At 45.6% G+C, this 288358-nt stretch overlaps 1 protein-coding gene across 6 annotated transcripts; it reads right to left on the bottom strand.

Moving 5' to 3' along the window:
* Positions 1–117981: 117981 nt before the first annotated feature.
* Positions 117982–242513, bottom strand: pcbp3 (poly(rC) binding protein 3). Of its 6 annotated transcripts, none has more exons than XM_084309716.1 (12): positions 242350–242513; positions 241340–241363; positions 241218–241250; positions 214720–214836; positions 213734–213865; positions 182168–182296; positions 164456–164599; positions 156966–157007; positions 155683–155812; positions 147548–147600; positions 145747–145916; positions 117982–118097 (listed from the first exon to the last, which is right to left on the bottom strand). In XM_084309716.1, the coding sequence occupies exons 1-12, from the start codon at positions 242425–242427 to the stop codon at positions 118061–118063; spliced, it is 1089 nt and encodes a 362-aa protein (XP_084165842.1). In that variant the 5' UTR covers positions 242428–242513; the 3' UTR covers positions 117982–118060. The 6 variants fall into 6 exon arrangements, with proteins under 6 accessions (XP_084165842.1, XP_084165843.1, XP_084165844.1 ...); XM_084309717.1 differs by having other exon boundaries at positions 155683–155809; XM_084309718.1 differs by having other exon boundaries at positions 155734–155809.
* Between the last annotated feature and the right edge of the window lie 45845 nt (positions 242514–288358).

Genomic DNA, 288358 nt, shown 5'->3' with positions numbered 1-288358 from the left:
GTCTATTGCTGGGGGTAAGCGGTCGATGTGTCGGATCTCCTGGATCACGTAATCCCATATGCGCCCATACCTCTGGTCCAATGCTACCAGCGCTGCTGTGTATGGGGTGGTGGAAGTCGCGTAGGCGAGCGCTATATTATGTGCGCGGGGTACCTTTAAGTGCTTCAGTAGGATGGCGTATTTATGGCGTTCATCCAATACATCCACCAACATGGTCTCCAGACACATGCGGAGTTCTGTATACTGGGCCCGGTTCTCTTGGGTGAAGTCGGGTACCATAGGCGTGCCAATGTATGACGCTGACTGTGGATACATCGGCGAGCGTTGGGGGAGAGGCCTCCTAGGCGAGTCTCCTCCCGCTCCTTGGTATGGGCTGGTACCGGCAGTGTACCATGGCCCACTTGTCCAGGTGCTGTTCCTCGGTGCGGGTCGTGCGTCGTGCTCACCCGGGTATAGAGTCGGGGGTCTGTAGCGCAGCTCCGCGGGAGTATAGCCTGGGCTGTACCAGACCTCCTGGTCCGGTAGAGTACTGTGCTGTCGTCGGGCGTGGTTCTCCTCCTCTTCCTCTTCGTCTTCAGTTAGGTCATCCAGTGCTTGTAGTCTCTGGTTTAGCCTCTCCACAGGATATGCTGCTCCTTCCCGGTTGCTAGGTCTCGCTTGGACCGGTGGGGGGAGGTGGTCTGTGGGGGGTATAGACCTCGTCTGTTGGTCAAGTTCAGGGTTGTTTACTCGGCTAGGGGATGCCGCCCTGGAGGTGTGTCTAGACGAGTTCCTGGAGCCTCTGGCGGAGGGAGAGGGTGTTGTCCGTCTGATCAGCTGTTCTATTAGTTGCGCTTGCTGTCTGTCGCGCTCTGCGTCCCGTAGAGCACCAGCAGCTGCTCGCTGGCTGTCTGCTCGGTCTCGGGCCACATTCTCTTCCATCTGAATGCGTCTTATTTCTAGACGTATATGCTCTTCTTCGCTCCGCTGCTGGATCTGCAGTCGGTCGCGTTCAGCAGCGGCGTTCAGGCTGATGAGGAAGGCCTGCTGTAGGGTCCTCTCTGCCTCGCTGGGAGAAGGCGGTTGTATAGGGGAGCCTTCCCTCGGGGTACTCCTTGCGGAGCCTTGGAGCTCTATCTCCACGGTGCTCTCCCCGTCTTCTTCCGTGCCGAGTTCTCTCTCGGTAGCGTTGTATTCCTCCCGGGACTCATCGGGGACTACTTCTTCAGTACTGGCGGGGTGTAAAGTCATGTCTGGTTCCCACTGGTCCCCACCGTGAACTTGGTCAGTTACATTAGAACCCGTAGGGGCCTCTATGGTCGGGGTAGTCTGGGCGTTGGGGTTAGACATACTTTTACTTTCTAGTTTTACCGCGTTTACTGTTAGTAGAAGACTAGGTTGTTGACTGACAGCGTAAGCCTCTAAGTACTGAGGGAGCCGTCGTTCGCGCTGCGGGCGTTGGTTAGGAGGATTGTTTCGTGGAGTGTTCATCATAGGCCATTTCAATATTAATAACACTATATTAATATTACACTAATTACCCTCCGGCTCGAAGGACCAATTGTAACTGAGGGGTACAATTCCCTGACTGTATTACTAGATATGATACTTACTACCACTACCTTTGTACTTTATATTCGGCCACCCAGTACTCGGCATAAATATATTATGATAAACACTCTCACGTAGATGAAACGGATCCAACACAAATGTACGAAGTCGAAGTATGTATTTATTCCTACACAGCAATGGTGTGTAGAGCAAGCACTTAATCACTTAATTACATTTATGAATTGAAATAGTATGCACTTTTATGGCAAAGAGTATTCGTCGGTATATCAATAGAGAATGTCCAATCTCTGATGGCGCAGGTGGTAAATATACGACCTGGAATAGTTAAGGAATAACAGCAATGATACTTTAATGATTATAAGACTGGATACACTAGGGGGGTTAATCCGGTCGCTTGTAAGACAACAGGAGTAGGAGGGGGGGAGGGTAGAGTCTGGCTGCCTCGTCCGGCTAAGGGTATCCTGGGTGAACCCACAGTAGTGCAGTTCAATGCGCCAGCGATCCTTGGACCACAGATGAAAGCAGCTGGACTCTCTGTGGGCCGGCTCTCTCCGGTCCACGGAGGAGAGACGTGAAGCGACCTCGTCTTGCAGAGCGCCTCCTCACCTTGCGTCCTCTCCAGGGGGGGGGGTTCCAACACACGGCAGTGTCGGGGGTCTTTATCCATGGAATAATCACTGTACACAAAGCATAATCCGTGCCTGGGAAGGCGGGCTGTCGTCGGTAGAATAATCCGGTATACAGGTCCACTCGCTCGTCGGCTCTGGGGCTCCTCGGGTGCAGCCTCACATGGGGTCGGCCACCCTGGATAAGCAGCCAGTTCTCTGCCCGAAACGATGGGGTACTGACTACGATAGTATTCTCACCGCACGAAGCACTACATATGAATAGACTATTATTAGCTTAATAGACTACGTCCAACTCGACGATATAGTGCCAAATATGACTATTCAAATATTAATATACACGATGTCTCAATACCGATGGTAGGCCAAACTTGGCCTTACTCCCACACGTGGCGTCGCGGGGAGGCTTTACGTCTGTCACTCTATTGGAGGGTAAGAAACTGGACTGAAAAAGGAAGTCCTACTTTAGTAGCGCAGTATATATACGCACTATGAACAAATAGTACCGTTAGTGGTGCGGTAGCCAGATTCCTACGCGGAACTAGGACTTGTTCGTACATGTTGAGCGGTACGTTTGAACTGGGTCTGGGGGGTATGGCAGCCTGGCACCAAGGTCTCGACCAATAGTAGAATGGAGACTATTATGGGATGTTCAGTAGGCTAGAATGGGTATTCAATGCATATTGTACAAGGAATATACAAGGGATATCAGGGAATATTAGAGAATATACAAATACAATTAAATATATATATATAATAAATATATATATTCGGTTTAATCTGGCCCTTCACAACATTGACTGTATCATGCCCAGCCTCGGGCAGCGCTATTATTTAAGAATATGTTGACTCGCATTTAAATCTCGCACAGGGCCTCGCATTTCTCCCAGGCGGCCAACCATGGTCGCCACATCAGAGATGCACTGTGTGCCCATTTCGCACAATTAGTAGCATTTGTTGTGCATCAAAGGGTTAAGGCTGTTTATTTTTCTGTTTGATATCTCAATGTTTTGTAATAAAAAAAATATTCTGATTGGACAAGAGATAACAATTATTTGCATCTTTATTGTAACAAATGTATGAACAGTCAGCAATAGATGTCAAATGATTTACAGTAATATCAAAAGCCATTGTAAATGCTGGTATGGAGAAACAGTGCAACAATTTTATAAATTGTAATTAGTAAAATATACATTTGCTGTAATAAATATTATAGCATTTTTTTTAACATACACAGAAAAATGCCTTGTATTTGAGAAAGAAAAAAAACTTCACCCTAGGTAGTGTGTGTGCAATTGCCTATTCACTTAAAAATATAAACATACTGTGCATTTATTAACATAGATAAATGCCTTGTATTTTCAATTCATCATAACATATATGACATACACAACATACAGATAGACAGTACTGCTACATCTATACATTTATGACATACCAGATTTGCAAATACAGTACTGTTCGTGATACATAGTAGTAGTAGATACAGTAGACATAGCAGCATAGTAGGTAGTAGGGCTGACCCCTATTAATCGATTAGTCGACTAATCGGTCGAAAGGAGCCGTAGTCGACTGGCCAAGGCCAACCTCTTAGTCGAATATAATAAAAAAATATAAAAATTATCATTATTTCCAAAAGAAAAGAGGCCTAGAAGCGTGGCTAACGCTAATGGCACGCATACCAGAGGCTAACTGCCTATGAAAACAGGCACAGAGGCACTGAAAGAGGATTTCACCCATCTAATGAACACACTAGACTAGACAAATATCAAGATGTATCCATCAGTGGACCAATTGCATGCTTTTGCAGAGCACAAGAAGCCTTCAGTTGACTCCTTCAGACATTAAGCACCCCCACAGCCCAAATGGAATGATAAAAAAAAAAATAAAAAATTTAAATATTATACTTTTTTTTTATTTATTTTTTTAAGTCGACCAATAGTCGACTAACGGCACATTTTGGCCAATCCTAGTCGACCATCCAAATCCTTAGTCGGGGACAGCCCTAGTAGGTAGTAGTAGATAGTAATACATACTGTACTGTAGTCAGAAATAAAATGTTACCAAAAGAATAATATTCTAATGATATTCCTATGTACACTACTGTACAATTGACTATTTTATATTACAAACAAAAGCTTCTCCACTAAGTATTGAATTAATTTCAGTTAGTGTGTTCAATACTTTTTTCCTATGTCATTCCACATAACTTTATTTATACATTATACATTATTTAGAAATACTAGAAAAACTATTTAACAAAACAATTAAGTATTCAGACAGATATTTACTAAGAATATGTGATGATCTATTTAAAAATGGAATGATAAGTAGTTAAATCCCATCATTTTGAAATAAATGTGTTCCAAAGTCAGAAAATCAGTGTGTAACTTTAAGAATGGAACACATATTATCTTCAATAAGGTACACTTTTGGGGGTTTTATGCTAAATATTATGTTTAATGTATTATGCAGTCACTACCGAAACACTGGGTGTTTTGTAAAAAAAAATTAAGTATATTGAGTTATAAACTAAAATGTTATGATACTGATTGGTTAAATGTAAAATGGGGGACCCTGATGTAAACAAGACAAATGTCTTTCTCTGGTCTGCATCCCTTAACAATTGTGTGTATTGAGCCGTACTGTATTGTACCCATTCTCCAATCTGTTAATAAAGTTTTCATTAATTTATTCATTCATGGCCCATGTTACGACCCCTGTGTGTCTAAGGGTAAAGGGCTGTAACATAACAGTTGGTTGACAGAAAAGATGGACCACGTTTGTAAACAACAATGATATTTATTGGGAGATGCAAAGGAAGCACATATAGCTCAAGGGTGAGCCCAGGCCAAAACAACAAACAAACACCACTATACTCCAAATAAACCCAATCTAATCTATGGTAAAAGAAATTACATTACCTAAACTACTCTTACCTAACCAAAACAGGAGAAAACAATATCCAAAGGAAATGGCAGCTCACCCCATCTGTGCTTCCTGAGAAAGAGAGAAAAACACATTAATAATACATAAAACAAAGGCAGAATATATACACAAACAAACTATAACTAACAATGCTCTCTCTGTGGCCATACACACACAAGGCAATTTCCACTAATAGACGGTGGGCCGAAGGTCTCTAGAGGCTTCCGTTAATGAAATGATTGATCTGGTTAAACAGACTATATGTTATTGTAATATGAACTACATAATATACTATAATAACACATTTCCGTTTGTTGGCAACGGTTGTTGGGTCATATCTTTATGAAATTAATGTGTTGATAAGATAAAAACTACCTACGTTTGTGAAAAGGGGCGTTGCTGCGGAACCAATCAAAACGCGTTACAACGTCAGGTGACTTGATTTCTCCCAATGACATTCCTCAAGCTCCGGAAACTAGGAAGTAAATTTGCGACTCGTCTGTTGACAACACTGGATAGCTCTGCATCGGTAAGCTCTCAATACTCATATACATTACTATTGAAATGCATTTTTACTTAACTCTACAGCATTATTCAAACGTGATAGGAAGTTATGAGTCATCAGCTGTTTATATGCATCCGTTTTGACTTCCGATTACACATTGGAAAATATTGTAGCCAGCTCACAGACTAACGTTACGTTAGAATTTTAACTTTCTCAGATAGCAATCTAACATTACGTTAGTGTAAATCAAACAACTCTAACCCAATACTAATAATAGTAACTTGTTTCACATTCTTGCTGTGTGTTACACTATGGTATAGCGGTATGTGTTGTTGCCTGTGACGTTGTACTGCTACGTATACCAGATTTGTAAATACAGTACTGTTTGTCACAAGACGTTGTCACAACAGTTACATATGTACAAAATATACTGTCTCATAAATATACTCTTCCAATATATAAATATACATATAAATATATTGTTTTAGATGCTGTTGTCACTATGAATTACAAATGGGGGGCCCTGATGTAAACAAGACAAACGTCTTTCTCTGGTCTGCATCCCCTTAACAATAGTTTGATATTGGATGGTCCCTGTGCTGTTGTTTACTGTCTATCTGTATGTCATGTATGTAATATGTTATGATGAATTGAAAATGGGGGACCCTGATGTAAACAAGATGAAATTCTTTCTCTGGTCTGCATCCCATTAACAATTGTGTGTATTGAGCTGTACTGTACTGTACCCATTCTGCAATCTGTTAATATGATGAATAACGTTATCTATTGTAGTAACAATGTTCCAAAATGTATTGATTGTTTTTCTGTTTCCCCAGATGCTCAACCCTGGACCACACGACAGATATATTCTAGGCCTAATTAACCCTAGCCTGAGGGTTCTATAGTAATCAATCATGCAAGCTCAAAGATTGAGCTCTTGAGGTGACTGCTCTATATCAAGAACCATTATCAGAGTGGCAACTGCAGGACCTGTATTTCCCAAAACAATGAATATCATGATTGAATGAGAGGCCATGGTAAACAGCACAGTGAATAAACAATGTGCAGTCCCTTTATATATTGTTCTGGATAGAAGTGGGGCCAGGATAATCTGCAAGAGCTCAACTTTTGAACAAGGATGGTCTCACATAAGCTGTCCGGGGACGACTCACACAGCTCTCTACTCTCTGGGCCCTGGACTGGACACCCCTCCACTGTACTAGTTACACATTACACACATACAAATGACAATAACACTATGTAACAACCATCAAATGCACTCACAGCACACACATCCACACGCACACACTCACTATTAAACAAACAACTGACTGCAGCACCCACTTTAGAACACCTAAACACACTCTTATATTTATTGGCAAAGAATTTGCACTACAACCCATACCTCATTACACCTTACTGTAAATTGTACCTCATCCCATTTCTGCATTGTACTGTATAGTATATTGTATTGTAACTCAGTTACTTTTCTACTCTGCATTGTACATTGTATGTATATATTGAACAATTGTCTACGTACTTGACTTCTATTTTATACTTATCTATTTTTATCTAGCACAATCTCTGGAGCAAAACAGAAAGAAGCATTTTATATAAAAGTATTCTGTACTTCTGTATGACAACTAATAAAGAAACTTGAACATCAAAAAATCAACATTCTGTTCTCTATGCCAGGCTAGATCTGACCTTGACTCATGTTACAGGATTAATACACACTTTATACACAAATTGCATATAGCATTCTCTTTGGTAGCATTCATTCTGTGTTTATTGTGTCATACTGGGGAATAATATTAATATTATTATGTCCTATTGGGGACATAATTAAAAATTCTGAGCAATTCAATCGTTTTTTTTATGGAGAGGACGTCTGACATTAATTGAAAACTGTATTAACAGATTGCAGAATGGGTACAATACAGTACAGCTCAATACACACAATTGTTAAGGGGATGCAGACCAGAGAAAGACGTTTGTCTTGTTTACATCAGGGTCCCTCATTTGTAATTCATAGTGACAACAGCATCTAAAACAATATATTTATATGTATATTTATATATTGGAAGAGTATATTTATGAGACAGTATATTTGCAGTCCAGAGAAAGACTTTCGTGAGAGACCAACAAAGTGAGGTATGTAAAATCTGGAATCAAATTGTGGTCGTAGATCTAACGTTAATATCACGTTAACAATCTAATGGCTAGAAAGCTCACCTGACGTCGATATGGCTTAATACAGTGCGAAATACAATCTTATAGTAAGAAACAAAACACAAGTTGAACATAGTTTTGAACGTTTTATTACAATAGTATTTAGGTCGGACCGTCGGATCTAACGTTAATATCACGTTAACCATCTAAAGCTCATCTGTGACGTTGTTATGGTTAATACAGTGCGAAATACAATCTTATATAGTAACAAAACAATACACAAATTGAACATAGTTTTGAACGTTTTATTACAATAGTATTTACTGTCATGTTGTGATGTATAATACAGCTAGCGTTCCAGTCAGATTCTCCGTTCTTGTTGACAATTTTGGGGTCCGTACTTCCCGTTTCTGTATCCTGATTGGTTTATCAGCTAGAGGTGTCCCAAGATATGCATGAGCAAACATTGAATCTAAATGTAAGATTACGAACACCGATGACCAACAGACGGCTGGCCAACAAACGTATTTTGACTCAACATAATAACTAGATATTACACACAAATAATTGTGTAGTCTGCCAACATGGATCAATCAAGTTCACTTTAGACTGACTCGGCCTCCCCTCTATAAGCACCAAAGGCCAATAAACGAAATGCAATATTGTCAAAGTTACAGGTTACAAAATCACACTAGGCCTAGCCTCATGCCAGAGAGAGAGAGTGACTGAAGTGAGAAGCCATGTTTTAACAGGTGTGGGGTGATCCATGATTGGGTGGTGTTGATTGAGTGTTGGAGTCTGGAAAACCATCCACCAATCGGTGCTGTGTTGCTATAATGGAAGGGCAGGCCTGGCAGGGACCAATGGTGGAGGGAACAATGGCTGGAGGGAGGAAACAAAAATGGAGAACACACACACATGGAGACACACACTGGGGAATATATACATTGGGATGTAACAGCCCATATACTGTATGCCTCCAAATTCACACTAAAATGTGAGTATCTAAAATGCATTTAAAATGTAGCTAGTGTCTTGGTAAGATAACTATTTAATGATTATATGTTCACTGCAGAAGGAGAGCTCTTCTTTGGAAGCAGAAGAGCGATCTAGCCACTTCTCAGCCTTCACCATACGGCCGTGTTGCTTTGCATTCGCATACAACCCCCTCCCTACATTTACATGTAAATGCAGGGGGGGGGGGGTGTATGCAGCAATAGGTGGCGACACTACAGAAGGTTAAACTTTCACTACCACACACTACAGACGGTTAACCTTTCACTACCACACTACAGACGGTTAACCTTTCACTACCACACTACAGACGGTTAACCTTTCACTACCACACTACAGAAGGTTAACCTTTCACTGATTGAATTGATTGATTGAAAACTTTATTAACAGATTGCAGAATGGGTACAATACAGTACAGCTCAATCCACACAATTGTTAAGGGATTGCAGACCAGAGAAAGACTTTCGTCTTGTTTACACCAGGGTCCCCCATTTTCAATTCATCAGGACATATATGACATACATGACATACAGATAGACAGTACTGCTACATCTATACATTTATGACATACCAGATTTGCAAATACAGTACTGTTTGTGATACAAAAAGAGTCCAGAAAAGGGAGTGTAGTGGATTTTCCCAAGCTCAAATGTATAATGTACAGGTCTACCGTCCGCTACATGTCGTTACTAAACATGGTAACAGTGCACCACATGTTAGACCAGTCTCATATCGGTATATCACTAAAAAGAGATCATTAAGATATATAGGCTCTAAAAGTAGACCAAAAGTAAAGTATTGTTTAGATTATGCCCTGAAGATAGTCAGAGGTTCTGATTCAAACTGTGTATCCACCCCCCCCCCCCTGGAGAGGAGAGGTGAAGAGGACACAGTTTGAATTTGCACAGAGTTGTAAAAAGGCGATACTCTGCCCTTTTTCCCTGTCTCTCTGCAACGGTAAACATAGTTTAGGCCTGGAGACAGAGTAATTTAGCATGTGAAAGGTCCCAGGTTCCTGCAGATAAGCTAGGAATAGCTTCTAAATAGATATGGAACTTAGCATACAGAAGGGAGTTGTTGGTTTATAGCTGGCTATAGTAAAACATTCTCAATAGAACAATAGGTTAACAGGAGGTAGCGCCCGCAAGGCTGAGTGGGAAACCACCAAGATATTGTGGGGGATGCGAATACCTCAACAGGAGGTGACCAGGTGGTTCACAACTGGTCTCTCAAACACTTTGAACATAGGATATCAGTTACTCTTATGCTAGAAATGTAGTTTAATTGTAAGACATTGGATCTGGAAAACTGGACAAGAGCTAAACAGTTGAAGCTTTTATATTTTACTAAGAAATATGGAAGCGTCTTTGTTCCTTTCTAAGCAAGCAAAAAGGCTAAATACTTAGTGATATGGTTCAGAAAATGACACACATTTACCCTCAAGTATAGTCTTGTTAAGAATCTTAAGCTATAAAATAAAGAAATATTTGTTTAGACACATTACTTCCTAGCGGGCAAACTAACTTCAAAAATATGTAGTCTAACTATGGATATGAGCAATAACGTTAGGTTATGGCTATAACCAAGTTCTGTTAGTTAGGGGTGACGCTTGGCATCACTACTGCACTCCCTCGCGTACGTGCACGCGTACTGAATAAAATTCCACAAATATACCTTTAATACCAGTATTAGTCTGACCACACCCCTCATCAGCTTACCTTCATAAGCAGGTGTGTGGTCACCTGCTCTCCTCCTACCCAAGCTTTCACCACAAGGTGAGGTCAAGGGCTACAGCGGCCGTCTGATGCCAAGCGTCACCCCTAACTAACAGAACTTGGTTATAGCCATAACCTAACGTTCTGTTCCGTTAGGGGCTCTGCTTGGCATCACTACTGCACAAAGGGAGGCCAAGCGGAGCCGCTGGCTGACAAATACACCCCGCTGACAGCCCCCCACAACCATCAGAACAGCGAGGGCCGAGCCCCCCCGACCCCCCCTAATGGAGGGCATCCCCCCTATTAGGGGCTTCACGGGAGGGCGACGGACCCGACCGTGCGAAGAGGCACTCAAGCAACCCAACGCACAGGGTGAGCAGACCGTGGCTTGACCCCACGACTACACCCACGCACAACCCGCATGCCACCCGGGAACGAACGTAGGAAACACCCTCGTCACTGCCCCCAGAATCACGGGATCAAGGGCAAACCCAATCCCGTGGCAAGGCCGTAGCAGCGGAGCGCGAAGGAAGACCCAGACCCACCAAAAGGACTGGACTCCCTGGAATGGGGGCCCGGAGAAGTCCATGATGCCAGCATCAAGACCCCACCAGGTGGGCACCTAGTGACCCCGCCCCCCACATCGCCAGCGTATTCGGACAAAGGCCCCTCAGCCGAGTGGGCCCTGTCCTCCCCAACAACACACCGCCTGGAACACAGGCCCTGCAACAGGCAGACAGCATGGTCATAACACACAAGAGTTAACCAACGGAAGCAGGCAGTGCACCGGGGAAAAAGACCAGGCAACAGGCTGTCAACCCAAGCCTGGAAACAGCGGACGAGGCAGGCGCCAGAAAGGACAGCTGAAACAGCCGCACCGGCGGAAGGGGCGTAAGCTGGCGTTGTCGCATAACCAAGCCTCTAAACAGCATGTCAGAAGTGGGATCCTTAGACCACTCGGCCCCTGACAGCTGCCACAGAAAAAGCCCATACGATCGGCAGACGACACGAACGTGCAGGGGCACCCTCAACCGGAGAACCGGGAGTTGACACTGCAGCAACACACCAGAGAACCAACCACCCAGGCATTACCCCATGCAATGGTTGGTCCCATAACCCCTCAGGAAAGAAACCCCAAAACACATCTGCGGCACCGCCGCAGCCCGCGTTCCGGTTTCCAACAGGGCTATCCTGGGCCTACGGGTCAACGAGCATCACCCCGGACCGGGCCCGGTGATACGGGGGGCACAGGGTCCCCCGAGGAGGTTAAAACCACCCCAACAGGCCCCTCAGCGCCAAGCGCAAGAGAAGAGCGTAAAAATGGAAGACCAGCCCCAGCACCCCGCACTCGGTATTCCCAGGAGGTCACCCAACCAAGTACCAACCAAGACCAACCCGCACAGCGGTCGAGATCTGACGAGATCGGACGAGTACAGGTCGGCACGGCCGTAAGCCATTACGACAGTGCAGAATACAACGCACCTAACAAGGGTCCCATAACGCTCAACCCTGTGACACCCGGACCGACCTAGCATTTTTCCCCCTGAAAAAATCCCAAGTCCCTCAGGGTACCAGAACAGCAGACCTGCATCCCCAGCGGACAACGGGTGCAACTGATCTGGACCAGCGCGACCAGAACCAGTCCCGTGCCCTAATCACGCCGACCTGCCAACCCCAGGAGAAGGGGCAGATATGCGTGTTGATCCCAACATAAAAAAGAAAGGCGACACCCAGACGTGTCGGTATGAACCGCGCCTGGTGGCCCACCCCTAGGGCGTGAGACCCTTCCCCATATGTCCAGACCCATTCCGTCACCATCCCCTGACATGAACGGGAACCCATCGACAACCACACAGGGTGTCGGAAGAGGAAAAACCCTCATCCCAATTGCTCCATAAAAACGCTGTTTCACCCAAGCAATCAAGGCGCGCTAGTCAGCCAATGGCCCAAAAGCACATCCTGAGCTAGCACTATGTGTGCGTTTGGACATACCCACATCAACAATAGGCCGTTTAGACCACCATATTGAATCCCCAAGACGCCCAGGGAAACGACAAGAGGGGCGAGATGCAATCAACTCCATGAATGAATGAATGAAAAAATTTACCCAACAGACTGCAGAAAAGGGTACAACCCAGTACGGCAATACACACAATAGGATAAGGGGAGGCAGATCTGAGAAAGACGTTAGTCTTGTTTCCATCAGGGACCCTCATTTCCAATCCATCAAGACACATTCAACTCTTTATAAAAATAAAGAAAAGGCATCACCCGTATGACCCAACTGCACAGCTGGGAGTAAAAACCCTGTTTTTCACATGATTTTAATCCAGTCACTCCTTTTAATCAGAGTGTAAGACCAGACCCTCCCAGAAACACCTTCCCACATGAGACTATGGTCAAGAAAAAAGATATGTAAACTGTGAGACACGTGACCAACAGACTCAAGTTTGACACATAAACCGGGCGCAGCAGGCCAGTGAGCCCTGCGCCCAACCTCGACATCTTTAAGACACCAGCTCATGGAAGGCGTCGCCATAGCAACAACGCTACAACGGGCGGGGAAAAACCTACCGGATCCTGTCATGTAACAGGAGTCGGTAGAATACCCCTCCCCCCCCCCCCCCCCCCCCCCCCCTGTCAAGCACTGGCTTGGCCCTGACTGGCTCAGCAGAAAAAATCCCCTAAACCAATCAAGTGGGGAAGGAGGGGTTTATCCGACACCCCCTCCCGAAAACACACCCCTTATCCCTACACACAGAAAAACAACCGTAGCCATCTTGAAAAACCTCCGGTAGAAAACAAAGCATAGCGAAGCTAATACAATGCCCGCTACCCACAAAAAGTGTAAAAGGTTTTACAACAAAACACAAGTCGCCTGTGCGTGAATCCTATACCCGTTGCCTATGTCATACATAGGAAAAAACGCTGAACGAGAGTAAACGGCTAGGCCGTGAAAATGTGTGCGTACGAGTATTACTGCAACTAACAACACAGCATTGTGAAAACACATATACTTAGTTAAAGCAATGGAATAACACCAGTTCTAACTGCATGTGGAGCATCAAGCTAAATAGAACCTATTACCGAGTGTAAGTTGCAGACCTTGCTTAACCTCGTAATCACAACACAACTCACTCCACAACGTAAAAAAGGGCAGATTCATATATACACAACCCCACCATATGATTTGTTTGAAGAAACACACAGTTTGTTCGGCCAAAACACAGTCCCCCTTATGTCGGGGAACTCTTTTTATTAAATAACTAAATAATGTTAAGGCACAAAATCACAGAGGGGCCGGGAAGGGTGTAGGAGAGGGGACACAGAGGGGAAAAAGTCACTCCTAACGGCGTCTGCCACCTCGCGCCGCTCGAGTCTTGCCACCCCGGGGAGCCCCGGAGGGACGGTAGGTTACAGTCTGCTGGACACGACGTTCCCTACCGTCTCCTCCGGTCTGGGATGGGCCGGCGGTGGCAGAAGCGCCGTTTCGTCCCCTGGCCCTCTTGGCAGGGCCAGCAGCGGCGGCGGAGGCAGTGGTAGCGGCGACGGAGACAGCTCGACGTCGCGGAAGCCTTCTGCCTCCACCGGCAAGGACGGGAGGCGGAAAATGGGGTTGGAGGATGGATCTCTCCTCTGCCATCTCTCTGCATGTTGAGGTCATCAACTGCAGGGCCTTCCCGAACAGGCCAGCGTCGGAGAGGGCGGCCGTCAGAAGAGGAGCTCTCTTCTTCTCTGGCACACGGGCCTGCTCCAGCCAAAGGTGACGCTGGCCCAGGGTGGCCAGGGCGCGCACTTTCCCCATGGCTATGGCCAGCACCTGGGAAAGGTGCAGGACAGCTCCCGCAGCCTGGGTGATCTGATCGCATTTCACCTCGTTCAGATCCGTGCCGCCCGTCATTATCCCTGATACAAATCTAGCCAGGTGGGCGATGTTAGACGCCGCAGCCAGCGATTGTGTACCAGCGATGAATGACTGGTCACCCCAATAATAATAATAATAATTATTATTATTAAATTATTAATTATTATTATTATATTATTAATCGCCTAGCCGATTTCCCCTGGAGGACCGGCTTGCATAGGGGTTCCCACACCATATCCGGACAGAGGAGCGCGGCCATCGGACTGTCAAGCCGAGGCACGCCCTCCCCCATACCTTTGACTAACCCCGACACCCGCGTAACTGGTACGTAGGCGGGAGTTAGTCCCATGATGTTGGACACCGCCTGACCCCGACGAACATAGGCCCCCATCGATGGGAAAAATGGGTAGACAACGTCCACCCCTCTCACTGGGGAACGCTGCCAGGGATGGCCTATGAGGTCATCAGGGACAGGTGCAGGCAATGGCAGCGGCAGCGGCACACCGTTTGCGGCGGCGGCTACCGCCATGAGCTCGGGAAACAAGGCCTGCAGTTCCCCCTGCGAACCTTCCTCCACCGACCCCGCATCCCTCACATACAGCAGGCTGCGACTGGTCAAGGAGCCACAATCCGATGCGGCCGACAGTAGGGCATCCTGCCGATGAGGCCAAGGTGGTTCCTCGACATCCTTGAACAGGGCGCCCCATGGAGCCATTTCCCCCCCCTCCGGGGTCTCCTGAGGAGGGATACTCTCCTCCACGGGGCCCTCATACAAAAATCCGTCCGCCTCGTCCATGAAGTCCTCAGTCTCCATCGGAAATCCCGAGCCGGACCCATCTTCGCTGGTCTCCAGCAGCTCCCCAAACCCAGGCCGTTCGCGTCTGCACGCCACCATCTTGCGACGCGAGCGAGCAGACGCGAAAAGTTTGCGTCGCAAATCCTCCGGCTCCAAAACAATCCCCCGTTCATCAACGGGCGATTCCCCAGAACCAGAGGAACCAGAGTCGAGATCAGGCCATCGCCGGAGCGACGGCACCGAACCCTCGGCTCTTCGGTGAGGAAAACTATCCACCGGCAGTCTCCCGGGCTGGGTCGGCAGCCACGAGAGTGGCAACAGCCCAGCACCGAGGCGCACGACGGAGGCGGGAATGGAGAACCGGTGGTGAAGAGTAGGTCTAGCGGGTCTACTCTCCGCGGAATACATTATGACCCAAACCTTTTCTTGTACAACAGATGTGAGAGAAGAAAAGATTAAGCACAATGTAAACCAGTCACAACTCTTTTCAACTAACAACACGTCAAGTGGGGTACTACCGAGGCACTTCCTTGTGGTGAAAGCGAGAAGGAGGAGAGCAGGTGACCACACACCTGCTTATGAAGGTAAGCTGATGAGGGGTGTAGTCAGACTAATACTGGTATTAAAGGTATATTTGTGGAATTTTATTCAGTACGCGTGCACGTACGCGAGGGAGTGCAGTAGTGATGCCAAGCAGAGAGACTAAAGGGTAACTGCCTAGCAGAAAGACTAAATTAGAGGTTTAAGCAAAATAAACCTTACTTTTGATTGATAACTTGATAAATCTAATTTACCAGATACATTTAAATGTGAATTCTCTAAGACCAAGATGCAGGCTATTAAAAGCCAGCAGATATGCCCTTACAAGGGGATATCCGGTGTAGGCGAGCTTCAAGACGGCCGCTACACCGTCTCATCCAATCAACCGCTCTCTCTTCTAAAAAGTCCGCCCCTCCTGACGTAATATTGGGGGAGAAGTTAAGCTTTAAAAATTAGCGGTTTAGAGAGAGAGCGCAGAACAACAAGGAACAACACGGAACGAACACAACCGAACAGACGTATGTTTTTCCCCTACTGGACGTGCAAGGACGACGAGCGAGACGGAAACCAACGGACAGCGAGGAGCCGAGAGATGCTTTTAATTGTAGTGAATTTAGTCTGAAACCCACAGTGGATGGCACAGTATCGTAGCATGTTGGGTTTCATTGCAACGTTTTTCATTCAAGCCTGTTGTTATTAACTTTTCGACTCTGCCAATAAAAAGCGGAGCCTTACAATAACTTCCTCTCTGCCTCCTCATTTTCACCCGCCGTCTCTGCCGTCGAACAAAACCATTTCCTGGTTTTTTGAAAGTACAAGGGAAGATTAGAACGGATAGACACAATGCAGAGTACCTCAGTAAGCTGATTCTGGATATCAGAACAGCATTATAGACCCCTTTTGTACTTCAGGAGTATATACATTTTACGTAAAAACTGTACATTGGAGGATGTTGGGTGGGGTTGGGTGGGGGGGGGGGTTGGGTAGGAGGGGTTGGGGGGGGGGGGAAACACTGTACAACTGTACAAGCAAAACTATACATTGGAATATTGACAACCATACTAGGTAATTTACTGTACATTGGAGGAGGTTGGGGGGGGGGGGGAAACACTGTACAAACAAGCAACACTGTACATTGGAATATTGACAACCATACTAGGTAATTTACTGTACATTGGAGGGGGTTGGGTTAGGACATTTACAGGGGCCAGTTTCGAATTGCAGTCTCCCATAGGTGTTCTTTGAGAGTGGTTTTGAAAGTGGGTAGTGATTCACATTCCTTTACAACTTTAGGTAGGGAGTTCCACATTGATGTGGCATAGTTGCGAAACGTGTTTAGTCCCTTGTTTGAGCCGAATCTGGGTTTAACATGATTTGTGGAGCTCCCTCTGGTGTTGTGATCGTGGTATTCACTGACTCACTACCACACTACAGAAGGTTAACCATTTCACTACCACACTACAGACGGTTCTGTTTAGTTATGGATCTCGCTCAGCATCATACTGCACTGTACTTCACTTCGTGCATGAGCACTGAATAAAAAATTCCACCATGTACCTTTACATCCCAACATTCGTCTGGCCACACCCCCATCCGCTTACCTTCATAAGCAGGTGTGTGGTCACCTATGAATGAATGAATGAATGAATGAATGAATGAATGAATGAATGAATGAATGAATGAATGAATGAATTTATTCACACACACACACAATACATTTTACATGCGAGTATCCTCATGTGATAACAATGTCGCAAATTGTGTGCATGTGTCAGGTCTCCCAAGAAGCTATTTAAAGCTTTTGGAGGGAGCCTGAACACAGATACAAACAGAATATGAACAACAAAAACAATAACAAAAAAAACAAAAACAAAAAAACAAAACAAAACAAAACAATACAACGTGGGTAGGTTTACACACCTACCTACTAACTGACATATAACAGAGATACATAATACAGACAATTTTATTCCTAAGTTATAATTTTAATTAGAGATATGATTTTAGCAGTTCCTCTTTCAGTGATTTTTTAAAGGTTTTAAAGGTATTAGTCATTTTTAGATTTTCATCAAGCTTGTTCCAGATCTGTGGACCCCTGCATGCTATGCTTAGGCTAGCACAATTTAGCCTTCTCCTCTTGCCAGATATTAGATGCTTGTTTCTTGTGTTGTGGATGTGCAGTGGTTGGCAGACTGGGACAAGCTCAGGCAGTCTGTGATTCATGTTGTTGACAACTTGATACATAATTGATGCGTTTTGATGAATGTTAAATTCAGCGAGCCTCAGGAGACCAAAGCGATGGAAAAGAGGCTTTGAGGGCGCTCTATACCCGGACCATGACAGCACTCGTAGTACCCTCTTTTGTAGGCTTTCTAGTTTTTTGAGATGGCTGGGGTATGTGTTGCACCATATGACGTTACAGTAATTAATGAGGGGTTCAAACAGGGTTTTGTATAAAGTGAGAAGGGCAGGCAAGGGAAGAAAATTACGTATTTTGCAGAATAAGCCAACATATTTGGACAGTTTTGTTTGTAGGTATTTTATGTGGCATTTGAAGTTGAGTGACTCATCGATGATCAGTGATGCCACAGATTACTTGTAAAAGTAATCTGATTACTGATTACTGATTACTCCTTTAAAAAGTAATCTAAGTTACTTTACTGATTACTTGATTATCAGAGTAACTTAGTTACTTTGAAAGTAACTAGGTTACGAAGTCGTCGTCGTTCCCCCAACAGTTTTTTTTAAACGCTTTATTGAAAGTGCATAAATTGTTTTTAACTTGTTTCTCTGCACATAACGTAAATTGTTAAACTAGTGCTTCAGCTTCTGTACAATCAAGTATGGTAAAGCAACAGTCTATGATGCTCACAGCATTAGAGCAGCCAGCCAGTGGTTTTACAAAACCAGTGTATCACATCTAACAAATGCAGGCTGAACTATTCAATTATATCAACTGTAACTATTAAATTGTTTTTATAAATGTCTCTCTATAAACATACAATCAGTCTCTCTTTAACATGTAAATTAACTGTAAATCTGGCAAATAAGAGCTTTTGCTCTGCCACCATCAACCCTCCTGTACCTAGTCGAAGCGTCGGCTAGTGTTGTGATTCCAGATGCTTTCAATGCAATTGGATGTGCTGTTTTTAGCGGTAGACAGTATTTTGTTTCCTCCGCCGTGAAGTAGTGACTGAGGCTACGTTTAGACGAGCGTTTTGGGGTGGAATTCTGAACAGAAACGGCAAAAGTCATCTTGCGGTTTCACTTTTAATTTTGCCAAGCGTTTTGGGGTGGAATTATCCGACGACGGAGCCCTGCTGTCACACGATTGGCGCATATGTCACATGACGTGCTGTGAAGACCCGCCCTACTCTGCCTCTGATTCGCAGACTGTGGATGGGGAATGTGATTGGACCAAAGCAGAGTCACTCAGAGACAGAGGGACCAGTCACGCCGCGGGACACATTCTTGTATTTAACCCTTTCACTGCCACACCACGTCACTCCCAAAAGAAAAACAGCTCAAAATGTATTTTTGACTGTCGAAAACGAAATAAAATACTGCATTCCGCCTGCATTATGAATTTATGATGAGATAGTAACGAAATAGTAATGCACAGCCACTTGGACAAGTAACTGCAATCAGATTACTGGCTTTTAAAGATTAATGCGTTAGATTACTATTTTCGGGGAAAAGTAATCAGATTACAATAACGCGTTACTTAGTAACGCGTTACTGGCATCACTGTCGATGATGACCCCCAGGAATTTTGTGGACGCCACTCTTGACAGCTCCTTTCCATTTATTTTTATGCACATGTGATGTGTGTGCATCCGATTTGAGTGGAAGATAATGAAATTTGTTTTGCTGAGATTTAGTGATAACTTGTTGCATTTGAACCAGGTGTCCACTTTTTGTAGTTCTGTATTGAGTAGATATTGTAGCTCGAGTGGATTTTTATGTGACAGAAACAAATTAGTGTCATCAGCGAATATAACTTTGTGCAGAAGTACAGATGAGTTGACAAGGTCATTTATATAGAGAATAAATAGTAGAGGCCCTAGAATTGACCCCTGGGGGACCCCATATTTGATGTCCATTTTTATTGATTTGTGATTTTTTATATCGACGTACTGTTGCCTACCATGTAAATAGCTACTGAACCAGTTGAGAGCCAGACCCCTTATGCCATAATGGTGTAGTTTCCCAAGTAGAATGGTGAAGTCAATGGTGTCAAAAGCCTTTGATAGATCCAGGAAAACGCCCACCCCACAATCACCCTGATCAATGGCATCATGTATTTTTTCTATTAGGTCTAATATTGCCATGTTTGTAGTTCTTTTTTTCCTGAAGCCGTATTGTGAATTGGTGAGTATATCTAGCTTGGTGGTGTATTCGCTTAATCTATTGTACACAACTCTCTCATAGACTTTGGATGGACCTACTCGCCTCCTTCTTCACTTTCACCACAAGGAAGTGCCTTCGGTAGATCCCCACTTGACGAGGTTGTTAGTAGAAGAAATTTGGAAAACAAAAGAACAGGAAGATACGTTGACATCATATCTTTATTTTCTCTCTCACTATTTCGAGAAAATACGGCGATATTGTCTTCGTTACTGGAGGGTCTGGAAGATGATGATCATTCTGACCTTCAACGGCTTTTTCGTATTAGGAGCTCACGCAGCTGACATGCTCCCCAGCTACAGTCCTCCTTGCTGCGGCTGGATGGGGTTGCCCTCCGGTCACACAGCTGGACTGTGGGAAGCACCGACTGTTGTGAGAAGCGGTTGTTTCCAGGATGGGGTACGTACTGTTTTGCTTGCAAGCTCTGGTTGTTGTTGATGCTGTGGGGGTTAGCTGACAATTTACGAAACGCCGACTCCAGGCTGGGGTCCTCTGCTCGGCTTAAACGGCGGTCGGAGGATCTTGGTCTGACGCCCATGATGGTCAATCTAGTGGGCCGCGACCAGGTCCTGGTGAACCCAGGATTCTCGAGCGGATGCTTCTCTGTCCCGTGCAGGCCCCACCTTTCATATAAATATGAAAGTATACCCTAACGAGGAAATGTGGGCATAGGATCTTCTTTATTGGGAGTTCCATGCTCAAAGTCTGCTGCAGCCCGAAATGGGAACTGTGCTGGCCCCGCTGTATGTCTGGATCACCGTTGAAAACTGTGTTTTGACATTCTTTTTCTTTTCCCTCTTAGGGGAGGGTCTTGGACAGCGGTCTGTCTGAAGTGTGGCTTGTTATGTCATTGTGTACAGTTCAGGTGATAGCTGCTTAGCTGGCGTGCTAGTTGTGGCCTACTGTGTTAGCCAGTCAGCTGTTAGCTGCGGCGCTAGCCCGCTGTGTTTACCAGGCTAGTAAACGTTAGCTTGTTGCTATCAGTCGGATAGCTGCTTAGCTGGCGTGCTAGTTGTGGCCTACTGTGTTAGCCAGTCAGCTGTTAGCTGCGGCGTTAGCTCGCTGTGTTTACCAGGCTAGTAAACGTTAGCTTGTTGCTATCAGTTGGACGGCTGTTAGCTTAATGCTACACTGTTGAACGTTTTCTATGACTATAACATGCCTTAAACACTCTGACTACGACGTCATCTTTGACAGAGGATGTTAGTCGAACCTACACCGGGAGCCCTGCCAGCGAGGACTGCGTCAACATGGAGAAACGTAGCGGCTGGGTGGCGCAGCGACGCTACCCTCGTCGCCGACACAGGAGATGCTGTGTTCAACTTCGGTGTCCCGTTAGCCAGATTGCAGTTCTCTTGGCCTGCGCTCAGGGTAGGAAGGTCCCGACCAGACTTTAAACACTTCTTCTTTCCTTCCCTTCTAAATGTTTTGTAATAACGATGTTTTCCAAAACGTGTGTTGCTGCAATATATTGAGGATACGAGGCGTGTTGTGTGTGAATTGTCTTGTCACTGGTATAGCTTCTCTCTCCATAGAAATCGGGTTGTTGTTTACATGTGTAAAAATGATCTGGTTAGTTGTGATGAGAACATGTGTGTTCATGTAACGTGAACTCACAACTAAGGGGGTTAATTAACCTATGAAGCTATGCTTAGTGACATGTGATTGAGGAATGAATTCTTTTCTCAGCCTGTAATGACAATGAACAGTGTGTTCACATATTAACAGGGTTACCTGTTCAACTGGGTCGTATCAAGGGTAAGGAAGGAGGGGTGGTCCCCCCGGTTTCCCTGGGGCTTTCCCACCCTCCTCTCAGACATGTTGTTTACAATATATTGTGTCACTGTGTTTGTGGGGATACGATGTAACCCTCTGCTTAATTGCTGGGGTTGTGCTTTCCGCTTGAGAAACATTTTTTTCCTAAAGAAAATATTGTTTGGTCACTTATCATGTGTGCTTGGCAAGGCCTGTGGCCAATACGTAATCGAGGATTCTGTATTCTCTCGTTATGAAAAACGGCGTTCCTCTGTAGCAAGAGTGTACTTTTGCCATTTTTTGTTGTGATGAAGGGTTGTGTGTGTCTTGTGATCTACAACTGGGTTAGGTTTGGCCCACAGAAGCACCTATGTAAGTCTGGTACCGGGGCTCTTAAAGGGGGCCCTCTCTGTTCTGTGTTTTTTCCTTAGTAAAAATCAGATAGCAGGTTAGCACATGAGTTATGTGAGGTTTTTCGATGCTTCATGTAGCAGGCTATGACTGTGTCATGCTCTACTTGTCATTACATCGTATCATGGGTGTGGGGTCGTAAAGGGCTGAACAGGTAATCCTTTCCTCCCCTTTTCTGATTGGTCAGGGGTTAAAACCTCCTGTCCTTCAAGGTTCCTGTTACGTTGCTGTTCGGCACGTTATAGGGTAAGAGGGGGGGGGGGGGAGTTTCCTGGTCCCACGCCCTGGAAGATTGGGCGTGTGCACCGTGGAAATTCCCCCGCCATAGAGTACGTCACTGCGCGCGTCTCTGTTGGTAAGACTTCCGTGGGTTGTTCAGGTCCATGTTATGGATCTGTTTCAGGGAGTTGTCAGAGCTCCTCCTCACGAAGCTCCTCCTCGGGCCTTCTGTGCGTTCGGACTCTCCTTCCCTATGAGGGAGCCTCCTCAGAGTTCAGAGCCTCCTCCTCAGATTGTCAAGGTGAGTAGAACTTCAAAAAGGAGTTCTGCTCTATTGTGTGTGTATTCGATTCAATTTGATTATTGAGTGTGTAATGGTTCAGTGCCTCCTCCTCGGAGAGCCCTAACCCAAGTATTACATAGCTCAATGTTGCAATATATTCTTTTTAATCTATACAGCTCGCGTGGGAAGTCTCTCTGGGGATTTCCATCTCCTCCCTATGGCGAGGGTGGTGGGATGTAAAAATGTAAACAATTTTTACCCTCAGCTGCGTCACGTGGGATTCATGTCAGTCTGTGTTTCTTTCTTTTTTGAATAAAAAGAGGAAGGAACATAAAGCATGACGGCTCCATGTCATTCTCCCAGGCGACTTGGAGGAACAATGTTTGGTGTCTTGCTAGACTATCCATTGATGTGTTTGGGTCTCGACGCATACATAGTGCTGGCTCGGTGTGTTTCTGTTAAGAATCACGCAGGGGCTACGTGCGCCTTGGTTGCTTGTTATTAAAACAGCGTTTTTATAGGGCAACTGGGATGAAGTTTTGTCTCTTCCGAGCGCCAGTTTACTAGGTTGTCTCTATGAATTCTCGTTCATATCTGGGGGATGTTAATGGAATAGATCAGAACATAGGTAGAGGGGTCTCACGCCCTTGGGGTGGGCCACCGAGCACGGTTCAAACCGGCCCGTCTGGGTGGCGCCCTCTTTTCATGTTTTAGATCAACACGCATATCTGCCCCTTCTCCTGGAGTAGGCATGTCGGCGTGGTTAGGGCACAGGACTGGTTCTGGTCACGCTGGTCCAGGTCAGTTAACCCGTTTGTCCGCCGGGGATGCAGATCTGCTGTTCTGGTACCCTGAGGGACTTGGGCTTTTCTCAGGGGGAAAAATGCCGGGTCGGCCCGGGTGTCACAAGGTTAGGCGTTATGGAGACCCTTGTTGGGTACATGTTGTACTCTGCACTATCATAAGGGGCTGGTTCTCTTTTCTTCGCTCCTCTCTCACGCATGGCGAAGAGGGGGCTGTTGGGGTGGTCTTTTGGACCTCCTCTGGTAACCCTGTGCTTCCCGAGCCGCCGGGCCCGGTCCGAAGTAAAGTTTTGTTGATACCGTAGGCCTGGGATAACCCTTTTGGAAACTGAAACACTTGTACTGCGGTATAGCTGGTGTATACCCGCAGGTGTGTTTTGGAGTTTTTCTTGAGGGGTTATAGGAACAACCACCGTCTGTACCAAGATGTAACGTTCGGGAGACTATCCTCCTTAGGATAGTATCCCACTGTCTACCTGGGTCACTCCTGTTGTTATGGGTTCACCTTGTATGTCACCACTGATTGCTGTCATCACTAATTGTCTGTCACACCTGGGTGCTGTCATTGGTTGACAGACTGCTGTCACTCATTGACAGCGTGGAATGTTTAGTATGTGACCTATTTAACGTTTGCTATATCCTTTGTCCTTTGCTAGAGCTTCACCTAAACCTACGGACAAGATACAGCTGGAACAAGCACAGACATATTGTCTTTATCCCTGTACTTGCATTATTCGCTTTTCCCTGATAATAAACAGTACAGCTGTTTTGGAAGAGTAAACATATCTCCGTCTCGTTCTTCTTCTCGACAACTTGGAAGTCACTTACCCGTTCGTAACACCAAGAGGGTGGTTGATTCCCTGGTATGTTGGGGCAGTGTCAACTCCCGGGTTGCCCGGTTGAGTGTGCCCCTGCACGTTCATGACGTCTGCCAATCATGTCAGCCTTCTCTGCCTCGACCCCTCTGGGTGGGTTTTTTTTAATGGAGGCTTTGTCATGGTGACCAACAACGCCAGCATACGCCCCTTCCGCCGGGGGGGCTGTTTCAGCTGACTCCTTTGGCGCCTGTCTCGTACACAGTGCTCCAGGCTCAGGTTACAGCCTGCTGCCTGGTTTCCCCGGTGCGCTGCCTGCTTCCGTTGGTTAACCTTTTTGAGTGCTTACGGCCATGCTGACTGCTTGTGTTTCAGAGTCAGTGTGCCAGGCGGTGTGCTATTGGGGGGAAAGGGCCCGCTCTTGGAGGGGCCTTATCTGAAAACGCTGGAGATGTGGGGGGCGGTGTCACTAAGTGACCGCCTGGTGGGGTCTTGATGCCTGGCGTCATTGACCTCTCCGGGCCCCCTTTTTCCGGCGGATCCAGTCCCTTCAGTGGGTCTGGGTCTTCCTTCGCGCTCCGCTGCTACAGCCTTGCCACGGGGGTTGGGTTTGCTCTTGACCCCGTGATTTTGGGGGCAGTAACGAGGTTGTTCCTTCCGTTCGTTCCCTGGTGGCATGCGGGTTGTGCGTGTGTGTAGTCGTGGGGTCAAGCCACGGTCTGCTCACCCTGTGCGTTGAGTTGCTTGAGTTCCTCTTCGCACGGTCAGATCCGTCTCCCTCCCGTAAGCCTCCAATAGGGGGGGTATCCTCCATTAGGGAGGGTCGGGGGGGCTCGGTCCTCCCCGGTCTGATGGTTGTGGGGGGCCTCAGCGGGGTACATTTGTCGGGCTATGGCTCTCGCTCAGCCTCCCTTGTGCAGTATGATGCTGAGCGAGATCCATAACGAAACAGAACGTAAGGTTATGTATATAACCAAGTTCTGTGAGTTATGGTGACGCTCAGCATCAGACGCCGCTGCGGCCCTTGATCTCGCCTTGTGGTGAAAGTTTGGGAAGGAGGCGAGTAGGTGACCACACACCTGCTTATGAAGGTAAGCGGATGGGGGTGTGGCCAGACAAATGTTGGGATGTAAAGGTACATGGTGGAATTTTTTATTCAGTGCTCGTGCACAAAGTGAAGTACAGTGCAGTATGATGCTGAGCGTCACCATAACTCACAGAACTTGGTTTTATACATAACCTTATGTTAACCTTTCACTACCACACTACAGAAGGTTAACCTTTCACTACCACACTACAGAAGGTTAACCTTTCACTACCACACTACAGAAGGTTAACCTTTCACTACCACACCACTACAGTTATATATCGTATTTGCTTATCGCGTCCCGCTCTGAGCCTTATGAGATACCCCTTATCTCCTATGATACCTACTGTATCCCCAACGAACAACTACATGCACCCACACGTGTATGGGGCCCCGCCCCTATGGAGGCGTAGCCCATATAACCCTGACTCTGGTCACCAAACACCCTTCCTCTATTTTCGTTCCAGCGTACTGGCTGCGTGCACCATACGTAACTAGCAGGATGAAAAAGATCAGAGTCATAATGTTGAAAGCTTACCGGAGGTTGCTGGCCCCTGGCATCTTCGACGCATGTTTTCGGCGACACAACGGGCCTATGTTGATGTTCCTCGTCTGATGACAGCAGATCGAGGTTCAGCTGTACAAGATTGGCTGTCGGGCCAGCTTGTACCCAGGTAGGCCCTGTGTCTTCAGGCATGGGTATTAGTGTTAGTAATGCTGGTTTGTTTTGTTACACAACCATGTTGTGTGTTGGCGCCGGGGGCAGGATGGTTTGGTGAACGTTCACTGCAGGGAACGGTTTCCAAGCTGTCTTGGGCGTGCTACTAAACATCTAATGCTATGCTACATGCTATCGCTAATGCAATATGCTACCACTACTGCTAACTGCTACGCTGTTCTAATGTCTCCGCCGTGAGATGTTGTCACTTCTCCCTCCTCTTGCCCGGTTCATCAATGAAGGTCAGTCGGTAGCTGTTGTGTTTTTTTTTGCTGAGTCCTATTTACCTTTTTTTGGGTAAATGGGTTGACAACAGGGTAGGCCATGGCTAGGTAGCCTAGCCAGGTATGTTACCTTGTGTTCCGGCGGGGTCTATGGAACGGTGTCCCCATCTGGGGCGATGCGTGAGCTCGGCGGTGTAGCAGTAGAGCTATATTACTGCAGGATGGGACTTAACGGCGGGTTATGGCTCAGCTGGCTAGTTCCTATCCACATTGGCGTCGGGTAGTGGGGCTATGGGTCCAGCCGACATGGTAAACATGTTGCGTGTCTGTGCGCAGGCGGTTGTTGATCTGGGTCCCACATCGCCTCACGCTAGGCTGTAGTAGTATAGGGGCAGGGCCGCCTGGGAGAAATGTGAGGCCCTGTGCGAATTTAAACGCGAGGCCCCCCACCCCCTGAGGCGGCCCTGTGTAGTGGGCTATTGTTTCGTTCTGTCACTCTGCTATGAGAAGGTCTGTCTTGCTATAGTTTTCTCTCCTCTCAACCATTCATACTGACGGTCAATCGGTATACTGGGGGAGTAGTGCGGGGGGGGGCTTTGTTTACCTTTTTTGGTAAATGGGCTAAGCTAGGGCTGGTGTGCTGTTGTGAATATTTTGAATGAAGGCGGGACTAGTTCGCTCTGGTCCGTCTCCCCTTAACGTTGTGTGTATGGGTTTGCTCATTCTACAGTATTTTGTGGTTTAGTTCTTTTATTCATTTAACCCTTTCATGGTGCTCACCACAGTGGAGGTTGCTGTTTGCTTACATGTTTACATTATACATTATTTAGAAATACTAGAAAAACTATTTAACGAAACAATTAAGTATTCAGACAGATATGTACTAAGAATATGTGATGATCTATTTAAAAATGGAATGATAAGTAGTTAAATCCCATCATTTTGAAATAAATGTGTTCCAAAGTCAGAAAATCAGTGTGTAACTTTAAGAATGGAACACATATTATCTTCAATAAGATACACTTTTGGGGGTTTTATGCTAAATATTATGTTTAATGTATTATGCAGTCACTACCGAAACACTGGGTGTTTTGTAAAAAAAAATTAAGTATATTGAGTTATAAACTAAAATGTTATGATACTGATTGGTTAAATGTAAAATGGGGGACCCTGATGTAAACAAGACAAACGTCTTTCTCTGGTCTGCATCCCTTAACAATTGTGTGTATTGAGCCGTACTGTATTGTACCCATTCTGCAATCTGTTAATAAAGTTTTCATTAATTTATTCATTCATGGCCCATGTTACGACCCCTGTGTGTCTAAGGGTAAAGGGCTGTAACATAACAGTTGGTTGACAGAAAAGATGGACCACGTTTGTAAACAACAATGATATTTATTGGGAGATGCAAAGGAAGCACATATAGCTCAAGGGTGAGCCCAGGCCAAAACAACAAACAAACACCACTATACTCCAAATAAACCCAATCTAATCTATGGTAAAAGAAATTACATTACCTAAACTAATCTTATCTAACCAAAACAGGAGAAAACAATATCCAAAGGAAATGGCAGCTCACCCCATCTGTGCTTCCTGAGAAAGAGAGAAAAACACATTAATAATACATAAAACAAAGGCAGAATATATACACAAACAAACTATAACTAACAATGCTCTCCCTGTGGCCATACACACACAAGGCAATTTCCACTAATAGACGGTGGGCCGAAGGTCTCTAGAGGCTTCCGTTAATGAAATGATTGATCTGGTTAAACAGACTATATGTTATTGTAATATGAACTACATAATATACTATAATAACACATTTCCGTTTGTTGGCAACGGTTGTTGGGTCATATCTTTATGAAATTAATGTGTTGATAAGATAAAAACTACCTACGTTTGTGAAAAGGGGCGTTGCTGCGGAACCAATCAAAACGCATTACAACGTCAGGTGACTTGATTTCTCCCAATGACATTCCTCAAGCTCCGGAAACTAGGAAGTAAATTTGCGACTCGTCTGTTGACAACACTGGATAGCTCTGCATCGGTAAGCTCTCAATACTCATATACATTACTATTGAAATGCATTTTTACTTAACTCTACAGCATTATTCAAACGTGATAGGAAGTTATGAGTCATCAGCTGTTTATATGCATCCGTTTTGACTTCCGATTACACATTGGAAAATATTGTAGCCAGCTCACAGACTAACGTTACGTTAGAATTTTAACTTTCTCAGATAGCAATCTAACATTACGTTAGTGTAAATCAAACAACTCTAACCCAATACTAATAATAGTAACTTGTTTCACATTCTTGCTGTGTGTTACACTATGGTATAGCGGTATGTGTTGTTGCCTGTGACGTTGTACTGCTACGTATACCAGATTTGTAAATACAGTACTGTTTGTCACAAGACGTTGTCACAACAGTTACATATGTACAAAATATACTGTCTCATAAATATACTCTTCCAATATATAAATATACATATAAATATATTGTTTTAGATGCTGTTGTCACTATGAATTACAAATGGGGGGCCCTGATGTAAACAAGACAAACGTCTTTCTCTGGTCTGCATCCCCTTAACAATAGTTTGATATTGGATGGTCCCTGTGCTGTTGTTTACTGTCTATCTGTATGTCATGTATGTAATATGTTATGATGAATTGAAAATGGGGGACCCTGATGTAAACAAGATGAAAGTCTTTCTCTGGTCTGCATCCCATTAACAATTGTGTGTATTGAGCTGTACTGTACTGTACCCATTCTGCAATCTGTTAATATGATGAATAACGTTATCTATTGTAGTAACAATGTTCCAAAATGTATTGATTGTTTTTCTGTTTCCCCAGATGCTCAACCCTGGACCACACAACAGATATATTCTAGGCCTAATTAACCCTAGCCTGAGGGTTCTATAGTAATCAATCATGCAAGCTCAAAGATTGAGCTCTTGAGGTGACTGCTCTATATCAAGAACCATTATCAGAGTGGCAACTGCAGGACCTGTATTTCCCAAAACAATGAATATCATGATTGAATGAGAGGCCATGGTAAACAGCACAGTGAATAAACAATGTGCAGTCCCTTTATATATTGTTCTGGATAGAAGCGGGGCCAGGATAATCTGCAAGAGCTCAACTTTTGAACAAGGATGGTCTCACATAAGCTGTCCGGGGACGACTCACACAGCTCTCTACTCTCTGGGCCCTGGACTGGACACCCCTCCACTGTACTAGTTACACATTACACACATACAAATGACAATAACACTATGTAACAACCATCAAATGCACTCACAGCACACACATCCACACGCACACACTCACTATTAAACAAACAACTGACTGCAGCACCCACTTTAGAACACCTAAACACACTTTATATTTATTGGCAAAGAATTTGCACTACAACCCATACCTCATTACACCTTACTGTAAATTGTACCTCATCCCATTTCTGCATTGTACTGTATAGTATATTGTATTGTAACTCAGTTACTTTTCTACTCTGCATTGTACATTGTATGTATATATTGAACAATTGTCTACGTACTTGACTTCTATTTTATACTTATCTATTTTTATCTAGCACAATCTCTGGAGCAAAACAGAAAGAAGCATTTTATATAAAAGTATTCTGTACTTCTGTATGACAACTAATAAAGAAACTTGAACATCAAAAAATCAACATTCTGTTCTCTATGCCAGGCTAGATCTGACCTTGACTCATGTTACAGGATTAATACACACTTTATACACAAATTGCATATAGCATTCTCTTTGGTAGCATTCATTCTGTGTTTATTGTGTCATACTGGGGAATAATATTAATATTATTATGTCCTATTGGGGACATAATTAAAAATTCTGAGCAATTCAATCGTTTTTTTTATGGAGAGGACGTCTGACATTAATTGAAAACTGTATTAACAGATTGCAGAATGGGTACAATATAGTACAGCTCAATACACACAATTGTTAAGGGGATGCAGACCAGAGAAAGACGTTTGTCTTGTTTACATCAGGGTCCCTCATTTGTAATTCATAGTGACAACAGCATCTAAAACAATATATTTATATGTATATTTATATATTGGAAGAGTATATTTATGAGACAGTATATTTGCAGTCCAGAGAAAGACTTTCGTGAGAGACCAACAAAGTGAGGTATGTAAAATCTGGAATCAAATTGTGGTCGTAGATCTAACGTTAATATCACGTTAACAATCTAATGGCTAGAAAGCTCACCTGACGTCGATATGGCTTAATACAGTGCGAAATACAATCTTATAGTAAGAAACAAAACACAAGTTGAACATAGTTTTGAACGTTTTATTACAATAGTATTTACTGTCATGTTGCGATGTATAATACAGCTAGCGTTCCAGTCAGATTCTCCGTTCTTGTTGACAATTTTGGGGTCCGTACTTCCCGTTTCTGTATCCTGATTGGTTTATCAGCTAGAGGTGTCCCAAGATATGCATGAGCAAACATTGAATCTAAATGTAAGATTACGAACACCGATGACCAACAGACGGCTGGCCAACAAACGTATTTTGACTCAACATAATAACTAGATATTACACACAAAGAATTGTGTAGTCTGCCAACATGGATCAATCAAGTTCACTTTAGACTGACTCGGCCTCCCCTCTATAAGCACCAAAGGCCAATAAACGAAATGCAATATTGTCAAAGTTACAGGTTACAAAATCACACTAGGCCTAGCCTCATGCCAGAGAGAGAGAGTGACTGAAGTGAGAAGCCATGTTTTAACAGGTGTGGGGTGATCCATGATTGGGTGGTGTTGATTGAGTGTTGGAGTCTGGAAAACCATCCACCAATCGGTGCTGTGTTGCTATAATGGAAGGGCAGGCCTGGCAGGGACCAATGGTGGAGGGAACAATGGCTGGAGGGAGGAAACAAAAATGGAGAACACACACACATGGAGACACACACTGGGGAATATATACATTGGGATGTAACAGCCCATATACTGTATGCCTCCAAATTCACACTAAAATGTGAGTATCTAAAATGCATTTAAAATGTAGCTAGTGTCTTGGTAAGATAACTATTTAATGATTATAGTTGTTCACTGCAGAAGGAGAGCTCTTCTTTGGAAGCAGAAGAGCGATCTAGCCACTTCTCAGCCTTCACCATACGGCCGTGTTGCTTTGCATTCGCATACAACCCCCTCCCTACATTTACATGTAAATGCAGGGGGGGGGGGTGTATGCAGCAATAGGTGGCGACACTACAGAAGGTTAAACTTTCACTACCACACACTACAGACGGTTAACCTTTCACTACCACACTACAGACGGTTAACCTTTCACTACCACACTACAGACGGTTAACCTTTCACTACCACACTACAGAAGGTTAACCTTTCACTGATTGAATTGATTGATTGAAAACTTTATTAACAGATTGCAGAATGGGTACAATACAGTACAGCTCAATCCACACAATTGTTAAGGGGATGCAGACCAGAGAAAGACTTTCGTCTTGTTTACACCAGGGTCCCCCATTTTCAATTCATCAGGACATATATGACATACATGACATACATATAGACAGTACTGCTACATCTATACATTTATGACATACCAGATTTGCAAATACAGTACTGTTTGTGATACAAAAAGAGTCCAGAAAAGGGAGTGTAGTGGATTTTCCCAAGCTCAAATGTATAATGTACAGGTCTACCGTCCGCTACATGTCGTTACTAAACATGGTAACAGTGCACCACATGTTAGACCAGTCTCATATCGGTATATCACTAAAAAGAGATCATTAAGATATATAGGCTCTAAAAGTAGACCAAAAGTAAAGTATTGTTTAGATTATGCCCTGAAGATAGTCAGAGGTTCTGATTCAAACTGTGTATCCACCCCCCCCCCCCCCCTGGAGAGGAGAGGTGAAGAGGACACAGTTTGAATTTGCACAGAGTTGTAAAAAGGCGATACTCTGCCCTTTTTCCCTGTCTCTCTGCAACGGTAAACATAGTTTAGGCCTGGAGACAGAGTAATTTAGCATGTGAAAGGTCCCAGGTTCCTGCAGATAAGCCAGGAATACCTTCTAAATAGATATGGAACTTAGCATACAGAAGGGAGTTGTTGGTTTATAGCTGGCTATAGTGAAACATTCTCAATAGAACAATAGGTTAACAGGAGGTAGCGCCCGCAAGGCTGAGTGGGAAACCACCAAGATATTGTGGGGGATGCGAATACCTCAACAGGAGGTGACCAGGTGGTTCACAACTGGTCTCTCAAACACTTTGAACATAGGATATCAGTTACTCTTATGCTAGAAATGTAGTTTAATTGTAAGACATTGGATCTGGAAAACTGGACAAGAGCTAAACAGTTGAAGCTTTTATATTTTACTAAGAAATATGGAAGCGTCTTTGTTCCTTTCTAAGCAAGCAAAAAGGCTAAATACTTAGTGATATGGTTCAGAAAATGACACACATTTACCCTCAAGTATAGTCTTGTTAAGAATCTTAAGCTATAAAATAAAGAAATATTTGTTTAGACACATTACTTCCTAGCGGGCAAACTAACTTCAAAAATATGTAGTCTAACTATGGATATGAGCAATAACGTTAGGTTATGGCTATAACCAAGTTCTGTTAGTTAGGGGTGACGCTTGGCATCACTACTGCACTCCCTCGCGTACGTGCACGCGTACTGAATAAAATTCCACAAATATACCTTTAATACCAGTATTAGTCTGACCACACCCCTCATCAGCTTACCTTCATAAGCAGGTGTGTGGTCACCTGCTCTCCTCCTACCCAAGCTTTCACCACAAGGTGAGGTCAAGGGCTGCAGCGGCCGTCTGATGCCAAGCGTCACCCCTAACTAACAGAACTTGGTTATAGCCATAACCTAACGTTCTGTTCCGTTAGGGGCTCTGCTTGGCATCACTAAGGGAGGCCAAGGGGAGCCGCTGGCTGACAAATACACCCCGCTGACAGCCCCCCACAACCATCAGAACAGGGAGGGCCGAGCCCCCCCGACCCCCCCTAATGGAGGGCATCCCCCCTATTAGGGGCTTCACGGGAGGGCGACGGACCCGACCGTGCGAAGAGGCACTCAAGCAACCCAACGCACAGGGTGAGCAGACCGTGGCTTGACCCCACGACTACACCCACGCACAACCCGCATGCCACCCGGGAACGAACGTAGGAAACACCCTCGTCACTGCCCCCAGAATCACGGGATCAAGGGCAAACCCAATCCCGTGGCAAGGCCGTAGCAGCGGAGCGCGAAGGAAGACCCAGACCCACCAAAAGGACTGGACTCCCTGGAATGGGGGCCCGGAGAAGTCCATGATGCCAGCATCAAGACCCCACCAGGTGGGCACCTAGTGACCCCGCCCCCCACATCGCCAGCGTATTCGGACAAAGGCCCCTCAGCCGAGTGGGCCCTGTCCTCCCCAACAACACACCGCCTGGAACACAGGCCCTGCAACAGGCAGACAGCATGGTCATAACACACAAGAGTTAACCAACGGAAGCAGGCAGTGCACCGGGGAAAAAGACCAGACAACAGGCTGTCAACCCAAGCCTGGAAACTGCGGACGAGGCAGGCGCCAGAAAGGACAGCTGAAACAGCCGCCCCGGCGGAAGGGGCGTAAGCTGGCGTTGTCGCATAACCAAGCCTCTAAACAGCATGTCAGAAGTGGGATCCTTAGACCACTCGGCCCCTGACAGCTGCCACAGAAAAAGCCCATACGATCGGCAGATGTCACGAACGTGCAGGGGCACCCTCAACCGGAGAACCGGGAGTTGACACTGCAGCAACACACCAGAGAACCAACCACCCAGGCATTACCCCATGCAATGGTTGGTCCCATAACCCCTCAGGAAAGAAACCCCAAAACACATCTGCGGCACCGCCGCAGCCCGCGTTCCGGTTTCCAACAGGGCTATCCCGGGCCTACGGGTCAACGAGCATCACCCCGGACCGGGCCCGGTGATACGGGGGGCACAGGGTCCCCCGAGGAGGTTAAAACCACCCCAACAGGCCCCTCAGCGCCAAGCGCAAGAGAAGAGCGTAAAAATGGAAGACCAGCCCCAGCACCCCGCACTCGGTATTCCCAGGAGGTCACCCAACCAAGTACCAACCAAGACCAACCCGCACAGCGGTCGAGATCTGACGAGATCGGACGCGTACAGGTCGGCACGGCCGTAAGCCATTACGACAGTGCAGAATACAACGCACCTAACAAGGGTCCCATAACGCTCAACCCTGTGACACCCGGACCGACCTAGCATTTTTCCCCCTGAAAAAATCCCAAGTCCCTCAGGGTACCAGAACAGCAGACCTGCATCCCCAGCGGACAACGGGTGCAACTGATCTGGACCAGCGCGACCAGAACCAGTCCCGTGCCCTAATCACGCCGACCTGCCAACCCCAGGAGAAGGGGCAGATATGCGTGTTGATCCCAACATAAAAAAGAAAGGCGCCACCCAGACGTGTCGGTATGAACCGCGCCCGGTGGCCCACCCCTAGGGCGTGAGACCCTTCCCCATATGGCCAGACCCATTCCGTCACCATCCCCTGACATGAACGGGAACCCATCGACAACCACACAGGGTGTCGGAAGAGGAAAAACCCCCATCCCAATTGCTCCATAAAAACGCTGTTTCACCCAAGCAATCAAGGCGCGCTAGTCAGCCAATGGCCCAAAAGCACATCCTGAGCTAGCACTATGTGTGCATTTGGACATACCCACATCAACAATAGGCCGTTTAGACCACCATATTGAATCCCCAAGACGCCCAGGGAAACGACAAGAGGGGCGAGATGCAATCAACTCCATGAATGAATGAATGAAAAAATTTACCCAACAGACTGCAGAAAAGGGTACAACCCAGTACGGCAATACACACAATAGGATAAGGGGAGGCAGACCTGAGAAAGACGTTAGTCTTGTTTCCATCAGGGACCCTCATTTCCAATCCATCAAGACACATTCAACTCTTTATAAAAATAAAGAAAAGGCATCGCCCGTATGACCCAACTGCACAGCTGGGAGTAAAAACCCTGTTTTTCACATGATTTTAATCCAGTCACTCCTTTTAATCAGAGTGTAAGACCAGACCCTCCCAGAAACACCTTCCCACATGAGACTATGGTCAAGAAAAAAGATATGTAAACTGTGAGACACGTGACCAACAGACTCAAGTTTGACACATAAACCGGGCGCAGCAGGCCTGTGAGCCCTGCGCCCAACCTCGACATCTTTAAGACACCAGCTCATGGAAGGCGTCGCCATAGCAACAACGCTACAACGGGCGGGGAAAAACCTACCGGATCCTGTCATGTAACAGGAGTCGGTAGAATACCCCCCCCCCCCCCCCCCTGTCAAGCACTGGCTTGGCCCTGACTGGCTCAGCAGAAAAAATCCCCTAAACCAATCAAGTGGGGAAGGAGGGGTTTATCCGACACCCCCTCCCGAAAACACACCCCTTATCCCTACACACAGAAAAACAACCGTAGCCATCTTGAAAAACCTCCGGTAGAAAACAAAGCATAGCAAAGCTAATACAATGCCCGCTACCCACAAAAAGTGTAAAAGGTTTTACAACAAAACACAAGTCGCCTGTGCGTGAATCCTATACCCGTTGCCTATGTCATACATAGGAAAAAACGCTGAACGAGAGTAAACGGCTAGGCCGTGAAAATGTGTGCGTACGAGTATTACTGCAACTAACAACACAGCATTGTGAAAACACATATACTTAGTTAAAGCAATGGAATAACACCAGTTCTAACTGCATGTGGAGCATCAAGCTAAATAGAACCTATTACCGAGTGTAAGTTGCAGACCTTGCTTAACCTCGTAATCACAACACAACTCACTCCACAACGTAAAAAAGGGCAGATTCATATATACACAACCCCACCATATGATTTGTTTGAAGAAACACACAGTTTGTTCGGCCAAAACACAGTCCCCCTTATGTCGGGGAACTCTTTTTATTAAATAACTAAATAATGTTAAGGCACAAAATCACAGAGGGGCCGGGAAGGGTGTAGGAGAGGGGACACAGAGGGGAAAAAGTCACTCCTAACGGCGTCTGCCACCTCGCGCCGCTCGAGTCTTGCCACCCCGGGGAGCCCCGGAGGGACGGTAGGTTACAGTCTGCTGGACACGACGTTCCCTACCGTCTCCTCCGGTCTGGGATGGGCCGGCGGTGGCAGAAGCGCCGTTTCGTCCCCTGGCCCTCTTGGCAGGGCCAGCAGCGGCGGCGGAGGCAGTGGTAGCGGCGACGGAGACAGCTCGACGTCGCGGAAGCCTTCTGCCTCCACCGGCAAGGACGGGAGGCGGAAAATGGGGTTGGAGGATGGATCTCTCCTCTGCCATCTCTCTGCATGTTGAGGTCATCAACTGCAGGGCCTTCCCGAACAGGCCAGCGTCGGAGAGGGCGGCCGTCAGAAGAGGAGCTCTCTTCTTCTCTGGCACACGGGCCTGCTCCAGCCAAAGGTGACGCTGGCCCAGGGTGGCCAGGGCGCGCACTTTCCCCATGGCTATGGCCAGCACCTGGGAAAGGTGCAGGACAGCTCCCGCAGCCTGGGTGATCTGATCGCATTTCACCTCGTTCAGATCCGTGCCGCCCGTCATTATCCCTGATACAAATCTAGCCAGGTGGGCGATGTTAGACGCCGCAGCCAGCGATTGTGTACCAGCGATGAATGACTGGTCACCCCAATAAGCCAATCGCCTAGCCGATTTCCCCTGGAGGACCGGCTTGCATAGGGGTTCCCACACCATATCCGGACAGAGGAGCGCGGCCATCGGACTGTCAAGCCGAGGCACGCCCTCCCCCATACCTTTGACTAACCCCGACACCCGCGTAACTGGTACGTAGGCGGGAGTTAGTCCCATGATGTTGGACACCGCCTGACCCCGACGAACATAGGCCCCCATCGATGGGAAAAATGGGTAGACAACGTCCACCCCTCTCACTGGGGAACGCTGCCAGGGATGGCCTATGAGGTCATCAGGGACAGGTGCAGGCAATGGCAGCGGCAGCGGCACACCGTTTGCGGCGGCGGCTACCGCCATGAGCTCGGGAAACAAGGCCTGCAGTTCCCCCTGCGAACCTTCCTCCACCGACCCCGCATCCCTCACATACAGCAGGCTGCGACTGGTCAAGGAGCCACAATCCGATGCGGCCGACAGTAGGGCATCCTGCCGATGAGGCCAAGGTGGTTCCTCGACATCCTTGAACAGGGCGCCCCATGGAGCCATTTCCCCCCCCTCCGGGGTCTCCTGAGGAGGGATACTCTCCTCCACGGGGCCCTCATACAAAAATCCGTCCGCCTCGTCCATGAAGTCCTCAGTCTCCATCGGAAATCCCGAGCCGGACCCATCTTCGCTGGTCTCCAGCAGCTCCCCAAACCCAGGCCGTTCGCGTCTGCACGCCACCATCTTGCGACGCGAGCGAGCAGACGCGAAAAGTTTGCGTCGCAAATCCTCCGGCTCCAAAACAATCCCCCGTTCATCAACGGGCGATTCCCCAGAACCAGAGGAACCAGAGTCGAGATCAGGCCATCGCCGGAGCGACGGCACCGAACCCTCGTCTCTTCGGTGAGGAAAACTATCCACCGGCAGTCTCCCGGGCTGGGTCGGCAGCCACGAGAGTGGCAACAGCCCAGCACCGAGGCGCACGACGGAGGCGGGAATGGAGAACCGGTGGTGAAGAGTAGGTCTAGCGGGTCTACTCTCCGCGGAATACATTATGACCCAAACCTTTTCTTGTACAACAGATGTGAGAGAAGAAAAGATTAAGCACAATGTAAACCAGTCACAACTCTTTTCAACTAACAACACGTCAAGTGGGGTACTACCGAGGCACTTCCTTGTGGTGAAAGCGAGAAGGAGGAGAGCAGGTGACCACACACCTGCTTATGAAGGTAAGCTGATGAGGGGTGTGGTCAGACTAATACTGGTATTAAAGGTATATTTGTGGAATTTTATTCAGTACGCGTGCACGTACGCGAGGGAGTGCAGTAGTGATGCCAAGCAGAGCCCCTAACGGAACAGAACTGGAAAACCCTAAACATAGAAAATTAGTAAAATTAACCCAAAGAGTGTTAAAACTATAAACGCCAAGCCATTAAGCAAGATATAAAGGTTAAGTGTAACTGCCTAAAGCAGAAAGACTAAAGGGTAACTGCCTAGCAGAAAGACTAAATTAGAGGTTTAAGCAAAATAAACCTTACTTTTGATTGATAACTTGATAAATCTAATTTACCAGATACATTTAAATGTGAATTCTCTAAGACCAAGATGCAGGCTATTAAAAGCCAGCAGATATGCCCTTACAAGGGGATATCCGGTGTAGGCGAGCTTCAAGACGGCCGCTACACCGTCTCATCCAATCAACCGCTCTCTCTTCTAAAAAGTCCGCCCCTCCTGACGTAATATTGGGGGAGAAGTTAAGCTTTAAAAATTAGCGGTTTAGAGAGAGAGCGCAGAACAACAAGGAACAACACGGAACGAACACAACCGAACAGACGTATGTTTTTCCCCTACTGGACGTGCAAGGACGACGAGCGAGACGGAAACCAACGGACAGCGAGGAGCCGAGAGATGCTTTTAATTGTAGTGAATTTAGTCTGAAACCCACAGTGGATGGCACAGTATCGTAGCATGTTGGGTTTCATTGCAACGTTTTTCATTCAAGCCTGTTGTTATTAACTTTTCGACTCTGCCAATAAAAAGCGGAGCCTTACAATAACTTCCTCTCTGCCTCCTCATTTTCACCCGCCGTCTCTGCCGTCGAACAAAACCATTTCCTGGTTTTTTGAAAGTACAAGGGAAGATTAGAACGGATAGACACAATGCAGAGTACCTCAGTAAGCTGATTCTGGATATCAGAACAGCATTATAGACCCCTTTTGTACTTCAGGAGTATATACATTTTACGTAAAAACTGTACATTGGAGGATGTTGGGTGGGGTTGGGTGGGGGGGGGGGTTGGGTAGGAGGGGTTGGGGGGGGGGGGGAAACACTGTACAACTGTACAAGCAAAACTATACATTGGAATATTGACAACCATACTAGGTAATTTACTGTACATTGGAGGAGGTTGGGGGGGGGGGGGGAAACACTGTACAAACAAGCAACACTGTACATTGGAATATTGACAACCATACTAGGTAATTTACTGTACATTGGAGGGGGTTGGGTTATGACATTTACAGGGGCCAGTTTCGAATTGCAGTCTCCCATAGGTGTTCTTTGAGAGTGGTTTTGAAAGTGGGTAGTGATTCACATTCCTTTACAACTTTAGGTAGGGAGTTCCACATTGATGTGGCATAGTTGCGAAACGTGTTTAGTCCCTTGTTTGAGCCGAATCTGGGTTTAACATGATTTGTGGAGCTCCCTCTGGTGTTGTGATCGTGGTATTCACTGACTCACTACCACACTACAGAAGGTTAACCATTTCACTACCACACTACAGACGGTTCTGTTTCGTTATGGATCTCGCTCAGCATCATACTGCACTGTAGTTCACTTCGTGCATGAGCACTGAATAAAAAATTCCACCATGTACCTTTACATCCCAACATTCGTCTGGCCACACCCCCATCCGCTTACCTTCATAAGCAGGTGTGTGGTCACCTATGAATGAATGAATGAATGAATGAATGAATGAATGAATGAATGAATGAATGAATGAATTTATTCACACACACACACAATACATTTTACATGCGAGTATCCTCATGTGATAACAATGTCGCAAATTGTGTGCATGTGTCAGGTCTCCCAAGAAGCTATTTAAAGCTTTTGGAGGGAGCCTGAACACAGATACAAACAGAATATGAACAACAAAAACAATAACAAAAAAAACAAAAACAAAAAAACAAAACAAAACAAAACAATACAACGTGGGTAGGTTTACACACCTACCTACTAACTGACATATAACAGAGATACATAATACAGACAATTTTATTCCTAAGTTATAATTTTAATTAGAGATATGATTTTAGCAGTTCCTCTTTCAGTGATTTTTTAAAGGTTTTAAAGGTATTAGTCATTTTTAGATTTTCATCAAGCTTGTTCCAGATCTGTGGACCCCTGCATGCTATGCTTAGGCTAGCACAATTTAGCCTTCTCCTCTTGCCAGATATTAGATGCTTGTTTCTTGTGTTGTGGATGTGCAGTGGTTGGCAGACTGGGACAAGCTCAGGCAGTCTGTGATTCATGTTGTTGACAACTTGATACATAATTGATGCGTTTTGATGAATGTTAAATTCAGCGAGCCTCAGGAGACCAAAGCGATGGAAAAGAGGCTTTGAGGGCGCTCTATACCCGGACCATGACAGCACTCGTAGTACCCTCTTTTGTAGGCTTTCTAGTTTTTTGAGATGGCTGGGGTATGTGTTGCACCATATGACGTTACAGTAATTAATGAGGGGTTCAAACAGGGTTTTGTATAAAGTGAGAAGGGCAGGCAAGGGAAGAAAATTACGTATTTTGCAGAATAAGCCAACATATTTGGACAGTTTTGTTTGTAGGTATTTTATGTGGCATTTGAAGTTGAGTGACTCATCGATGATCAGTGATGCCACAGATTACTTGTAAAAGTAATCTGATTACTGATTACTGATTACTCCTTTAAAAAGTAATCTAAGTTACTTTACTGATTACTTGATTATCAGAGTAACTTAGTTACTTTGAAAGTAACTAGGTTACGAAGTCGTCGTCGTTCCCCCAACAGTTTTTTTTAAACGCTTTATTGAAAGTGCATAAATTGTTTTTAACTTGTTTCTCTGCACATAACGTAAATTGTTAAACTAGTGCTTCAGCTTCTGTACAATCAAGTATGGTAAAGCAACAGTCTATGATGCTCACAGCATTAGAGCAGCCAGCCAGTGGTTTTACAAAACCAGTGTATCACATCTAACAAATGCAGGCTGAACTATTCAATTATATCAACTGTAACTATTAAATTGTTTTTATAAATGTCTCTCTATAAACATACAATCAGTCTCTCTTTAACATGTAAATTAACTGTAAATCTGGCAAATAAGAGCTTTTGCTCTGCCACCATCAACCCTCCTGTACCTAGTCGAAGCGTCGGCTAGTGTTGTGATTCCAGATGCTTTCAATGCAATTGGATGTGCTGTTTTTAGCGGTAGACAGTATTTTGTTTCCTCCGCCGTGAAGTAGTGACTGAGGCTACGTTTAGACGAGCGTTTTGGGGTGGAATTCTGAACAGAAACGGCAAAAGTCATCTTGCGGTTTCACTTTTAATTTTGCCAAGCGTTTTGGGGTGGAATTATCCGACGACGGAGCCCTGCTGTCACACGATTGGCGCATATGTCACATGACGTGCTGTGAAGACCCGCCCTACTCTGCCTCTGATTCGCAGACTGTGGATGGGGAATGTGATTGGACCAAAGCAGAGTCACTCAGAGACAGAGGGACCAGTCACGCCGCGGGACACATTCTTGTATTTAACCCTTTCACTGCCACACCACGTCACTCCCAAAAGAAAAACAGCTCAAAATGTATTTTTGACTGTCGAAAACGAAATAAAATACTGCATTCCGCCTGCATTATGAATTTATGATGAGATAGTAACGAAATAGTAATGCACAGCCACTTGGACAAGTAACTGCAATCAGATTACTGGCTTTTAAAGATTAATGCGTTAGATTACTATTTTCGGGGAAAAGTAATCAGATTACAATAACGCGTTACTTAGTAACGCGTTACTGGCATCACTGTCGATGATGACCCCCAGGAATTTTGTGGACGCCACTCTTGACAGCTCCTTTCCATTTATTTTTATGCACATGTGATGTGTGTGCATCCGATTTGAGTGGAAGATAATGAAATTTGTTTTGCTGAGATTTAGTGATAACTTGTTGCATTTGAACCAGGTGTCCACTTTTTGTAGTTCTGTATTGAGTAGATATTGTAGCTCGAGTGGATTTTTATGTGACAGAAACAAATTAGTGTCATCAGCGAATATAACTTTGTGCAGAAGTACAGATGAGTTGACAAGGTCATTTATATAGAGAATAAATAGTAGAGGCCCTAGAATTGACCCCTGGGGGACCCCATATTTGATGTCCATTTTTATTGATTTGTGATTTTTTATATCGACGTACTGTTGCCTACCATGTAAATAGCTACTGAACCAGTTGAGAGCCAGACCCCTTATGCCATAATGGTGTAGTTTCCCAAGTAGAATGGTGAAGTCAATGGTGTCAAAAGCCTTTGATAGATCCAGGAAAACGCCCACCCCACAATCACCCTGATCAATGGCATCATGTATTTTTTCTATTAGGTCTAATATTGCCATGTTTGTAGTTCTTTTTTTCCTGAAGCCGTATTGTGAATTGGTGAGTATATCTAGCTTGGTGGTGTATTCGCTTAATCTATTGTACACAACTCTCTCATAGACTTTGGATGGACCTACTCGCCTCCTTCTTCACTTTCACCACAAGGAAGTGCCTTCGGTAGATCCCCACTTGACGAGGTTGTTAGTAGAAGAAATTTGGAAAACAAAAGAACAGGAAGATACGTTGACATCATATCTTTATTTTCTCTCTCACTATTTCGAGAAAATACGGCGATATTGTCTTCGTTACTGGAGGGTCTGGAAGATGATGATCATTCTGACCTTCAACGGCTTTTTCGTATTAGGAGCTCACGCAGCTGACATGCTCCCCAGCTACAGTCCTCCTTGCTGCGGCTGGATGGGGTTGCCCTCCGGTCACACAGCTGGACTGTGGGAAGCACCGACTGTTGTGAGAAGCGGTTGTTTCCAGGATGGGGTACGTACTGTTTTGCTTGCAAGCTCTGGTTGTTGTTGATGCTGTGGGGGTTAGCTGACAATTTACGAAACGCCGACTCCAGGCTGGGGTCCTCTGCTCGGCTTAAACGGCGGTCGGAGGATCTTGGTCTGACGCCCATGATGGTCAATCTAGTGGGCCGCGACCAGGTCCTGGTGAACCCAGGATTCTCGAGCGGATGCTTCTCTGTCCCGTGCAGGCCCCACCTTTCATATAAATATGAAAGTATACCCTAACGAGGAAATGTGGGCATAGGATCTTCTTTATTGGGAGTTCCATGCTCAAAGTCTGCTGCAGCCCGAAATGGGAACTGTGCTGGCCCCGCTGTATGTCTGGATCACCGTTGAAAACTGTGTTTTGACATTCTTTTTCTTTTCCCTCTTAGGGGAGGGTCTTGGACAGCGGTCTGTCTGAAGTGTGGCTTGTTATGTCATTGTGTACAGTTCAGGTGATAGCTGCTTAGCTGGCGTGCTAGTTGTGGCCTACTGTGTTAGCCAGTCAGCTGTTAGCTGCGGCGCTAGCCCGCTGTGTTTACCAGGCTAGTAAACGTTAGCTTGTTGCTATCAGTCGGATAGCTGCTTAGCTGGCGTGCTAGTTGTGGCCTACTGTGTTAGCCAGTCAGCTGTTAGCTGCGGCGTTAGCTCGCTGTGTTTACCAGGCTAGTAAACGTTAGCTTGTTGCTATCAGTTGGACGGCTGTTAGCTTAATGCTACACTGTTGAACGTTTTCTATGACTATAACATGCCTTAAACACTCTGACTACGACGTCATCTTTGACAGAGGATGTTAGTCGAACCTACACCGGGAGCCCTGCCAGCGAGGACTGCGTCAACATGGAGAAACGTAGCGGCTGGGTGGCGCAGCGACGCTACCCTCGTCGCCGACACAGGAGATGCTGTGTTCAACTTCGGTGTCCCGTTAGCCAGATTGCAGTTATCTTGGCCTGCGCTCAGGGTAGGAAGGTCCCGACCGGACTTTAAACACTTCTTCTTTCCTTCCCTTCTAAATGTTTTGTAATAACGATGTTTTCCAAAACGTGTGTTGCTGCAATATATTGAGGATACGAGGCGTGTTGTGTGTGAATTGTCTTGTCACTGGTATAGCTTCTCTCTCCATAGAAATCGGGTTGTTGTTTACATGTGTAAAAATGATCTGGTTAGTTGTGATGAGAACATGTGTGTTCATGTAACGTGAACTCACAACTAAGGGGGTTAATTAACCTATGAAGCTATGCTTAGTGACATGTGATTGAGGAATGAATTCTTTTCTCAGCCTGTAATGACAATGAACAGTGTGTTCACATATTAACAGGGTTACCTGTTCAACTGGGTCGTATCAAGGGTAAGGAAGGAGGGGTGGTCCCCCCGGTTTCCCTGGGGCTTTCCCACCCTCCTCTCAGACATGTTGTTTACAATATATTGTGTCACTGTGTTTGTGGGGATACGATGTAACCCTCTGCTTAATTGCTGGGGTTGTGCTTTCCGCTTGAGAAACATTTTTTTCCTAAAGAAAATATTGTTTGGTCACTTATCATGTGTGCTTGGCAAGGCCTGTGGCCAATACGTAATCGAGGATTCTGTATTCTCTCGTTATGAAAAACGGCGTTCCTCTGTAGCAAGAGTGTACTTTTGCCATTTTTTGTTGTGATGAAGGGTTGTGTGTGTCTTGTGATCTACAACTGGGTTAGGTTTGGCCCACAGAAGCACCTATGTAAGTCTGGTACCGGGGCTCTTAAAGGGGGCCCTCTCTGTTCTGTGTTTTTTCCTTAGTAAAAATCAGATAGCAGGTTAGCACATGAGTTATGTGAGGTTTTTCGATGCTTCATGTAGCAGGCTATGACTGTGTCATGCTCTACTTGTCATTACATCGTATCATGGGTGTGGGGTCGTAAAGGGCTGAACAGGTAATCCTTTCCTCCCCTTTTCTGATTGGTCAGGGGTTAAAACCTCCTGTCCTTCAAGGTTCCTGTTACGTTGCTGTTCGGCACGTTATAGGGTAAGAGGGGGGGGGGGGGGGAGTTTCCTGGTCCCACGCCCTGGAAGATTGGGCGTGTGCACCGTGGAAATTCCCCCGCCATAGAGTACGTCACTGCGCGCGTCTCTGTTGGTAAGACTTCCGTGGGTTGTTCAGGTCCATGTTATGGATCTGTTTCAGGGAGTTGTCAGAGCTCCTCCTCACGAAGCTCCTCCTCGGGCCTTCTGTGCGTTCGGACTCTCCTTCCCTATGAGGGAGCCTCCTCAGAGTTCAGAGCCTCCTCCTCAGATTGTCAAGGTGAGTAGAACTTCAAAAAGGAGTTCTGCTCTATTGTGTGTGTATTCGATTCAATTTGATTATTGAGTGTGTAATGGTTCAGTGCCTCCTCCTCGGAGAGCCCTAACCCAAGTATTACATAGCTCAATGTTGCAATATATTCTTTTTAATCTATACAGCTCGCGTGGGAAGTCTCTCTGGGGATTTCCATCTCCTCCCTATGGCGAGGGTGGTGGGATGTAAAAATGTAAACAATTTTTACCCTCAGCTGCGTCACGTGGGATTCATGTCAGTCTGTGTTTCTTTCTTTTTTGAATAAAAAGAGGAAGGAACATAAAGCATGACGGCTCCATGTCATTCTCCCAGGCGACTTGGAGGAACAATGTTTGGTGTCTTGCTAGACTATCCATTGATGTGTTTGGGTCTCGACGCATACATAGTGCTGGCTCGGTGTGTTTCTGTTAAGAATCACGCAGGGGCTACGTGCGCCTTGGTTGCTTGTTATTAAAACAGCGTTTTTATAGGGCAACTGGGATGAAGTTTTGTCTCTTCCGAGCGCCAGTTTACTAGGTTGTCTCTATGAATTCTCGTTCATATCTGGGGGATGTTAATGGAATAGATCAGAACATAGGTAGAGGGGTCTCACGCCCTTGGGGTGGGCCACCGAGCACGGTTCAAACCGGCCCGTCTGGGTGGCGCCCTCTTTTCATGTTTTAGATCAACACGCATATCTGCCCCTTCTCCTGGAGTAGGCATGTCGGCGTGGTTAGGGCACAGGACTGGTTCTGGTCACGCTGGTCCAGGTCAGTTAACCCGTTTGTCCGCCGGGGATGCAGATCTGCTGTTCTGGTACCCTGAGGGACTTGGGCTTTTCTCAGGGGGAAAAATGCCGGGTCGGCCCGGGTGTCACAAGGTTAGGCGTTATGGAGACCCTTGTTGGGTACATGTTGTACTCTGCACTATCATAAGGGGCTGGTTCTCTTTTCTTCGCTCCTCTCTCACGCATGGCGAAGAGGGGGCTGTTGGGGTGGTCTTTTGGACCTCCTCTGGTAACCCTGTGCTTCCCGAGCCGCCGGGCCCGGTCCGAAGTAAAGTTTTGTTGATACCGTAGGCCTGGGATAACCCTTTTGGAAACTGAAACACTTGTACTGCGGTATAGCTGGTGTATACCCGCAGGTGTGTTTTGTAGTTTTTCTTGAGGGGTTATAGGAACAACCACCGTCTGTACCAAGATGTAACGTTCGGGAGACTATCCTCCTTAGGATAGTATCCCACTGTCTACCTGGGTCACTCCTGTTGTTATGGGTTCACCTTGTATGTCACCACTGATTGCTGTCATCACTAATTGTCTGTCACACCTGGGTGCTGTCATTGGTTGACAGACTGCTGTCACTCATTGACAGCGTGGAATGTTTAGTATGTGACCTATTTAACGTTTGCTATATCCTTTGTCCTTTGCTAGAGCTTCACCTAAACCTACGGACAAGATACAGCTGGAACAAGCACAGACATATTGTCTTTATCCCTGTACTTGCATTATTCGCTTTTCCCTGATAATAAACAGTACAGCTGTTTTGGAAGAGTAAACATATCTCCGTCTCGTTCTTCTTCTCGACAACTTGGAAGTCACTTACCCGTTCGTAACACCAAGAGGGTGGTTGATTCCCTGGTATGTTGGGGCAGTGTCAACTCCCGGGTTGCCCGGTTGAGTGTGCCCCTGCACGTTCATGACGTCTGCCAATCATGTCAGCCTTCTCTGCCTCGACCCCTCTGGGTGGGTTTTTTTTAATGGAGGCTTTGTCATGGTGACCAACAACGCCAGCATACGCCCCTTCCGCCGGGGGGGCTGTTTCAGCTGACTCCTTTGGCGCCTGTCTCGTACGCAGTGCTCCAGGCTCAGGTTACAGCCTGCTGCCTGGTTTCCCCGGTGCGCTGCCTGCTTCCGTTGGTTAACCTTTTTGAGTGCTTACGGCCATGCTGACTGCTTGTGTTTCAGAGTCAGTGTGCCAGGCGGTGTGCTATTGGGGGGAAAGGGCCCGCTCTTGGAGGGGCCTTATCTGAAAACGCTGGAGATGTGGGGGGCGGTGTCACTAAGTGACCGCCTGGTGGGGTCTTGATGCCTGGCGTCATTGACCTCTCCGGGCCCCCTTTTTCCGGGGGATCCAGTCCCTTCAGTGGGTCTGGGTCTTCCTTCGCGCTCCGCTGCTACAGCCTTGCCACGGGGGTTGGGTTTGCTCTTGACCCCGTGATTTTGGGGGCAGTAACGAGGTTGTTCCTTCCGTTCGTTCCCTGGTGGCATGCGGGTTGTGCGTGTGTGTAGTCGTGGGGTCAAGCCACGGTCTGCTCACCCTGTGCGTTGAGTTGCTTGAGTTCCTCTTCGCACGGTCAGATCCGTCTCCCTCCCGTAAGCCTCCAATAGGGGGGGTATCCTCCATTAGGGAGGGTCAGGGGGGCTCGGTCCTCCCCGGTCTGATGGTTGTGGGGGGCCTCAGCGGGGTACATTTGTCGGGCTATGGCTCTCGCTCAGCCTCCCTTGTGCAGTATGATGCTGAGCGAGATCCATAACGAAACAGAACGTAAGGTTATGTATATAACCAAGTTCTGTGAGTTATGGTGACGCTCAGCATCAGACGCCGCTGCGGCCCTTGATCTCGCCTTGTGGTGAAAGTTTGGGAAGGAGGCGAGTAGGTGACCACACACCTGCTTATGAAGGTAAGCGGATGGGGGTGTGGCCAGACAAATGTTGGGATGTAAAGGTACATGGTGGAATTTTTTATTCAGTGCTCGTGCACAAAGTGAAGTACAGTGCAGTATGATGCTGAGCGTCACCATAACTCACAGAACTTGGTTTTATACATAACCTTATGTTAACCTTTCACTACCACACTACAGAAGGTTAACCTTTCACTACCACACTACAGAAGGTTAACCTTTCACTACCACACTACAGAAGGTTAACCTTTCACTACCACACCACTACAGTTATATATCGTATTTGCTTATCGCGTCCCGCTCTGAGCCTTATGAGATACCCCTTATCTCCTATGATACCTACTGTATCCCCAACGAACAACTACATGCACCCACACGTGTATGGGGCCCCGCCCCTATGGAGGCGTAGCCCATATAACCCTGACTCTGGTCACCAAACACCCTTCCTCTATTTTCGTTCCAGCGTACTGGCTGCGTGCACCATACGTAACTAGCAGGATGAAAAAGATCAGAGTCATAATGTTGAAAGCTTACCGGAGGTTGCTGGCCCCTGGCATCTTCGACGCATGTTTTCGGCGACACGACGGGCCTATGTTGATGTTCCTCGTCTGATGACAGCAGATCGAGGTTCAGCTGTACAAGATTGGCTGTCGGGCCAGCTTGTACCCAGGTAGGCCCTGTGTCTTCAGGCATGGGTATTAGTGTTAGTAATGCTGGTTTGTTTTGTTACACAACCATGTTGTGTGTTGGCGCCGGGGGCAGGATGGTTTGGTGAACGTTCACTGCAGGGAACGGTTTCCAAGCTGTCTTGGGCGTGCTACTAAACATCTAATGCTATGCTACATGCTATCGCTAATGCAATATGCTAACACTACTGCTAACTGCTACGCTGTTCTAATGTCTCCGCCGTGAGATGTTGTCACTTCTCCCTCCTCTTGCCCGGTTCATCAATGAAGGTCAGTCGGTAGCTGTTGTGTTTTTTTTTGCTGAGTCCTATTTACCTTTTTTTGGGTAAATGGGTTGACAACAGGGTAGGCCATGGCTAGGTAGCCTAGCCAGGTATGTTACCTTGTGTTCCGGCGGGGTCTATGGAACGGTGTCCCCATCTGGGGCGATGCGTGAGCTCGGCGGTGTAGCAGTAGAGCTATATTACTGCAGGATGGGACTTAACGGCGGGTTATGGCTCAGCTGGCTAGTTCCTATCCACATTGGCGTCGGGTAGTGGGGCTATGGGTCCAGCCGACATGGTAAACATGTTGCGTGTCTGTGCGCAGGCGGTTGTTGATCTGGGTCCCACATCGCCTCACGCTAGGCTGTAGTAGTATAGGGGCAGGGCCGCCTGGGAGAAATGTGAGGCCCTGTGCGAATTTAAACGCGAGGCCCCCCACCCCCTGAGGCGGCCCTGTGTAGTGGGCTATTGTTTCGTTCTGTCACTCTGCTATGAGAAGGTCTGTCTTGCTATAGTTTTCTCTCCTCTCAACCATTCATACTGACGGTCAATCGGTATACTGGGGGAGTAGTGCGGGGGGGGGCTTTGTTTACCTTTTTTGGTAAATGGGCTAAGCTAGGGCTGGTGTGCTGTTGTGAATATTTTGAATGAAGGCGGGACTAGTTCGCTCTGGTCCGTCTCCCCTTAACGTTGTGTGTATGGGTTTGCTCATTCTACAGTATTTTGTGGTTTAGTTCTTTTATTCATTTAACCCTTTCATGGTGCTCACCACAGTGGAGGTTGCTGTTTGCTTACATGTTTACATTATACATTATTTAGAAATACTAGAAAAACTATTTAACGAAACAATTAAGTATTCAGACAGATATGTACTAAGAATATGTGATGATCTATTTAAAAATGGAATGATAAGTAGTTAAATCCCATCATTTTGAAATAAATGTGTTCCAAAGTCAGAAAATCAGTGTGTAACTTTAAGAATGGAACACATATTATCTTCAATAAGATACACTTTTGGGGGTTTTATGCTAAATATTATGTTTAATGTATTATGCAGTCACTACCGAAACACTGGGTGTTTTGTAAAAAAAAATTAAGTATATTGAGTTATAAACTAAAATGTTATGATACTGATTGGTTAAATGTAAAATGGGGGACCCTGATGTAAACAAGACAAACGTCTTTCTCTGGTCTGCATCCCTTAACAATTGTGTGTATTGAGCCGTACTGTATTGTACCCATTCTGCAATCTGTTAATACAGTTTTCATTAATTTATTCATTCATGGCCCATGTTACGACCCCTGTGTGTCTAAGGGTAAAGGGCTGTAACATAACAGTTGGTTGACAGAAAAGATGGACCACGTTTGTAAACAACAATGATATTTATTGGGAGATGCAAAGGAAGCACATATAGCTCAAGGGTGAGCCCAGGCCAAAACAACAAACAAACACCACTATACTCCAAATAAACCCAATCTAATCTATGGTAAAAGAAATTACATTACCTAAACTAATCTTATCTAACCAAAACAGGAGAAAACAATATCCAAAGGAAATGGCAGCTCACCCCATCTGTGCTTCCTGAGAAAGAGAGAAAAACACATTAATAATACATAAAACAAAGGCAGAATATATACACAAACAAACTATAACTAACAATGCTCTCCCTGTGGCCATACACACACAAGGCAATTTCCACTAATAGACGGTGGGCCGAAGGTCTCTAGAGGCTTCCGTTAATGAAATGATTGATCTGGTTAAACAGACTATATGTTATTGTAATATGAACTACATAATATACTATAATAACACATTTCCGTTTGTTGGCAACGGTTGTTGGGTCATATCTTTATGAAATTAATGTGTTGATAAGATAAAAACTACCTACGTTTGTGAAAAGGGGCGTTGCTGCGGAACCAATCAAAACGCGTTACAACGTCAGGTGACTTGATTTCTCCCAATGACATTCCTCAAGCTCCGGAAACTAGGAAGTAAATTTGCGACTCGTCTGTTGACAACACTGGATAGCTCTGCATCGGTAAGCTCTCAATACTCATATACATTACTATTGAAATGCATTTTTACTTAACTCTACAGCATTATTCAAACGTGATAGGAAGTTATGAGTCATCAGCTGTTTATATGCATCCGTTTTGACTTCCGATTACACATTGGAAAATATTGTAGCCAGCTCACAGACTAACGTTACGTTAGAATTTTAACTTTCTCAGATAGCAATCTAACATTACGTTAGTGTAAATCAAACAACTCTAACCCAATACTAATAATAGTAACTTGTTTCACATTCTTGCTGTGTGTTACACTATGGTATAGCGGTATGTGTTGTTGCCTGTGACGTTGTACTGCTACGTATACCAGATTTGTAAATACAGTACTGTTTGTCACAAGACGTTGTCACAACAGTTACATATGTACAAAATATACTGTCTCATAAATATACTCTTCCAATATATAAATATACATATAAATATATTGTTTTAGATGCTGTTGTCACTATGAATTACAAATGGGGGGCCCTGATGTAAACAAGACAAACGTCTTTCTCTGGTCTGCATCCCCTTAACAATAGTTTGATATTGGATGGTCCCTGTGCTGTTGTTTACTGTCTATCTGTATGTCATGTATGTAATATGTTATGATGAATTGAAAATGGGGGACCCTGATGTAAACAAGATGAAAGTCTTTCTCTGGTCTGCATCCCATTAACAATTGTGTGTATTGAGCTGTACTGTACTGTACCCATTCTGCAATCTGTTAATATGATGAATAACGTTATCTATTGTAGTAACAATGTTCCAAAATGTATTGATTGTTTTTCTGTTTCCCCAGATGCTCAACCCTGGACCACACAACAGATATATTCTAGGCCTAATTAACCCTAGCCTGAGGGTTCTATAGTAATCAATCATGCAAGCTCAAAGATTGAGCTCTTGAGGTGACTGCTCTATATCAAGAACCATTATCAGAGTGGCAACTGCAGGACCTGTATTTCCCAAAACAATGAATATCATGATTGAATGAGAGGCCATGGTAAACAGCACAGTGAATAAACAATGTGCAGTCCCTTTATATATTGTTCTGGATAGAAGCGGGGCCAGGATAATCTGCAAGAGCTCAACTTTTGAACAAGGATGGTCTCACATAAGCTGTCCGGGGACGACTCACACAGCTCTCTACTCTCTGGGCCCTGGACTGGACACCCCTCCACTGTACTAGTTACACATTACACACATACAAATGACAATAACACTATGTAACAACCATCAAATGCACTCACAGCACACACATCCACACGCACACACTCACTATTAAACAAACAACTGACTGCAGCACCCACTTTAGAACACCTAAACACACTTTATATTTATTGGCAAAGAATTTGCACTACAACCCATACCTCATTACACCTTACTGTAAATTGTACCTCATCCCATTTCTGCATTGTACTGTATAGTATATTGTATTGTAACTCAGTTACTTTTCTACTCTGCATTGTACATTGTATGTATATATTGAACAATTGTCTACGTACTTGACTTCTATTTTATACTTATCTATTTTTATCTAGCACAATCTCTGGAGCAAAACAGAAAGAAGCATTTTATATAAAAGTATTCTGTACTTCTGTATGACAACTAATAAAGAAACTTGAACATCAAAAAATCAACATTCTGTTCTCTATGCCAGGCTAGATCTGACCTTGACTCATGTTACAGGATTAATACACACTTTATACACAAATTGCATATAGCATTCTCTTTGGTAGCATTCATTCTGTGTTTATTGTGTCATACTGGGGAATAATATTAATATTATTATGTCCTATTGGGGACATAATTAAAAATTCTGAGCAATTCAATCGTTTTTTTTATGGAGAGGACGTCTGACATTAATTGAAAACTGTATTAACAGATTGCAGAATGGGTACAATATAGTACAGCTCAATACACACAATTGTTAAGGGGATGCAGACCAGAGAAAGACGTTTGTCTTGTTTACATCAGGGTCCCTCATTTGTAATTCATAGTGACAACAGCATCTAAAACAATATATTTATATGTATATTTATATATTGGAAGAGTATATTTATGAGACAGTATATTTGCAGTCCAGAGAAAGACTTTCGTGAGAGACCAACAAAGTGAGGTATGTAAAATCTGGAATCAAATTGTGGTCGTAGATCTAACGTTAATATCACGTTAACAATCTAATGGCTAGAAAGCTCACCTGACGTCGATATGGCTTAATACAGTGCGAAATACAATCTTATAGTAAGAAACAAAACACAAGTTGAACATAGTTTTGAACGTTTTATTACAATAGTATTTAGGTCGGACCGTCGGATCTAACGTTAATATCACGTTAACCATCTAAAGCTCATCTGTGACGTCGTTATGGTTAATACAGTGCGAAATACAATATTATATAGTAACAAAACAATACACAAATTGAACATAGTTTTGAACGTTTTATTACAATAGTATTTACTGTCATGTTGCGATGTATAATACAGCTAGCGTTCCAGTCAGATTCTCCGTTCTTGTTGACAATTTTGGGGTCCGTACTTCCCGTTTCTGTATCCTGATTGGTTTATCAGCTAGAGGTGTCCCAAGATATGCATGAGCAAACATTGAATCTAAATGTAAGATTACGAACACCGATGACCAACAGACGGCTGGCCAACAAACGTATTTTGACTCAACATAATAACTAGATATTACACACAAAGAATTGTGTAGTCTGCCAACATGGATCAATCAAGTTCACTTTAGACTGACTCGGCCTCCCCTCTATAAGCACCAAAGGCCAATAAACGAAATGCAATATTGTCAAAGTTACAGGTTACAAAATCACACTAGGCCTAGCCTCATGCCAGAGAGAGAGAGTGACTGAAGTGAGAAGCCATGTTTTAACAGGTGTGGGGTGATCCATGATTGGGTGGTGTTGATTGAGTGTTGGAGTCTGGAAAACCATCCACCAATCGGTGCTGTGTTGCTATAATGGAAGGGCAGGCCTGGCAGGGACCAATGGTGGAGGGAACAATGGCTGGAGGGAGGAAACAAAAATGGAGAACACACACACATGGAGACACACACTGGGGAATATATACATTGGGATGTAACAGCCCATATACTGTATGCCTCCAAATTCACACTAAAATGTGAGTATCTAAAATGCATTTAAAATGTAGCTAGTGTCTTGGTAAGATAACTATTTAATGATTATAGTTGTTCACTGCAGAAGGAGAGCTCTTCTTTGGAAGCAGAAGAGCGATCTAGCCACTTCTCAGCCTTCTAGTGATGGGTCGGTCATGAGCGACTCGTTCATAAGAGCCGAGTCATTGCCGTGAGCGTGAGTCGAATCGCTCACGTCTGGCAATGAGTCGGTTCACGCGCCCCCCCCCCCCCCCCCCCCCCCGGCATGCACAACAGACACACAATGAACTCAACGGATATCGTCGATCGGGGGCTCAACTAGAGTCTGACACGTTTCTATGATAAACTGAATGAATAGACAGACATTGACACAGACAACTGAATGAATAGCATACTACTTATTTGGTTGTATAGGAGTCGAGTGGCGCTAATGAGTGTCTTTTGTCAAACAACAGTAGTCTATGAATAGGCGTGTCCCGACACCGACGCCTGCTGCGCCTGCTGTGTGCTGTGAGTCAACAGTCGTCAGTCAGTCACACTTATTTAACATGATCAAATAATTATTATAATATTTTTTACTTCACTTTGAAATATTATAGTGAAATATTTTGCAATGTTGTCGCATTTATCTTGTTGAAATCCTCCAACAGGCTCTTTTTTGTAAGTTGACTGGTTTGCACACCAATAATACAGTGCAATAATAGAATAGTAGAATAGATAGTAAAATTATGCAATAGAATGGCCAGAGTAAAATAGTGCTACAGTACAATCAACAGTCAGCGGGGTGTATTAGAAGGCTATGGTGAAGAGGTACGTTTTTAGCTTATTTCTGAAAATATTAAGATATCTAGCTTCCCTAATGTCCATAGGTAGTGTGTTCCATAACTTTGGTGCATAGTTAGCAAAGGCTGCATCCCTGATTTTCATCTAACATTGTAGATGATCGCAATGTTTATCCTTTGTATATAAGGAGGAGGACCTTGAAATCAATTCTAAATGTTACCGATGATTACTGATGTAAACAGGGGGATCCTGATGTAAACAAGACGAAAGTCTTTCTCTGGTCTGCATCCCCTTAACAATTGTATGTATAATTGTATGTAATTGTATAACATCGGCCAAATTTTTTTCGCGCTCCCGCTCACGCTTCTTGTTTTGGCTTACGGAACTTCCTCCGGAAGTGTCAATGATCCGTGAGCCGTGAGTCGCTTACGTGAATCGGTTCATTGCGGTGAGCGTGTATCGAATCGCTCACTCACTGAAATGATCCGTTTGGCACATCACTAAGCTGAGCCTTCACCATACGGCCGTGTTGCTTTGCATTCGCATACAACCCCCTCCCTACATTTACATGTAAATGCAGGGGGGGGGGGGTGTATGCAGCAATAGGTGGCGACACTACAGAAGGTTAAACTTTCACTACCACACACTACAGACGGTTAACCTTTCACTACCACACTACAGACGGTTAACCTTTCACTACCACACTACAGACGGTTAACCTTTCACTACCACACTACAGAAGGTTAACCTTTCACTGATTGAATTGATTGATTGAAAACTTTATTAACAGATTGCAGAATGGGTACAATACAGTACAGCTCAATCCACACAATTGTTAAGGGGATGCAGACCAGAGAAAGACTTTCGTCTTGTTTACACCAGGGTCCCCCATTTTCAATTCATCAGGACATATATGACATACATGACATACATATAGACAGTACTGCTACATCTATACATTTATGACATACCAGATTTGCAAATACAGTACTGTTTGTGATACAAAAAGAGTCCAGAAAAGGGAGTGTAGTGGATTTTCCCAAGCTCAAATGTATAATGTACAGGTCTACCGTCCGCTACATGTCGTTACTAAACATGGTAACAGTGCACCACATGTTAGACCAGTCTCATATCGGTATATCACTAAAAAGAGATCATTAAGATATATAGGCTCTAAAAGTAGACCAAAAGTAAAGTATTGTTTAGATTATGCCCTGAAGATAGTCAGAGGTTCTGATTCAAACTGTGTATCCACCCCCCCCCCCCCTGGAGAGGAGAGGTGAAGAGGACACAGTTTGAATTTGCACAGAGTTGTAAAAAGGCGATACTCTGCCCTTTTTCCCTGTCTCTCTGCAACGGTAAACATAGTTTAGGCCTGGAGACAGAGTAATTTAGCATGTGAAAGGTCCCAGGTTCCTGCAGATAAGCCAGGAATACCTTCTAAATAGATATGGAACTTAGCATACAGAAGGGAGTTGTTGGTTTATAGCTGGCTATAGTGAAACATTCTCAATAGAACAATAGGTTAACAGGAGGTAGCGCCCGCAAGGCTGAGTGGGAAACCACCAAGATATTGTGGGGGATGCGAATACCTCAACAGGAGGTGACCAGGTGGTTCACAACTGGTCTCTCAAACACTTTGAACATAGGATATCAGTTACTCTTATGCTAGAAATGTAGTTTAATTGTAAGACATTGGATCTGGAAAACTGGACAAGAGCTAAACAGTTGAAGCTTTTATATTTTACTAAGAAATATGGAAGCGTCTTTGTTCCTTTCTAAGCAAGCAAAAAGGCTAAATACTTAGTGATATGGTTCAGAAAATGACACACATTTACCCTCAAGTATAGTCTTGTTAAGAATCTTAAGCTATAAAATAAAGAAATATTTGTTTAGACACATTACTTCCTAGCGGGCAAACTAACTTAAAAAATATGTAGTCTAACTATGGATATGAGCAATAACGTTAGGTTATGGCTATAACCAAGTTCTGTTAGTTAGGGGTGACGCTTGGCATCACTACTGCACTCCCTCGCGTACGTGCACGCGTACTGAATAAAATTCCACAAATATACCTTTAATACCAGTATTAGTCTGACCACACCCCTCATCAGCTTACCTTCATAAGCAGGTGTGTGGTCACCTGCTCTCCTCCTACCCAAGCTTTCACCACAAGGTGAGGTCAAGGGCTGCAGCGGCCGTCTGATGCCAAGCGTCACCCCTAACTAACAGAACTTGGTTATAGCCATAACCTAACGTTCTGTTCCGTTAGGGGCTCTGCTTGGCATCACTACTGCACAAAGGGAGGCCAAGCGGAGCCGCTGGCTGACAAATACACCCCGCTGACAGCCCCCCACAACCATCAGAACAGGGAGGGCCGAGCCCCCCCGACCCCCCCTAATGGAGGGCATCCCCCCTATTAGGGGCTTCACGGGAGGGCGACGGACCCGACCGTGCGAAGAGGCACTCAAGCAACCCAACGCACAGGGTGAGCAGACCGTGGCTTGACCCCACGACTACACCCACGCACAACCCGCATGCCACCCGGGAACGAACGTAGGAAACACCCTCGTCACTGCCCCCAGAATCACGGGATCAAGGGCAAACCCAATCCCGTGGCAAGGCCGTAGCAGCGGAGCGCGAAGGAAGACCCAGACCCACCAAAAGGACTGGACTCCCTGGAATGGGGGCCCGGAGAAGTCCATGATGCCAGCATCAAGACCCCACCAGGTGGGCACCTAGTGACCCCGCCCCCCACATCGCCAGCGTATTCGGACAAAGGCCCCTCAGCCGAGTGGGCCCTGTCCTCCCCAACAACACACCGCCTGGAACACAGGCCCTGCAACAGGCAGACAGCATGGTCATAACACACAAGAGTTAACCAACGGAAGCAGGCAGTGCACCGGGGAAAAAGACCAGGCAACAGGCTGTCAACCCAAGCCTGGAAACTGCGGACGAGGCAGGCGCCAGAAAGGACAGCTGAAACAGCCGCCCCGGCGGAAGGGGCGTAAGCTGGCGTTGTCGCATAACCAAGCCTCTAAACAGCATGTCAGAAGTGGGATCCTTAGACCACTCGGCCCCTGACAGCTGCCACAGAAAAAGCCCATACGATCGGCAGATGTCACGAACGTGCAGGGGCACCCTCAACCGGAGAACCGGGAGTTGACACTGCAGCAACACACCAGAGAACCAACCACCCAGGCATTACCCCATGCAATGGTTGGTCCCATAACCCCTCAGGAAAGAAACCCCAAAACACATCTGCGGCACCGCCGCAGCCCGCGTTCCGGTTTCCAACAGGGCTATCCCGGGCCTACGGGTCAACGAGCATCACCCCGGACCGGGCCCGGTGATACGGGGGGCACAGGGTCCCCCGAGGAGGTTAAAACCACCCCAACAGGCCCCTCAGCGCCAAGCGCAAGAGAAGAGCGTAAAAATGGAAGACCAGCCCCAGCACCCCGCACTCGGTATTCCCAGGAGGTCACCCAACCAAGTACCAACCAAGACCAACCCGCACAGCGGTCGAGATCTGACGAGATCGGACGCGTACAGGTCGGCACGGCCGTAAGCCATTACGACAGTGCAGAATACAACGCACCTAACAAGGGTCCCATAACGCTCAACCCTGTGACACCCGGACCGACCTAGCATTTTTCCCCCTGAAAAAATCCCAAGTCCCTCAGGGTACCAGAACAGCAGACCTGCATCCCCAGCGGACAACGGGTGCAACTGATCTGGACCAGCGCGACCAGAACCAGTCCCGTGCCCTAATCACGCCGACCTGCCAACCCCAGGAGAAGGGGCAGATATGCGTGTTGATCCCAACATAAAAAAGAAAGGCGCCACCCAGACGTGTCGGTATGAACCGCGCCCGGTGGCCCACCCCTAGGGCGTGAGACCCTTCCCCATATGTCCAGACCCATTCCGTCACCATCCCCTGACATGAACGGGAACCCATCGACAACCACACAGGGTGTCGGAAGAGGAAAAACCCCCATCCCAATTGCTCCATAAAAACGCTGTTTCACCCAAGCAATCAAGGCGCGCTAGTCAGCCAATGGCCCAAAAGCACATCCTGAGCTAGCACTATGTGTGCATTTGGACATACCCACATCAACAATAGGCCGTTTAGACCACCATATTGAATCCCCAAGACGCCCAGGGAAACGACAAGAGGGGCGAGATGCAATCAACTCCATGAATGAATGAATGAAAAAATTTACCCAACAGACTGCAGAAAAGGGTACAACCCAGTACGGCAATACACACAATAGGATAAGGGGAGGCAGACCTGAGAAAGACGTTAGTCTTGTTTCCATCAGGGACCCTCATTTCCAATCCATCAAGACACATTCAACTCTTTATAAAAATAAAGAAAAGGCATCGCCCGTATGACCCAACTGCACAGCTGGGAGTAAAAACCCTGTTTTTCACATGATTTTAATCCAGTCACTCCTTTTAATCAGAGTGTAAGACCAGACCCTCCCAGAAACACCTTCCCACATGAGACTATGGTCAAGAAAAAAGATATGTAAACTGTGAGACACGTGACCAACAGACTCAAGTTTGACACATAAACCGGGCGCAGCAGGCCTGTGAGCCCTGCGCCCAACCTCGACATCTTTAAGACACCAGCTCATGGAAGGCGTCGCCATAGCAACAACGCTACAACGGGCGGGGAAAAACCTACCGGATCCTGTCATGTAACAGGAGTCGGTAGAATACCCCCCCCCCCCCCCCCCGTCAAGCACTGGCTTGGCCCTGACTGGCTCAGCAGAAAAAATCCCCTAAACCAATCAAGTGGGGAAGGAGGGGTTTATCCGACACCCCCTCCCGAAAACACACCCCTTATCCCTACACACAGAAAAACAACCGTAGCCATCTTGAAAAACCTCCGGTAGAAAACAAAGCATAGCAAAGCTAATACAATGCCCGCTACCCACAAAAAGTGTAAAAGGTTTTACAACAAAACACAAGTCGCCTGTGCGTGAATCCTATACCCGTTGCCTATGTCATACATAGGAAAAAACGCTGAACGAGAGTAAACGGCTAGGCCGTGAAAATGTGTGCGTACGAGTATTACTGCAACTAACAACACAGCATTGTGAAAACACATATACTTAGTTAAAGCAATGGAATAACACCAGTTCTAACTGCATGTGGAGCATCAAGCTAAATAGAACCTATTACCGAGTGTAAGTTGCAGACCTTGCTTAACCTCGTAATCACAACACAACTCACTCCACAACGTAAAAAAGGGCAGATTCATATATACACAACCCCACCATATGATTTGTTTGAAGAAACACACAGTTTGTTCGGCCAAAACACAGTCCCCCTTATGTCGGGGAACTCTTTTTATTAAATAACTAAATAATGTTAAGGCACAAAATCACAGAGGGGCCGGGAAGGGTGTAGGAGAGGGGACACAGAGGGGAAAAAGTCACTCCTAACGGCGTCTGCCACCTCGCGCCGCTCGAGTCTTGCCACCCCGGGGAGCCCCGGAGGGACGGTAGGTTATAGTCTGCTGGACACGACGTTCCCTACCGTCTCCTCCGGTCTGGGATGGGCCGGCGGTGGCAGAAGCGCCGTTTCGTCCCCTGGCCCTCTTGGCAGGGCCAGCAGCGGCGGCGGAGGCAGTGGTAGCGGCGACGGAGACAGCTCGACGTCGCGGAAGCCTTCTGCCTCCACCGGCAAGGACGGGAGGCGGAAAATGGGGTTGGAGGATGGATCTCTCCTCTGCCATCTCTCTGCATGTTGAGGTCATCAACTGCAGGGCCTTCCCGAACAGGCCAGCGTCGGAGAGGGCGGCCGTCAGAAGAGGAGCTCTATTCTTCTCTGGCACACGGGCCTGCTCCAGCCAAAGGTGACGCTGGCCCAGGGTGGCCAGGGCGCGCACTTTCCCCATGGCTATGGCCAGCACCTGGGAAAGGTGCAGGACAGCTCCCGCAGCCTGGGTGATCTGATCGCATTTCACCTCGTTCAGATCCGTGCCGCCCGTCATTATCCCTGATACAAATCTAGCCAGGTGGGCGATGTTAGACGCCGCAGCCAGCGATTGTGTACCAGCGATGAATGACTGGTCACCCCAATAAGCCAATCGCCTAGCCGATTTCCCCTGGAGGACCGGCTTGCATAGGGGTTCCCACACCATATCCGGACAGAGGAGCGCGGCCATCGGACTGTCAAGCCGAGGCACGCCCTCCCCCATACCTTTGACTAACCCCGACACCCGCGTAACTGGTACGTAGGCGGGAGTTAGTCCCATGATGTTGGACACCGCCTGACCCCGACGAACATAGGCCCCCATCGATGGGAAAAATGGGTAGACAACGTCCACCCCTCTCACTGGGGAACGCTGCCAGGGATGGCCTATGAGGTCATCAGGGACAGGTGCAGGCAATGGCAGCGGCAGCGGCACACCGTTTGCGGCGGCGGCTGCCGCCATGAGCTCGGGAAACAAGGCCTGCAGTTCCCCCTGCGAACCTTCCTCCACCGACCCCGCATCCCTCACATACAGCAGGCTGCGACTGGTCAAGGAGCCACAATCCGATGCGGCCGACAGTAGGGCATCCTGCCGATGAGGCCAAGGTGGTTCCTCGACATCCTCGAACAGGGCGCCCCATGGAGCCATTTCCCCCCCCTCCGGGGTCTCCTGAGGAGGGATACTCTCCTCCACGGGGCCCTCATACAAAAATCCGTCCGCCTCGTCCATGAAGTCCTCAGTCTCCATCGGAAATCCCGAGCCGGACCCATCTTCGCTGGTCTCCAGCAGTTCCCCAAACCCAGGCCGTTCGCGTCTGCACGCCACCATCTTGCGACGCGAGCGAGCAGACGCGAAAAGTTTGCGTCGCAAATCCTCCGGCTCCAAAACAATCCCCCGTTCATCAACGGGCGATTCCCCAGAACCAGAGGAACCAGAGTCGAGATCAGGCCATCGCCGGAGCGACGGCACCGAACCCTCGGCTCTTCGGTGAGGAAAACTATCCACCGGCAGTCTCCCGGGCTGGGTCGGCAGCCACGAGAGTGGCAACAGCCCAGCACCGAGGCGCACGACGGAGGCGGGAATGGAGAACCAGTGGTGAAGAGTAGGTCTAGCGGGTCTACTCTCCGCGGAATACATTATGACCCAAACCTTTTCTTGTACAACAGATGTGAGAGAAGAAAAGATTAAGCACAATGTAAACCAGTCACAACTCTTTTCAACTAACAACACGTCAAGTGGGGTACTACCGAGGCACTTCCTTGTGGTGAAAGCGAGAAGGAGGAGAGCAGGTGACCACACACCTGCTTATGAAGGTAAGCTGATGAGGGGTGTGGTCAGACTAATACTGGTATTAAAGGTATATTTGTGGAATTTTATTCAGTACACGTGCACGTACGCGAGGGAGTGCAGTAGTGATGCCAAGCAGAGCCCCTAACGGAACAGAACTGGAAAACCCTAAACATAGAAAATTAGTAAAATTAACCCAAAGAGTGTTAAAACTATAAACGCCAAGCCATTAAGCAAGATATAAAGGTTAAGTGTAACTGCCTAAAGCAGAAAGACTAAAGGGTAACTGCCTAGCAGAAAGATTAAAGTAAAACTGCCTAGCAGAAAGACTAAATTAGAGGTTTAAGCAAAATAAACCTTACTTTTGATTGATAACTTGATAAATCTAATTTACCAGATACATTTAAATGTGAATTCTCTAAGACCAAGATGCAGGCTATTAAAAGCCAGCAGATATGCCCTTACAAGGGGATATCCGGTGTAGGCGAGCTTCAAGACGGCCGCTACACCGTCTCATCCAATCAACCGCTCTCTCTTCTAAAAAGTCCGCCCCTCCTGACGTAATATTGGGGGAGAAGTTAAGCTTTAAAAACTAGCGGTTTAGAGAGAGAGCGCAGAACAACAAGGAACAACACGGAACGAACACAACCGAACAGACGTATGTTTTTCCCCTACTGGACGTGCAAGGACGACGAGCGAGACGGAAACCAACGGACAGCGAGGAGCCGAGAGATGCTTTTAATTGTAGTGAATTTAGTCTGAAACCCACAGTGGATGGCACAGTATCGTAGCATGTTGGGTTTCATTGCAACGTTTTTCATTCAAGCCTGTTGTTATTAACTTTTCGACTCTGCCAATAAAAAGCGGAGCCTTACAATAACTTCCTCTCTGCCTCCTCATTTTCACCCGCCGTCTCTGCCGTCGAACAAAACCATTTCCTGGTTTTTTGAAAGTACAAGGGAAGATTAGAACGGATAGACACAATGCAGAGTACCTCAGTAAGCTGATTCTGGATATCAGAACAGCATTATAGACCCCTTTTGTACTTCAGGAGTATATACATTTTACGTAAAAACTGTACATTGGAGGATGTTGGGTGGGGTTGGGTGGGGGGGGGGGGGGTTGGGTAGGATGGGTTGGGGGGGGGGGGAAACACTGTACAACTGTACAAGCAAAACTATACATTGGAATATTGACAACCATACTAGGTAATTTACTGTACATTGGAGGAGGTTGGGGGGGGGGGGGGAACACTGTACAAACAAGCAACACTGTACAAACAAGCAACCCCCCCCCCAACACTGTTGGGGGGGGGGTTGGGTTAGGACATTTACAGGGGCCAGTTTCGAATTGCAGTCTCCCATAGGTGTTCTTTGAGAGTGGTTTTGAAAGTGGGTAGTGATTCACATTCCTTTACAACTTTAGGTAGGGAGTTCCACATTGATGTGGCATAGTTGCGAAACGTGTTTAGTCCCTTGTTTGAGCCGAATCTGGGTTTAACATGATTTGTGGAGCTCCCTCTGGTGTTGTGATCGTGGTATTCACTGACTCACTACCACAGTACAGAAGGTTAACCATTTCACTACCACACTACAGACGGTTCTGTTTCGTTATGGATCTCGCTCAGCATCATACTGCACTGTACTTCACTTCGTGCATGAGCACTGAATAAAAAATTCCACCATGTACCTTTACATCCCAACATTCGTCTGGCCACACCCCCATCCGCTTACCTTCATAAGCAGGTGTGTGGTCACCTATGAATGAATGAATGAATGAATGAATGAATGAATGAATGAATGAATGAATGAATGAATGAATGAATTTATTCACACACACACACGATACATTTTACATGCGAGTATCCTCATGTGATAACAATGTCGCAAATTGTGTGCATGTGCCAGGTCTCCCAAGAAGCTATTTAAAGCTTTTGGAGGGAGCCTGAACACAGATACTGTAACTGAGGGGTACAATTCCCTGACTGTATTGTTAGATATGATATTTAATACCACTACCTCATGTACTTTAACTTCTGGCCACCCAGTACAAGATATAAGTATGATGAACACTTTCCCACCTGATGAAACGAATCCACACAAATGTACCAAATCGAAGGTTTAATACAGCAAAAGGTGTATACAACGATCACTTAATTACATTTATGATTTGAAATATGAAATATGCACTTTTATGGCAAATGAGTATTCGTAGGTAAATCAACATTGAATGTCCAATCTCTGGTTACGCAGGGAGTAAGTATACAACCTGGAATATTTAGGAAATGATAGCGATGGTACTTAAATGATTATAGCTGGATACACTAAGGGGGGGGGGGGGTCCCGCTGGTTGTAAGACAGTAGGAGGGGGGGTTAGAGAAGCCGCTGGCGGTATCCCATCTGGCCGACGGTGTCTTGGGAGAATCCAAAGTCTTGGACACGGTGCCCACAGAACCTCGGGCCGCAGACGAATACAGCTGGACCCTCTGTGGACGGTAGCTGCCGGTCCACAACGGAGAGACGTGAGGCGACCTCACTGGTGTAGAGCGCCGTCTCACCTGGAGTCCTCTCCGGGGGGTAGTTCCAACACTCCGCAGTGTTGGCCTTTATCCATGGAATAATCAAAGCACACAAAGCATAATCCAAGCCGTGGAAGGCTCGCCGTCGTCCGGGTAGAGTAATCCAATATACAGGTCCAGTCGCTCTTGGCCCGGAGCTCCTCGGATGCAATCACCACTAGGGGTCTGACCAGCCTGGTTAAGCGTCCAGATAACGTCAGGAACGATGGGGGTACTGATAACTTTAGAACTCTAACCGAACGATGCACCATACATAAATAGACTATTATTAGCTTAATAGAATACGTCCAACTCGACGGTATAGTGCCAAACTATGACTATTCAACTATTAATCTACACGATATCTCAATGCCTATTCTGGGCCAAGTAGGCCTTACTACACCACCCGTGCGTCGTGGGGAGGCTTTGCGTCTGTCACTCTGTTGGAGGGTAAAGAACTGGACTAAAAGAAAAGTTCTACTTTACTTGCGCCATATATATATGCGCTATGAACAAATAGTACCATTCGTATTTCGCCCGACATATTCCTGCGCGGAACCGGGGCTTGCCACGACATGTTAGGCGGCACGATTGAACTTGGACCTAGGGGTATGGCAACCTGGCGCCAGGTTCTCGTCCAATGGTAGAATGAAACTATTATGGGCTGTTTAGTAGACTAAAGGGATATTCAATGCATATTGTACAAGGAATATACAGGGGATATCAAACGATATACAAATACAATTAAATATATATATATAAATAAATATACATATTCGGTTTAATCTGATCCTTCACAACAGCCGCCCCCTAATTAGTCCCACCTAATTAGCTAAGCAGAGACAGATTAACCGCACTGTCTACCACTCAGGGTCCGCTGTAAGGGTCAGTCAACTCACAAAGTCATGGGGTCATGGTCATCATCGATAGTATCTGGGAGTCGGGGCAGTTCTATGAGCCTCGCCACGGGACGTGTGTAAGTGCGCCCTTGGACGAGTACTTCAGCTGCTCGGACCTTGCCATCGGCACCGGTGATCACTTTGCTTACGCGGCCAGCCGGCCACATAGCTCTGGGTAGTGACTGGTCAATAATCATGACGACTGTTCCTTCTGTCAAATTGTCTCTCTCTTTTACCCACTTCTGGCGGGTCTGTAGAGACGGTAGGTAGTGAAGTAGGAAGCTGCTCCAAAACTTGTCAGCTAGTACTTGGCTGTACCTCCACATTCTTCGGCCGTTCGCTTCTTCAGGCCTGTACATTGTCTGGGGTAGCGCGGGGTCCAGCCGCCCCATTAGGAGTGTGTTGGGGGTGACTGGGTCGACATCTGCTACATCACTGGAGACGTAACCGAGGGGCTTTGAGTTCAATACTCCCTCGATCTCCGTGAGGACTGTCATTAGGACTTCCTCCGCCACAGTCTGGGCTCCGAGTACGGCGTACAGGGCTGTCTTTATAGAACGTACTTCTCGTTCCCAGGTTCCACCGAAGTGGGGTGCGTTCGGGGGATTAAACTGGAAGTCAATCTGGGCTGGAGCGAGGTGGGTCTTAAGTTCTGGGCCCATAGCTTGGAAGCTCTCTCTCAGCTCTATTTCTCCGCCTTTGAAGTTGGTCCCGTGATCAGACAACAACGTAGACGGTTTTCCTTTCCGTGATGCGAATCTCCGGAAGGCCATAAGGAATGAGTCTGTGCTCATGGTCGGAAGGAGCTCGATATGTATCGCTCTGGTGGTCATGCATTTGAATACAATACCCCACCGCTTCTCGGTGCCTCTTCCTCTCTTTATATACAACGGGCCAAAGCAGTCCATGCCTGTGGAGTGGAATGGCTTGTCGCCGATTCGGAGGCGACAGGGGGGTAGGTCAGCCATCCGTGGTATGCTGGGCTGCGCGCGCCACTTACGGCAGTCTAGACAGGTTCGCTGGAAGCGCCGTACTGCTTCTCTCCCTTGCAATATCCAATAACGACGTCTGATCTCCGCGAAGACTCTCTCTGCTCCTGCGTGGTGTACATCCTCGTCGTATTTCTTTATGATCAGCTCTGTGACCTTGTGTCGGCTGTTCAAGACGATCGGGTACTTAATGTCATCTGGTAGATCGGGGGCTCTCCGCAGGCGACCACCCACTCTGATGAGATTATGGGCGTCACTTTCTGGTGCCAGGTGAATCAGTCTGCTGTCTGATGGGACGGGGTTTCCTCCCTGTAGACAGTCTAGCTCATCGGGGAACGAGTCTCTCTGGGCTCGTTGTAGTAGAAGAAGTTCTGCTTCTTCGTAGTCAGCTGCTGACATGTCAGTGGTGGACTGAATCTCTGGGTGGTGCCGCAGGAATGTTCTTTGTTGCGCACTCTCTAGGGTAATGCAGTCATCTATGTTGGGGTCTGTGGAGGCGACAGTGCTCAGTCCACAGAACATAGGTTTCTTGTTCTCAGCCTCCTCGTTACTTGCTTCCCTCGGGGTGGGCGTAGGCCAATCTCCTTCCGGGAGCTTGAGGAATGCTGGTCCGTCACTGTAGATGTTGCGACGGGTTAGGTCATCTAGAGACATTCCCCGGGTGATGACGTCAGCTGGGTTGTGTTTGGTGTCCACATACCGCCAGCTTGCTTCTTCTGTTAACTCTTGAATCTCGGTGACTCTGACTCCCACGAAGACTTTGTATCTGCATGAATCAGACTTGATCCATGTGAGTACTGTCGTGGAATCTGACCACAAGATTGTTCTATGCACCGGGATGGTGAGTTCACGTTGGATTAACGTGGCTAGATGCGCTCCTGCGAGGGCTGCGCAGAGCTCTAGACGTGGGATAGATTGTTGCTTACGTGGGGCTATTCTTGAGCGGGCCAGGATGAAAGCAGTGTGTATCTTTCCTCCCATCTCTTGGGCACGCAAGTAGGCCACCGATCCGTAGGCTACTTCGGAGGCGTCGCTGAAGACGTGTAGCTCAATCTCGCATGTCTCTGGCCTCACTGTGGATGGGAAGTAGCTGCGGCGTATATTGACACCTGGGAGTGAGCGGAGTTCCGTCTCCCACTCTCTCCATGTTGAGGCAAGGGGTGCGGGTATTGGGTCGTCCCAGCCCTGGTCCTTGTCCCATAGTGCTCGTACAATCATCTTTGCCCTGGTGGTGTAAGGTAGAATACATCCCAACGGGTCATATTGTCTGGCGAGTGTTCTGTACACACTCCGTCTGGTGGTCGGTATCGCCGCCGACCTTCCCTGCTCTGGAGCCAAGGGTTTGTGTCTATAGTGGAGCGAGTCTGTTTTGAAGCGCCAGACTAGTCCTAGTGTCATTTCTTGGGCTTCTCCTGGGATTGTCGTCATCCAGGTCTCGCTGCTGGCAGCCTTGTCCGCGGAGGAGAGGCTGCGCAATACGTGCGGGTCACTGCTGGCCCACTGCCTGAGATCAAAGCCGCCTTTGATCAGGGAGGCGCGTAACTTGATTAGGAGAGCCTCGGCTTCTTCTTGAGTCGAGACGCTTTGTAAACAGTTGTCCACGTAGAAACTGTTCTTCACACTGTGTTGGACCTCTTCATCTGCTGCTGGGTCCTCTGTGACGTGTTTCTGTAGTGCAAATGTAGCACAGCACGGGCTGCATGTGGTTCCGAAGGGGAGTACTTCCCACTGGTAGATGGATGGGTTCTCATCTCCGATCTTCTCTCTCCATAGGAACCGTAGCAGAGGCTTGTCCTCCTCTACTAGTCTCACCTGCAAGAACATCCCTTTGATATCCCCGCTTATAGCCACCTTGTCCTGGCGGAAGCGCAGTAGCACGCCTAGTAGGGAGGGGCCGAGTGTGGGGCCGGGCAAGAGCTCTTTATTCAGATTTTGGGATCCGATCTGGTAGCTGCAGTTAAACACAATGCGATCCTTGCCGTTGTGATGGACCTTGTGATGCGGCACGTACCATGATTCGGTCGTCTGATCGGCCTCTTTAATGTCAATCTTTGTTACGTGTCCCGCTGTGATTAGCTTCTCAATCTCAGCTCGGTACACACTCTCTTGAGCGGGGTCTTTGGCTAGGCGCCGCTCTGTGTTCAGTAGATAGCGCTCCGTGGCGTCTTTCTTTGCGTGAAAGGTGGGCATTCCCTCTCGCCTCAGGAGTGGAGTTGCGTATCTCATCACTCCGCCGACTGTAACTCTCTTTGTCCCCTGCTCGAGTAGGTTGATGGCGTAAATGTCTTCTTTAGAACGAATATCTTTCTTTTCGTTCTTAAAGGGCATTGTCTCCAGTGTCCATAGCCTCTCGACATGCTGCAGGAGAGTGGTGTCTTCTTCTGTCGTTCTGGAGTGGAAGCAGCTAGTGGCTGCTGTTCGGTTGAGAGATTTAGCGAGGGGGCCTTGTAGGGTCCACCCTAGGCGGGTCTCGACTGCTGCAGGACAGCCTCGGGGGCCTGTATGGACCCGGTCAATCGGGACTATGAGTTCTGCATGGTCGGAGCCTATCAACAGGGTCGGGGTAGCGCCGTCTATGAGCGGGATAGGTAATTGGTGCAGGTGCACATATTTATCCATCAACTTGGTGACAGGGTAGGTGTACTGCGATAGTCCTATTTCTTGGCTGGTGAAAGCATTTGTGATCTTGTACCGTCGCTCTGGCTGCCCGTTGGCTGCGATGGTGAATGAGACATTCTCGCCCTTTATCGTCTTTAAATCTCTTCTTATTGTCCGAATCGTCATTTCGTTCTTGCTCCCCCGCAGTCCCAGCTGGGTCGCAGCGGAGGCGAGCAGAAGGGTCTTCTCTGACCCGTCATCAAGGACGCCGTAAGTGTCCATGACTTTATCTTGGTAGCTCAATGTCACACGGACTACCTTTAAGAGCACTTGGGCTCCGCTGCTGCTGGCGGGGTCAATGTACATGACACTTGCCTTGGTGCCGCTCCGTGGTGCAGGTATAGGCCGTCTTCCGTTACTTTCGTGTAGTATATCTAGATGGGCTCCATCGCACCAGCTGCACCTTTTCTTTAGGCGGCATTCGGCTGCCATGTGGGGCCGCGCACATCGATAACAGCGCCGGTTGGACTTTATCCATTGACTCACTTCTTCTGCATTCATCTTTGTGAATAGGTCACATTGTGACAGCCAGTGTTCTTTCTCACAGTAGGGACACGCTATCTTCCACTTCTCTTTTCTCGAGGGGGTGCTGTGACTCTTACTGCTCGGTACTGACTCTGATTGGTGCATGACAGTCACCGATCTTCTTCCATCATTTATTCTCCTGGGTCCCTCTCTGGAGCTTGGCGTGCTCCGCCCGAAGGTGTCCAGTCGTAAGCTGCTGACTTCTCTCGCCAGGAAGTCGGCTAGATCAAGGAGGGATGGCTCGGGGCCGTTGGGATCCCGGTAATCCCTCTGCCGCCTAAAGCGCTCCTGTCTTGCGGGTGGCAGCTTCTCCAAAATCCTCTCGACGTTAGAGTTGGCGTATAGCTCATGCATGCCCTTCTCCCGTTGCGCTCCCAGCATCCCTACCAGGGACTGCACTTTGATTGACAGGTCGTCTAGTGAGCGATTGTCTGTGGCTGGGGGTAGGCGGTCAATATGCCTTATCTCCTGGATTACGTAATCCCATATACGTCCATATCTCTGATCCAGCGCTGCAAGGGCCGCTGTGTATGGGGTCGAAGAGGTAGCATAGGCTAGCGCTATATTGTGCGCTCGCGGTACTTTCAGGTGCTTCAGTAATATTGCATACTTGTGGCGTTCATCAGCGACATCCACCATCATTGTCTCTAAGCACATCCGGAGCTCCGTGTACTGTGCTCGACTCTCATAGGCGAAGTCTGGGAATGACGGTGTGGCATTGTATGACGCCGTGGATGGCTGATACATCGGCGAGCGTTGGGGGAGAGACCTCCTGGGCGAGTCCCCTCTTGCGCCTCGCTGTGGGCTGGTACTGGCAGGGTACCATGGCCCGCTGGTCCAGGTGCTGTTCCTCGGGGCTGGTCGTGCGTCGTGCTCACCCGTGAATAGAGTCGGGGGTCTGTAGCGCAGCGCCGCGGGGGTATAGCCTGGACTGTATGGGACCTCCTGGTCCGGTGGAGTACTGTGCTGTCGTCGGGCTTGGTTCTCCTCCTCTCCCTCTTCCTCCTCTATCAGATCCTCCAGATCCTGTAATCGTTTATTTAGCTTCTCCGCAGTGTATGCCGCTCCTTCCTTGTAGCTGGGTCTCGCTTGGACCGGTCTGTGAAGGGGGTCTGCGGGGGGTATAGGCTCGGTCTGTTGGTCAAGTTCAGGGTCGCTTGCTCGTTGTGGTGACGCTGCCCTTGACTGTTGTCTCGACGAGTTCCTTGAACCCCTGGCGGAGGGAGAGGGAGTTGTCCTTTTGATCAGCTGCTCTATTAGTTGCGCTTGTAGTCTGTCGCGCTCTGCGTCTCTTTGGGCACCGGCAGCGGCACGCTGGGCGTCGGCCCGGTCTCTTGCCATATTCTCTTCTGTCTGGAAGCGTCTCATCTCCAGGCGTGTGCGCTGTTCTTCGCTCCATTGCTGTGCTTGGAGGTGTTCGTGCTCGCTAAGCATCTGCGCTTGGAGTCGGTCGCGTTCGGTAGAGGCTGTCAGGCTGACGAGGAACGCCTGTTGTAGTATCCTCTCCGCTTCGCTGGGGGAAGGCGGTTGTGGAGGTGAGCCACTCCTGCGTGAGCCGCTCCTGGGGGTACTCGTTGGGGAGTCCTGGAGCTCTAGTTCCTCGGCGCTCTCCTCCTCTTCTCCCGTGCAGAGTTCTCTCTCTGTAGGGTTGTCTTCCTCCCGGGGCTGGTCGGGGACTACTTCTTGGGTAGTGGCGGGGGGTAAAGGCATGTCAATTCCCTCCTGGTCCCCACCGTGAGCTTGGTCAGTTACATTAGGACCTACTAGGGCCTCTGTGGTCGGGGAAACCTGGTCGTTAAGGTCAGACATAATTTTACTTTCTACTTTTACCGCGTTTACCGTTTGTCGAAGGCTAGGTAGTTGACTGACAGTGTAAGCCTCTAAGTACTGAGGTGTCTGTCGTCTGCGCCGCGGGCGTTCTAGGTTAGGAGGATCATTTCGTGGAGTGTTCATCATAGGCCATTTCGATATTAATAACACTATATTAATATTACACTAGTTACCCTCCGGCTCGAAGGACCAATTGTAACTGAGGGGTACAATTCCCTGACTGTATTGTTAGATATGATATTTAATACCACTACCTCATGTACTTTAACTTCTGGCCACCCAGTACAAGATATAAGTATGATGAACACTTTCCCACCTGATGAAACGAATCCACACAAATGTACCAAATCGAAGGTTTAATACAGCAAAAGGTGTATACAACGATCACTTAATTACATTTATGATTTGAAATATGAAATATGCACTTTTATGGCAAATGAGTATTCGTAGGTAAATCAACATTGAATGTCCAATCTCTGGTTACGCAGGGAGTAAGTATACAACCTGGAATATTTAGGAAACGATAGCGATGGTACTTAAATGATTATAGCTGGATACACTAAGGGGGGGGGGGGGGGGTCCCGCTGGTTGTAAGACAGTAGGAGGGGGGGTTAGAGAAGCCGCTGGCGGTATCCCATCTGGCCGACGGTGTCTTGGGAGAATCCAAAGTCTTGGACACGGTGCCCACAGAACCTCGGGCCGCAGACGAATACAGCTGGACCCTCTGTGGACGGTAGCTGCCGGTCCACAACGGAGAGACGTGAGGCGACCTCACTGGTGTAGAGCGCCGTCTCACCTGGAGTCCTCTCCGGGGGGTAGTTCCAACACTCCGCAGTGTTGGCCTTTATCCATGGAATAATCAAAGCACACAAAGCATAATCCAAGCCGTGGAAGGCTCGCCGTCGTCCGGGTAGAGTAATCCAATATACAGGTCCAGTCGCTCTTGGCCCGGAGCTCCTCGGATGCAATCACCACTAGGGGTCTGACCAGCCTGGTTAAGCGTCCAGATAACGTCAGGAACGATGGGGGTACTGATAACTTTAGAACTCTAACCGAACGATGCACCATACATAAATAGACTATTATTAGCTTAATAGAATACGTCCAACTCGACGGTATAGTGCCAAACTATGACTATTCAACTATTAATCTACACGATATCTCAATGCCTATTCTGGGCCAAGTAGGCCTTACTACACCACACGTGCGTCGTGGGGAGGCTTTGCGTCTGTCACTCTGTTGGAGGGTAAAGAACTGGACTAAAAGAAAAGTTCTACTTTACTTGCGCCATATATATATGCGCTATGAACAAATAGTACCATTCGTATTTCGCCCGACATATTCCTGCGCGGAACCGGGGCTTGCCACGACATGTTAGGCGGCACGATTGAACTTGGACCTAGGGGTATGGCAACCTGGCGCCAGGTTCTCGTCCAATGGTAGAATGAAACTATTATGGGCTGTTTAGTAGACTAAAGGGATATTCAATGCATATTGTACAAGGAATATACAGGGGATATCAAACGATATACAAATACAATTAAATATATATATATAAATAAATATACATATTCGGTTTAATCTGATCCTTCACAACAGATACAAACAGAATATGAACAACAAAAACAATAACAAAAAAAACAAAAACAAAAAAACAAAACAAAACAAAACAATACAACGTGGGTAGGTTTACACACCTACCTACTAACTGACATATAACAGAGATACATAATACAGACAATTTTATTCCTAAGTTATAATTTTAATTAGAGATATGATTTTAGCAGTTCCTCTTTCAGTGATTTTTAAAGGTATTAGTCATTTTTAGATTTTCATCAAGCTTGTTCCAGATCTGTGGACCCCTGCATGCTATGCTTAGGCTAGCACAATTTAGCCTTCTCCTCTTGCCAGATATTAGATGCTTGTTTCTTGTGTTGTGGATGTGCAGTGGTTGGCAGACTGGGACAAGCTCAGACAGTCTGTGATTCATGTTGTTGACAACTTGATACATAATTGATGCGTTTTGATGAATGTTAAATTCAGCGAGCCTCAGGAGACCAAAGCGATGGAAAAGAGGCTTTGAGGGCGCTCTATACCCGGACCATGACAGCACTCGTAGTACCCTCTTTTGTAGGCTTTCTAGTTTTTTGAGATGGCTGGGGTATGTGTTGCACCATATGACGTTACAGTAATTAATGAGGGGTTCAAACAGGGTTTTGTATAAAGTGAGAAGGGCAGGCAAGGGAAGAAAATGACGTATTTTGCAGAATAAGCCAACATATTTGGACAGTTTTGTTTGTAGGTATTTTATGTGGCATTTGAAGTTGAGTGACTCATCGATGATCAGTGATGCCACAGATTACTTGTAAAATTAATCTGATTACTGATTACTGATTACTCCTTTAAAAAGTAATCTAAGTTACTTTACTGATTACTTGATTATCAGAGTAACTTAGTTACTTTGAAAGTAACTAGGTTACGAAGTCGTCGTCGTTCCCCCAACAGTTTTTTTTAAACGCTTTATTGAAAGTGCATAAATTGTTTTTAACTTGTTTCTCTGCACATAACGTAAATTGTTAAACTAGTGCTTCAGCTTCTGTACAATCAAGTATGGTAAAGCAACAGTCTATGATGCTCACAGCATTAGAGCAGCCAGCCAGTGGTTTTACAAAACCAGTGTATCACATCTAACAAATGCAGGCTGAACTATTCAATTATATCAACTGTAACTATTAAATTGTTTTTATAAATGTCTCTCTATAAACATACAATCAGTCTCTCTTTAACATGTAAATTAACTGTAAATCTGGCAAATAAGAGCTTTTGCCACCATCAACCCTCCTGTACCTAGTCGAAGCGTCGGCTAGTGTTGTGATTCCAGATGCTTTCAATGCAATTGGATGTGCTGTTTTTAGCGGTAGACAGTATTTTGTTTCCTCCGCCGTGAAGTAGTGACTGAGGCTACGTTTAGACGAGCGTTTTGGGGTGGAATTCTGAACAGAAACGGCAAAAGTCATCTTGCGGTTTCACTTTTAATTTTGCCAAGCGTTTTGGGGTGGAATTCTCCGACGACGGAGCCCTGCTGTCACACGATTGGCGCATATGTCACATGACGTGCTGTGAAGACCCGCCCTACTCTGCCTCTGATTCGCAGACTGTGGATGGGGAATGTGATTGGACCAAAGCAGAGTCACTCAGAGACAGAGGGACCAGTCACGCCGCGGGACACATTCTTGTATTTAACCCTTTCACTGCCACACCACGTCACTCCCAAAAGAAAAACAGCTCAAAATGTATTTTTGACTGTCGAAAACGAAATAAAATACTGCATTCCGCCTGCATTATGAATTTATGATGAGATAGTAACAAAATAGTAATGCACAGCCACTTGGACAAGTAACTGCAATCAGATTACTGGCTTTTAAAGATTAACGCGTTAGATTACTATTTTCAGGGAAAAGTAATCAGATTACAATAACGCGTTACTTAGTAACGCGTTACTGGCATCACTGTCGATGATGACCCCCAGGAATTTTGTGGACGCCACTCTTGACAGCTCCTTTCCATTTATTTTTATGCACATGTGATGTGTGTGCATCCGATTTGAGTGGAAGATAATGAAATTTGTTTTGCTGAGATTTAGTGATAACTTGTTGCATTTGAACCAGGTGTCCACTTTTTGTAGTTCTGTATTGAGTAGATATTGTAGCTCGAGTGGATTTTTATGTGACAGAAACAAATTAGTGTCATCAGCGAATATAACTTTGTGCAGAAGTACAGATGAGTTGACAAGGTCATTTATATAGAGAATAAATAGTAGAGGCCCTAGAATTGACCCCTGGGGGACCCCATATTTGATGTCCATTTTTATTGATTTGTGATTTTTTATATCGACGTACTGTTGCCTACCATGTAAATAGCTACTGAACCAGTTGAGAGCCAGACCCCTTATGCCATAATGGTGTAGTTTCCCAAGTAGAATGGTGAAGTCAATGGTGTCAAAAGCCTTTGATAGATCCAGGAAAACGCCCACCCCACAATCACCCTGATCAATGGCATCATGTATTTTTTCTATTAGGTCTAATATTGCCATGTTTGTAGTTCTTTTTTTCCTGAAGCCGTATTGTGAATTGGTGAGTATATCTAGCTTGGTGGTGTATTCGCTTAATCTATTGTACACAACTCTCTCATAGACTTTGGATGGACCTACTCGCCTCCTTCTTCACTTTCACCACAAGGAAGTGCCTTCGGTAGATCCCCACTTGACGAGGTTGTTAGTAGAAGAAATTTGGAAAACAAAAGAACAGGAAGATACGTTGACATCATATCTTTAATTTCTCTCTCACTATTTCGAGAAAATACGGCGATATTGTCTTCGTTACTGGAGGGTCTGGAAGATGATGATCATTCTGACCTTCAACGGCTTTTTCGTATTAGGAGCTCACGCAGCTGACATGCTCCCCAGCTACAGTCCTCCTTGCTGCGGCTGGATGGGGTTGCCCTCCGGTCATACAGCTGGACTGTGGGAAGCACCGACTGTTGTGAGAAGCGGTTGTTTCCAGGATGGGGTACGTACTGTTTTGCTTGCAAGCTCTGGTTGTTGTTGATGCTGTGGGGGTTAGCTGACAATTTACGAAACGCCGACTCCAGGCTGGGGTCCTCTGCTCGGCTTAAACGGCGGTCGGAGGATCTTGGTCTGACGCCCATGATGGTCAATCTAGTGGGCCGCGACCAGGTCCTGGTGAACCCAGGATTCTCAAGCGGATGCTTCTCTGTCCCGTGCAGGCCCCACCTTTCATATAAAAATGAAAGTATACCCTAACGAGGAAATGTGGGCATAGGATCTTCTTTATTGGGAGTTCCATGCTCAAAGTCTGCTGCAGCCCGAAATGGGAACTGTGCTGGCCCCGCTGTATGTCTGGATCACCGTTGAAAACTGTGTTTTGACATTCTTTTTCTTTTCCCTCTTAGGGGAGGGTCTTGGACAGCGGTCTGTCTGAAGTGTGGCTTGTTATGTCGTTGTGTACAGTTCAGGTGATAGCTGCTTAGCTGGCGTGCTAGTTGTGGCCTACTGTGTTAGCCAGTCAGCTGTTAGCTGCGGCGCTAGCCCGCTGTGTTTACCAGGCTAGTAAACGTTAGCTTGTTGCTATCAGTCGGATAGCTGCTTAGCTGGCGTGCTAGTTGTGGCCTACTGTGTTAGCCAGTCAGCTGTTAGCTGCGGCGTTAGCTCGCTGTGTTTACCAGGCTAGTAAACGTTAGCTTGTTGCTATCAGTTGGACGGCTGTTAGCTTAATGCTACACTGTTGAACGTTTTCTATGACTATAACATGCCTTAAACACTCTGACTACGACGTCATCTTTGACAGAGGATGTTAGTCGAACCTACACCGGGAGCCCTGCCAGCGAGGACTGCGTCAACATGGAGAAACGTAGCGGCTGGGTGGCGCAGCGACGCTACCCTCGTCGCCGACACAGGAGATACTGTGTTCAACTTCGGTGTCCCGTTAGCCAGATTGCAGTTCTCCTGGCCTGCGCTCAGGGTAGGAAGGTCCCGACCGGACTTTAAACACTTCTTCTTTCCTTCCCTTCTAAATGTTTTGTAATAACGATGTTTTCCAAAACGTGTGTTGCTGCAATATATTGAGGATACGACGCGTGTTGTGTGTGAATTGTCTTGTCACTGGTATAGCTTCTCTCTCCATAGAAATCGGGTTGTTGTTTACATGTGTAAAAATGATCTGGTTAGTTGTGATGAGAACATGTGTGTTCATGTACCGTGAACTCACAACTAAGGGGGTTAATTAACCTATGAAGCTATGCTTAGTGACATGTGATTGAGGAATTAATTCTTTTCTCAGCCTGTAATGACAATGAACAGTGTGTTCACATATTAACAGGGTTACCTGTTCAACTGGGTCGTATCAAGGGTAAGGAAGGAGGGGTGGTCCCCCCGGTTTCCCTGGGGCTTCCCCACCCTCCTCTCAGACATGTTGTTTACAATATATTGTGTCACTGTGTTTGTGGGGATACGATATAACCCTCTGCTTAATTGCTGGGGTTGTGCTTTCCGCTTGAGAAAATTTTTTTTCCTAAAGAAAAGATTGTTTGGTCACTTATCACTTGTGCTTGGCAAGGCCTGTGGCCAATACGTAATCGAGGATTCTGTATTCTCTCGTTATGAAAAACGGCGTTCCTCTGTAGCAAGAGTGTACTTTTGCCATTTTTTGTTGTGATGAAGGGTTGTGTGTGTCTTGTGATCTACAACTGGGTTAGGTTTGGCCCACAGAAGCACCTATGTAAGTCTGGTACCGGGGCTCTTAAAGGGGGCCCTCTCTGTTCTGTGTTTTTTCCTTAGTAAAAATCAGATAGCAGGTTAGCACATGAGTTATGTGAGGTTTTTCGATGCTTCATGTAGCAGGCTATGACTGTGTCATGCTCTACTTGTCATTACATCGTATCATGGGTGTGGGGTCGTAAAGGGCTGAACAGGTAATCCTTTCCTCCCCTTTTCTGATTGGTCAGGGGTTAAAACCTCCTGTCCTTCAAGGTTCCTGTTACGTTGCTGTTCGGCACGTTATAGGGTAAGAGGGGGGGGGGGGGGGTTTCCTGGTCCCACGGCCTGGAAGATTGGGCATGTGCACCATGGAAATTCCCCCGCCATAGAGTACGTCACTGCGCGCGTCTCTGTTGGTAAGACTTCCGTGGGTTGTTCAGGTCCATGTTATGGATCTGTTTCAGGGAGTTGTCAGAGCTCCTCCTCACGAAGCTCCTCCTCGGGCCTTCTGTGCGTTCGGACTCTCCTTCCCTATGAGGGAGCCTCCTCAGAGTTCAGAGCCTCCTCCTCAGATTGTCAAGGTGAGTAGAACTTCAAAAAGGAGTTCTGCTCTATTGTGTGTGTATTCGATTCAATTCGATTATTGAGTGTGTAATGGTTCAGTGCCTCCTCCTCGGAGAGCCCTAACCCAAGTATTACATAGCTCAATGTTGCAATATATTCTTTTTAATCTATACAGCTCGCGTGGGAAGTCTCTCTGGGGATTTCCATCTCCTCCCTATGGCGAGGGTGGTGGGATGTAAAAATGTAAAAAAAAATTACCCTCAGCTGCGTCACGTGGGATTCATGTCAGTCTGTGTTTCTTTCTTTTTTGAATAAAAAGAGGAAGGAACATAAAGCATGACGGCTCCGTGTCATTCTCCCAGGCGACTTGGAGGAACAATGTTTGGTGTCTTGCTAGACTATCCATTGATGTGTTTGGGTCTCGACGCATACATAGTGCTGGCTCGGTGTGTTTCTGTTAAGAATCACGCAGGGGCTACGTGCGCCTTGGTTGCTTGTTATTAAAACAGCGTTTTTATAGGGCAACTGGGATGAAGTTTTGTCTCTTCCGAGCGCCAGTTTACTAGGTTGTCTCTATGAATTCTCGTTCATATCTGGGGGATGTTAATGGAATAGATCAGAACATAGGTAGAGGGGTCTCACGCCCTTGGGGTGGGCCACCGAGCACGGTTCAAACCGGCCCGTCTGGGTGGCGCCCTCTTTTCATGTTTTAGATCAACACGCATATCTGCCCCTTCTCCTGGAGTAGGCATGTCGGCGTGGTTAGGGCACAGGACTGGTTCTGGTCACGCTGGTCCAGGTCAGTTAACCCGTTTGTCCGCCGGGGATGCAGATCTGCTGTTCTGGTACCCTGAGGGACTTGGGCTTTTCTCAGGGGGAAAAATGCCGGGTCGGCCCGGGTGTCACAAGGTTAGGCGTTATGGAGACCCTTGTTGGGTACATGTTGTACTCTGCACTATCATAAGGGGCTGGTTCTCTTTTCTTCGCTCCTCTCTCACGCATGGCGAAGAGGGGGCTGTTGGGGTGGTCTTTTGGACCTCCTCTGGTAACCCTGTGCTTCCCGAGCCGCCGGGCCCGGTCCGAAGTAAAGTTTTATTGATACCGTAGGCCTGGGATAACCCTTTTGGAAACTGAAACACTTGTACTGCGGTATAGCTGGTGTATACCCGCAGGTGTGTTTTGGAGTTTTTCTTGAGGGGTTATAGGAACAACCACCGTCTGTACCAAGATGTAACGTTCGGGAGACTATCCTCCTTAGGATAGTATCCCACTGTCTACCTGGGTCACTCCTGTTGTTATGGGTTCACCTTGTATGTCACCACTGATTGCTGTCATCACTAATTGTCTGTCACACCTGGGTGCTGTCATTGGTTGACAGACTGCTGTCACTCATTGACAGCGTGGAATGTTTAGTATGTGACCTATTTAACGTTTGCTATATCCTTTGTCCTTTGCTAGAGCTTCACCTAAACCTACGGACAAGATACAGCTGGAACAAGCACAGACATATTGTCTTTATCCCTGTACTTCGCTTTTCCCTGATAATAAACAGTACAGCTGTTTTGGAAGAGTAAACATATCTCTGTCTCGTTCTTCTTCTCGACAACTTGGAAGTCACTTACCCATTCGTAACACCAAGAGGGTGGTTGATTCCCTGGTATGTTGGGGCAGTGTCAACTCCCGGGTTGCCCGGTTGAGTGTGCCCCTGCACGTTCATGACGTCTGCCAATCATGTCAGCCTTCTCTGCCTCGACCCCTCTGGGTGGTTTTTTTTTAATGGAGGCTTTGTCATGGTGACCAACAACGCCAGCATACGCCCCTTCCGCCGGGGGGGCTGTTTCAGCTGACTCCTTTGGCGCCTGTCTCGTCCGCAGTGCTCCAGGCTCAGGTTACAGCCTGCTGCCTGGTTTCCCCGGTGCGCTGCCTGCTTCCGTTGGTTAACCTTTTTGAGTGCTTACGGCCATGCTGACTGCTTGTGTTTCAGAGTCAGTGTGCCAGGCGGTGTGCTATTGGGGGGAAAGGGCCCGCTCTTGGAGGGGCCTTATCTGAAAATGCTGGAGATGTGGGGGGCGGTGTCACTAAGTGACCGCCTGGTGGGGTCTTGATGCCTGGCGTCATTGACCTCTCCGGGCCCCCTTTTTCCGGGGGATCCAGTCCCTTCAGTGGGTCTGGGTCTTCCTTCGCGCTCCGCTGCTACAGCCTTGCCACGGGGGTTGGGTTTGCTCTTGACCCCGTGATTTTGGGGGCAGTAACGAGGTTGTTCCTTCCGTTCGTTCCCTGGTGGCATGCGGGTTGTGCGTGTGTGTAGTCGTGGGGTCAAGCCACGGTCTGCTCACCCTGTGCGTTGAGTTGCTTGAGTTCCTCTTCGCACGGTCGGATCCGCCTCCCTCCCGTAAGCCTCCAATAGGGGGGGTATCCTCCATTAGGGAGGGTCGGGGGGGCTCGGTCCTCCCCGGTCTGATGGTTGTGGGGGGCCTCAGCGGGGTACATTTGTCGGGCTATGGCTCTCGCTCAGCCTCCCTTGTGCAGTATGATGCTGAGCGAGATCCATAACGAAACAGAACGTAAGGTTATGTATATAACCAAGTTCTGTGAGTTATGGTGACGCTCAGCATCAGACGCCGCTGCAGCCCTTGATCTCGCCTTGTGGTGAAAGTTTGGGAAGGAGGCGAGTAGGTGACCACACACCTGCTTATGAAGGTAAGCGGATGGGGGTGTGGCCAGACAAATGTTGGGATGTAAAGGTACATGGTGGAATTTTTTATTCAGTGCTCGTGCACAAAGTGAAGTACAGTGCAGTATGATGCTGAGCGTCACCATAACTCACAGAACTTGGTTTTATACATAACCTTATGTTAACCTTTCACTACCACACTACAGAAGGTTAACCTTTCACTACCACACTACAGAAGGTTAACCTTTCACTACCACACCACTACAGTTATATATCGTATTTGCTTATCGCGTCCCGCTCTGAGCCTTATGAGATACCCCTTATCTCCTATGATACCTACTGTATCCCCAACGAACAACTACATGCACCCACACGTGTATGGGGCCCGCCCCTATGGAGGCGTAGCCCATATAACCCTGACTCTGGTCACCAAACACCCTTCCTCTATTTTCGTTCCAGCGTACTGGCTGCGTGCACCATACGTAACTAGCAGGATGAAAAAGATCAGAGTCATAATGTTGAAAGCTTACCGGAGGTTGCTGGCCCCTGGCATCTTCGACGCATGTTTTCGGCGACACGACGGGCCTATGTTGATGTTCCTCGTCTGATGACAGCAGATCGAGGTTCAGCTGTACAAGATTGGCTGTCGGGCCAGCTTGTACCCAGGTAGGCCCTGTGTCTTCAGGCATGGGTATTAGTGTTAGTAATGCTGGTTTGTTTTGTTACACAACCATGTTGTGTGTTGGCGCCGGGGGCAGGATGGTTTGGTGAACGTTCACTGCAGGGAACGGTTTCCAAGCTGTCTTGGGCGTGCTACTAAACATCTAATGCTATGCTACATGCTATCGCTAATGCAATATGCTACCACTACTGCTAACTGCTACGCTGTTCTAATGTCTCCGCCGTGAGATGTTGTCACTTCTCCCTCCTCTTGCCCGGTTCATCAATGAAGGTCAGTCGGTAGCTGTTGTGTTTTTTTTTGCTGAGTCCTATTTACCTTTTTTTGGGTAAATGGGTTGACAACAGGGTAGGCCATGGCTAGGTAGCCTAGCCAGGTATGTTACCTTGTGTTCCGGCGGGGTCTATGGAACGGTGTCCCCATCTGGGGCGATGCGTGAGCTCGGCGGTATAGCAGTAGAGCTATATTACTGCAGGATGGGACTTAACGGCGGGTTATGGCTCAGCTGGCTAGTTCCTATCCACATTGGCGTCGGGTAGTGGGGCTATGGGTCCAGCCGACATGGTAAACATGTTGCGTGTCTGTGCGCAGGCGGTTGTTGATCTGGGTCCCACATCGCCTCACGCTAGGCTGTAGTAGTATAGGGGCAGGGCCGCCTGGGAAAAATGTGAGGCCCTGTGCGAATTTAAACGCGAGGCCCCCCACCCCCTGAGGCGGCCCTGTGTAGTGGGCTATTGTTTCGTTCTGTCACTCTGCTATGAGAAGGTCTGTCTTGCTACAGTTTTCTCTCCTCTCAACCATTCATACTGACGGTCAATCGGTATACTGGGGGAGTAGTGCGGGGGGGGGCTTTGTTTACCTTTTTTGGTAAATGGGCTAAGTTAGGGCTGGTGTGCTGTTGTGAATATTTTGAATGAAGGCGGGACTAGTTCGCTCTGGTCCGTCTCCCCTTAACGTTGTGTGTATGGGTTTGCTCATTCTACAGTATTTTGTGGTTTAGTTCTTTTATTCATTTAACCCTTTCATGGTGCACACCACAGTGGAGGTTGCTGTTTGCAACCACCACTGGTGCTCCGTGTTAACATCAGTCCTTTGTTTTTGACATATTGAAACAGTGCCCCGCCCGGCCGACGCCATGGGTGGGTCGGCCTGGCGAGTGGCTGGTGGGCTGTTAAAGCTTGTACCGCCACGGTATGGAATTGGCAACGATTAGAACTGTGTTCGAATTGCTGTTTTTTTCTATTAAAAAAAATTGTGTCTGGTGGCGGGGCCTTGAGGGCCAGCCGACGTCGACACATCGCGCGAGGTTGTTGACGTTATTAGCTTTGACCCAGCCGCAAGCTATAACCGCTCAGGGTTCCCCTCTCCACAGGGGATTTTGGTCTTCTGCTGGAGCGCAGGCGGTATTGTCCTAGGCCCTACACCGCATCACACCGCGCAGCCAGAAGAAGAGAGAGCACGGCCTCGTCAGCGGCGATGACGAGGCCCTCGACAGGCGGCCATGTTTTCCCCCGCCGGAGGTATCCTGGGCGTTGATTCGACAGGTGTCCACAAGGCCGACAGCCTTGGTGGCGAGGGATCGGCCATGTAGGATGGGTTCGGCTTGAACAAACAAGCCGTCACCGTCCTGCCGCGAGCAGCCCGCTCTCCGATCACTCCCTTCCCCAACACCAGCGGAAAAAGTGGGCTCTGATTGTTTCCTTTGGCTGCGGGCCGCGTGCCTTCGTTGATGCGCGGGCGGCCCCCCTTTCGCTTCTCATGGGGACAGGGGCTGACACCCAGTTGATGGCTGAGCCTGGGTCTGTCCGTGAGAATGTTGTGCTGTCAAGCGGCTCCCACACCTTGAGCTGTGTTGGTTGAGCCTGGTGTTACGTCTGTCAACTTAAGTGTTGTCAGCAGGGGGGCTCGAAACCTTTTGAGGCACACAGTGCGGGCTTCCCCGGCCTCGCCTTCGCCAGGCCAGGTATCATGTTGGTGCCTCCCACACAATATTGGCAAGTGGTCGCAGGCACACGTGATTTGGGGTGGTAGTAATATCACTGCAGGGCTACGGTGTGTAGGAACCCATGGGGGCCTTACACCGTGCATGTCCGGCTGCAGAACAACTCCTCAGCATGTTCTGGAGGGGTGTTCAGTGGGGGGGCTTTTTTCATCGGAAGCCCCCCGTATCAGACCGGCCCTTTCTGTCGGGGTTCCCCCTTGGGTGCGATTGCCTCGTGGGTGGTGTCAGGGTCAGATGTTCCGACACGGAACGCGCTGCTCGCACTGTTCCACGGTTGGCTACGCACAGCGGGGGGACCGGGCCAACTATCTACAGTTCCTGGCGGACCTGCGCCACGTGACGGCGGGTGCGTTGGGAGTGTTGTCACATATGACTACGGCAGTACCATATGTCGAGGTGGATGGAGAGAACGCTGAGGCGGGGACTTGTGTTTACACAACCCCACCCGTTTTCAGGTTTGGTACAGACCCTATTGTCAGGGTCTCCAGCAGTGACAGCTCTGGTCAACGAGATCCAATCTCTGTGGACGAAGCAAGCCATCGTCGTGGCGTCCTCCTCCCGGTGTTCTCTGCCTGGAGGGAGGGGTGTAAGACCCAGGCTGGACCTGTCCTATGGGAAGGTTCAGCATTTTTTGGATCGTCTCCTACCTGTTGAACACTGTCAGGTGGGGGTCTGGTTCTCCTCCATAGACCTGTAGGATGCGTATGCGCATCTCCGATCTTCCATCCTAGGGCTTACCTACGCTTCCTTTGCAGGGTTAGCGTATGAGTACCAGAGGCTGCCGTTCGGTTTTCTCTGGCTCCCCGCATCTTCACCAAGTGCGTGGAGGCCGCACTGGGGCCTCTGCGTCGTCAGGGGTTACGGAGTGTTCTGCCCTGATGACGTTCTGGTCCTTCGCGGTCAAGGTGGATCGTCAGGTCTCGTACCAGGCAGGTCTCTACCAGCCTGGGGTTGCTGTAGACTGGATGTAGAGTACTCCTCTTCCCAGTCAACGGTTGGAGGGCTATGGGCATCCATCTCAGAGCGTGTTGTCAACACGCTCGGGAGGTTCCGTCTTAGGACGGTTACGGCACTGTCTCACGTCGCGTTTTCACCGACGCCTCCCTCGCTGGTGACGCGTCGGGCCAACGCAGTAGGGGGCAGCTGGCAAACCATGCTGCCCGGTCTGCGCTACGTTCAATGTGTTGGTGTTGAAAGCGGTCCTTCTGGTCCACAAATGGTGTTGATCAGGACGGACGATACGACGTCAGTGTCGTGTATCGACAGACAGGGAGGAGTACGCTCCCCCTGTCTGCACCAGGCGGCGGGCGGCTGGCTATGGGCGTCCTCCATCTGCGCGGCCTGAGGGCTCCCCACATCCCCAGCAGGGAGAATGTGGGTGCAGGTGTACTGTCGTGGGGTGGTCCTCATCCTGACGGGTGAGGATTACGTCTGGACATGGCCAGGCAGGTCTGGGACCGATGCCGTGCCGCCAGGGATTCTTCCCCATACATCTGTTAGGTCAGTTGTTGGGACGGGTACGTTGAGGGGCGCAGGTTCTTGATCCTGATGGTGTTACCATCTGGAATGCGCATGCTCCCTCCACTGTCACGCTTATGCGGGCAGATGACGTATATTCCAAGTGTGGTGTAAGGCGGGGGGCCGGGACTCAGTCTCCTGCCCCCTGGATGCTGTCCTTAGTTACCTCCAGTCTCTCCTTGATAGACTGTCGGCTTCGACGGTGAGGGTATATGCAGCAGCTATATCCTCCTATCATGAGGGGTTTGAGGGGATGTCTTGTTCAGCCACCCTCTTGTGAAGCGTTCCCTGCTTGGCGCTCGACGCGTTAAGCCGGTGCAATGCTCCTTGGCTCCGACTTGGGATCTTCAATTGGTCCTCGGTCGGTTGTCCTTGGCCCCGTTTGAGCCGCTCGAGCAGGCGCCGTTGGGACAGCTGTCCTTCAAGACCGCGTTCCTACTGGCTGTCACTTCCGCTAAACGCGTAGGTGAGCTCTGTGCTCTCTCGGTACGTCCAGAGTGCCTGTCTTTTCGGACCGATTGCGGTGCCACTCTGCGACCTAATCCTGCTTTCGTGCCTAAGAATATCCGGAGTTCCTTCCGCTCCCGGGATATTGTGGTTCAGGCGTTTCGTCCTCCTCCTCACACTAGTGAGTTAGATGCGGGCCTTCACCTGTCATGTCCAGTCCGTGCTTTGGGGATTTACCTCAGCCGTACTCAGGACTTCAGGGTTACCGACCAGCTTTTGTCTGTTACGGTGGGGCTCGTGCTGGTAAGGCACTGTCGAAGCAGCGCCTGTCCCATTGGTTGTGCGAGGGCATTACCCTCTGCTACACGTTGGCTGGGCAGGATCCCCCTGGGGCGTCAGGGCGCACTCCACTCGTGGGGTGGCTGCTTCTGCCGCTCTCCTGGGTGGGGCCTCGGTGGAGGACATCTGTGCTGCAGCTTCTTGGTCCTCCCCGGGTCCCTTTGTAAGGTTTTACCTCATGGAACTGACCGGGGGTTCTGTCTCCCAGGCGGTTCTGGGGTCTGTGGCCTTTCCTGCTTCCAGTCCTTGGTCGGGTAGCAGGAGTGTATGGGTATGGGCCACAGTGTGTTGAGTCACACGTGGTTCCGCCTGTACGGTGTGTTCAAGGGGTTCTGGTTCCCTCTTGTTTGCATTCAGGTGGAGTTGACTGCGCCCCCCCTTCATTAGGAAGGATGGGGTGACAGGGCTCCCGCACCCCTTGATGTGGGCTTACGGGTCCTCAGGGGGTACATCTGTCGGGTCTCGCGTCCGCTCTTCCCCATATCTCATAAGGCTCAGAGCGGGACGCGATAAGCAAATACGATATATAACGATAGGTTATGTAGATAACCTAGTTATATTAGTATTGGCTGAGCGTCCCGCTCTGCGCGGCCCTGAGTTCCCTCTTGAGGGATCTTTTCCTGGAACGGGATTTGGCGAGGAAGGGTGTTTGGTGACCAGAGTCATGGTTATATGGGCTACACCTCCATAGGGGCGGGGCCCCATACAGGTGTGGGTGCATGTAGTTGTTCGTTGGGGATACAGTAGGTATCATAGGAGATAAGGGGTATCTCAAAAGGCTCAGAGTGGGACGCTCAGCCAATACTAATATAACTAGGTTATCTACATAACCTATCGTTAACTGTCTGATAGGGTTAACCTTCTGTAGTGTGGTTGTGAAAGGGTTAACCATTTGTCGTGTGGTAGTGAAAGGTTAACCTTGTGTTGTAACAGTGTTCATGAGTCTGGTACTTTCAAGTCTCAATGACTACAGACTGGTGGCACTCACCTCTGTGGCCATGAAATGTTTTGACTTGACTTGAGGAGCTAAACTGGCTTCCTGTGGAGGCCAGAGTTACCCAGCTCAGACTGAACATAGTGCACAATATTATAAACCAAAGGTCCCCTAGATACCTCCAGAACTACTTCACCCCGGTCAATGAATCCCACAACCACAGAACTAGAACAAGCATAGCAAACCCGAAGCCTGCTTCTTTCTGTTCCAAACTGGGCCAGTGCTCCCTTACTTTATCTGGAGCCCAGGATTGGAACAAGCTGCCTATCCCCATCAAGCAGAGCCTCCACAGCTTCAAGAGAAGCGCCAGGAAATGGCTCATAGACAGAATAGAGGAATAGCCCCCTATAGTTTTAATGGGTTTCCAATCAGTTTTTAGTTATTGTGGGGTATAACATTTTAGCTACTGTATAGGTTAGTCTTCTAATGTTTTAAATGTATGTGTTTTGTGTTATTGTCATGTTTTTGTTGTGGCCTAACAGCCCTGGGACCATGACGGAAATAAGGGTTTTACTCTTTCTCATGTTATCCTTTGGATCCTTGTTGTGTGTTTTTAATCCATCAATAAAATCAATAAAAGTTCATGTAAAAATACTCAACACGTTTGTTAATGGCATCAAAACCACTCTCAAAGAACAAAGGCAAATCTTTCCTGTGACAAAATGGCATCCAATGTAATAAAAAAAGTCAACCAACGAACTAGATTCTTGTACCGGATCTCCTCTATGGTAAACAAGAATACCCTGAAGACTCTGGCAGGAGCACTCATTCAAGGGTACTACGACTATGCTTGCACCTCATGGTACCAAAGCACCTCAAATGCGCTAAAAACAAGATTACAAACATCACAAAACAAACTGGTCAGACTACTACTTGACCTTACCCCCAGAACCCACCTCACCCTGCCCACTTTGACAACCTAGGATGACTTAGAGTAGACGACAGAGTACAGCAACTTGCAATGGGCCTGGTCTACAAGATACACTATATGACTAAGGTACCCATGTACATGAGGAAGCTCAACAAATCATGTTAAACCCAGATTCGGCTCAAACAAGGGACTAAACACATTTCAATCAATCAATCAATCATCACATGCGTTGAATGTGCATTTCCTGTCAAATTAGCAGTCAATGTATATATTTTCAGCATTTTCACGCTTGTTTAACAACGATTTTGTTATAGGGTACTATATAGATGAAGATATTCAAGCTGTTTTTTTTTATCTGTCACCATGGTACAGTGAGTGGTACGATTCCCGTTTCGCAAACACTAACACTTTGCAAAAAGCTGGTTCGAATCTCGTTTTTTCCCCTTTTATATAGTCAACATGTTTTGGCTAAATACATTATTGTTGTTGATTGAGAAAGTTAGAGCACGCTATAATGTTTGCAACTGGCATGCAGTTCGTGATCGGGTTAATGAACGTTTGAGGAACCCGCAATCAGAGGATCCAAGGAAAAGGCTCCCATACTGTTTGAGTGAATTCATTTAATGAATTCTCTGTAAATAACTCATGTACAGATACCGATATACCCTACTTTGTTTACTTGTTTATTGCACAATGTCGCTCTATTGGTTGGATTCTTATTATATATTATTACTATTGTATTATGCACATCGTTGCGGGCAATTTCATTTTATAAATAATTAAAAAAAAAACACCAGCTATAATTCATAACCATGTATTATTTTGGCCACATAGTGGCGCTGTTGCGAGTTTGTGGATGCTGCGCCGCTGTATCCACATTTAGGAGAAGAAGAAGAAGAAGAAGAAGAAGAAGAAGAAGAAGAAGAAGAAGAAGAAGAAGAAGAAGAAGAAGAAGAAGAAGAAGAAGAAGAAGAAGAAGAAGAAGAAGAGACCTGTTTAGCAGAGCTGGAGAAACGCATTTCTTTTTCAAATGTAAACTAGTCAATAATATCTTAAACAATGTCACAACAGCAGTCATAGTGTATATTTTCAACAATATGTTTGTTTACCAATAGGTTAAACTGTTTTTGGGTCTGTGTTGGCACTCTTTCAACATTTGGATTTACTCATGAGTTGTGTTTTGAAACGCGAATGTGGAAGCATTAACCTGTTGCCTTTCGAATAGCAGCAAACTTGTTTCATTATGTTCTGTCCGTGTCCCGACTGTACACAATGAAGGGTTAAAGCAGACTTGCTTACTTGTACTTTATTCACCGTTGTTATAGTTACAACATAAGCTTGGTTCCACCACAAGTGAACCCTCGGTGTCACCTCTAAAAGAGTCCTACGTGCAACAGCACTTAAATAGAACAATCCTATTGTTACATCTTTCTTTTTCTTTTTCCAAGTACAGATATATACAGGATATAGATATTTAACTTACAGCTACTTAACCTGTGTTCTACTTACTTACACCAGATCCAAACAACAACAACACTGTGTAAATTACTCATTAGTACCCCTCCAACCATCAACAGATCAAAACATGATTGTGCACACATAACCCATTTCACAATTTTTTTTTTCTCTCTCTCTCTCCAGTACATTCTCTAATCACGAAGTATAGTCCTTCAGGTATTGAGGCCTGACAACCTGTCGACCAGACCTGGTAGTGACCATACCTTGGCTCCCTACCGGGTTGACTGGCGGGCCGGCCTTCTCAGTCACTGGTGGATGCAGGTGTGATTGTACCTGGTGTGTCTATAGTGGTGTGATCGTGTCTGAGGTGGCGACGATTTCTTCTCAGAACACCTCCCGACTCTAACTCCACCTCATATGATCTGTGGCTCACTGGTTGGATCACCTTTGCCACTCTCCAAGTCTTGTGTGTGTCACCAGGCTGTACTCTCACACTGTCTCCTCTTTTCAGAGTGTCCATGTCCTTTGCTGTGCGATTGTAGTATTTTCCCTGTCTCTGTCTGTTGTGTTTTAGTCTCTGGTCATTGTCCGTTACCTCTGGCTCCAGCAGAGTGTCTTTTGTAGGAAGCAGGGTTCTGGTCCTCCTGCTTAGGAGTCTCTGTGCTGGACTTGTGTTGAGGCCCTGGCTCGGCGTGTTACGATGGTCCAACATAGCCAGGTACGGATCCTCTCTCGCCGCTGCAGCCTTCAGCATCAGGCCCTTGGCTGTCTTTACCGCTGACTCCGCCTTCCCGTTACTCTGTGGGTATCCCGGCAAAGATGTCCTGTGTTCAAAACCCCACTTCTGACTGAAGTGTCGAAACTCTTGTGATGCATACTGTGGCCCGTTATCAGAAATAACGACATCAGGTATCCCTTGCCTGGCAAAGTGGGCCTTGAGTTTTCTGATTACTGTGTTGCTCTTAGTGTCAGACAGATAGTCAACCTCCCAAAAGTTAGAGAAGTAGTCTACAGTGATCAGGTAGTCTTTGTTGTGGAACGAGAAAAGGTCTGTCCCTACCTTGGCCCAGGGTCTGCTGGCCATGTCATGTGGGTGTAGTGTCTCCCTCTGTTGCCTTGGGTCCACTGACCTGCATATACCACATTTAGCGATGAAGGTCTTTATCTCCTCGATCATCCCATGCCAGTATACACACTCCCTCGCTCGCCTCAGACATCCTTCTACTCCCAGATGAGAGGAGTGGATCCTGTACGTGATGTCACCCCTGAGTGCATCTGGTATCACGGCTCTTTCTCCTCGGAAAACGATGCCGTCCTGGAAACTCATTTCCTCCTGGAACGAGTGGTAGTGCCTGATGTCACTTGGCAAGTCTCTTTTCCTCTTGGGCCACCCTGACAGTATTCTATTTGCCACACTCTGTAACTTTAGGTCATCCTAAAGCTCTGATAGCGCTCAGCCTCTCTGCTGAGATGGGTAAATAGCTAACCATGTTTACCGTCTCTACCTCTGTCTCACTGTCTCCCTTAGTGCTCTCTGGTAAGTATGCTCTACTCAACGTGTCTGCAAGCAACATATCCCTTCCTGGCACATATGTCACATTAATATCATAGTGCTGCAGTCTGAGTAGCATCCTTTGTAATCTCTTCGGTGCACTAAGCAGTGGCTTGCAGTGGATATTTTCTAGAGGCTTGTGGTCGCTTTGAACGGTCACCGGTCTACCATATGTATATTGATGGAACTTTTCCATACCAAACACTATGGCTAAACACTCTTTCTCTATTTGGGCATAGCCCTTTTCAGTTGCTGTGAGCGCCCTACTACTAAATGCTACAGGTTTACCTTTCTGTGTCAGGGCGGCCCCCAGTCCTGTGTCGGACGCATCACATTGTAGCGTCAACTCCTCTTCTCTGTTGTAATACTGTAGGACTGGTGCTTTGGCTATTTTGTCTTTCAGCCTTTGAAACGCTTCCTCTTGTACATCTGCCCATTCCCACATGTTTTCCTTCCGTGTGAGTTGTCTAAGAATCTCGCAGTCATCTGACAGGTGGTCAAAGAACTTCGCCAGGTAGTTGACCATCCCAACCAGTCTTTGTACTCCTTTTACATCTGTTGGCTTCGGCATCTCTCTGACCACCCGTACTTTCTCCGGGTCAATTCTCAGCCCCTTAGCCGTGAGCAGATGACCTATGTAGGGCACCTCTTTTTGTCGAAGCTTGAACTTGTCCGCGTTCAGCTTGATGTTGCGCTCCCTGCATCTGGTTAGAAAGCCTCGGAGTTTCTTGTCGTGGTCCTTTTCTGCCTCCTCCTGCGTTGCTCCTTCCCCTGTGATTAACATATCATCTGCTATGACGTAGACTCCTGGTAGGCCCTCTATGGCCTGCATGAGCTTTCTTTGGAACACTTCCGGTGCTGGGCTTATTCCCATCGGCATCCGGAGCCAACGGTAGCGACCAAATGGAGTGGCGAATGTGGTTAGGTAGCTTGACTCCTCTTCTAGCTTGATGTGCCAGAAACCGTGCTTCACGTCGCAGACTGTGAATACTTTTGCCTTTGACATCTCCGGCAGGATGTCATCTATAGTTGGGAGTGGATAGTGACTTCTCTTTAGTGCCCGATTCAGAGGTTTCGGGTCTATGCACAGACTTAGTTTCCCATTCGGCTTCCTTAATAAGATCATGCTGCTGATCCAGTCAGTGCTGCGTTCCACTGGTGTGATAATCCCTCTTCTCAAGTTTCAAGTTTCAAGTTTCTTTAATAGTTGTCATACAGAAGTACAGAATACTTTCATACAAAATGCTTCTTACTGTTACGCTCCAGAGACTGTGCTAGACAAGATAGTATCAAATAACATAGTATAGCATGTAAATTAGAAGTAGAAAATGAGGTCACAGTGTTCAGTATAGACATATGTACAATGTTCGATGCAGAATAGACGTAACTGAGTTACCATATAATATACAATGCTATGCAGTGTACTAATGTACAATACTATATAGTGCAAAGCAGAAATGGGATGAGGTACAATTTAGGTACAATTTACAGTAAGGTGTACGAGTTGTAGTGCAATCCTTCATCAATAAATATAAAGTGTGGGGAGTGGGTGCTACAGTGTGTTTGTTTAAAGTGAGTGTGTGCTATAAAGTGTGGGGAGTGGGTGCTACAGTGTGTTTGTTTAAAGTGAGTGTGTGCGTGTGGATGTGTGTGCTATGTGCGTTTGATGGTTGTTGTGTAGTGTTCATTGTTCGTTGAGCAACCTGATGGCCTGGGGATCTCTCCAGATCCTTGAGTTCCTCCTGTATCGGTATCATCATGTCATCTATCTCTATTTTATACTCCCCCTCCATGCATCCATCTCCGGTGAACACATCCCCAAACTCAGCATTTATTCTGTCCCTTGTCATGTGACTGTCCCTTTCTCCCCCTGTCTCTGGACTCTGCTCTTTCCTCACTATGCTGTCTATAGCTAGGATATTTTTGTACTGTACCTTTATCAACTTCATAGCCTCACTGTCTTTCCTGCCCAGTAAAGGGATTCTGCTACTCTGGTCTACCACTTGAAACTCTAGCCTGTAACGCTTGTTGTTTCTGGGGTTTCTGATCTTAACCTTACATGTACCCAGAGGAATCACCCTAGTCTTATTATACATCACCAGTACTTTATCAGTGTGTTCTAGCTGTGTGTCAGGGTTTAACAAATGTATGGGGATGACATTACAGGTGGCCCCACAGTCTATTTGGAAGTTAACTAGTGTTTCCCCCAACATCATCCCTGCAAAAAGCTGTTGGCCCTGCATGTGGCTGTCTTTTAACTGATTAACATTTTCATCCTCTCTATTTACTTCTGTTATGCAGCAGAGGTCTTCCTCGTAAGAATCACTATCACTGTGCTGTTCTGCTACTGCATGCACTTTCCTAGTTTTCTTGCTGCTCTCCTGTTTTGATTTGCATTTAGCCGCAAAGTGATTTTCTCTCCCACACTTCTTACACTTTTTTCCAAAAGCTGGGCATTTTTTCTTGTTCCTCTCATGTGTTTTCTCACAAAACATGCAGTCAACTTCGCTGTCTTTTTTCCACTCTTCTGACAGTTTTAGCGCATGTACCTCTTCCACTGCCTGTCCTTGTTCCAGTGTCCTGCTATTAGCCCTTGACAGCTCAGAAGCTCTACATATTTTCAGGCATGTTTCCAGAGTCAGCCTATCGTCCCTGAGCAGTCTCTCTCTCAGTTCTGAGCTATTTGTACCACATACAATTCGATCTCTGATCAGGGAATCTCTAATGTCCCCAAAGCTGCAACTACTAGCAAGCATTCTCAAGTCTGTTACATAGCTGTCCACGTTTTCATCCAATCCTTGGTTCCTGATAAAGAATCTGTATCTTTCCACTGTTTCATTTACCTTTGGATTGCAGTACTCGTCAAACTGCTTGATGATAGTTGTCACTGTTGTCTTCGCCGACGGACTCGGCAGAGTTGTCCATAGTTCTCTGCCCTTTTCTCCGACGAGATATTTAAATAGCTTGACTTTTGTTGTCTCTTCGACGTCGGGCATGGTAAGGTCTGTATACAATGTGAACTCCTCCTTCCAACTTTTCCATGCCTTCGCCAAGTTGTTGGAGTCCAAAAGTAGAATTCCAGGGGGTCTCAGCGCATTTAGCCCTTCCATCGGCGACAGCTAGTAAGAGTTTTCTCCCCGAAGTACGTGTTAGCCACAGCTCGCCAGCTAAACTCTTTACTTCTCTAGCTACCGCGCGAATTACTTTCCCGATCTGTACCCAGCTGTCACCATGTTTCCTTATGTTCTGTCTGTGTCCCGACTGTACACAATGAAGGGTTAAAGCAGACTTGCTTACTTGTACTTTATTCACCGTTGTTATAGTTACAACATAAGCTTGGTTCCACCACAAGTGAACCCTCAGTGTCACCTCTAAAAGAGTCCTACGTGCAACAGCACTTAAATAGAACAATCCTATTGTTACAAAACTAACGTTTGAAGGTGAGTTTAAACTACTAAATAATATCCTAAACACTGTCACAACAGCAGTCATAGTGTATATTTTCAACAATACGTTTGTTTACCAATATGTTATTGGGTTTGTGTTGCCGCTGTTTAAATAGACTCCAATTGAATTGATTTACCGAGTGACTGAGTTCGTTTTCTTTTTCAAATGTAAACTACAGTATAAGATCCCAAACAATGTCACAACAGCAGTCATAGTGTATATTTTCAACAATACGTTTGTTTACCAATAGGTTAAACTGTTTTTGGGTTTAGATCGGCTCCGAGGAGACTTAGGGGCCTGTAGCTGCCACACTCGGTTGGGTCCTTATCTTTCTTGAGTAAAACAGATATAAGTGCCATATTGACATCTCTGGAAAAATTGCCCTCTTTGATTGAATGTAAAATCATTGAGAGTAATAAGGGACAGAGTACATCCCAGAATGCGAGATAGAGTTCCGGTGGGATGCCGTCCCATCCGGGAGCCTTGCCCCGTTGCATATCCGCAATCGCCTCTCTAAGTTCAGCTAGCATAGGCTCGCCGACAACAAACTATCATTAAGTTTCAAGTTTCAAGTTTCTTTAATAGTTGTCATACAGAAGTACAGAATACTTTCATACAAAATGCTTCTTACTGTTACGCTCCAGAGACTGTGCTAGACAAGATAGTATCAAATAACATAGTATAGCATGTCATTTAGAAGAAGAAAATGAGGTCACAGTGTTCGGTATAGACATATGTACAATGTTCTGAGTTACCATATAATATACAATACTATGCAGTGTACTAATGTACAGTACTATCTAGTGCAAAGCAGAAATGGGATGAGGTACAATTTAGGTACAATTTACAGTAAGGTGTACGAGTTGTAGTGCAATCCTTCATCAATAAATATAAAGTGTGGGGAGTGGGTGCTACAGTGTGTTTGTTTAAAGTGGGTGTGTGCTATAAAGTGTGTGGAGTGGGTGCTACAGTGTGTTTGTTTAAAGTGAGTGTGTGCGTGTGGATGTGTGTGCTATGTGCGTTTGGTGGTTGTTGTTGTGTAGTGTTCATTCATTGTTCGTTTAGCAGCCTGATGGCCTGGGGATAGAAGCTTCTTCTGAGTCTTTCTGTGCTCGCCTTGAGACTCCGGTATCGCTTGCCTGACCGCAGCAGTTCAAAGAGGCAGTTGTTCGGGTGACTGGAGTCTTTAATGATTCTCTTAGCCTTGCCCTTGCAACGCTTGTTGTAAATGTTCTGGAGGGTGGGGAGCCCCCCTCCAATTGTGCGTTCGGCTGAACGTGTCACTCTTTGTAGTCTGCTTCGGTCTTGTGCAGTGCTATTCCCAAACCAGGAGGTGATGTTGCCGGTCAAGATGCTCTCTATTGTACATGAGTAGAAGTTCTTAAGGATCTTCTGACTGACTTGGAACTTCCTTAGGCGCCTGAGGAAGTAGAGGCGTTGTCGTGCCTTCTTCACAACACTGTCAATGTGTGTGGTCCATGTCAAGTCCTCGGATATGTAGGCTCCGAGGTACTTAAAGCTGTTGACTCTCTCAACCGGTGCCCCGTCGATGCTGAGGGGGCTGTAGTCCTTGACCCCCGACCTCCTGAAGTCCACAATCATCTCCTTTGTTTTGCTGACGTTCAGGGAGAGGCTGTTTTCCTGGCACCATCCCGCCAGGACCTTGACCTCTTCCAGGTAGGCCCTCTCGTCGTTGGCAGAGATCAGGCCCACCACCACTGTGTCGTCAGCAAATTTGATGATTGTATTGCTACTCCGCTGAGCCACACAGTCGTGTGTGTACAGGGAGTAGAGGAGGGGACTCAGAACACAGCCATGGGGGGCCCCTATGTTGAGGGTGATGGATGAGGAGGTGCAGTTGCCTGCTCTCACCACCTGGGGTCTGCCAGTCAGGAAGTCCAAGACCCACTGGCAGAGGTCATAGTTCAAGCCCAGGTCCCTGAGCTTGGCTATGAGTATGGAGGGGACTATGGTATTGAATGCCGAGCTGTAGTCGATGAATAGCATTCTCACATAGTTCCCCTGCCTCTTGTCCAGGTGTGATGCTGCTGTGTGCAGCACATGGGCTATGGCGTCCTCCGTGGACCTGTTGGGGCGGTATGCAAATTGCAGGGGGTCCATGTTGATGGGGAGGGAGGAGCAGATGTAGCCCTTTACTAGCTTCTCAAAGCACTTCATGGCTATGGAGGTGAGAGCTACAGGGCGGTAGTCGTTGAGGCAAGCAGGCTTGGATTTTTTGGGTACAGGGATAATAGTGGACTTCTTCAGGCAGGTGGGGATGACAGCCTGTTCTAAGGACAGGTTAAATATGTCAGTGAATACTGGGGCCAGTTGGTCGGCACAGACTTTTAGGACGCGGCCGGGGATGCCGTCCGGACCTGCTGCCTTCCTGATATTCACTTTTTTAAAGGTCCGCCTCACCTCATGCTCTGTTACCCTGAACACTGCGCCTCCATCAGCAGCCAACCCCCCCCCCCCCCCCCCCCCATTGCCGTGGCTTGTGAGCTGGTGTTGTTATTTCCAGCATCAAACCTCGCATAGAAGGTATTGAGGTAATTTGCTAAGGAGATGTCACTGTTCAGTTTGAGGGAGGCGCCTTTGTAGTCTGTCATCGTTTTGAGCCCCTGCCACATAGCTCTAGAGTCAGCTTGTTCAAACTGGAGTTCAATTTTATCCCTGTAGCGCCGTTTGGCCTCTGACACTGTCCTCCTTACGTTGTATCGCGCCACCTTGTGGTCATTCATGTTGCCTGCCACTAGGCCGTCGTTGTAAGCTTTGGTGCGCTCTCTCAGAGCTTCACGGACGGATTTGTCTACCCAGGGTTTTTGATTTGGGTAAACTCTCATTTTGGTAGTGGGGATTGTTTCTTCCACCGTAGTACAAACATAGTCCAGCACTGTCTCCGTGTAGACATTAATGTTATCTGTGTCGCGGAACACATTCCAGTCTGTGCAGTGAAACACAGACCGGAGCGTCTCCTCTGACGTCAAATCCCATTTCTGCACCTCTCGCGAGACTACAGGAGTACTTTTGATTCTCTGTTTGTACTTTGGTGAAAGAAAGATTGACGCGTGATCTGATTTACCAAAGCCACTATCAGAATGAGCCTTGTAGCCACCTTTAAATTGCGTGTAACAGTGATCTAGGATGTTACCGCCTCTGGTGTTGCAAGTCACATGCTGATAGAAGTCAGGTAATACCTTTCTCAGATTGGCGCTATTGAAATCACCCAGCACCAAAATGGCGGCGTTAACATTCGTCGCTTGTATTCTATTTACCTCGTTGTGGAGTCTGGAGAGCGCAGCGTTGTTGCTGGCTTGCGGTGGAATATACACTCCGATCAGGACGATCGCCGTTAACTCCCTCGGGAGGAAGAAAGGACGACACTTGATGGTTATATACTCCAGGTCTGGGCAGCAGTGGTTTGATAATTCCTTCACGTTAGTTGGATCGCTCCAATTTTTGTTAAACATGAAGGCAATACCTCCTCCACGTTGTTTACCGGACTCTGCTGTCCGATCCTTGCGATGGATAAAGAAGTGATCGGCTGGTTGAATTGCGTGGTCTGGAACCTCCGGCGTGAGCCACGTTTCGGTGAAGCAGAGAACGTTGCAGTCCCTAACGTCTCTTTGGTATTGAATCCTTGCTCGGATGTCATCCAGTTTATTGTCAATTGATTGTACATTGGCTAGCAATATACTGGGCAATGGTGTTCGGTGGCGTCTGGATCTCAGCCTGTTACGGATCCCAGCTCTCTTCCCACGCCGTCTGGTTCCTCTGTTCCTGGGATCAAGGAACAAAGGATCTGGTCCTAATCTCCGGAGGATCTCTTCAGGCCATTGTTGCGGTTCGGAAAGCTGGTCCAGTGAGTAATCCAGTTGGTAAGTTTCCCGTAATCCAATGTCTATGAGTGACTGACGGTCACTCATAGACATGGGCAAAACAGAGTCCATTCTCTTCGGTTCAAATAACAAACTCAGCAAGACCGACGGCTTCTCAGTTACAGTGGGTGACAATATTGTCACAAGGAAAGATGAAATTACCTACCTGGGTTCCATCCAAGGTTCTAGCCACCCGACTTCAAAAGCATATGACATCTCTAGTTCATCCTGATCAGACCGGCTTCATAAGAGGCCGCCTGGTTACTGATAAGATCAGACGGTTACTGCATGTGATTGATGCCAGCAAGGATGTTGCAGTTCCTACAGCGGTCATGTCCTTGGACGCAATGAAGGCATTTGACAGATTGGAGTGGTCTTACTTGTGGGCAGTTTTTAGAAGGATGGGGCTGGGAGAGGATTTTATTCATATGATCAAAGTTCTCTACACAGGGCCTTCGGCCATGATCTTAACGGGAAAGTTCTGCTCACCACTCTTCTCTAACTCGCGCTCTTCGAGACAGGGTTGCCCTCTTAGTCCCGGTCTTTTCGCTTTATCTCTCAAACCTTTAGCTCAATACATAAGACAATCCCAAATTATATCTCTTGTTTCAATTCAGTGCACACTGCACCATATCAGCTTATACGCAGATGATGTACTCCTGTTTATGCAGAATCCCTCCGTCTCTCTACCTCATCTTCTCAATGTGAAAGATGAGTTTGGCAGCCTTTCCGGCTTTAAGATCAACTGGCCAAAATCTGCCTTTCTTCCACTTAATGCGCCTGCGATGGCTACCATCCTGCCTGCAAACATACTTATGGTGGAGCACTTTAAATGTCTCGGAATTGAAATATTTCCCACTATTAGCCAGACGATACGGTATAACTACTCCAGCTTGGGTGACAGGATTACAAATGACTTCAACAGATGGTCCAAATAAAAAAATTCATTACAGGCCTGTGCGTCAATGATTAAAATGAATATTTTACCTAGAATTTATTTTATCAGCTCAATGCTCCCGTTGCCTCCTCCTGTTGGTTACTGGCAGAAGTTGCATTCTGCCTCATATAAATTCTTTTGGAATAATAAACGCCCGCGCTTGAAGAGATCAACTGCCCAAAGAAGTAAACTCGATGGAGGCTTAGCATTTCCAGACTTTAAATAATAATAATAATAATAATGGCTTGGATTTATATAGCGCTCTTCATGACACCCAGAGCGCTTCACAGAGTCCATTATTCGTTCATACACAGTCATACCGGTGGTGGTAAGCTACAATTGCAGCCAGAGCTGCCCTGAGGCAGACTCACGGAAGCGTGGCGAATAATCATCGCCTACGGCCCCTCCGACCACCACCAACATTCATTCACATGCATACATATTCATACGAGGCAAGTAGGTTAAGTGTCTTGCCCAAGGACACAACGGCGATGGGATGGACATGGGCTTGAGCGGGATTCGAACCACCAACCCTTCGATCATTGGACGACCCGCTCTACCCCTGAGCCAAAGCTTTCTCTCTGAGACCTCTGATCACTTGGTTTGACGCTCAAGCAGCTGTATCCTGGCAACCATTGGAGGAGAAGATGGTGTCCCCACATAGACTTCAAGATATTGTTTATACCAACATTTCAATTAAGCAATGCAAATTACGATTTGACCCTCTTATCACACATGTGATCCAGACCTGGCGTGATACCCAGAAAGCATGTACTAAGCGTCATAAATGGCACACACATTCCCCTCTATTTAATAAAAATGTACTCCTTATTGGACAATGTGGTAATATTGCCTTGGAATTTCATAATTAATATGTGTGAATAAATTAGAGAACCATACTGCAAAAAGGAATGTGTGCCCTTTCAACAGTAGAGGGTGTTTTAAGTGATACTGGTGTTACAGAAATAGTCAATAAACCCCCACTAACAAATGTACTCAGAACAAAGAGACAAAAGTCACACCTACTGTGACCAGATTACCGCAGAGCACAGCTGGTCTAACCAGAGACCTCATACTGGCTCTGACATTATAAGACAGGACAATCTATTAATCAACTGTTTAGTATCAAAAGGTCTCATATGATGTCTGGTATCAGTCTAAGAAAGCACTGACTGTACTGGGATGATATTAGACATCTGTAGCCATATAGAAGGAATGTTAAAGTTGGGACCTGTTGGGACAGACCCATCAGGAAGACAATGACGGGGGCCACTAGCGGCCCCCTCTGGGTATTGAGTCAAGATCCACACAGGAGATCAAAGGGGGGGGCAGCCGGCCTCCCCCAGAGAAACCCAGAGGTGGGGGCAACCACATGATTGGATCAACTGTAATAGTGCTATTTTGGCTAGACATGATAGGATATAAGGAAGAGACAAATTGTAATTCGGGAGCTCTCAGGCCGGACCCAACCACAGGGGGTCTGGGGGCTCCACCGCTTCGTCCACCCAGAGACTACTGTGAGCTGATGCATTTTATGTGAGTAAATCATGGGAAAACACCATTTGTTGTTTAAAGTTTAGTGTAAATCCTTAATATCTGAAACCAGATTTACTCATGTATAAATGTGTACAGCATAGTCAATGTATGTTCAAATTATGTTAACCAAGTGACTGTTTGATGTGCAGTATTGAGGTTTGAGATGCAAACCTGTTTGTTGATTCCTGTACACAGCAGCCATGTTAAGGTTTTCTGATAAATCCTTTGTTCTATTCACCTTGGACTCCTGGCTCTGATCAAATAAATCAGCTGAGTTGAACTACAATTCTGGTTTGTCTGGCCTACACGTTTTATTCCTCATCTGCTAAAGTCTGATGAGGAGACCAACAATTCTATCAAGTATGAATCTTTCCTCCTCCTTCCAGATAGTCAATCTCATTGTGTTGTGCTACAATAACCTCAAATTATTGTAGAAAGTCTGTGGGAATTTACCACAGAAATGGTGCCGTTCTTCCCTACCCTTTGTGTCTCCCCCTGAAAAGGTGCGGTAGGGTCTTGTCATATGTGTCATATCTGGACCTTGCTGTGTGTTGGGGACACGGGGCAAAGAGCTGGGGTGTTGCTGCGTTTGAAGTGATTAACGATGGGCTTGTTGTCTGAATGGAGGAGAGAGAGGGACGGGATGAAGGTTGGTTGTGTACGCCACTGTTGGGACCCACGGTGAATATGGCTTTTGCATGCAGGGTTGGGGATTGCGGTGTCTTAGGTAGGATGTCCGGAGGTATGACGATCGCGCTTGTTGTGCAGTGAACATGCAAACGTGGGCTTTTTGTGTTTGTATGTTCATTCAGACACAGGAGGCCGGTCTCGGCCCAGCGGGCCACGGGGGTTGGGTTGGTTAACTCGTATGGAATATACTTTATGAACTGTACGGGGGAGTTGCGCCAAGAAGGTTGGTGGCGCACAGACTATCTGGTCATGATGTAAAGGGATGATTAGCGTCGCATGACGGCAGGTAAAAGGCTTTTCTGGCTAGGAAGCACGGTTATCTGGTGTGTGCGACAGGGGCGCGTTCTGAGTATATAAATTCCCTAAAAATTATTCTCAGGAAGAGGGCGCGGGTAATGGTTGATTAAGATTTTTTTGTTCTGAATGGGGAGAGAGCTGTGTATAAGAAGAGCTCTGTTGTTATTTAGAACATGCAAATCAGGTATGGTAAAGATGAGTTTGGCCCCTGCATGATCGGGGAACTTGGTCTGTGCGATTGCAGGATTAACACGTAATAATTAATAGAAGGTAGGGGTGCCGGCGTGTTCAAGAAGGCTCAATAATGAATGGTTTGCTGGCTGATCACGTGATAGTCGGGACGTGTCTGCAGGGACCTATTCGGCCGAATTAAATGAAGATGTGTGTTCGTCCTTAGGCATACAATCGAATTGGGTCCGGAGATCCCTTTTTAATCTTGAGCGACACCGGCGTGTTGATTAATTACGTTCGCTGTGATACAAAAACAATTCGGTCGAACTGACTGATAAGTACTTAATGGTTGTATGGAGAGTATGGTTATGGTTAAGAAATGCATGAATGAGTTATGGCTAGGGTTATGAATGATTGGCAAAACGTAGGAGCTTAGTGTTATTTTGTTATGATATTTTAATGGCCAACGGACATATGTTTGAGGCGAGTCCCTGCTGGTCCGCGGTGAAACTGGGGACGTTACGATGGCGTTATGAGAGAATTGATTAAACACTGTGGCGGCGATTACAAGTAAGAGGCGGTTGAGACGCAGGGTGGCGAAATTGTGGCCGTTTTGAGGGTTATTATTGATGCAGTAACGATGGTATAATATGATATTAGGGATTCGCTGCTTGGTGACGTCATAGTGTTGTGGAGGGTATGTAACGTTCGCGGTGCTATGGAGTGAGGCGGAGAAGGTAGGAGAAGGGATTCGTGTTGAACTATATGTGCGGCGTTGGTTGGTGTGAGTGTGTTAAAAATTATTTTCTGTTAGAGTGGTTGGCTATTTTAAGCTTGTGTGAATTGTTTATGCTTTGGAGGGTACTGAGCGAATTGCGTGGATGAACGGATCTTGAAAGGCACGGCTCCCGTGAGGGCCTTGAACGTCGCATTAGAGCTGGCTAAAGCTAGTTAGCTTGCATGCCGTTGTTTTGTGGCGTTTGGGGGCGGCATATGTCACGTTTCGAGTTTTGAGAATGATGTTGGGGAAGGGGTAGATAACGGGGTAGATAACGTGATAAATGTCGTGGCAGATTATGAATATCGGGGCAGGTTATGAATGTCGTGGCAAATTTTGGTTGTCGTAGGCAACGTTATAACAGCCGCATCGGTTGCCACTGCGCATGCGCGGTACAACGTGGATTGGGTCTGGTGCATTCGGTATAGTTCGCTCAGGGGATAGAAATAACGGGTAAGAGGATATTCTGCATTATGTAATATGGCGGTATTTGTATATTGTGCATTGTATTTTTGTGTAAGCAGGGGAAGGGATGTAACATGTATAGTGGTTAGGTTAGGGGTGATAGTCAGTGAGGGTTTACTTAGGCTGCAAACAATACAGTGAGCCTATTGAGGAGGAATGAAATAATGGATACATTGCCTATGATAGATCTGGGGTTCACAAACCGGCTATAACTGGGTAGTTTGTATTAGAGTCTTTGATGCACAGGGGTATATTTTTAACCAGGGGGGAATGAGTAAGTACAGCTCAATACACACAATTGTTAAGGGGATGCAGACCAAAGGAAGACTTTTGTCTTGTTTACATCAGGGTCCCCCAGTTTCACACGTGTATGAGGAAAGGAGCATTTAAAACTAACCACTATAAATGTTATGCTAGCTTGAATTAAGATGCTTGTATAGAATGCATTGATGTTGAAATGTCAGATGTTGATACTTGTTATAGCTTTAATGACACTGTTGATTTAAATAGGATGATGTTTATATTAGTTGCTAAATGTTTTATAGGGGAATTTGATACAAGCCCGGTTGTGAAGCAGGATAATTTACTGATGCTTGTTTTAGATTGTTAAATCTTTAATACACTGTTAATATGGTTAGGACATGTGTTTATGCTTGTTTTAGATTGTTAAATCTTTAATACAGTGTTAAAATGTTGACACAAGCCTCCGACTTGTAGGATAATTTATTGATGGAGGCTTGCTGAAGATGACAAATTTTGACATGATTGTTTTTATTAATCCTTAATAATTTTATACGCTGGGGAGGGGGTTGACCTTCTCCCTGGGAATGTGTGATTAATTCAAAAACCTGGGGGCGGCTTGCCTCTGGGAAGATGAGAAGTGTGATTAACCATTTGATGATTTACAGATGAAGGTTATTTCATGAAGTGAGGAGATAGGGTCTTTGGGTCAAAAGCCTTTATGCTCAGGGGAGACTGTATGCATGGAGCATGAAAGAGACAAAAGGGAGGAGGTGATATTGCCCGGGGGGTAGGAATCCGTTTGAGGCAGTAAACGGCCCAGGGGGGTCGTGTATACAACTGCTTACAAAGGCGGTTCTTATATGACAGGATGACGTGAGATTAGATGCAACAGGAGAGAGAGAGGTCAGAGGTGAAGATGCAGGAGGCAGTTGTAGAGTGAGAGAACAGTTGGCAGTTATTTTTATGACAGGGGAAATGTTGAGACAGGAAGCGTGCTAATACAGAACACAGCTGATGGAGGAGTGAGCACAGTAATTGAATTAGGATAGCCAGCTCAGATGAGGTTAATTACATTGGGGGGCTACCTGTTTGATTAGAAGGATTAGCTTTGGCTCTCAGGACACTGGGTATGTTTTGGGGTCTATCGCTGAGGGGGTTCCCAGACTTCCTCTGGATGTGAGGAGTAGAAGATACAGTGAGAACTGTATGGTGAGAAAGTGTGAATTGTATTAGCCAGGGATGAGTGTAGCCTGATGAGAGAGTAGAAGAGATGAGAGCAGGAAGGAAGGGAAACTAACGTTGTCTGTGGACCTGAGTGATGATTAATGAGTTAAATGTGTGTGATGAATGAGAGAGTTTTGATGCATGAGTGAAACAAGCGTGAATGGCTTTGTTTATGAGTGTTTACCTAGAAATGTGAGGATGAGCTGAGTGTCTTTTGATTTCAGTGGGTGCTTGAGCGGGGGATGGGCCCCATGTTCTGCCTTACATTACCCATACACACACACACACACACACACAGACACACACACACGCAGACACACACACACACACACACACACAGACACACGCAGACACATTCACACAGTTTGATCACACATGCATACACACACACAACTTAGCTTTCACTTAAGGTGAAACTAGTCTTAAGAATAACAAAATGTGTTTAAGTAAGGAGTGTATCGAACCACTTGGGTTATACCATTATCATTTGTTTCATATCATTTGTTATACTGAAGGAGTTTGTCTTTATTACTTTCATTTGATTTGATTTCTGTTGAATGTTTTGTAGGGATGAGGTATTGAAGTTAAATTTTTAGATTTCTTTTCTATTTTTAATCTATGTTGTGTGGCCTGAATGGGTGTGGATGGAGACTGTAGAGAGAGAATGTGCTGGCTTAAGAGGTGTCAAAGTCACTGACATGTGTGAATGGGACGGTTGGGTTTTGGAAAACCTGGTTTTTATTTTATTTCATTGATTGACTGTTTTAGGTATGAAAGGTTTAGATGTAGAGTTTTGATTTATTTTCTTTTCTTTCTAAATAACCATTAAGGTGGTCTGCGGTTGGAGCTGGTTAATTTCATTTGATTGGCTTTCACATCTGTTGGAATGTTTTTTTGATTATTTGCCTTTTGTTTGTTGTTTCTCTGTCATGGTCTGGTGAGAGGACTATTGGAGCGTGAGATGCATTGGGACAGATCGATGGCAGTTAAGTGGTCCCGTTACGTTTTGCATAATGATTAACCATTTGGCGTCTCTTGAGAAATATTTGACATATTGTATAAGGAAAATTTGTTCTGTGTTTTTGTTCCCTTGCAGTTCAGTCGGAGAGGGAGGATGGACCATCACGAGTGGAGGGATCATGGGGACAATGTGTAGGAATACATTTCATTAGATTATGACACGATGGTGTGAACCCGTTCAGTCAGTTCCTGTGGGAGGTTGTTGGACTGTGGAAAGAGGTCGCTTGCGGCCCCTCCTTCAATATAGCCCCGGATACAAAGGCCGGAGGTTGAGACATACCTCCAGACTGACGGAGTCGTTCGTCTGTAGATCCATGGAAATACAGTCATGGGACAGAATATGACAAGGTCCAGGCCTGAAAACGTTGGCTTCAGCTGAGGCTGGCCGACATGGGGTGGAGGGGGGGGGCGAAAACGGTCGGAGACTGTGCAACCAAAGCGTTGAACAAGGGCCTCTGTGTGATTGATTTGTATGTTGGACGGGAGGTGACTGAACGGTGACAACTGGTATAGATTATGACACAACGCAAGAGTACTAAACTAAACACATACACATAGGTAGAGTAAAGAGTAAGGTGTAGGTTGTGGCCGACATGGTGAACATTTTTTTTCCCTTGGGTGCTGCTCCGCCCTCCCTGTCCGTCTGTGCGCAGAGGTGGTAAGGTTTATGTCCATAGGGATGTTCATAAAAGGGGGGAGAGGTGAGAAGACCAACTGAGTTGATTATGCAAAATGTGATTGGGCTGACTTGGAAAAGGAATTAACAGGAGAGGAGAAGCAAAATGTATGAAAGAATGAATACTAATTTCTGTCTCCCCAGATCATGTAAACGGATACCATAATTAAAAAAAAATTGTGTTTTATTTGAAAGATGTAATGTTTAGAGAAATTTTGAAAAAAATGAATTTTAATTTTGGGAAAAAATGAATTTTATTATGTATGGTTAGTATGAAAATCAAGTCAATATACAGTATATGACAATGTGAATTGCCAAAGTGGGGAATGTGGTAATATTGCCTTGGAATTTCATAATTAATATGTGTGAATAAATTAGAGAACCATACTGCAAAAAGGAATGTGTGCCCTTTCAACAGTAGAGGGTGTTTTAAGTGATACTGGTGTTACAGAAATAGTCAATAAACCCCCACTAACAAATGTACTCAGAACAAAGAGACAAAAGTCACACCTACTGTGACCAGTTTACCGCAGAGCACAGCTGGTCTAACCAGAGACCTCATACTGGCTCTGACATTATAAGACAGGACAATCTATTAATCAACTGTTTAGTATCAAAAGGTCTCATATGATGTCTGGTATCAGTCTAAGAAAGCACTGACTGTACTGGGATGATATTAGACATCTGTAGCCATATAGAAGGAATGTTAAAGTTGGGACCTGTTGGGACAGACCCATCAGGAAGACAATGACGGGGGCCACTAGCGGCCCCCTCTGGGTATTGAGTCAAGATCCACACAGGAGATCAAAGGGGGGGCAGCCGGCCTCCCCCAGAGAAACCCAGAGGTGGGGGCAACCACATGATTGGATCAACTGTAATAGTGCTATTTTGGCTAGACATGATAGGATATAAGGAAGAGACAAATTGTAATTCGGGAGCTCTCAGGCCGGACCCAACCACAGGGGGTCTGGGGGCTCCACCGCTTCGTCCACCCAGAGACTACTGTGAGCTGATGCATTTTATGTGAGTAAATCATGGGAAAACACCATTTGTTGTTTAAAGTTTAGTGTAAATCCTTAATATCTGAAACCAGATTTACTCATGTATAAATGTGTACAGCATAGTCAATGTATGTTCAAATTATGTTAACCAAGTGACTGTTTGATGTGCAGTATTGAGGTTTGAGATGCAAACCTGTTTGTTGATTCCTGTACACAGCAGCCATGTTAAGGTTTTCTGATAAATCCTTTGTTCTATTCACCTTGGACTCCTGGCTCTGATCAAATAAATCAGCTGAGTTGAACTACAATTCTGGTTTGTCTGGCCTACACGTTTTATTCCTCATCTGCTAAAGTCTGATGAGGAGACCAACAATTCTATCAAGTATGAATCTTTCCTCCTCCTTCCAGATAGTCAATCTCATTGTGTTGTGCTACAATAACCTCAAATTATTGTAGAAAGTCTGTGGGAATTTACCACAACAACAACCTATTAGGTACCCTAGATGGGAAAAGAAAGGCATCCATACGCTGGGGGACATCTTCGATAACTCTGGTCTCCGATCTTTCCAAGATCTATCCAATGGATATGATCTCCCCGGAACCTCCTTTTTCTTTTATTTACAAATAAGAGCAGCTCTGAGGGCTCATGGCGTTCCATGGGATGCTCCACTAGAGTGTCACCGCTTTCACAAATTATTTTATGACAAAGAGACATCGAGAGGCTTCGTTTCTGACTTTTATCGCCATTTACTTACGTCCTCATATAAGGACCTCCCCCTGGATACGATTTGGAGAAAGGATATCCCGGAGTTGGATGTAGATTTTGATTGGGATGCAGTCTGGGAAAATGTCCGGCTGTCCTCACGCAACCCAGAAAACCAACAGATTCATCAACATTTTATTCATAGGACTTATTTGACCCCTAGATGATTGAATCTAATGGATCTCAAACCTGACTCTCGATGTACCTTATGTCCAAACGGGGCCATCGGAACATTTATGCATATGTACTGGGAATGTCCTCCTGTTGAGCTTTTCTGGGAAGAGATTACCACCCAGCTATCAGGTATTTTCTCTCTGACTATACCTGTCCTGCCTTCTGTATTATTATTGAATGAGGTTTCCCAATTACTGACCTATACACATGTGAAGAGACTCATTTTAGCCGGCCTCACAGCCGCCAAGAAATTGATTGCCTCACGATGGTTACACCCAGACAAGCTATGCCCGAAGGTATGGATTCTTACCTACCTCGATGTGATATATCTGGAGATATCCACTGCACGAGTTTTAGGAGTTAACAAAGCGAATATTGCTATCTGGTTGGCAGCAGTTGCAAAACTTAAAGAGCGCATATAATGTTCAATTGCTAGATAATCTATTATATATTATGTATTTAACTCCGGTTGAGGTCCTGGGGTGAGTGTGGGGGGGGGGGGGGGGGGGTGAAGAGCGAGCGAATGCCATTGTCCACTTGTTTTTTTCTTTTTGTTTCCTATTGTAATTTTAATTATGTATATATTCTGGGCCCCCTTTAGCTGTGGGTCTGGTGGTTGTGGGCTCGCACTGGGGGGGGCCGTGGTTCGGGGTCTCTGCGGGTCGAGGCATTAAAGAGGCGTGATGCTTTGGCTCGCGGGGGCGCCGGACTCCGGGTCCTCCGGGGTCGGGGTTCGCGGCTGCCGGGCCTGTAGATGGAGGGGGCTCAGGAAGCCCATTATGTTTGTGTTCTGGGCCCCCTTTGATTGTGTCGGAGGGTCACAGGCTAGGGGTGGGGGGGCCCTTGGTTCAGGCCCTCGGCGGGTCGGGGTGTTAAAGAGGCATGATGCTCTGACTCGCCGGGGTACACGACTTGGGGCTCTCAAGGGTTGAGGATCGTGGCTGTGATGGGTGGTGAGGGAGGGGGCTTAGGGTGTTAAATGTACAATCTGTTTAATTTATTGTCTAGTCATTGTTGTGTTGAGTTGATGTTTTTGGTTGTCTTTTTATGTATTATTATTGTTATTATGTTGTGAGTTGTGTTGTTTCATGTTTGAACATTTTTAAATATTTGATCACAAAAAAAGATTCAGTTCCCTTCTGCTGCTCTTCTGCTGCTCTTCTGCCACTTTAGAACTAGCACTCAGGTGTTATATTTCGGGGGCTGGTGGCTGAGTTGGCCCTAGCTCCCAAAGTGAACAAGGGGAGGGTACTTAACTTAAGTGCTCCCCCCAGGAGGGGGTCGGGGGCTACTGCCCTCAGACCCCCAAGATCATTTTTAATAAGTGGGTTCGGGGCAGTCTGACTTGGGGTACTGCCCATATATTAGTGTTGCAATGCATGATAAGTAAACAGTGAAAAAAGCTAAGGAATCGGATGGAGCTGGGGCGTTTGGGACGAATACAAATTTAAGATGAAAAAGTCTCCCCAGCCTGATACACTGGGAGGCAGTGGAGGTGTGAAATCTGTCCCGGTCCAGAACAATAGGAGTCACAAAATCAGTTTGGCCCGTGGAGTGGTGGAGGAGCAGTAGAGGTTCGATTTTTCAGTGCTGGATCTGTATATCTGACATGTAGAAAATGTACTTTGACAAGCAAAAAAACATACTTCATACCACTTCACCATGTGCTTATGCTCATCGCAGCAAGATAGAAATGGTCGGTGCTAAGTAAATTATGGTCACATGGCAACAAATGTTTACCATTGCCTAGCCCTAGATACAAGGGGTGGTTCAACTTACCCACTGGGTCAACTTGCCCCACTCTTCCCTACATGTATTGGCAGTGTGCTGTTCACTGCATGAGTTTTGCTTCGTGTTTTTATTGTCATGTTGGTGTTAAGATAAGATAAGATAAGATATTTATTGATCCCCTTGGGGTTGTATTTGATGTTGAGAGATATTCAACACTGACATGTGGTGGTCCTAACATGTTGTCAGATCTTCATGGTTTGTGTGATTTTAGATGGCATTATTCAGCTGGAATTTTGTCATCTCAGTGTCTCTCCTCTCATATGCAGTTTATTGGGTGTGTGAGTGTATGGTTCAATGTAATATTTATATGGCATGTTTGGATTGAATCATCAAATGTTCTGAATATCATGTGGGCCCACCAGCATTTTCATACCAATCTCTTTCCATTTTAGTTTGCCCCTACCCTTAAAGGGACACTTTGAATGGTGTTCAACCACAGATCAACAGATTGTGGTACGCATCGCCACACCACTGCACCAATGAATGATTTAATTACGTGTCATAACACACAGGATTACAAGACACTATAGATACAATATAGAATATTGCAACGTCCAGTACCATTACTGCATGTGCTTTCTTGTTAGGAAGACAACATGCCTTTAACCCTTTCACTACCACACTACAAAGCGTTAACTCGTTGTAGTGGTAGTGAAAATGTTAACCTTCTAGAGTGTGGTAGTGAAAGTTTTAACCCTTTGTAGTGTGGTAGTGAAATGGTTAAGGAGAGGGAAAACAAAGCAAGCCCTTGATTGGAGTGCCCTCGCAGTTCACAGTGTTGTCTTTTCAGCATCATACAAGCCTCATATTTTTTTGCTTCCTATTTTCACTGCACGGCTGATGATTGTCTTAACCTCATTTAAAGTCGGGGAGAGTGCCTCTAAATGCATTTGGGGACGCGGGGGGTTGCACAATCAAGAGGTGCTTTAAATTGGCCTTGTTTTCAGGCGTGAAAGATTTGGTTAGGACTGATGGCAGGGCTGTGAAGAGGCTGACCTTCCCCTGGTCTCTGAGAGTGATGATGGTAATTTGGAAACATGCCTGTGGACATCAGTGTCTCCCGCTGGCTCTGCCCCTTGAATACAAACTACTTTAACTACACAGCCTAGCTCTATTGATGAGCGTTGTATGTACTATATACAATGGTGACCAGGTCTATAACAAACTGCCGCGATTAAGTCAATACTCGTCCTAACTCATTATTGCATGTTCATATTGTGTTTTTGAAGGGATCAACCGAGCCGGTGGAATAAAAACACAAGACGCTGCTGAATTACAGTATAAAATTACCCGTTTCTCTCCGAAGTCTCCTTTTAAATCCTCCAGCCGAGATGTTCTTCTGTGGTTTTCTGGGAAAGCCCAAAGAGCATTTGTTGACTGAAGGATTTGAAAGGAAACGTTGAGTCATAAATCTGTTGTGAGTTAGACTAGTTTCAAAATGATTTACCTATATTTGTTTTATCAGTCATATCAGTTCCTATCCCGTATCAGTTTCTGACCCAAATCTAAAATGTACAATTTTATGTCTATGCCTTTATTGTGATGAGGCGCTGAATTTCCCCAAGGGGATCAATAAAGGAATATTTTATCTTGTGTCAAAACACCTTCCATAAATTAAGCTTTCCAAAAAGGTGAAGCACTTTTCAAATACCATGATATTCCCATTGGTATCTTTAAAAAGAAATTTGGTCTTAATTATTTTTTACTGTATGAAGCACAATCTTAGGGGGCTGATACAGAACCAAGCATTTCACTGTAATATACATGTACATGTATATGTGACAAATAAAACAAAACTTGAACTCCAAAACTTCTGTGACTTATTTATATTGTTTTGAGCATAATGGAGCCGACTTTTCTTGTGCTTTTGGGTCAGTAGTGGTGTACGTCTTGGATCTTTACTGTACAAACTCAAACATCAGTGCCTGCTGCCACCAAGTCTTGCTGCAGGTATTTTGCAGCCACTGGAGGGTTTTTGACCACTTGCCTCTTCAGGAATCTGGTGTCAGCCGCTGATAGCTTCCTCTTTCTGCCACGTCCAGGTAGTGTAGCCACTGTTCCTTTAACTTTGAACTTGCAAACTATGCTTCTAACTATATTTCTAGGAACATTCAGTGCTTTTGCTATCTTTTTGTATCCTTTTCCTTGTTTGTGCAAGGCAATTATCTCTTAATTCTTTTGACTTAGCCATATTTCTAACATGCAATCAAACGTCACTCAACAAACCCCTAGCCAGTCCAAGTATTTGATTAGTTGCACCAGGTGTGCTTGAGACAGGGGGTTGAATAATCTCGAGACTGCAGTAGTGATTAAAGGTAGCATTTCGTGTTGAATTTGGATAAAAAACATGGTCCTTTTCATTTGACTATTTAATAAACTTTGTGTTTCTTGCAAAAAGCTGAAAAATGTAATATGCAATGGCGGTTGAATATTTGATTGCAACTGTAGCATGAACCTCAGCGCACGTTACGCTCTCCCCTGTAAAACTCCTGGCTGTCAGATGAAAGGGAGACATGTTTCTTTTTTCTTTCTATCTTTCTTTCTATCTTTATATAAACCCCAGGTAAATGTTGTTATTGTTTTAGAGCATCATACATAATACTGAGTATTATGTCAAGTACTTGGAAAGGAGCAACAGTGACAATGATGACATCATCCAGGTCAAGGGAGAAAAACAAACTTTATTCTCTCCTTTCTACAAAACATTTCAAAGTCAACCTCAATAAGTTATTCTAATACAGACCTACAAGCAGCAAATAATGAAACTTAAACAATATACATTTTCTCAAACAGCATAATTTTACATCAGCATAAAAAGAACATAATTTTTTGCTGCTCTAGCACAGTGAAAAGGAGAAAATAAAATGAAAGACAAAGTGTCAATGTATGAAAATATGCAATGCAAGTTTATCATGCTCAAGAACTAAGGTGTTTCTGAGTTCCAATGCAATGTGCAACTTGATGATGAACATGAGTGCATGTAATGCCATGAATTTGAGGATGAACATGAAGAAACATAATCAAAAAAGCAGCTGAGAAGGTTGCACACCAGCTTTATTTTAAAGTAGCATGCCTGAACCTCGTCCTGCCCACAGTGAGCCAACAGACACATTATGGTCCTCAACAGGGGCAGGAGACATGTTAACCCTTTTACTACCACACTACAAAGAGTTAACCCTTTCACTACCACACTGCAGAAGGTTAACCTTTCACTGCCACTACAAAGGGTTAACCTTTCACTACCACACTACAGACGGTTACCCTTTCACTACCACACTACAGACGGTTCCCGTAGTTTAGTAGTGAAAGGTTAACCTTCTGTAGTGTGGCAGTGAAAGGGTTAATATGATACAAATTTACCTATCTCAAACCCTGCCCTTTGTAACACGATACTTCCTATATACGGTCTATTGCAGTTGTGTTATGTGGGTCTCAACTTGATTATAGGGAATATGGCTTGTCTCTTAGCTGGGGCTCAGTAGTACATCTTAGATACATATAATTAGGTAAAATCATACATAGTTCCGGCTTGCTAAGACATTTTAGGTTGTTAGAGTGATGGGTGGAGACATCTCCGTTACTGCAGGTGATGGCAAGTGGATGAATTCCACCTCCTAAATGTGTTCTTGTCTGTGCTGTGATTCATTATTTATTATTATTATTATTATTCAATAATAATAATAATAATAATAATAATAATATAATAACATCTAGCAATGATTGTATCTATTCAAGTACATAAGCCTAACCTGCATGAGGAAAATGTTTTCTCCAGACTCAAGCTAGTAGTTAATAATAATATAATACAGTACCAAATTGTTTGTAGTCCAACCAACCGCCATAGGCTACTGTTAGCAGTCAAAAGAACCATGGGGATACATTCTGATTCAGTTTCAATGCCAGTTTAATCAGTGCCATTGTAAAGGCTCCATGTGCTGATAAGAAAAGCTAACAGCTGAGCAAGTGTAATTGGACGTGTTAATAGCTTGATGAGAAGACCGCCACCCTGTGAAACAAACAATTGCTCCCATGAACAGATACTAATGACAAGTAATTTCAATGTTACGTGCAACACGGAGTAGCTGTGACACCAGAATGATCACAAATTAACCTTTCAAGTTTGCAGCCCTTTTGAGTTTTGCTTCCAAAACAGTGATGAATGTGCTATGAATGTACTTATTCAGTGGTTCATACTTGATTCTCTGAATAAGGAAAACAAGTACTGTAAATAATGTCACAGAGGAATAGTAACTCAAAGCACGTCATTCTATTTGAAATGTGTACAGTATGTGAGCGCAACCCTACATTTGGCAAATCTTTGAGGTCTACAACACTCAAATGCGGTTCTTTATAGTTAGTGTTGGCATCAAGTGCATAACGACATGCTCGTACACATGAAAACAGAATGGGCGAATATAATTGGATGATTAATAGCATGCATTTGGATTTCACGGTCAGTTGCAGTCATTTACATAGCACTTTCTTTTCTCTCCATCACATCTTTGTGACAAATCTCAAATGAAAATAGACAGACGTGTTAGCATCAAATGGGTTGGTTTGTTTGGCCCCTGAGATGCGTGTTATTCCCTTCAAATTGGACACAGCATGACGTGACATGCAGCAATACCATTCAGTGATTCTTATTTAATTAAAATGTTTTGTCTCATTTTAACTATTGGCCCTGACGCTCACCATCAAGATAATTCAAAATGCCATGATGTCAGCTGAGTTCCAAAAACAGGTACTACATTCACACACAGACAGACAGACAGACAGACAGACAGACAGACAGACAGACAGACAGACAGACAGACAGACAGACAGACAGACAGACAGACAGACAGACAGACAGACAGACAGACAGACAGACAGACAGACAGACAGACAGACAGACAGACAGACAGACAGACAGACAGACAGACAGACAGACAGACAGACAGACAGACAGACAGACAGACAGACAGACAGACAGACAGACAGACAGACAGACAGACAGACAGACAGACAGACAGACAGACAGACAGACAGACAGACAGACAGACAGACAGACAGACAGACAGACAGACAGACAGACAGACAGACAGACAGACAGACAGACAGACAGACAGACAGACAGACAGACAGACAGACAGACAGACAGACAGACAGACAGACAGACAGACAGACAGACAGACAGACAGACAGACAGACAGACATACAGACAGACAGACAGACAGACAGACAGACAGACAGACAGACAGACAGACAGACAGACAGACAGACAGACAGACAGACAGACAGACAGACAGACAGACAGACAGACAGACAGACAGACAGACAGACAGACAGACAGACAGACAGACAGACAGACAGACAGACAGACAGACAGACAGACAGACAGACAGACAGACAGACAGACAGACAGACAGACAGACAGACAGACAGACAGACAGACAGACAGACAGACAGACAGACAGACAGACAGACAGACAGACAGACAGACAGACAGACAGACAGACAGACAGACAGACAGACAGACAGACAGACAGACAGACAGACAGACAGACAGACAGACAGACAGACAGACAGACAGACAGACAGACAGACAGACAGACAGACAGACAGACAGACAGACAGACAGACAGACAGACAGACAGACAGACAGACAGACAGACAGACAGACAGACAGACAGACAGACAGACAGACAGACAGACAGACAGACAGACAGACAGACAGACAGACAGACAGACAGACAGACAGACAGACAGACAGACAGACAGACAGACAGACAGACAGACAGACAGACAGACAGACAGACACACACATATTTTAATGACGAGGTGAAGGCAGATAACCGTTGCCTCCGCCAAGGCCATTCAAATATGTTAATGTCCAGTTCAAAGGGCATTATCCTGTTTATACAATGGCCAGCGGCCAACGATACAATAAGGTGTATTTATTCATGTTTCCATTCATTTTACATTCAACATTAACTCATTCACTGCCGGAGTTTAATCCGCGAGATGGCGCTAGTACGCCACCGCTGTAAGTCAATGGGGGACTGCGAGATTTGCGAGTGCTTAAAATATATCTTAAATTATAGCTATGGGTCTAATACACCAGTCGATTATCAGTGTTTTTTCATCGGTACATTTCCGTTTTATACCGTTTTGAATATGAGTAGGCCTATAGTTTGGGTGCTTCTGAGTCATTCCAGAGAAAGACGCGATAATAGCGTTTTAGTGGAATACATTAAACACGTTGTAATTTTTCGCCTGATTATCGAATCTTCCTGTAATCAACGCTAGATCATCATTATTATCCTTCCTCGTGCAAGCATGCAATGTGGTTTAGACCGGCGTCCCCCCCCCCCCCCCCCCCCCCCCTGCTGCCACCAACGGCACACAGCCACACATACACACACAGAGACAGCGTAGATCGGAGTAGAAATAAATATCAGATCAACGATCAAATTTATATATAGTGTTCTTACCTTGTATCTGATGTAATGCAAAAGAAATAATCCAATTATCTGATCGCCATTCCAAATACTGCTTGTGGAGGTCCGTACCACATTACCGACCGTTTCACAATGACGGGCGGGCGGGGTTACTGTTCCAATGCATCGTTGTATCTGCCTACCTCGCCTGAGTATTTAAACCCCGCCGTGCACGGCTCGGATCGTCCCAGAAAAGAAACTACACCATTCCCAGTAGAGTGCAATACCCACTGGAAGGCGTAGGCGGCGGTATTTGCCCTTTTGCTAGCTCAGACCCATTCCCAACGATAACATCAGGCTGGATGGATGAAAATGAATGGATATCGCTAATAAAAGAAATAACGATTAAAACCCGACTATACTCGTGATTGGCGCTCAAGCGATGGCGAGTTAACCCGACTATCATCGTGACTGGCGCTGAATGAGTTAACACCCATGACACTCGGGATTCTGAATAATACCTGGAACTAGTTTGTTGTTTGTTGTCATCAGCTAGAAAGCTAATGATATTCTAGCAGGCATTACTGTTGCATGGTTTTCAAACAGTGAATATGATCTAAGTTTAGTTGGAATCACATAGCAGGTGTCTATTATCAACTTTTAATGGACACCTACCAACCAATCAGAATCAATTATTCACCCAGGCCATGGTATAAACTAGAATAACACATCCTGTTGATACAGTTGCTACCAGGACATTTTGGCACACAGTAGCAAACTATAGAGATGGTTTATTATACTATTTAAAAATAAATTATATTATATTTATTGTTTTGTTTAGGCTGGATTCTCGTTGTCAGAGTCAAAATTTAGAAGATTTTCTAATCTGAACTTCATTATGCAATTCATGTTCAACAAACTTTCAGGTGCCTGCGGTGCAAAAAAAGGGAAAACAATCATGTGTTAAAAGATGAGACCAAAAAAGGAAAGTAAATAAACAAATAAAATCACAGTGAAACATGGTAATGCAGAGAGCATGTGATGCCATGGAAACGTACTAGAGTGACAAAAAAGTTAAGTGTCCTTTCAGCACAGTTGTTGGGATTTTTGAAGAGTTGGGGGAAGAATCATAATATCAGTGTAAGGTACATGTTTACATGAAATTACTAGAAATTAAAAAGTCAAAGTTACTTAAAATGTCAGGACAAGACAAATCAACTAGGTTGCAATGCCATTTTGCTGAAGGGTCATGTGATGCAGTGGGGTGGGGGGGTATGGGTAGAAATTAGAGCGTGCCCATTCCAGTGACCTCAGACGTCAGCCTAAAAACAGTTAACGGGAGAGGGGGGGGGGGGGGGGGTGGGGGGGGGGGGGGGGGGGGTGGGGGGGTAAGGACAAAGATAAGACATAATGAAAATAATCCTGAAAAGGAACTTTTGCACAAGAGTGAAATTTATATGCAGCAATGGCTGGTCTTTCTGTAAATGTTTTGTGTGCAGTTGCCTATATTTACCCTGCACATGGATTTGACAATACTGTCATTACCCCTTCCCAGAAAAGCCCTTGAGCTCTAAAAAATTTGATATGGGATGAAACGGAAGCTCTGTAACGTCATACATATCGACCGCCTTTTTTCATTAGAGTGGGCAGGACACAAAATCTGATGACATTAATAAATGCGATCCACCACTGACACTAGTGTGCTCCCTGACAGTTGCATCACATCACTCTTCTTTCTAATAGCATTACTCAGTGGCACATTTGGGGTATTTTTTTCTCTCTCGCTTTTTGTTTGTTTTCCACTTTTTGGACTTTTATTCTTTCCAGAAAGGGGCGCTACACGCCTAAATAGACAAACTCATCTAGCTAAGATAAAATTAAATACAACAATGTCCTTTGAATTAGGCATGCTTTCAACACTGGACTCAACTCTACACTAGTTACGTGACCGGAAAGAAAATTATAGCTTGTTTGTTAGCTTTTACTTTTGGACTGTGTCCCCTCAATGCCAAAGGCTAGTGGTCGAGTGCTACAGAAATCCAGGGGGTCAAACGATGGTCCAGTGGGACAATAGGGACTAAATGGGAGATGGTGGCTTTGCTGTTAGCTTCTGATAACACAACCAGATTTGAGGTGGCTTCAGGACGTTGTCATGGATGACGGGTCATTCCACATGGCAGCCACGTCCCTGAACCTGCCAGTGGAATTGTGGGAAAGCAATAGGCATTAGTTTATCTCCAGACTGTCCTCTGGAAGACAGAAAGCCCAGGGTGTGAGTATGGAGGCTCACTGACAAATCCTGCCCTTGATGTTTAGATAGCATGCAGACATCTCTGAAGTTTTATTTAAGGTCTTAGAAAAGCAGGCCAGGCAGTATATTTCTTTTTGTCACCTGTATTAATAATGAGGTTACAGCTGACAGAGAGAGATAGATAGAGGCAGAGCAATTCAAATAGAAAATATTGCATGGATATCTAGCACTGCTTAGAAAAACAAAGGCAACCGGCTTAGCACTGGAGGTAATGCCTCTCCATATTAAAACTGGGAATGCACCGATACAACTTTTTCAGTCCCGATACCAATACCCAGCTTTGGGTATCTTGCGATACTGATACCAATCTTATTTGTGTTATTTAATTGTAAAAAAAAATGTAAATACAAGAATATTTGCATAATGTCTAATATTTAAAGATAATAAAACAGCTGTATACGACATGCATCATTGTAATCAATCTAAAAACAATAAAACCAACCTAAGCAAGATATTTTCAACTTATTTCATTTTCAATACATGAATGTAACAGCCAATACTTGTTTTTAACTGGCGCCTTTAAGCCTTGCCAGTTCAAGAGATTAGTCTCTCCCCAATGCAATGTGTTGATACGCTAGCGACTAGATTATTCCATAATGCCTTTCCTGTTGCACGCACTGTAGACTGGAATAATCAAGGTGAAAATGGATCTATAGTAGCTCCTGAAGAAGTTTTAGTTGAAGAGCCACAATGGTAGGTCTATTTTACTTTGCAATCTAAAAGATAAGTTAATGTTTGAGCAATTCAAGAGCTAAAAGCTAAAAGCGGTTCTCAATAGATGCAGGCAGAGGAGCGAATGTGAGAGATGTGACTTGTTGCTAAATGCTCAATTAGAAGCTGAATTAATTCAGGGATAAACAATTTTCCTCTTCAGAATGCACTGCTGTGCTCTTAGTGAAGCATGACATGTTTGTAATGGATCGGACCATCTGTAGCCGATACCCGATCCAGCTATTTGAGTCAGTATCAGCCCGATATCAGTATCGGATCAGTGCCGGATCAGTGCATCCCTAATTAAAACACATAGACTATCTGCCAAGACATTTAGGCCGGAATTCAATTAATGCTGAATTCCCACTTGTCCGTACTTTTTCTTTTGGTGGAATTCTACAGAATGACATACATTTAGGTCTAACACAAAGTAAGGTCAAAACAGAAATGAGTTGCATGGCCTGATGCTCTACATGCAGCAATTTCTGAATCATCAAGTCAACGGCAGGATATGTTCAAAGGCACAAGTGGCTTATTCTACGACCTCTCTTCGTTACCCCCTTTTTATTTTTTTTAATACAACTACTCTTTTTTTTGTTGCCTTTTTATCTTTTGCTCCCATGTCCCCAATTTAGTTGGTATGCCAATTCCCTTCCTGGTCGTTGTGCTACCCTACTGACGGCCCGGGGAGGGTGTAGACTAACTACCACATCCTCCGCCTCCTCCCATACATGTGGAGTCGCCAGCTGCTTTTTTCCTCTGACAGGAGTTTCACTGGGGGGGGGGGGGGGTTATTTGAGTTTATTTCCCCCAGATCCCCTCCCTGCTCAACAGGCACCTGAGTACACTACCCAGCCATTCCCGTGCTTAGACCTCTACACCGCCCGGCCATTCCCGTGCTTAGACCTCTACTGTAGAGGTCTAAGCACGGGAGCGGCTGGGTGGTGTAGAGGTCTAAGCACGGGAGCGGCTCATGGGTGGTGTAGACTACACCACCCAGCCGCTCCAGTGCTTAGACCTCTACACTAACCAGCCGCGCAAGTGCTTAGACCTCTACACCACCCAGCCACTCCAGTGCTTAGACCTCTACACTAACAAGCTGCTGTTTTTGTCTGATGTGCTACTGCTGGCCACACCTCAGGCTCTGCCACACAACAGACCAAAAAAGTTACCAAAGCGCAGTACCAAGTGGAGCTGTTTTGCCTAGAGTTCACTGTTTACATTTACATTTACATTTAGTCATTTAGCTGACGCTTTTATCCAAAGCGACTTACAAGTTCTGTACGACAAGACAGCAAGAAGGGTACAACTCTATCAGCTGAGTAACAATGTTCATCAAGTGTTGCGTGTTACAGTGTAGGTTAGTTTATTAGGACAAGTGCATGACAGTAAGGTTAGTCAGGGTTAGATTTTTTTTTTTTTTTTTTTTTTAATCATTTCAGATAATGGTTGAAGAAGTGAGTCTTTAGTCGACGGCGAAAGATTGGACGGGATTCGGCTGTCCTAACTGGGATGGGTAGTTCATTCCACCATTGTGGGGCAAGGACTGAGAATAGGCGGCTTCTCTTTGATGACCCTCCGGGAGCTTGGATAGGAGTAGGTTTGAGGCGGCCAGAAGATGCAGAGCGTAGGGGTCTTGAGGGTGTGTAGTTAGAGACCATTGACCGGAGGTAGGCGGGAGCGGTTCCCTTTGCTGCACGGTATGCTAGGTCGAGGGCCTTGAAGCGGATACGTGCAGCAATGGGGAGCCAGTGCAGGTCCCTAAGAAGTGGGGTGACATGGGCCGACTTCGGTAGGTTTGATATCAGGCGGGCCGCTGCGTTTTGAATGAGTTGAAGCATTGAAGCAGTGTTTGACAGCATTACAGATTCTACCTTTAAAGGAAAACTCCAACATTTTGGGAAATTAGCTTATTTAACATCTTCCCTGGAGTTAGACAAGAAGATGTATACCTTTTTTGTCTCTCTGCATGCATTAGGCTTAGGGAACGCCCGCACCGTTAGCCTAGCTTAGCTTCATCACTGGAAGTGGGGCAGTCCTTTACCCAAGTTCCCTATAGTCACTCCAAATACAATCAAAATACAACTCCAAAACGTTCCTGTAAACATGTTGTGACCTGTGTATTTACCACGTGGAGAAATAAAAAATAATTGTATTAGACATTTCCGTTTTCTAAGCAGATATACTCTGAACTATTTTTTGCCGAACCACTGCTGTCTGGGTGCAGTGATTCCACGTCACCACTTTCTAACGTCGAGGCCAGTGTTTACATATTCATGTCATTCAAAGGATCCGAACCGATTGACGTTATTATGGCTACCATTATGAATAATATATATTTTTTAATCCATGCTCTTGTCATTTATCGATTAGGGTGAAGTCCAGCAGGATCCACCAGAAGTCTACATTCAACATTACACTGCCTACTTGCTTGCTACTTACTTGCCTACTTGCTCATATGCACATACTCAAGAGTTTGTTATATGGTTTACACTGCCTATTTTCTTTTTTTACTTCCCCACTGCACTATATTTTTATGACCTGTATCATGTCTTCTTTCACCATATACCTGTACCTCCCCTCCCCTCATGCTGCTATGATGCCTGCATTTCCCCAAGGGGATAAATAAAGGAATATCTTATCTTATTTGTTGATACTTACTGTAACTGAGGAGTACAATGCTCCTCACGGGTAGATCCCACACAGCAGTGGGGTAGACGGTTCTCTGCTCCAGCAGCCACAGTACCAAAAGCAATATAATCCAGCCGGAAAAGGCTCTGCATTCGCCGGTGTAGATTCTCCTGTGCACGGTACTTCACATTTAACTAGGTCGAACTTGACGTTATTTCACTAAGCTCTGACACTTTTACTATCCTATTCGCACGCGGTTCTAAGTGCTCTATTTAGACGCAAGGTTGCTCACTTCACTTGGTCGTTGACTCGTGGTGAAGGCTTTAACGTTTGATAAGACGATACGTTACTTTGAACGAATGATGAACTGAATGAACTGTGGACTAAGTGCTGCTGTATCCACCTGCGACGTATTTATACGTAAGGTGAATAATCTAGTGCCAACCTCAGTTCTGTCTCGTATTACTGCGCAAACCTGGGCATGTTGAGACATGTCTTGGCGGTGGCTTTGAACTAGACATTGGGGGTATGGCCGTTGGCGCTTGGGGGTCGCTGTCCAATAGGAGAACGAATATTATGGTCTGGCTTGTACCTAGGTAAAGGGATATTCCGTGTATATATACAAAGAATATACAAGGGATATCAAACGATATACAAATATTATACAATATATCTCAAGCAATAAATATATATATTCGGTTTAATCTGACCCTTTGTAACAGCCGCCTCCTAATTAGTCCGCACCTAATTAGATAAGCAGAGACAGATTAACCGTCTTGTCCACTACTCAATGTCCGTTGTGAGGAGTAGGGCAATTCACAAAGTCAGTGGGTCATGATCGTCAGCAAGGGAGTCAGGGAGCCTTGGCAACTCTATCAGCCTCGCCACGGGTCGGGTGTATGTCCGTCCCTGGACAAGAACTTCTGCCGCTCTGACCTTTCCGTCGGCACCAGTGATCACTTTGCTTACGTGGCCGGCCGGCCACGCAGCTCGGGGTAGTGACTGGTCTATGATCACGACGACTGTGTCCACTTTTAAGTTGTCCATGTCCTTGACCCGCTTCTGACGGGCTGGAAGGGATGGTAGGGGGGTTAGGAGGAAGCGGGCCTGAGACTGCTTTGATCTGTGCTTGGCTGTGCCTCCACCTCCTCCGTCTGTTTCTCTTGTTTGGTCTGTACCCCGTCTGAGGGGCCGGTTCCGGCCGCCCCATCAAGGAGTCGCTTGGGGTGCTGGGTTCGAGGTCAGCTACGTCTGGAGCGCAGCTGAGGGGGGTGGAGTTCGGAACTCCCTCTTGTGCCCACGGTTCTCTCACAGGCCTCTCGCCTAATGTCAGTAGCCTCTCAACGGGCTGTACGAGAGAGTGGCCGGTATCGCTCACCTTTGTGTGTAGGCAGCGTGTAGACGTGGGTTTACTGTCAAGTCCGTAGAGGGGGCCCTGGAGCGTCCACCCCAGTCGGGTCTGAACCGCGACTGGGCATCCTTTGGGTCCGATGTGGGCCGCCTCAATTGGGAGAATGAGGTCCGCGTGATCGGAGCCTATGAGCAGGGTCGGTGTGGCGCCGTCGATAAGCGGTATAGGTAGTCTGCGTAGGTGCACGTACTTCGCCATCAGCTGTGGGATGGGGTAGGTGTACTGTGACAGGCCTATGTCGTGGCTGGTGAAGACGTTGGTAATACTATACTGCTTCTCGGGCTGGTCCACCGCTGCTATCTTGAAGGAGACTTTTTCACCCTTTATGGTCTTCTGGTCTCTTCTGATGGTACGTATTGTCATTGTTCCTTTGGCACCCCGCAGACCCAGCTGGGCTGCGGCGGAAGCGAGGAGGAGAGTCTTTTCAGACCCATCGTCTAGGATGGCGTAAGTGTCCAGGACCTTGTCCTCATAGCTCAGGAGCACTCTGACCACTTTGATGAGCACTCGGGGGGTCCCGCTATGCTGGTCTATATGGAGCACTCCTGTTGGTCGGTTGCCTTGGATCTTCTGGAGTGGTGCCGACTCGCGGTCGTCCGAGTAGCACCGTGACTCCCAGTGTCTGCTGTAGCAGTCGGGACACCAGGGGGCGGTCTGGTGGATCTTCGGTACTGGTGCCACCGCCTCGGCCTGGTACATTACCGTGACGGGCCCACTTTGTTGTCCTGGCGGACGCCTGTTGATGTCATGCAGGACCTCCAAGTGGGCGCCGCCGCACCTGCTGCACTTCTTCTTCAAACGGCACTCAGCTGCCATATGGCTGCGCGCGCAGCGGAAGCAGCGGCGGTGGTCTTTGATCCATTGACTCACCTCGTCCGTGATCAGCTTCTTGAAAGTGTCACATTGATACAGCCGATGTTCCCCTTCACAGTACTGGCATTCAATCTTCCACTCCTCTTTCGTCGAGGGGGTGTTGTGGTTCTTGTGCTGCGGTACTGATTCGGCTTGGTGCATAACGGTCACCGACCGGCGGTTATCATTTGATCCCCGAGGTCCTGGTCTTGGGCTTGGTCCACTCCACACGAACGTGTCCAGTCGTAGGCTGCTGACCTCCCTGGCGAGGAACTCAGATAGGTCTAGGAGGGATGCCTCTGGGCCGTTGGGGTCGCGGTGGTCTCTCTGCTGCCGAAAGCGCTCTTGTTGGGCGGGAGGGAGCTTCTCTAATATCCTTTCTACATTAGAGTTAGCATACAGTTCATATATCCCTTTCTCCTTTTGGGACCCCAGCATCCCTACCAGGGACTGTACCTTGATAGAGAGGTCATCCAGTGCTCTATTGTCTCTGGCTGGGGGGAGGCGGTCGATATCTCTTATTTCCTGTATCACGTAGTCCCATATGCGTCCATAACGCTGGTCGAGGGCTACTAGAGCCGCGGTGTATGGGGTACTTGAGTTGGAATATGCCAGCGCTATATTATGCGCTCTGGGCACCTTCAGGTGCTTGAGGAGGATAGCATATTTGTACGTCTCATCAGGGACGTCGGACATCATAGTCTCCAAGCACATCCGTAATTCCGTGTACTGTGCTCTGTCCTCGCGCGTAAAGTCTGGGAACGTCGGTGTGCCAAGGTACGATGCCATGGATGGCTGGCACATCGGTGAGTGTTGGGGAAGAGGCCTCCTGGGCGAGTCTCCCCCTACGTGTTGTCGTGGGTTGGTACTTGGTGGGTACCAGGGGCCGGGTACCCAGGTGCTGTTCCTCGGTGCCGACGGTGCGTCAAACTCACCCGTGAGTTGAGTCGGGGGTTTGTAGCGCAGTGACTCGGGGCTGACGTCTGGGCTGTACTGGGCCTCCTGGTCCAGAGTACGTTGCTGCTGGTCGGGGCTGTACTGGGCCTCCTGGTCCAGAGTACGTTGCTGCTGGTCGGCTTGACATTCCTCCTCTTCCTCTTCCTCTTCCTCTGCTAGGTCCTGGAGTCTTCTAGTCAGTCTCTCGGCGACGTAGGCCGGTTCTTCCCGGTTGCTGGGTCTCGTATGGACCGGCCGGGGAGGGGGTTCGGAGACGCAGACAGGATCCTCCTGTTGGCGGGGTCCCGGGTCGCTTGGTCGGGTAGGGGAATGTGCCCTAGACCCTTGTCGTGATGATCTCCGGGAGCTCCGTGCGGAGAGAGGGGGTGTCGCCATGGCAATCAATTGTTCGACCATCTGCGCCTGCAGCCGATCGCGCTCTGCTTCACGCTGGGTATGGGCGGCGTCGCGCTGTGCATCGGCGGCGGCGCGCTGTGCTTCGCGCTGGGTATTGGCGGTGTCGAGCTGTGCGTTGGCGGCGTCGCGCTGTGCATTGGCGCTGGCATGGGCGGCGTCGCGCTGTGCATTGGCGGCGGCGCGCTGTGCATTGGCGGTGGCGCGCTGTGCCTCGGCGCGGCCTCTTTCAATGTTCTCTTCCGTCTGAAGGCGTCTGGTCTCCAGTCTTATGCGGTCGTCTTCACTCCTTTGTTGCGCCTGGAGAGCTGCTTGGGGAGTGTTCACCGCTGGCCATGGTTAATATCAATATTATATTAGATATTACACTGATACCCTCCGGCTCGAAGGACCAATTGTAACTGAGGGGTACAATTCCCTGACTGTATTGAGAGTATGGTATTATTAAACCACTACTTAGTTATGTACTTTAATTACTGGCCATACAGTACACGGTATATATGGTGAACACCCACACAAGAATACAACAATGACACCTAAAGTTCTAGTGAGAGGGATTTATTATTATAGCAACGATAGGTTACAGAATGAGAATTATGAATGCGCTTATATGGCGAAGAACACTTAAGTAGGTCAAGAGCGTAAGTCCATGAGCATATTACGATGGGTATAATTGAATACCACCTGTAGCATAAGAATTATATAAGGCACAATGGTAGTCAGCTGGAGATACTAAGGGGGGTTCCCTCCGGTTGTAAGCCAGCAGGGGAGAGGAATGTTCGGGAGCAAAAGTCTGGATCAACGAGGAATCAATAAGCTCCAGCTACGGGAGGCGGTACATATACTCCCCTCGATCGGCAGACAAAAGCAGCAGCTATAATCCAAGTATGCGCGACAGCAGGGATGAAAGCCAGCCAGCCTCTTCCTAGAGACGGGCTCGAGTGATGCTCCTCACGGGTAGATCCCACACAGCAGTGGGGTAGACGGTTCTCTGCTCCAGCAGCCACAGTACCAAAAGCACTATAATCCAGCCGGAAAAGGCTCTGCATTCGCCGGTGTAGATTCTCCTGTGCACGGTACTTCACATTTAACTAGGTCGAACTTGACGTTATTTCACTAAGCTCTGACACTTTTACTATCCTATTCGCACGCGGTTCTAAGTGCTCTATTTAGACGCAAGGTTGCTCACTTCACTTGGTCGTTGACTCGTGGTGAAGGCTTTAACGTTTGATAAGACGATACGTTACTTTGAACAAATGATGAACTGAATGAACTGTGGACTAAGTGCTGCTGTATCCACCTGCAACGTATTTATACGTAAGGTGAATAATCTAGTGCCAACCTCAGTTCTGTCTCGTATTACTGCGCAAACCTGGGCATGTTGAGACATGTCTTGGCGGTGGCTTTGAACTAGACATTGGGGGTATGGCCGTTGGCGCCTAGGGGGTCGCTGTCCAATAGGAGAACGAATATTATGGTCTGGCTTGTACCTAGGTAAAGGGATATTCCGTGTATATATACAAAGAATATACAAGGGATATCAAACGATATACAAATATTATACAATATATCTCAAGCAATAAATATATATATTCGGTTTAATCTGACCCTTTGTAACACTTACCATTAGTCTTGATCACACACTTTGTGGATACATACTGTAATGTTCTGGGGTTTTGTGTGTCACTGTTACCTGGGGGTGTGTTTCCCCCCGGGAGAGATAGGAGGTGGCACCGGAAATTACGTTGTTGTCGTGGAATATACGTGGAGGCAGGTAGCTGTGTGTACCTGACGAGTGAGGTATTGACCTGTATGTAATCATATCACTGGAATTAAACAACCCCAAAAGGAACATAAACCTCTCCTCATTCTTCCTAACAATAAGGGTATGACAGAACGCTACATTTGGTGTCTGAAGTGGGATTAGTGAACTCGGATTGACGCGCACTGTGTACCCTGGGGAGCTCCGCTGTTACTGGCTAGCTACGTCACGTTAGCTTAGCAATGACGGCAAAAGAAGAACCACGCCGTGAGATTAAACAGGAGAGGGAGGATGAAGGTCTGTCAAGTGGACTTCCAGACTTGGAAAGATGGCAAGTCGTTGCCGAACTCGGGGTTGGCAATCTCGGAGGACGGGAGAGTGACGGTCACGCGACGGCGGCGCCGGTACTCCACCCGGCGGCGTCCGGCAGGGATGACATGCAGAGCGTGGCACAATGCGGAGGTGCACATGGCAGTTGGAGAGCAGACCAGGCGCTGAAATATTCTGGTAAAGGCAGTTTGGAGGCGTTTTTTTTGCAATTTGAGCTGGCAGCCGAACTGAATGGCTGGCCTGTGGACAATAAAAAAAAGGCTGCCCGGCTAGTTTTGTCCCTCACGGATGATGCCCTGGCATGCTTGAGTGCACTGGAGCCGGAAGAGCTGAGAGACTATGGAGCTGTGGTGGGGGCGCTACAGAGGCGTTTCGGTCGATGTGACAATAAGAGCATCGTGGTCACAGAGCTATGCAACCGGCACAGACGGCCCAGTGAGTCCCTTCGTGCACTGGCAACTGACATTGAGACACTCACGAGACGGGCATACGGCCACATGCCCCCCGCTGTGTTGAGTGAGTACGCCAGAGATCAGTTTGTCCGCGCCATCGAGCCGAGAGACCTGCGTGAGCGGGTTCAGCTGAGGCACCCGAGGACGCTGCAGGGGGCCTTGGAGCTGGTGCTGGAGAGAGAAGACCTGCAGGGCGAGACCACACAGGAGGGCATAAGGGAGGCCCCTCCCACGGTGAGGGTTGCGAGGGAGAGCGGCCCAAGGGAGCCGGAGTGGGTGGGCGCAATGATGGAGCGGATGACAGAGCTGGTGCATGCCGTGACATTGCAACCACAAAGAGGTGCGGCTCATTCACCGGGGCCCATGCGCTGGTGGGGGTGTGGCCAACCCAGGCATCTCCGCAGGGACTGCCGCAATCGCCAGGAGAGGCAGGGAAACGGCAGGAGGTCCGTGTAGACGGGCCGGTCTGCAGGGAGCTGCAGGTGATCGGAGAAGCGGAGTGGCGAACGCAGCAAGAGCAGGACCCTGATTTAAAACCTGTTTTGCAATGGGTAGAGTCAGGTCAGAAGCCACCCTGGGGGGAGGTGGCAGGGGGCACCACTGCTACAAAGGGACTGTGGGCAGACTTTGTGGCTCTGCGGGTGTGGGGTGGGGTTCTACAGAGAGCGTGGAGGGAGCCGGCTACGGGAGAGAACAGGTGGCGGGTGGTGGTCCCCAAAGCAATGAGAGAGACTGTGTTAAAAAGTTCCCATGGCACCGTGGGGGCGGGGCACTTTGGCATCACAAAGACTCTCCGCCGCCTCCGTCAGGGGTTCTACTGGGGACGGATAAAAAGGGACATAGAGGATTTCTGTCGCCGCTGCGACCTCTGCGCAGCATACAAGGGCCCACCTGATCAGTCCCACGCACTGCTCCAACAGCTGGGGGTGGGAGCCCCCATGGAGAGAGTGGCGGTGGATGTTATGGGGCCGTTTCCGTGCACGGACAAAGGCAATCGCTACGTGCTGGTCGCCATGGACTATTTCACAAAATGGCCGGAGGCATATGCGTTGCCGGATCAGGAGGCCAAGACTGTGGTTGACGTGCTGGTGGAGGGCATGTTCAGTCGGTTCGGCGCAGCGGAAACCCTCCACAGCAATCAAGGGAGACATTTTGAGTCACGTCTTTGCCACCATGTGCGAGCAGCTAGGCACAAAGAAGACCCGAACTACTGCTCTGCACCCACAAAGTGACGGGTTAGTGGAGAGGTTCAATAGGACTCTGGGCAAGCAGCTAGCCATTCTCACAGCAGAGCACCAGCGAGACTGGGACACGGACCTTCCCCTTGTTCTCATGGCATACCGATCCGCTGTCCAAGAGTCCACCTCCTGCACGCCAGCACTGCTCATGCTGGGCCGGGAGCTCCGGACGCCGACGGAGGTGGCGTTTGGCAAGCCCCCTGACACTCCCCCCGTTCCCCCGGGGAGGGAGTATGCCAGGAGACTCCAAGATCTAATGGAGTCCGCCCACAACTTTGCCCGGGGTCAGCTGGAAAAGGCGGGCATGAGACAAAAAAGGAACTATGATGTGCGGGCTAAGGGGAGGCATTTCCAGGCCGGGGAACTGGTCTGGGTGTATATCCCTCGGAGGAAGAGGGGGCGGTGCCCTAAACTGGACTGTCACTGGCAGGGGCCATGTAGGGTGCTAGAGAGGGTGGGGGAGGTGGTATACAGGGTACAATTGCCGCTCAGGGGGAGGAAAGTTGCTCTTCACAGAGACAGACTGGCCCCGTACAGAGGGGATTGCCTCCCACTTCAAGACCCAGCCCTCCCAGCGGCCTCACCTAGAGACAGTGTTCCGACCACCACTGGGGCCGGATGTACACGCCGTTCGAGGGGAGTGCACCGTGGTCCACCAGCAGGCGGTTTCCCCTCTTCCCATACTGGGGGCCCCTCAGAATCACAGACTGTGTCCCCTGTGCGGGACAGACATGGCACTCCCCGGATGGTTCCTGTTCCGCAGCAGCAGCAGGTCGATTCAGTCCTTCGAGCAGGGACAACGCGTCCGCAGAGGCGGAGGCTGCCGCCAGGTCGTTTCAAGGACTTTGTGTAAAAAAATAAATAAAAAAAAATAACAATGAAAAAAAAGTGTTCTGCTTGACATGGAAAAAGTTATTGTGAATGTGCTATGTTGTTGATGTGTCTCTCGGGGCGAGAGCTCAGAAGGGGGGGGATAGTGTAATGTTCTGGGGTTTTGTGTGTCACTGTTACCTGGGGGTGTGTTTCCCCCCGGGAGAGATAGGAGGTGGCACCGGAAGTTACGTTGTTGTTGTGGAATATACGTGGAGGCAGGTAGCTGTGTGTACCTGACAAGTGAGGTATTGACCTGTATGTAATCATATCACTGGAATTAAACAACCCCAAAAGGAACATAAACCTCTCCTCATTCTTCCTAACAATAAGGGTATGATAAGCATAAATATATAAGATAACTCAAACTGAGAAATGCTGTCATTTATTTTACAATAAGCGGTGCAACAACACACACAACACAATTATTCCCCACTTATGAGTTGAAAAAGTGTGGAAGGCACTTTGGGTGGCTGTCTGCTCAGGACTATTCAGCTGCACAGTGAGTGGGAGTCTGAACTATGCAGTGAATGTATACTTCTGGTGGATCCTGCTGGACTTCACCCTAATCGATAAATGACAAGAGCATGGATACAAAATGATTATTCATAATACAGTATACATGAAGGCAATATATTTGGAATGCAATTCATTACAGCTGATCCAACACATAGATAGTAGCCTATAGAAACTGGCAAACAATGGTAAACAATGAAGACACTTTTATGCTATTTTCTTTGTTCATAGACCTGTTGTCCTGTTCATATGACCTGAACTCCTGAGTAAACAAAATAGGTTAGCCAATTTACGAGTAGCCTAATGTAGTCTCGTTTATTATGTAACGCTGTGATTGATGCATGCCAACAGGGACTCGTCCAAACTCTGTTGGCATGCATCACAGTCACGAACGGGGCTAGCGTTACACAATAAAAGTACACAATAAAAGAGTAATAATAATAACACAAGTGTGGATTCACTCGCCCAAACCCTGTAGTCATGCATCACAGTCACGAAAGGGGCTAATGTAACGCCAGTCAGCAAGTGAAAGTAGCATTGAATCAAAAGGGATGCTGTGGATATTTATACTACTGTAGGTTGGATAGTCCAGCAAAGTTATGTCCTATTCATCAATCGCACAATATTCGCTAACGTTAGACAGATGGAATACAGCCTTCCATCTAAAAACATAAATGAAAACTTACCACAGTCATGGTAGCCATAATAACGTCAATCGGTTCGGATCCTTTGAATGACATGAATATGTAAACACTGGCCGCAACGTTAGAAAGTGGTGACTATATATCTAGTATATCTGCTTAGAAAACGGAAATGTCTAATACAATTATTTTTTATTTCTTCACGTGGTAAATACACAGGTCACAACATGTTTACAGGAACGTTTTGGAGTTGTATTTTGATTGTATTTGGAGTGACTATAGGGAACTCGGGTAAAGGACTGCCCCACTTCCAGTGATGAAGCTAAGCTAGGCTAACAGTGCGGGCGTTCCCTAAGCCTAATGCATGTAGAGACAAAAAAGGTATACATCTTCTTGTCTAACTCCAGGGAAGATGGTAAATAAGCTAATTTCCCAAAATGTTGGAGTTTTCCTTTAAGGCCACACTACCTGGTTTATTGATTTGTAAATTACTTTGCTTGTGACACTGATAAGATGAGTCCAAGTGACAAGGCAGGGGTGTTACTCAAGGCTTAATGACGTCTGAGCTGTCACTCATAATACCCATAAATGCATGCATTATCTGTGTCCATGAATGGCTGCCTGTGATCACTCATCTAAATTGTACTTGTCACACGTCGAAATCTTCCTTTTGTTGGGGAGTCATTTGTTAATTTGAGATGACTCTGTTTATTCCTTATGTTCTTGTATCAAAAGTCATATGTGAATATGTTGTGATGGCTAGACGGCCACTATGCAAACAGGTGGTACCATCGCCAGTGTTGGGGAGTAGCTTCATTACATTTCATTAAACTAGCAGTTTAACCCTTTCACTGCCACACTACCAAATGGTTAACCCTTTCCCTGCGACAACACATAAGGTTAACCCTTTCACTGCCACACGACAAAGGGTTAACTGTAACGCTTGGGTTCTCTGGCACGCCTGAGAACCACCCATCATTCTGACACCTGTCACTGGGCTTCTCTGTCACTTATCTCCCTGTCACTTGTCACTTATTGTTTGGGTCTCCTGATTGGTTGTCACGTTGGAACGCATGGTATGTCAGGAATGTGGTCGTACTTAAACCCCTGTCTCTCTACTTCCAGTTGTCGGATCTTCACTTTCTCCTGCAGAGTACTCTGCGTTACTGCAGACACTGGACGTTGCTGTCATTATTGTTATCATTATTATCTTCTCTCCTAGACACCCTGCGTCAGTGTACTATCTGTTGCTATTACTCTAGGTGTACCGTTCTACAATAAAGAGAACCACCGTTAACGAGTAAACAACGTTCGCTGCCTCTACTTATTACTCCACTACTGGAACCTACCTGTCTCCATCGTAACAGAAGATCCGACCATCAAAGGTTCCATGGAGTCATACGCAGAGATGCACCGGAAACTGGAGACCGCGCTGGGGCAAGTATCCGAGCAACAACAACAGGTCAGCGCCGAGCTGGTTCGACTGGGAGGACTCGCCATTTCCTCCCAGGAGACGGCGAGTTCGGCGTTGGCCGCGGCCCAGAGAGCCAGTACCGAGGTGGCTGAGGCGAGGACGGCGGCACCGGAGGAAGCGGCAGTCGGCGGCAGGAGAGATTGTGCGGCTCACGGGATCCAGGAAGAGAGCACCGGAGGGATGCAGAGAATTCATCACCCAGTGTTCACTCATGTTCCAATTGCAGCCACGCTCATTCCCCTCTGCTATTTCCCAGGTTGCATACATCATCACCCTCCTCTCTGGCCGAGCACTTTCCTGGGCTACAGCCGAATGGGAGAATGGGTCAGTAATCTGTAGCAATGTGGACGCATTTACCGGGGAGTTTAGAAGAGTCTTCGATACTTCCCGAGTATTTTATGAGGCCGGTGGGCGGCTAGTCGCCTGCCGGCAGGGCCTCCGCAATGTTACAGATTACACCATTGAATTCAGGATCGTGGCTCGGGAAGCAGCTTGGCCAGAGATTCCCTGTTGTGTCTTGTTTGTTCAGGGGCTCTCCGTACGGATGAAGGACGAGCTCTCCGTATGTGAGTTGCCGGAGCACTTGGATGAGATCATCACCATGGCCATCCGCTTGGACAATCAACATCGGGAGAGGGAACGTGAGCGAGGAACAAAAGCTCAGGTACATTACGTGTCCCTTCTTCTCCCGGTGTCGCCAGCTCTCTGCACTACACGAGTGAGCCACTGGGTGATGAACCCATGCAGCTTGGGGCGCTGTCGCTCACGGACGAGGAGCGACGGCGCTTCGTCGCAGAAGGACGCTGCTTCCGGTGCGTCCGCACCGGTCATCGTTTCGGGAGCTGTCGGGGCTTCTCGGGAAAAGGAGGAGCGGGCTAGGTCCTGAGGAGGCGCTGGCAGGTGGGCAGAAACCCTCACATCTTCTTGATACATGCACTTTTTTTACAGTAACTGTCAACACGGGGAGCGACGACGTCAAGAACACGGTTGCTCTGATTGACTCAGGGGCTGCGGGTAACTTTATCCATGTGGGGCTGGTGGAGGAATGGGGAATTCTTCTCTAGGAACTGGTGGTACCTGTTTCTGTCCAGGCCCTGGATGGCCGACCGCTGGGCAGTGGGAGCATCACCCACCGCACAACTCCTATGCACATTCAGGTGGAGGGTGGTGGGTGGGAGGGGGTGCAATTTTTCGTGCTTGTTTCTCCCATTTCCGTCATGGTCTTAGGTCATCCCTGGTTAGCTCTTCACAACCCTGTGATTAACTGGTCCACGGGCGAACTCTCAACGGGGAACGACATCGAGTCGGGCCCGGCGAGAGTTTGCCCCCCCCCCCTTCTCTTTTGTCTCCCTCTTTTCTCTCCAGGATGGTGGGGAGTGTTGCAGAAGCTGACAGCCTTACTAATCCCGATTTAATGGGTGTACCCGAGATCTACTGGGACCTGGCGGACGTTTTTAGCAAAACGCGTGCTAAAGCACTACCGCCTCATAGATCTTACGACTGCCCCATTGATCTTCTACCTGGTACCTCTCCACCCCGTGGGCGTATGTTCTCCCTCTCGCGCCCTGAGACAGTGTCTATGAACACTTACATTGAGGAGGCATTGCTCGCGGGGCATATACGTCCTTCCACATCTCCTGCTGGCGCTGGCTTCTTTTTCGTAGCTAAGAAGGATGGGGGTCAGCGACCGTGCATTGATTATAGGGGGTTGAATGATGTATCCATCAAGAACCGTTACCCGTTGCCTCTCATGGACACCGCCTTTGAGTGCTTACAGGGGGCACAGGTCTTCTCTAAACTTGACTTACGTAATGCATACAATCTGGTCAGGATTAGAGAAGGAGACGAGTGGACGACTGCATTTAACATGCCCAATGGGCATTATGAGTACTTTGTCATGCCCTTTGGCTTAGCTAATGCTCCAGCAGTCTTTCAAGCCCTGGTCAACGACGTGCTGCGGGACTTAATTGGGGTGTCGGTGTTCGTTTACTTAGATGACATCCTGATTTTTTCTCGCGATATGGTGCATCACCAAGTGCACGTTCGTGAGGTGCTAGACCGTCTCCTCAAGCATCAACTATTTGTTAAGGCAGAGAAGTGTGTATTTCACACTGACACCGTTTCCTTCCTGGGTTTTTGTATTGACGAAGGGCGATCTTCGCATGGATCCAGCCAAGGTGAGTGCAGTCTTGGACTGGCCACAGCCTTCGTCGCTCAAGGAGTTACAGCGTTTTTTGGGCTTTGCAAATTTCTACAGGCGTTTTATTCGCAATTTTAGCGACTTAGCCAATGCGTTAACAGCTCTCACTAAGTCCTCTCTCCCTGGCTTTGAATGGTCGCCTAGGGCAGAGTCGGCCTTCTGCGACCTCAAACGTCAATTTACCTCCGCCTTTACCTCCGCCCCTGTACTGATCCGCCATGATGCAGAGGTTCCGTTTATTGTGGAGATGGATGCCTCTGACATCGCGGTGGGGGGGGGTGATCTCTCAGAGATGTTTAAAGGACGGTAAAGTGCATCCTTGTGCTTTTTTTTCTCGCCGGCTGTCTTCGGCCGAGCGTAACTACGACGTGGGTAATCGGGAGTTATTGGAAATCAAATTGGCACTAGAGGAGTGGAGACATTGGTTGGAGGGGGCGGCACATCCCTTCATTGTTTGGACTGATCATAAGAACTTGGCTTACATCCAAGGGGCTAAACGCCTTAACTCTCGCCAGGCCAGGTGGGCGTTATTCTTCACTCGATTTCGATTTACCATCTCCTATCGACCCGGTTCCAAAAATGTTAAACCTGACGCGTCGTCGCGCCAATTTTATCCTCCGGGTCGAGAGGAGAGCCCCCATCCCATTATTCCACAGGCCTGATTTTGGCACCCGTGTCTTGGGGCATAGATATAGTGGTAAGATCGGCTCTGGCACGGGAGCCTGATCCTGGTGGGGGTCCTCCAGGACGGCTGTATGTGCCCAAGACTGCACGCTCACGCCTGCTGCAGTGGGCACATACCTCTTCACTCACCGGCCACCCTGGGGCCACTAGAACCCTGGTCCCTCATGTATCAACCTGACTTACGCACAGATATGTGCTTAAGCCGTGCGTACGACCATTCCTAAGCAAAGTGTGGGATTTATCTATTTGAACTTGTGCTTGACTTTGTGCGTATATTTAAGCACAGGTCGGACCATGCGTAGTTGGCGCCCGGTGGTAGAATATTTTTACAACGCGGAAATAAGCACTGACTGCGCTCCGCGTAACTCAACCCGTTATTATTTTGCGCATATATTGCAGAAATACGGGAACGTTTTGATTATATTTAAAAGGCTTTGCCATTGTTAAACGTAATAAGTGGAACCCCGAAGCTGTAAGCAGAATACAAGTCATATGAACACCCACGATATAAACGCATTGCAACGAGAACAGACAGAGGTTATTTGTTGAGTGTATGTGTATACAAAACCCTTGCAATAAATGTGTCTTAAATGAATGAAAAGCATACATGCTCTGGACACAGAGCATATATCGTGTGGGTGATATCATGACTTGTATTCTGTGTCAAAGCCTAAATCAAAACGTCCCCGTATTTCTGCAATCTATGCGCAAAATAATAACAAGTTGAGTTCTAACAAAGAACGTATTACATGCTGGTAGGCTGATAGAGTAAACTATGATATGAATATGATATAAAGGTATACTGGTCCGTCCGCGAGGATATCGAGGACTCGAGTTGGGGGACCCTGATGTAAACAAGACAAAAGTCTTTCTCTGGTCTGCATCCCCTTAACAATTGTGTGTATTGAGCCGTACTGTATTGTACCCATTCTGCAATCTGTTAAATAAAGTTTTCATTCATTCAGCCATTAAATGCAATTTGAGAATATAGGCTAAAGCGACGTGTCATGTTTCCAAATAAGATTGGCCACAACGGAATGCTTTCTACTTCAATTTGTTGATTAGAATAGATTACCTCGCTCCGTTGAAACTTCACTGAGCTCAGCACACAGACATGATAATAATAATAACAACAACAATAATAATAGCTTCATTTTACATAGCGCCTTTCAAGAGACCCATGCAAGGTCGCTTTACATAGATGGGGGGGGGGATAACAAAGTAATAAAGATAGTGGACAGACTATGTAAATATGATGATGGATTCAAGTTCGCGTTTTTATTGATCATAGGCATGCTGTCATAATCAAACATTCTAGAACATTTGTCGTCACAGATCATGTCATAATAGAACATAGGCTACATGGCATGGTCCATCGTGATATTGTGTAGACTGTTATTACTGTACCACCCATTGTGACAACAGCCTTGTGAGCTCCCGCACACAAACATGATGGAATTCAGTTTGTATTGATCACATAGGCAGGCTACATCATACATGGCAGTGAGATTCATTGTTCTTGTATATGCTCTCGTATTATTGTTTATATAGGCTACCCAATACTGACATCAAAATAGATTGTATGCCTCTAGAAATCATATGCAACAGGTAGAAAATTTACGGAAAATCCGTCGCGATTTGGAATAAAATTGAGGAGAACTTTAATCCCTGGGTATTAATCAAACAAAACGGAAAAAGGCAGTCATATTCCAGCACGGTCTTTATTAGTGTTTGCGCTGCCCAGGCAGCAATGGTTAATAGATATCATATCCGACATCACCGTACGTGTACACGTCTGTCAGCCTGTCTCATAACACGCTTCCCTCGGTTTAGTCCATTTTTCCACATTTCATGGGGGTGTTCCATTACCGTATATGGTTAATCAGGGCGGTTTTGGTATGCAAATATGTGAAAGTGTGCACGAGCCTCGGCGTAGGACCAAGGTGATATTTATCATGACAGGTGTGCGTAGGACCTGTGTACGCACGTGTGATAAATCCAGTTTTTTTTGTGCGTGCACACATTCTAAATTCTGTGCTTACGTGTGGAAATAGAACATTTTATGAGGAAAATTGATAAATGAGGGCCCTGGAGTTTATCCGTAGGAGGTTCTGGTGGTCGACAGTGGAGGGGGATACGCGTTCCTTTGTGGCGGCCTGCCCGGTGTGTGCGCGCAGTAAGACCTCTGGCCGTGCGCCAGCGGGTCTCCTCCGGCCTCTTCCTATTCCCAAACGTCCCTGGTCGCACATATCCCTGGATTTTATTTCGGGCCTGCCCTTGTCAGATGGGTTCACTACCATTTTGGTGGTAGTGGACCGTTTCTCCAAGGCGGTTCACTTTATTCCCCTTCCCAAGCTTCCCTCGGCCCGAGAGACGGCTGATCTGGTGGTACAGCACGTCTTTCGGGTCCACGGGCTCCCAGTGGATATCGTGTCAGACCGGGGTCCTCAGTTCGCCTCCAGGTTCTGGAAGGCGTTTTCCGCCAGCCTCGGCGCCTCCATCAGCCTCTCGTCTGGGTTTCACCCGCAGTCGAACGGGCAGACGAAGCGTGTCAACCAGGATCTGGAGGGGGTCTTAAGGTGTTACGTTGCCGGGTGCCCAACAACGTGGAGTAGGAGGTTGGCCTGGGCTTAGTACGCGCATAATACCCTCCTCTCCTCCTCTACCGGTATGTCTCCATTTCAGTGTCAATATGGTTTTCAACCTCCTCTGTTTCCCGAGCAGGAGGCGGAGGTACCTTTGGTCCAGGCACATGTGGCTCGCTGTCGCCGGACATGGAATCGGGTTCGAACGGCGCTGCAGAAGGCTTCGGTTAAAGCCCAGCATCAGGCTAACCTCAAGCGCCGTCCAGCTCCGGTTTTCCGTCCGGGGCAGCGGGTTTGGCTTTCCACCCGTGATCTCCCTCTCCGGGTGGAGTCCAGGAAGCTGGCTCCTCGCTTCATAGGACCCTTTAGAGTGATTCCTCGGGTGAACCCTGTGGCTTACAAGTTGCGGCTTCCGAGTTCGATGAGGATTCATCCGACGTTTCATGTGTCTCTGTTGAAGCCATTCCTCTCATCGCCCTTGTCCCTGCCTCTGCCCGCGCCTCCTCCGCCTCAGTTGATCGGTGGTGGACCGGTCTACACGGTGCAGAGGATCCTGGGTTGTAGACGGAGGGGTAGGGGGTTTCAGTTCTTGGTGGATTGGGAGGGGTACGAGGTAGAAGAGCGTTCTTGGGTGCCTCAAAGGGATATCCTAGATCCCAGCCTGATCGATGATTTCCGACGGCTGCATCCCGAGGCCCCTAGGTAAACGTCAGGTGCCGTTCGTCGGGGGAGGGTACTGTAACGCTTAGGTTCTCTGGCACGCCTGAGAACCACCCATCATTCTGACACCGGTCACTGGGCTTCTCTGTCACTTATCTCCTTGTCACTTGTCACTTATTGTTTGGGTCTCCTGACTTCCAGTTGTCTTCCAGTTGTCGGATCTTCACTTTCTCCTGCAGAGTACTCGGCGGTACTGCAGACACTGGACGTTGCTGTCATTATTGTTATCATTATTATCTTCTCTCCTAGACGCCCTGCGTCAGTGTACTATCTGTTGCTATTACTCTAGATGTACCGTTCTACAATAAAGAGAACGTTAGGTTATGATTATAACCAAGTTCTGTTAGTATAGCGACGCTCGGCGTCACTCTCTGCACTGTCCTCGCACACGTGCACACGCACTGAATAAAGACCACAATGTACCTTTAATCCCAATATTTGTCTGACCACACCCCTATCAGCTTACCCATATAAGCAGGGGTGGGGCCACCCACTCGCCTCCTTCCCAAGCTTTCACCACAAGGCGAGATCAAGGGCTGCAGCGGCGTCGGACGCCGAGCGTCGCTATACTAACAGAACTTGGTTATAGTCATAACCTAACGTTCTGTATCGTATAGCTCTCGCTCGGCGTCACTCTCTGCACAAGGGAGGCCGAGCGAGAGCCATCGGCCGACAAATACACCCCGCTGAAAGCCCCCCACAACCATCAGAACAGGGAGGGCCAAGACCCCCCGACCCACCCTAATGGAGGGCACCCCCCCTATTGGGGGCTTCACGGGAGGGCGACGGACCCGACCGTGCGAAGAGGCACTCAAGCAACTCAACGCACAGGGTGAGCAGCCGTGGCTTGACCCCACGACTACACACACGCACAACCCGCATGCCACCCGGGAACGAACGGAGGAAACAACCTCGTTACTGCCCCCAGAATCACGGGGTCAAGGGCAAACCCAACCCCGTGGCAAGGCCATAGCAGCGGAGCGTGAAGGAAGACCCAGACCCACCAAAGGGACTGGACCCCCTGGAACGGGGGCCCGGAGAAGTCCATGATGCCAGCATCAAGACCCCACCAGGTGGGCACTTAGTGACCCCGCCCCCCACATCGCCAGCGTATTCGGACAAAGGCCCCTCAGTCGAGCGGGCCCTGTCCCCCCAATAGTACACCGCCTGGCACACTGACCCTGCAGAACAGGCAGTAAGCATGGCCGTAAGCACACAAAAAAGGTTAACCAACGGAAGCAGGCAGCGCACCGGGGAAAAAACCAGGCAACAGGCTATTAACCCTAGCCTGGAGACTGCGGACGAGACAGGCGCCAGAGGGGACAGCTGAACACAGCCACCCGGCGGAAGGAGCGTAAGCTGGCGGTGTTGCATGACCAAGCCTCCATTTAAAAAAAACCCACCCAGAGGGGTTGAGGCAGAGAAGGCTGACACGATTGGCAGACGTCATGAACATGCAGGGGCACCCTCAAACGGTGAACCCGGGAGTTGACACTGCTCCAACACACCAGGGAATCAACCACCTTGGTGTTACCCAATGCGGTGGTTGTTCCTATAACCCCTCAAGAAAAAACTCCAAAACACACCTGCGGGTATACACGGCTATACCGCAGTACAAGTGTTTCAGTTTTTCAAAAAAGGGTTAACCCAGGCCTATGGGTTGACGAAACATTACTTCGGACCGGGCCCGGCGATACGGGAAGCACAGGGTCACCAGAGGAGGTCAAAGACCACCCCAACAGGCCCCTCTTCGCCATGCGTGAGATAGGAGCGAAAAAGAATGGAGAACCAGCCCCTAAGCACACCGTACTTGGTATTCCCAGGCGGTCTCCCAACCAAGTACTAACCAGGACCAACCTGTGTAGCGGCCGAGATCTGACGAGATCGAGCGTGTACAGGTTGGCATGGCCGTAAGCCATTACGACAGTGCTGAGTAAAAAACGTACCCAAACAGGGTCTCCATAGTGCTTAACCCTCTGACACCAGGCCCAACCTGGCATTTTTCCCCCTGAAAAAAGCCCAAGTCCCTCAGGGTACCAGAACAGCAGATCTGCATCCCCGGCGGACAACGGGTTCAACTGATCCGGACCAGCGTGACCAGAACCAGTCCCGTGCCCTAACCACGCCGACATGCCTACTCCAGGAGAAGGGGCAGATATGCGTGTTGATCTTAAACATGAAAAGAAGGCGCCACCCAGACGTTCGGGCGAACCGCGCCCGGTGGCCCACCCCCAGGGCGTGAGACCCCTCTACATATGTTCAGATCCATTCCGTCATCATCCCCCAGACATGAACGAGAATCCGTCGATGACAAAAAAGGCGTGCCAGTCAGTCGCCTGTTTACAGAACACCCCGAGCTAGCACTATACGTGCGTCGGGACACACCCACATCAATGAACAGGCTATTTAGACCTGTCATTGAATCCCCAAGGCGCCATGGGGAACGACAAGAGGGGTGTGACACTTCCTAACTCCAACTCTTTTTAGTAGAAAAGAAGGAAGCACCAACAGTATGTATCCCAGTCTACACAGCCGGGGGTAAAAATGTTTCACATTTTTACATCCCACCACCCTCCCATAGGAAGGAGACGGGAATCCCCAGAGAGACTTCCCACGCGAGCTGTACAGATTGAAAAGAATATATTGCACCTTGAGCCATGTAAAAAATTGGATTTATGGCTCTCCGGGGAGGAGGCATTGAACCCATACACACTCAATAATCGAATTGAATCGAATACATACACAATAGAGTAGGACTCCTTCTAGAGGGTCCACTCACCTTGACAATCTGAGGAGGAGGCTCTGTACTCTGAAGGAGGCTCCCTCACATGGAAGGAGGAGTCCCGACTCACAGAAGGCCCGAATAGGAGCTTGGTGAGGAGGAGCCCTGACCACCCCCCGAAACAGATCCATCACATGGACCTGAACAGCACACGGAAGTCCTACCAACAGAGACGTGCACAGTGACGTACTCTATGGCGGGGGAATGTACCCCTGACCAACAGAAAAAAGGGGGAGAGGAAAGGTTACCAGTTCACCCCTTTACGACCCCACACCCATGATACGATGTAATGACAAAAAGAGAGTATGACACAGTCATAGTCATCTCTATGAAGCGTCTGACAGCTTCACACAGTGCATGAGCTAACCTGCTATCTGATTTGAAGGAAAAAACACAGAATAGAGAGGGCTCTCTAAGAGCCCCGGTCCAAACTTACACATGTGCTTCTGTGGCCAGTCCAACCCAGTTGTAGGTCACATGACACACACAACCCATCATCACCTACAAAAAATGGCAAAAACACTCTACAGAGGAACGCCGTTTTTCATAATGAGAGAATACATAATTCTCGATTAGTATCGGCCACAGGCCTTGCTAAGCACACACGAAAGCGACCAAACAATCTTTTCTTTTAGGAAAATAAAGTTTCTCCAGCAGTCTTAGCACAACCTCAGCAATCAAGCTAAGGGTTACATCGCATCCCTACCACACAAAGACACAATGTAGTGCAACAACATGTCTGATAGGAGGATGAAGAAGTCCCCAGGGAACCGGGGGGAAACACAATCCTCCTACTTTACCCTTAATACGGCCAGTTAAAACAGGAAAACCTGTTAATATGTGAACACACTGTTCATTGTCATTACAGGCTGAGAAAAGAATATTCTTTACTCATTTGTCACTAAGCATAGCTTTATAGGTTAGTTAACCCCCTTAGTTGTGAGTACACGGTACATATAAACACACATGATGTTTCTCAACACAACAAACCAGATCATTTTCACATCTGAAACAACAACCCGATTTGCACGGAGAAGCTAAATACCTAGTGACAAGACAATTCACACACAACTCGCGTCGTATCCTAAATGTAGTGCAGTAACACTCGTTTTGGAAAACATCGTTATTTACAAAACATTTAGAAGAGAAAGCCAGAAGAAGTGTACAAGGTCTGGTCAGACCTGGCCTACCCGGAGCGTAGATCAACGAAGTGCAGTCTCAAGACACCGTAGAAAACACAGCCGTCCTGTGTTGTTCGATCTGGGCAGCGTCGCCGCTCCAACCCGTCGCTACGGTCCCCTTTGTTGACGCAGGCTTTGCCGTCCTGGCCCAGGGCAGGTTCGACGAACATCCTCTGTCAAAGATGACTTCGTAGTCAAGAGTGTTTAAAACATGTTATAATCAAAGCACGTTCAACAGAGTAGCATTAAGCTAACGGCCGCTCCAACCGTCGGTCGCTACTGCCCCTGCCCGCGAGACGCCGAGCGAACGGCGCACGCGACCAGAGGGGAGCTTGCGGCGGCGCGCGAGGAGCCGGAGCTACCCCGCGCTGGGCCTTGGCCGATAGCAGCAAGCTAACGTTTCCTAGTGATCACAGCAGGCTTGCGCCGCAGCTAACAGCTGACTGGCTAACAGTAGGCCCAACCTATGTAGGCCACGCAGTGATCACAGCAGGCTAACGCCGCAGCTAACAGCTGACTGGCTAACCGCAAGCTAAACAGCTATCACCTGAACTTGTACACAATGATATAACACTCACCCAGACAGGCCGCCGTTCTGAAACCCTCCTCACTTTTTAAGAGAAAAGAGAAACAAGATGTTAACACAGTTTTACAACGGTGATTTTACCAACACCCGACGGAGCCAGCACAATACCCAACTGGCCTGTGTAGCTGACTTGAACACAGATCTTCCGCTATCGAACATCTATGCCCATATCTCCTCGTGAGGGAATACTCTCATTTGGATATGAAAGATGGGGCCTTAACACAGTGACAGAGAGATATCCACTCGTCCAGGAAACACAGGGATCACCAGTGTTAATGGTCGTGGCCCACTAGTTAAACTATAATGGGCTTCAGACCAAGGTCTTCTGTCGCCTAAGAGGCTGAACAAAGGACCCTAGCCTGGGGCCGGTTTTCATAAACATTGTCAATTAGCCCCCATAGCACTAACAGACAAGTGGAGCCTGCCAGCAAAACATAACTCACCAAACCTGGAACCCACCGCTTCTCACAACAGCGGCGCGTCCTACAGCCCGGCTGTGTCTTTACCGCAACCAGCACACAGCAAGGACTGCAGTTGGAAAAGTATGTAGCGGCGCGAACTCCCAATACGAAAACCGGTGGAGGATTTTTAGAATGATCATCATCTTCCAGACACTCCAGTACGAAGACAATATCGCTGTATTTTCTCGAAAATAGTGAGAGAGAAAATAAAGATATGATGTCAACGTATCCTTGCTTTCCAACTCTTCTCCTACCATCACATCACTTCAAGTGTGGGGATCTACCGAGGCACTTCCTTGTGGTGAAAGCGAGAAGGAGGCGAGTGGGTGGCCCCACCCCTGCTTATATGGGTAAGCTGATAGGGGTGTGGTCAGACAAATATTGGGATTAAAGGTACATTGTGGTCTTTATTCAGTGCATGTGCACGTGTGCAAGGACAGTGCAGAGAGTGACGCCGAGCGAGAGCTATACGATACAGAACCACCGTTAACGAGTAAACAACCTTCTCTGCCTCTACTTATTACTCCACTACTGGAACCTACCTGTCTCCGTCGTAACAGTTAACTACATTTTGCAGTGGCTTGCTGGTAGTTCAACTAATTTCAGATTTGTGAAGTTATTGTAGTTGTTAATTACTTAATTACAAACCACTTCTTTGTCCATCAAATAAAGGAACAAGAACTTTATGTGACGTATAAATAAGAGACTCTGCTTCTACAATGAAGCTGACACGCCTATTCTTTTGTCAGACTAGCATGCTGTTAAATGGTACAAATAATTTAATAAAAAAGTGAACGTTCAAGATAAACAAATCCATATAAAATATTTGTTAAATGTTTTTTAACTGGGAAGATTATGCAAGTCACATACAACAAAAAGTAATGCTCCTTGTTATTTTTTCTGTAAAGAAACCAGATTAGATATTAGTGTTGGTTCATGTCTGTCCGACTGGCAGGCAGCTATTAAAATGTGTGCACTGTAACTTTTGCAATAAACTCAATTGAGTGGTATATTATGCAGTCTGTGACTTCCTTTTGTATTATATTTTGTAATAGGTTTGTATTGCTTTGCATACCATATGTGATTATGATATTTCTTTAAGTAGTTGAGCTACTTTTTCTAAGTAGCTTTAGTTAAAGTAATTGTTAGCTTTCCTCAACACTGGCCATCGCCCACTGTTTCTTTGGGCATGGTTTGTGTCAGGGCCCAGCTGGCAAGGTTACCTGGCATTGATCAGGTACTGAGCCAGGCTGATGTTGGCAGGGGTCCCTGTGATAGTGATCTGGCGTTCCGACGAGCCCTCCATGGCATTCGCAATTTTGATCTGTGCCCCAGACATCTGTCGAATCTCATTGATCTTTGTTCCCTGGCGGCCAATTATACAGCCTATTAGCTGGAAAGAAACAACAGAGATGGTTAAAACAGGAAAAGGAATCTCTAAAGCAGAGGTTCTCAACGTTTTGATGATGGAGGGCCAATTTAGAGACCCAGCATTTAATTGAGGGCCACGACTTGCGAGATGCCTAGTTGCAATGCAACTAGTAGCCTACCAAGCTTTCAACAAGCTGTCATTCCTAACTTGACAGCTTAGCCCAGGGGGCACAATTGTATCTTCTGTGGCAATCCCAGGTGTAAAGGTTGCAGAATAAAACAGCACACAGTCGAGTTGTGGTTCCCAAAATAATATTTTTCTTTATTTTAAAATCAAACAAAAACAATCTACTGTTCTCATTCCTCTAACTGACTTAATTTCTACTCAGACTTAGACTGTCTGCCGGGCGGCTTCTCCGCTTACCGGTATGTCTCCTCACCCCTGATGTGAGAGAATGTGCGTGTGCCCTTGGCCCCTATTTCCTCACTTTCCTCAACATGCACATCCCGTTGTAATTGCCTAGCTGGTCTTGATGGCCCACTAGCTGCAGGTGCGCCTGGAAGCGGAAGCCCAAATATGGGCAGAGCTTAGCCATTGTGCCGTCACATAGCGCCCTTCAATCACCAAGCCCAGTGGTGGCTTGGGGTTGCCACACTTCTTAAAAGCAAAGTACTGTGTTATGTCGGTTGGTTTAAAACTGTATTGGAACTGGATAAAATATAAGTTAAGTTAAGTTGTACCTTTATTAATCCCCTTGGGGAAATTCATCCTCTGCATTTGATCCATCCTAACCATTTCGGAGCAGTGGGCAGCCACACAGTAAGGGGTCCGGGGACCAACTATAGTTGTAATGCCAGTACCTTGGTCAAGGGTAAGCATGTCTTGGAGTACCCGGAGGAAACCCACGCAAAATATGGGTAAAACATACAAACTCCACACAGAAAGGCCCCTGCTGGGGTTTGAACCCAGGACCTTCTTGCTATGAGGCAAAGGGATATCAACTGAACCACCCAACTCATGCAGTGGCTCAGAAGGTAGTGGATCAGAAGGTTCCTGGTTTGATTCCAGCTCCTCCCAGCAGTGTGTCAAAGTGTCCTTGAGCAAGACACTTCAGAAAATTGGAGGGTTCAAATTCCCCATTGACTTTGCATTGTTTTTGATGGTAACCAGCTGGAGCTGCAGGTTTCCAGTATGAAGAACAACATGGATTGTGCTGAGAAAGGACTCACATCATGTGTAAGTAGGAAATAGGGCCAGGGGTCCAAAACCCTTTAATAACAACATAGCGGGTAATTCATATTCAGGCAATAAGAATAATAATTGCCTTCAATTCTGAAAGATCTTGTCTTTCAGTTTGTCCAGATGACATCAATCTATCTCAATACATCCTACCATTAGCCACATCTGCTATTCCTAAATTGGAAATACTTCATTTATTGACAGTTTATTTAAATAAACAGTAAAGCGCCAACGTTGTCATCGCCATCGCCCTATTACACTTACAATTTTAAGAGGAAAGAGGAAATCCCTTATCAATGTTTATAAGCTTTACTGTATCTGCTCTTGGAATAATCTGATTCAATAATTAGCTAGTCGGAGTATCAGAGCATTATGCAAGAAAATATGAAGTGTCTCTCTCTAGCTGTACTCACATCATTGGGTATGGATAGTTCATGGGTACTGGCTGGTGGACTGGCATCCAAACCTACATTGTAAAGAAGGGGAGAAAAGGAAGAAAAGAGGACAGTATATAGATAAAAGAAAAGAAAAGAAAAAAGTAGATAGAGGAGGATAAATGTCTTGAGCACTTCTTTAAACATGCTATTGAGTTCAAGATTTACCATGTAGAAAATGTATATTAATTAGTTTTACCACTACACTCAGTCCTCGAGTTGAAGGGGGATGCGGGGGGATGCCATCCCCCCTGAAATAAAAACGGTCAATATCATCCCCCTTCTAAAACGGCCATCCCCCCTTCCCATCCCTTACATCAAAGTATCAGAATGTTTAAACTTGAAACTAATGTTTAATAAAAATGTCTGCGGCACTGGCCATCCTCTCAGTCACGAGAGCATGCACTCGCAATTTGCAAATATGCTGCGCATCACTGTCCAACGGTGCGCATCTCGCGCCACTTACTGTCGGTCGCTTAGCCTTAATTGACAGTGGCACGAGACCCGCGAAAATATCAGATGTTTAATAAAAATTCCCACGGTACTGCTACTGGTCATCCGCGTGGGAGCTTGCGCAAAATCACCCATATGTTTCCACGTCGCGCACGGCACTTCTCGTCTGCCGGCTCACACCAGATTACAATACACTGGTGAACCACATGCAATGCCAGTCTTCCCTCAACAAAGACACCAGATGTTGTCAGTGGCAACATGGCAGTGCCATGGCAAAGTTAAATACAATATTTAAATAATAAATACGATTGGACTGAAACACTGGATTGCATCAAGCGACCGAACCTTAAAGACATGCAGTGTTTCAGTCCAACCACTGGGGGCTAGATCCACAAAGAATGGATTGCACGGAGCAAGTTGCACCCTTACTTACAATTCATTATGAATTGAAAATGTGGGACCCTGATGTAAACAAGACGAAAGTCTTTCTCTGGTCTGCATCCCCTTAACAATTGTGTGTATTGAGCCGTACTGTATTGTACCCATTCTGCAATCTGTTAATACAATTTTCATTCAATCAATCACAGCGCAGATTGATTGATTGAATGAACATTTTATTAACAGATTGCAGAATGGGATCATTGATTCTGTCTCAGTCGGTTCCAAGATAAGTCTTCCAAGAGAACTCTTTGGAAAATGTTGGGGAATGAGACCCAGTCAGGTTCGGTCGCTTGATTTTCCTCGGGGAAATACTTTTTAAACCGTTCAAGAAGAGCTTGGAGGTGAGTTGTTAGACATCCTCACTGTATTCACACTCAGTTCATTTTCCTCCATAAATTAATGAATCTCTGTAAATCCAGTCCATTACTATTCCAGCGCTCGAGTTTCCTCGTGAACGCTTGTATTTTATCATTGAGCGACAGGATGGTTGTGTTTTCACCTTGTAGTGACAGATTAAGTCCATTCATTTTAGCAAATATGCAAGACAAATATGCTAGCCCTGTTATCCAGTCGGGATCGGAAAGGTGGGCAGCGAGCTGGGACGCATTCTGTCAGAAACAAGCGCGCCTCATCCCGCAGCTCAAACAGGTGTTGCGCGTGACATGCATTATGTACATCTGTCAACCAACCCTCCCGTTTTTCGAATAATTTATGTAGGACAAAGGAAATCCATAGGCTGAATATGATTTATTATCATAATTTTAGGTCTATTATTTTACATTTTAAAAGCATTTCTTTTATCAGTTTAATGTATTTTAACAGTATTAAAATAAGAAAGGTGTTTCAATATTGTTATTGTTTTGGTTGTTTTGTTGTTACCTGTTGGTCTAATATAGGGAATATCTGTATAAGTGCTATTTGTTTTTCTAAGCAGTTTCAATTAGCATTTGATGCCCTGTTAAAAAACTAAAATTTGAACTGCAATAAAATGATGATGGATCAATATTTTTCTCATTATTTTCCAGTTTTGTCCCCCCCAAAATAGGAAATATATGAATTGCCCCATCCAATAATAATGATCTGGTATCAAGAGTAGTGTATCTACTCCCACTCTGTAATTCTAGTTTCGAAATACTCCTAAAAGCTTAATTTGCATATTAAAATCATTAAAATGTTCTACCGGCGGACGATGCCCCCGGACCCCCATACTCAGCGCCCCCCCCCCAAACTTTCCATGAGATCTGCAGCCCTGACCATCCCCCCTGTTTTTTTTTCACAACTCGAGTACTGACTAGTTCTGTATCGTTAGTGGCTTAGCTTGGCATCGCTACTGCACTATCTCGCGTACGTGCACGCGTACTGAATAAACCACAAATGTACCTCTAATACCAGTATTAGTCTGACCACACCCCTCATCAGCTTACCTTCATAAGCAGGTGTGTGGTCACCTGCTCTCCTCCTTCTCGCTTTCACCACAAGGAAGAGGTGCCTCGGTAGATCCCCACACTTGACACCATGATGGAAGAAATTGGATTAGGAACAGCTTGGGAAACAAGGATACGTTGACATCATATCTTTATTTTCTCTCTCACTATTTTCGAGAAAATACGGCGATATTGTCTTCGTACTGGAGTGTCTAGAAGATGATGATCATTCTAAAAACCCTCCACCGGTTTTCGTATTGGGAGCACGCCGCTGCATGCTTCTCAACTGCAGTTCCTTGCTGTGTTTGTTGGGGTGAAACCTGTCAGGCCACAGCTGAACTGTCGGACATGCCGCTGTTGTGAGGAGCGGTGCGTTCCAGGTTGGGTGAGTAGTGTTTGCTGGCGGGCTCCACTTGTCTGTTAGTGCTATGGGGGCTACTTGACAAAGTTTATGGAAACCGGCCCCAGGCTAGGGTCCTTTGTTTAGCCGTCTAGGCGACAGAAGGCCTTGGTCTGGCGACCATTATAGTTTTAACTAGTGGGCCGCGACCATTGACACTGGTGATCCCTGTGTGTTCTGGACGAGTGGATTCTCTCTGTCACCGTGTTAAGACCCCATCTTTCATATCCAAATGAGAGTATTCCTTCACGAGGGGATATGTGCATGTAATGTGCGATAGCGGCAGATTCATGTTCAAAGTCAGCTATACAGGCCAGTTGGTACTGTGCTGATTCCGCCGGACGTGGTAATGTCACCGTTGTGAAGCGGTGTTGACGTCTTGTTTTCTCTTTTCTCTTAAAAAGTGAGGAGGGTTCAGAACGGCGGCCTGTCTGGGTGAGTGTTATGTCATTGTTTACATGTTCATAGCTTACGGTTAGCCGGTCAGTGGCCTGGCGCGGGGTAGCTTAGCTTCTCGCGCGCCGCCGGGAGCTCGCTTCTGATCACGTGCGTCGTTAGATCGGCGTCTCGCGAGCGGAAGCAATAGCACCCGAACGGTTGGAGCAGCCGTTAGCTTGATGCTATTCTGTTGAACGTGCTTTGATTTTAACATGTTTTACACTCTTGACCACGACGTCATCCTTGACAGGGGATGTTCGTCGACCCTGCCTGAGCCTAGACGGGGATTGCGTCAACAAAGAGGACTGTAGCGACTGGTGGAGCGGCGACGCTGCCCGGATCGAACAACACAGGACGGCTGTGTTCTACGGTGTCTTGTGACTGCACTTCGCTGATCTGCGTTCCGGGTAGGTACGGGGTTGGCCAGACCTCATAACACGTCTTCTGGTTTTACTTTGCTAAATGTATTGTGAATAACGGTGTTTTTTCCCAAAACGTGTGTTGTTGCAATGCATTTGGGATACGTTGCGGGTTGTGTGTGAGCTGTTTTTGTCACTGGCAGTTAGCTTCTCCGTGCAGATCGTGATGTATTGATCTGGTTGTTGTGTGAGAAACATCATGGTGTTTATGTGTACCGTGTACTCACTACTAAGGCAACTAACCTATGAAGCTATGCTTGGTGACAAGTGAGTAAAAGAATGTTCTTTCTCAGACTGTAATGACAATGAACAGTGAGTTCACACATTAACAGGTTTTCCTGTTTTAACTGGCCGTATTGAGGGTAAAATAGGAGGATTGTGTTTTTCCCCCCCGGTTCCCTGGGGACTTTATCACCTCCTATCAGACATGTTGTGCATTAATTGTGTCTTTTGTGTGGTAGGGATACGATGTAACTCTTAGCTTGATTGCTGAGGTTGTGCTAAATCTGCTGGAGAAACTTATTTCCTAAAGGGAAATTGGTTTGGTTGCTGTCATGTGTGCTTAGCAAGGCCTGTGGTCGATACTAATCAAGAATGATGTATTCTCTCATTGTGAAAAAAACGGCGTTCCTCTGTTGAGTGTTTTTGCCATTTTTTGTAGGTGATGATGGGTTGTGTGTGTCATGTGACCTACAACTGGGTTGTACTGGCCACAGAAGCACATGTGTATGTTGGACCGGGGTTCTTAGAGCCCTCTCTATTCTGTGTTTTTCCTTAGTAAAAATCAGATAGCAGGTTAGCTCGTGCGCTGTGTGGAGCTGTGAAACGCTTCATAGAGCTGACTATGACTGTGTCATATTCTCTTTTTGTCGTTACGTCGTATCATGGGTGTGGGGTCGTAAAGGGGTGGACTGGTAACCTTTCCTCTCCCCATTGTTCTGTCGGTCAGGGGTACACCCCCTGTCCTTCAAGGTTCCCGTCACGTGGCGGTTCGGCACGTTACGGGGGGGGGGGGGGGGGGGGGGGAGGGAGTTCCTGGTCCCACGGCCTGGTATATTGGGCGTGTGCACCGCAGGAATTCCCCCGCCATGGAGTACGTCACCGTGCGCGTCTCTGTTGGTAGGACTTCCGTGTGCTGTTCAGGTCCATGTGATGGATCTGTTTTCAGGGGGGGTGGTCAGGGCTCCTCCTCACCAAGCGCCTACTCAGGCCTTCTGTGAGTTCGGACTCCTTCTTCCATGTGAGGAAGCCTCCATCAGAGTACAGAGCCTTCCTCCTCAGATTGTCAAAGTGAGTGGACCCTCTAGAAGGGTCCTTTTCTATTGTATGTATATTCGATTCAATTCGTTTATTGAGTGTGTATGGGTTCGGTGCCTCTTCCCCGGAGGCCCTAAAACCAGTTTTTTACATGGCTCAAGGTGCAATATATTCTTTTCAATCTGTACAGCTCGCGTGGGAAGTCTCTCTGGGGATCCCCGTCTCTTTCCTATGGGAGGGTGGTGGGATGTAAAAATGTGAACATTTTTTACCCCGGCTGTGTAGACTGGGATACATACTGTTGATGCTTCCTTCTTTCTATTCCAGAAGTGTTGGAGTTAGGGAGTGTCGCACCCCTCTTGTCGTTCCCCTGGGCGCCTTGGGGATTCAATGACAGGTCTAAATAGCCTGTTCATTGATGGGGGTGTGTCCCGACGCACGTATAGTGCTAGCTCGCTGTAAACAGGCGATTGACTGGCACGCCTTGGTTGCTTGTGGTTGAAACAGCGTTTTTATAAAGCAACTGAGATGGGGGTTTTTCCTCTTCCGGCGACCACATCCCATGACCTGGGTGGGTTGTCGACGGATTCTCGTTCATGTCTGGGGGATGATGACGGGATGGATCTGAACATATGTAGTGGGGTCTCACGCCCTTGGGGTGGGCCACCAGGCGCGGTTCGTCCGAACGTCTGGGTGGCGCCTTCTTTTCATGTTAAGATCAACACGCATATCTGCCCTTCTCCTGGAGTAGGCATGTCGGCGTGGTTAGGGCACGGGACTGGTTCTGGTCACGCTGGTCCAGATCAGTTGAACCCGTTGTCCGCCGGGGATGCAGATCTGCTGTTCTGGTACCCTGAGGGACTTGGGCTTTTTTCAGGGGGAAAAATGCCAGGTCGGTCTGGGTGTCACAGGGTTAAGCGCTATGGAGACCCTGGTTGGGTATGTTTTTACTCAGCACTGTTGTCATGGCTTACAGCCATGCCATTCTGTACGCGCTCGATCTCGTCGGATCTCGGCCGCTACACAGGTTGGTCCTGGTTAGTACTTGGTTGGGAGACCGCCGGGGGATACCAGGTACGGTGTGCTTAGGGGCTGGTTCTCCATTATTTTTCGCTCCTCTCTCACGCATGGCGAAGAGGGGCCTGTGGGGGTGGTTTTTTGACCTCCTCTGGTGGCCCTGTGCTTCCCGTACCGCCAGGCCCGGTCCGAAGTGATGTTTGCGACCCGTAGGCCTGGGTTAACCCTTTTTGGAAACTGAAACACTTGTACTGCGGTATAGCCGGTGTATACCCGCAGGTGTGTTTTGGAGTTTTTTCTTGAGGGGTTATAGGAACAACCACCGCATTGGGTAACACCGAGGTGGTTGATTCCCTGGTGTGTTGGAGCAGTGTCAACTCCCGGGTTCACCGTTTGAGGGTGCCCCTGCACGTTCATGACGTCTGCCAATCGTGTCAGTCTTCTCTGCCTCGACCCCTCTGGGTGGGGGTTGTTAAATGGAGGCTTGGTCATGCAACACCGCCAGCTTACGCTCCTTCCGCCGGGGCGGCTGTGTTCAGCTGTCCCCTCTGGCGCCTGTCTCGTCCGCAGTCTCCAGGCTAGGGTTAACAGCCTGTTGCCTGGTTTTTCCCCGGTGCGCTGCCTGCTTCCGTTGGTTAACCTTTTTTGTGTGCTTACGGCCATGCTGACTGCCTATTCTGCAGGGTCAGTGTGCCAGGCGGTGTACTATTGGGGGGACGGGGCCCGCTCGGCTTACGGCCATACCGACCTGAACACGCCCGATCTCGTCCGATCTCGGAAGCTGGGCAGGTTCTGGCCTGGTTGGTTCCGCCTGGGAATACCAGGTGCAGTAACTGAGGGGCCTTTGTCCGAATACGCTGGCGATGTGGGGGGCGGGGCACTACGTGCCCACCTGGTGGGGTCTTGATGCTGGCATCATGGACTTCTCCGGGCCCCCATTCTAGGGAGTCCAGTCCTTTTGGTGGGTCTGGGTCTTCCTTCGTGCTCCGCTGCTACGGCCTTGCCACGGGGTTGGGTTTGCCCTTGGCCCCGTGATTCTGGGGGCAGTAACGAGGTTGTTCCTCCGTTCGTTCCCGGGTGGCATGCGGGTTGTGCGTGTGTGTAGTCGTGGGGTCAAGCCACGGTCTGCTCACCCTGTGCGTTGAGTTGCTTGAGTGCCTCTTCGCACGGTCGGGTCCGTCGCCCTCCCGTGACGTCCCTAATAGGGGGGCTACCCTCCATTAGGGGGAGTCGGGGGGGCTCGGCCCTCCCTGTTCTGATGGTTTTGGGGGGCTGTCAGCGGGGTGTATTTGTCAGCCAAGTGGCTCCGCTTGGCCTCCCTTGTGCAGTAGCGATGCCAAGCTAAGCCACTAACGATACAGAACGTTAGGTTATGACTATAACCAAGTTCTGTTAGTTAGGGGCGATGCTTGGCATCGGACGGCCGCTGCAGCCCTTGTCCTCACCTTGTGGTGAAAGCTTGGGAAGGAGGAGAGCAGGTGACCACACACCTGCTTATGAAGGTAAGCTGATGAGGGGTGTGGTCAGACTAATACTGGTATTAGAGGTACATTTGTGGTTTATTCAGTACGCGTGCACGTACGCGAGATAGTGCAGTAGCGATGCCAAGCATCGCCCCTAACTAACAGAACTTGGTTATAGTCATAACCTAACGTTTTCAACTTAAATTCATTCAAATTGAAGTGTCCACACAATCCTCATTAATTCATATTTAGTTTTGATGGATATTTGGTGGGGGGTGGCTTGCTGAAAACCATGTACAAGAGGACAGTTTGTGAAAAACCAGGAAGCTGTTTTTTGTTTTAATCCTGTCTATCCTGTCATGTTTGAAATGGTAATTGTGACGTCACACCTTGTAGGTGAAAAAGGAATCCAACATAGCAATCTTTATTCATGAGACCTTCGTTGTGTCTTTTATATGTCCATGCTACTCATAACGCATGTACTGTACAGACACAATACATCTTGTACTGAGGTCCAACTAAATACTGGAGACATTCTGCTGGTTATTATGTGACATGTGGCCATCGCACTGGCAGTTTTCATCACTAACGGAACGCAGAACTACCTCAAAAGCTGTTAACAGAGACACACAGGCATATCAGACGGAACGAAAAGACGAAAATGTATGAAAGAAAAGATGAAAATATATGAAAGAAAAAAGGAACATAAAGCAAGGTTTTAGAGGAAATAATCCACCAGGGCCATGTCATGTCATGCTGTGCAAAACAGGAGAAAGGGAGGGGGGGGGGGGGGGGGTTCTACAGGTGCAAAGAGGAGGAAGTGTCCAGAGGGCTTGTGGGTAATAGTACGTACCAGGGAAAGCGGGGGTGGTCTGTCCGAGGGGGGTAAAGGGGGTTTGCTGCATAGCCAGCTGGTGGAGCTTGGTCAACTGCTGAAGGGGTTAGGAGGGACAGTAGAACTAAGACGTTATTGTTGTAAAAAAAAAAAACAGGTCACACGATAAATCAAGCCAACCAAACAAAGAGTGAACGAGACGGTGAGGAGAGGAGGCCATGACAACACATGGTGGTGGAGGACGAGGAAGGAAGAAAAAGAGAGAGGGGGGGGGGGGGGGGTTCCTATCCTGGACTAATACATTGTTAACGTGATGAATGTATTGTTTTTCTCCTATGTTGTTCTTGTTCTTCATGATATCGCTGCAGTTCCATAATGGAGATTAAACTTGATAGAAACTAGATAGCTTCTTCACCACTCATGTTTGTGTTTCCCAAAAACTTGGCAGACCTCTATTTGATGCTAAAAACAATTTCTTCGCAAGTCAGAGAGAGAGTAAAACCTTGCAGAGACGGACAACCGTCAACCATGTATCAGCGCATCCATACATCCCCCCATATATGCGTTTGGAGGTGACACCTCTCCCCCGCTGTCTGTCACTGCCATCAGGAATGGGTCAGACGGATGCTCTGGGGCACTTTTCACCCTAAAGAGGAGTTTTAATGAGGGTGGAGGAAGATCTCTGGACCCTTACTAGAGTGATGGTAACGTCGACCAACGCCTCCCTTGGCATCAATCACTGCCTTCTTCAAATGAACCGATCCTGACACACGATAGCTTTCGCGATGCTCTCACGACAAGGACGGATGGAGTCAAATTATTTAACAGGGACTATATGGTTCAATGCCATTTACGAGGTGTCTCCACATCCAGATTACATCATAATCATCAGAGCCCCATCAATGATTGTTCTACAATCTACTGTGCCAGGTCTCCTGATAGCAGTACTGTGTATTACAGTATATCAATTTACCCACAAGGAATGGATTAATAAAGATCCATCGTATCGTATCTTATTTTATCTTATGTTATCTTATCTCTCTCTATCTTACACCAAATATTCTTCCAAGTGCTGTAGCTACTGTCCTTACACAACAAAGACTGTTTTCGAGTTCAGCTTGACATATTGACTTTAGTTGTACTGTATGTTTTAGGAAATTTATCAGAAATGTTGTATATTGTATCACTGTGACTGGTTTGATGGACAGTGTTAAACGTCATGGTTAGAATAGCAGAGGTTGGGAACTCACATCTGGGTGTGGGATGGCATATTGTCCCTGAATTGTGTAGGCCTGGAGGGATGAAAAAGTACAACAATAATCAAATCTAAACGTACTAAGAAAGCTATTTTTAATATGAAACATCATTCAAGGGAATATATTTTTTCATAATAAGGAAAAAAGGACTGTATGATCTTGCCCGGGGTTATGCAAAGCTTGCCTGATATAATATCCTTTTTTGTATCCTTTTTCTCCACCTATAAAGGTTTTTGATATAATAATCTGAATACATAATTATTAGCTACAATACACAAATAGTCAAATAATCTTTTCAAAAGCAGAAACATTTGCCAAAAGGATATGATATCATTTGAATGAACAGGGATGTAAGGCGCAATGAGAGCTTACATGCAAGTTTTATCTAGCAATGCTCAAATGTAACTTTGGTGCAAATACTGCATTTGCGATGCAACAGCATCTGGAATTAACCATGAAATGGTTCACCTTTCTCTGCGACTGAGGAGGACTTGTGTTGTGGAAAAACAGGTGTTTGTTGGTCATAAAATCACCATGTTGTGTTCCCTCCCAGTGTGGCTCAACTAGTTGACCCATCGCAGGTTTGTGTTCCATTCTTTCTTTCCCCAAGTTATCGCTTAAAACTATTTCATTGAGTAATGATGTGGGCATGATTCAGTAGAGCGCAGTTAAAGGGATAGTTCGGAGATGAAGTGGTATGGAGTACTTGCTAATAGTATAGTTGGTGCAATGCTCTTAGCTTGGAGGTCGGAGTTCTGTGGTTGGAGTTCTGGGCCACTGCCCGGTTCCAAGTGGACCAGGAAGCACCAGACACAAAAAAGTGTCAACACACACCCTAACATGCAAGCAAAAACGAAAATCAACAGTCCTCGAGCATTTCCATGCTTGATTCATGTTGGAAGGTGACCCAGTGCCCCAGGGCCCTGTTTCTTGTACCTGGTTCAACTAAGTCGATCAAGATGTCATTATCCAGCTTCAGTTAACCCGATGTTCGAAGCCGGGATTTTCCTGTTCCTCGAAGGTGGATTCAGTCTCGTTAACTCAAGCCAGACTTGCGACTCAGGCTAAATGCGCGCGGCCGCTTCAGGCGAAAAGCCAGCACGTATCGATGGCAGAGATCCTGATTCTCTAACGGCATTGATTGATTAATTGATTTAAAACTTTATTGACAGATTGCAATACGGCTCAATCGCCTCGCCGACAAGTTAAATGCGTTATCTATAGGCTAATTTTAAGTCCCTCATTACCTCAATCAATCAGATTATATTTCTTTAAACTTGCCTGCTGGATTGAATAATCAAATGAGATCTTGCTAGCGAAAATAATTAGTTAAACTTATACAGAATTACGATACGGCTCTCTTACCCATTGATTGATGTATAGTCGATCTTTAACTTATCTCCAATGTGGTCTAACGGGTTGTTGTTTTGACTATCACGCAGACGACCGGGGTTCGAGACCCTAGTCTTTTCCTTCTTTTTGCAATATAGGAATAATTCAATTTGGTGCACGTTGAGAGCTATATAAAGAATGACATCCTCAATGCATGTAGATTTATAATATTTTAACTTAAAACCAGGCTACTTTGGCGTATAATCATTAATATTATATTCAAAAAAATCATATTGGAAACACCAGGTTTTGAACCCCGGTCGCTGGGTTGACAGGCTTGAGCACTACCGCTGCACCACTGTGCCAGATAAGATAAATTCATTGTTTATACATTAATGAACGAGAGACCCGTGTTTAGAATATCCTTTGTTTTGAATGAAGTTTATCTCTTTATCCTCATTCATTAATGTGACGTCAACGGCTCATTCAATTTCTCAAATCCGTCAAACAGCGCATCTCATCAGACATCTTAATCCCAGTTACAATTAAAATAACCACATAATGTGTACATCGCACGAGCGAGCGCCACGGTATATATAACGTGCATTATTTAGGACAAAGTGAATTTAGTATCAGCATTTTGGGTCTATTTTACATTTCAAAAGCCCCCTCTGGAAGAATGGAGCACAAAAACGTAATTCAGAATGGTATAATGCAGATCGTAGACTGTGGGAATAGTTTCAGGAAACGGGCTGTCACTTCTTTGCGGGGGTGTGGCGATGGTTCAGGCTAACTTGAACTTAAACTCTGCTTTCGACCAGGCTCAAACTTTTGGATCTGTTGTCATGGTGATTTGGAAAATCCACGTACGGGGAACCGGAAAGTCCGGCTAACTCAGTTATCCAGTTAAAGTTATCCGGCTAACTCAGTTATCCAGGTACAAGGAACGGGGCCCAGGCCAGAACTCCGACCACAGGACTCCGTGAGCAAGCTAATGGCACTGCATCAACTAGACAACACAATGTCCAAAAATCTGTACTATCCCTTTAAAACCCTGTAAGGCCCTCAGTTGCAAAATGACAACATCACTTTTAGCTAGTTACACAAAAGTCTGTACATAAAAAATTAATTATAATAATATGTTTACACATTTACATAGTCAATGGGTCCTGTTGTTTAGCATCACAATGCTATTGGATAGTACATTTGTTTATAGGTCCCACCCTTTGGCCTCCAAAGTCACACAACTGCCAAATCTTCCTGTAAGCAACAGTTTTATTGGACTGGATTTGTCAGATTCAAGGAAATAAAATGCCTTAAATATTTTTAGAGTTAGAACAAACAACAATGACATACCACTACTATGACAAAATGAGGAGGAACTCAATACTCTCCCTTATTCATGAATAAATAATTAAGCAATAAACACATGTGTGATCATGGGAATGATATTTTAGGCAAGTTCGGTAGATCTGAACAATGGTGCCAATTATCCACAATACAGCATTTAGCCCTGGGGACTTGGCAGGGGGAAAACATCTGTGCTCTCAATTTAGAAATCTGTCAAAGCATGCTGTCATTGCAATTATGTATTTTCATTATCTTGTGATCTCAACATAAACTGTGGTGTTTTGTCATGATCACAGGTTAATTATCTCATGATCTTGGTTTTATCAGATCACAGATTATCTCCGTATCTACACATACTGTAACCTGTGATAATGAACCGCTCTTAAAGAGCACCTACGGGAGGTTGCAATTCAAAACTGGCCACCGTAAATGTCCAAACCCCCCCACCCCCTCCTAATAGACAGTCTCCTCCCCACCGTATGTATATTTCTCTCCCACCCACCCACCCCCTCCTAATAGACAGTCTCCTCCCCACCGTATGTATATATTCTCTCCCCACCATATGTATATTTCTCCCCCACCCACCCACCCCCTCCTAATGTACAGTCTCCTCCCCACCGTATGTATATATTCTCTCCCCACCGTATGTATATTTCTCTCCCACCCACCCACCCCCTCCTAATGTACAGTCTCCTCCCCATCATATGTATATATTCTCTGTTAGGATCTATGGGTAACAGTACTGTATATTTGCATATCGTATATATATGTCAGAAATGTAACAGTACTATATACCTGTATGTCATGTATGTCCCTATGCCATAAATGTCATGATGTCATGTATGTTGTGTATGTCATAAATGTCACTATGAATTGAAAATGGGGGACCCTGATGTAAACAAGACAAACGTCTTTCTCTGGTCTGCATCCCCTTAACAATTGTGTGTATTGAGCCATACTGTATTGTACCCATTCTGCAATCTGTTAAATAAAGTTTTCATTCATTGATGGTTTGATCACAACTAACACTACAGGATCACCTGTCTCATCTCATGTCTGTTGGGAGGAATGCGTCTGGGGAATATTGTGCGATGCATGCCAATCAATATGATACGTGTAAGAGCTCTAAAGGTAATGTTATGTCATGGCTGTGGTCATTTTGGACAGATCCATTACAAAACACAGAGATACATTTGGGGATAGTGCTATTGACATGGTATTCCCCACAGAAACCCAGCCTGCACCATGGCCTGAATGAACACCTATAGGCTAAAGGTGCATACGGGTGACATTATGGGACGCACAAGCCACCATGATACTTGGCAGCTGTCTGAATGAGAGGCGGGAAATGGAGAAGTCGCACAATTTGGAACATTATAGCCTTCATATTTGATACATTATAGCATTTATATTTGATAGATTATAGCCTTTATATTTGATACATTATAGCCTTTATATTTATACATTATAGCCTTTATATTTGATACATTATAGCCTTTATATTTGATACATTATAGCCTTTATATTTGATACATTATAGCCTTTATATTTGATACATTATAGCCTTTATATTTGATACATTATAGCCTTTATATTTGATAGATTATAGCCTTTATATTTGATACATTATAGCCTTTATATTTGATACATTATAGCCTTTATATTGGATACACTAGCATTTATATTTGATACATATTCTTTATATTCGATACATTATAGCCTTTATATTTGATACACTATAGCCTTTATAGTGGATACATTATAGCCTTTATATTTTGATACATTATAGTCTTTATATTTGACATATTATAGCCGTTATATTTTATACATTATAGCCTTTATATTGTATACATTATAGCTTTTATATTTGATACATTATAGCCTTTATATTGGATACATTATAGCCTTTATATTTGATACATTATAGCCTTTATACGAGAGGGCCTACCTGGAAGAGGTCAAGGTCCTGGCGGGATGGTGCCAGGAAAACAGCCTCTCCCTGAACGTCAGCAAAACAAAGGAGATGATTGTGGACTTCAGGAGGTCGGGGGTCAAGGACTACAGCCCCTCAGCATCGACGGAGCACAGGTTGAGAGAGTCAACAGCTTTAAGTACCTCGGAGCCTACATATCCGAGGACTTGACATGGACCACACACATTGACAGTGTTGTGAAGAAGGCACGACAACGCCTCTACTTCCTCAGGCACCTAAGGAAGTTCCAAGTCAGTCAGAAGATCCTTAAGAACTTCTACTCATGTACAATAGAGAGCATCTTGACCGGCAACATCACCTCCTGGTTTGGGAATAGCACTGCACAAGACCGAAGCAGACTACAAAGAGTGACACGTTCAGCCGAACGCACAATTGGAGGGGGGCTCCCCACCCTCCAGAACATTTACAACAAGCGTTGCAAGGGCAAGGCTAAGAGAATCATTAAAGACTCCAGTCACCCGAACAACTGCCTCTTTGAACTGCTGCGGTCAGGCAAGCGATACCGGAGTCTCAAGGCGAGCACAGAAAGACTCAGAAGAAGCTTCTATCCCCAGGCCATCAGGCTGCTAAACGAACAATGAACACTACACAACAACAACCACCAAACGCACATAGCACACACATCCACATGCACACACTCACTTTAAACAAACACACTGTAGCACCCACTCCACACACTTTATAGCACACACCCACTTTAAACAAACACACTGTAGCACCCACTCCACACACTTTATATTTATTGATGAAGGATTGCACTACAACTCGTACACCTTACTGTAAATTGTACCTAAATTGTACCTCATCCCATTTCTGCTTTGCACTATATAGTACTGTACATTAGTACACTGCATAGTATTGTATATTATATGGTAACTCAGAACATTGTACATATGTCTATACCGAACACTGTGACCTCATTTTCTTCTTCTAAATTACATGCTATACTATGTTATTTGATACTATCTTGTCTAGCACAGTCTCTGGAGCGTAACAGTAAGAAGCATTTTGTATGAAAGTATTCTGTACTTCTGTATGACAACTATTAAAGAAACTTGAAACTTGAAACTTGAGATATTGGATACATTATAGCCTTCATAATTGATACATTACAGCATTTATATTGGATACATTATAGCCTTTATATTTGATACATTACAGCCTTTATATTAGATACATTATAGCCTTTATAATTGATACATTACAGCCTTTATATTGGATAAATTATAGCCTTTATAATTGATACATTAGTATTTATATTTTATATATTATAGCCTTTATATTGGATACATTATAGCCTTTATAATTGATACATTACAGCCTTTATATTGGATACATTATAGCCTTCATACATATATATCCAGTAAACTGGAGTATACCTTCATCACATCCATTATGCACAATTTGGCATGGAGCCACAGGGTGTTAAAAACAGGTACATTAAAAAACATGTTTTGTTTAGGATCATATGTTTATGCGTTTTTGCTCGGCTAGGAGCTTGCATTTTCATTTGCGCTTACACCATACACCCTATATAAGACACAGAATAACCTGCTTGGAACCTAATAAGTCAGGCCCACAAAGAGTGCACTTTGCGTTGTCACTGAAGCCCTTCTGCTAGAGTTGTTTCTCACTCCTGTGTCCTCTGTCTGCTAGGTTGACACAGTTGACCACCAGGTGCTACCAGCTATCCCTTCTGATCTCAGGATCTCTGGGAAGGCATTTTCATGTTTTGCCTCCTAACAGAATTATCTTACCAGGTATCACAGAGAGGCTCACTGCCTACACCATCTTCACCACCAGGGCTCAGTCCTCTGCCCCCTCTTCTTCTACCTCTACACCAAATCCCCATGGCTCTGTCATCACATCACATGCATTATACTATCCCTATGTCTACAACTCTACTATTGACCATATTCACAAGCCGGAAAGGAATGAAACATGAGCGCATGACATAAGAGCAAAATGACCACTGTGTGAATATGGTCAATACCTCTCATTCCTGTCCTCTGACACACTAGTAGAGACCTGCATCTCTGCATGCCTAGCTGACATTTCCAGATGGATGTCTGCCCAATCGACAACACCACAGTGACTCCCAGATGGCCAAGAACCTCGCTGTGCTCCTATTCAACTAACTATGGCCCACATTGCAGCCATATTATGCTCTTCAACATCCGCACAATTAGACCACTCAGAGACAGTCAGTCCAGCTCCTTGTCCAAGCTCCGGTAATCTCCTGATTTACCATATAACTCACCCAGAATGCTACAGCCCAACTTGTCTTCAACCTCCCCAAATCCTCCCTCATCAGCCCCCTCCTGCACTCCCTGCACAGGTCCACTGTGAAGTTTTAGGTCCAATTAAAAACCCTAGTGTTGGTCTAAAGGAGCCCCTCCAGGCCATGGCTCAGCCCTATACCCCAACAAATTCTCTTTTAGGGTGGACTTTTGCTTTAGGGTCCCACTGGATAACACAAATAGCTTCAAACCTGGCATCACTGTGTACAGGATAAGGAGCATCTATATCAAGTCCTCCTCGTGTTCTGTTTTAGAAATATTTGTCTTCAACTGACATGAGCCGGTCTGCAGTATAGTTTGCCATGAGCTGGAAGTGCATTAGTATATTTTGCTTGCTCTTCCTGACACCGGTGTGAGTCGACCTTCAACAGCCCTCTATTAAGTTGTGACTTACAGGTAAGCCCCCCCCCCCCCCCCCCCCCTCCCCCCTGAGGCTGCTATACTTGCAGAGGACCGGGGTGACATGCATGTTAGTGTGAAAGGGAGTGAGAAAACCTGAGAGCACTAACAGGAAGTGGCTGCTGCTGCAGTAAAATGCTGAGGTCGACTGTGGACACCGCTGGAGGGTCGGCTCTTACCTGGCCTCCTGAAAAAATTACGGGGGTGGAGGCGGGCTTTGGGCGGTAAGGGATGGTGGCACCTTTCGGTGGTGACTAGGAGAACAAGAAGAGGGGGAAGAGGCAGAGGACAGTATTAGATCATTAGGCAGAACACAGGGGTTAATTCTGAATGGAACAGAGAGAGAGACGGTCTGGGTAAAACTAGCAGTGGTTGAGACCTAGTTCCCTTTTGCCCCATCGCCGCCATGTTAAGTGTTAACAGCTTTAGTTTTAAAGTTTTGTTTTATTTGTCACCTAATGTACATTACAGTGAAATACTTGGTTCTGTATGAGCCCCCCGTGAGATTCTGCTTCATACAGTAAAAAAAGTTAAAAGAATAAAGGCCAAACACTATATAATATACAAACTAAAGTACAACCTAAAGTACAAAGTGCAGTACAAAATGCAAAAAATCAAGTATAAATTCAAGCTTTTTAAAATGCAAAAATGCAAGAATGAGGCAGGGATGTCGTGCAAATCTTTGTAATAAATAGATAAAAATATGGTGTAGTGTTGAAGTGTTGTTGTTTGCTCTAACTATTATTAATATTAATAATTAATTAATAAACTAATATTTAAGGCATTTTATTTCCTTGAATCTGACAAATCCAGTCCAATAAAGTGAGTGTGTGCAGGTGGATGTGTGTGCAATGAATGTACTGTAGATGGATGGGTTAGTGTTAGTGTTAGTGTAATTCAAAGCTACTGTAGTGATCCGTCTCTTTACATTAGACAGTCTCTGGTCTAACTACAGAAAACAAGTTCTACTGCAGTCTGTGTGATGATGATCATTGATTCAATGTGTCTCCTATATCTCTTTTCCCCACAGTTATGCCACACATGTAAGCTAGTAGCAAATCTGCTCAATTTAAAGGAGCAATAGGCGGCCGTTGATTTTGGGCAGAACTTAGAAATATGCCTCCAAAACCACCCCGCTAGGTAGCTATGTGTTAGCAGCAGGCCTTTGTGTATGTGCACAACTGTTATGCACATAACAAGTGTACATTTGATAGACAGCTTGCTTGTCATTCCAATCATTTGAGTTGGTCGTTTGTTTGATTGGATGTTGTTGTTTTAGCTCCTGCCCCTTACCGGAACGACAGATTCCTTTCATTTTGGTATCAAGCGTCTCATTTCTTTTAGTACTATCGATTACTGTGGAGATATAATACTTTAGCTGGTCGTCCGCAGTAATACACATTGGCCGTATTACGGGGAGGGAAAACTGAAGGGTGGGGATCGAACGTTGTGAAGAAGCGACTCCTACAAGTCGGTTGGTGCGCCTGCGCAGTAGAATCAGGAAGTGTCGGGGGCAGCGTGAGCCTCCCACGCGTTACTCCTCGACACTGAGAGATCGAGCTGCGCAGGTGAAAAGATGCGACTGCTGTTACCTCAAGTACCGGAGGGGACTTGTGCTATGTATGACTTAGTCCACATTGCAGCCGGCTTGTGGGAGGCAAGAAACAGCGTTTGTGACAGGGGAGGGTTGAATTGGATGATACGAAATTGGGATGGGAGAAAATATAGAAAAATGGGAGAAAAAGTGGATAAAAAAAAAAAAAAAAAAAAAAATCTAAAATGTTGCCAAAAATCAGCGACCTATTGATCCTTAGTTAAATTCTAACACAGAGCCATGAAAGATTAGGGCAGTGTCTGAGTAGTCTGTTATGTATGGCAGGGCTGGGCATCAGTGGCGTCGTTAGCCCTGGGCTTCCGGGGCTTTAGCCCTGGGCTTCCGGGGCTTTAGCCCTGGGCTTCCGGGGCTTTAGCCCCGGATGTTTTTCTCCTAACCCCGGACATAAAAAAAAAAAAAAAAAAAACGAAAAGTCAGCATCCCCATTGTCTGTGCTGAATGTTTGTTAGTGTTTGGTATTTTTTGTTGGTTTTTAGTACTTTTAAACTTTTTAGTAAGTAGTTTTCATTTGATCCTATAATTCTTTTCATTCACTGATTTGTGGACTTTTTTTTTAGTGTCCTGAAAGGCACCTTATAAATCAAATGCATTATTATTATTATTATTATCATCCAGGAGGGAAAATACACTTAGTAGGATAGTAGGGACTGCATCTCTGCCTGTCCTGACCAGGAAACACTTCTGTGATCTCCTCTGGCAATAGTTGGATATTGTAATGTGTGGCGAGGGGTTGCAGCAATTCCACTGAGAGAAACTGGTCTGAGGCTGGATAACATGCCTGTATGCCTCTCATAAGTTATTCTCCAACTCATGAGAACCTGCTCTCAAGCTCTTGCAGCATTCTGTCGACGACTGGATAGAACAGTTTCTGTCTCAGCTGATCTCCTGAGCTGAGGTCTGAGCTTGTGCCACAAGATGACTCAACTACATACTCATCCATCCTTTTCTGCTTCCTCCTTTGGCTGGTAGTATGTTCCTCAATCCAAAGGTCATTACATATGTATATAATGAAACACACAATACATTTTTTCAATTGCTTAAGCATGATTTTGAAAACGGGGCCCGGTGTTTCAAAACACACAATTAGCACAACCACACACAATTATCAGAACACCTCAGATCCTTTGCTAAATTAAACACTTGTCAAAACCATACACTAATTTATAAAAACTACATTTTGTTACCATATGAAACACACGTTTCATATGACTTAATTCTGTTTGAACCAGTTACACACACTGCTGTGCTTAACCTAAAACACATTTAGCAATTCTACTTCTCAGTGATTAGAGTACTGTAAGTGAAGTACGCAGAGAATGTGCAAATATACAATGAATTCACCAAACACTACACAAGACCAATGCTGTAGAGACTGATGAAAATATGCAAAAAGTGTGAGGCTGACATTGTGCTTATAGGGGTGCAAATCTGGGCCTATGTTTTGCTCCTTGAGTGTAAGGTTTTGATAATTGTGTAATACTTTTGATTTGCGTGTTTATGCAATTGAAGAAAACTGTAAAGACTAGAGATTAACTGTTTATTTCTTTTGTACATAGGCTGTGCATATGTTTGTTTGTTTATTTGCTTATGTGTATGATTCTTAACTGTTTTTATTTTGTTATTGTTGTATATGTGTGTATGTATGTACAGTATATGTATATATATTATATATATATGTGTATATATGTATATTTGTACTCCTGTTGGGGCCTCTTGGACCAGATCAATGTTTTATCTGGCTAAATAAAGGTTAAATAAATAAATAAGAAACTGATGATTTGGTCCTGTTAACTTTGAATTTTCTATGGGGACTGCCCAGATCCCTCTCATGGACATGGACCTCACTTTGAGAACCTCTAATGATTCTAGTTCTTCAGTATTCATCTCTAATTACTCTAAAATTGCGTATTTCCGTGTTTAAAAAAATAAAAAAATAATAATAATAATAATTCCACCCCCCGGGCTGAAGCCCCCAATGTTTTCTAACCCTAAAAACGCCCCTGCTGGGCATGCTTTCACTCTTCATTCAAGCCTACAGTACATAGGCGGGCTTTGGGCGGTAAGGGATGGTGGCACCTTTCGGTGGTGACTAGGAGAACAAGAAGAGGGGGAAGAGGCAGAGGACAGTATTAGATCATTAGGCAGAACACAGGGGTTAATTCTGAATGGAACAGAGAGAGAGACGGTCTGGGTAAAACTAGCAGTGGTTGAGACCTAGTTCCCTTTTGCCCCGTCGCCGCCATGTTAAGTGTTAACAGCTTTAGTTTTAAAGTTTTGTTTTATTTGTCACCTAATGTACATTACAGTGAAATGCTTGGTTCTGTATGAGCCCCCCGTGAGATTCTGCTTCATACAGTAAAAAAAGTTAAAAGAATAAAGGCCAAACACTATATAATATACAAACTAAAGTACAACCTAAAGTACAAAGTGCAGTACAAAATGCAAAAAATCAAGTATAAATTCAAGCTTTTTAAAATGCAAAAATGCAAGAATGAGGCAGGGATGTCGTGCAAATCTTTGTAATAAATAGATAAAAATATGGTGTAGTGTTGAAGTGTTGTTGTTTGCTCTAACTATTATTAATATTAATAATTAATTAATAAACTAATATTTAAGGCATTTTATTTCCTTGAATCTGACAAATCCAGTCCAATAAAGTGAGTGTGTGCAGGTGGATGTGTGTGCAATGAATGTACTGTAGATGGATGGGTTAGTGTTAGTGTTAGTGTAATTCAAAGCTACTGTAGTGATCCGTCTCTTTACATTAGACAGTCTCTGGTCTAACTACAGAAAACAAGTTCTACTGCAGTCTGTGTGATGATGATCATTGATTCAATGTGTCTCCTATATCTCTTTTCCCCACAGTTATGCCACACATGTAAGCTAGTAGCAAATCTGCTCAATTTAAAGGAGCAATAGGCGGCCGTTGATTTTGGGCAGAACTTAGAAATATGCCTCCAAAACCACCCCGCTAGGTAGCTATGTGTTAGCAGCAGGCCTTTGTGTATGTGCACAACTGTTATGCACATAACAAGTGTACATTTGATAGACAGCTTGCTTGTCATTCCAATCATTTGAGTTGGTCGTTTGTTTGATTGGATGTTGTTGTTTTAGCTCCTGCCCCTTACCGGAACGACAGATTCCTTTCATTTTGGTATCAAGCGTCTCATTTCTTTTAGTACTATCGATTACTGTGGAGATATAATACTTTAGCTGGTCGTCCGCAGTAATACACATTGGCCGTATTACGGGGAGGGAAAACTGAAGGGTGGGGATCGAACGTTGTGAAGAAGCGACTCCTACAAGTCGGTTGGTGCGCCTGCGCAGTAGAATCAGGAAGTGTCGGGGGCAGCGTGAGCCTCCCACGCGTTACTCCTCGACACTGAGAGATCGAGCTGCGCAGGTGAAAAGATGCGACTGCTGTTACCTCAAGTACCGGAGGGGACTTGTGCTATGTATGACTTAGTCCACATTGCAGCCGGCTTGTGGGAGGCAAGAAACAGCGTTCGTGACAGGGGAGGGTTGAATTGGATGATACGAAATTGGGATGGGAGAAAATATAGAAAAATGGGAGAAAAAGTGGATAAAAAAAAAAAAAAAAAAAAAATCTAAAATGTTGCCAAAAATCAGCGACCTATTGATCCTTAGTTAAATTCTAACACAGAGCCATGAAAGATTAGGGCAGTGTCTGAGTAGTCTGTTATGTATGGCAGGGCTGGGCATCAGTGGCGTCGTTAGCCCTGGGCTTCCGGGGCTTTAGCCCCGGATGTTTTTCTCCTAACCCCGGACATAAAAAAAAAAAAAAAAAAGAAACGAAAAGTCAGCATCCCCATTGTCTGTGCTGAATGTTTGTTAGTGTTTGGTATTTTTTGTTGGTTTTTAGTACTTTTAAACTTTTTAGTAAGTAGTTTTCATTTGATCCTATAATTCTTTTCATTCACTGATTTGTGGACTTTTTTTTTAGTGTCCTGAAAGGCACCTTATAAATCAAATGCATTATTATTATTATTATTATCATCCAGGAGGGAAAATACACTTAGTAGGATAGTAGGGACTGCATCTCTGCCTGTCCTGACCAGGAAACACTTCTGTGATCTCCTCTGGCAATAGTTGGATATTGTAATGTGTGGCGAGGGGTTGCAGCAATTCCACTGAGAGAAACTGGTCTGAGGCTGGATAACATGCCTGTATGCCTCTCATAAGTTATTCTCCAACTCATGAGAACCTGCTCTCAAGCTCTTGCAGCATTCTGTCGACGACTGGATAGAACAGTTTCTGTCTCAGCTGATCTCCTGAGCTGAGGTCTGAGCTTGTGCCACAAGATGACTCAACTACATACTCATCCATCCTTTTCTGCTTCCTCCTTTGGCTGGTAGTATGTTCCTCAATCCAAAGGTCATTACATATGTATATAATGAAACACACAATACATTTTTTCGATTGCTTAAGCATGATTTTGAAAACGGGGCCCGGTGTTTCAAAACACACAATTAGCACAACCACACACAATTATCAGAACACCTCAGATCCTTTGCTAAATTAAACACTTGTCAAAACCATACACTAATTTATAAAAACTACATTTTGTTACCATATGAAACACACGTTTCATATGACTTAATTCTGTTTGAACCAGTTACACACACTGCTGTGCTTAACCTAAAACACATTTAGCAATTCTACTTCTCAGTGATTAGAGTACTGTAAGTGAAGTACGCAGAGAATGTGCAAATATACAATGAATTCACCAAACACTACACAAGACCAATGCTGTAGAGACTGATGAAAATATGCAAAAAGTGTGAGGCTGACATTGTGCTTATAGGGGTGCAAATCTGGGCCTATGTTTTGCTCCTTGAGTGTAAGGTTTTGATAATTGTGTAATACTTTTGATTTGCGTGTTTATGCAATTGAAGAAAACTGTAAAGACTAGAGATTAACTGTTTATTTCTTTTGTACATAGGCTGTGCATATGTTTGTTTGTTTATTTGCTTATGTGTATGATTCTTAACTGTTTTTATTTTGTTATTGTTGTATATGTGTGTATGTATGTACAGTATATGTATATATATTATATATATATGTGTATATATGTATATTTGTACTCCTGTTGGGGCCTCTTGGACCAGATCAATGTTTTATCTGGCTAAATAAAGGTTAAATAAATAAATAAGAAACTGATGATTTGGTCCTGTTAACGTTAGGTTATGACTATAACCAAGTTCTGTTAGTTAGGGGCGATGCTTGGCATCGCCTTCTGCACTATCTCGCGTACGTGCACGCGTACTGAATAAACCACAAATGTACCTCTAATACCAGTATTAGTCTGACCACACCCCTCATCAGCTTACCTTCATAAGCAGGTGTGTGGTCACCTGCTCTCCTCCTTCCCAAGCTTTCACCACAAGGTGAGGACAAGGGCTGCAGCGGCGTCCGATGCCAAGCATCGCCCCTAACTAACAGAACTTGGTTATAGTCATAACCTAACGTTCTGTATCGTTAGTGGCTTAGCTTGGCATCGCCTTCTGCACAAGGGAGGCCAAGCGGAGCCACTTGGCTGACAAATACACCCCGCTGACAGCCCCCCAAAACCATCAGAACAGGGAGGGCCGAGCCCCCCCGACCCCCCCTAATGGAGGGTAGCCCCCCTATTAGGGACGTCACGGGAGGGCGACGGACCCGACCGTGCGAAGAGGCACTCAAGCAACTCAACGCACAGGGTGAGCAGACCGTGGCTTGACCCACGACTACACACACGCACAACCCGCATGCCACCCGGGAACGAACGGAGGAACAACCTCGTTACTGCCCCCAGAATCACGGGGTCAAGGGCAAACCCAACCCCGTGGCAAGGCCGTAGCAGCGGAGCACGAAGGAAGACCCAGACCCACCAAAAGGACTGGACTCCCTGGAATGGGGGCCCGGAGAAGTCCATGATGCCAGCATCAAGACCCCACCAGGTGGGCACGTAGTGCCCCGCCCCCCACATCGCCAGCGTATTCGGACAAAGGCCCCTCAGTTACTGTACCTGGTATTCCCAGGCGGAACCAACCAGGCCAGTAAGCCGAGCGGGCCCCGTCCCCCCAATAGTACACCGCCTGGCACACTGACCCTGCAGAATAGGCAGTCAGCATGGCCGTAAGCACACAAAAAAGGTTAACCAACGGAAGCAGGCAGCGCACCGGGGAAAAACCAGGCAACAGGCTGTTAACCCTAGCCTGGAGACTGCGGACGAGACAGGCGCCAGAGGGGACAGCTGAACACAGCCGCCCCGGCGGAAGGAGCGTAAGCTGGCGGTGTTGCATGACCAAGCCTCCATTTAACAACCCCCACCCAGAGGGGTCGAGGCAGAGAAGGCTGACACGATTGGCAGACGTCATGAACGTGCAGGGGCACCCTCAACCGGTGAACCCGGGAGTTGACACTGCTCCAACACACCAGGGAATCAACCACCTCGGTGTTACCCAATGCGGTGGTTGTTCCTATAACCCCTCAAGAAAAAACTCCAAAACACACCTGCGGGTATACACCGGCTATACCGCAGTACAAGTGTTTCAGTTTCCAAAAAGGGTTAACCCAGGCCTACGGGTCGCAAACATCACTTCGGACCGGGCCTGGCGGTACGGGAAGCACAGGGTCACCAGAGGAGGTCAAAAAACCACCCCCACAGGCCCCTCTTCGCCATGCGTGAGAGAGGAGCGAAAAACAATGGAGAACCAGCCCCTAAGCACACCGTACCTGGTATTCCCCGGCGGTCTCCCAACCAAGTACTAACCAGGACCAACCTGTGTAGCGGCCGAGATCCGACGAGATCGAGCGCGTACAGAATGGCATGGCTGTAAGCCATGACGACAGTGCTGAGTAAAAACATACCCAACCAGGGTCTCCATAGCGCTTAACCCTGTGACACCCAGACCGACCTGGCATTTTTCCCCCTGAAAAAAGCCCAAGTCCCTCAGGGTACCAGAACAGCAGATCTGCATCCCCGGCGGACAACGGGTTCAACTGATCTGGACCAGCGTGACCAGAACCAGTCCCGTGCCCTAACCACGCCGACATGCCTACTCCAGGAGAAGGGCAGATATGCGTGTTGATCTTAACATGAAAAGAAGGCGCCACCCAGACGTCGGGACGAACCGCGCCTGGTGGCCCACCCCAAGGGCGTGAGACCCCACTACATATGTTCAGATCCATCCCGTCATCATCCCCCAGACATGAACGAGGATCCGTCGACAACCCACCCAGGTCATGGGATGTGGTCGCCGGAAGAGGAAAAACCCCCATCTCAGTTGCTTTATAAAAACGCTGTTTCAACCACAAGCAACTAAGGCGTGCCAGTCAATCGCCTGTTTACAGCGAGCTAGCACTATACGTGCGTCGGGACACACCCCCATCAATGAACAGGCTATTTAGACCTGTCATTGAATCCCCAAGGCGCCCAGGGGAACGACAAGAGGGGTGTGACACTCCCTAACTCCAACACTTCTGGAATAGAAAGAAGGAAGCATCAACAGTATGTATCCCAGTCTACACAGCCGGGGTAAAATTTTTTCACATTTTTACATCCCACCACCCTCCCATAGGAAAGAGACGGGGATCCCCAGAGAGACTTCCCACGCGAGCTGTACAGATTGAAAAGAATATATTGCACCTTGAGCCATGTAAAAAACTGGTTTTAGGGCCTCCGGGGAAGAGGCACCGAACCCATACACACTCAATAAACGAATTGAATCGAATATACATACAATAGAAAAGGACCCTTCTAGAGGGTCCACTCACTTTGACAATCTGAGGAGGAAGGCTCTGTACTCTGATGGAGGCTTCCTCACATGGATCACATGGAAGAAGGAGTCCGAACTCACAGAAGGCCTGAGTAGGCGCTTGGTGAGGAGGAGCCCTGACCACCCCCCCTGAAAACAGATCCATCACATGGACCTGAACAGCACACGGAAGTCCTACCAACAGAGACGCGCACGGTGACGTACTCTATGGCGGGGGAATTCCTGCGGTGCACACGCCCAATATACCAGGCCGTGGGACCAGGAACTCCCTCCCCCCCCCCCCCCCCCCCCCCCCCCCGTAACGTGCCGAACCGCCACGTGACGGGAACCTTGAAGGACAGGGGGTGTACCCCTGACCGACAGAACAATGGGGAGAGGAAAGGTTACCAGTTCACCCCTTTACGACCCCACACCCATGATACGACGTAACGACAAAAAGAGAATATGACACAGTCATAGTCAGCTCTATGAAGCGTTTCACAGCTCCACACAGCGCACGAGCTAACCTGCTATCTGATTTTTACTAAGGAAAAACACAGAATAGAGAGGGCTCTAAGAACCCCGGTCCAACATACACATGTGCTTCTGTGGCCAGTACAACCCAGTTGTAGGTCACATGACACACACAACCCATCATCATCACAATGAGAGAATACATCATTCTTGATTAGTATCGACCACAGGCCTTGCTAAGCACACATGACAGCAACCAAACCAATTTCCCTTTAGGAAATAAGTTTCTCCAGCAGATTTAGCACAACCTCAGCAATCAAGCTGAGAGTTACATCGTATCCCTACCACACAAAAGACACAATTAATGCACAACATGTCTGATAGGAGGTGATAAAGTCCCCAGGGAACCGGGGGGGGAAAAACACAATCCTCCTATTTTACCCTCAATACGGCCAGTTAAAACAGGAAAACCTGTTAATGTGTGAACTCACTGTCCATTGTCATTACAGTCTGAGAAAGAACATTCTTTTACTCACTCGTCACCAAGCATAGCTTCATAGGTTAGTTGCCTTAGTAGTGAGTACACGGTACACATAAACACCATGATGTTTCTCACACAACAACCAGATCAATACATCACGACCTGCACGGAGAAGCTACTGCCAGTGACAAAAACAGCTCACACACAACCCGCAACGTATCTCAAATGCATTGCAACAACACACGCTTTGGGAAAAAACACTGTCATTCACAATACATTTAGCAAGGTAAAACCAGAAGACGTGTTATGAGGGTCTGGCCAACCCCGTACCTGCCCGGAACGCAGATCAGCGAAGTGCAGTCACAAGCCACCGTAGAACACAGCCCTCTTTGTTGACGCAATCCCCGTCTAGGCTCAGGCAGGGTTGACGAACATCCCCTGTCAAGGATGACGTCGTGGTCAAGAGTGTAAAACATGTTAAAAATCAAAGCACGTTCAACAGAATAGCATCAAGCTAACGGCTGCTCCAACCGTTCGGGTGCTATCGCTTCCGCTCGCGAGACGCCGATCTACGACGCACGCGATCAGGAGCGAGCTCCCGGCGGCGCGCGAGAAGCCAAGCTACCCCGCGCCAGGCCACCGACCGGCTAACCGTAAGCTATGAACATGTAAACAATGACATAACACTCACCCAGACAGGCCGCCGTTCTGAACCCTCCTCACTTTTTAAGAGAAAAGAGAAAACAAGACGTCAACACCGCTTCACAACGGTGACATTAACACGTCCGGCGGAATCAGCACAGTACCAACTGGCCTGTATAGCTGACTTTGAACATGAATCTGCCGCTATCGCACATTACATGCACATATCCCCTCGTGAAGGAATACTCTCATTTGGATATGAAAGATGGGGTCTTAACACGGTGACAGAGAGAATCCACTCGTCCAGAACACACAGGGATCACCAGTGTCAATGGTCGCGGCCCACTAGTTAAAACTATAATGGTCGCCAGACCAAGGCCTTCTGTCGCCTAGACGGCTAAACAAAGGACCCTAGCCTGGGGCCGGTTTCCATAAACTTTGTCTAGTAGCCCCCATAGCACTAACAGACAAGTGGAGCCCGCCAGCAAACACTACTCACCCAACCTGGAACGCACCGCTCCTCACAACAGCGGCATGTCCGACAGTTCAGCTGTGGCCTGACAGGTTTCACCCCAACAAACACAGCAAGGAACTGCAGTTGAGAAGCATGCAGCGGCGTGCTCCCAATACGAAAACCGGTGGAGGGTTTGTAGAATGATCATCATCTTCTAGACACTCCAGTACGAAGACAATATCGCCGTATTTTCTCGAAAATAGTGAGAGAGAAAATAAAGATATGATGTCAACGTATCCTTGTTTCCCAAGCTGTTCCTAATCCAATTTCTTCCATCATGGTGTCAAGTGTGGGGATCTACCGAGGCACCTCTTCCTTGTGGTGAAAGCGAGAAGGAGGAGAGCAGGTGACCACACACCTGCTTATGAAGGTAAGCTGATGAGGGGTGTGGTCAGACTAATACTGGTATTAGAGGTACATTTGTGGTTTATTCAGTACGCGTGCACGTACGCGAGATAGTGCAGAAGGCGATGCCAAGCTAAGCCACTAACGATACAGAACTTTGAATTTTCTATGGGGACTGCCCAGATCCCTCTCATGGACATGGACCTCACTTTGAGAACCTCTAATGATTCTAGTTCTTCAGTATTCATCTCTAATTACTCTAAAATTGCGTATTTCCGTGTTTAAAAAAATAAAAAAATAATAATAATAATAATTCCACCCCCCGGGCTGAAGCCCCCAATGTTTTCTAACCCTAAAAACGCCCCTGCTGGGCATGCTTTCACTCTTCATTCAAGCCTACAGTACATAGGCGGGCTTTGGGCGGTAAGGGATGGTGGCACCTTTCGGTGGTGACTAGGAGAACAAGAAGAGGAGGAAGAGGCAGAGGACAGTATTAGATCATTAGGCAGAACACAGGGGTTAATTCTGAATGGAACAGAGAGAGAGACGGTCTGGGTAAAACTAGCAGTGGTTGAGACCTAGTTCCCTTTTGCCCCGTCGCCGCCATGTTAAGTGTTAACAGCTTTAGTTTTAAAGTTTTGTTTTATTTGTCACCTAATGTACATTACAGTGAAATGCTTGGTTCTGTATGAGCCCCCCGTGAGATTCTGCTTCATACAGTAAAAAAAGTTAAAAGAATAAAGGCCAAACACTATATAATATACAAACTAAAGTGTTAGTGTTAGTGTAATTCAAAGCTACTGTAGTGATCCGTCTCTTTACATTAGACAGTCTCTGGTCTAACTACAGAAAACAAGTTCTACTGCAGTCTGTGTGATGATGATCATTGATTCAATGTGTCTCCTATATCTCTTTTCCCCACAGTTATGCCACACATGTAAGCTAGTAGCAAATCTGCTCAATTTAAAGGAGCAATAGGCGGCCGTTGATTTTGGGCAGAACTTAGAAATATGCCTCCAAAACCACCCCGCTAGGTAGCTATGTGTTAGCAGCAGGCCTTTGTGTATGTGCACAACTGTTATGCACATAACAAGTGTACATTTGATAGACAGCTTGCTTGTCATTCCAATCATTTGAGTTGGTCGTTTGTTTGATTGGATGTTGTTGTTTTAGCTCCTGCCCCTTACCGGAACGACAGATTCCTTTCATTTTGGTATCAAGCGTCTCATTTATTTTAGTACTATCGATTACTGTGGAGATATAATACTTTAGCTGGTCGTCCGCAGTAATACACATTGGCCGTATTACGGGGAGGGAAAACTGAAGGGTGGGGATCGAACGTTGTGAAGAAGCGACTCCTACAAGTCGGTTGGTGCGCCTGCGCAGTAGAATCAGGAAGTGTCGGGGGCAGCGTGAGCCTCCCACGCGTTACTCCTCGACACTGAGAGATCGAGCTGCGCAGGTGAAAAGATGCGACTGCTGTTACCTCAAGTACCGGAGGGGACTTGTGCTATGTATGACTTAGTCCACATTGCAGCCGGCTTGTGGGAGGCAAGAAACAGCGTTCGTGACAGGGGAGGGTTGAATTGGATGATACGAAATTGGGATGGGAGAAAATATAGAAAAATGGGAGAAAAAGTGGATAAAAAAAAAAAAAAAAAAAAAATCTAAAATGTTGCCAAAAATCAGCGACCTATTGATCCTTAGTTAAATTCTAACACAGAGCCATGAAAGATTAGGGCAGTGTCTGAGTAGTCTGTTATGTATGGCAGGGCTGGGCATCAGTGGCGTCGTTAGCCCTGGGCTTCCGGGGCTTTAGCCCTGGGCTTCCGGGGCTTTAGCCCCGGATGTTTTTCTCCTAACCCCGGACATAAAAAAAAAAAGAAAAAAAAGAAAAGTCAGCATCCCCATTGTCTGTGCTGAATGTTTGTTAGTGTTTGGTATTTTTTGTTGGTTTTTAGTACTTTTAAACTTTTTAGTAAGTAGTTTTCATTTGATCCTATAATTCTTTTCATTCACTGATTTGTAGACTTTTTTTTTAGTGTCCTGAAAGGCACCTTATAAATCAAATGCATTATTATTATTATTATTATTATCATCCAGGAGGGAAAATACACTTAGTAGGATAGTAGGGACTGCATCTCTGCCTGTCCTGACCAGGAAACACTTCTGTGATCTCCTCTGGCAATAGTTGGATATTGTAATGTGTGGCGAGGGGTTGCAGCAATTCCACTGAGAGAAACTGGTCTGAGGCTGGATAACATGCCTGTATGCCTCTCATAAGTTATTCTCCAACTCATGAGAACCTGCTCTCAAGCTCTTGCAGCATTCTGTCGACGACTGGATAGAACAGTTTCTGTCTCAGCTGATCTCCTGAGCTGAGGTCTGAGCTTGTGCCACAAGATGACTCAACTACATACTCATCCATCCTTTTCTGCTTCCTCCTTTGGCTGGTAGTATGTTCCTCAATCCAAAGGTCATTACATATGTATATAATGAAACACACAATACATTTTTTCGATTGCTTAAGCATGATTTTGAAAACGGGGCCCGGTGTTTCAAAACACACAATTAGCACAACCACACACAATTATCAGAACACCTCAGATCCTTTGCTAAATTAAACACTTGTCAAAACCATACACTAATTTATAAAAACTACATTTTGTTACCATATGAAACACACGTTTCATATGACTTAATTCTGTTTGAACCAGTTACACACACTGCTGTGCTTAACCTAAAACACATTTAGCAATTCTACTTCTCAGTGATTATAGTACTGTAAGTGAAGTACGCAGAGAATTTGCAAATATACAATGAATTCACCAAACACTACACAAGACCAATGCTGTAGAGACTGATGAAAATATGCAAAAAGTGTGAGGCTGACATTGTGCTTATAGGGGTGCAAATCTGGGCCTATGTTTTGCTCCTTGAGTGTAAGGTTTTGATAATTGTGTAATACTTTTGATTTGCGTGTTTATGCAATTGAAGAAAACTGTAAAGACTAGAGATTAACTGTTTATTTCTTTTGTACATAGGCTGTGCATATGTTTGTTTGTTTATTTGCTTATGTGTATGATTCTTAACTGTTTTTTATTTTGTTATTGTTGTATATGTGTGTATGTATGTACAGTATATGTATATATATTATATATATATGTGTATATATGTATATTTGTACTCCTGTTGGGGCCTCTTGGACCAGATCAATGTTTTATCTGGCTAAATAAAGGTTAAATAAATAAATAAGAAACTGATGATTTGGTCCTGTTAACTTTGAATTTTCTATGGGGACTGCCCAGATCCCTCTCATGGACATGGACCTCACTTTGAGAACCTCTAATGATTCTAGTTCTTCAGTATTCATCTCTAATTACTCTAAAATTGCGTATTTCCGTGTTTAAAAAAATAAAAAAATAATAATAATAATAATTCCACCCCCCGGGCTGAAGCCCCCAATGTTTTCTAACCCTAAAAACGCCCCTGCTGGGCATGCTTTCACTCTTCATTCAAGCCTACAGTACATACCCATCTCTCACAGTCCCCCTTTCCAAACAAAATACTTTGCCAGAAGAAGAAGCATTTTGTATAAAAGTATTCTGTACTTCTGTATGACAACTATTAAAGAAACTTGAACTTGAACTTGAACTTGAACTTGACTCAAAAATGTCTCCTGTCTTAAAAGCCACCATGTTATTATTCCAGACTGGAGTATAATTATCACACGTGTTAGTGATGTGAAAATTATGTGACTTGTTTAGTCCAGATGAGAGATACATAATATCAGACTTTATACAGTCGCTGCATGTCTGTGCAGTATCTGCACTTGTTCCCATACAAGAGATACCAGTGTCTTTCAAAGATAGCAATTTAATAAAATGACACTTGGTTATTGATTCAAGCCATGGCTCGGTGTAAATCTGCTGGAGACAGTCGAGGCAACCAGATTGTAAGAGTAGCTTATAGTGGTGAACAAGCAGCTCTGCTATATACTGTAGACTGGGAAGCAAGGACACAGTTAGGAACTTATGTCCTTGTCATTATTACAAGGCTGTGTCTGAAGGAACACACACAGCCAGATATGTGGTTGTCAACCACTGAAGGATAACAATACATGTTCCATTTCCGCTCTAATGAATCCTAACAATACAATTTCCAGATATGAGGGAGGAAGAGATATTACTTTCATTTAGTCTATTTCATTGTGTGTGTGTGTGTGTGTGTGTGTGTGTGTGTGTGTGTGTGTGTGTGTGTGTGTGTGTGTGTGTGTGTGTGTGTGTGTGTGTGTGTATGTGTGTGTGTGTGTGTGTGCATGTGTTTGTGCGTGTGTGTGTGTGTGTCTGTGTGTGTGTGCGTGTGTGTGTGTGTGTGTCTGTGTGTGTGTGTGTGTTTGTGTGTGTGTGTGTGTGTGTGTGTGTGTGTGTGTGTGTGTGTGTGTGTGTGTGTGTGTGTGTGTGTGTGTGTGTGTGTGTGTGTGTGTGTGTGTGTGTGTGTGTGTGTGTGTGTGTGTGTGTGTGTGTGTGTGTGTGCATGTGTGCACATGGGAATAGAAGTGGGAGGGGATAGTGTGATTGACTACCCAGGGCCCTGAATGGGGGGAAGGCCCTCAGTTTGTTAAACCTTTAGTTTTACTAAAGCTGTATGAGTCACAGCTGAAGATGAGAGGTGGGGCCAGTGTGTGTGTCCATGTGTATGTGCAAGATTTGTGAAAAAGCTGTGGTATCTGTGACATCATGCAATGACAAGCTTCCCTTCAAGGCCCCAAACATACAGTACACTGCCTCCAGCATGAATAAACATACAGTACACTACCTCCAGCATGAATAAACATACAGTACACTACCTCCAGCATGAATAAACATACAGTACACTACCTCCAGTATGAATAAACATACAGTACACTACCTCCAGCATAAATACACATACAGTACAATGCCCCCAGCATGAATAAACATACAGTACACTGCCCCCAGCATGAATAAACATACAGTACACTACCTGCAGCATGAATAAACATACAGTACACTGCCTCCAGCATGAATAATAATAATAATAATAATAATAATAATAATAATAATAATAATAATAATAATAATAATAATAATAATAATAATAATAATAATAATAATAATAATAATAATAATAATAATAATAATAATAATAATAATAACTTTCTTTGTATAGCACTTTTCATACAGAGGTTGCAGTTCAAAGTGCTTCACAACAGTAAAAAATACAGGCATAAGCGAGCATAAAAAGATAGACAGGTAGAATCACAGTGTTTCACATTAGGATCTAGCATCCCAATAGGCTCTCCGCTTACAGTTTTCAGTAACACAAATAGTAAAAATAGTTTAAAATGATTCAGTTTAAAAATAGTAAAATAAAAATAAAATAAAATAAAAATTATAAAATAGAACGGACATAAAAAATACAGGCATGAGCGAGCATAGCAAGATATGGCAAGTGACAACAATGCATAAAGTTTACAGACAATCCATGCTGATTGATCTGCCATAAGCAAGTGAAAGTTTACAGACAATCCATGCTGATTGATCTGCCATAAGCAAGTGAAAAGTTTACAGACAATCCATGCTGATTGATCTGCCATAAGCAAGTGAAGATTACAGTCTGTTCTAACAAACCAAACTGCCATGTATTAAAGTTTACAGACAATCCATGCTGATTGATCTGCCATAAGCATAAGATTACAGTCTGTTCTAACAAACCAAACTGCCATGTATTAAAGTTTACAGACAATCCATGCTGATTGATCTGCCATAAGCATAGTGTTTCACATTAGGATCTAGCATCCTAATAGGCTCTCTATTCAGTAATTAAAAAGTGCAATAACCGACGGACATAAAAAATACAGGCATGAGCGAGCATAGCAAATAATAAGAATAGTTTAAAATGATTCAGTTTAAAAATAGAATAAACATACAGTACACTGCCTCCAGCATGAATAAACATATAATACACTACCTCCAGCATGACCACACAGATTTGTTTGACACACTGGATGATGGCTTCCGGGGTCCCGGAGATTGTCACTGCGCGCTCTGTGGAGTTGGGCAGCATGTCCCCTGCCACCTGAACCTGGGCCCCTGTGGACTATAGGAGTGAGACAAGGGACAGGGTTTAAGTATTAGGAGTGAGACAAGGGACAGGGTTTAAGTATTAGGAGTGAGACAAGGGACAGGGTTTAAGTATTAGGAGTGAGACAAGGGACAGGGTTTAAGTATTAGGAGTAAGACAAGGGACAGTGAGGGACAGAGCTTAAGTATTAAGTATTAATAAGAGCTTCCTGAAGCGCATAAAAAAAAGTTGCAGGTTCTCAATGGCCAGTTGTACAGAGTCAGCAATACAATGCACACTAGTGTTAGATTAAAGATGGGCTTGATAACCATTCAATGAAGAGACTATATCATTCATATACATGGTGAAGAGAACGGAAGCCATAATTGAACCTTTTGTTATTGGCAAACCCTATTTCAGGGTATTCCAGACAAATAATTCTGAAACCAATCAGACCAATATTACAAACCAATATTACATCATTCAATATCATCAAATCATCAATATACATCAAAGCAGAGGATGATCAACTGTATCAAATGCTTTTGACAGATAGGCAGATAGTATGTTATTTGTAACTAATGTAATAACTGAAATAGCTACGTGATATAATAAGTTGAACATATCAATGGCTTGCAATGCTTCACGTACATAATTAGGAGAGAAGGGATGAAAGGTGAACTGAGAAGCGTGGTTCATGGTTCATACACAATCATTGTCACGGTGCACGGCGCATACATATTGACCTGAAGGACCGAGGGAGGAATGCAGAAATGTAAATAGCAAGCTGATTGATTGATGGAGGGAATAAGAAGAGGGGATAGGTATTTTATTATGCGTGTGGTGGATTGGTTTGCTGTGTCTGTTTTTTCCTCTGCTCATCCCCTCTATCTCCCTACTGAACTAATCACAGACAATGCCCCCCCCCCCCCCCCCCCCCCCCATGAAAACAATTACATGAGCCTGAGACAAGAATGAGCGCAGGTGAGTACCAACTCAGGAAGGGCATGCCGGGCAAGGAGGGAGCCTCGTTGGGAGAGAGATTCCAGGCAGAGAGAGAAAGAGGACATGTCACATATCCATCACTCAGGGGGATGTAACCGGTAGCAACACGACTGAGTGAGTTATGCCAAAAGCTACCCCTGATTAATTGTATTGAATGCCTCCTTCTGTTCCTGCCAGCTGCCCAGTTCCTGTCGGCCGCTCAGAGATGCTCCCCAAGACAGAAGGAGAGGGAGGAGACACTGGTTGATGACTTTGGATTCGGCTGGAGTTTCCCTCGCCAGGTATGTGCACTGCCCCCCAAGTGTACCCCCTCCGACCTCTACTCTGGCTTGGTTTCCCCTCCCCTAGGCCTGGCTGACTAAGACAGACTGATAAGTAACATTGCTGGATATAGTCTCATGTGAACATGCTTTTAAGTTTTGATTGCCTCTGTATGTCGTTTTTGATTTATTGCAATACACAATCATTAATATGTTTATTGGAATTAGTGGTTTTGTTTTTGTTTGAGTTTACTGCTCCCTAACATTTATTTCTAAGTTGTCTAAATGATAACCCTGTGGACTATGGGGTGTCTGGCATGAGAACAAGTACTGTTCCTTTCTTTAAGAAAATATGACAACTCGTTTGAGAAACAGGGTGTCAGACAATGCACACATAGCACCCTTTTTCCTTAAAAGTGCCCTTTTATGGATGTTAATTGTATTTACGTTTTTGTTTATTTTCTTTTGAAATTCTATAAAATATATGCTAATTATAGACAGTTTCGAAAGATTGCCACAGATTTTTTCCCACATCAATAAACTTTGCAGTAGGACTCACTAGGAAATACTGCACATGTTTTAGGTGAGGGTGGCATCTAAGTAGAACAGGGCATGGCGCAGCAAGAGAAAATACCTCCTCCGCCTGAGTATGAAGATCATCGTTTTAAATATGTATTTAACTGGCATACTCTACATTGTTGCAAATGACGGCAACATTAACCTTTTTATAGTTAGAATTAAAGGTTTGAAATTTGAAATAAGTGACCAACACACTGTGAAACTGTATATAAATCCAACATTTGTATTACTTATGTACTATTAATTTATGTAGATGACGAGCAAACAGCGTTTCACATCTAGGGGCCACAGTGTAGGGGCCACAGTGTAGGGGCCACAGTGTAGGCGCCACAGTGTAGGGGCCACAGTGTAGGGGCCACCGTGTAGGGGCCAGTGTTGGGGTCACAGTGTAGGGGCGTCACTGTAGAGGTGACAGTGTAGGGGCCACAGTGTAGGGGCCACAGTGTTGGGGCGACAGTGTAGGGGGCACATTGTTGGGGCGACAGTGGCTCAGGAGGTAAAGCAGTTGTCTAGTAATGTGAGGCATAAGTTGTAAAGCGCTTTGGATAAAATACACCATTTATCATTTTACATCTCATCCTCAGTCAGACAGTGGAGCAAACAGGCCAGCACATTGAGCAAAAGCTGAACTATTTCACAAATTATTACCACTTAATAATAATTTCATACAGGCTAAAACACAGCGAGAAGCACACATTTAATATGATAAATGTATGACTTTGCTGCAGTTTCCCAGGACGCGCGCCTCCACACCGTTTGGAACATATTGGGCTACACCAGGCGCAAACTGGCCATCGGGACATTCAGGAATGTTCCCGGTGGGCCGGCCGGTCCATCTCCACTTGCGAGGGCCGCCCAACCTTTTTTAAACAGCCATATTATTTATTGGCGGTTTCTATGTCTATATCAGGGGTTCCAAATAGGCGGCCCGGCCACATCAAGCCTGCAAGGCATTTTAATTTGTCCCGGCAAAGTTCTATTAATAAAACAGAAAAAAAAAATACTATGTATGTTTCTCCAATGACAATAGCGCCCACTTTTATTATTAAATTCGTAGCGCAGATAACTTTTATTATGAAACAGGAAACACCGCCACCAATGCCTCCACCTCGCCAGTGCACATCAAAACACCCACCAAGGGAAGCAGATGAGATTTAGCTTCAGACCAAATAAATCGCATTAAAAGCTAAACGTCATCATAGCCTTCGTTCTAGCTAGTTAGGATGGTGACGGAGATGTACTGATGTAGAGTTTCTGATAGTGAACGATTTCATAAAGTTACGATTTTGAACAATTGAACATTTTTGAAAATGGAAGGCCGACACCACAATTGTGTATTGTTCAGACGAGAGGCACAACGTTATTTTAATATCGAAAACTACAAAGAGAATGGCTAACTGGATCGGCTAAGCGAGGGAAGCTATTTTGCTATTTTGAAAGAGTGAAGGATGTTATTCCTTCTTAGTGGGATGGGGTGAGTGTTTTTATTTAAAAAAAATAATAAACACACACAAACACTTGTGTGCTTTAGCTCGGTTTATTTTATGTTTTCTTCCATCTTCGCTGACACTGATGGTTATAGGCATGGTGGGATAGGAAGGATATTTATCTAGCCTTGACTGGGGGGCATATTCTGCAGATTCATTAAGATTTGTAACTTTAATCCAAAAACATGACCTTGTATTTGATTGTGCTGTTGTAACTGATTCAAGTTTCAAGTTCAAGTTTCAAGTTTCTTTAATAGTTGTCATACATTTTATACAAAATGCTTCTTACTGTTACACTCCAGGGCCCTCATTTATCAACGTGACGTACGCACGGATATGTGCTTAACCCGTGCGTACGACCATTTCTAAGCAAAGTGTGGGATTTATCAATTTGAACATGAACTTGACTTTGAACTTTGACGTATGTCTGCGCACAGCCCAGAGCATGCTTAGCTGACGCCCTGTGGTAGAATATGGGGACTGCAGACGGACGGCATAGATCAGTTGCATGCATTAGTTTCAACGCAGAAATAAGCTTGACTGACGTGTTCTGTATGACCCCCGTAATTCATTATAGTTCATTGTGAAATAGCGATATTAGTGTAATTATTGTCAAACCCTAAATAGCATGTGGAATAGGTCTTTCTCTCCGAATGAATGCAGGTTTATATATATAGCGTTATCGGGTGCACTGACTGCGCTTGCAGGAACTGTTTTCAGAGATAGCATCAGCTAGGGATGAATGAATGAATGAGGGGTAGTCTAATTGCAGAGAGAACATAATATTAACTAGAGTCCACTACCCGAGACACCTCCTTCATTTGTACCGCAATTTGGGACCCAAATTGGAGCTAAAAGCTTTTCCGTGCTTATTTGAGAAGGTCCAGCTGCAGAGCCGGAGAGACAGACAGCAGAGATACAGACAGACAGACATATAGTCACTGTTCCACAGTGTGTGTGTGTGTGTGTGTGTGTGACCACTAGTCTCCTAGTAGAGACCCCCCCCCCCCTCTGGACCACCTACCAGTAGAGACCCCCCCCCTCTGGACCACCTCCTAGTAGAGACAAGTTTTCTGAAATGTATGTTTATATATGCAAATGAGGCACTTCCCCATTAAATATGTGGACATTTATGGATGCAATAAGGCAAAATGAAGTAAAATAAACAACTAAATTTGTGTTATTGACGTGTTATTGTCACTAGTTTCATAGAAGACATGTTTAGGAAGCAAAATATAACAAAATCTCAAAAAAAAAAAAAAAGTATATTTGCCTATTCACCTGCAGTGTCTCTCGCCTTAATCCTCATCTTCGTCTTCTTCCTAGAGAAGTCTCTACTAGGAGGTGGTCCAGAGGGGGGGGGGGCTGAGTCTCTACTATTATACTAGTAGTCACACACACGCACGCACGCACGCACGCACGCACGCACGCACGCACGCACGCACGCACGCACGCACGCACGCACGCACGCACACACACACACACACACACACACACACACACACACACACACACACACACACACACACACACACACACACACACACACACACACACACACACACACACACACACACACACACACACACACACACACACACACACACACACACACACACACACACACTGTCTCTCTGCTGTCTGTCTCTCTGCTGTCTCTCTCAAAATAGTATAAGTGCTATCTTGGCCCTGAGAGTTGCTCTCCGGCTCTGCAGCTGGACCCTTCTCAAATCAGCACGAAAAAAGCTATAAGCTTATAAAATGATTTAATATGCTAAACTTTGTTTTTAAATTCTTTAATTCAGATTTGTTTTCCCGACATAATGCTACCTGCCCCGACCAGATCCGTGACTCTGTTGCGATACAGATGAATTATCTACTCAGAATAGTATTATAAAGTGGCTATCTTTTATGCTGTAGATCACTGCTGGTATCTGCGTGCAGAACCTTTATTTCAGCTGGGACTGTAGTATTTATTTGACGTTACTGTACAATATATGTGTATTAAAAGACGGAGCTGTCTTTTATTGTATTATAATAATTATTAATATTAAAAATAAATGAAGAAAGGCATTCTTATTCCAGCATGCATTAATGACGGCAACAGGCAACGGCAAAACAGTGGTTAATGGTCTTTATTAGTGTTTGCGGTGTCCAGGCAGCAATGGTCTTTTAGGAAGTTAATAGATATAATATCCGACATCACCGTGTACAACACTCTTCCCTCGGCTTAGTCCACTTTTCCACATTTCATAGGGTGTTCCATTACCGTATATGGTTAATCGGGGCGGTTCTGGTATGCAAATACTTAAAACAGTGCACAAGCTCCAGCTTAGGAGCAAGGTGATATTTATCAAGACAACTGTGCGTAGGACCTGTGTACGCACGTGTGATAAATCCTGTTTTTTTTGTGGGTGCACACATTCTAAATTCTGTGCTTACCTGTGGAAATAGAAGGTTTTCTAAGAAAACTTGATAAATGAGGGCCCAGAGACTGTGCTAGACAAGATACGTATCAAATAACATAGTATAGCATGTAAATTAGAGGTAGAAAATGAGGTCACAGTGTTCAGTAAAGACATATGTACAATGTTCTATGCAGAATAGACGTAACTGAGTTACCATAATAATATACAATACTATGCAGTGTACTAATATACAATACTATATAGTGCAAAGCAGAAATGGGATGAGGTACAATTTAGGTACAATTTACAGTAAGGTGTACGAGTTGTAGTGCAATCCTTTATCAATAAATATAAAGTGTGGGGAGTGGGTGCTACAGTGTGTTTGTTTAAAGTGAGTGTGTGCGTGTGGATGTGTGTGCTATGTGCGTTTGATGGTTGTTGTGTAGTGTTCATTGTTCGTTGAGCAGCCTGATGGCCTGGGGATAGAAGCTTCTTCTGAGTCTTTCTGTGCTCGCCTTGAGACTCCGGTATCGCTTGCCTGACCGCAGCAGTTCAAAGAGGCAGTTGTTCGGGTGACTGGAGTCCTTAATGATTCTCTTACCCTTGCCCCTGCACCGCTTGTTGTAAATGTTCTGGAGGGTGGGGAGCCCCCCTCCAATTGTGCGTTCGGCTGAACGTGTCACTCTTTGTAGTCTGCTTCGGTCTTGTGCAGTGCTATTCCCAAACCAGGAGGTGATGTTGCCAGTCAGGATGCTCTCTATTGTACATGAGTAGAAGTTCTTAAGGATCTTCTGACTGACTTGGAACTTCCTTAGGCGCCTGAGGAAGTAGAGGCGTTGTCGTGCCTTCTTCACAACACTGTCAATGTGTGTGGTCCATGTCAAGTCCTCGGATATGTAGGCTGCGAGGTACTTAAAGCTGTTCACTCTCTCAACCGGTGCCCCGTCGATGCTGAGGGGGCTGTAGTCATTGACCCCCGACCTCCTGAAGTCCACAATCATCTCCTTTGTTTTGCTGACGTTCAGGGAGAGGCTGTTTTCCTGGCACCATCCCGCCAGGACCTTGACCTCTTCCAGGTAGGCCCTCTCGTCGTTTGCAGAGATCAGGCCCACCACCACTGTGTCGTCAGCAAATTTGATGATTGTGTTGCTACTCCGCTGAGCCACACAGTCGTGTGTGTACAGGGAGTAGAGGAGGGGACTCAGAACACAGCCCTGGGGGGCCCCTATGTTGAGGGTGATGGATGAGGAGGTGCAGTTGCCTGCTCTCACCACCTGGGGTCTGCCCGTCAGGAAGTCCAAGACCCACTGGCAGAGGTCATAGTTCAAGCCCAGGTCCCTGAGCTTGGCTATGAGTTTGGAGGGGACTATGGTATTGAATGCCGAGCTGTAGTCGATGAATAGCATTCTCACATAGTTCCCCTTCCTCTTGTCCAGGTGTGATGCTGCTGTGTGCAGCACATGGGCTATGGCGTCCTCCGTGGACCTGTTGGGGCGGTATGCAAATTGCAGGGGGTCCATGTTGATGGGGAGGGAGGAGCAGATGTAGCCCTTTACTAGCTTCTCAAAGCACTTCATGGCTATGGAGGTGAGAGCTACAGGGCGGTAGTCGTTGAGGCAAGCAGGCTTGGATTTTTTGGGTACAGGGACAATAGTGGACTTCTTCAGGCAGGTGGGGATGACAGCCTGTTCTAAGGACAGGTTAAATATGTCAGTGAATACCGGGGCCAGTTGGTCGGCACAGACTTTTAGGATGCGGCCGGGGATGCCGTCCGGTCCTGCTGCCTTCCTGATATTCACTTTTTTAAAGGTCCGCCTCACCTCATGCTCTGTTACCCTGAACACTGAGTCTCCATCAGCAGCAGACCCCCCCCCCCCCCCTCCCCATTGCCGTGGCTTGTGGGCTGGTATTGTTATTACCAGCATCAAACCTTGCATAGAAGGTATTGAGGTCATTTGCTAAGGAGATGTCACTGTTCAGTTTGAGGGAGGTGCCTTTGTAGTCTGTCATCGTTTTGAGCCCCTGCCACATAGCTCTGGAGTCGGCCTGTTCAAACTGGAGTTCAATTTTATCCCTGTAGCGCCGTTTTGCCTCTATTACTGTCCTCCTTACGTTGTATCGCGCCACCTTGTGGTCATTCATGTTGCCTGCCACCAGGCCGTCGTTGTATGCTTTGGTGAGCGCTTTCAGAGCTTCACGGACGGATTTGTCTACCCAGGGTTTTTGATTTGGGTAAACTTTAATTGTGGTAGTGGGGATTGTTTCTTCCACCAAAGTACGAACAAAGTCCAGCACTGTCTCCGTGTAGACATTAATGTTATCTGTGTCGCGGAACACACCCCAGTCTGTGCACTCAAGCGCAGCTTGGAGCGTCTCCTCTGACGCCACATCCCATTTCTGCACCTCTCGCGAGACTACCGGTGTGCTCTTGATTTTTTGTTTGTACTTTGGAGAAAGAAAGATGGCCGCATGATCAGACTTCCCAAAGCCACTAGCAGAATGAGCCTTGTATCCACCCTTGAATTGCGTGTAACAGTGGTCTAAAATGTTACCGCCTCTGGTGTTACAAGTCACATGCTGATAGAAGTCAGGCAAAACCTTTCTCAGATTGGCGCTATTGAAATCACCCACTACTACAATGGCGGCATTAACTCTTTCAGTGCCACTCACGAGATTTCTCGTTTTTTTTTATAGGTGGTTGCGTGCCACTCACGAGATTTCTCGGAATTATTATAATTATTTTTTTTTGGCGATCTGAAAAATTATTGCATCACCCGAGCCTACCCGAATATAGCCGAGCTGCGCCGGTGATCACTGTGGAAAAAAGCGGCCCCTGTCGTCTCCCAGATGACATAAGTGATTTTGGAATGGACTCAATGAAAATGAATGGGGAAAAAAATCCGGTACTCCACATTTTCCAGTTCACTGATCCAGCCGGGGTTACCACAGTTCATTCTGGAGCCTCAGAGCCCCGCGGATCATGGAGATCTACTGTGTCGCGTTGGATCCATACACGTATCAATTTTTTCGAATGGTGATCAGGAATTGGAATATACCAGTTGGATACCATCTGATGTCAGGTAAGGACTCTATGTTATCAGTGGTAGGATAATCGGAGTAAGTTTGATGAAGTTATAAGCTGTTTTGTGAAATGTCTTCTTTCGGTTTCACTGTAAAACTCTGTGAGGAAATCAACGGAGCGATTATCAGTGCGCGGCCGTAATGTGCTTGCGTGCACGTATAATATTGATCATCTAGCGTTTATTTGAAAACGATTCATAAAAAGGCCGACGAATATCAACGTTGTGGAATATTCCACTAAAAGACGATTTTCATAGAATGCTCCAGAATGAGCTGTTTTTTATATCAAAACGGGGGCTTTTCTAACTGCTCTGAAATGGAAACGACGCGATAAAAAAACAATCTGTCTTCACAGCACTGACTGGAAAATAGTCTTTGATAATGCGATGGGCAGATTAGACACATAGCCATAATTTAAAACATAGATTAGGCGATATTAACGTTAACATTGGCGCCGATGGTGGCATTCAAGCGGTAAAACGGAAAACCAGGCGTGGCACTGAAAGAGTTAACGTTCGCTGCTTGGAGTTTGTTTACTTCGTCGTGGAGCCTGGAGAGCGCGGCACTATTGCTGGCTTGCGGTGGAATATACACTCCGACAAGGATGATCGCATTAACTCCCTCGGGAGGAAGAAAGGTCGACACTTAATGGTTATATATTCCAGGTTGGGGCAGCAGTGGTTCGATAATTCCTTCACGTTGGCTGGATCAATAGACCTGTCGCTAAACCACGCCCCCTTTCAAAACCCTGTCGCTAAACCACGCCCCCTTTCAAAAACTCGGACAACAAGCCGAGCGTGACTGACTATGGCAGCGGGAGGACATCAAGTTCAATTGTCAGATTTACCACAGCAGGTAATAGACCTGTTTTTTAACGATGACACAAATATTTCGTCTAGAAGCAGACAGAGAGGGTTACAATATGCAGTGGAAAAGTATGTTCATGAGATAAACATGTACAGAAAAGATACTATTAGAATCGAGGCTAAATGCTACCACTCGCAGCTGAAAAGTGAGAAACCCCACATGCTCTCTATCAATGTTGCGGATGACAACACCATCATGGAGCAGTGTTGTTCATGTATTGCAGGGTAAGTGATTTCTAACACATTATTACCTTAGACCTCAATGATTACTGCTATTGCTGATATATTTTAGTTTAATTTAGTGGTCCAACGCAGTATACCAGCTCTCTCTCACCCACCCGGTATACTGAGTGGGTGGGGCAGGGCTAAAGTCAGGAAGACATTGGATTTACATGTCAAAACCACTGTAGGCCCGACAGCTGTGTCATTTATGTAATGTTAGTGATATTCAAGTAGCAGCTAGTACGAGCAGTGTTCTCAAACAGTATTTCTTTTCTCCCCTTCTCATTTCTGTTGAAATCATAGGGCACCAGGGTACTGTGCACACATCATTGGGCTCATGTACACCTTGGACATTTCTCGTGCCCAAAATGATGACACCTCATGTACCAGTCGGCCACAGCAGTGGCATAAACCCAGAGGGAAGAAGATAGCAGGCCAGCCTATAACCTCTGCAGTCGTGGCAAAAGCCAAACTGAACCGCAAAAGGAGGCCAGTGATCCCTACCTACACTCCTAACAGGTAGTTTCAAAGCACAATAAAAACACATAGGTAATAAAGGCAAAATGATGCTGCTTCACAGTTTATTGAAAAAAATAATAGCAGGCACAACATCCGATACATTTCTAACACAGTTAACAGTAACATGTATCAAATCAAAATTTTACAAAGTCCTCTATTTACCGTTGGAAACTGTCCTTCTATGAAGTATTGAGAGTATTGAGATTAGAGACATCCATGCAGTGCTAGAGCACAGGGAGCAAGGACAGAATCGATCCAAATATTACTTACTGCGGCCCATAAGGTAAAATCAGTACTAGGTTGAACACTTGTAACTTGACACCAGAGAATTAACAAAAATCATGTTTTTTTATCTTTTCTTTTTCTGTTTACTGTTATATTTTTTAGTTGTTTCTAAATTGTATTTTCCCCTATTACTTTGTAACAGGATCAGAGGTTATCTAACAAACATAATTATGATTTATTTTTTAATTAATTGTATCCTATACATTTCCTAAAAAGTTGGTCACAAAAAAAACAGTAACATGTATCTTTCTGCCTTTAGGAAAGAGTCAGGAATCAGTGAGGAAATATATGAGACACTGAGAGGAATGAGAGGCACACCTATAAGCTACATCGTTAACAAGACCCCTATACTGGTAGCAGTATGTGGAAAGGACTACCCCATTGGATGTGGTTTGAGCTATCAGGTAATGGTATTCTTGAGGATGCAAGGCTGGAAGTTAGACAGCATACTCACAACATACCAGATCTGGTTGATGTTTGTCAACCTTATGTTAGGGATCCTCTCTGACACAATTTTAAATTTCTTTATCTTTGATATAGCACGTTCAACATGAATCCGGTGTGCAGCCACTTTCTTTGTCAGGCAGACATCTGTAGAGGGCATCTGCCTTTTTCCTCTGACGAAGGGTGGGATGTTTATTTCAAGTCCAATTTCTTGTAGCTCATTTTCAATTAAAAATCCTTTATCTACCATAAGCCCATCCCCTTCCTGCAGATAGCCATGTTTAAGCAGATTTTTCATTAGCTCAATAAAGTTGCTCTGCCTAACTATTTCCTTGTCAGACATAGATCCAGTGAAAAGAGTTGAACAAAATATTACAGAACCTCGTGGATCACATGCTATGAGGGATTTCAATGTGTTTGCAGACTTGTAGGTTGAGTAACTTTGACTCTGCAATACAAGTGAAGTTGGGGTTTGAATTTTTAACTCTGTACAGTCTAATATTGCCATCGTTGTAGGAAATTCCTCTGTACTTTCCTGGCATTTGTGCCATTATTACGTCTCTGTGAGGCCACGCGGGTAGTTCCCCTAGAACTGTGAACATGTAGTCCACCCATGCGTTGAACAAAGTACCAACACTACGTTCATCAATCATAAATCTAAATGCCAAATCTTTTAAATCATGATTTTGTCTCAGTTTCATAAGAACAAGCAAGAGCTGCACACGCAGGGGCATTGTGTTAATTTGCCAATCAGTTCTGCTATATGTCAATGGGACTGAAGTTTGCTGTGCTGTTTCACTACTAGGTATACTAAACACAGTACATAGATTGTTGAATTCATCATAAGTGAATCCAGTGGAATATTTGAAATACGCTGGTACACGGCTGTGCTGCAAGACCTCTGGTGTTAATCTATTTGGTTCTTGATTCTGTCTCAGAACAGTATTTATACTAGTCAGTGATTCAATTTGTGCTTGTTGAGTTCTCAATCTTTCATCTCGCTCCTCTGGTCCACCTTCCATTGGGGGAGCCTGCTCCACAGGCCGGCGCTCCTCATCTGGAGGCTCCTCCACACCCTGACCTTCTTAGAGAAGAGAGAGGAGTAAGAGGGGAGGAGAGAGGGGTGATGGATAAGGGGAGAGGGATAGGTGAATGAGGAGAGAAAGAAATGAGACAAATTATTTCTAATCCATTTCTTTTTTCTCTCGCTGCAGCTCCCACTGTTGCAGCGACCACAGACCAACCCAACAACATCCCTGCCTGTATCCTCTCAGTGTACCAAGACCATCCCCATGCCCCTCTCTCCAGACATAGGCATACCAACACCACAGATTGATTGATTGATTGATTGATTGATTGATTGATTGATTGATTGATTGATTGATTGAAAACTTTATTAACAGATTGTAGAATGGGTACAATACAGTACAGCTCAATACACACAATTGTTAAGGGGATGCAGACCAGAGAAAGACTTTCGTCTTGTTTACATCAGGGTCCCCCATTTTCAATTCATCAGCACATCCAGAGCTTTGATCTGGAGGAATCAAGACAACTACAACTGCAAACGACGGGACAGGCTGCATGTCCACTGTGGCACAAGGAGCGAGAGGGCAGGCTGACAGCATCAGAATTTGGCAAGATAATAAAGAGAAAGAAAATTTCAGATGCCTTCATACAGTCCACATATTATCCCAAGCCCTTCACTGCTACTGCAACAACCTATGGCTCTGCCAATGAGTCAAAAGCCAAGCAGCTGTACCAGGAGAAATTTCCAGATAGGCATGTTCATAACTCTGGCCTCCTCCTGCAACCAGATCTCCCCTTCCTTGGGGCAACACCAGATGCTATAATATGTGACAATGGTCAAACAGGCTTGCTTGAGGTGAAATGTCCCTTTGCAGCAAGGGACATGACGGTAGCAGAGGCAGCCACAGCCATAAAAGATTTCTATGTGCGTAAAGACGGAGAAGCCATGCACATCTCAGAGAGGCACAACTGTTATTACCAAATTCAAGGGCAACTGCTACTTAGCGGACTCAACTTCTGTGACTTTGTACTTTTTACAAGAAGAGATATATATTGAGAGAGTTCACAGAGATATTCAGTTCATCAATGACATGATTGTAAAGTTGCACACATTCCATGATGCTCACTTTAGTCCAAAAACATAAATCATACCTCTTTCATTGTCACTCATGTCCTGTGTTGGATTGACCTGTGTTGTCTCTGTGAGGGCAGTAACATCTCCAGCACACCTCATTCTGTGAAAAAACACAAAGCTGAGTATTAGCTAAGCATAGACAGATCGTTGTCCCTGTTGTTACTGGTTTCAAGTGGCACTATGGCATCAGAAGTGCATCGAGCATTCTTAGTGCATGTAGTAGTCATGTTTCAGTTCATTCATGTTTCAGTTTTTTCTTTTATAAAAAAAAATCATTCATGCTCATTTGTGCATTAAAAACAATTATTTTCATCAACAAAGTGCATAGAGACATTACTCATCGTTCACCAGAGGTTCCTATATATCCTGTTGTTACTGGTTTCAAGTGGCACTATGGCATCTGAAGTGCATCAAGCATTCTTAGTGCATGTAGTAGTATTCATGTTATTAGTATTCTGTTGTCTGTTAGCCAGTTCTTTATACTATCAATGGTGGTCACTACATTACATCTATAACTGTCCTTGTTGGTCATCATTTCCACTGTTATGCACCTGGCTTGCGGTAACGTTACCGCACATACAGTTAGAAGATGTATTGATAACAGTTAGAACATGTATTGATAACAGTTATAACTTGTATTGATAACAGTTAGAAGATGTATTGATAACTGTTAGTCTAGAAGATGTACAGTTAGAAGATGTATTGATAACAGTTAGAAGATGTATTGAATGGAATAACAGTTACAAGATGTATTAATAACACAGTTAGATGTATTGATAACAGAGCTAGAACTTAACGTTATGATGCAGAAATATCTGCGGTATTGTACCTTTTTTTGAGTGAGGGTCTGTGTCTTTTCGGAGCAGACACGAGAGCCCGGATGGGATCTGGATTTTCCAGAGTTGGATTGACCTGTGTTGTCTCTGTGAGGGCAGTAACATCTCCAGCACACCTCATTCTGTGAAAAAACACAAAGCTGAGTATTAGCTAAGCATAGACAGATCGTTGTCCCTGTTGTTACTGGTTTCAAGTGGCACTATGGCATCTGAAGTGCATCATGCATTCTTAGTGCATGTAGTAGTATTGATGTTATTAGTATTCTGTTGTCTGTTAGCCAGTTCTTTATACTATCAATGGTGGTCACTACATTATATAACTGTCCTTGTTGGTCATCATTTCCACTGTTATGCACCTGGCTTGCGGTAACGTTACCGCACATACAGTTAGAAGATGTACTGAATGGAATAACAGTTACAAGATGTATTAATAACACAGTTAGATGTATTGATAAGACGGTTAGATGTATTGATAACAGAGCTAGAACTTAACGTTATGATGCAGAAATATCTGCGGTATTGTACCTTTTTTTGGGTGAGGGTCTGTGTCTTTTCGGAGCAGACACGAGAGCCCGGATGGGATCTGGATATTCCAGAGTTGGTTTCCCATCTCTGAAGTGCTTTGGGGTGAAAAGACAGAAGCCAAAGTTAGCTAAAAACACCAGCTAACTAGCGAAACTAGCGAGGACGAGTAGAACGTATCGTTACATGTTGGCAGCTAACGTTAGCTAGCTGCTAACGTTGGCTAACTGGGCTGGATACACGATAGCTAGTTCGCAGTCAAAGTCAAACGTTAGCAAACTAATAGTTTGGTCTACGTTTCTAATACATGCCGTCAAATATTATGTCTTTATGAATTGACCTTACCTTTGAGCAAACATAAGTGTCCTTGGTAATGGTATTCACGTTCAGTTGTTTATGTGGTCGACGACACAACATAATCCACCGCTTGCACTTCTGTAGTTTTCGTAAGGGCTTCGGAAAAGGTACAAAATATACTCCTCCATCCAGTCTTTCGGGGTACCTGGTGTCTGAATTACAGGTACCCCACGCACAGCGTTTCACCATCAGATATTATGTAGATAATAACAAAAAACTGAACTCTTGACAGTGGTTGCGATCACAGCCGTCTGGTTCAATACAACCTAAAACCTAGGTTGACCGAGCTTTGTGCAGCGAGGATTTTGCTGTGAGGGGGCGGGGGTTAATATGGGGTAATATGATTGGACAAATTCTATTTTGGGGCGTGGTTTAGCGACAGGTCTATTGTTGTTCAACATGAAGGCGATACCGCCTCCACGCTGTTTGCCGGACTCTGCTGTTCTATCCTTGCGGTGAATGAAGAAGTGATCGGCCGGTTGGATGGCGTGATCTGGGATTTCTGGCGACAGCCACGTTTCAATGAAGCAGAGAACATTGCAGTCTCTAACGTCTCTCTGGAATTTTTTTTTTTTCTTCAAAACTTTTTTTATTGAAGTTTTTTCGTTGCAATATGAGATCGGCACAGGTCAAATTGTACACATATATGCCAGACGTATTGCACATATCTACATATAAGTAGTCAAAATATAGGTCTGTTGAATGTAGACAATATACATATTGCACAAAGGTACATATAGTTAGTCAAAATATAGGTCTGTTGGATAAACAATATACCTATTGCACAAAGCTATGTATAAATAAACAAAATATAGGTCTGTTGAATGTAAATAATATACATGTTGCACATGGCTACATATAAGTACTCAAAGTATAGGTCTGTTGAATATATAGACTAAAAAGAGTACACCACAAAATAAATATAGATATTGTTTCGGACATACAGTCAATTAAACAGATATGTACACTCAGGACAAGCACTGTACAGCAGGAATGCAGGAATAGAGGAATGGATCACATTTTATTTTATTTTTTAATGAGAAGGTAGACATCGGTTACATTTGCACAAGTAGATAGGTCACTCGACTGGACTGTGCCAGGTTAGTAGTAAACGACCCCATGTTTTATAAAATCTAGCTGTAGAACCCCTTATGACACACCTTATTTTCTCCATCTTAAGGAAGTGCAAAATATCCCTGAGCCACATAGAGTGAGATGGAGGAGTGGGTGACTTCCAATGCAGTAAAATGAGACGTCTAGCCAGGAGAGTAACAAATGCCACCAGGTCAGCTTTATATCGTGGCAGAGACAGAGTCGTAGGGGAGATAGAGACACCAAAGCAAGCAGTTATGGCAGTCGGGCTGAATGGGATCTCAATACTATTTGAGATAGTTTCAAATATTTCAGACCAAAAGTTATGCAGGGAAGGGCAGGACCAAAACATGTGACTATGTGTAGTAGGGGCACGGTGGCATCTGTCACAGGTGGGATCAATGTTGCCATAGATCTTGGCTATCCTGACTTTAGTAAAGTGTGAACGGTGAACAATTTTAAATTGGATCAGTCCGTGCCTGGCACAAATTGAAGAGGAGTGGACCCGGTGTAGAATATCCTCCCACAGGTCTTCTGTGATGTCCTCACCCATGTCCTCCTCCCATCTCCTCCTGATCTTTTCTAATGAGGTAGGACGCAGTGAGGAAATCAAGCCATACAGGACAGATATAATACCCTTTGTGACCAGTGTAGGCTTTAGTAAAGTGTCAATAGGAGTGGCTTCTGGGAGTTTGGGGAACTGTGGGTTGATATTACGTACAAAACTGCGGACTTGCAAGCATCTGAAGAAATGTGACCTCGAAAGAGAGAACTTGTCAGACAGTTGTTCAAATGATGCAAAAATATTTTCTATATATAAATCACTGAACGTTCTAATGCCAAGAGGGGACCAGGAGAGAAAAGCTCTATCCATCACAGAGGGGGGGGGAAACAGGGTTAGCTGTAATTGGAGCTAGTAAAGAGAAAGATTGTAAACCAAAATGTCGTCTGAACTGGTTCCATATCCTGAGTGTTGATTTGACAATGATATTTTTAGAGTAGGGAGAGGTGGGAAAAGGTAGAGGTGCATGAGCCAGAGCAGCCAGTGAGGCAGGGCTGGAAGAAGAGGATTCCAAAAGCAACCATACAGGGGATGAAGGTGTGTCTTCAAACCTTGCCCAATGTTGTAGTGCTCTAAAGTTGGCTGCCCAATAATAGAATTTAAAATTGGACAGAGCCATCCCTCCCAGAGGCGTTGGTCTTTGTAGGAGGGCTTTACCGAGCCTAGGGACTCTCCTATTCCAGATGAACTGCGACACCAAACTGTCAATTTTCTGGAAGAATGCTTGTGTGAGAAAGATGGGTAAACATTGAAAAAGGTATGAGAATTTTGGCAGGGAGTTCATTTTAACTGAGTTGACTCGTGCCGTTAAGGACAGGGGTAATAGCGACCATCGTTCAAAGTCTTTATGCAGTTTGCTTAACAAAGGGGAGAAGTTAAATTTAAATAAATCCTTAAATTTGTCTGTGAAACGAATGCCAAGATATGTGAAGCCAAGTGGGGAAATTTTAAAGGGCAAAGTATGTAAGGGGTAATTTCGACCTTCAGCATTCAGAGGGAATAGCTCACTTTTATCTAAGTTTAGTTTATATCCTGATATTTCACCGAATGAACTGAAAACATCAAGGGCAGCTGGAATAGAGACTGAGAGATTCGATACATATAAAAGCAAGTCATCCGCATAAAGTGAAGTCTTCTGTTCGATGCCAAACCTATGAATACCAGTTATGTTAGGATTTGATCTGAGAGCAATGGCCAATGGTTCTATTGCGATATTAAATAATAAGGGACTCAAATTACAGCCTTGCCGAGTAGAGCGAAAGAGAGGGAAATATTCAGAATGTGTGTTGTTGGTTCTGACTGAGGCTATAGGGGAGGTATAAAGCAGTTTCACCCAGGTGATAAATGTTTTACCCAAGCCAAATCTCTCCATGGTGTAGAATAGGTAGCTCCACTCCACCCGGTCAAAAGCCTTCTCGGCATCTAGTGAGATCACAGCTTCTGATATTGAGGAAGAAGAGGGATTATACATGATATTAAGAAGCCGTCTAAAAGAAGAGTACCGTTTTTTTATGAATCCAGTCTGATCTGGGGAAATAATAGAGGGTAGTACCGATTCTAAGCGCATAGATAGTAGTTTGGAAAGAAGCTTTAAAACCACGGATAGCAGACTTATAGGACGGTAGCTCCCACATAGGAGAGGGTCTCTGTTCTTCTTCAAGATTAAGGAAATTGTGGCCTGAGTGAGTGTATGGGGCAATTTAAAACAGCAGAAGGATTCATTGTACATATCAATAAGAAGTGGCGCCAATTTGCCAAAAAACTTCCTATAGAATTCGATTGGGTAACCATCAGGGCCTGGGCATTTACCTGCCTGCATGTTGTGAGCAGCCTCTTCAATTTCCTCTATTGTGATAGGCTCCTCCAGTTTCACCGCTGAGTCGGTGTCAACTTTAGGAATATCAAGAGAGTCAAAAAAGTTGCTAAAGGCAGACGGGTCAGTGGGTTGTTCTGCAGCATAGAGAGATGAGTAGAAGTTTTTAAATTGTTCATTAATTTCTTTGGGATCTGTAGTTCTGCCTGTTGGAGTTTGGATTTGTGGTATTTGATGCGAAGCTGATGCCTGTCTTAATTGATGAGCTAATAGTTTTTTCGCCTTATCTCCGTGTTCATAGTAATTGTATCTGGATTTGAATAGTAATTTTTCGGTATGGGTGGTAGTCAGAGTATCGAATTCTGCTTGTAACAATAGGCGCTCAATATATAAATCAGGTGATGGAGCGATAGAGTAAACGTTGTCAATCTGAGTGATCTGTTTGGTTAAATTATCTAATTTCTTCTTTCTGGCTCTAGTCTCATAAGTGCAGTAAGAAATAATTTCCCCCCTTAAGTATGGCTTCAGTGTCTCCCATAGTAAGGAAGCTGAGATCCCAGGCGTCTTATTGATATCCAAAAAAAAATCTATCTGCTTGGAAATAAAAGTAACAAAATCTTCATTCGATAACAAACTAGTATTCAGTCGCCAGGGTGGTCGGGTGTTATCACATCCCCTAATTTGCAGTTCCATTAGAACTGGAGAGTGGTCCGATATGACAATAGTATCATATGAGCAAGATAATACTGATGAGATGAGCCGATTGTCGATCAAGAAATAATCAATACGAGTGAAGGTGTGATGAACATGAGAGAAGAATGAGTATGCTCTGCTAGATGGGTTGTGAAAACGCCAAGGGTCTGAAAGTGAAAACTCTTCCATAAAAGATTGAATGGTTTTAGCAGAGCTTGAAAGTACTGCATTTCTGGTAGATGAGCGATCCAATGATGGATTAAGCCAGCAATTGAAGTCCCCTCCTAATATCAGATAATGTGTGGAGAGGTCAGGTATCGAAGAGAACACAGATCTAAAAAATTAGCTATTGTCCCAGTTAGGGCCGTAGATATTAAGCATAATCACTGGGGTGCCACAGAGCTTTCCAGTTACCAGCACAAATCTACCATTTGGGTCAGAGAGAACATCTGAGCAAATAAAATGTATTGATTTGTGGATTAAAATTGCCACACCTCTAGCTCTGCTCTGAAATGATGAGTGGTACACTTGGCCAACCCATCGTTTACGTAGTCTGGTATAATCAGATAGCTTGAAATGAGTTTCCTGAAGGAAAGCTATGAACCCCCAAATTCTGAAGATGCCCCAGTACTTTACTACGTTTGATTGGCTGATTTAAGCCCTTACAATTCCAACTAGTAAATTTGACCACTCCTCCAATCTGCTGTGAGGTTTTAGGTTGAGTCATAGACTGGTGTTGAGTGTACAATGAGTAACATCGAAAAGTATGTCCTAATAGTATTTTTTATGTGCAGTGGCCGAGTCATAGAAAAAACCTCAACAGTATAAACATCGCACAAAAATAACTGTAAATGTAAACAAACCCTTCCCTCCCCCCTCCCCCTCCCTCCCATGCTGATGCGTCTCCTCAAATTGGACGCGCGCATAACCCACTATTACTAACTCTAAAGATAAACACCACCCCTTCCGTGGTTAAGTGACAAATGTTAATATTGTGAAATATCGTAGTCCCAAAATGAAATAGTCTGTATATGCTCAGTCATATGGACATGAATTATGAACTTGCCGTTCAGCTGATGGTTACAGTCTGGGGAACCGCTTTTCTGAGTTTAGTATTTATGAAAGTCGAGGCGGCGGCCGGGTCTTCAAACGTGTGCGTTGAACCACTCGGCAGAGTGATTCTCAGAACCGCAGGAAACATCAACCCAAACTTGATACCAGGACAGGCATGGAGTTCACGTTTCACTCCTCCAAACGCAGCCCTCTTCTTGGAAACAGCGACGGTGTAATCAGGGAAAATAGAAAGCCTTTTGCCTTGGAAGAGTAGAGGGGTATCACGGGAGGTCGCGCTGGCCCGACGTAGGATTTCGTTCCGGAGATGAAAGAAGTGGACCCTGATGATGAGCGGACGAGGCGTCTCTCCCTCTTTGGGTTTAGCTCGCAAAGTGCGATGGGCTCTGTCGAGTAGGGGCTCCTCCTCCAGGCCCAGTAGGTTCTTGAGTAGGCGGCCGATGAATTCCGTTGGCCGCGGACCCTCCGAGCCCTCAGGTATCCCCACGAGTCGAAGGTTGTTCCTCCTCGATCTCCCCTCTAGGTCCTCACATTTGTCGGTTAGTAATTTCACCTGTGACGTGAGCTCCTTAACAGTGGAGTCAAGCGAGGAGAGCTGGTCACTGTGGTCGCTCGTCACACGTTCCAACTCGCAGATAGTTTGCCCGTGTTCATTTATTTTCAGCAGCAATGGTTCGGTAATATTCACCAGCTCCGTGCGCACTGCAAGGATTTCAGCTCTCAGGTTAGTTGCCGATGAGTCAATTCTGCCACAAATATCTTCCTTCAGCGAGTTCAGCATTAATTGTAAGGCCCCTAGATCAAAGGCGCTGCCGCTGGTCATGTTAGCAGCTGGCGCGTGCGGTGGGGGTGGCCCGGGTGGCTGATCAAAGATTGTTTGTTGTCCTGCACGCGTCGTCCTTAATTTGGGTTTAACAGGACCCATGGACGATTTAAAGTGTCGAAAAGTCTGCCTGACTGGTAAATGATCATACGTTGTCCAGTGTCCAAAGTCACAAAAGAAAAAACGTTGTTAAAGGACTATTTATAATTGAAGTTTGTCACAAAACGGCGGAGCGGCGAAAAGCACGTCTTACATGCTCGGTGTCTTCTAACTACACACCCTTTAAACAATGTTGGATGATGTAATTGTCTCTCTGGAATTTAATCCTTGCTCGGATGTGGTCCAGTTTATTGTCAATTGATTGTACATTGGCTAGCAATATACTGGGTAGTGGCGTTCGGTGTCGTCTGGTTCTCAGTCTGTTCCGGATTCCAGCTCTCTTCCCTCGCCGCCTGATGATTCCTTTGTTCCTGGGGTCAGGATCTGGTCCCATTGTCCTCAGAATCTCCACAGGCCATTGCTGCGGTTCAGAGAGCTGATCCAGGGAGTAATCCAGTCGGTAAGTTTTCCTTAATCCAATGTCAATGATTGACTGACGGTCATACACATATAATGCACCAACAGTTGGTGCAAATAAAACTCTTAAAACTATAAAAATTAACAAAAGTGAGCACAGTCTCGACGGAGCGATCAGAAAGGCAGCCGGTCGTAGCAGCGCCATCCTCACACAATTGGAAATTCTGTGTTTTTGTGTGAAGAGCTATCATTGTATTGCATGGGTGGAACCGTAATGGGAACTAATGCATACTATACGATCACAACGTTGTTAATGTAATGCTTTTTGGTAACAATACGTTTGTTTAAAGCATTTTGTAAGGCAGTCTGATCTGTGATTTGAAGAGGTTGTTGCCCAGTAAATGCACTTGTGCTCAACCTGAACGTCTGAATTATTTGTTGAACCGAGAGGAGTTACACTGCGACTGTCATGTAACGTTTGTTGTTACAGTACATGTAATATGATATGTGGACTCCAGTTTAATGAATCCAAACACAAACTATGTGATTGAATTTATTCCGCCACTTTGTAACACTTTCTTTTCTAACACTTTCTTTTGTAACACTTTCTTCTGTAACCCTTTCTTTTGTAACACTTTCTTTTGTAACACTTTCTTTGAGCTCTGTTAGTGAAACGATGCCGCAATCGGCCTTATAGCATAACGGTCCCATATTGGAATGGGTTGTAGATCTAATAACGCATTATCAAAAAAGAATGCATGCAATTTAAACAAACAAGTGAACCAGAGGGAAGAAAAGACAGGGAAAGGTTCAAGGAGGGAGAAGCCTTTGCAGGGACTAATATGGCAACAGGTGTGTGTGACGACCAACCAGTGCCACTGCACAACAGTTTAAAAGTAATTGCAGCATACAGTAGATATGTTCTGTACGCACAAATATATGAAAGAAAAACATTTGAAAATGAGACCCATTGTTTTGCATATTAGCTTGACACAAAGGTAAATTAGCGGATTGTGTTGTTATTTGATGATTGATTGATTAGCTTTATAATATTATTTCGGACAAATGGGGGCCGCTTGGCAATTGCCGGGCTGCTTTTTGTTGCCAGTCCGCCCCTGGGCTACTACACCTATAAACACGCTCAAATCTTGATGAGACTAAAGACATACGTTTTCATTTAATCAGTGGGAAAATGCCATCTGTACGCAACATCGTTGTATGGTTGGAACATGGTTAATCTACATTAATCAATACGCCCATTCGCTCGGTGTGTGAACAATGATCTGCTTGTGTTCCAACATGGGCTCGCTGTGTGTGTGTGTGTGTGTGTGTGTGTGTGTGTGTGTGTGTGCGTGTGCGTGTGTGTGTGTGTGTGCGTGTGTGTTTGTGTGTCTGTGTGTGTGTGTGTGTGTGTGTGCTGATGTACCTGCTGGACCCTGAGAGGATCTACATGCTTACCTGGCAGTGTGTCAGGCAAGTGCGCATGCAACAGATTAATTAATTGTAATTTTCTATAGCAGTGCCATGCTATGCTGTCTATTCTTCCCTGGTCAGCTGAGGTCCATGGAGTTCCAGTGGAGAGGGGATGAGTCGTCCTGCTGAGATGGTGATATGTGCGGGAGCCAGTGACAGCAGGCGAGTACGGCAATAGCATAAAACTGCAGTGCCGCAGCCCCATACATAGGAGGGGCCTGTACTGTGCGTTGGGGGCCTGTACTGTGCGGTGCACTACTGCGCATGCGAGAAACAAAGTAAAGTCATTCTAATCTAGTCTAAGGGTTAAGTTTAGGCCCTCATCCAGAAGAGGTTAAGCTTAGAGTAACAGTCAGGGCTGCTAATCAAATTGATATTCAGTTTAAGATACAAATTCTAGTCTATAGACAATTGGTTGCATTGAATGCTTTATTTAGTTACTCCTAATTCAATTGATATTCAGTTTAAGACAAAAATATTTTGACATTAGGTCCTATTTTCCGTATGTTACTTTATGTTCCGTATGTTACTTTATGTTTCAAGTGTCCTATATTAGTTACTTTGTTTCTCGCATGCGCAGTAGTGCACCGCACAGTACAGGCCCCCAACGCACAGTACAGGCCCCTCCTATGTATGAGGCTGCGGCACTACAGTTTTACCCTACTCGAGTACGGGGCCACCAGGTGTGGGTAGTTGATTTCATTAATGAATCTACACATGGAGGTGCCTCGCTCTTACGTTGCAGGGGTGTGCCGTTGGAGGGAGCCTGGGATTGGCTGGCTGGCGTGTAGGGGCGGTGCCATGAAGCCCGGGGAGCTCATTCAAAAGAAGGACGAGGTTTGACAGCTGACAGTGAGAGTCGGAAGGACAAAACCCGAGGACGCCGATCTGCGGGATTTCCAGTATACGCTACTCTTGTTGTAGACCCCAGGTGGTAAGCGCAGGCAACTGCACCTCCTCATCCATCACACTCAACATAGGGGCCCCCCAGGGCTGTGTTCTGAGTCCCCTCCTCTACTCTCTGTACACACATGACTGTGTGGCACAGCGGAACAACAACACAATCATCAAATTAGCTGATGACACAGTAGTGGTGGGCCTGATCTCTGCCAACGACGAGAGGGCCTACCTGGAAGAGGTAGAGAATCTGTCGCAGTGGTGTCAGGAGAACTGTCTCTCCCTGAACGTCAGCAAAACAAAAGAGATGATTGTGGACTTCAGGAGGTCGGGGGTCAGGGACTACAGCCCCCTCAGCATCGACGGGGCACCGGTTGAGAGAGTGAACAGTTTCAAGTACCTCGAAGTCCACATATCCGAGCACTTGACATGGACCACACACATTGACAGTGTTGTGAAGAAGGCACGGCAATGCCTCTACTTCCTCAGGCGCCTAAGGAAGTTCCAAGTCAGTCAGAAGATCCTTAAGAACTTCTACTCATGCACAATAGAGCATCCTGACTGGCAATATCACCTCCTGGTTTGGGAATAGCACCGCACAAGACCGTAGCAGACTACAGAGAGTGGCCCGTTCAGCCGAACGCACAATTGGAGGGGGGCTTCCCACTCTCCAGAACATTTACAACAAGCAGTGCATGGGTAAGGCTAAGAGAATTATCAAAGACTCCAGCCACCCAAACAACTGCCTCTTTGAACTGCTGCGGTCAGGCAAGCGATACCGGAGACTCATGGCAAGCACAGGGAAGCTTCTATCCCCAGACCATCAGGATGCTCAACGAACAATAACACTATGTAACAACCATCAAATGCACTCACAGCACACACATCCACACGCACACACTCACTTAAACAAACAACTCACTGCAGCACCAACTTTACACACTTTAGAACACCTAAACACACTTTATATTTATTGGTAAAGAATTTGCACTACAACCCATACCTCATTACACCTTACTGTAAATTGTACCTAAATTGTACCTCATCCCATTTCTGCTTTGCACTATATAGTATATTAGTATATTGTATAGTATATTGTATGGTAACTCAGTTACTTCTACTCTGCATTGAACATTGTACATATGTACATACTGAACACTTGTGTCCACGTACGTGACTTCTATTTTTACTTGCTATACTTATTTTATTTTATACTTATCTATTTTTGTCTAGCACAGTCTCTGGAGCGTAACAGAAAGAAGCATTTTGTATAAAAGTATTCTGTACTTCTGTATGACAACTAATAAAGAAACTTGAAACTTGAACTTGTTCTCTGCCTGTGGTGCTTTCCCGTCACAAGCTGTCGTGTTCACTTTGCTACAGAACGAGCGAAGCCTCGAGACATTGGCTACATTGTTGCAACGCTGTTCGCCTACCGGTGAGCAGTGTTGTGCTAGTTACTGAAAAATAGTAACTCAGTTACTTTACTAGTTACTTCATTTCAAAGTAACTTCGTTACTGTACTAGTTACTTACACCCAAAAGTAATGAGTTACTGTGAAAAGTAACTATTTAGTTATTTAAAAAAAAATAAAAAATAAATTGCTCAAGTCCCATGCCCCATATACTCAAAATCGGTTGATCAACTTGACAGTTTCCATTCACATCACCGAACTCTGCTAAGCAATGTGGTCTAGAGCGTTTCATTATATATTCCCTCCCCGCTGTATGTATATTTCTCTCCCACCCACCCACCCCCTCCCTCCCCATCATATGTATATACTCTGTCAGGATCTAGGGGTAACAGTACTGTATATTTGAATACCGCTTATGTCACAAATGTATCAGTACTAAATACCTATATGTCCCTATGCCATAAATGTCATGTATGTTGTGTATGTCATAAATGTCTATATGAATTGAAAATGGGGGACCCTGATGGAAACAAGACAAACGTCTTTCTCAGGTCTGCATCCCCTTAACAATTGTATGTATTGAGCCGTACTGTATTGTACCCATTCTGCAATCTGTTAAATAAAGTTTTCATTCATTCATCCATTCATTAATTCATTCATAACCATCTTGCAGCGTTGTTTAAGATATCAATCAAAGCATTGCAACGTTAGAATAGTTAGGATATCAATTGTGCATGAAAGGACTATATTTATATTGTTTGATTAGTATTATGAGATTCCCTGGCAGATTTCGTACTGTATAAGTGTTCAACTTGAGTTTCAGTGAACACATTGCACTCACCGTCACCAGTCTGCGGTGGTCGAGATGTAACGTTAGTCCAGTTGACTCCAGCAGCCCTTCAAACATGTTCTTTATCTCGTTTCCATGTTGTATATTAATTATCTCTCCAAGTAGTTGCTAAATGGTTTGTTAGTTCGTTATTATTACTGCGTTCTTATTATGTAGATTCATAGCGAGCGTCCTCTTGTTGTTTACTGTAGAGAGCGTCTATTTCTTTCAGAACGTCAGTGGCCAATCAGAAGTGCGAAAACCAGAATGAGGCTACGGAAAGAAATAATAATAATAATAATAATAATAATACTTCGTCTTATAGCGCCTTTCAGTCTACAGTAAACAAAACAAACGCAGGCGAAATAAGGACGCTCGCTATGAATCTACATAAAAAGAACGCAGTAACGAACTAACAAACCATTCAGTAACGTAAGTAGCGTTACTGAATTTCAAAAGTAATGCGTTAGAGTACTAGTTGCGGCAAAAAGTAACTTCGTTTCTGTAACGCGTTACTTTGTAACGCGTTAGTCCCAACACTGCCGGTGAGTGATACAAAGTATCGGAATATACGCGCCTGACAAGCAAACTGTTTCCCGAGTGGTCAGTGGAGGAAGAAGATAATTGTGATGTGGAGTGGTGAATGATATTAACTGTGTGGAGCTGTGGATTATAAGAACGGTATCCAGTAACCCAGTAAACTGTGGAAGATTTGAGCACAGTATTCTGGACGCTCCTCCCTCTGTGAACTGCCTCTCCTTTTTATCTTGTGGAGGATATGTAAATTGTGCATTTTGACTGTAACCCACAAACGGGGGGACTTTGCTTTCGCTGGCTGTGTTCTCCATTTCAGGCGGGAGGACATTACTATATGCCCTCGCTTGGAGTATACAAATTCCCCGTTGCCGACAGAACGTTTTTAGCCCGAAGGGCTACGAAAGCGGGAGGGGGAGGAGTCTTCCCGGCCCTCACCTTCGGGCTCCGGTCTTATAATTTTTTTGTATTGTTTGTACCTCAGCGCTGCTACTGCCCCAACCGTATAGGCTAGTATGTGGAGAGGAGCATTCTGGCTGTTAGCCTAACCCTTAGTGTGCAACGTCACCCACTACCCTACAGCCCCCTTATCTTTTATATATATATTATTCAGTGTTCATTATTATTAGTCATCATTATGTGCCGTGCCTCCCTGGGATAAATAGTGTGATATACGCCCAGGCTTTTGCCGTGAAGTGTGACAAAGTGTGCAGGGATATTTTGGACGAGTAGTGTGATAGTGTCCAGACCTATATGTGCATTGTGCAGTGCAGCACCTTCTCTCACGTGTGTAGTGTTTTTAGAGGCAGGACAGGTAGGTGGGTGGGAATGGCAGGTGGGGGGGTTGACATATAGTGCAGGAAGCGCTTCCTTTTCTCAACTACCCTATAGGCCTAAGGGCATGGTATTTTAGTTAGTCTAGTTAATCGTTATTTAAATAAACTTATGAATTTGTGTGCTATATATTATATTCCTGTAATGAAGTGTGATATATTGTTTCTTGAACATTCTCTTGAACAGTCTGTTTGTGGTCTTGGGGAAATCTATGTTTGGTAGTTCAGCTGAGCCCTTTGGGAAGTGCATTTGTGTGTTTGCACATTTAGTTATAGACTTGGGTGCTTCCTTTTTGGCGGCTGGGTGGCGCAGCGGACATTGCGCTCGTCACCAATGCAATAATAATAAATAATAATAATGGATTGGATTTATATAGCGCTCTTCACTGACCCAGAGCGCTTCACAGAGTCCATTATTCGTTCATACACAGTCATACCGGTGGTGGTAAGCTACAATTGCAGCCAGAGCTGCCCTGAGGCAGACTAACGGAAGTGTGGCGAATAATCATCGCCTACGGCCCCTCCGACCACCACCAACATTCATTCACATGCATACACATTCATACGAGGCAAGTAGGTTAAGTGTCTTGCCCAAGGACACAACGGCAATGGGATGGACATGGGCTTGAGCGGGATTCGAACCACCAACCCTTCGATCATTGGACGCCCCGCTCTACCCCTGAGCCAAAGCCGCGCCACCAATGCAAGAGACTTGACTTACTTAAGCCTTTGCACTCCCTGCGGAGCATAGGCCACTGACTATTTCTTTCCATGTTGCGCATTTTTGGCCTCCCGAACGATGTTGTGCCATCCCAGTCCAGCCTCTTTCATTTCCCCTTCCCAAGAACGCCGCCAGGTGTTTCGAGGCCTGCCGCATTTCCTCTTTCCAGGTGGGTTCCATCGTAGGGCTTGCCGGGTGATGTTTGTGTCTTCCTTTCTCAGGGTATGGCCTATCCGCTCCCACAGGTCCAGATTTGTAATGACATTTGGCCATCTCACTCTTAGAATGCGGCGGAGGCAGGAATTTATGAAGGACTGTACTTTCTGATTCAGCCCTACGGTTGTCTTCCAGGTCTCTGAGCCATACAGGAGGACTGATTTAACATTGGAGTTAAAGATCCTCAGCTTTGTGTTGGTTTTTATTTCGCGAGACCTCCATACTCGACCAAGTAGGTTGTATGCCGTTCTTGGTTTTCCGATTCGCACTCTGATGTCTTCTTCTGTGCCACCCGCTGTATCTACTACGCTCCCAAGGTACGTAAAGGAGTTAGTTTCTTCGATGGCCTCTCCCTCTAGTTCAATGTTTTGCTGGCACTTTGTGTTGATTTTCATAATCTTGGTTTTCATGCAAGAGACACCGGTATCGAATCCGGCTGTCAGCGTTGCCTCCGGCTTGGGCCGGCCGCCATACTGGCTCAATTGGCAGTCAGCGGGAGGAGAGTCGATGGGTGGTAGTCTGGTCGTTGTAAACAGCGACTCCTACAGGTCGGTCAGGGCGCCTGCACAGCAAAATGGCGGGGACAGTGTGAGCCTCCTACACGTTACTCCTCGCCAATGAGAGTCCGCGCTGGCAGGTGAAAAGATGTGACTGGCTGCCTCCACATGTATCGGAGGGGACATGTGATGGGCTTCTATCCTACCTACGACCGGCCAGTGGGGGGCACATGCGAGCAACGATCAGGACAGGGGAGGGAGAATTGGCATGAGAGGTAAATTGGGATGGGAGAAAAATCACAGAAAAAGGAGGAGAAAAAGTAGATTAAAAAAAAGACTTGGGTGCTTCCCATTGGGGTCTGGTGACACATGTGCGCAAGTGATTGGGAGAGAAATGTAGAGGGACTCATTGTAAGCATGGCTATTTTTTCACCTGCTATGATGACCTTAAATTATTATTGGTTGCTTTAGGCAGCTCACAATGTGGTCTGTTGTCTCCACTTACTGTATGACTGTATGTCATGCTCTTGGCCACAATTTAGACTCAACACTGCAAGATAAGTTGCAAAGGAGAATAAGAGAGGGAGAGAGTCAGAGTGAGACTGATTATGAGGTAAAGTGCCAGACAGCACACCAAAAACACGTGAACGTGGCTCGGATGTGCCCTTTATTTTTTGTGGAGCACCTGCTTCCCAAAATTGTTCGGGTTGTTATTCTGCCTTCTAACATGTGAACTTCAATGGAAATTCGTACATGATCATACATTCCACAGTGTTACTAAGTAATACTAGTGTATGCCGTCACAATCACTAATCGCCAGTTATTGCATTCATTTTTATGACAATCATGTCTCATATTACTAGCAGCCAGTGTTAATTTTGGCAGCTATTTTCATTTTAGTTTTAGTCTTAGTCATGTGTCAAGAGCTCCTTTTTCGTCTTCATCATATTTAGTCATCTGCATTTATTTTTCGTTTAGTCAGTTTTAGTCAACTAAATGTCTGAGCATTTTAGTCTTAGTCAGTGTTAGTCTCGATTTTGTCTTTTTTGTTTTTGTCTAGATTTAGTCGCAGAAAACTGATGATTTTTGTCTAGTTTTCGCTAATGAGAAAAAGGCATTTTATATTTTTATATTGTAAATAATGCAATTCTATTTATTAAGTATAGTCTAGCCAAAACCCTATCAGCTGATTCACAATAAGTTCAGTAGAAGGCTAGAAGCCCAATAGTAACCAAACATTCCTTGAAATGGTCAATAGATTCAGAAATAGTCAGACATGGAATGGAACATATTCTGATTTAAATTGCTTATTTTATTTTTTAACCAACAAAGGAACATTAGGATAGTGTAAATACACAGTACACACTGATTGCAATTCTCACTGGGACCTACTGTACAAATTTCACACACGTCACACACACATTCCCTTTTGTCCCTCGAGTCGTACCGTAGATCGCTGACGTCACTTTAAACTTAAAATGGCGGGCCCCATCAGAGCATTTCGCTAATAACATTAGCTTAGCGAACCTGCCACTGCACTTCTATGTGCATAAAGTGTGGTAACAAAATATCACAGCCCCTAAGACTGGGAGCGTTCTAACTCTACTGAGCATGTACCCAACATTATATGAAAAATAAAAAGTCATTACAATGTTTTAGTGCACTTCAAGCGCTAAAGGGATTCATAACTTATAGCAGGGTCAATCTCAGTGTTAGTACTCGTCTGTTTCTTTTCTTTTCATACCAACATTACCTTTTTAAGTGAACGTGGTCTTGTCCTTGTTGTATCCATGTGTAATGTTGATAGTAGTGGGTGTACACAGATGAAAGAGAGCAAGTCTGTGTCTGGGATATAGGTCTAGCCTAGCCATCCTCTCAGCCTCTGTTGTCTTAAATGCTATGTTCTTTTGGTAGAACTGTTCGGCTGCCGCAGGAGTGTTGAGAGAGTAGCAGATTCCGTTCATGGTTATTGGTATAAGCTGTAGTCATGGGACCTGGGACATGGTTTTTAGCCTCACGTATGTTATGTAGCTTGGCTTTTAGCCATAAACGCTGCTGAACTTAATCCAGAAACGGAAATGGGAAATACTGAAATAATAACGTGACTTATTCTAAAAGTTATAATTATTTTGTCTCATCTTGTTTTAGTCAACATAAATTAAGAGAGAATTCGTCATGGTTTTTGTAAACTACATTTTTGTGTCCTCAGTTGTGGTCAACGATATTTAATTAATAATTTAGTGATGTTAGCGTCATATGGTCTTCAATAACGTGACATCACGTCTCGTTGTCGTCGCGGGAAAAAGCTTTGTTGACGAAGATCTTTCGTCATCAATTTCGTTGACAAAGCCTACATGAAGGGGTGAAGTCTGAGCTTTCTGATCAAACCGATATTAAACGACTTCAGAAATGACAATGGGCTAAAATGAGCTCTCCTAGGGTTTGTGTCCGTACCTCTCTCATCTCCTTTATCTTGGAGCCTCCTTTGCCTATGAGAGAACCACACTGGCTGGCTGGCACTACCAGACGAAGGGTGACCGGGGGTTTGCTAGTAGCCGGACTGTTGCTCATGGAATTGATTATGTCCTGGAAAATAAGAAATTTGTTAAATATCAGATTTACAGCCATAATAATCCTCACAGACAACTATTACCATTTGAGATTGTGATGATGAAAACAGCCGATACATTTGGGTCTAGATATGTATTCATGGTATTCTTGTGTCATTCCATCCAATATGGCACAATACCAGAGCTCATTGGCCATAGTTGTCATTTAATGATAACCTGTTATTTGATTACAATGATATTATGTACCTGCCAAGATGTCTGTGATGGAATGCTATGTGGGGCTATTGTGAGAATTTTTTTTACCTTGTTGTGACTGTGACTGAGTATCAGTGTTTGAAAATGTTCAACACTTATCTTATCTTATCTGCCCAGAGTTGACATGCAGTGAGACAATTTCAGTCAGTTATTTTTCTTTACCAGGCACCTAAGGACAAGTTTCAGCATTGGCAAGAGTTTGTTATTATTGTTATTTGTATTACAGGTGTAATATTTCCCCCCAATGTGGCATGTGTCAGGTGGAGTAACAAAAGTAACAAACTAATATTTTAAATGGCAAAGTATCCATTCAGCTGAAAAACCATTAGGATTCTTCTTCCACTAGCAGCAAGCTAGCTTGTCAGTTTGCGGGTAGAAAAAACGTTTATTTTTTCACAATGTGACAAATGTCAGGTGACTAAAAACAACCCACATTAATTCTAAATGTTCCCATATTATGCCCACATGCACATTAATATGAATAGATGTACAGATGTGTGATAGCAAGAAGAGCACCATAGTTCAGACGGGGAGGGAAAACCCAGATTTCTCTCAGATGGACATGTTGCACACATGTTGAAAGATGGCTGGCCTACTTTCAGCATCTCCCCCTACCTCCTCAAACTTGTAGGCAATCATGGCAAAAGCCTTAAAGATGGCATCTGTTGGGCCGGTGATGGTGACAATTCTCTCTGGGCAGTTGCCCTCAGAAATGTTGATTCGTGCTCCGCTCTGGGGGAGAAAGAAATAGACAGGGATATTGTCATGGGAGCCTTTTTAGGTCAACTCACATTAGTGCACTGCAACCCTGCCCGAGCCCGACGGGGCCCTACCCGACCCGACGGGTTCGGGCTGGGTAGGGCTTTGTTTTTAAATAAATAATTCGGGCTCGGCCGGGCCGGGCAGCGGCGTCTTTTATTTTTTTTGCATGCTCTCTATACTCATATAACTAGGGTTATAGGATAACCTTAAGTTTCGTTTTCCTTAAGTTTCATTTTCTCTTTTGCGCCAGCTGTCATCAGAGATCAGAGAGTCAGAGCGATGGATTGCGATGGATAAGTTAACAGATATGGAATTAGGGAAAGGGAGAGCTTTTGAAAGTTCCCAATGCATCTGAGAAAACTGGATTTTTGGAAACATTGGATGTAATTACCGCAGGGAGAATTTTAGGACAGTAGAACAGTGCTGAACAGGACATCAACGGTGGATGGTGGTGGACAAGAGCAGACCGAAGTGGTTCAATAACTTCAATTCATGGTTGAAGTTGGAATATAGCCAGTTGGCGAACATTTTAATTTGTTCTTGGATGTAGCAGCTGGTTGGCGAAGTTTTGTTAACGTTATTCAACGCCAGACGTTTTTGTTGCTGACGTCAACAGCGTGGTGAGTCCTGAATTATTTATTATAATTGGCTACTGCGGTCAAGTTTTTTCTGTATACTTTTGTGTCATGATGATGACATTAATGTTTTAGTCTGTGTCTGCCAGTACCTCTGTATACTCGCGACATCGGATTCGGTAGCATAGCAGTGATTTTGGACTGATTGTGATGAAGCACCGTGTCAGTCTAACGCGAGCGCTGGGAAATAGAGGGCAGGCATTTGTGAAACAGGCTATAGAATGCTCGTTAGTTTTCAGCGTGATGTGTTATTTACTTAGACCTATTGGACATTTTCGTTTTTGTTTATTTATTAAGTTAATATATAAAAAACAAGCTAATTGATGTTGAATCACGTAGTCGGCGTTCTAACATACGCATCCTGGGCCTGGACGAATCCCTGCACAGCAACCGTCCCAGTGTCTTTTTCGCGGAGGTCCTGGTGGAAATCATGGGGAAAGATGTCCTCGCTACACCACCGGAGCTTGACCGATGCCACAGGACGCTAACACCCAGACCAGCACCAGGCTCCAGGCCTAGGGCCGTAATTGCCCGCTTACATCACTACAAGATCAAAGAGACTATTATCCTGGAAGCTCGCAAGAGGAGAGGGAATCTGACATACAGAGGGAAACCAGTCTCTATCTTCGAAGATTATCCCCCCGAGGTGGTCGAGCAACGATCACAATACCGAGATGTCATGGGGCCCCTGTACAAGCGCGGATTTAAACCATCGCTCCAGTTCCCTGCGAGGCTAATCATCCGAACCAAGGAGGGCAGGCTGCATCTACCATCGCCCAAGGACGCCGTGGACTTCCTGAGGACCCGGCCCAGAGGGACCTCGACACCGGTTTCGCCAGGGCGAGACGCGGACCCGACACCGGCTTCACCAGGGCGAGACGTGGGCATGACGCTGGCTCCACCGGGGCGAGACGCGGACCCGACACTGGCTTCACCATGGCGAGACGTGGGCCTGACGCTGGCTCCACCGGGGCGAGACACGGACCCGACACCAGCTTCACCGGGGCGAGACGCGGACCCGACGCTGGCTCCACCGGAGCTGAACGCGGACCCGACACCGGCCTCATCAGATCCTGACGTGGTAGTAGCGATGGACCGTTAGCATACTGCTACGGCTATCACACAGAAAGGGGTCGCATTTGATATCTTATTACATATGTGAGTATGGATGAATACTTGACATTAGGCCTCGCCTGGAAAGTTATCTTTTTATTTTTCTCTCGCTATCTGACATAAGGGGAGGAGGGGGACAAGTATGTTGTATATGCCTGTTGTACTGTTGCACGACTATAGCCACGGGCTAGGTTGCTAACTGTTAACGTTTCGGAAGGAGCGGGACCTATTCTATTCTGTTTCGGATATTTCTGCCACGCTTATAACTTCTGCGCGATATACCAGCTCCCGGCCATGTTTTTGATCATTGCCACCGGGATGCATTTACTGTTGATTACACGTCGAGCGAGATGGGGTCTCGTGGCTGCGCCACCTGTTTGACTCTCAACCGGTTCATGCAACCCGCATGGCTCCCATGAATGTTTGCTGCTGACAATGTGCTCGCGGGAGCGGCGGGCGGCCCCCGGCACAGCGCCCTCCTCTGGTGGGGAGGCATAACTGTGTAGGGTCGAACCAGCGTCAGGGGAGATAACAGTCTCGCGGACAGGGTATCGCCCCCTCCCGGCCTGGTGGAGGTACTGCGCGCCTGTTTTGTCGCAGCATGCCTGGCAGATACACCCCCCCCCCCCCCCCCCCCTTTTACCGACAGTTCTGGGTTCCAGCCGTTGACCTTACTATTGGCTTATGGTTCAATTTGATTTGTTCTTGTTTGCTTTACACTCTGAGGCACTTTTGTATACAGGGAAATGTGGCAGTTGGCCACGGAGATGGTTCTACGAGTGGTAGGTTTGAAGTCTCTGGAAATGTTGGTGAGTCCCTGTGATGTTGGGGAAAGACCCACCGGTCCCATTTATATGTTTTTTATGTCATTAATATATGTTTTATGTATGGCTCAAAATACGTGTGCATAGTGTTTAAGTTAAGTGAATTCTACATGCCCACAGGCTTGCCCAGGTCTGCCCCACCTACACGCCCTTCAATGTTCTATGGCTACGGCTAACTCTGAGAGCTTCAAGCTCTGCTCCTGGAATGTTCGAGGCCTGCAGAGGTTGGCTAAGAGGAAGGCGATTCTGACCTTTTTAAGGAGGGAGAATGTGTCGATTGCTTTTTTACAAGAAACTCATATGGGGCCGAACGACACTGCTAAACTCCAAAAGAGCTGGGTAGGACAGGTCTTTGCTACAAACTATTCTACGTTTAGTAGGGGCGTGGCCATATTGATCAATAAAAATCTCCCCTTTAGACTTATAACTTCCTCTGTGGATAGCCAAGGTCGCTATGTGATTAACAAAGGGGTTCTTAAGGGTAAAGAAATGACATTTATGAATGTATACTGTCCCCCAGGCTATTCCCCTGACTTTCTATCCAAGATATTTGCTGAATTTAATGGCCTGGCCTCTGAGAACGCCTTTGTGGGCGGATACTTTAATTGTCACCTCATACCGTCTCTTGACAAACTCCCACCCAGTCTGGCTCCCCCCTCTAGGCAAGCAAAGATGCTCACCTCCCTATGCAAAGACGCTGGATACTCAGATGTCTGGAGAACCCTTTGCCCATCCGAACTGAAGTTCACCTTTTTTAGCGGCCCACACAAGAGCAACAGTAGAATAGACTATTTCTTCATCCCTTCCTCTAAGCTCTTTCTAGTATCGTCCTGCACAATCGGAAGCATCGTTCTATCGGATCACGCCCCTATATACCTGGTCTACTCCCTGTCAGAAGAGAGAGCGCTGTCGAGGCGTTGGCGCCTCAACCCATACCTCCTCAAAGATGATATATTTGTCTCCTATTTCGAATCGGAATTTAAAATGTTCTACTCAATTAACTTTCGCTCTACGGATAACCCGTCTCTACTCTGGGAAACATCTAAGGTCTTTTCTCGTGGACTGATTATATCTTATGTATCATCCAAGAAGCGCAAGAAAAATGAACAATGTAAACTTCTTGAATCCAAACTAGCCAACCTTGAAAATCAGCATGTTTCAAACCCAACCCCCGGCTGTGCTTATGGAGCTTACGGCCACCAGAGCGGCGCTAAACACTCTTCTGATCCAGGACGCCGAATATTCTCTTAAATTTGCCAAACAGAGAATGTACTGTGGTATAATATGTCCTCATGTGAATATATCCCCCTCCCCTGTGTTCCCTTTACCTGTGCCCCCCCCCCCCCCTCTCTGTGGAATAATCACCCCCCTCCCCTGTGTCCCCAAACCTGTACCCCCTCCCCCCCATCTGACCTATCAAATGGGACCACACACCCCCTTTGTTGAACTATAAAGGGCTCTTCCCGACCACAATTGAGGCTTCTTACCTGGGTAATTTCAGCTGATCACCTGGGGCGAGAGCCTCAGCCATTCTCTCTATGTATTCTATCTGTTTGGTTAATAAACCTTGTTATTATCCAAACCTCGGTTGACTGAGACATTCTTCATCAGGATATCCACAAATATCCCACAATTGGCGTCTACGAACTTGTGACGGACTTTTTGCGTCCTCCCGGCGTGCTGTATCATTCAACTATACAGAGAAAAGTGAGTATAATAGGATGGTCGACAAAATGTATCGAAAGGAATTGAAACCTTCCCGCTTTTCTCTGTGCCAGGTGAATATTACAGAATGTTGTCAAATATTGAGGTCATGGCTGAGTAGGAATAATGTGCATTAATATATCTGATCTGTATTGAGAATCGTTACCAGGGCGCGCGTGCACCTGGGTCCTTTATCAGGCGGTTCTGAGAGGATGGGTTATAGTGCTATTCCCAAAAGTTTAGGCACACAGGTTGAAGTGCTATTCCAGGTCGAGTCGGAGCCGACCAAAAGTTAAGGCACACAATACAGGTTGTTGGATTGCTACCCCAAGTCTAATTCAGACAAAAAAATAGGCAACAAGGCAAGAAACGTGGGCTTATTATGATGTGATATCCTTGGAAAACGCTACTCTGTTAAAAACGTTCTGTGATTCCTTTGCAAAGAGGCGGGAAGTAGGACCGAGAAGCTGATAGAATCATAATTAGAAATTACCAGAGTAGCGTCATAATATTCATTGTTTCAACCTCAAACTAAGCTCACAATCTTTTCCATTCCTGAAAACGATGTATTTTGGATTGAATTAACCAATTGATCAATACAGATAGCGGGAAGATGATCACGCGATGTCCTAGTTAGTACATGATTACGCGATGTCCCGGGAGTACGTAAATGTACATTAAACGGGACATCAGTCGCGGAAAGTACATTAAACAGGACGTTAGTCGCGGGTTAAGAGGCCGAGAGTATGATTAAAAGGTATATATAATCTAATATATCGCTGGTAAATTTCGAAGTCAGGTTCGGTCGTTATGGTTTTAATAACGATGTGTAGTTATATATCAAGGGTATTAATGCCTTGTCGCAACAGATGTTGGCCGACTAAACGTAAAGCGATCCAATACAGTCAGATATACACACACGTTAACTTATATGTATTAATGTTTGTTTGTCTGTTTAAGTCTCGTTTGTATGTGCACAAGTATTATAGGACCCGTCGCGTTGCTTTATTGAGTCAAGAACCGGCTGCGGATAGCGCGACGAGCATTGAGAGACAGTTACCGTTATGCAAAGAATAACATTGAAGTGCAGTTCACGGGAACAAACTAGGATAGTAATTTCCGGATTCCGCAGAACACCGGCCCACGGGAACAACCATTTGGGGAAGTATAGTTTTATCGTTTCAGTTTGTTTACGTTTCACATATGCACAGGCGCGTTCATTCGGTAACAAAACGCTGGTATAGGAATTCCAGGCTATTGAGAGCTCGTGGAAAAATACTGTATGAATTGCAAAGCGTTATTTCCGAGGTGAATGAGAACACACGAACGTCGCATGGAGCAATGACGTGACGCTATTATTATTTTATATTAAACTATCCATAAGCGAACGTAAAGTGTAATGTACCCAAGGCCAAGGGTGCGTGAAATCCACGTGTAGTATATGTTTTATTTGTATATGTATGTGCGCGCTGCTATTGGAAAATGTTGAGTTGAGGTGGCGAGATGCGGGTTGCTGACGACACGTAACGGATCCAACCCAACACAACAGCTGTCCCCGGTGAGTATGACAATCATAAATATAGATGCATTGATTGATTGAAAACTTTATTAACAGATTGCAGAATGGGTACAATACAGCACAGCTCAATACACAATTGTTAAGGGGATGCAGACCAGAGAGAGACTTTAGTCTTGTTTACATCAGGGTCCCCCATTTTCAATACCAGATTTGTTTACATCAGGGTCCCCCATTTTCAATTTATCAGAACATATTATGACATACATGACAGACAGATAGTCAGTACTGCTACATCTGTACATTTATGACATACCAGATTTGCAAATTCAGTACTTTTTGTGATACAAAATGAGTCAAGAAAAGAGAGTCATTTGACGTAGAAACTGTACATATACACAACTATCAGTTAAAGCAAATTACAACTATCTCAGATCACTTGAGTGTTTATGTGCTTTAATTTACACATTATAAGTCACATAAAGCTAATTACAATGTCTGTTTCAGAATTATAATACATCTGTGGGCGTACCGGTCATACTGACCATGGGAGCTAAACAAACACTTCCGGTTCCCAATATATGGCAGTACAGGAATTGTAGTCCACATAAACAGCGTTAGATTAGACTTTATAAGCTTTCAATGTTGAAAACTTGGAACACAAACAACATAGATCATGTTTAAAAGTAAGATGTTTAGGTTATATTCACTTGAGTTAATGTGTTTATCTAAAGAACCAATGAAAGATAACTAGCCCTTTCCATTGTAAGACATTTTAAACATGATTCAAAATGTGTGGGTCCACATTCATATGCTTGTGTACATATGCGATATGATTGATAAATGATAACACTATCATTACATCCAAGAACGGGATGGATGAGATCTAGCTAATGTTTGTTGAGCACACAGACAGTCAAAGAGGATTCACCCAGGTTTTAGAAAAGAGTGGAAAATTAACATGTGTTTGTATTTACAGATCTGGCTCTGAGGCGAGATGCAAAACAGTGAATGACTACACCCAAATTGTATCACAAAAGACAGAAAATCCAACAATTTGCATGTCAACCGAGAGACAGTGCAGAGCTGAGAGACAATCGATTGACCATTTGGAACAAATCTACATCCAAAACACCCACATGCAAATTCTTCAGAGTGGGCACTTGGGAGACAAAGCAATGCAAATGCCTACACTCGTGACCACAGACTTGATGAACTCGCCTGGCGGTGGATGGCAACAGAGAACCACTTAATTAACATGAATTAGACACCGGTGATGAATTTGCAGTTATGAAAATCTACCTAACTCCCATACTAACAATAACTAACCAGTCGTTTTCATCATCTCTTTTCAAGAAGCACATGCATTAGAGAAGTGCCCGAGATGAAAGATTAATGATGAAAACAACTACTTACAATCCCCTCCTTCTATTCTCTGTTTATAACCAATAACATGCATGACTATTCCTTAGACTATTCTTTTAACAACTAATAAATTTCCATGACTGCAAAAAATATCAACCACAAAATTGAAACACAATTATCTAAATGTACAAGGTATACACATACATTGATCATTTAGCTGACACTGTATGACAGGACATCAAAAAGGGCACAACTCTATCAGCTGAGTAACAATGTTCATCAAAGTGTTGAGTGCCACAGTGTAGGTTAGTTTTATTAGTGTTGAGTGCTACAGTGTAGATTAGTTTATTAGGACAAATGCATGACAGTAAGGTTAGTTAGGGTTAGATGATAAGAAATGATTGTTTTTCAAGCAAAAATTAACTGGCTACCTAGATTTTATGTTTTTTCCCCATGCTATGCTATGGTGAGCCATACTGAGATGTGAAGAACAACCGAGAAGTCATGGCGAGGTAAGTATCTTGAAGAAGCACACCATCGTACGCGGCCTGAGATCACGAATTGGTGAGAGGACAGGACGAGTGAGACGATGCGCGACCTGAACCACGAAGCTGCGGACACAACCAATGACGATTCGGACAATAAGAAGAGATCTAAAGACGATAAAGGGCGAGAATGTCTCCTTCACTATCGCAGCAAGCGGGCAGCCAGAGAGACGGTATAGGATTACTAATGCTTTCACCAGCCAAGAAATAGGCCTGTCGCAGTACACCTACCCCATCGCCAAGCTGATGGATAAATATGTGCACCTGCGTCAACTACCTATCCCGCTCATAGACGGTGCCACCCTGATCCTGCTGTGTTACTGTTTGACCCTGCTGATAGGCTCCGACCATGCAGACCTCATAGTCCCGATAGACCGGGTCCACACAGGGCCCAGAGGCTGTCCTGCAGCAGTCGAGACCCGCCTAGGATGGACATTACAAGGCTCCCTCGCTAAGTCTCTTAACCGAACAGCAGCCACTAGCTGCCTCCACTCCAGAGTGACAGAAGAAGACACCACCCTCCTACAGCATGTCGAGAGGCTATGGACACTAGAGACAATGCCCTTTAAGAACGAAAAGAAAGACATTCGTTCCAAGGAAGACATTTACGCCATAGCACTCCTCGAGCAAGGGACAAAGAGAGTCAAAGTCAACGGAGTGATGAGATACGCAACTCCACTCTTGAGGCGAGAGGGTATGCCCACCTTCCACGCCCCAAAAGAAGCGACGGAGCGGTATCTATTGAACACAGAGCGGCACCTAGCCAGAGACCCCGCTCAAGAGACTGTGTACCGCGCTGAGATTAACAAGCTAATCACAGCAGGACACATAAAGAAAATTGACAACCAGAGGCGACGACAACAACCGTGGGAGAACCATCCAACCCAGCCCACAGACATCCCCAAGAAAGTGGAGCAGAGGACCACGAAGGAGACTGACCAAGGAGACACTGACGAAGAGGAGATCAACCTTTGACGGCCTCCACCCCGGCACTGCAGACCAAACCCATCACCTGCGGATGGGAACCAAAGCCCCGACCATCAAGGTGGATTCCCATGACAAGATTGTCATCCGTGTGAGAGAGAGCGTCCTACTGACTAGCCACTACACCGGCGGGCCCTCGCCCTCCATCAAGTGGTACCGCAATGACGAGGAGAGGACAGCGAAACCAGCACAACACATTCAAAAACGCCCGCCCCCTCGCCCCTCTAGTACCGCGATGACGAGGAACAGTTGACTGCTACCGGTGACCCTTGACAAGGTACACAGGGAGCGGACGGCGACCTCCTGTAGGCCCCCTCTGAATAAACGACGACCAGTGAATATTCCCGACTGCATCATCAAGAAGAGACACATAGCAAATGAGACTGTCTTACTGCCACACGACAGGCTCACAGAAACATCAACTGAATGTACGATACGTTCAACACACAGCAGGTCACACAGAAGGACACATCCCCGACCGAGAACAGATGATCAACACTTCACAGCAACTGTCAGATTCACAAACAAGAACGTTAGGTTATGACTATAACCAAGTTCTGTTAGTTAGGGGCGATGCTTGGCATCGCCTTCTGCACTATCTCGCGTACGTGCACGCGTACTGAATAAACCACAAATGTACCTCTAATACCAGTATTAGTCTGACCACACCCCTCATCAGCTTACCTTCATAAGCAGGTGTGTGGTCACCTGCTCTCCTCCTTCCCAAGCTTTCACCACAAGGTGAGGACAAGGGCTGCAGCGGCGTCCGATGCCAAGCATCGCCCCTAACTAACAGAACTTGGTTATAGTCATAACCTAACGTTCTGTATCGTTAGTGGCTTAGCTTGGCATCGCCTTCTGCACAAGGGAGGCCAAGCGGAGCCACTTGGCTGACAAATACACCCCGCTGACAGCCCCCCAAAACCATCAGAACAGGGAGGGCCGAGCCCCCCCGACCCCCCCTAATGGAGGGTAGCCCCCCTATTAGGGACGTCACGGGAGGGCGACGGACCCGACCGTGCGAAGAGGCACTCAAGCAACTCAACGCACAGGGTGAGCAGACCGTGGCTTGACCCACGACTACACACACGCACAACCCGCATGCCACCCGGGAACGAACGGAGGAACAACCTCGTTACTGCCCCCAGAATCACGGGGTCAAGGGCAAACCCAACCCCGTGGCAAGGCCGTAGCAGCGGAGCACGAAGGAAGACCCAGACCCACCAAAAGGACTGGACTCCCTGGAATGGGGGCCCGGAGAAGTCCATGATGCCAGCATCAAGACCCCACCAGGTGGGCACGTAGTGCCCCGCCCCCCACATCGCCAGCGTATTCGGACAAAGGCCCCTCAGTTACTGCACCTGGTATTCCCAGGCGGAACCAACCAGGCCAGTAAGCCGAGCGGGCCCCGTCCCCCCAATAGTACACCGCCTGGCACACTGACCCTGCAGAATAGGCAGTCAGCATGGCCGTAAGCACACAAAAAAGGTTAACCAACGGAAGCAGGCAGCGCACCGGGGAAAAAACCAGGCAACAGGCTGTTAACCCTAGCCTGGAGACTGCGGACGAGACAGGCGCCAGAGGGGACAGCTGAACACAGCCGCCCCGGCGGAAGGAGCGTAAGCTGGCGGTGTTGCATGACCAAGCCTCCATTTAACAACCCCCACCCAGAGGGGTCGAGGCAGAGAAGGCTGACACGATTGGCAGACGTCATGAACGTGCAGGGGCACCCTCAACCGGTGAACCCGGGAGTTGACACTGCTCCAACACACCAGGGAATCAACCACCTCGGTGTTACCCAATGCGGTGGTTGTTCCTATAACCCCTCAAGAAAAAACTCCAAAACACACCTGCGGGTATACACCGGCTATACCGCAGTACAAGTGTTTCAGTTTCCAAAAAGGGTTAACCCAGGCCTACGGGTCGCAAACATCACTTCGGACCGGGCCTGGCGGTACGGGAAGCACAGGGTCACCAGAGGAGGTCAAAAAACCACCCCCACAGGCCCCTCTTCGCCATGCGTGAGAGAGGAGCGAAAAACAATGGAGAACCAGCCCCTAAGCACACCGCACCTGGTATTCCCCGGCGGTCTCCCAACCAAGTACTAACCAGGACCAACCTGTGTAGCGGCCGAGATCCGACGAGATCGAGCGCGTACAGAATGGCATGGCTGTAAGCCATGACGACAGTGCTGAGTAAAAACATACCCAACCAGGGTCTCCATAGCGCTTAACCCTGTGACACCCAGACCGACCTGGCATTTTTCCCCCTGAAAAAAGCCCAAGTCCCTCAGGGTACCAGAACAGCAGATCTGCATCCCCGGCGGACAACGGGTTCAACTGATCTGGACCAGCGTGACCAGAACCAGTCCCGTGCCCTAACCACGCCGACATGCCTACTCCAGGAGAAGGGCAGATATGCGTGTTGATCTTAACATGAAAAGAAGGCGCCACCCAGACGTCGGGACGAACCGCGCCTGGTGGCCCACCCCAAGGGCGTGAGACCCCACTACATATGTTCAGATCCATCCCGTCATCATCCCCCAGACATGAACGAGGATCCGTCGACAACCCACCCAGGTCATGGGATGTGGTCGCCGGAAGAGGAAAAACCCCCATCTCAGTTGCTTTATAAAAACGCTGTTTCAACCACAAGCAACTAAGGCGTGCCAGTCAATCGCCTGTTTACAGCGAGCTAGCACTATACGTGCGTCGGGACACACCCCCATCAATGAACAGGCTATTTAGACCTGTCATTGAATCCCCAAGGCGCCCAGGGGAACGACAAGAGGGGTGTGACACTCCCTAACTCCAACACTTCTGGAATAGAAAGAAGGAAGCATCAACAGTATGTATCCCAGTCTACACAGCCGGGGTAAAAAATGTTCACATTTTTACATCCCACCACCCTCCCATAGGAAAGAGACGGGGATCCCCAGAGAGACTTCCCACGCGAGCTGTACAGATTGAAAAGAATATATTGCACCTTGAGCCATGTAAAAAACTGGTTTTAGGGCCTCCGGGGAAGAGGCACCGAACCCATACACACTCAATAAACGAATTGAATCGAATATACATACAATAGAAAAGGACCCTTCTAGAGGGTCCACTCACTTTGACAATCTGAGGAGGAAGGCTCTGTACTCTGATGGAGGCTTCCTCACATGGATCACATGGAAGAAGGAGTCCGAACTCACAGAAGGCCTGAGTAGGCGCTTGGTGAGGAGGAGCCCTGACCACCCCCCCTGAAAACAGATCCATCACATGGACCTGAACAGCACACGGAAGTCCTACCAACAGAGACGCGCACGGTGACGTACTCTATGGCGGGGGAATTCCTGCGGTGCACACGCCCAATATACCAGGCCGTGGGACCAGGAACTCCCTCCCCCCCCCCCCCCCCCCCCCCCCGTAACGTGCCGAACCGCCACGTGACGGGAACCTTGAAGGACAGGGGGTGTACCCCTGACCGACAGAACAATGGGGAGAGGAAAGGTTACCAGTTCACCCCTTTACGACCCCACACCCATGATACGACGTAACGACAAAAAGAGAATATGACACAGTCATAGTCAGCTCTATGAAGCGTTTCACAGCTCCACACAGCGCACGAGCTAACCTGCTATCTGATTTTTACTAAGGAAAAACACAGAATAGAGAGGGCTCTAAGAACCCCGGTCCAACATACACATGTGCTTCTGTGGCCAGTACAACCCAGTTGTAGGTCACATGACACACACAACCCATCATCATCACAATGAGAGAATACATCATTCTTGATTAGTATCGACCACAGGCCTTGCTAAGCACACATGACAGCAACCAAACCAATTTCCCTTTAGGAAATAAGTTTCTCCAGCAGATTTAGCACAACCTCAGCAATCAAGCTGAGAGTTACATCGTATCCCTACCACACAAAAGACACAATTAATGCACAACATGTCTGATAGGAGGTGATAAAGTCCCCAGGGAACCGGGGGGGGAAAAACACAATCCTCCTATTTTACCCTCAATACGGCCAGTTAAAACAGGAAAACCTGTTAATGTGTGAACTCACTGTCCATTGTCATTACAGTCTGAGAAAGAACATTCTTTTACTCACTCGTCACCAAGCATAGCTTCATAGGTTAGTTGCCTTAGTAGTGAGTACACGGTACACATAAACACCATGATGTTTCTCACACAACAACCAGATCAATACATCACGACCTGCACGGAGAAGCTACTGCCAGTGACAAAAACAGCTCACACACAACCCGCAACGTATCTCAAATGCATTGCAACAACACACGCTTTGGGAAAAAACACCGTCATTCACAATACATTTAGCAAGGTAAAACCAGAAGACGTGTTATGAGGGTCTGGCCAACCCCGTACCTGCCCGGAATGCAGATCAGCGAAGTGCAGTCACAAGCCATCGTAGAACACAGCCCTCTTTGTTGACGCAATCCCCGTCTAGGCTCAGGCAGGGTTGACGAACATCCCCTGTCAAGGATGACGTCGTGGTCAAGAGTGTAAAACATGTTAAAAATCAAAGCACGTTCAACAGAATAGCATCAAGCTAACGGCTGCTCCAACCGTTCGGGTGCTATCGCTTCCGCTCGCGAGACGCCGATCTACGACGCACGCGATCAGGAGCGAGCTCCCGGCGGCGCGCGAGAAGCCAAGCTACCCCGCGCCAGGCCACCGACCGGCTAACCGTAAGCTATGAACATGTAAACAATGACATAACACTCACCCAGACAGGCCGCCGTTCTGAACCCTCCTCACTTTTTAAGAGAAAAGAGAAAACAAGACGTCAACACCGCTTCACAACGGTGACAATAACACGTCCGGCGGAATCAGCACAGTACCAACTGGCCTGTATAGCTGACTTTGAACATGAATCTGCCGCTATCGCACATTACATGCACATATCCCCTCGTGAAGGAATACTCTCATTTGGATATGAAAGATGGGGTCTTAACACGGTGACAGAGAGAATCCACTCGTCCAGAACACACAGGGATCACCAGTGTCAATGGTCGCGGCCCACTAGTTAAAACTATAATGGTCGCCAGACCAAGGCCTTCTGTCGCCTAGACGGCTAAACAAAGGACCCTAGCCTGGGGCCGGTTTCCATAAACTTTGTCTAGTAGCCCCCATAGCACTAACAGACAAGTGGAGCCCGCCAGCAAACACTACTCACCCAACCTGGAACGCACCGCTCCTCACAACAGCGGCATGTCCGACAGTTCAGCTGTGGCCTGACAGGTTTCACCCCAACAAACACAGCAAGGAACTGCAGTTGAGAAGCATGCAGCGGCGTGCTCCCAATACGAAAACCGGTGGAGGGTTTGTAGAATGATCATCATCTTCTAGACACTCCAGTACGAAGACAATATCGCCGTATTTTCTCGAAAATAGTGAGAGAGAAAATAAAGATATGATGTCAACGTATCCTTGTTTCCCAAGCTGTTCCTAATCCAATTTCTTCCATCATGGTGTCAAGTGTGGGGATCTACCGAGGCACCTCTTCCTTGTGGTGAAAGCGAGAAGGAGGAGAGCAGGTGACCACACACCTGCTTATGAAGGTAAGCTGATGAGGGGTGTGGTCAGACTAATACTGGTATTAGAGGTACATTTGTGGTTTATTCAGTACGCGTGCACGTACGCGAGATAGTGCAGAAGGCGATGCCAAGCTAAGCCACTAACGATACAGAACTGTAATTTTATAATGACAATGAGAAATGATCACAGAGTCACATTGCAAAATGGTATTGTTAAACAGGGCAGAACCAGTTGGATTGTTCCAAGACACCAAGTTTGTTTTGACCACAGAACAATGCATAACGATTATCATAATCACCTTTTATATTAACCACTAGGTTAACGGTTTTTCAATTTTATTTTGACACATTAGCTACTAAGGTAATGTCTATTGTATGTATTTATTTAATTTTTATGTGTTACTGTTTGGCCCTGCCACACGACCGACAGAGAACACCTTGTCAACAACGACGCAACATCATTCAGATTAATACCTTCACAAGCAGGAAACTTTTCACACAATTGTATGTATCTGCAAAACGATGAACTAGGGATGTGATGAAAAGAAATCAATGAGAAAGCATTAACAATGGTTAGTAATAATGAGCTAAAATGTATTGCTGAAGGAAGAAGTGACCACATGATCACATTACATCACATTAGAATTACTTAGGTTACAAAATTGTATTGTCAGACAAGAAAGAATCAGTTGTTTTATTCTCTCATAGAAGAGGACATGTAACGTTGTTTTGCACCTGTATGGTGAACCATTGATAGTATATGCACTAGAATTACATACAGAAGCGATGCATAAGACGTTTTATCTCCTCATTTATAGAGAAGAAATGGAGAAAATTGCCTGATTCTAAGTAAAGACCAACAAAGCTGAGGCAATCACAGATGAAAGTGACACTCAAACTCAGATTAAATACAACTGGATCCTAAGTAATTTCATCAAGAATCATCACAAAATGTGCAAAAATATATATATATATTTGTGAACAGTTTCCCATAAGCAATCATGTTAGTTTTATTAACCACCAGGTTAACGGTTGTTAAAATGTTTTTGTACACATTAGCCTTATGTGTAAATCCGATTCCTAATAATTATGAACACAATTTTGTTTTTTCACCCTGTGCATTCTGACCACACAGACAGTGCATGTATTTAATTGGTTTATTACGATGCCTGTATGCACAATGATCACATTAGCTCCCCAGAGTCACGACATGAACGACTGAAGGTATGCCAAGATATTTGCACAGCGATAGCTTCTAATGATTATGTTAATTGTTGTTTGATATCAGAGATGAGGACCACTCATTGATATAGGTATTTTGAGCGATTAATAAAAGAAAGGGTGATATCTATTCCCACATCTCTGATATCAAAATAACACAGACCGCAGTCCAGTCGATCATGTCATGAATCATGTATGTAAATAATTCCATTAATCATGTATGTAAATAATTCTATTTTAAACTATTATCCCCACTTTTACCTGTTCCAAACAATCCTGGTATATTATACATTAATCTCACCCACATTATAAGAAAGAAAAGTGAGTATTGTGGTATAATATGTCCTCATGTGAATATATCCCCCTCCCCTGTGTTCCCTTTACCTGTGCCCCCCCCCCCCTCTCTGTGGAATAATCACCCCCCTCCCCTGTGTCCCCAAACCTGTACCCCCTCCCCCCCATCTGACCTATCAAATGGGACCACACACCCCCTTTGTTGAACTATAAAGGGCTCTTCCCGACCACAATTGAGGCTTCTTACCTGGGTAATTTCAGCTGATCACCTGGGGCGAGAGCCTCAGCCATTCTCTCTATGTATTCTATCTGTTTGGTTAATAAACCTTGTTATTATCCAAACCTCGGTTGACTGAGACATTCTTCATCAGGATATCCACAAATATCCCACAGTACGAACACGGTGACAAGCCGGGTAGGTGCCTGGCTAACTTGGCAAAAAAAAGGGCTGACACCCAAGTAATCTCTGACTCCAACGGGGTCAGGTCCTTTGACACCAAAACTATTAACAAAGAGTTTGCCTCTTTCTATGCCCAACTCTATAGGACCGAGCGACCCGATGGTGCTCTCTCTGACATGCAGGCCTTCTTCGCTGAATTACACCTCCCTAAGGTATCGAAAGATCAGAACTTGCTCCTTAACGCCCCAATTACGAAGGAAGAAGCTCTGGGCGCCCTTAAGGCTATGCCATCTGGTAAGGCTCCGGGCCCGGACGGTTTCGGATGCGAGTTTTATAAGGAGTTCGGTCATATTCTATTAGATCCCCTGCTGGCAATGCTTAATCACTCCGCTGAGGTGGGGATACTGCCCCAGTCTCTACGGGAAGCTAATATCTGCCTTCTCCTTAAGAAGGGTAAATGCCCTGAGGAGTGCGCCTCCTATAGGCCTATAGCCCTACTCAATTCGGACCAAAAGTTGCTTTCCAAGATCCTGTCCATGCGCCTGGAAAACTTACTCCCTTTTATTATTAACGAGGATCAGACCGGTTTTATTAAGGGTAGGAACTCTACCGACAACATGAGACGGCTCCTCAATATCATCCAAATGACTCGTGAGACAGACCACCCCGCGGTGGTTCTGTCTCTCGACGCGGAGAAGGCATTGGACCGTGTAGAATGGCCGTATCTATTTTTAACCCTCGCTGAATTTGGCTTAGGTGACACCTTTATTGACTGGGTCAAGGTTCTTTACAACTCGCGGATGTCGGCGGTCCTGACTAATGGACTTAGGTCTAGCAACTTTCCTCTGCAGCGGGGGAACCCCCAGGGGGATCCTCTTAGCCCTTTACTATTCGACATGGCCATAGAACCACTCGCACAGGCCGTAAGGCAGTCAGCCGAGATCTCAGGTATTAGAGTGGGCGGGAGGGAGCACAAAATCACTCTTTACGCGGACGACGTGCTGATCTTTGTGTCTAAGCCTGACTCTTCAATTCCATGTCTAACCCGCATGATTCCCACATTTGGAACCTTCTCGGGGTACAAAATAAACTTTTCCAAATCCGAAGCAATGCCACTTGGGACACTCAAATCTATCCCGATACTGCCCGAGCCCTTCCCGTTTCGCTGGTCGCCCTCCGGCTTCGTTTACCTAGGAGTATTTGTGACACCCACCTATGATACGTTGGCTAAGGCCAATTTTCCCACTCTTTTAGACACCATAAGGGCAGACTTAGTTAGATGGGCCCCTTTACCGATCTCCTGGCTGGGTAGGATTGCCCTCGTCAAGATGAACGTACTCCCCAGACTGTTGTACCCTCTCCAAATGATCCCAGTGCTGCTGACAAACAAGGTTATCAAGGTGCTGGAAGGCTGGCTAAGCTCATTCATTTGGAATGGGAAGAAACCGTGTCTGAAAATGGCCAAATTACAGATGGATAGTGAAGATGGGGGTCTAGACCTACCTAATATTAGACACTACCAGCTGGCGGCACACCTTAGGGTGCTGGTCGGCTGGTTCAGATCAGACCCACTGTCAATATGGCTGGACGTTGAATCCTCGCAATCTAAGTCCCCCCTGTGGAACCTACTATTTATCAAAGACTTTAGGTCTGTGAGGAAGATGTGCTCCAACCCCATCACATTATGTTCGGTCAAGGCCTGGAAGACTGTCCGTAAGGTGGAGGGCCGAGCCAAGCTGACCTCTCCTCTTACCCTGATTGTAGGCAATCCTGACTTTAAGCCAGACCAAATCGGCGGCGGCTTCAAGACCTGGTATAAGCAGGGCATAACCGATCTTGGCCACCTGTTTGATGGCCGGACCCTAATGTCCTTTACACAGCTGCAGCAGCGATATGGCCTATTGAAAGCGGAATTTTTTAGGTACCTACAAATTAGGCAGTTTATCACCAAGGACACCTCACTTTTAACTGACATCTCCACCTCGCAGGTGGAGAAATCCCTCTCCTTGCAGATCCCCAAAAAACAAATATCTATCTCCTATAGTACTCTGAACCTTAATTCATCTTTATCTTCCTATGTTACTAAACAGTCCTGGGAAGAGGATTTGGACATAGAAATCACAGATGCAGACTGGCAGGATACGTGGACCTACGCAAAAAAAATCTCGGTTTGTAACCGCACCAAGGCCATCCAAATTAGAATATTGCATCGCATTCATATTACCCCCGCCCGTAAAAGTAAAATGGATCCCAATACGTCCCCACTTTGCTTTAAATGCAAGATAGAGATTGGAAATCACGTCCACTGTTTTTGGACCTGTGTAAAACTACAGAGCTACTGGTACGACGTTGTAGAAGAACTGTCTGACATATTTCACACCCCCATCGAGCTGGATCCCCTCTGCCTTTTGCTGGGCCTCCCAGATATTCATGTTACCAATTCCAAGCATAAGAGACTGTTCAATTTGTTGACATTTGCTGCTAGAAAAAACATCATATTGTTTTGGATCAAGGACGAGGTCCCGTCAATAAGGTCATGGCACAATATCATAATGGAATGTATCCCCTGTGAATATATTACGTGCATGCTGCATTCCAAGTTGGTCACTTTTTATGAGATCTGGGACCCCTATCTGTCACATATTGGGCCTGCACTATCCACCACTGTACTCGCCGGATTTCCCCATTACCAGTAACCTCCCACTGCTGCCTTGTTTTGTCTGACGGTACTGGCATTGTAAATACTGTACATGTCCTCTTGACTACAGTGGTACTATACATGTTCTCTTGACTGCGGTAATACTGTACATGTCCTCTTGACTACAGTAGTGCTGTGCATGTACCCTTGACTACAGTAATACTGTACATATCCGCTTGACTACAGTAGTACTGTACATGCCCACTTGACTACAATGATACTGTACATGTCCGCTTGGCTACAGTAGTGCGGTACATGTTCTCTTGACTACAGTAATGCTGTACATATACCTTTGACTACAGTAATGCGGTACATGCCCACTTGACTACAGTGATACTGTACATGCCCTCTTGACTACAGTAATACTGTACATGCCCACTTGACTATATTGATACTGTACGTGTCCTCTTGGCTGCAGTAGTACTGTACATGTACTCTGGGCTACTAGGGAATACACGATCATATGCACATGTTCACAACACACATATATGCATGTACACATAAAACATATACATAGGTAAAGCACACACACATATGGGTAGGTAGAACACACATATATATAGCACACAAGATAATGCACACACGTGAAAGCCACACTTATTTTATTTTATTTATTTTTATTTTCTATTGTCATTTCCTTATTTAATTTTTATTGTCTTCTTTTTTTTTTTCAGTTCAGTTCAGTTCAGAGTTTTTATTTGCCACATGGAATAATACAATCATAGTTTCTTCATTAAAAAATCATAAATAGCCATTCCATGGACAAAAGGAGCAGGAAGAAGAATAAATCTTATAATTACCTGCCCCTTATTCCTAAACTAACATGTATTTTCTTAATGGTCGGCATATAACCTTATTTACACAAATAATCATTTATACCATTATAAAAGAAACACAATCCACAGTTAAACAAGAAAAATTTAAATAATAATAATAATGATAAAGAATAAAAAAGAAAAGAAAGAGAAGAGAAAAAAAAAAGATCTCACTATTCAGATCCCTTTTTGATTTTCATACTGACTAAATTTTTTTTTTTATAATTTTTTTTGAATTGATAAACACTGTTACATCCCTTAAGCTCGCTATGGAGAGAATTCCATAACTTTACACCAATAACTGAAGGACACATCTGTTTAAGTGTGGTACGTGCAAACTGATGTTTAAAATTGTATTTTCTCCTACTAAACTCACTTTCTAAATGAAAAAGATTTTGTAGTTTTTCTGGCAGTGTATTATTTCTTGCCCTAAACATAATTAACATTGTTTGAAACTTAACCATGTCTTCAAGTTTAATTATTCTAGATTTAATAAATAATATATTTGTGTGTTCTCGATAACTCACTTTATGTGTGATTCGTACAGCCCTCTTCTGTAGTATATATAATGGTTTTATATTTGTCCCATAAGTATTCCCCCATACTTCAACACAATAACTGATATAAGGTGAGATGAGTGAGCAGTAGAGTGTTCTCATTGCCTCATACTCTAACACAGGGGTCAGGAACCTTTTTGACTGGGAGAGCCATAAAAGCCAAATATTTCTAAATATATTTCATTGAGAGCCATATAGTATTTTTAACATATAATAAATTAAATATGTCTTACTTTTAATGCGACTTCTGGTGCTGCATGGTTTTGCTGATGGCCTTGTAATCTGGTTCATACGTGGTGAGGTTGAGCTTAATGCAGGCGTTGAGGCTTCCATCAGTTAAACGTGAGCGTAGGTTGGTCTTAATGTTCCTCATATGCGAGAATGACTGCCCACATGCATATGTAGAGCCAAACATGGTCAATACGGCAATACTCACGCTGCATTGTGTGGTATGTCACAGGAATTTCGTTCCAAGTTTTAAGAATCAGCTGGTCTTCAGGTTGAAGATTTTTTATTTCTGTCCACTTGTGTTCCCTCGCCAGCTCTGCTCGCTATATCTTCAGCTACAGATACTATTAGCTGTATCTTCAAAACCAATTTCTGTTTACTTTAAAATGACACAGTATTATTAAGAAATATCACAAGTATTAAATTTTTTTTTTTTTTTTTTTTTTTTTTTACTCAAAAATTTCTGGGAGCCATATGCTGTCACCAGAAGAGCCATATATGGCTCGCGAGCCATAGGTTCCCGACCCCTGCTCTAACACATCCTTTACTTTATTCATAACAAAAATACTCTTGGACATCTTTTTTTTAACATGTGCTATGTGCGATTTCCATGTTAATTTATCATCCATAATCACACCAAGAAAACGAAATTCATTAACTCTCTCTATATCAGCTCCATCTATGGTCAGTACTATATTTTCATCTAGTTTTCGATTGCCAAAAATCATAAATTTAGTTTTTTTCAGATTCAGTGATAGCTTATTTACATCAAACCATTTCTTTAGCTTTGTCATTTCATACACAATATATTCAGCTAGTTCCTTTAAATTATTTCCAGAACAAAAAAAATGTGTATCATCAGCAAACAAGACAAACTGTAATAGTTTTGAAACATCACAAATATCATTAATATATAAAAGAAAGAGTTTGGGCCCCAAAACCGAACCTTGCGGTACCCCACATTCAATCTTCATGAGCTCAGATTTGACATCTGCCAACTGCACATATTGTTGCCTATTGTGGAGATAACTACTCAACCATTCAAGAACCATTCCTCTCACCATATGAACGTAATTTGGAAATTAGAATATTATGATCTAAGGTATCAAATGCCTTTTTTAAATCAATAAACACCCCTATTGTTAATTTCCTTTTATCTGTTGCTGTTGTTATTTCTTCAATAATATTCATTAAGGCAGTCGCTGTTGATCTGTTTTGCCTAAAGCCATACTGGCTTTCGCTCAGCAGTTTATTCTTTTCCACAAAACCATCTAACTTATGCGAAAACAGTTTTTCAAGCACTTTCGAGAACTGTGAGAGCAATGACACGCCCCGTTCCCCGTACCTGGTTCAACTAAGTCGATCAAGATGTCATTATCCAGATTCAGTTAACCCGATGTTTGAAGCCGGGATTTTCCTGTTCCTCGAAGGTGGATTCAGTCTCGTTAACTCAAGCCAGACTTGAGACCCAGGATAAGTGCGCGTGCCCGCCTCAGCCGAGAAGGCAGCAAGTGTCGAGAGCAGAGATCCTGATTCTCTAGCGGCATTGATTGATTAATTGATTTAAAACTTTAGTAACATATTGCAGTACGGCTCAATCGCCTCGCCGACAAGTTAAATGCGTTATCTATAGGCTAATTTTAAGTCCCTCATTACCTCAATCAATCAGATTATATTTCTTTAAACTTGCCTGCTGGATTGAATAATCAAATGAGATCTTGCTAGCGAAAATAATTAGTTAAACTGTTATACAAAATAACGATACGGCTCTCTTCCCATTGATTGATGTATAGTCGATCTTTTACTTATCTCCACTGTGGTGTAACGGGTTCTTCTTTTGACTTTCACGCAGACGACCGGGGTTCGAAACCTAGTCTTCCCCTTCTTTTTGCGATGTAGGAATAATTCAATTTGGTGCACGTTGAGAGCTATATAAAGAATGACATCCTCAATGCATGTAGATTTATAATATTTTAACTTGAAACTAGGCTACTTTGGCGTATAATCATTAATATTATATTCCAAAAAATTATATTGGAAACACAGGGTTTCGAACACCGGTCGCTTGGTTGCCAGGATTGAGCACTACCGCTGAGCCACTGTGCCAGATGGGATAAATTCATTGTTTATACATTAATGAACGAGACAAGATCCACAATCCACGCATAGACACTTCAATTTTATGCTTGAATGAAACACAATCCAGGCGCTCCATTAAACATCCACAGCGGAGAATATGAAAGGAATCAGAGCCAAACGAGCGATAGGTTTCAATCATTAAAAATATCCCCGCGGGATTCACATTTGCAATGCTGCGCGTTGTTAGAATAACCACATAATGTGTACATCGCACCGAGCGAGCGCCACGGTATATATAACGTGCATTATTTAGGACAAAGTGAATTTAGTATCAGCATTTTGGGTCTATTTTACATTTCAAAAGCCCCCTCTGGAAGAATGGAGCACAAAAACGTAATTCAGAATGGTATAAAGCAGATCCTAGACTGTGGGAATAATTTCAGGAAACGCGCTGTCACTTTCTTTGCGGGGGCGTGGCTGTGCTTCATCCGGCTAACTTGAACTTAAACCCTGCTTTCGACCAGGCTCAAACTTTTGGATCTGTTGTCATGGTGATTTGGACAATCCAGGTACGGGGAGCCGGAAAGTCCGGCTTAAGTCAGACTTAACCGAAAGTTATCCGGCTAACTCAGTTATCCAGGTACGGGGAAGGGGGCCTGGTCTATAGTTAGTGAAGCTGTGCTTATCTCCTACTTTGTAAAGTGGGATCACTTTTGCTACCTTCATCCTGTCTGGAAAAATACCTGTCTGAAAAGAAAGATTACAAATATAACAGAGAGGTTTGATTATACAATCAATTGTCTTCTTCACTATAATCATATCTATCCCATCACTGTCAATGGATGTCTTATTCTTTGACTTTAATACAATGGACATGATTTCTGCTTCACTGACATTTCCTAAAAACATAGACTGCAGTACTTTACTATCTCCTCTCCATCCTTCCTGTAATGGTTCATCGTGTTTTTGAATGGCATCTGCCAAATTTGGCCCCACATTCACAAAAAAAGAGTTGAATTCATTAACCACCTCATTCATGTTTTTTATAGTCTTACTATTACTAATGAAATGGCTAGGCATTTTTATGGACGCTGATTTATTTCCCATTACCTTATTTAGAATGTCCCATGTGCCATTTATATTATTTTTATTTTCGCCTAACAATCTATTGTAATAATCTTTCTTGGCCCGTCTCATAATGAATACTAACTTATTCTTATACACTTTGTATTTAGTTTCAGCAGCCTTTTTTCTACATTTGATAAAATCTCTATACAGTTTGTTTTTCTTTTTACATGCATTCTCTAACCCCTTTGTTATCCATGGTTTTCTATTGTCATTACTTGTTTATGTTGAACCATTGGGCAGTGCCTATCGTAAAGTGTCCGATAGATATCCAAAAAAGTATTGTAAGCAGCATTGACGTCTTCTACATAGACCCCTTTCCATTCCTCATTCAAAAGATCATTCCTGAACATGTTTACAGCATCATCCCTTCTTAACCTTTTATATCTGTACCCATCCTCCTCCTTTGTTCTCTTCAATTGACAATCAAAAGTAACAAAAACAGGTAAGTGGTCACTTATATCATTTATGACTAATCCACTTATGATGTTATCCTTAAAGCTATTAATAAAAATATTATCTATTAATGTAGCAGAGGTTTCTGTTATTCTACTTGGCTTGCTGATCAGTGGATATAACCCTCTTCCATACAATAATTCAAGAACATCTGCTGAAGCCTTGTGCTTAGAAACCTTTAGTAGGTCAATATTATAATCTCCACAAATAATAAATGTCTTATTTCCGTTTACCCTACTCAACAAATCATCCAATGTATCTGTAAATGTTTCTATCTTTGACCCAGGTCTCCTGTATATACAAGTAACAATTATATTGCTTATTTTTTCCATTTCGATTTCCACCGTTAAACATTCCATTATGTCATCAATAGCCATTGTCATATATCCAACTGGTTTACATTTAAAATCTCCATCCACAAAAAGTGCCACACCTCCTGCTTTCTTACTTGTTCTGTTTATATGATATAGTTCATACCCGTCAATGTGGAAATCAACACCCCTTTCATCCTCCAACCATGTCTCCGATAAGGCTATCAGCTTATGTCTTTCTGGGTCGATATCACATTCAAAGTCTTGTATTTTATCGTCACATAAATATTCGTCTGTTGATTCTGTCATATTTCATGGAATATATATATATATATTCAACTGCTTTGCATTTCAAGTCATCGTCGACAAACACAGCTGCATTGTTGTTAAATTGTTCCTCTGTGTAGTATTCCCAGATTGGATTGATTGCATTACATAGATGATTTTCTGGGTCAACATCATATTCAAAATCATGTAATTTGTGTTCTGTGTATTCAGCTTTTGAGAGCGATTGGTACTCATCTCTATCGGTGTGCAGTCCCACTCGGTCATGTCCTTGTTCTTCCGTCATGATGGGTTTAGTCATCTGAATGGCTCCAGATCCTTCACCTCTCGAATTGTGACAACCCTGGCTTCTTCACGTGTCTTCCCGTTTAGCCGGATCATGATTTTACAATTCCTCGTCCATGTCGATTGGATCTTTTTTCTCTTTTCGGAGGATGCGAGCCTGCCTTGCAATGTCCGCGTTCCTCCTGGTGAGATGCTCGTTAAGGTACACAACTGTCCCGTCCAGATTCCGCCACTCTCTCAGTAATGCCGTCTTGTCCTTTCGGGACACGAAGCGGATCACGATGGCCGGCTTAGAATGCTGGTGGTCCTTTCTGGGGAATGTGTAGCATGCTGATATGCTTTCGCTCTTGAGATCAATTTCCTTGCTTTTAAAGAATGTTATGATTTGTTGTTCCAACGTGTCGATTTCCCCTTGCGGGGCGTCGGCACCTCTGCTCTCTCCGGTCGTCACACCTGCATATGTTCGATGAGTGGTCTCCAGTCCACTTATGATCACGTCGTCCATTCTAGTGTACTGTTCCAACTCATCAATTCTTTTTTCCAGACAGTCGATTTTCTCGTCTTTTTCTTTTAAGAGGTTTTTCAGTTGTTTCATTTCGCTCATTAACTCAGTAAATAGTTCCTGCTTGGACACCTTTTTGATTTCCTCAGACAGGGAGTGTAGAGACATCTTAATCTCCTCCATGTCATCCTCGAGTTTCCTTTGTTTGGCCGCCATTATTGTTATTTTGCCTTCTTATCTTCTCTGTTTCAGTAGTTTTCTAGCACTTTTGCTCAGTTATTTTTGTTAGTTTAAACAAACAAATTCACAGAGAATCCTTGCTGGTGCATGCGCCTGCCTGTCTTGTGATGTTATTACTGTTGTTAGTGTCATTATTTTTATTATTGTTAACGGTATTGTATTGTGATGTCTTGTTCTATGTTGAAAATTGAAAATAAAAACATTTATAAAAAAAAATATAGAGTCATGTAGGCACCTGTGTACAGCTGTGACCTGATTAGACCTACTCCATATATCACCAGTAGGTCACTTAGGTATTCTGGATGTCCATAGCTCTTGACTTAAAACAAAAGGTGATCGTGCCTTTGAAGTTACGGCTCCAACATTGTGGAACTCTCTTCCTATAGGCATATGATCTGCAGTCTCTGTTGTTGCAGCTACTATATAAATACACTGGCACACTGGCAATATAGGCAACTCTCATTTCTGTCATCTACCCAGTACAATTCTGAGTGTAACAGTAGCCTAATGGCAAACTGGGAATATTGTTAAGTCTTGGAGGTCTGCTCTCTACTGAGTTTAATGCTGTGTGGAAATATGATTTCATTTCTGAAATGTACTGCCTTGGAGATTGAAACATACCTCCTCACGCATCTTTTTTACAGTTTCCCCCTTCTGAAAACAAAACAAAACAAGAATATAAAAAACCATTGATCTCCAAAGTCCAATGCCAATGTGTGGGTGATGTATTATAAATTACAAACCTTTCCAATTATACTTCCCACCTCCTGCAAGGAACCGAAAAAACAAAGATGAAACACTTATTTTTCATAAAAGTGGTTTTGAATGTATCTTTTCAACATAGCCTTTTATCAATGTTGCCATGGTCCCTAGCACAAATAATGATAATAATAATAATAATAATAATAATAATAATAATAATAATAATAATAATAATAATAATAATAATAATAATAATAATAATAATAATAATAATAATAATAATAATAATAATAATAATAGCTTGGATTTATACAGCGCCTTTCAAGGAACCCAAGGGCGCTTTACAAGACAACAAAGAAAAAAACTAGAAGCCGGGTGGGCTTTCAGGGCTGTCTTGAAGGAGATATAGTGTAGATCAGGACATGTAGAGGGTCTACTGTACCAGCCACACACTCTCCATATGAATGAGATCGCTCATGTTGATCTTGGTCTGACATGGTGGGACTAAGTGGAGTGAGGCAGCCCTGATTGGAGGCCCCAACACTCCGGACCTCCCAACCTCCCCCTTAAAGGGGGAGAAATGGGTGACAATTTTGGATTTTGGGCAGAACATACGTAGGAATATTTTAAAATCCTTAAACCGAATTCGACAATGCCCTCCCCAGTCAGAAAGCATCAGGATGCCTCCAAAGCCAGCTATGTGGCAGGCCTTTGTGTATGCGTGCAACTATGTGTCACTAGAGGGTTTGATAGACATGTTTTTGGAATACTATCGACTACAGGCGGAGATACAATACGACATTTGAAATGTTGCCAAAAATCTGCGGTAGCCTATTGATCTGATTTGTGTGTGTGTGTGTTTTTAAAAAATACGGCCGCACATCATTGGAAAAGAGAGAGCATCTGTGTCGAATTCAAGAACTATTCTGACAAGGTTAAGCGAGGGAGATGGGAGGAGGGGGGACAATAAATCCCCCCTAATTTCACAATTCAATGTTCCAGCATGTTGGCCTGTCTGCGACGACCCTCCCTCTGTGTTGTGTTGGCTTACTTTTCCATGCATGAGCAGGCGGATGGTGAGGGTGACATTGAGGCCGCCCTCTGACTGGACTTTGGTTGTTGTCTCCATGCTGCGGGGCGCTGTGGGAGATCAGACAGGCAGGTGGAACAGGGAGGGTTCTGATGCAGAAGGGATGTGATGGTACTGCAGCCAGCCAGTCAGCTGCGGAGCCCAATACGTGGACGCACACACATGGAGAGTAAACACACACACACACACACACACACACACACACACACACACACACACACACACACACACACACACACACACGGAGAGTAAACACACACACACACACACACACACACACACATGGAGAGTAAACACACACACACACATACACACACACACACACAAAGGTTAGTTTGAACAGATTGCAAAGATTTTTCAATTCAGATTTGAAATTGCAATACAGTGGCATTAAGAACACATCTGGCTTCCGTGATTTTCTGTGTTTCCAAATTAAGCAGGCTGGTCGGAGCCCTGATGCCAAAAGGGACTTGATCTGGACCCTGGCCAGAGATAATGACACAGAGGGGGGAGAGTGACAGCCACGTTAACCTTCACTCCCATCATTGGCGTTCAAAAGGAGTTTTAATTTACGCCCACAAACGCAGGATGGGTGAGTGAGAGGAAATGTCTCTGCTTTTCAGGAATAGTCAAAAAGGAAATTGGGATACAAATGTATTTATTGTTCATCCAGACGTGTGAGTTTAAAATGCAATGTGCATTTTAATGTGCACTTTAAATTCTAATGGTTATATTATGTCATAGCTTACGCTCTGCGCCTAGTGGAACATATCCTATATCAGTCTAACTACTGAATACACCCATCCGCCTGGCCACACCCCCATCCGCTCCGCTACATAAGCAGGGGTGTGGCCATACTAACAGCTCCTTCCTTATTTTCACTACGACAAGTGTCTGTATACACCACTTGAGTTTAGTAACAAAAATAGTTGGAAAGGAGCTACGTTGAAGAGAAGGAGCTGCGTTGACATTATATCTTTGTTTTCTCTCTCACTATTTTCGAGGAAATACAGCGGTAATGTCTTCGCCACCGGAGTGTCTAGATTCTAGAAGATGATGATCATTCTGACCTCCACCGGCGCTTCGTATTAGGGGCTCGCGTCGCTGACCAATCCCCGCCGGCATTGCCTCCGGCTCTGCAGTTGGACACTTTGCTTGGGAGGCGCTCTGCCGTGTGAGGGCTGGCGGCCTCTCTGGGGCGGATGATGTTTTTGCAACACGGGCGCCAGGTGTGTTGGTTGTGGGGGGAACAACTACACAGCTTACGAAGGTCCGGCTCCAGGCTGGTATCCTTTTTCGCTGCCACTTAGCAGCGTGGAGGGGGTTCTTGTTTGATGCCCACGTTAACATGAGCTCCTCATTGAGAGCTTTGTTTTCCTGGGACCGTGATTCCGAATCTGCGGTTCAATTCCCCGGGTCTCTGGACAAACGGATACCCACTGTCGCCGTGCTGGCCCCGTTTTTTTCAAAAAAATTAAAAGCACCCGGTGCGAGGGAGGTGAGCTTGGTGTTTCATTATGAGAATATCTCAATGCTCAGGTCGGCTATAGTCCGCAAGGGACTTGTTGCCGGCACCACTATGGTAAACACCGTTCTGTAGTGGGACGTGTATTGCCTTCTTTGTCCCTTCTCTCTTCGGATGAGAAGAGGAAAAGACAGCGGCTGTCTGAAGTGTTGGCCTGTATTGCTTTTCTCACGTGGTACAGTTTTTCAGTGGTAGCCGCTAGCTTGCTTCTGCATTAGCTAGTGGTTAGCGATAGCCAGGTTGAACTGTTAGCCAGTTAGCTGTTTGGCTACGACATTAGCTGCCCGTTTTCGCTCGGCTGGGAACGTTAGCTTTATGCTATCAGTTAGCCTAGAGTTAGCTGTTAGCTTGTGCTACAACCATTGACATTAGCCGTGAGAATAGCAGGCCCTGGCACTCTGACTACGACATCATCTTTGACAGAAGATATAGTCGGGCCTGCACCATGACCGGCTGCAGGAGGGGGGCGTCTTGCCGGAGCAAGGCTCCGGCCATAGCTTCTTTTTGCCCCGCCAACGAGAGGCCTTTCGTCAACGTGGAGACCTGTGTTGCGGCCTTTCACCCTGCGTTCATTGGTGCAGGTAAGATGTCCATTGGACATTACCCCACTCTTCCTTCCTTCCCCTCCCGAATGTTTTGTTAATAATGATGTTTTTTTTCCAGGCAAAACATATGTTACTTCACTACATTTGGAGATACGACATGTGCTGTGTGTGAATTGTCTTGGTCGCTTGTATAGCTTGGGTAGCGTTGGCCAAAGCTTGTGCTTTTCTCTCTACCTAGAAACAGCATTGTTTTTTATATGAGTAAAAATGAACAGGGTTTTTGTTGTATGATGAGAAGTGTACTGTAGCTCAATGTTACATATATCTTTTCAATTATTACTCACGTGGGAAGTCTCTCTGGGGGTTCCCTGTCTCCTCTCTTTTATATAGGGCAGGGTTGACAGGGGTGTTTTCCCTCGGCCGTGTCATATGGGACCCATATCTGTGTCTTGGCCAGCTTCCTGCCGCTCTCCCAGGCGGCTTGGAGGGAACGTTATCTGGGTTCTTGTTAGAATTGCCATTGATATGTTTTGGTTCTCGACGTGTACATAGTGCTGGCCCTGGGTGCTTCTGTGTGGAACCACGCATGGGCTTGCGCGCCTTGGTTGCTCATCATTGAAACGGCGTTTTTATGGGGCAACTAGGATGGAGTTTTGTCTCTTCCGAGCGCCAGTGTACTAGGTTAGTCTCGATGAATTCTCGTTCATCTCTGGGGGGAGATAACGGAATAGATCAAAGCAATGGCGGAGGGGTCTCACGCTTTTGGGGTGGGCCACCGGGCGCGGTGCTTTTATAGTTCTGACCGTCTTGGTGGCGCCCTCTGTGATGTTTTAGATCGACACGTGTACCTACCCCCCTCTTAGGACTGGGGATGGTGGCGTGATTAGGACACAGGACTGGTTCTGGTCGCGCCGGACCAGGTTAGTTAACCCGTTGTCCGCCGGGGCGCAGATCTGCTGTTCTGGTACCCTGAAGGACTTGTGCTTTTTCGGGGGAAAAATGCCGGGTTGGCCCGGGCGTTGCAGGGGTTGATGTTATGGAGGTGTTTGTGGTTATATCACTGCGTGTTATCCTTCACTATTGCTTGGTACCTTGCGCTGTGCTGAAGGAGCCTGGTCCTTCTCCATTCTTTTTTTCGCCCCTCTCTTCTCCTGCTTGGCGGGGCTGGGAGGGGGCTGTCGAGGTGGGTTTTGTACCCCTCTGGCATCCCTGTATACGTCCCAGTCCGCCGGGCCCAGGTCCGGACTCGTTCTCGTCGACCTGTTGGCCTGGATTAACCCCTTCTTGAGAACTGAAACACTTGTACTGCTGTATAGCCGGTGTATACCCGCAGTTGTGTTTTGGAGTTTTTTCTTTGGGGGGTTATAGGAACAACCGCCTCCTGTTAGGTGGTGATTGGTTTCCAAGTGTGTTGGTAGCGGAGTCGACTCTCGGGTTAGGCCGGGCTTGACCCCGTCTGCCTGCGAGTGTGCCCCCGCACCTTTCATGACGTCTGCCAATCGTGTCAGCCTTCTCTGCCTCGGCCCCTCTAGAGGGTGGTTTTTTTCTGTGGAGGCTGCGACATGGTGCACAGCATACCGTACGCCCCTTCCGCCGGGGTGCTGTTTTCAGCAGACCCCTTTGGCGCCTATCTAGTCCGCAGTGCTCCAGGCTCAGGTTGAGTCTTTTTGATCTGTTGCCTGGATTGAGGGATCAACCTCTTTGGGGGTTGTCTCCCCGGTGCGCTGCCTGGTCCCGTTGTGGGGGTGTAGCCTCTTGAGTGCTTCAGGGCAGCGTGCTGTAGGGGGGAAGGGCCTGCTCTTGGATGGGACCTGTCCGATACGCTGGCGATGTGGGGGGTGGTGTCACTAGTGACCACCTGGTGGGGTCTCGATGCTGCAGCATCCTTGGCCTCACCGGGCCCCCTTTTCCGGGGGGGTCCAGTCCCTTCCTGGGGCTGGGTCCTCCTTCACGCTCCGCTGCTACGGCCTTGCCACAGGGTTGGGTTCTTGACCTTGACCCTGTGATGTTAGGGGTTGTAACAGTTTTTTTCCCCCCCGTTCGTTCCCTAGTGGCATGTGGGTTGCGTGCCTGTGGGAAGGTAAGTCCCACAGTCTGCTCACCCTGTGCATTGAGTTGCTAAACCCTCTTCGCACAGTCGGATCCGATTCCCTCCCGTCCTCCACTAGGGGGGTCCGGGGGCTCGGGTCCTCCCCGGTTCTGATGGTTGTGGGGTGCCTCAGCGGGTACATTTGTCAAGCTTCCGCTCTGCTCAGCTCCTGTGTTCCACTAGGCGCAGAGTGTAAGCTATGACGTAATATAACATACGGTTATCCTATAACCATAGTTATATGAGTAATAGCGAGCGCTCTGCGCTGGACTCACTGAGGACCCCGTGGTCTTTGCCTTCGGTGGTGAAAGACTTGGGAAAGAGCTGTTAGTATGGCCACACCCCTGCTTATGTAGAGGAGCGGATGGGGGTGTGGCCAGGCGGATGGGTGTGTACATGTACATGTGGAGACATTTATTCAGTAGTTAGACTGATATAGGATATGTTCCACTAGGCGCAGAGCAATCGCTATTACTCATATAACTATGGTTATAGGATAACCGTATGTTTTCCCTTTTCCAGGCTATTGCACTGGGTTGTTATTTCTTCCTAAAAAAACAACAACTAAAAAGAACATCAACATTTGGAAAGAATAGAATAGAAGGGTTTAAACAAATTAAAGACAGAGCTTTCCCTGTTTTATAGAACTCTACAGTTAATTCATGTGATTATCTCTCTGTTTTTAACACTTTGAGTGCCACGCCGGGTTTTCCTTTTTACCCCTTGATGCCACGGTCCACGGCCAATGTTAACGTTAATATCGCCTAATCTATGTTTTAAATTATGGCTATGTGTCTAATCGCTTATCAAATAATCATTTTCCAGTCAACATTGGCAAGGCAGATTGTATTTTTATCGCTTCATTTCCGTTTGATAGCATTTTGAAAATCACCCGTTTTCCGGGGAAAAACAACCCATTCTATGATAATCGCCTTTTACTGGAATATTCCAGAACGTTATCATTTGTCGGTCTATTTATTAATCGTTTTCAAATAAATGCTAGATGATCGATAGTATATGTGTGCGCATGCACGCTCGTGCCGTGCGCTGATAATCGCTGCTATTATTTCCTCATGGCTTTTACAGTCAAAACAGCTATATCACATATAGTGGAAACGCTTATATCTCCGTGAAAACGAGTCTGATTATCCTAACACTGATAACATAGATTCCTTACCTGACATCAGATGGTATCCAAATGGTATATTCCAATTCCTGATCACCATTCGAAAAAATCGATAAGTGTATTGATCCAACGTGTGTACAGTAGAACACATGATTCCCCGCGGCTCAGAGGCTCCAGAATGAACTCTGGTAACCCCGGCTGCATCAGTGAGAAGTAAAATGTGGAGTCAGAAATCCGTTCTCCAATTCACTTTCATTGAGTCCATTCCAAAAGGGTGATTTACCATCTGGGAGACAATAGGGGGCACTTTTTTCACATCTGATCGCCGGCGGTCCCTGGATCTCCAACGGTAGGCTTGCGTGATGCAATATGATTTCAGATCGCTAATAAAAAAAAAGTAAAAAAAACACCCGAATATTCTCGGGCGTGGCACTCAACGGTCGGGGCGGCGTAAACCCGAATATTCTCGGGCGTGGCACGCAAAGTGTTAATAATCAAAGTTCAAAATAGAAGGGGGGGGGTAGTCCTGTCAGCCCATTCAGCAGGAATGAACCAGAAAATGTTAACGGTTGCACCAATCATCATCCTGACAGCTCAGGACAATTTTGCTGAGAAAATTTGTCCATAAAATGTCAACGCACAACGTTTTTTCCATTATCAAAACATCCACCAAGCCTGACGTATCACCCCCACAGGCTGACGCTAATAGTGATTTAAAGCCACTGTATGACAGTAAGACCAGCGGTTTGTAAAATCTTTAAAGCACAGCAAGGTGACTGGCAGAATCCTAAAAAATTTAACCCTAACTAACCTTACTGTCATGCACTTGTCCTAATAAACGAACCTACACTGTAGCACGCAACACTTTGATGAACATTGTTACTCAGCTGAAGAGTTTTACCCTTCCTGAGAACTTGTAAGTCGCTTTGGATAAAAGCGTCAGCTAAATGACTAAATGTAAATGTAAATGAGGCCAAGTCTCCTGAGGTAAAATATTGTTTTTTTAGAGTCACGTAATAAAGTCATACATAATTCAAAGCAGGAAGAACTTGAAAAACTTGAAAATAAAAATAAATAACTATACTCAGAAGCTTGGTGCTCCGTGTGTTACCTTTACCATCTCTCACAATTAATTGTCTAGGCAGCAGTTTCAGACTTAATACATGACAAATTTCAGTTTTAGCACTCTAGTTTTTGGATTTGAGAGTTGTGCATGTTCACTGACATTTTTTAACAGTCTAAAACCATATTAATATCATATATAAAGTTATTAGTTGGGTTCAAACAAATGTTTTTCAATTAACATCTGTTCGCCCAAGGGGGGGGGGGGGGGGGCATAGTTTTGATTTTAACTTTGATTTTAACAATTCAGAATTTAGAAAATGTGGGCAATGGGCTCAGTTATGCCCAACGCATAGATATTCTATTCAAAGGATCAGCCTTCTGGGGGTCGATTGTATTCAATGCATGGAGATCGTCAGGGACTTGAAAGGGTTAAAAAATTGTCAAATTGATGGCCTGCCTTCTCAAAGTGGTTGTGGATGGACGGACGGACGGACGGACGGACGGACGGACGGACGGACGGACGGACGGATGGATGGATGGATGGATGGATGGATGGATGACTTATCCAGTATCACACTGCTGTTTTCATATATCTCCATCATACTGTAATCCCAATTGTTGAAAGGTATGAATGGTCGCAACATAAACATTCTAAACAGACCCAAGTTTATTTCCTGTTGCAATGTGAGCTAATAATTGACAGGAAATGGATCCAAACTGTTCCCTAGCAACAGAATGCAGTGAAAGGGTCTTTAAACTGCTGCTGAGATCTGGATGCCACAGGGAATGTGAGATTGGTGTCATTGGACAACAAAACAATACAATAGTCAAGGAAACGTGGACATTAGCCAGAATCTAATGTCATTGAATGCTCTACCTCCTGAGACACTGTTGCCCCTAACATAATACATATTAGCCATAGCTGTATGGTACCCCTCTTTCTCAGCTGTACTGACCAGTAACACATTGTGTAATATGACCACTGCATGCCCCAGTACATCTTTAAAGGGACACTTCACCAAAAAGCAATTATGAGGGCCGACGTTCCACTCTACTGGTTAAAGTTGCTTACTCGTGAGTAGTATGTTCGTTGATAAAGAAAGATAATGTCCACAGCCGCTCCAGTGTAAAACAAAGATATCCAAATAGTTTATTTCTCTTCCACAGCGAAGTCTTTCTTTACAGAAGTGGTCCTAAAGCTATACTTTCCTAAATATTCACGTCACTACTACAATGTAAGAAAACTGTATTTTCCCAGTCTCCAAAATCACCGCCGATTGGACACATGGAAATTCCTCCTCACCTGAAAGCCGTAAATCAACTTGCCGGCTCTTTCCACAGCAAAACGGTAGGCAAGGCACCCTGGTCTAGAAATGCAGGCTTCAATCTATGTTGTTTAGTCTATCTGTTGAGTCCTGTTCAGTCCTGTTTCAAGATGCACAATGAGCTCTTCTGAGAGAATTGCTGAATATATATAAATACACAAAATTTAATGTTCTAGAATGGTCGGTTATGACATCATACTGTGACATCACAAATGTTCTAGAATGTTTGATTATGCCATCATACTGTGACATCACAAATGTTCTAGAATGTTTGATTATGACATCATACTGTGACATCACAAATGTTCTAGAATGTTCTATTATGACAAATAAGAAGGTTCAATGACTTTATCTAAATCCAATCAATATTCCTAATGCCGTTTCAATGTAAGGTTATAAAAATAAACATATAAACATTCATATAATACAATAACCTAAATATATAGCTTTGGCTCCTCTACAGCAATGCTGATTTATTTTACACATAATCTCACACACATCCAAACACTAAACAGTTTTGCACACTTTATTTAGTTTGACAACTATTGAGAGTAAATTACAGTTTGAATACTGCCACCAGTGATGTCATCGGGGACATTGAATCCTTGTGTTGTGTTAATTACAGCACCATAAAAAAAATAGCATCGATTACAAATGAGATATGATTTTGGCTCAGTGGTTATAAACCAGTGAAAATCTAATCGCAGACATGTTGGTCACAAACAACAGGGGATTGTAATCAAATACTGTAGCAGGTGATTATCATTAATATTACATTTGTGGTCAAATGGCATTTGTAGTAATTTGAGCTGTGGCCTTGTGCCATTATTGTATGGCAAAACACATCATGGGAATACTGTGAATGGGAGCATGTGCAGGAAGTGATCACAAGATGATCTTATCTGCACAATGAGAAACACCACACACCAGTCATAATAGAACATTAAATTGTAAGGCCATTGTAGGATGACAAACACGCACGCACACATACACACACACTTCGAAATGCTGGCTTCTGTTGTTATAGGCAATTATTGAAAACAAAATTTTTCAAGACAATGCAGAAGCAACAATGGTTTTTCCACAGACCAGAAGCAGCTTTAACACTTTGAATGCCAGCCACGACATAACATGTGTTAGCAGCCCGCCCCCTGAATGCCCACCACGATAATTAGCGTTTTTTTTTTTTTATTAGCGATCTGAATTCATATTTCATCAACCGAGTCTACCGTTGGGAAACCAGCCCCACCAGGAGCTCAGATGTGGAAAAAAGCACCCCCTATCATCTCCCAGATGGTAATGCACCCTTTTGGAATGGACTCAATGAAAATGGATGAGAAAAAAAAATTCCGGAATCCACATTTTACTTCTCACGCATGTAACCGGCGATGATCCCAGTCATTGTGGCGCCTCAGTACAGCGTGTAATATGTGTTTTACAGTATCTAGGCGTTGGATCAATAAAAGGATTGATTTTTGGAATGGCAATCAGGAATTGGAATAATCTTTTTGGATACCATCTGATCTCAGGTAAGGAATCTATTTGACCAGTCTTAGGATAATCAGACCTGTTTTCACGGAGATATAAGCTTTTCCCCTATGTGTCATATGGCTGTTTGGCTGTGCGAGCGATCAGGAAATATATCAGATCAGATATCAGATTGCGGCCCAGCGTGCATACGTACACATACCATCGATAATCTAGCGTTTATTTGAAAACTATTCATAAATACACCGAAAAATGTGAATGTTTTTGTGTATTCTAGAACATTCTGTTTATTATGGAATATTTTTATTTTCCTTGAAAACAAGGGCTTTTCAAGATGCTATAAAACGGAAATGAACCGATAAAAAAACAATCCGCTTCGACAATGTTGACTGGAAAATGAGTAATTGATAAGCGACGGGCAGATTAGACACATAGCCATAATTTAAAACATAGATTAGGCGATATTAACGCTAACATTGAAGTGGATGGTGGGCATTCAAGCACTAAATCTTGCCAGAATCTAATGTCATTGAATGCTCTACCTCCTGAGACACTGTTGCCCCTAACATAATACATATTAGCCATAGCTGTATGGTACCCCTCTTTCTCAGCTGTACTGACCAGTAACACATTGTGTAATATGACCACTGCATGCCCCACTACGTCTTTAAAGGGACACTTCACCAAAAAGCAATTATGAGGGCCGACTTTCCACTCTACTGGTTAAAGTTGCTTACTCGTGAGTAGTACGTTCGTTGATAAAGAAAAATAATGTCCACAGCCGCTCCAGTGTAAAACAAAGATATCCAAATAGTTTATTTCCCTTCCACAGCGAAGTCTTTCTTTACAGAAGTGGTCCTAAAGCTACTTTCCTAAATATTCACATCACTACTACAAGGTAAGAAAACTGTATTTTCCCAGTCTCCAAAATCACAGCTGACTCGACACATGGAAATTCCTCCTCACCTGAAAGCCGTAAATCAACTTGCCGGCTCTTTCCAGAGCAAAACGGTAGGCGAGGCACCCTGGTCTAGAAATGCAGTCTTCAATCTATGTTGTTTAGTCTATCTGTTCAGTACTGCTCAGAACTGTTTCAAGATGCACAATGAGCTCTTCTTCTTCTTCTTATTTGAATTTCCGGCAGTGTAGACGCATCGTGGCGTATCACTGCCCTCCGCAATTCTTTTTATGGGTTCTTCTTCTTCTTCTTCTTCTTCTTCTTCTTCTTCTTCTTCTTCTTCTTCTTCTTCTTCTTCTTCTTCTTCTTCTTCTTTTACTGGACCCCGTCATCAACTACATTGTCCATTGGAGTGCAGCTAATGCTGCTACTTCCTGTCTGAGCCCCCCTCCGCGGGACCCTCCTTGCCCCCTGCGATCTTATTCTGGGCTGCTTTGTCCCTCTCAGCCCCCTCAGCCAATTCCCTAACCACCTCCTCCCAGTCCAGACCTTCCATTCCCAGATGTTGAACCGCTATCCTAACAATCATCTTCACCATCGCTGTTTTACCCTTAGCCTCTGTCATACCAGTAACTACCCCTGCCACGAAGGCCACAATACCTAATTTCTCCTCCCTTCCCCTCTCTCTTTCCTCCTGCTCTACCCTCTCTGCCAAATGCCCTCCTTCAACCCCCTGCACCCTTTCTTGGCTGCCCTGTCCTACCCTGCTAACCGCCTCAGCATACGACAACTTACCCTCCCTTCTCACTCTCCGATCCGCGACCTCCTTCTTCATCACCTCACACCCCCTAAACGCTACACTATGCTCCCCACCACAACTACAGCACATCGGCTTCACTCCCTCTCCACACTTCCCATAGTCATGTTCCCCGCCACACCTAGCGCACCTCAGCCCCTTCCTACACGTGGTAGCTATATGGCCAAACTCCTGGCACCTATAGCACCTAAGAGGATTCTGAACAAATTCCCTAACCCTATACATCCTACGCCCTACAAACACCTCCCTAGGAACAACCCCACCCTCAAACTTAATCACTACCGTCTCCGTCACTGCCCTCTCTGCTCCCCTCTTCATCCTTTCTGCACTCTTAACTATGCCATTACGCCCGTCCCCCTTTAACTCTTCCACCAGCTGCTCTACGGTAACCTCGACCGGTACCCCAGCTATCACCCCCTTACATCCCCCCTCCCTCTTCTCCCCTACTCTCGCCACCTTACTTATACCCACCCCCCCAATGCTCCTCATCTTCCTAGCCCTCTCCACCTGCCCCTCACTACCACACCCTACGGCCAGATTCCCATCCCACAAAACTCTCGCGTACTTTACCTTCTTCTTCTTCTTCTTCTTTTGAATTTCCGGCAGAGTAGACGCATCGTGGCGTATTACTGCCCTCCGCACTTCTTTTGATGATCTCTTCTTCTTCTTCTTCTTCTTCTTCTTCTTCTTCTTTCTTGGCGTATTTCTTCCCTCCTCATTTCTTATACTACACTAGTGGTGTTCCATCTTTAGGCCTCTTCAACTCACACTTTCTCCTTCTTCTCTGCTCCTCTTGCCTGTCCAATACTAATACATACACTAATGCTATATCCTCTGGTACAACTCTGAAGCATGCAGAAATGTCAGCACTGCCTCTGTGATCAACTGGTGGTTCTCATTATCCATGCCAAAGAATGATTTAAGAGAGAAGGAAGATACTCCCAGCTCTACCAGACTTTTATAAAAGATTTCCCTCTCTTTCCTATACCTTTCACATTTTAGGAAGACATGCCCGACAGTTTCAGTCTCTCCACATTCACACACCCCATCTGGATGTTTGCCCACAATGAACAAGCTACTGTTCAACCCACAGTGCCCCAGCCTCAGTCTACACATCTTCACCCTATCACTCCTTGACCCATATCCCTCCACCTTGATCTTGACCCGAGGCTGCAGAGAGAAATAGTGCCTTCCCTTGGTCCCCCTTTCCCACTCATCCTGCCACTCAGCCTCAACTCCTTTCTTTATCTTATCTCTGAGTTCTACTCTTCCCATTGAAATACCTATCTCTTCCTCCCTTCCCAGGCTCTGTTTGGCAAGGGAGTCAGCCATCTCATTCCCCGCAATCCCAGCGTGTCCCGGGACCCAACAAAACTCCACTGACCAGCCTGCCTTCGCAATCCTATATAAAACCAACATTATTTCCTGAATGAGATCAGGGCGAGCTTTAGACCCACCTGCACTCAGAGCCATCAGTGCAGCAGCCGAGTCAGAGCATATAATCACCTGGCTTGGTCCCACTTCCTCCACCCACCACAATGCCCAGAGGATGGCAAGCAACTCTGTCACAAATACTGAGCTGCCATCGGATATTCTTTGTCCCTTACCGATCCCTAACCAAGGCACCCACCACCCAAATCCTGCCCTCCCACTTTCAGGATCCACAGAGCCATCAGTGTACACCTCCAGAGCCTTTACCTCTCCTAATTGCTGAATATATATAGATACACAAATGTTCTAGAATGTTCGGTTATGACATCATACTGTGACATAACAAATGTTCTAGAATGTTTGATTAATGACATCATAATTGTGACATCACACATGTTCTAGAATGTTCTATTATGACAATAAGACGGTTCAATGACTTTAACTAAATCCAATCAATATTCCTAATGCTGTTTCAATGTAAGGTTATAAAAATAAACATATAAACATTCATTTAATACAATTACCCTTAATATATAGCTTTGGCTCCTCTACACCGGCCCCTAATTGTACTTCTTAATCTAAAGACAATTAATAACAACTAAAAAACAAGGATCTAAACCAAACACTATTTTAACTGATAAGTGTCTCTGCTGCTGGATAACCAATACCTGGTGCCAGAGGTCACTAGTACATGGCACACCATAGGATGGTCTTTACCACCGGCTCATGCAGCTTCTTGGAGAAGACAGACCTTAGTGATAGGTCTATCTAAAGTGGTCGTCTTCGTCTTGACATGGACCCGGCGCACGAGCCTGTGCTGGTCAGGAACCGCCTCGATGACCCTGGCCAGGACCCAGGAGTTGCGGGGTGCAAAGTCATCGATGATCAGGATGACGTCTCCCCCAGCGAAGTTGCGTGACACACGTGTCCACTTCTGTCTCTCTTGGAGCTGAGGTAGATATTCCTGTGTCCATCGTTTCCAGAATATGTCTGCCAAATGTGAGTGTAATTTCACATTCTCCTTGTCAGGCTTATGGCTTTCTGCAAAACACTGCACCCATTCATCAGGCTTGATAAGGATTGATACAGTCGAAGGTCAGCGTGTTCCTGCGAGGGGCCCCGTTTGCACCTGTTCAAAAGCATATCTATTCTGTCTTCCGGATGCCCATATAAAACTTGACCCAATCAGAAATGATCCTCCCAAAACTAAAACGCACCAATGATACATCTCTATTCGATATGCTTATAACGAAACACTATGCTTTTGTTCGCTTTCGCTCTGGCAAACCTGTGTTCATGTTCTTTGATATACGCTCTGCCAAACTGAGAGTCCTTCCATGGATGCAAACCTTTTTTGTTCAAATAAACCAACCATTGTGAGTATTCAGAGCCTTATCTCATTGCTTCATTTGTTTACTTGATTCTTGTCTGACCTTGTTACTGTTTGCTGTAATGCTGGCCGAGAACCATCGTGGTCTGTACATTTGGATGTGCTCATAAGGCCTGTCCTGTGTTATTCTGCATTCATTAACCAATGATGACTAGTCAAAATCCACGAAATTTGTTGGTGTCTGAAGTGGGACGCTGACCATTTCCTGCCTGGTGCAGACAGTCTCTTACCGGGGTCGCACCCCCTCGCATCGCTCTGCTACAGCCACGCCAGGACAGTGAGAGAGTCTGAGGGTATGTATCTGTCTGCACCGGCGGGATGGGCGGGACGGGCCTCCCGGCATTTCACGCAAACGTCACTGCAATCAGGGATAATGTGTGTGTGTGTGTGTGTGTGTGTGTGTGTGTGTGTGTGTGTGTGTGTGTGTGTGTGTGTGTGTGTGTGTGTGTGTGTGTGTGTGTGTGTGTGTGTGTGTGTGTGTGTGTGTGTGTGTGTGACATCATTATTTATACAGAAAGAACTACCAGATGTGCCTTTATTCCCTCTGGACGACTGTGTCTATGGTTAGGGTTAGAGTTGTGGTTAGAGTTATGATTAGAGTTAGGCGTAGTTATGTCCATGCAGAGCCACCCGTATCGAGTACCGTTCTGATCCACCGCTATTACTGAACAGTTTAGACTTAGACAGTTTAGAGATAAATAATATGGTATCAGGTATCAGATTTGAGCATTGGGGAAATTATCTGATAGATAGCCTGATAATACTTATATCTGATGCTGTGTTTTAGCCTGATAATAGACCCATATATACATTTCAGGTCTTGCTCGAAAAAGATTGTTGATCTCAAGACAACTGCTACTCTATTCAACTACAAGAAGATGACTGCTACTGTATTCAACTACAAGAAGATGACTGCTACTCTATTCAACTACAAGAAGACGACTGCTTCTGTATTCGACAACAAGAAGACGACTGCTACTGTATTCAACTACAAGAAGATGACTGCTACTCTATTCAACTACAAGAAGAGGACTGCTACGCTATTCAACAACAAGAAGACGACTGCTACTGTATTCAACAACAAGAAGACGACTGCTGTATAGTCAAGTCAAGTCAAGTCAAGAGTTTTATTTGTCAGGGCATACGAGTATACAATGAAATGCGGGTGGTCTTGCCCGCAACGATGTGCATAATACAATAGTAATAATATATAATAGAATCCAATAGAACGACATTGTGCAATAAAACAAGTAAACAGAGTAGGGCATATCGGTATATGTACATGAGTATTCAATACATGAGTATTCAACTACAAGAAGATGACTGCTACTGTATTCCACTACAAGAAGATGACTGCTACTGTATTCAACTACAAGAAGACGACTGCTACTCTATTCAACTACAAGAAGACGACTGCTACTCTATTCAACTACAAGAAGATGACTGCTACTCTATTCAACTACAAGAAGATAACTGCTACTCTATTCAACTACAAGAAGATGACTGCTACTCTATTCAACTACAAGAAGACGACTGCTACTCTATTCAACTACAAGATGACTGCTACTGTATTCGACAACAAGAAAACAACTTCTACTGTATTCAACTACAAGAAGATGACTGCTACTGTATTCAACTACAAGAAGATTACTGCTACTATATTCAACTACAAGAAGATGGCTGCTACTCTATTCAACTACAAGAAGACGACTGCTACTCTATTCAACTACAAGAAGATGACTGCTACTCTATTCAACTACAAGAAGATGACTGCTACTCTATTCAACTACAAGAAGACGACTGCTACTCTATTCAACTGCAAGAAGATGACTGCTACTCTATTTCAACTACAAGAAGACGAGTGCTACTGTATTCAACTACAAGAAGATGACTGCTACTATATTCAACAACAAGAAGATGACTGCTACTGTATTCAACTACAAGAAGATGACTGCTACTGTATTCAACTACAAGAAGATAACTGCTACTCTATTCAACTACAAGATGACTGCTACTATATTCGACAACAAGAAAACAACTTCTGTATTCAACTACAAGAAGATGACTGCTACTGTATTCAACTACAAGAAGATGACTGCTACTCTTTTCAACAACAAGAAGACGACTGCTACTCTATTCAACTACAAGAAGATGACTGCTACTCTATTCGACAACAAGAAGACTATTTAACTACAAGAAGATGACTGCTACTCTATTTCGACAACAAGGGAAGTTAAACAACACACACCAATGCACACACTGATTGCAGAAGCCATTGTGCATATTGAAAGTCAAATTCTGATTTAGATATGGGTACATATGCAGAGTTTGAAAATACTACTTATTTAAAACTGCAATTTTTTTTATGTAATTATATATTTTTTTATTATAAATGAAATATACAGAGCTTTATGATTTCTGTCTTCCAGCTGGCACTCACTACACCATCTCTCTCTCTCTCCCACGTACACCTGTACCCCTCTCCTTTGTGGTTTCTCAGGGGGGGTCCTCCGTCTCTGTGCCAAACCAATGCTCGCCGGCCCTACTGCTCCAGAGAGAGGAAGCTGAGCCCAGCTGACTCACTGCTCCAGAGGGAAGCAGATGCAGCTGACCCCAGCTGACCGTACTGCTCCAGAACTGGGAGGCAAAGACCATACCAGCCTGCTTCACTCTGCAGCTACTGACCACCACCCAGCTATGGGACAGCAACCGTATCACTAACCAAAGACCCCAGCTAACCGTACTGCTCCAGAACTGGGAGGCAAAGACCATACCAGCCTGCTTCACTCTGCAGATACTGACCACCACCCAGCTATGGGACAGCAACCTTATCACTAGCCAAAGAAGATAAAGATCTAAGAGACAGTTCTAGCAATCAAAGCTGCCATTCACCAGCAGGCTTTTAACCGAACCTCCTTCATCAGAGGAAAAGACAGTTAGCCTGTTTCAGTTGTGAAACGAACCAAGGGCAATGCGAAAGAAGAAGACCAACTAGGACAACCGAGAGAACCATCTGACTGGACCGTCCCGGGGGTATTGGATGGCGGAGGGGAGGGGGACCTGCCACCTGAGATTCTACAAATGATAAGGCGAGTTGAAACACACACTACAGACAATATATATACTGAACTTTGTTTGGAGTCTATTACTGTCAAAATGAAGATGGTTTTGCAAATTGAGTATTGAGGGTATTGGGATGATTTTGTTTTGATCACTATGATGGATTGGAATGTGGTGTCAAGGAGGCCTATAGTAGCCAAGCGTCATGTTTTGTTTTGTTTTGTCACATGTACCAAGCTTCACGTTTGTTTTGTCACATGTAGGCCACATGTTATCTGTTCATGCTCGCTCTACTGAAAGAGTTTTGTCAAAATGTGTTTGTTTTTTAATACGTTTGTATAAGGACATGATTTTTCTGCAAGATACTGGTTTTTGTGTTTCGTGATTCTATCTTTCCAGCCTGGTGAAGAGCTTGGAGAAATATGTTTCCACCTGGACACTGTGTATGAATCCACCTTTGACCACCCAGACCTGGACACTGTATTCTGAATCCATCGACCACCAGAGACAGTCACCCGTCAACTAGGGGCACCTGTCATCTGGTAGTATAGAATCTATGGTCTGATTCGGAGGATTGTGTGTAAGTCTTCTCACCACACATAAGATACATTGAACATTTGCAAAGAGACACGAACGTCAAAATGACGCATCGCTCATCAAGATGAGATGAGGGTGAGATTAGCGCCTCTCTCCGACAAGTGGCATGCCGACGCCCCAACTCATCTCATCTGTCCGGAGGATAACAACGCTAACAGTACTGCGTTTTTTCATTTGCTTTCATGATTGTTTTTTTTTATTTTATTTTTTATGAATGTTCCTTTTATTCTACCTAAGAATACGACATTTTACAATTACCTGCATATGTGGATAGTGTCTTAAGACTGTGGTTTAGTGATATTAATGCTTAGAATTATCATGCTACTTTCTGCCAAGTATGTGATTATGATGTATTGATGATTGATTTATTGTTCTACCTAGTACTTGAGACTGTAGTTTGGTGCTGTTGATGTTTGAAATTACCAAGGTATGTGATTATGATGTATTGATGATTGATTTATTGTTCTACCTAGTACTTGAGACTGTAGTTTGGTGATGTTGATGTTTGAAATTACCAAGGTGTGTGCCAATAATGGCACAAAGGGGGGAAATGTGAGTGTAATTTCACATTCTCCTTGTCAGGCTTATGGCTTTCTGCAAAACACTGCACCCATTCATCAGGCTTGATAAGGATTGATACAGTCGAAGGTCAGCGTGTTCCTGAACAGGTGCAAACAGAGTTTGCACCTGTTCAAAAGCATATCTCTTCTGTCTTCCGGATGCCCATATAAAACTTGACCCAATCAGAAATGATCCTCCCAAAACTAAAACGCACCAATGATACGTCTCTATTCGCTATGCTTATAACGAAACACACTATGCTTTTGTTTGCTTTCGCTCTGGCAAACCTGTGTTCATGTTCTTTGATATACGCTCTGCCAAACTGAGAGTCCTTCCATGGATGCAAACCTTTTTTGTTCAAATAAACCAACCATTGTGAGTATTCAGAGCCTTATCTCCTTGCTTCATTTGTTTACTTGATTCTTGTCTGACCTTGTTACTGTTTGCTGTAATGCCAGCCGAGAACCATCGTGGTCTGTACATTTGGATGCGCTCATAAGGCCTGTCCTATGTTATTCTGCATTCATTAACCAATGATGAATAGTCAAAATCCACGACACATATACTGGACTAGTTTCCATCTCCTGCGGGAGTAGATCTCTTCTTTCACAAAGAGGCCTGGAGGCAGGGAAGGCTTTGACTGGAGGAGCAAGAGGTGGTTGGGGGTAAGCGCTTCAAGGTCGTCCGGATTGAAGCCTTGGTTATCGATCGACTGTTAATGATGGCTTCTGCGTCGGTGTCCAACGACAATGCCACCTCAATGTGGACAGCACGGATAGCCAGACAGGTGAAGATGCAACCCCACCTCTTCACGACGCTTCTGCCGCGTTTGACTTCGGGGTCATCTGGAAGAACCCTGTCCTGGGGTAAACCCGCCATCTGTTGTTGTCCAGCAGCACTGTGTGTGCGTTGACAGGTTACACACTTGGAGAGGACTCTTCGTATGGCTGCGTGAGCTCCAGGGATCCAAAACTTGAGTCGCAGCTTGGACAATACGTGGTTACGACCGCTGTGACCCACATTCTGGTCGATGTCTCGGAGTATAAGCTCTGTCACATGGAGATCCTTAGGTAGGATGGCTGGGTGTTTAGCCTATTCAGGCATCGCCGATTTGTCAAGTCTTCCACCTACTCTGAGGATTCCATCTTGCAGTACTGGCTTGAGCTTCGCGATATGGCTGCTCATCTTAGTAATATTCCAGGAACTGCTGAACTGTGTCGAACTGCTCTTCAGCTGCAGTCGCGCTGACCACAGCATTCTTTACCTCTGGGTCCTCTTTAGTTAGGTCCCCATGGTGTTCTGGGTTCTGAGGCCATTCCTCTTCGGGTTTGGTGAGGAATTCCGGCCCCTGTATCCAAGTCTCATTGCGCAGGAATGATTCCACATTGAGTCCTCTCGACGCGTGGTCCGCAGGATTTGTTGCAGTATTTACATACCGCCACTGTCCTACTTCTGACAGCTTCAAGATGGTCTCCACTCAATTCGCTACGAAGGTGCGAAACCTACTGGTTCTGTTTGCGATGTATTTGAGCACAGTAGTGCTGTCGGACCAGAACACAGATTTGTTTAGGTGGAGCTCCAGCTCGGATATCAAGGTCCTGTCCATGCGCGCTGCCATGGTAGCTTGTTGTCATCACTCTTCTGTATCATATAGCTCACCGTTCCATAGCCTTCTTGGCTAGCATCTGCGAAGTGATGCAGCTGGTTGAATGTTGCCTCGCCGAAGCCCTTGGGCTTGAAACTCTGAGGCACTCTGAAATCCTCCAACAGAAGAAGATCCTCCATCCAGCTGGACCATTGTAGAGTGAGGTGCTCGGGGATGTGGTCATCCCATCCTAGTTTTAATCTGCAGAGCTCTTGGAGGATCCTCTTCGATGTCAAGACCACTGGAGCTAGGAGGCCCAGCGGATCGTAGATTGAGCCAACTATAGAGAGTATGCCTCTTCTTGTGGGTGGTCTTTCTTGTAGGACAATCTTGAACTTGAAGTTGTCGCTCTCAGTACACCACCGGACTCCCAAAGCTCGCTCGACCGGAAGCATGTCCAGATCCAGATCTAACTCCCTCAGAGGTTCGGCCCTTTCCTCAGCAGGGATAGCGGACAGCACGGCTCGGCTGTTGCTCACCCACTTAGTAAGCCGGAATCCTCCTGAGGCAAGTATAGCCCTTAATTTGTTGCACAGGGACACAGCCTCCTCTTCTGAACAAACTGACTTGAGGCAGTCATCAACGTAGAAGTTGTGCAGCACTGTGTCGACCCCTGCAGGGCTGTACTGTCCTCTGTTGTCTTGTGCACACTTTTGTAGGGCGAAGCTGGCACAACTAGGAGATGAGGTGGCACCGAATATATGTACTCTCATTCTGTACTCTATTAGGTCTTGGCTAATGTTACCGGAAGGCCACCAGAGAAACTGGAGAAGGTCAGCATCCTCGACCGGCACCCTGACTTGGTGGAACATGGCCTCCACATCTGCCATGACAGCCACCTCCTCTTGCCTGAATCTAGTGACGACTCCCAGGAGAGTACTCGTTAGACCCGGCCCCTGTAGCAGCTGGTTGTTCAAGGTGGTGCCTTTAAATGATGCCCCACAGTCGAACACCACGCGGATCTTCTTCTTCTGGGCATGGTACACGCCATGGTGTGGCAAGTACCAAACTTTTCCATCGCTGCGGCTAAGCTCCTCACTGGGAACCTTGACTGCGTAGCCCTTTGTGATCCAGTCGTCGACGAACACTGAGTAATCAGCGTGGAACTGAGGATTCTTCGTGAACCTCTTCTTTAAGTTGAGAGCTCGCTGTTTAGCTACTCTTCTGTTGTTCGGCATCTTGAAGACTGCGTTCCTCACTGGTAGGCCGATGCTGTAGTGTCCCTCTGTAAGTTTCACTGACAGCAAGACCAATTCCAGAAACTGGATGTCGTCCCTCGACTTCTCAAGCCGGTCGTCTTGACACTCTGGGAAGTCGTTCTTGAACTGTTAATTCCAACGTTCATCTAGCATGGCCACGGATGTGCGGTTGGACGTGACTTGTATGAGTCCACTGGTAGTTTCATGGCCATCTTCTCCTCTGAGGGGGCCATTGACGAACCAGCCCAATGGCGTTTTCACCGCATAAGGCCCTTTCACGCTGGACACCACCTGCCATGGTTCCATTGCCTTGGGTACGTCAGTCCCGATGAGAAGGCCTATCTCCGCCTGGATCTTCGGTATTTGCACTTCACTGAGATAGGGCCACTTATCGACATCCTCTTGCAGTGGGATGTTGTTTACGAGCAGGTATTGACTACTGAGAGAAGGTGTTGGGTAGCTCTAGGAAGTTGTCACTATCCAAGCTACAGACTTCTAAACCAGACACCATCTGGCTGCTCACGACCTGCTCGCCTCCCATGGTCCTTAGCAGGATACTTGTCTTCCTGCCGGTGACGTTAAGCGCTGCCATTAACTTCTCTGTGCAGAAAGTGACGTTGCTGCGGGGGTCGAGGAACGCGTAGGTAGCCACCATCTTGTTGCCTTTCTTGGCGTTGATGTGCTTATTTTCTTTGGGCGCATCATCCAATGTCTCCTTCTTGTGCCTTGCTTCATCATAGGCAGCTTTGTGATTAATATGTAGAACTGTAAGGTGGGTAAGCTGGCAGACTTGGCAGCTCATCTTTTCTTGGCAGGCCTTGCTCATGTGACCCCGTTTCAGACAGCTGAAACATAGGCCTTTACTCTTGAGAAAATCTATCTTCTCCTTGTGAAGAGACTTCTTCATCTTTTTGCATTGCTCCATGGCATGCTGTTCTCCTTGGCAGAAGAGGCAAGGGTTGGAGAAGGCACAGAGTGAGGGTGGCTAAGTGGCGCAGTGGGCAAGGCGCTCGCCACTAATGCAGGAGATGCTGGGTTCGAGCCCAGCTCTCAGCGTTGCTACCAGCTTGGCTGGTCGTTTATACTAATAGTATTAGGGGGTGGGAAGCTGGTGGGTGGGGATCGGACGTTGTGGACAGCGACTCCTACAGGTCAGTTGGTGCGCCTGCGCAGTAGAATCAGGAAGCAACGGGGGCGGCGTGTCCCTCCCACGCAGACCCTCGCCGCTGAGAGATCGCGCTGTGGAGGTGAAAATATGCGACGGCTGCCTCCTTGTGTATCGGAGGGGACACGTGATGCAAGGCTTCGTCCACATTGCAGCCGACCAGTGGGAGGCATGGCCTAACAACGTTCGAGACAGTGGAGGGGTAGAATTGGACAATACGAAATTGGGGAAGGGAGAAAAATAGAAAAAATGGGGAGAAAAAGTAGATACAAAAAAAAGAGAAGGCACAGAGTGTATCCCCCTTGGTCCTTGCTTTAGTCTCTGCCGGGTTCTGGACTGCTGTAGCAGCTGTTGTGAAGCTTCCCCGAGCGCCGCTCTTTCTGGATGTCTTCTCATCTTTGTGAGCCTTAGCTTGGCTCTTGTTTCCATCTGTGATGTTGCCGAAGAGAGGGTGTAGGGCTTCTTGGGCCTGTAGGTTGACAAAATCGGCAAGGTCGCTGAACTTGGCGCTGCGCTGATCTTTCTCTAGAAGAGCATAGGCTTTGCTTCTCCACCGCTCTCTGCTCGTATGGAAGCTTGGCTGTGATGGCACGCATATTTGATATGCTGTCAAGCTCCTGCATGTACTCCACGTCAGCCATAGCGTTGAGGCATCCAGTGAGATAGAGGCCAAAGGAGTGGAGCGCCTCTCCGTCATCGGACTTGATAGTAGGCCAGTTCAGTGCCTTGTCGTTACGGACCCTGTCCTTATGTATACTATAGAGGGAGTAATGTATAGTATCTGTTGTATATATAGGCATGTTTTGTTTGTTGTTGTCTTGTCTTCCTCTTGTGTCTACATATCCCCATTCTCAGGTGTCTCAGTTCCAACAGCAGCTGGTCAATCACCATCTCACTCCAGCAACAGCAGCAGCAGCTGAGGCTCGTCAGCAATCAAGCTCCACACCCCTCATATACCCCATTGTGTGCAGTGTTAGTTAGCTCTCTGGTTCATGGTTGTGGTAACTATTCTCTGTGTCTTTGTGGGAGAGCTCTTTGTATCTGTTGGTAATATAGCTGTGGCTCTTTAGGGTGCTTTTTGTACCAGAGCTGGTTAAAGCTCTGTTTGAGTTCTTAGGTATCTTTTTGGTACCAGAGCTGGTGAAAGCTCTGGTTCATTATTGTTAGCATAGGAAATATTGTTAGTGTTGTGTATTTGGTGTAGAGCTGGTATCTGAAGCTCTGGTTCATTGTATTGTGTTTAGGTCATTATAGTTTGTTGCACATTTCTGTTCTAACCCTAACCTGTATATATTTGTTTGTCACCCAGCCTATGGTGATTGTCTTTCTTTTGTATTAATCTTTTGTTTCGCACACAGGGACAATTGAGGACAGGAAGATACCCTGGGTCTATATTTTTGCATCACGTAGGTGACCTGATGTTAAAGACACCAGCCTTAGAGTGAGCACCACCACCTGTACTTGTGGGCATCCGCGCCTGTAAAGGGGAGGGTGGGATTTAATTTCCTTTTGTATTTAATTTGGTGCCACTGGTAGTCCTCCTTGATCTCTGTGTTGCTGTGTTTTATAAATAAATACTATTATTTTGCAAATTGTTTCCATGGTTTTGTGTCACTGCACCCTCACCTACCCTGTCTGTGGCCTTGTGTTGCGTCCCCTTACTGGGGTGCGTAACACTTGTATATATACACCATTGAGATCTTGTATCCATTTCCAAAATGTTTTTTCAATAGCTCTTTGCCTCGTGATAGCCTCACTCTGGTTCCATGTGAAGACAACTTCTTATCAGCTCTCTTGGCTGTCCATCCGTGTACTGCTCCATAAAGTACAGCCGGTCTCTGTTACTATCTGTATTGTCCTCCACTCCGTGTTCAACGGCCCTGATGAATAGCCTGTACTCCATAGGGTCTCCCTTGAATATAGGAATCTGTTGAGGGGGCAGAGTAGCATGGTTTTGTTGCTTCACTAGGAAATCCACCATGGCTCGTGTGGACTCTTGTTGCGGAGACTCTTGTTCTTTCTGTGTAGCACCGCCAGGTGCTCTGGAGCTGCTACTGTAAGCAGGTTATCTTTTTATCGCTACGGCCTGGGGAGTAGGCGTAGCCTGCTCGTGAGCTTGTGATTCGAAGGGCTTCCTTTTCTCTATGTAAGAGTTCATTCCATCCCTACGGGACACTCTGGATGAGGCTCGCTGGCCCTCGTACTCTTCCAGTACGTTGCACTTAGCCTCTGAGGCAGCTAAAGCAGTCTGGACCTGTAACTCCTCTCTCTCTGCTCTTAGCTTAGCCTCCTCTGCTCTTAGCTTAGCCTCCTCTGCTCTTAGCTTAGCTTCATTAGCCAAGAGCAGAGCCTCCTGTTCATCGAGTTGTCTTTTTTTTTTTAGCAGAAGTCTGGGCTAGCAACTCAGCCCTCTCTAATTCAGCTTTCAGACGCACGCTTGCAGATGATGTTCTGGAAAATGTAGTGGATGGTGCTCTAGACCCTTTCTTTTTTATGACGCCGGATGCACTGTCTTCAGGCCTGACCTCATCTTGGTGCTTCTTAGACTCCGCTATATGCTGATGCACCTCTTTCATCCATGTGTCAGCCTTTACTGTGAAGTTGTAAAATGTGTCAGCCTTCGGCGTGAACCACCCATCCTGATCTTTCTTCTTCTCCTCTTCTGATGTCTTGCTTATGTTTTTGCTTGGTACCACCTGGACTGAAGTATTAAGCTCACCGAACTCTCCAAATAGATTGTTGAATTCTACCAATCTTGTCTGTACACCTTCCAAGTTACCGTCGTCGTCCTCATCCATTAATTGATTCATCTTATTCATGTGACCAGTTAGCTGACCTAACTTAGCTCTCCTCTTATTGATGGCATGACAGACATCTTCCTCATAGACCTTTTGTGTCATCTCAACCTTCTTAGGTTCCGACATTTTGTTGTTATCCTTCTTTCAGCGCTCCAGTAGTTCGTGTTGATTCCTTTTTCCTCTTGGAACAGAGTTTTCTTACTAATATGAGGGCCGACGTTCCACTCTACTGGTTAAAGTTGCTTACTCGTGAGTAGTATGTTTGTTGATAAAGAAAGATAATGTCCACAGCCGCTCCAGTGTAAAACAAAGATATCCAAATAGTTTATTTCTCTTCCACAGAGAAGTCTTTCTTTACAGAAGTGGTCCTAAAGCTACTTTCCTAAATATTCACGTCACTACTACAAGGTAAGAAAACTGTATTTTCCCAGTCTCCAAAATCACCGCCAATTCGACACATGAAAATTCCTCCTCACCTGAAAGCCGTAAATCAACTTGCCGGCTCTTTCCACAGCAAAACGGTAGGCAAGGCACCCTGGTCTAGAAATGCAGGCTTCAATCTATGTTGTTTAGTCTATCTGTTCAGTACTGCTCAGCACTGTTTCAAGATGCACAATGAGCTCTTCTTCTTCTTCTTAATTGGAATTTCCGGCAGTGTAGACGCATCGTGGCGTATTACTGCCCTCCGCACTTCCTTTGACGATCTCTTCTTCTTCTTCCTCTTTCTTGGCGTATTACTTCCCTCCTCAGTTCTTATACTACACTAGTGGTGTGCCACCTTTAGGCCTCTTCAACTCACACTTTCTCCTTCTCCTCTGCTCCTCTTGCCTGTCCAATACTAATACACACACTAACGCTATATCCTCTGGTACAACTCTGAAGGGATTGCTAACTCACACATCGATTGTGCTGAAATGGCTGGTCGGCACATAGACTGATTACACTGTTTGATTAACCTGCTAATTCCACTTTCTTCTTCCTCCATGCTGGTGGCCCCCTCACTCTCCCTGCCTGTTGTCTGCCCCCTGCCTCCCCGCACTTTCTTCCCTTGCCGTTCCTCCTATCCTATCTGCCCACTTTCCTTCTCCTTTGCCCCTAGCGCACACGACTGTTCACCCCCACTTTTCTTCTTATTCTCCTTCTTCTCCTTCTCCTTTGCCCCTCCACTCCTGCGTATCTGCCGTACAACCCCACTTTTCTTCTCATTCTCCTTTGCCCCTAGTGCAGCACTCTTGCCTGGCTGCTGTTCACCCTCACTTAGCACCCCACTCTCCTTTAGTACAGTATGGATTTCTTCTCCACTTATCCCTACCCCCAGAAACCTCCCAGCTGCAATACCCACCGCTCGACAGGCGTCAGACTTTGAGTCACTGTCCTTCACTCTCACCACCACCTCTACCATGAAAGCCAGAAACGCTGACTTGGTCATTATCATCACCTCAGCCTGAGACGCGGCTGGCAGACCAGGTCCAGACCGAGACGCGGCGGTTATAATAGTAGTGCTGTGACAAACTGTCAAAAAGGGCTTTAGTTTTTGAGATACCCCTACCGGAGGTAGAACAAAACACAAGCATATTTTTCCTCATCTCTAAGGTCTCCCATATATGAAATGGATTCTTGTATAAAAATATTTTACTGCAAAAATGGTTAAATTGATAGATATTGTTATACAACCCCAAAGGAAAAAACAACCAAAATATAGCCTCGCCGTATGAGAGTTGAGACATATAAACTCATGTAGATTAATAATACAAGCTCCAAGAGCTTTCAAACTTGACATGCTAGCAGTCAGACAGTTGCTTAACCTAATAGAAAAACCTGGATGTGAATATCTTTATGCATGTAGGAAATATATACCTATGTACACATACTTAAAATAAGCGGAAATGTAAAAAATGTATATCTATGCAGAATGTTCTCATTTACTTTGTAGTAGCTCTGCCATGGATTGTCATAGAAACACAGATGAGGGCTTTTTCAGAAAGGTGTGGTTGTGCTGAATCCAGCAATACCACATGTGTAAATATAGCATGCATGGTCAGGGAGTTACATCAGTAAATGTATGAGGTGTCCTAAATGAAAGAAAATGAAACATTGACATAATGAAGTCTTCAGTCCAAAGCCCATTATCAGCGGTGAGAAACATGTTGACAAATTCAATGTTACTGCAAAGTAAAGTCACTTGAGGTAATGTTCTGGTCTATATTGTTAATATATTTATGATACATTTAATAATTTATATATTTCATATGATACATTTTATGATACTTCATATGGAAACAAAGATCCAATTGAATCAGGTTGAAATTTAAATAGAACACCTTTATTTCAATCTACTGCGTTCTGAGCTCCCTGCTGTATTCACTGTACACACATGACTGTGTGGCCAGGTTCAGCTCCAACTCCATAGTGAAGTTTGCGGACGACACGTGGTGGTGGGGCTGATCTTTAACAATGACGAGAAGGCCTACCGGGAGGAGGTTGATGAACTGGCACGCTGGTGCCGGGATAACAGCCTACTCCTGAACATTGGTAAAACCAAAGAGCTGATCATGGATTTTAGGAGAATACAGCAGGGGACACACGTCACTGCGGATAAATGGGGCTATCGTGGACAGGGTGAGCAGTTTCATGTACCTGGGAGTCCACATCACAGAGGACCTGACATGGTCAACACACATAGATTCTGTGGTGAAAAAGGCGAAACAGCGCCTCTATCACCTGAGACAGTTAAGGAAGTTCAGAGTATCAGGGAAGATACTCCACTCCTTCTATTCCGGGGCTGTAGAGAGCATTCTGACTGGAAACATCACTGCCTGGTTTGGAAACAGCATGGCACAGGACAGGAAGGCCCTCCAGAGAGTGGTGCGCTCAGCAGAGCGTACTACGGGTACTAGTACTACGGCGCACTACCACCCCTGCAGGACTTATATAACAGGAGGTGCAAATCCAGAGCCTGCAGAATAATGAAAGACCCTCACCACCCCAACAACAGCATGTTCAAGCTGCTGCGGTCAGGCAAGCGCCTACGTACACACGCTACAAGCATAGAGAGACTTCGGCTCAACTTCTTCCCCCAGGCCATCAGAACACCCACTCACAAGTACACATGAACGCACACACACACACACACACACAGGAAAGAACAGATGTGGTTCTTGTATAGTATAGTTTAGATATAGTAAGTATTTCATAATGACGGAGTTAAAATTGTATATTTTATAGTAGTGTACATAGGAACCAGTGCCTTCTCAGGAATTTAGGATGTCTATTTTTATCATGCACATCTTATGTCTTACCTGTTTTCTTTTCTATGTCTATTTTATTATTGTATTATTGCACAATTGATGCGGGCATGACCACCCACATTTCACTGTATGCCCTGGTATGTATGTGACAAATAAACCTCTTGATTCTTGATTCTAGCAACACATCACCGTCACTCATCCACATTATCATCAGTGACAAAATGTATCATATTTTGGCAGTCAGGGAAAGAGCAAGAGCAAAACTCAGTGCAAGTCAAGCCCACTGAAAAACATTGGCATTTGCTGGCATCATTGCAGTTTCCATCTTTACAGTACAGGTGGGTGATGTCTCGAACTTCCTTAGGTGCCGGTGCTTTCTGGAACATAACAGGTTCAATGGACCCATCTTCTCTGAGCCTCCACCCTCTACCAACTGGGTTCCAGAGAAGAGGCTTGGCCAGATGGCTGAGACGCCACACTGTTTGGTACAAGGCTCTCAACACATGTTGCTGGAAGGCATCTTCTGTTGGGGGTAGATTTGCAGCTGATGAATCTGTGGTAGATGCTAGTGTGTACCTCAGCTCATCCAGGTTGGTGCAAGGACGTCCATTCTCCATTTTCTTTTGGCCATACAGGAGGAGGGCATACTGTGTTATTTGAAGAGATTGTCTGTGGCCCTGTATTGGTTATGTAGTTGCTGACAAAGCTCCATAGAGCAGCCTTGTTCCCACTGATCCTCAGGTATTTCATGTAGTTAGGAACAGTTGATTGTCCTGTGATAATATGTGTTGGTCTGCTGGTTTGGATGGTGCCTCTTCTTTGCCTTCCACGGTCTTTGATTGAGTGTTGCTGTTCATATCTGTCAAACACTATAACAACGCAGTTGATGTCTTCCTTTCCCATTAACGTTGCAATCCTTTTCCAGACACACTCACCCAGATCATTGTATGTCTGAAAGGGCCACACAGAATATCTTCAGAGAACACAGTCATCTTGGCAGGTGGCTTTGAAAATGGTGAGGAGGTTAAGATGGTTAGCAAGTCAGGCGTTGACTGCTTGGCAGATCTTTATAGTGACCAGGAGGAAGCTGACACAAGATTGGTGTTACATCAATACACCTTGCACAGTCACATACTCACTTGTCTCATTGTCAAATGTGATGATACAGATGTACTGGTTTTGCTTGTGTACAATTCAAGCAAAGGGATGTTTGGATCCTCAACAGTGTTCATGCACTCTGGACATGGCCCAAAGGAAAGATCCATCGATCAATGATGCCAGCTAATGCCAATATCTTTCAGTGGGCTTGACTTGCACTGAGTATTCTGTACTTCTGTATGACAACTAATAAAGAAACTTGAGTTTTGCTCTTGCTCTTTCCCTGACAGCCCAAATATGATCCATTTAGTCACTGATGATAATGTGGATGAGTGACAGTGATGTGTTGCTAGAATCAATAATCAAGAGGTTTATTTGTCACATACATACCAGGGCATACAGTGAAATGCAGGTGGTCATGCAATGATTTGCATTAATACGATAATAAAATAGACAGAAAAAAAACAGGTAAGACATAAGATGTGCATGATAAAAATAGAATTGCTAAATTCCTGAGAAGGCACTGGTTCCTATGTACACTACTATACAATATACAATTTTAACTCCGTCATTATGTTTTACTTACTATATCTAAACTATACTATACAAGAACCACATCTGGTAAATGGCTGCTTTTTTATATAGCGCTTTTATCCAAAGCGCTTTACAATTTGTTACTCACATTTTACCTATTCACTCACATTCACACACCGACGGCGGAGGCAACCATGCAAGGTGCCAACCTGCTCATCGGGAGCAATTAGGGGTTAAGTGTCTTGCTCAAGGACACATCGACATGCTGCCCGCGAAGAGCGGGAATCGAACCGGGAACCTCTGGATTGCCAGACGGCTGCTCTATCTCCCGAGCTACTGTCGCCCATCTGTTCTTTCCTTAAAGTGACTTTTATATTCTTCATTCCTTTAAAGTGACTTTTCCATTTTGTTTAAAGTGATTGTTTAAAGCGGTTGCAGCATGTGTGTTGTGTGTGTGTGCTTATGTGTACTTGTGAGTGGAGAGTTCAGTGTTCTGATGGGGGAAGAAGCTGAGCTGGAGTCTCTCTGTGCTCGTAGCGTGTATACGTAGGCGCTTGCCTGACCGCAGCAGCTTGAACAGGCTGTTGTTGGGGTGATGGGGGTCTTTCATTATTCTGCAGGCTCTGGATTTGCACCTCCTGTTATATAAGTCCTGCAGGGGTGGTAGTGCAATACCCGTAGTACGCTCTGCTGAGCGCACCACTCTCTGGAGGGCCTTCCTGTCCTGTGCCGTGCTGTTTCCAAACCAGGCAGTGATGTTTCCAGTCAGAATGCTCTCTACAGCCCCAGAATAGAAGGAGTAGAGTATCTTCCCCGATACTCTGAACTTCCTTAACCGTCTCAGGTGATAGAGGCGCTGTTTCGCCTTTTTCAGCACAGAATCTATGTGTTGACCATGTCAGGTCCTCTGTGATGTGGACTCCCAGGTACTTAAAACTGCTCACCCTGTCCCATTATTCCGCAGTGGCGTGTGTGTCACCTGCTGTATTCTCCTAAAATCCACGATCAGCTCTTTGGTTTTACCAATGTTCAGGAGTAGGCTGTTATCCCGGCACCAGCGTGCCAGTTCATCAACCTCCTCCCGATAGGCCTTCTCGTCATTGTTAGAGATCAGCCCCACCACCACGTGTCGTCCGCAAACTTCACTATGGAGTTGGAGCTGAACCTGGCCACACAGTCATGTGTGTACAGTGAATACAGCAGAGGGCTCAGAACGCAGTAGATTGAAATAAAGGTGTTCTATTTCAATTTCAACCTGATTCAATTGGATCTTTGTTTCCATATGAAGTATCATACAATGTATCATATGAAATATATAAATTATTAAATGTATCATAAATATATTAACAATATAGACCAGAACATTACCTCAAGTGACTTTACTTTGCAGTAACATTGCATTTGTCATCATGCTTTTCACCACTGATAATGGGCTTTGGACTGAAGACTTCATTATGGCAATGTTTCATTTTCTTTCATTTAGGACACCTCATACATTTACTGATGAAACTCCCTGACCATGCATGCTATATTTACACATGTGGTATTGCTGGATTCAGCACCACCACACCTTTCAGAAAAAGCCCTCATCTGTGTTTCTATGACAATCTATGGCAAAGCTACTACAAAGTAAATGAGAACATTCTGCATAGATATAAATTTTTTACATTTCCGCGTATTTTAAGTATGTGTACATAGGTATATATTTCCTACATGCATAAAGATATTCACATCCAGGTTTTTCTATCAGGTTAAGCAACTGTCTGACTCTTAGCATGTCAAGTTTGAAAGCTCTTGGAGCTTGTATTATTAATCTACATGAGTTTATATGTCTCAACTCCCATACGGCCAGGCTATATTTTGGTAGTTTTTTCCTTTGGGGGTGTATAACAATATCTATAAATTTAACCATTTTTGCAGTAAAATATTTGTATACAAGAATCCATTTCACATATGGGAGACCTTAGAGATGAGGAAAAACATTGTTGTGTTTTGTTCTACCTCCGGTAGGGGTATCTCAACATTTTGGGGGCATTGTCACTAGGCTATATGGCTATGTGCTGCCACGCATTAAACCAATGGGGTCGGTCACCTTGTTTGCAGGGCTATAACTATATTCTATATTATAGCTATGGATGCAATACTATATGGCCCATTTGACATCGAGTATCTATCGTTCAAGATGTGAAAAATAAAATAAAATTCCATCCATACATTCCTGTTTTATACCGTGGTGAATATAAGTATGGTTTTAGAGCGGTTTAGGGTCATTCCTGGGAGGCTAGTATATTATACTTAATCCATTGGCATTCCGTCCCTATACACGCTACAATAAAAAATTCAAATGCATATGATTGGTATATTATGTTCCATCATGAATGCATGAAAGGGGGGGGGATAGTTTCTGATTAATTGATTGTCAATAACGTCATTCGTTAGTACAACAACATACGCTGATCAGGGCGATGGCTATGAAAACAAGGCACAATCAAGCTGAAATTGACGTTAAAATGCTCTTACCTGTGGCCAGTGCGATTCCAAAAAGAATATTCCAATTATTTGATTGCCATCTGGTAGATCGTATGTCCATTTGGCGCACAACAAAACCCACCACAGCATAATGAATCGGGGGTCCCGAAAACTATTCAATGCGATCGGGTGAAGCCCTTGGTCCAGGTTACTAGAAAAGTCCACCCGGAGGAATTTCATCGACGCACAGCCCCATACACAGAGTCTCAAAGGAAGTGCAACATCGGCCGCATACCACCAGGCGACGGTATTGGAATTTTGCGATCTCAGACTCATTCCCTATGGTAACACAGGCTCCCTGGATGGATAACGAATGGAAAGATCGAATAAAAGAAATAACGATCAAATAACGTATATATACGTGGTTGGCGTTTATCCGCCTGGCCACACCCCCATCCGCTCCTCTACATAAGCAGGTGTGTGGCCATACTAACAGCTCCTTCCCTATTTTCACCACCGACAAGTGTCTGTATACACCACTTGAGTTTAGTGCCGAAATAGTTGTTGGAAAGGAGCTAGGTGGACATTGTATCTTATTTTTTCTCTCTCTCACCTCTCCGACGGGCCGTTGAATCGCCGTCTCCCGTAAGATAGCCTAGTTCCGGCCCTGGTTCCCCAGGCTCCTCTGGTGGCTGGGGATTTGCAATGCAGGCTCTCCGCCTCTGCTCGCTCCCGTCGTAGGGTGGCGAGCTGCAGGGGCGAACGGCCTGGCTTTGGGGAGGTGCTGGAGACAAACGAGGGTGCTCTTGCTCTGTCTCCGTTTCCGATGGAAACTGAGGATCATATGGACGGGGCGAGAGCGCTCTTGTTTGATGCCCCAATGGAGTCGTATCATTCTCCCCCTCGGGGTGTGGCAGGGAGTGTTGTGTCTCCTTGGGGTCCCTTGTTCTCCGGTGTTGGGTTAGAACCTCCGACCCTGAGACAAGATGCCCAGCTATCTGCCACGTTGGATGGTGGCGCCCGACATGGCAGTCTCCCATACGTGAGGGATGCGGGCGACGTGGAGGGAGGTGCGCAAGGGGAGTTGCGTGCCTTGTTTCCCGAGCTCATGGCGGCCGCCGCAGCCGCTAATGGCGTGGCGTTGCCGCAGCCTCTGCCTGCACCTGTTCCTAATGACATGATAGGTCATCTCTGGCAACGTCGTCCTGTGAGGGAGACGGCCGTTGTCTGCCTATTCTTCACATCAATGGAGGCCTACGTGAGACAGGGACAGGTAATCTCCCGCATCACTGGCCTTACCCCCGCCTACGTGCCAGTCACGCGGGAGGCGGGTTTGGTCCAGGGACTAAAGGACGGGGTGCCTTGGCTTGATAGCCCGATGACATCCATTCTTTGTCCCGAAGTGGTGTGGGAGCCGTTGCGGAAGCCGGTTCCCCAAGGGAAATCGGCTAGGCAGATGGCTAACTGGAGTGACCAGGCGTACATCGTCGTGACTCAGAGCCTATCTGCAACGTCTAACATCGCGCAGCTAGCGCGCTACATGTCGGGGATGATGGCGGGCGGGTCGGTATTGGACGACCATCAACAATACCTTCACGCCCAGGCGGCTGGAGCCATCCTGCACCTTACCCAGCTGCAGGCGATAGCCGCCGGGAAGGGGCGCGCCCTGGCTACTCTGGCGTGAGCAGGCACGGGTGCCGGAACAGAAGAGGATTCTCCTGCTCACGGCCCCCCTCTCCGATACTGGGCTCTTCGGGTCGGCCATGCAGCAGATGACGGCTGCCTGCAGAGAGATGGGGGAGGAGCGCGCTGTGCTCCAACCCCATTTCCTCCAACCCGATGCCACCGGTGATGGCCGACAAAAACAACGCCGGCAGAGGACCACGACCGTTGCCTCCGCCACCACCGCCGCCGCTGCTGGGCCTTCGTCGAAGAAGGCCAGGAGTGGAGGGAGTGCCTCGTCCGCCGCAGCCAGCCGCCCCACGCCCGGAGGTGACGGTAGGGATTGACGTTTACCCAATCTGTTTACCCCTGTTCCCTTCCCCGCCCCAACATATGATTTTGTTAACTAAATAAAAGGTCCCTCCTGGTGAGGGACTGTTTTTTGTTACTGTGTTTTTATTCACTGTTATATATTGGGGATACGATGTATAAACCCTCGCCTAGCTGTGGGGTTGTGTGTTGTTTAGGAGAGTAGGACAGTTTCTTGTAAATCGTTCTGGTCGCTATATATGTGTGCTTGGCAAGGCCTGTGGCTAGCACTCGGTCGAAAGACTTTTCTTCCCTCATCATGAAGAAGTCTGTGTTCTTCTTATAGTGGTACATTTTACCATTGTCTGAGGGGGTTGTGTGTATTCTGTTACATTGGAAACATGGCATCGAGTCCATAACTTGGTTGGAGTGTTAGCCTACAGAAGTGCTCGTATATGTAGCTTGTACCGAGGTCTTGACCCTCTCTTTAAACGTCTGTGTTTTTTCTTGAAACATGAAACACGGGTGTCGTGTTCGCACATGAGCCTACAGCCTTGTTTATAAACCCTGTTCGCAGACGAGTTATCGTCTGTGGCTGGCGTGCATTGGTTTAGCTTTATCCTTGTGGATATACGCTTTTCATACAGCATGCTGGCTACACGGGTATGATCGCTGCTGGTTGTTTTTCATCGTATCCGGGGTGTGGGAAAATGAGGGGGTGAACTGATAAACCCCTCCTTCCCTTTTTTCTGATTGGTCAGGGGGTTGGGCCTTCTGTCCTTCAGGCTTCCTGTTGCACTGTTTGGTCAGCGCATCACGGGCTAGGGAGAGGGGGGGGGGGTAGGGAGTTCCCTGGTCCCACGCGTTTTTTTGGCCAGGCGGGTCATGAAATCCCCCCCGCCATAGAGTACATCACTGGGCGCGTTTCTATTGGTTGTGAGACTTCTGTGAGTTATTTTCAGGCTCCATGTTGTGGACCTCTGTTGTTGTCAAGATGGGTTTTGCGTTGCATATAAACTTAAACGAAAGTTTTCTGCTCTGCGCTCTGTTGCATGTGTCTTGAGCTTTTGGTCACGTAGCTCAATGTTACATATATCTTTTCAAATTATTACTCACGTGGGAAGTCTCTCTGGGGGTTCCCCGTCTCCTCTCTTTTATACAGAGCGGGTTTGACACAGGTGTTTTTCCCTCGGACATGTCATATGGGACCCATATCCGTGTCTTTTGGCCGGCTTCCTGCCACTCTCCCAGGCGGCTTGGAGGGAACATTATCTGGGTTCTTGTTAGAATTACCATTGATATGTTTTGGGGTCTCGACGTGTACATAGTGCTGGCCCTGGGTGTTTCTGTGTGGAATCACGCGTGGGCTTGCGCGCCTTGGTTGCTCATTCATTGTAAACAGCGTTTTCATGGGGCAACTGGGATGGAGTTTGTCTCTTCCAAGCGCCAGTGTACTTAGGGTGACCAGGTGTCCCCCTTTTGGTTGTACTGTCCCACCATTTGACCAAATGTCCCGCGTCCCTCATATTGAGAGGATGTCCCTCTTTTCGAAGCCAAATAAAAACATGCGTCTAAAAGCCCCTCCCTACAGACAGTAAACGTAGCAACCCGCCTCTTGTCCACACACATTGCTCTGATTGGTTATAGTACTTTAGCGCGCTGCTTGCCTGCTTGTGACGTGACTGAGTCGTGACGCTACCTCATATCGCAGATCTGATTGGTTATAGTAATTTAGCGCACTGCTCTGCTCGTGAGAGTTGAACTTGTGACGCTACCTCATATCTCAAATCTGATTGGTAAAAAAAAACACAACAACATTACAAGCGAACTAGTTCAAGATGGAAAGCAGTAAAAAGAAACGGACCTGCAGTTACAACCAAGACTGGCAAACGACACATGACTGGGTGAGGCAGATGGCAGGGAATCCGTAGCAGGCTTTCTGTGTTTTGTGTCATAGTTCGTTTTCAATTGCGCATGGAGGAGAATACGACTTGAAGCGCCACAGTGGACGTGAGTCTCACTTGAAAGTGGTTCACCAAAAAGAAACATCCAGATCTATGGATACGTTTCTTTTTAAACCAAACAATGATAGCCAGACGGACAAGGTCACTGCAGCTGAGATAACAAGTGTCTATCACACAGTACAACACTCCCATTCATACAGGTCAGCCGACTGTGGTATGAAACTAGCTCCTGTCATTTTGCCAGACTCAGTTATTCTAATAAAAAAATTTACATTATCTATCTGTCCCACTTTGTCCCACCAAAATCTTACTGTTGTCCCACTTTGTCCCACCAAAATCTTACTGTTGTCCCACTTTTGGACTTTTTGCATCTGGTCACCCTAAGTGTACTAGGTTAATCTCGATGAATTCTCGTTAATCTCTGGGGGGAGATAACGGAATAGATCAGAGCATTGGCGGAGGGGTCTCATGCTTTTGGGGTGGGCCACCGGGAGCAGTGCTTTTATGTTCTGACCGTCTTGGTGGCGCCCTCTGTGATGTTTTAGATCGACACGCGTACATACCCCCCTCTTAGGACTGGGGATGGTGGAGTGATTAGGACACGGGACTGGTTCTGGTCGCGCCGGACCAGGTCAGTTAACCCGTTGTCCGCCGGGGCGCAGATCTGCTGTTCTGGTACCCTGAAGGACTTGCCGGGGTGGCCCGGGCGTTGCAGGCGTTGATGTTATGGAGGTGTTCGTGGTTATATCACTGCATGTTATCCTTCACTATTGCTTGGTCCGTTTTGTGTTGTACCTTGCGCTGTGCTAAAGGAGCCTGGTCCTTCTCCATTCTTTTTTTCGCCCCTCTCTTCTCCTGCTTGGCGGGGCTGGGAGGGGGCTGTCGAGGTGGGTTTTGTACCCCTCTGGCATCCCTGTATACGTCCCGGTCCGCCGGGCCTGGGTCCGGACTTGTTCTCGTCGACCTGTTGGCCTGGATTAACCCCTTCTTGAGAACTGAGACACTCGTACTGCTGTATAGCCGTTGTATACCCGCAGTTGTGTTTTGGAGTTTTTTCTTGGGGGGGTTATAAGAACAACCGCTTCCTGTTAGGTGGTGGTTGGTTTCCAGGTGTGTTGGTAGCGGAGTCGACTCTCGGGTTAGGCCGGGCTTGGCACTGTCTGCCTGCGAGTGTGCCCGCGCACCTTTCATGACATCTGCCAATCGTGTCAGCCTTCTCTGCCTCAGCCCCTCTAGAGGGTCAGGTTTTTTTTGTGGAGGCTGCGACATGGTGCACAGCATACCGTACGCCCCTTCCACCGGGGTGCTGTTTTCAGCAGACCCCTTAGGCGCCTGTCTAGTCCGCAGTGCTCCAGGCACAGCTCGATTTTTTTTGACCTGTTGCCTGGATTGAGGGATCAACCTTTTTGGGGGTTGTCTCCCCGGCGCGCTGCCTGGTCCCCCTGGGGGGTCTAGCCTCTTGAGGTTTTCGGGGCGGCGTGCTGTAGGGGGGAAGGGCCGGCTCTTGGATGGGCCCTGTCCGATACACTGGCGATGTGGGGGGTGGTGTCTCTAGTGACCGCCTGGTGGGGTCTCGATGCTGCGGCGTCGTTGGCCTCGTCCAGTCCCTTCCTGGGGCTGGGTCCTCCTTCGCGCTCCGCTGCTACGGCCTTGCCACGGGGTTGGGTTCTTGACCCCGTGATATTAGGGGTTGTAACAGGTTTCTTTTTTCTCCCGTTCGTTCCCTAGTGGCATGTTGGTCCCTGTGTAGTCGTGGGTTCTTCTGTGGGAAGGTAAGTCCCACGGTCTGCTCACCCTGTGCGTTGAGTTGCTAAACCCTCTTCGCACAGTCGGATCCGATTCCCGCCCGTCCTCCACTAGGGGGGTCCGGGGGCTCGGGTCCTCCCCGGTTCTGATGGTTGTGGGGTGCCTCAGCGGGTACATTTGTCGAGCTTCCGCTCTGCTCAGCTCCTGTGTTCCACTTAGAGCGCAGAGCGTAAGCTAATATGAAATATAACATACGGTTATCCTATAACCATAGTTATATGAGTATAGCGAGCGCTCTGCACTGGACTCATTGAGGACCCCGTGGTCTCCGCCTTCGGTGGTGAAAGACTTGGGAAGGAGCTGTTGTATGGCCACACCCCTGCTTATGTAGAGGAGCGGATGGGGGTGTGGCCAGGCGGATGGGTGTGTACATGTACATGTGGAGAAATGTATTCAGTATCTAGACTGCTATGGGATGTGTTCCACTTAGAGCGCAGAGCGCTCGCTATACTCATATAACTATGGTTATAGGATAACCGTATGTTTTCGGTCGTTAACTTTCACCTAGTTCCCTTATTTGCACCGCCTCACGTGGGGTATCGTTAGAAACTTACACTTGTTGGCTACAATGCTGACCAATTATTGCCATCAGCGGATGATTGGCAGTTCTGGAGCGTCTGGAGTCAGGGGTGGTCATCTGACGAGCGTTGCATAAAAAGACGCTCGCCTGACATATCGTCATGTAACTCGAGAACCGAGGCACGGATTTGGTCGAGTGAGGTGGCGTTCGAACGGCAACAAATAGATATTTTGACCGGTATATTATATGTTCAGTAAAAAATGCATCCCGAGCCGCTAGACGCTCGCAAAGTGCCGTGACTTGCGTGCAAGTGCTTGTGAGCATGTATACTCCGGTGCAGAAAATTTGCCTAAAAGTACATACCTAAGTAAATGGAAGATTGCTCCACTTCTACAAGGTCCATTTGCTTGTTCTTGGTATCTAGGGACATCTATGGACCTCAGGGAATGTATTCCCACTCCAGTATCAGAAATATTGTGTCTGTTACTATGCTTGAGTAAATTGTAATGAACCAAAGGAGAATATACATTTTTATAAAAAAAAAATATTCTTTATCGTTGACAGTGAATGATGACACCATGCTAACATTGACCAGAGGTGAAAAATTCATCACGTGTACAAAAAAGGACAGATGATTTACAGGGGGGTTTGTAGATACAGTACTGAATTTTGCCATCCGGCCACATGCAATTTGAAATATGAATATAGAATAATAATGAGGCCTATAAATTACCTTATTATGGCCAAGTCATACATCTATGGATCGGGCCAAATCTCCTCTTTCCAATGGCAGAGTTAAATCTGGATTTAGTCATATTGTGTTGAGGTCTGGGGGAATGTTTATAAAACAAATATAGATCCTATTATTAAACTACAGAAAAGAGCTATTAGTAATATGATATGATAATGATAATAAACAAAGCTAGTTACCTTGAATCGACAAATCCATTATTCATAAATCAAATCAAAATCAAATCAAATGTATTTGTAAGGCCCGACAACACACGTTAATGTCCCCATGGGCCGGACACGTCTTCTTTAACACATTGGCGACCACGGTTTGCAGTGTAATATGGTTCTGGACGACCAGGTTTTGTCAACAAACCAATGTACTTTCTAACAGCTATATATATACTTTATAGTATTGCTATCTGTCCATTCTCAAGTCAAGTCAAGTCAAGAGTTTTATTTGTCACGGCATACGGATATACAATGAAATGCGGGTGGTCTTGCCCGCAACGATGTGCAATTGGTACAACATATAATAGAATCCAATAAAAAAAAAAATTGTGAAATAAAATTGTGCAATAACAGGTAGCAGGTAACAATAAATTTGTGCAATAACGGGTAACAGTTAACAGTTAACAGTAGTAGTAATAGTAGTGCAATACACTGTTACTGTTGCTAATACTAATTTAAAGTGGCCTTTCCTTTTGGCAATAAGTGAGGGTGCGTGCGGCCTGAGTGTGTGCCCGCTCATGCTAAAGTGTTACAGTGGTACTCAATGTTCATTGTTCAGGACTCTGATGGCCTGGGGGTAGAAGCTGAGCCTAAGCCTCTCTGTCCTAGTAGCTGGGGTTCGCAGGCGTCTGCCTGACCTCAGCAGCTGGAACAGGCTGTTATTGGGGTGGTGAGGGTCTTTCATTATCCTGCAGGCTCTGGATTTGCACCTCTTGTTGTATAGAACCTGCAGGGGAGGTAGTGCAATACCCGTGGTACGCTCGGCTGAGCGCACCACTCTCTGTAGGGCCTTCTTGTCTTGTGCCGTGCTGTTTCCATACCAGGCAGTGATGTTTCCAGTCAAGATGCTCTCTACAGCTCCTGAGTAGAAGGACTGGAGTATCTTCCCCGATACTCTGAACTTCCTTAACTGTCTCAGGTGGTAGAGGCGCTGTTTCGCCTTCTTTACTACTGTGTCTATGTGTGTTGACCATGTCAGATCCTCTGAGATGTGGACCCCCAGGTACTTAAAGCTGCTCACCCTGTCCACGGTAGCCCCGTTAATCATCAGTGGTGTGTGTGTCTCCTGCTGTCCTCTCCTATAATCCACGATCAGCTCCTTGGTTTTACCAATGTTCAGGAGCAGGCTGTTGTCCTGACACCAGCGTTCCAGTACCTCAACCTCCTCCCGGTAGGCCTTCTCGTCGTTGTCCGAGATCAGCCCCACCACCACCATGTCGTCTGCGAACTTCACTATGGAGTTGGAGCTGAACTTGGCCACACAGTCGTGTGTGTAGAGTGAGTACAGCAGGGGGCTTAGAACACATCCCTGGGGGGACCCGATGCTCAGGGTGATGGTGTTGGAGGTCTGACCCCCCACCCTGACCGCCTCGGGTCTTTCACTCAGAAAGTCCAGTACCCAGGCGCTCAGGGCGGAGCTCAGACCCAGCTCGATCAGCTTGTCCACCAGTCTGGTGGGGACTATGGTGTTGAACGCTGAGCTGTAGTCAATGAACAACAGTCTCACATAGCCCCCCCTCTGCTGTGCAGTACCTGGGAGACCGTGTCGTCAGTGGACCTGTTTGTCCTGTATGCAAATTGCATAGGGTCCATATCACTGCGGAGGGAGGCACGAATGTGGTCCTTGACCAGCCTCTCAAAACATTTCATGACCACAGAGGTGAGTGCCACCGGTCTGTAGTCATTTGGACATGTTGGGGAGGGTTTCTTCGGTACAGGGATGATGGTAGACATCTTGAAGCAGGCAGGGACCACCGACTCCGCCAGGGATTGATTAAATATGGCGGTGAACACCGGGGCAAGCTGGTTGGCACAGGACTTAAGTATGCGTCCTGTTATACCATCTGGGCCAGCAGCCTTCCTGGTGTTCACCTGCATAAATGCTCTTCTCACACTGTGTACCGTCAATGAGAGAGCGTCCCCCCCCCCCCCCCCCACGGATGCCCCCCCCCCCCCCTCCACAACAGCCGGCGCACCAGTGACGTCACTAGCCGTTGGGCTAGCAGTGCCACTGTTTGCACCAAACCGCGCATAGAAGGTGTTGAGCTGGTCCGCAAGGCAGGCGTCGTCGCTCCCCATTGAGGGGGCGCTGACTTTGTAGTCAGTTATAGCCCTCAGTCCCTGCCATAAGCCTCTTGTGTCATTCTGTGCCATTTGTGCCTCCATCTAGTCGGCATACGTCCTCTTAGCAAGTTTGACAGCCTTGCGCAGAGTGTAGACTGTTGTCTTGTACTCTTCCATGTTTCCTGACTCTCTGCCCCGGTTATAAGCAGTGGTGCGAGAGTTCAGGGCTGCTCTGATGGTACTGTCCACCCATGGTTTCTGGTTTGGGAACACCCTCGCCTTCTTTGTGGGGATGATACTATCAGCCAGTGTTGTTATGAATGACACTACAGCGTCTGTGAAATCGCTGACATCACTGTTACTCCTCCTGAACATTCCCCAATCGGCGTCATCTAGTGCGTCCTGAAACGTGGCCTCTGATTGGTCGTCCCATTTTTTTACCTCACATGACACGACGGCATCACGTGATCTCTGTTTATACGCTGGGACCAAAAAGATGGCGGCATGATCCGACGTGTTTGTTGCTCCCGCTAATGGTGGAGCCGGTACAGCCTTGTATCCGGCTCTGAACGGGGGGTATCGCAGTGGTCGAGTGTATTTCCTCCCCTTGTGGAGCAGACGATGTGCTGGAAGAAAGACGGCATGACTTTCTTCAGATTCGCCTGATTGAAGTCCCCGGCTACGATCATGGCTGCGTCCGGATGCTTGATCTCATTGTCACTTGAGTGCATAAACCGTGCCTTCATAATGGCTTAAAGAAAATAAAAATCCATCGGTTGGTTGTCATTTTATAGCGTCGTGAATATAAGCTTTATCGCAGTTTTTGTCTCGTCTTTTTTCTGGGAAGCTAGATATGAGGCTAAAGGCTAGTCACGTTATATCAAACGCCATTTCTGTTGTATATATACGAATGAAATAAAACAAACTGCTTAGCATCCGGACTATTACAGAGCATCTATGGATGAAATGGGGGCGGCGGGGGACGCCGATCAGTATTATTGATTAGCAATACAGTGTGCGTTCAAGTAGCCATATTCACTGATCGATCGCTTGCGTGTTACAACAATGTCCAATCCGGCTGTAATTTGGGTGAATAGTATCCTACCGTCAGCCCATGTGATCGCCGGCAGCATTTAGTCATTATTCATCGGCATCTGGTAGATCGTTATGTCAATTGGCTGATCATAAATCCCATTATTCCAGGCTGAAATCTGCGTTCCGTAACGTGATCAAAGATGGAGGATGTTCGGCTGGGATCCAGGCTCATATGAAACGCCCCAGACAGTAAAAAAAAAAATTCCCATTCGGCCTCAATGATACTGCAGTGGAGCGATGGCGCCCCTAAGAGGATCTGGCCGGTATTGCATGTCGCCGATTTAAATCTGGCGGGTAAATCTGCAGAGTCGATCCGGGATCTTGGTCCGTTTATTAATATGGAATAAAACAATAACAACTTGCCACGAGTTAACTCGTGGCTCTGGTCCTCAACGGGTGGAATCGAAACACAAGTTAACTCGTGGCTGGTCCTTAAAGTGTTAAACAAGTCAAGAAGGAACATCACAATAAATCAAGAACAAAAAACAAAAACACCATAAAGTCCAAAAAATTTCAAATAAATGCAACACTCCCGACCTAGACATACCCCACCCGAGGAAAGGAAAAACTCACTAAAACCTAGCAATAGGAAAAAATGCACCACAGGCAATGTGGAGGAGAGAAACCTTAGAAGGGCCATTGAAGGTGATAGTAGTGTTGCAATAAAACAGGTGAACAGTTGGTAAGCATGCACTCATATGAGTAATGAAACACAGATAAGTGCATGCAATAGCAACTAAACATTTTGAAAGATTTGAACATTTTGAAAGATTAAGTCCTGCATATAAACATTTTTAGATATGGTGTACATAAAAACCTTGGAAATAATTTTCCGTGCTAAGAGTAAAAGCCTACCAGTTTGTATTCAATGTCTCTTTCAACCAAGAGAAGGAAAGTATCATTTAAGAGGGTTATTCTTAAAACATGTAAAAAGGTAAGAACTAATGTAAAAGCTAGATGTGTTAAAATTTTGGGAGTTAAATTGTGGAATAGCCTTAGTGACGCGTTGAAGTTGTGTACTTCTCAGGGGAGATAAAAAAAAAAGCCTTAACTCAATGGTCGCCATACCTGAATAAAGTCGGGTTAACTCGCCGACGCTTGAGCGCCAGACCACAAGAAAAGGCGGGTTTTCATCGTTATTTCTTTTATTCAATATTTCCATTCATTATCCATCCAGGGAGCCTGGTGTTATCATAGGGAATGAGTCTGAGATCGCAAAAGTCCAATACCGCCTGGTAGGATGCGGCCGGTATTGCACATCCTTTGAAACTCTTTGTCTTGGGCTGTGCATCGATTATATTCGTCCGGGCGGACTTTTCCATGTCGGGCAAGGGGAGCGGTTGTCCCGATCGGCTTGAGGAGCGCCAAATGCTCCAGATCGATGATGTATGGCGGATTATGTTGGCGACACGATCGACACCAATACTGGGACTCGCGATCAGATAATTGGAATATTCTTTTTCCGGCACATCCTAGTCAAGGTAAGGCCTATATGATATAAATCTTGCGTTGATCAAAGCATGCCTTCATTGTGATCCGAGCGTATGTGTGTAACGCTAGTCCATAACGTATTCCGTTGGTGACGATCAAAGCATAAAAAAACAACCCCGCCCCCCCCCCATACTTTCATGCATTCATGATGGAACATAATACCAATCATATGCATTTGATTTTTTAATTGTAGCGTGTGTAGGGATGGAATGCCAATGCATTTAGTATAATACACGTTGGGGGCTATTACCAGCCACTCATGATTTACCATAAAACCATACTTATATTCATCACGGTATAAAGCGGGAATGTATGGATGAAAAAAGTATTTATTTTTCACATATTGAACGATATAGATACTGATCGTTGATGTCAAATGGGCAATAGTATTGTATCCATAGCTATAATATATAATATAGAATGCTGGCCTTTTAACCAACACAGTACACACATTTTTTTATTTATTTCTTTTTAAACACAGAAATACGCAATTTTAGAGTAATTAGAGATGAATACTGAATAACTAGAATCATTAGAGGTTCTCAAAGTGAGGTCCAGGTCCATGAGAGGGATCTGGGCAGTACCCATAGAAAATTCAAAGTTAACAGGACCAAATCATCAGTTTCTTATTTATTTATTTATTTATTTATTTATTTATTTATTTATTTATTTATTTATTTATTTATTTATTTATTTATTTATTTATTTATTTATTTATTTATTTATTTATTTATTTATTTATTTATTTATTTATTTATTTATTTATTTATTTATTTATTTATTTATTTATTTATTTATTTATTTATTTATTTATTTATTTATTTATTTATTTATTTATTTATTTATTTATTTATTTATTTATTTATTTATTTATTTATTTATTTATTTATTTATTTATTTATTTATTTATTTATTTATTTATTTATTTATTTATTTATTTATTTATTTATTTATTTATTTATTTATTTATTTATTTATTTATTTATTTATTTATTTATTTATTTATTTATTTATTTATTTATTTATTTATTTATTTATTTATTTATTTATTTATTTATTTATTTATTTATTTATTTATTTATTTATTTATTTATTTATTTATTTATTTATTTATTTATTTATTTATTTATTTATTTATTTATTTATTTATTTATTTATTTATTTATTTATTTATTTATTTATTTATTTATTTATTTATTTATTTATTTATTTATTTATTTATTTATTTATTTATTTATTTATTTATTTATTTATTTATTTATTTATTTATTTATTTAACCTTTATTTAGCCAGATAAAACATTGATCTGGTCCAAGAAGCCCCAACAGGAGTACAAATATACATATATACACATATATATACATATATATATATATAATATATATTGATTGATTGATTGATTGAAAACTTTATTAACAGATTGCAGAATGGGTACAATACAGTACAGCTCAATACACACAATTGTTAAGGGGATGCAGACCAGAGAAAGACTTTCGTCTTGTTTACATCAGGGTCCCCCATTTTCAATTCATCAGGACATATATGTCATACATGACATACAGATAGTCAGTACTGCTACATCTATACATTTATGACATACCAGATTTGCAAATACAGTACTGTTTGTGATACAGAAGGAGTCAGGAAAAGGGAGTATATACATTTGACGTAGAAACTGTACATTGGAGGAGGTTGGGTGGGGGGGGTTGGGTACACTGGGATATTGACAACCATACTGGGTAATCTACATTGGAGGTGGTTGGGGGGGGGGGGGGGCACACTGTATAAACAAGCAAAACTGTACATTGAGGGGGGGGGGGGGGGGGGGAGACACTGTACAAACAAACAAAATTGTACATTGGACTATTGACAAAACCATACTAGGTAAATGACTGTACATTGGAGGGGGTTGGGTTAGGATATTTACAGGGGCCAGTGTTGAATTGCAGTCTCCCGTAGGTGTCCCTTGAGAGAGGTTTTGAAAGTGGGTAGTGATCGACATTCCTTTACAGCTTTGGGTAGGGCG

Source organism: Notolepis coatsorum (assembly GCF_963971535.1).
Source record: "Notolepis coatsorum genome assembly, chromosome: 3".
Lineage (NCBI taxonomy): Eukaryota > Metazoa > Chordata > Actinopteri > Aulopiformes > Paralepididae > Notolepis > Notolepis coatsorum.
The sequence above is the reverse complement of the archived record's forward strand: the minus strand, read 5'-3'. Positions and strand labels throughout refer to the sequence as shown.

Excerpts from the sequence above, each read along its gene's own strand:
- pcbp3 (XM_084309716.1), bottom strand. The coding sequence starts at position 242,427 with ATGGAGACAACAACCAAAGTCCAGTCAGAGGGCGGCCTCAATGTCACC. Across the intron at positions 213,866-214,719 it reads TTGCCTACAAGTTTGAGGAG|GACATAATCAATTCCATGAG; the intron begins GTAGGGGGAGAT and ends CTTATTTTCCAG. Across the intron at positions 155,813-156,965 it reads ATGCCATCCCACACCCAGAT|CAGTTGACCAAGCTCCACCA; the intron begins GTGAGTTCCCAA and ends TAACCCCTTCAG.